Genomic DNA, 288,358 nt, shown 5'->3' with positions numbered 1-288,358 from the left:
TCCTAAATGTTCCCAGTGAATTAGAGTATTTAAGTATTAAAGCCTGGCACCTCCTTCCGAAAGCCTGGGAAGCTTCTGCCCGGCTTAGGGATGGAGGCACAGTGCTCATACACAGGATAGCGGAACATCATGTGGTCACACACATGACATCACACATCACACACACACACAGTTGCCCTTGCAGGCTGACGCCTCTGGCTCTAACTATTCCCCTACAAAAAAATTCACCGCACACCACTGATCTGCATACTTCAACCACCAAGTGGATACTTTCTACCTAACATTCTTCCTGGTGCCAAAACTTCATTATGGCTGCCATTTATCCATGAAAGATCTTGATGTACAGACATTCCCATAAATATTCATAAATAACAGCAGAATCCTGTGCATGATTGCTTAAATGTAAGTTCTCCTGTGTTCAGTGGGCCTTACTCCTGGTAAGTATGCCAAGAGTGAAACCTAAGTAATGCCAGAGACCGTGCTGAGGAGGGCTGCACTGAGGAGGAATGATGGGAGCCTCCCCCTCCTCCTGCTCCTGATCAGGATCCTGAATCTTCCCAGGAGCAGTGGGACCGTATAGATTTGGAACAGTGGTTTGCAGAGGGACATAGTTCAGAAGGCAGAAGTTGGGAAGTACTGGGTGGTGAACAGCTAGAAGAACTGGGAGAGAGAGTTGACAGACTCACTGTTACTGGAAAGTGTCTATCTGCTCAGCCCAAGGAGAACAAATAAGGTGGAGCACAGAAAGCACACTGGTCGCGAGATTAGGTTGCAAGACGTGGGTGACTAGAGGGGAAGTGGGTGGAACCTTCATTAATTGGGAGCACCTTCATTCCCAGGAATGGATTCTTTGTTCTCTCGCTGTGATCATTAAAATCTCTAACTGGTAAGAGACTCCTTTCGCTTTGTTCTGCTTATCTAATGCCAAAGGGAGGGGGGAGGAAGCCGAGTCCCCGAAGCTTGACAAGTAACCTTGTTCATTGACAACTCTCAAATTCTCAAATTTAGCCAAATTAGAAAGTGTGCATTGTTGGAGATACCATATGCAATTTTCTTTCAGAGGCTGGAAGGCGAAAATTTGGAGGTTGCCTGTAGTGAAAAAGGGAACTGGGGGGGACATTTGACGGGAGTCAAACTGAAAAGTACATTTCATGGTGCATGGTACACTCTCATAATTTAAGTGAACAACAACAGGGTCAGATTCTTCCACCTGCCTCTCAAAAATCTGTAGGATTAGATACAATTCCCATACGTTATTGGTTCCCAGCTTAAAACTATAGGTGCTGAGACAAAAACAATACATGAAGATCATAGTGTACTATTAATTTTATTGTGAATATGTAGTATGATTTCCAGTTTACGTTTTGTTTCAGCTGCTGTACTATATATGTCCTTGTTTGTTTTTATATTTTATTTTTAAAAATTGCAAAAAAATTCAGTGAAGCAGGGAAAAATTCTTAAGTTCTCCTTCAGGCTTCTACTGCTGAGACTTTCTAATTCCTCTAATTTTGGGCCAGTCTTACACTTACTGAAATTCTTAAATTATCCACAACGTCTCTGTGCGCTTATTATATCCTCATAGAAACACTAGTGGGAAATTTCATAACCAATAACCTCTGCCAAAAATTCCATATGATCCTGCAACACAGCCAAATAGGAATAGCATCTGCACTATTTCTTGGGCCAAAGGGAATCGAGACTTTTTGAAAAGTTGAACACGCATCAAGAACAGTAAAACAGAGTGCATATCAATCCATCTGCCAGCAAAGAAAGGTGTTTTGGATACAAGCTTATTTAAAATAGCAATATTCACAAGCAACTCCAGGGTGGCATAAATTATTATTAGAAATATAGAACTAGGTAACCAGGATCTAATGAGAGGGGAGGAAACTGAAGGACAAGGGCCAAAAAATAAAGAAAGGAGAGGAAGATTGCGGTAGATGTCTGGGGGGAAACAAACTACAAGCTTGGGTAGTGCTTAGGCAAACTATAGCTTAGCTCTGGGTAGTGCAGAGGCAGCAGAACTGGGGGAAGAGTAAGGTGGTTGTGATCTTACCTCCAGAAACCCCCACATTTGTTCATTCATGCCATGTCACGGTTTGGTTTAGTGTTGTGGGCTACATCCATACCATATATTTAAAGCACTATAATACCACTTTCGTAGTCATGGCTTCCCCCAAAGAATCCTGGGAGCTCTGGTTTGCTAAGGGCACTGAGAGTGGTTAGAAGGCCCTTATCCCCACCCAGAGCCATGGTTCTCTCAGTGGTTTAGTAAGCAGCCCCTCTGCCCAGTAAACTTTGGGAATTATAGCTCTGTGAGGGGAATAGGAATCCTCTAACAATTCTCAGCCTGTTGTCTTTGTCCATGGAGTCTTCTTGGCAGGGATACTGGAGTGGCTTGCCGGTTCCTGCTTCAGGTGGATCACAATTAGTCAAAACTCTCCGCTATGACCTGTCCATCTTGAGTGGCCCTGCATGGCATAGCTCATAGCTTCTCTGAGTTATCTTTCTTGAGTTCCATGATCACTGCAGATGGAGACAGAAGTCATGAAATTTAAAGATGCCTGCTTCTTGGGAGAAAAGCAATGACAAACCTAGACTGCATCTTTAAAAGCAAAGACATCACCTTGCCGACAAAGGTCCGTATAGTTAAAGCTAAGGTTTTCCCAGTAGTGATGTATGGAAGTGAGAGCTGGACCATAAAGAAGGCTGATTGCTGAAGAATTGATGCTTTTGAATTATGGTGCTGGAGGAGACTCTTGAGAGTCCCATGGACTGCAAGAAGATCAAACCTATCCATTCTGAAGGAAATCAGCCCTGAGTGCTCATTGGAGGGACAGATCCTGAAGCTGAGGCTCCAATACTTTGGCCACCTCATGAGAAGAGAAGACTCCCTGGAAAAGACCCTGATGTTGGGAAAGATTGAGGGCACAAGGAGAAGGGGACGACAGAGGACGAGATGGTTGAACAGCGTTCTCGAAGCTACTAACATGAGTTTGACCAAACTGCAGGAGGCAGTGGAAGACAGGAGTGCCTGGCGTGCTCTGGTCCATGGGGTCACGAAGAGTCAGACATGACTAAATGACTAAACAACAACAATTCTCAGCACCCTTAACAGACTACAATTCCCAGGATTCTTTGAGGAGAGCCATGACTGTGTTAAAGTGGTATCATAGTGATTTCGGTGCATGTGGGGAAGGAGCCATAGTGGAAGGAGCCAAAGACATATGTCCTATTTTTGTTGACCTGGAGGACAAAAAATTCTACATTGTTGCCCTTGTATATACTGCCATAGACAGCTAGTCAAGGACATTCAGCTTGAGCAGGCCTGGTTTTTATGTATTTTATTTCACCTTTACAAAAATAACATTATGTCAACAACACACAGGGACTGTGGCGCAGTATTAATGGAACATTTTGCATTCCAAATGAAAATGTTCCTTACATTAAATGTGTAATTTGAGCACCAAACAATGTGACACTCAACATTTTCCACAAACTGTTTTTCAGCTTCAAAGGCAAACATTTACAACAAAAAAATGATCATGTTTAATCTGCAAAATAAATACATTTGATTTTAATTGCTTGGATAATGACCGAGCGAGTACATCAGGCTCATCTCGCTCCTAGAGATAATAATGAAAGGCAAAGAGGCCCAAACAATATCCCAAGAATAGGCCAAGAGAGAGTGCCTCTGAAGATGGCTCCGGTAATGAAAGTCATTCTTTTGCAAATGACTCTCCTTCTGAAGACCGGCCTGAAGATGGTGAAAACAGAATGATGCCTGTGGAAATGGAATTAATCAATATGAAGATGAAGAACAGCAGTCTATCACTGAAGAGCTGTTTGATAATAATGAAACTGAGCAAACAGCCGGTGCTACAGAAACAAATGAAAGCGGATAAAATGTCAATGATAATAATGATTCCAGGATATATATAGATATATGTTTTCACAAGAGATAGAGAAGGAAAGGAGGAGCATAGCCGAAAATGACTTTTAATCAGAAGGATAGCTGTTGCACACCACCCGAATCTCTGAGCGGTGTGAGATTCCTGGAGTTCCAGGCACTTAAGCAGGGTTTGGGTTTCCTTTAGAAATGAGGAATAGCAGAGACTCCGGTGTCGTTATGATATATGGTTTATTTGCACATATATACAACTTGAGCCTACAATGGAGGGGTTCACACCAAAAGGGTCTTGTTTCTTCCATAGCCGCAGCCTTGGATTCAAACAGAGATGGAACGTTGCTCTGACTCTCTCCAGCTGGCTGATTTACCTCTAGGTCACATCACTGCAACTCAACTCTAGCTTTTCCTTCTAACTGCGGGTGGAGTTGCGGGAAGGGCCCACCAATTTGCCATGCACACAGTGCTCCTTTCCTTTGTTCTCTTCGTGTTCCATCACTCAGGTGATCACCTCATCAGGAAGCTAGTCTGGTTTATATGTTAATACTTGCTCCATCCAGGGTCTTTGACTACTTCCCCAAATTCACATATATTCAGAAGACAAAGCCTGTGTGTGAATTTGTTTTATGTGCAGAGATCAGCACATAGTGATCAACACATAATCTTTGCAGAAGGCTCTCTTCCTCTGGCATGAGTATCACGATGACCAATAGTTTGTTATCTGCTGCAGCTTTCTTCTGCATTCACAGCCATTGTAGCATACCACTTGTTATCAGAGCCGCCTTTCCCATAGGGCTTAGTGGTGTGTCGCGCCAGGGCACCGGCCTCTCAGGGGCGCCCCAGCAAGTGAAGGAGCTGCTCGGTTTTGCCGGCGGCCTCCCCTTTCCGTGCACGCCTGCCAGCTCCGCCCTGCCAATCAATCATAAGGCTGTGCCGCTTCCCTCCCAAGCCTTCTCAGGAGGATAGTGATCACTGCAGAGGCTTAGGATGGAAGCTGTGCCCCCCCCCCCATGGCTGGCAGGGTGCAGCTACGGCCACCCCAACACTAGCTGTGGTAATTTGGGGGCGCTGGGCAGCACTGCATCTGCTAAAGATGGCCCTGCTTGTTATCTTCTACCTGTTCTGCCATTGAGGACTTATTGGATCATTCTTTGTCTAGCTGCTTCCCCTTGTCCTCACCGCCTTGGGTGACCCTACTGAGAGACTCTTGACGGCTTCGCATGCAAGGATCATAGGAACGTGGAAGCCTACTCAGCACAACAAGGTGATGATCCAGCAAGTGAGGTTGCGATTGAGACGCAAAGGAGAAAATGGACTTTTTATCCGAAGGGTAGCCATATTACTTTGTTGTAGCGAAAACAATAGCTCTATGGTCTTTAGTAAAACATGAATAAAGTATCGCTTCCGGGGTGGAATAGAAATTGGGAACTTAAAGGGTACATAATTATAACTTGTTTTGTTTTTGTCTTTTTTTTGTTTGCATGAGAGTTGGAGAATTCGTGGAAGGGAATTCCGGTCGACCTTAGGGAAATGTTTTAAGAATAAGTATTGATATTGATATATAAGTTTGGATGAGAGTTAAGATTGGATAAAGTAAAAGTGGTTTTTAAAATAAACTAAATTACCTAAGGGACGCAGGTGGCGCTGTGGGTTAAAGCCTCAGCGCCTAGGACTTGCCGATCGAAAGGTCGGCGGTTCGAATCCCTGCGGCGGGATGCGCTCCCGCTGCTCGGTCCCAGCGCCTGCCAACCTAGCAGGCTCGAAAGCACCTCCGGGTGCAAGTAGATAAATAGGGACCGCTTACCAGCGGGAAGGTAAACGGCGTTTCCGTGTGCGGCTCTGGCTCGCCAGAGCAGCGATGTCACGCTGGCCACGTGACCCGGAAGTGTCTCCGGACAGCGCTGGCCCCTGGCCTCTTGAGTGAGATGGGCGCACAACCCCAGAGTCTGTCAAGACTGGCCCGTATGGGCAGGGGTACCTTTACCTTTACCTTTAAATTACCTAAATGAGAAGATTAAGCAAAAATGAACTGAGGAAATGGATGAAAGAGAGAACGTAAAATAATAACATATTAAAATAAATTATTAAGTTAAAAAAATAAGGTGTAAGGACTTGCTGAAATAAAAATTTGAACTTGAATACAGAAATGGGAGGTGTGAGGAGGTCAAGAAAATAAGTAAAGGGAAATTGACTATGTAAAGGATTCAATTTGTTTTTCTTTTTTCTTTTTTAATGATTGTATTTTTCTTTTTTTTCTGTATTTTTCTGTATTTTTATTTTTCTTTTCTTGTTTTTTGTGTCGTATTATGTATTTTTCCTTTTTTTCTGTAATTTTGAAAAGTTTGAATAACTATTATTTAAAAAATAATAATAATAAAGTATAGCTTCCGTGTCTAGAGTTCACAATAGCTGGAGATGCATGAAACTGTCCAGTAAATCATGAGGTGCATGGATAGAATTGGGGGCAGAGCTCCCATCTCCTGGGAAGCCACAAAGATTGAGGCCCCCTCTACACTGAACTTCAGGCCACTTTAAACAGCTGCGGCTTCTGTAAAAGAATCCTAAGACTTGTAGTTTTTTAAGGGTGCTGAGTTGGTAAAGGTAAAGGTAAAGGTACCCCTGCCCATACGGGCCAGTCTTGACAGAATCTGGGGTTGTGCGCTCATCTCACTTAAGAGACCAGGGGCCAGCGCTGTCTGGAGACACTTCCGGGTCACGTGGCCAGCGTGACATCGCTGCTCTGGCGAGCCAGAGCCGCACACGGAAACACCGTTTACCTTCCTGCTGGTAAGCGGTCCCTATTTATCTACTTGCACCCGGAGGTGCTTTCGAACTGCTAGGTTGGCAGGCGCTGGGACCGAGCAGCGGGAGCGCACCCCGCCGCAGGGATTTGAACCACCGACCTTTCGATCGGCAAGTCCTAGGCGCTGAGGCTTTAACCCACAGCGCCACCTGTGTCCCTGATGAGTTGGTAGGACATCTCTATCCCTCTGCCAGAGGGAAGAGGACTTGACTGTCCCCCCCCCCTGAAATTTGTAGCTCTTTGAAATAAATAGATGTCTCCTAACCACCTTAGTACCCTTCACAAACTACAGTTCCCAGGATTCTCTGGGGGAAGAAGTGATCATTTAAATTAGTGTGATACAGCTTTAACTGTGTAGAGCAGTTGGAGCCTGAGGAAAATGCAGCCCAGTGGGGCACATGCTGGTGATGAGTGGAGCCAGAAGCAAAAGTGGACAGAACAACAAATGTCATCTTTTACCTTTGTGCATCAGGCACACATCTAAGCAAGCAAAGAGGCAGAGTTCAAGGATACACCCAAGACAGGCAAAAACATCTGAGGCACAAAAAGCTACTCTGGAGTATGCTAAAGTCTGTGTTTTGTTTATTTGTTAAAAAGGTAAAAGGTAAAGGTACCCCTGCCCGTACGGGCCAGTCTTGACAGACTCTGGGGTTGTGCGCCCATCTCACTTAAGAGGCCAGGGGCCAGCGCTGTCCGGAGACACTTCCGGGTCACGTGGCCAGCGTGACATCGCTGCTCTGGCCAGAGCCAGAGCCAGAGCCGCACACGGAAACGCCGTTTACCTTCCCGCTGGTAAGCGGTCCCTATTTATCTACTTGCACCCAGGGGTGCTTTCGAACTGCTAGGTTGGCAGGCGCTGGGACCGAGCAGCGGGAGCGCACCCCGCCGCAGGGATTCGAACCGCCGACCTTTCGATGAGGCTTTAACCCACAGCGCCACCTGCGTTACTTTAGTGCAAATGTATAAACACCTATTCAGAATTATTGGGGGCAGCCAAATGCAAAAGATCTACCTTCGCATCTACCTACGCTAAGCACTGGTTTTGTACGAGGCGAAAAAGATGGTGCTGGAATCAAAACTACTCTCGTGTTTGAGGCAGAAACTTTGCGACGGCATCTACTACAATCATGAATCAAGGGAATGCAGAAATGGAAAGGGGTTTTTTTGGGTTTTTTTGTTCGTTTCCTTATGCCATGTACAAGTAAAACCAAAAGCATTAAAGCTTCTCTCTGCTCTTTTGAAGCACTAAAATGCCTCTAGGTCTTTGCATTAGGAAACACAACATCCTTACAAGGATCAGAAGGCAAGATCCCACGGGGAAAGCGGATACCTCGTAATGCAGTAGCACTTGCCTTTTGAACAAGTTTACTATAAAAACACATAGGACAAAAAGATCATTTTACATCTCTTAGAAGAAGGGCAAAGTCAAAAACAGAGGATTGGTGTTTTATCTGAAAATGGTTCATAATTGTTGCCTGGCCCTCCCTCCGCACAAAAGCAACTTACCAAGGCAGTGTGCCTCACCTTTCAAAGACAGCCCAACCAGCGCTGTTTATAGATCAGAAACATCAATTTCACTACCTGGGAGTAGGGGGAGGGGGCAAGACACTAAATGCATCCTCCAACATCCCCACTCAAATAGAGAAATTTCCAGGATATATATGTGCCACTAAAGGCACAAACAGAACCCTCTTGGACATATTGTTCCCTATCCTATCAGAGGTATGTGAATGTGTTGGCTAGAAGAATTTGTTTGAGGTGTTTAAACTGTTCCCCCATTAGCAGAAGAGTGAAATGGAATTCTTCTGCTATTAGCTAAGCATCTTGAAGAAATGCTCCCAAATATTATCCATGGCAAGATTTATGAAGTATTGTTATATATTTGGGTGGGACCACACTAAACTCTGGAAATTAATACACGGTAGGGTTTTGATTATTTGGGAGTAGTGAAAGCAGGGTCGGATTTTGGTTTGATGAGGCCCTAAGCTACTGAAGGTAATGGGGCCCTTTATGTGTCCAGCAGTCCTTTGTCAACAACAAATTGTCACCGTTTTTTGTGTTGAATATATGCTATATGGTAATTTATGGACCTCATAGGTATCTCCCCTTCATAGATCACTGCCTTGTTGTGACGAAGGGGCTTGAATAACTCGAAGAAGCGATGAGCTATGCCGTGCAGGGCCACCCAAGACGGACAGGTGATAGCCGAGAGTTTAGACTAAATTTGATCCACCTGGAGAAGGAACTGGCAATCCACTCCAGTATTTTGCCAAGAAAACTCCATGGACATAAAAAAGGAGAAACTTTGAGAAGAAAGTGCGAGTTTCCAAGGCATGCTCTGGTTCATGGGTCATGGAGAGTCGAACACGACTAAGATGACTAAACAAAAATAGGTATCTAAAGACATTTGCACATAACAAAATATGTATTTTATCAAAGTAATTGTTGAAATGAAATACAATTAAGAAGAAGTATATTAAAAGTGAAATGCAATTAAGAATTGGGGGCCCTAAGCTATAGCTTGTTTAGCTTATACGTAAATCTGGCACTGAGTGAAAGGAAGATTGGAGGCCAGTGGGAAAATACAGGCTAAGCTTCCTTTCCAAGTCAGGACCCTCACCTGGGATAGAGGTGTTAACATGACAACAGGTGTTGATTGCTCATCTAAAAGGAATCCTTGGGCCTGAGCAGACAGAGGTTGCCACGGTGATGGGTGTGTGTGTGAAGTGACAAGAAAAGAGTGTCTTTAGCAAGGTGTGCTGGGAAGGAGGAGGAGGAGAACAAAAATGCAGACTCCATCTTTGGCAGGCTGGCTGAAGGCTAACTGGGAGAGATGCCTTGGACTCCAGGTGATCCAGTGACCTGCAGCCACTGCTCGTTGGAGGCCAGATCTGCCTCCTCCTATTCAGCCCCACTTGCTATTGTGCACAGGCGCAACAGAACTCCAGTGGTTGAGCCAGAGCATCACCAGTGTCAAGATGCCTGTGCTGTGCTGGGGCGAGTTATGGGGAGAGGGGGCAGGATAACTGCTCTCCACAAAGTCTCCAGGCTGCTGCACAGCTGTGAAGCACAAAGCCACTTCCGACATCAGGAGGAGGTGTTGTTGCGGGCTTTACGCCCCCAACATGAGCGTGGGGGCTGGCTTCCAGCCCCTGCGCGATCAGGGGAATCCTCGGGCTACGTCATCTCCAGGGCCAGCCAATTGGCAGTCTCGGGGTGTGTGTGTGGCTTGCCTCATTTAAGACGATCGCGGCCCCTGGATCTCCCTCTTTGACTGGCACATTGGTAGGGGTATTGCTATTTAGATGTGTTGGGGGGGAGCACCATCACCTCCCCAAAATATTGAAGGGTAGTCCGTTAAAGGATTCCGGGGGGCGTGACCTCATCTGAAGCCTATGGAGGCCAGGGCCTAAAGCGCGCCCCGAGTGGTGACCCCGGGGAATTACCTAGTTGATGTGCATCAGCAGGGCTCCCCCTGCTGGTGTTAACCCTTCCTGGTCTTCAAGCAAACAGGCTGAAGCCGGATAGTCGGATAGGACCAATGCCAAAGCCAATACCGCTCTTACCTGTAACCAATTATGTTGTGGCCAATTTTAGCCCATAAACCTTAATCAATGGTGTCATGTGTCTTTATTTCTACTGGGGGAGGCGGGAAGTCGCCACGCAAAGTCTCCTCCATCTCCTCTGCCTTTTTGCTTAAAGTGAGACTTCCTTCTGCTTCAGGCAGGGTGTGTGGATGGATCGCAAGTGAGGAGCAGGGGAACCACTGGGGAAAAGACTCGTTTCCCTCCAGGGAGTCTTACACCATTGCCAAAGCCTCTCATTCAGTTGACATTAAGATGGCAGGCGACTTTTCTGGTTTTCCAGTTACTAGTTTTGTTGCTTCTGGGAGGAGAGGAGGGAAAGAAAGAGGCAGGGAAAGGATCTTCTCTTTGCCCAGAACTAGGTTGCCCTCTCTTCCCCATAAGCAGCGAGTTCTCCGGGGTGGGGTTAGAGGGATAGAAAAGCAGTCAAAATAATATCAGTGAGGGCAGCAATTTTAGATACCAAGGAAGGGATCAATCATTTTGCAAAGTTCATGACATGACGGGGGGGGGCGGAAACCAGGAGGGGGGAGGGAGCAGGGAAAAGGTTATTTCCCTGGGAGTTGAAAGTGCGAACTTTGAAAAATGCTTTGAAACAGGCACATTTGAAACTGTGCGACATAAAAAAAATAAGTTGCAAACTAATTAAATGCTCTCAGCCTTCTTTGGACTACAACTTCCACCAGCATAACTAGAGCACCGATTTGGTTGGTTCTGAAAGCAGTTTCATAATTTGGAAGCTGTTTATTTTATAATCTTTGGAATATCATTTTTGCAACCTAACACTATTTTTGTGGCATGCTTGTTGTATTCTTAATTTTTAAAAAAATAAAAAATAGAGGCATCAAGTTGACATTGTCCTTCTGTCAAAGTTAGCAGGGAATTTAATGAAGTGCTGTGTGAACTTCCCTATTAAGTTGTGCCATGCTTTGAAACATCCCAGCTGCCTCTGATGTAATCCTGAATGGACTTCAAGTAGAAATAATAGACTCTTTGATGCTGCAACAGGTGCACTAGTGGACAATTAAAATGTTCCTTTCATAAAACCCTTCCATGTATGTGATGAAAGAAGTCAACTTTGTGCAATTTGACTTCTCAAGCCATTTGCTACTATGTACAGAAGTGGTTCTTATTTTGTTTATTGACGCATGGCAACCCCACCCACTTCAAGGTTGCTGTCCATGGAAGAATGGAGGCCATGCATCCAGCAAAATGAAAGATTTTGCTTCCATTTCAACTGTGCCCTCAATTAAAATGCTTCCATTTCTCCATAGAAATGAAAGGCAGTTGTTCAGCCATATGTGCCGGTACAGGGATGCCTCACAGACTGAGGACAAATGAGGGTCAGACTGTCCATTGAGTTTATTGGATAAATGTATCCAATTGGTGGGATATAAATGTAATAAACCAATAAAGTAAGCTGTGGTATAAATGAGTACTGATTGAATTTATATACCACCTTTCAACACAAGATCTCAGGCTGGTTCACAGAGTAGAGATCAATGCTGTTAAGGATGGTCTGATTCTTGGGTCCACTTTCTTGGTCACACAAGTGTAGTTGAATCCAATGCTTTCTGAATTACTTTTTTAAATTTTATTTTGCATTTTTGCATTTTACAATGTTTTGACAATAGAAATTAAGTGTAAACAAAGCCCACCTACATTTTCTGCAACTCCCCGCCCCCCGCGGTTCCTTATTTTATATCTTATTCTTACTGCATAACCAATTCAAACCTATTTACAAGTTTATCCTTTATATTACCTTTAAGTTCTATTTCTTACTGCTCATGTTTATGTCAATCCTGCTAACGTTTTTAATTGTTTACATTATGTTTTCATATATTCAACTAATTTTCCCCATTCTGTTAAAAGAAGTCTCTATCTTGATCTCTTATTGTGCTGGTAAGTTTCGCCATTTCTACGTATACCATCAACTTTAGTTGCCACTTGTCTTTTGTTGTAACTGCTTCTTCTTTCCATCTTTGGGCGTATATCATTTGGGCAGCGCCAATGCTGAGTGGATTACATTTGCATACCTGTTAGGGTTACCATCCTAATTTCACATACTATATAGTGGGATTTCCACTTAGACATGCATTTTGCTATTTTAAGCAAAACATGAAGTCAAGCCACCATCAAGTCACAATCAAAATAAAAGTATCCTTGCACCCACCATCTTCAAAAGGTGTTGCTGTTTTCAGCTTCCTTTTAAATTTGTTTACTTCTCATTCTTCATGTACATTATATGCCACACACAGTGAAAAAATAATTCTGTAAAATCACACACGTTTGTCAACAAATGATATAAGAGTGGTCTTCATGAACAGGGAAGATGAAATGTTGAAGACATTTCAAGCAACGTCCTTGCCAAAAGAGTTGCACCAAAAAGTGGGTGGCCATTTCCAGCACCAAAGAGGTCCATCATCCCATTCTGACAGGTCACACAACTTACATGTTACATATGCTGAGAATTTGAGATCCAGTTGGTAGCTTGCACTTACTATTACTATCTTGTTAGCAAAGGTTGGCTAGCAAGGGGAAAAAACTCATTTGGATTTTAGTCTTAGATTACATTATTTACAATTATCACAACTATCAGTGAATATTGTTAAAATAAGCATGTTTAAGTTGTTTGAAGTTTTTCACAGAACAGAAAAGCGGAGTCCAGGCATTGGAGTGTATGGCTTGTTTTGTAACGTTGGGCTTAGGCCAAAAAATTAATTCCATGTAAATGTAACAGGAAAAAAATGCTGCCTTTGCTTTTTGCTATGATAAGACCTTTATTAAACTGTAGTACAGTTTTTAATTTTTAAAAAAAATAATCATGCAATTAGGTTTGGTCCAATACATTTTGTTATCTGAGATGAAAGAAAAGATGGTACCATTCTGATGACAAGATATGCCATCGGGATTTAGATAGCAACATTATATTCTTAAATGAATACTACATGATTTAGAAAGGGGGGAAACTGCAAACAAGGGGGGGGGAGAAATTGCTATATTAAGGAAACTTTCTTTTCTTTTTGTGGGTTGGGTCAGAGATGCCTAAGTTAGTGTGGATTATTCTGAAATCTCAACTCCATTATATAATTGCTGGCTAAGTAACATTTGGTTAATGTGGTGTAATTTCTTGTCAGAGCAATATGCTGTAGCACTCCAGCGACACCAATAATGTACAGAAACATCAGCCTTCCTTAAGTACATGTTGCTTTGCTCCATAAATACCAGGACACATGCAATAGAGTCACATCTGCCTACACGCCCAGTATTATGCTAATGCAACATTCAGTATACCGTGCGCATTAAGCAATTATTTGCTGGATGGGAGCATTAGGAAACCATAATTATTCTAGTCTACTACCCATATTATTTGTACATGCCATGGGAAAGATCCAGGAAAAGTTAGGGCTGAATAAATCCTATTGAAATAGTTATTAAGAGCTTTATTCCATCATCTTCAACAGGCACCCAAGGTATAATTCCCTAAATGCATGCATAAGAGGCTGCCTCCCAAGTAATCCCATTGTACTCTTCTGGATTCTGCACTGAGATCCATAGCCTTCATCTGCCCTGGCTGCAACAAAACGTGTCCCTCCTGCATTGGTGTCTACCAGTGCCGAATTTATGTATAAGCTAAACAAGCTATAGCTTAGGGCTCCACTCTCGGGGCGGGCAAAAAAATTAAAGGGGAAAAAACCCTGGGTGTACATTTCCAAAATATAAGATAAAAAACAAATAGAATAAAACCTACATACAGCATCAGTGCTTTGTGTTGTGTAGGCTCCTATGATGTAAGTAATGGCCCCTGCCTGCTTGCCTTTTTCCTTAAAATATCACTGGTTTGCTCATTTCTATATATAGAGTGGGACGCGGGTGGCGCTGTGGTCTAAACCACAGAACCTAGGGCTTGCCGCTCAGAAGATCGGTGGTTCGAATCCCCACAGCGGGGTGAGCTCCCATTGTTCGGCCCAACCTCCTGCCAACCTAGCAGTTAGAAAGCACGCCAAAAAGTTCAAGTAGATAGATAGGTACCACTCTGGCAGGAAGGTAAACAGCATTTCTGTGTGCTGCTCTGGTTTCGCCAGAAGTGGTTTAGTCATGCTGGACACATGACCCAGAAAAACTGTCTGCGGACAAACATTGGCTCCATCAGCCAGTAAAGTGAGATGAGCTCCGCAACCCCAGAGTCGTCTGCGACTGGACTTAGCTGTCAGGGGTCCTTTACCTTTACCTTTTATATATAAGGTAAAGGTAAAGGTACCCCTGCCCGTACGGGCCAGTCTTGACAGACTCTGGGGTTGTGCGCCCATCTCACTCAAGAGGCCGGGGGCCAGCGCTGTCCGGAGACACTTCCGGGTCACGTGGCCAGCGTGACATTGCTGCTCTGGCGAGCCAGAGCCGCACACGGAAACGCCGTTTACCTTCCCGCTGGTAAGCGGTCCCTATTTATCTACTTGCACCCGGGGGTGCTTTCGAACTGCTAGGTTGGCAGGCGCTGGGACCGAGCAGCGGGAGCGCACCCCGCCGCGGGGATTCGAACCGCCGACCTTTCAATCCGCAAGCCCTAGGCGCTGAGGCTTTTACCCACAGCGCCACCCGCGTCCCTACCTTTTATATATAGGGTCCCATAAATTACCATATAGCATAAACTCAACTCAAAAAACAGCGACAATTTGTTGCTGACAAAGGACAGCTAGACATATAAAGGGCCCCATTACCTTCAGTAGCTATGGGCCTCATCAAACCGAAATCCGGCCCTGGTCTCTACAGTCATGCCAGGCGCTGTAACTCTCCAACGGTTTGCCTTTACCCTCTAGGGTGTACTCTTCTATTGTCTCTCTCTCAAGACAAATGCATGCCAATGAGGATGTATGCCACTCCTCCCTTATGAAGCCCTTACTCCTCACGGTGGGGAGGTGAACTCAGAGTAAGCACACTTTTGACCCTCCCATTGATAATCTGTTCAGTGAAGGTGGCAGTGGCTCTATAGGACTTGCGAGTCTGTGGACTGGGACAATGAACTACCATGTTGTTATCCATTTTAACACCTAACATCCTCCCAAAATAGGATCTCTTATTCTTACCTAGGGCAACAAAACATGGAATTTCATCCAAGGCTGTTTTTAGTTTGTTTATGGCGTGAGTGGATAGTTTTTCAAATGCAAAAGGCTCTCTCCCTTTCTCAAAAGCACTCATTAAAGCAACCTTTTATCCTTCATGAAAATAATAATCCTTCATTGTGTTTCGGAATCCATATGATTTGGGTAAATATGGAACACAGATAAAAACTCACCTTGTAACTCAGACTAGATACAAGTTTAACTAGGAAGAGGCTAGCTTCTTTCCGTAATTATCTCTTCAAATGGAATATATGCTGTCAGGTTCTGAATGCACATGTTTAAAGGAGAAAAGGAATAAACAGGATCAAAGAACATCCAAGAATTAAGAGCACGCCATTTTAATCTTTGAAAATTGCACTACATATCAAAGGCAAAACACATTATAATGAATAATACAGGAGTTTGATATGTAAAGTTTGAACACCATCTAGAGGGTCTGGATGACATCATTAAAAATGTTTGGTAAAGTCTTAAAATCCAGGCTTGGGTTGTTTTACGTTAAACTGTAACACGCTTAGGGGCCACCTAGACACTAGGACCCCATTTCAGCTAGTAGTTGGTTCTAAGTCCCACTGCATCTGATGAAACAAGCCAGGCCTATGACTAACCCAGACCCCACCACTTACAGTGGGGTTTGGTCACAGCAATCAACCATAGCTGAAGTAGTGCCTTGATTTTTGTAGTGGCGAGTGTGAAAAAATGCCTGGCTGCTTACACTGAAGAGAATTGATCTATTGGTGCCTGAAAAGTAGAATATGGTAACATGGACTAAGATTAGTGCTCCGTTTTAGTGCTCCAGACCTGTTGGCTCCATTGTATGTGTAACAAACAACAACAAAAATACCCTGTACCTTGATACTGATTCGTAGTACTCTAGGGATCAAATCTGGCTATGGGTGGGCGAATGTGGCAATTTTGGTTTCTCTCACTTGCCCATTTTTCCAATCTTAAATTTAGTTCCTCACATTTCCACATCAGTTTGTGAATATTTTTTTAAGTACTCATGAAAATTCGTCAGCATCTTAGTGTGAAATTCTCCTAATATATACATATTAGCAGTGCTTTTTTTCTGAGGGGACGCAGGTGTACACATACCCCGTCTGGGAAGGGCGGGATATAAATAAAATTTATTATTATTATTATTTTTATTATTATTATTAAACATTTTGTGAATCTAAGTGTGGCCTTATTGAGGGGCAATATTTCAATACGAGTAGGAAAATGAGAGTACCCCTAAATATAAAGCACTGCATATTGGTATGCAATTTTTCTAAGATACACATTTCCCCCCCAAAGCGATGTCCCCTAAAAAATGCATTTGATGTACATTTGACTCCAGTGTGTGCATTTTTGGACATGTTGCTTCACTGCATCGCAAAGTGCAAATTGCAAAGAACAGCTATGCTTTGGTTCATACATTGTTCTGGAATGTGCAAATTTGCTTAGGTTCACCTTTAAATGAGAAGTGAATCGTATTTGTCGTCCTGTCCCCCCCCCCCCCCCCCGTCCCAGAACTTGGCTTGTGATTTCTAAGTACCTAAAGAAGAGTCTGGAAGCTATGTTCAGAAACCGTGTGAAAAATATCTACCCTGTGAGGGAATGTGGGACTTGGAGAATGCCTGGTAATCTGTACCACGCCAGGTGAGAGATGGAGATGTGATTGAGAGAGGAGAGCCAGGGGAAAGAGCTCAGAAAGAAGGGTGTCACAAGTGAGAGGTGCAGCCATCACCCAACACATTCATTGTGATGAGCTTCTGCAGAATGTCCTTTGCGAATAGTGACCTGCCTCCCATTTTGTATATTGCCATTTTATTTCTGTGTTAGGCATTATCCTCTGTCCTGCTTCATTTTAAGGCATTAAATTTGGTTAGCTTATTTGTATTGATTTATAGAATGTATGGATTTATTTTCTGCATCTACGGACCTCCTGATTATTTTTAGTTGTTCATGATAGGTTTTTTGAAGTGCGATCTTTATAGTTGCCCGTTTGATATGTTATGAGCCACTTTGGGCATATTCTTGAGGAAAAGAGGCATACAAATAAGCAGGCGGCTACAGGCTATTCACAGGAGGAGCAGGTTTTATACATATTCAGTGGAATTGCAAAGATATAAGAAGATATTGGCAGGAAATGGTTTATAGTAGGAGTCAGCAAACTTTTTCAGCAAGGGGCTGGTCTACTGTCCCTCAGACCTTGTGGGGGGGCCAGTCTATATTTTTTTTGGTGGGGGAATGAACAAATTCCTATGCCCCACAAATAACCCAGAGATGCATTTTAAATAAAAGGACACATTCTACTCATGTAAAAACATGCTGATTCCTGGACTGTACGCAGGGCGGGATCCAGCCCCCGGGCCTTAGTTTGCCTACCCATGGTTTAGAGTGTCGAATGAATAATCGGTTGTGAAATTCCAATTAGCAATCAAGTAATTCTGTTGAGGTATCTGAAATCCAATGCTACAAATAAGCAAAGAGTACATGTTGGAAATGTATTAATTGCAGCTATATCATTACAGCCTTCTCCAAAGAAACTAGAAATAGATGCTAGCAAATTTACACTAATGAATGAAGTTCCTTATTTTAGACATATATGGGAGAGCAGAAAACATTTTCAATTTGTCTTACACTGGGGGGGGGGGGGGAGTCAAGCTTCTTTTATATTTTAAAACAGAATCAAGCCATACAAAAAAGTGTCCTGGCACTTTTTATTAGTTTTGTAGTGGTGAAATATGTGGTGACATTCCTATGGCTCTGCGTTTTATACATTGTCCAACAAGTGTATGTGGGGTTATGGTGTTCATAATGTGCTGTTCATAGGAATTAATTTAGAAACAAAATATGGCTATTGGTGCATATATATTTTTTATCTGGCAGAGATTTAGGAAGCTGTCTTCTAGCAAGCCAGACTACCCGCCCATCCAGTTCAGCATTGTCTACACACTGACTGGGTGCAACTCTCCAGGGTTTCAGTCTGGAGTCTTTTTCCCAGGCCTTGCTGGAGCCACTGGGAACCGAATTTGCAACTATTTGTATGCAATGCATGTACTCTGTTAACTGAGTTACAGCCCTTCCCTGTCCAGACTTTTCCTGGGAAAGTTGATGGCAACCGTTTGTCAGTTCTTCATAACGAAAGGACTTACTTGGTACCAGTTTAGGCTTGGAGCCGAAACCAGAATGTTTTGAAAAATTGAATTCTGTTTCTGCTATGTTTTTTCCAGGGGGCAGGGCGTGGGGGGGGGGGGAATGCATGTTGTGTGTGCATAGAACAAAAAAAAAAAATCCACTTCGAACACTCTGTCAGAGAAAAGCTGCCATTTTAAATCTAAGCAAACAGCAGGTCACCTGCTGAGTCTGTTGCTAGTCTAAAGTTTTCTGTCATTTAAAAGCCACCTTCTGACTCTGAACATGAAATCGGCAGCTTACTCAGTGAATCACAAACCTCCTTCAAGCTTTTAAATCCATCAGTCAAGCTTAGAAGGCAGTGATTTGGAGAGTCTTAGCTCGGAGACTTGAAGCATCACTGCACAAGAGAAATAAACACAGACAATTGTGTACAGGGCTCTGGAGTTTTGAGGGACTTTCCCACTGCCCATTTAGCAACCACGTAGAGAATTTTCTCAATCGGCAATCATATAAATATAAGAATATCCACCGTGGTGGTTTTTCTTCGCTTCCTCGCTGCTGCTCTTCCCATTACCTCAGTGGAGATTAAGTTGGGACTGAACCCAGAGCCAGGTGGGCAAAAACAGGCAGCTTTTAGTAGTAGTTGTTGCTGCTGCTACCTTCCACCACCAGTCAAGGGTAAGACTAAGCAAGTGGCAGCCATTTTAAATGTTTAGTTCAGGCCCACATAGCTTTAGGCAATGTCATTTCAGCACCAGCTGAAGTAACTTTTAGCTCAGCCCTGCCATTCCTGTCTCATATTTTGCTCGACCTGTCCTTTGTGCCTGACCAAAGGTGACTACACTACATTAGGCTCATGCACCATCCCGCACTGCACACAGAACTTTGAATATCATCCAGGAATGACATGTGACGACTACACAGGTAGACTTTTTCAAGTGTCACGGTCTCTCCCATTGCACTTTGTGAAGCTTCAACAGAGATTTCATGAGGTATAATTCATGTATTGCCGTGCACATTGTAACTTAAGACATTAAAGCCAATCCACTGGGAAACCTCTATGAAATCAATCAAAGTTGATAGACCTCTTCAATGGCTTCATTTTCAGGTGGACTCATACTAGAGAACGTCCTGTGGGCAACCATCCCCTTTCCTGCTGCCAATCCCATCATACAATTTATGGAAGAATGTTGTAATGATGAGCTGGTTCTGTGGATCAGGTCCAAGCCCTGAATCATACAAAACCAGCTATTTATTGGTTTCTGGCTTCTTGGTAATGTACCACCACCAAATCCATAATGTGTGGTGACAATCTGAGTCCTTCACAGATAGCATCACCAGTAACAAATATCACTATGCACATCATGGAGCTGAAATGGGGAAGTTACAAGGCTTCCAGGTACTGTTTCCAGTGGACTCAATGTGTGGCAAGTTAACGCATGCTCCTGGTCTGAGGGACTGCGGTCTAAAAGGCCACAGTGTGGTTAGAGTGTTGGAATAAGACTAGGGAGACTTGGGTTCAAATAGCCATAAAGTTCACTGGGTGCCCTTGGGCCAGTCACCCATCTCTTTGTTTGACTCACCTCATAGGTTTGTTGGGCAGATAAAATTGGCAGAGAGGATGATCAAGTTCATCAAGGGTGGGGAAGCAGTCCGTGGGCGGGTGGGGCCTCTGAGCCTCCCCACCCAGACTTGCGCAGCGGCAAAAAGGAACAGAGAAAGAGAGAATAAATGCAAGCCACACATTTGCACATTATGCCTAAGCCAAACTTTGGCTTAGTGTATTGTGTGAACCAGGTACTGGTACTGAAGCTTTTCATTCATAGTATATATATTTTTTCTAAGAGTTCACACTAAACCAAATTCAAGAACTAAGCTAAATTAACTTGAACATCACAGGAAACAGCATTTCAATAGAAACACAGATCAGGTAATAAATAGCTCTCTTTGATCATTGTTTTTTCCTAAAAAAACAACAACTTCCCAACCATATTTTGATTAGTTCTATTTAATATTTAACATCTGGCGAGTCACTTGGAAAGGCATATTGCTGGAAAAATAAATGTGTGCTGACTAAATACATTTATAATGCTACAAAGCTGACATGTAATTGATTTTAGTTTCCATAAAAGGATTATGTTAACTTTCCTTAATCCATATATTAGTGTTTTGTGAAGTCCAGTGCATTCGCAACAGGGAGGCTGTGTTTTATTTCTGATCAAAATGTAAAAATTATAAGATTATCATTTAGACTAAGCACCAATTACGGAGGGAAAGAGGAGGGGTGACTCCAGCTGAAAAATAAGAACTAGATGGGAAATCCTTAAATAGCACCAGGCTGTATAATTCAGCAAAGGGTCATCGGATCTATCTATTTTTATACTGGAACGATATAAAGATATGAAGCTGAGCACATTTTATTTTGTTTTAATTTTTGTACCACCTACACTGAAGGATCTGTGCTAAACTAGATAATACACACCCTGCATTTAATATTGTTAAAATGGCCCTTTTAAAAACCAAAAAAAAAACTGCTTCTGGAGAAATAATCAGAGAACTAGGGGGATAATACTTCGCCCTTCCCCTGACCCCCATTTTGCAGCTCCAAGTTACCCAATGGCTTCCCCCCTCTGGAGTTCCACATGCATGTTGAATACTCCATTGGGTTGTAGGTCAGGCTTGGGAACAGTTTATTTTCCCTCTTACTCTGTGCTTTTTTTTCTAGGAAAAAATGTGCCGGTACTCATACCAGCTGTAGGGCCCTGATCCAAATTCATGCCACCACGCAGTTATATACTGTCTAATAACGGCAGTAACATTCTTTTGTTGTTGTTTTAGTTGTTTAGTCGTGTCCGACTCTCCATGACCCCATGGATCAGAGCATGCCAGGCACTCCTGTCTTCCACTGCCTCCTGCAGTTTGGTCAAACTCATGCTGGTAGCTTCGAGAACACTATCCAACCATCTCGTCCTCTGTCGTCCCCTTCTCCTTCATCTTTCCCAACATCAGGGTCTTTTCCAGGGAGTCTTCTCTTCTCATGAGGTGGCCAAAGTATTGGAGCCTCAGCTTCAGGATCTGTCCCTCCAATGAGCACTCAGGGTTGATTTCCTTCAGAATGATAGGTTTGATCTTCTTGCAGTCCATGGGACTCTCAAGAGTCTCCTCCAGCACCAGAATTCAAAAGCATCCATTCTTCGGCGATCAGCCTTCTTTATGGTCCAGCTCTCACGTCCATACATCACTGCAGTAACATTCTTATTACATGACAAATAGGATCCAGTTTTCATTCCCACCAGAACACAAATTCTAGCAAAATATGTAGGTACTCCTGGTGAATAATCCATACATGGCCTGGAACACTGGTAGTTGGGCATGACTTAAAAGGCACCCCAAACAGAAGCAACATTACAGGCTGAGAAAAACCCAGGGTTAATAAACTGAAGATGTTTTTAATGGGATGAGGTTTCCACCGAGTACAGTGGTACCTCGGGTTAAGAACTTAATTCATTCTGGAGGTCCGTTCTTAACCTGAAACTGTTTTTAACCTGAAGCACCACTTTAGCTAATGGGGCCTCCTGCTGCCACTGCGCCGCGAGAGCACGATTTCTGTTCTCATCCTGAAGTAAAGTTCTTAACCTGAGGTACTATTTCTGGGTTAGTGGAGTCTGTAACCTGAAGCGTCTGTAACCTGAGGTACCACTGCAGTTGGAAAAATTGACCCTGAAATGATAGCAAAGCCTCATGTGGAAGATTACATCTTAAGTGAGTGGTCAGTTAAATGCCTGCAGAGGTAAAAAGGACAGAAAGCATATTTTGTATGCTAATATAAACCTATTTACTGGAGAAAGTGACAAAAGCATCAATCATATCAGAAGAGGCTATTAAGGATTGTTAACTCCCCTTCAGATGAGCAATGATTTCTGTTGGGATGTAAATAAATATTCATGATAGGGACCAGTGACAGAAAATTTCGCCCAAGTTACACAACAGTAAGCTTTCTTGACCAAATCACAATTAATGTTTTTTTAAAAAAGCAAATGCACATCCATGGAAGTCTAGAAATTGTGTCTATTTCTGCTAGGAAGGGCAGCAAGAGGTGTGTTGCACATTGCCCAATATCAATAATAATTAAAAATGTAAATGTGCAATATGCCAGTCACACTTTTCAACCATCCACTCATACAGGACTTTCTCCTGTAAGGACAAATATTTTGTAGCAGTCAGCAAAGTATTTCTAAATGTCCATAAGAAGCGATCGCCAGAATATTCAACCTGTATTTATTCTTAACCGCTGAAAAGTCATTTTGGAAAGTAAGTGATACATAAATTAATTTCTCATTTATTAATAGGTTTATTTCTTATATGACAACCCAAACTTGGCAGGATTGCTGGGCATTGCAACTCAGATGACAAAATAAATATATAACAAGTTAATCCCTGTTAAAGATTTCTTCCCAGGCATTATATTTACACCTTGATAGCCGCTGTTTAGAACAGAGAAAAAGTGGGCTGGTGCTTGAACCTTTCCTTGCCCTTTTCATTCTCAATTTCAGCTCAGGTTCATGGCTAAACATTGTGAAAGGAGATTTAGATCCAACCTCTTTTGTTTAGAGAAATACATGCAATTCTTCTCACAGCTCATACAATTTTCAGTTCTTTATGGGCAGGCTTGCAGTGGTTATTGAAATCAGGAAGGAAACAACCAAAGAAGAAAGAATTGTTTTACATGAATCACGTTTGTTGTTTTAATGTTTTTCCCCGAGCAGGCTTTCATGTTACTACAGATATAAACAGCATGGCAGTTTCATACTGTATTCCAGTTTGTGAAAACATGCACATTTACCATTTCAGTTTTCGTTACATTACTGAAACAGGGGCTTGGTGCACATGCTTTTCTAAAGAAATCAGAATCAAAGCATGCTTATAATCGGTGTGATCCGACCAAAGCAAACTTGTTCCAGCCCAAGTTAACCTCATTGATTTCAATGAGAAAGTGAAGCATGTAAGAACTAAGAATAGGTTGGAGTTTCCACAGAGAATTATAGAATTTGCCACATACATGCTACAGGCACCTGGAGGCTTTTCATCACATGAAGCCTCATTCCCTGCCTACTGTGTTTACTCAGTTTACACTGTCTGCCTAACTACATGTTGTGGAGGACATATGGCTGCTAATAACATGTTTCTCTATACCCAGCTACACGTACACCATTTCCCCACACCCTAATGTTTCATAAAAAGAAATGGATGCTGTGATAACATCATATTCGGTATCTACCCAGTCCTCTCCTCCTTGTTGGCTACTTGCAGGGGCTGAATAAGCTGAATACAAGGGCCCATGTGGGTTTCGTTTACTGAGATGTTACTGAAGGTCATTGCTCCCCCGTAATATATAGTGCCCCCCATAATATATAGTGAGGTCCTGACTTCATGCCTCTGGAAATGTAATGTAGATAATGCACAACTGACCACTCAGGTATCAAGAAATAGCGTCATTTGATACACAAACATAAAAGGGAGGAAAGCTCTTGCATGTTAAGGAAATAGCAGCCCCGTAAACAATGTTCAGTTTCAGCAGATGACTGTGAAATGGTGAGAAAATCTGATTAGGACAATCCATCCTGTTCTCCACGTAATACTGACATGGAGATTAGTTTGAATCAACATCTGGAATACACTATTCTTCATGGTGTGTGGAGTCATTGCTGCAAACAGGAGCAGATTCAATGAGGCACACACACCTTTGGAATCAAATGCTGAAAAGGACATCCTTTTGTTGTCCCTCACAATGATTATTTTTTTAAAAAATTCATTTTTTTCACACTGAGAAAACTTCTCCAGGAATGGTGGGGTGGAGAGGGCTTTGTGATTGGCACAGAGGTCAGCCAATACCACATAGAAACTTCAGTAATTAAGCAGTATAGAAATACCTCAAATAAAATAAAGATAAAGGTGCTGAGTGCAGGTCTCTTAGCTGCAAACCAGTAGAACAATTTCCCTCTAATTGGGGGAAAATCTACATCCCCGCCCCCAACATGGCAAAGATGCATTTGCAGCAAGCACGCTCCTAAAATTACATACTTGTGTATGCACTCTTAACCTCTGACGTTTGCATCCAATGCGGATACCTAATATTCAAAACGGATCTGCTAATTCAAAAATCTGCTAATTTGATAGCATCTTCCTGAATAATCAATGCAGGTACATATCATATCACAATGCCAGTGTTACGTTACCCACTTGTATGAACTTCCTTTGTTTCTTTCCCTAAACCCCTTCCAGTCCTTACAAGCAACTCATCCTACTACGTTTTATAAAACAAGATGGGATAATCCAGAAGGAATATTTGGGATGTGACCAAATGTTGTTTTGTGGAGGCGTTGGACTGGGCATCTAATTGCACATCTAATTACAGTACAGTACTTAAAGGTGCCACAGAACTGCTTACTGAATGTCCTATGGTCTATTCCAGTTGGAACAATAGGTCTAAAAATCTGTTTCTGCCAGTTACGTTCCCAAAACCTGTCATTTCTACCACAGTGAATATTCAATAAGCACCAAAGAGCAATATTTGCATAGATTAACATCGCAGATTCTTGCTTTTACAAATCCCACTATTGTTGCAAAATTAGTTCTCATTTCACATTTAATTGGCTGCCTGATATTCAGAAACTTACACTGTAGGAGCAGTTTTGCATATATCATATCTCTGTCATTCTACTGAAATGCTCATGATCAGAGAATTCTGGCATTGCAGGACACACAGCTTATTCCCTAACATGCCTACCAAAGGCAACAGAAATAAACAAAGGGCAATGTCTAGCATCCTGCCCCTTAGGATGAAAGATGTCCCATAGAAACAAGTCATGGGATTTTCTTCCCATAAGGCTAGGTTGCAATCCTGCCTGATGACATTCCGTTGCCTTAGTGAGGCTTCACAAAAATGCCAACTTCTTAGGCCATGTTAATTTGGGGGATCAGGTTTAGGGTAGCAGTGCCAGGTTTAGGGTGGTGCAGGGGGTTCCCCCACACTGGACTCCGAACTGAAGGGTCACAAAGTTGAGAAGATCCATAACTGAGAATATCCATTTCGGGGCACCAAATTTTGGCCTCGCTCAGGGTGCCATATTACCAAAGACTACCAAAGGCCACCCCTGAGCATGGGGAGAAGAATTCACACCAATGAATTCCTGAATAAACACAAGTACTTTGCACTGCACGATAAATTGTGCATAAATTGTTCCATGCAGCAAGGGAGAGGACTATACACAAGTCATAAGGGATGTCAGGCAATTCAGTCAAAGGGGCCTTGCTTCAAACCAATCAGGGTAGCTGGGACACAATTATAATTATTATGTACCTTCTGTGATGGAGGTTTAGAGTGGCAGCCCCACAGAGCAGGGCCTTTTCAGCGGCGCCACCATAATTATGAAACTTCTTCCTGATAGAGGTTCAGATCCCTTCCTTTCCATTTGCAAGAACGCTACACAAACTTTGTTTTGTTTCCTTTAAGCTTTTTATTCAGCCAAGCTGAAATGAATCAGTTTTGCTGTGGTCCATCAGCCCAAGTGACTGGGTTTGGATGGTTCTGCATTTCAAACTTTTCTTCTTGCTTTCTTGAATGCTGCCCTGTGTAAGTGCTTCAGGGCCACACAAGGCAGCTTGCAGTGAAGGAAGACAACAAGTGCTTTGTATATCCCTCTGCCAGGTGCTTCTCTTGTCTTCAGGCATCAGAATCATGGGATGTGTCATACAATCACAACGCCCTGTATCGGAAGCCAAGCATACATGGCAGCTTGGAGCTGCTTTCACTTTGGTACGTCACAAATTTTGCAGGGTTCTGCATTATAAGGGTTGTTGCCACCATGTCACTAGGGGAAAACAGGAGACAGAAATGCAAGGCAACTGCTCTCCCATTTTCATGTGCATCAATTAACTACCATAAATTATCTGCTGCGGGAGAAGAGACAGGATCTCAAATGCACCCGCAGTTGCTGTAGCTATTAGAAAGTATAAACCAAGTAGTGATAAACAGTGACTATTTGTTGCTTAGATATATTTTGTAATACAGCTGGAGGGGCAGCAATGGAAGATGGATCATTTTTAATCTCAGTGCTTTGGCTACTGCCAAGACCAGATACAGCATCATATTGCAATAATTCAAAGGCCTCTCTATTAGTTTCTCTCTGCTCTCAAAAGTAAATGAAGCTGTTACAACAGGACAACATTAGAAGTGTTCTCTAATTGTCCTCCAGGCTGAGACCTAAACATATTTCACAAAAGAACAGAAAATGAGCTGGTTTTTTTCACTTAACAACATTAGTCTCTCCCCCTTTTTTCCCCTTTCTTAATCTATTACTTCTCTGTGCAACTACTGCTATTCCCCACCCCCAACCTCCACCACTAGTGGTAAATAAACGGCTGTGTTCATTTCCACTTTGAAAAGTACAAAGAGCTATTAACCATCGCAGCTAATGGGCCTTCCACACTCAGAGGCAGTGTGTCTCCCAACACCAGCTGTTGGGAGAAGCAACTTGGGATGGTTGTCACCCTCACATCTGTTATGTACTGAAGTTCTCACCCTGGGCCAGCAGGGGGATACTGTAGATAGTTGTGCAAATGAAGGATCGACAGTGACGTTCAGTGATTGGATGGATACTGTAGATAGTTATGCAAATGAAGGATCAAAAGTGGCGTTCAGTGATTGGATAGTTTTAGAAAGTTGCTACAGTAACGTTGTACTGGAGCTCTATATAAGCAGGCTGACTGAGCCCTTCAGTTCAGTTCTGTTCTGGCCTTTTAATAAAGAAGAGCTATTTGAAGAATCGCTGTGTCGTCTGATATGTTCACCCACAACTTAACAACATCTTGCTTGTGTGTCACTCCAACATTTTCTGTCTTCTCTTGCAAGAGCGCTTGAGCCAATGGACAGCAGAGTTTAAAGGCTGCGCAACAAAGGAACCCAATGCAACTGTTTTCTCTCACAGAAACGTGCTCCTTGTTGTGCAATCTCTTGTGCAACAATCTTTGGTAATGTACTCGTGTTTCCCCTCAAGTGTAACAACTTTCCACCAGTGCAACCAGTGTACAAATTAGTGGTATATTAGATACATCCTAGAAGGCTGCTGAGATGATCCTGAATGCAATCCTGCAAGGGTCCCCTTTCATTATTTTTAAAACATTAAGGAACTTAGGGTTCAGCTATAACCGATGGTCAGTGGCAAATGCAGGTAAGGGGGGTTGTATTTGGGCCTCAGTATGAAGGAAGGGGTTTTAATCTGCACACCCACACACAGACCAACACCTTATATCATTTTCCCATTTGAAATGCCCTCCCCAGGCTGCTGTTTGCCACACAAAAATAAAAATGAAGTCCCTCCTGAGTGAGGGGCTCCTGGATTTCTCGCAAAATAAACATTTTTTGCATGCAATTTCCCCATATGTAATGGATTTTGTAAACGATGTATGTCTTCTTATGCAAAGTCTTTCCCCAATATTTTTTATGCAAACGTCTTTCCCCCTAATATAATGTTTAATTTTTGTGCACATTACTTGCTTGAAGAACTGCAAAATTCAGGGAGGTGTGAATTTTGAAGGAGAGAGGCACTTCGATTCACATATTGTTTCAGGAAGTGCAAATTATGCGGATCTGCATTAACCTGGAAACTGAACCAAATTTCTCCCCCGTTGCAGATATCTATGTACTGTGATATCTATGTACTTTGATCACACAGTGGGAAATAAAAGAATCCAATAAACGAACACTACTGGGAGCAAAACATAGCCACCCTTGCCCAGAGGAGGCTGCCTGATACAGGCAGGGCAGAATTAGCTGCCACCAGCAGATATTGTCTGTTCTACCTCTGCATGAGTCACTGCTCTGGATTCGCTTCCTTCCAAACAGGAGGCACACCCAAATTGGTGCCTCATGCTACACACATGGGCCCTGGGCTACCTTGAGATCAGGACCAAGATGTGAGGTTGGCATTACATGCTGCCAACCCCGGAGCCCCCTAAACCCCACTCCTCCTCCTTGATAGCTCAGCATGGTGCTGGTAACATCGAGGTTGCAGGTTCAATCCCCATATGGGACAGTTGCGTATTCCTGCATTGTGGGGGGTTGCACTAGATGATCCTCAGGGTCCCTTCCAACACTACAATTCTATGATTCCTTGCTGCTGCTGACTTTTCACCTGCCTTCCCCAAGCGCCTGAGCAGTAATAAGAGCAAGGAGAACAAGCACTCCCCACCATTTATTTTTCTCTTTCTTTCTGGGCTGGGAGCAGGACTGGACCTAGAGAAGGAGGACAGGCAAGTGGGCAGCAGTAACAGCAGTGAGGGGCTGGTGGACCAGGTCAGGGAACAGAGGCCGCTGGGGGCACCTTACCCAACATCCCCCAAAACCAGAAATACTGGAGCAGGTAATTCTTGCTCTTTCGGATTCTAAAAGCAAACCCTTTAATTTATTTGAGTCTATGCTCCCAGTTAGGGACACGGGTGGCGCTGTGGTCTAAACCACAGAGCCTAGGGCTTGCTGATCAGAAGGTTGGCGGTTCGAATCCCCGCGATGGGGTGAGCTCCCCTGGCTCAGTCCCTGCTCCTGCCTACCTAGCAGTTCAAAAGCACGCCAAAGTAGATAAATAGGTACCGCTCCGGCTGGAAGGTAAATGGCGCTTCCATGCGCTGGTCTGGTTCGCCAGAAGTGGCTTAGTCATGCTGGCCACATGACCCGGAAACTGTACGCCGGCTCCCTCAGCCAATAAAGCAAGATGAGCACCACAACCCCAGAGTCGGCCACGACTGGACCTAAGGGTCAGGGGTCCCTTTACCTTTACCTTTATGCTCCCAGTTAGGGACAGCGGGTGGCACTGTGGTCTAAACCACAGAGCCTAAGTTGCTGATCAGAAGGTCGGCGGTTCGAATCCCCACGACGGGGTGAGCTCCTGTTGCTCGGTCCCTGCTCCTGCCCACCTAGCAGTTCAAAAGCATGTCACAGTGCAAGTAGATAAATAGGTACCACTCTGACAGGAAGGTAAATGGCATTTCCGTGCACTGCTCTGGTTTGCCAGAAGTGGCTTAGAGTGAGATGAGCACGCAACCACAGAGTCATCCGCGACTGGACCTAATGGTCAGGGGTCCCTTTACCTTTACCTATGCTCCCAGTTAAAGAAATGCAAAGGGACCTGCATCCAGCCAAAGTTTGGGAAACACTCCTTTAGGGATTAGTACTCATTTAAGAACTCGGGGGAAGAGGAGTCCCATTTGCATCTACAATTTTCAAAGTCATTTGCTCTTTGAAAGCGTTAAGCAGCTGAATCAGCAGGGAGGAGAACACCTTTCCGAGGGAACAATACGGGGAAGGAGGGAGCGGCAAATCATTAAGTGTGTTAAGTGAAACAATGCTGCGTGTCCCCATCTCTCTGTTGTTTGGCCTCCTGTCCGCCTTGCAAATCTCTCCCTGTAGTTCTTATCTTTGACCTTGAGAGGGCTGGAGCTTCGTTGGCACATCCTCTGAGATCAGAGATGACCTTCAGCTGATATCGCCGGGCCCTGACCTGCCTCGGCGCGATCCGCTCACGTCGGGTACGTATGCTGAGCAGAGCTGGTGTGCGAGAGAGCTGCAGGGGTAAGTGAATTATTTGCAAAAATTTGAGTTGACACCTTTTATCAAATGTGGAAAGATGAAGACAAAACAGCTGCTATTGCTGTCGTAAGCAATCTGCTGGTGATTGAATAAAAGTGTCAAGAAAATGGCTGCTTGATAGCCTTTTGTTCTCTCTCATCCAGCTTGATGTTAGTTTGAGCTGTCAGTTAGAAATCACGGCAGTGTGATTTATCAATACGCTGAAATGACCTTCTGTGTCAGCTCGCAATAGAGCATGGAGAGAGCGCCCTCTAGTGAAGTCATGCCACACTTCCACAAACAAACTCACAGCCTGATGCACTCTGCCCCGGCTCCTGTTTTAAAAATGTCCTCATGACTAGCGGCTCTTTTCTTCCTGTCTGTCCTCCTTCCTCCAAGAAGCTCAAGGCGGAATGCATGGGATCCTCACTCTAACACTACATGCCTGTATTTTATCCACACATCAGCATAAAGAGAAAGATTAAGTAGCTGAGTATATCTGATGGAGCTTTTTTCATAGGGTGTCTAGGTGGAGAAGGGGACAGGATCCTGCACCATTAATAGGTGAATAGAAAAGGAACACTTGGCAGCTATAGCTTGCATGATAAGCGACACCTGCCAAAATGCCTTCTTCTGCATTAACTGTTAAAGGTGCAGAATCCCTTCTCCTTTTGCTTCTGTCTGCCCTGTTTTTCTCTATTGCGGCGAAAACTGGGTGGGAAAGGAGCTTGCAAGGGAAAAGCGGAGGACATGGGAGCAATTTAGCACCCCTCTGCCCATCACCTATCTGCTCCAAATCACATCCCTCCTACCTAAGCTTTGCAGCTGTTTGGCAGAAATTCAGGTCCCTGGGAAAAGTGCCAGCCCAGCTTCAGAGATTGCAATTGGCGCAAGATTGTCTGGTGAGCGTCAGGCCGAGCGAGAATTTGACGCAAGAACAAACTGAGCGACCACTGAGTGGATTTCCTTCCAACCCTTCATCTGCAAAGGTGGGACACCTTTTGTGAAAGACAGAGAAAGTTGTGAGCTGCAAGCTTTTTATTAAGCTCTAGTACAAGGGGTGCGAGATGAGCCTTCGAGGGTGGCAGGGCAGAGCCTTTGCAAAGCCTGAGTGGTGGCCCCCCAGCTAATGGCAGGTCAGTTTAGAGAACCTGATGCCACACACAGGATGTTTGTATCCGTATTTTGAGTCAGGCCATCAAAGCACTGAACACAAAATGACAATGAAATATCAAAAACGCAAAACACTACAGCCTCCTCCAGCTTACCTGTTCATTGAGCATTCATTATGATTTGCTTACATGGAGGTTAGATTATATCCAGTCTTTATTGAGCATTTTTTCTGATGGGAATGTTCTATGACAATGGGCATTAATCCTGATTTGCCTGCAGGGCGTTAATGCATCTTCCCGTGAGTCATTGTTCACCTCACATTTTACAGTGCATTTCATGGTCACTTTGCCAACCACAGAATCTGATTCTTTTTCAAAATGGATTTGCTACTTTAGGGTGTTTGAGTCCATTTTAATTGCTCAAACCAAAAGTTCTGACATGTGCTTTAACCCTTACCAGAAAATAGTCACAGTCTGGAGATATTTAAATTTAAAAAGATTAAAGCAGCACCTGCCCAAATAGTAAGACAATATTGCCAATCACAGGGTGACAGCCAATGTTAGTCATTCTCAGAGTACTCATTGAAACCATTGTACATTCTATTATGCTCCTTTCACATTAATGGTGTGACACAGCCATATGGAGAGGGAAGGCACAATTCTTGTGAACATACATTTTAAAAACAATTTTTAAAAACAATTTTTATTTTGCACCAAAGCACTCTCACAAATTAAAGTGCTTTTGGATGATTACTCCCAAAACATAAAGAAAAAAGGTTGGAAATGTTGCAAACAGTTATAGGACAAATTTGAATCTCAGAAATTGGGTTAGTTGCTGGCTGAAATTGTGCAGGCACCCCCCGTTCTCCCTTTGAAAATATGAAATTTGCAATAATATTTGTTTAAACTGTACTAAAGTATACATTTAAATACTTATGTACATACAGGCTTTTGAATGTATTTTCTCTTTAAAAAAACATTTCCTAACGCCGTCTATCTCAAAATAGGCACTTCTAAACATGGCTTTTCTTAATGCATGTTGACAAAACGCATGTCTTTTTGGCTAAGACCTGCGCTGCAACATTTGGAGAAGAGAAAAATCCAATGAATAAATAAGTTCCAATCTTCACATTAGTCTGGGAGGTGCAGAGCAGGTCATTTGTATCAGAATTCACAAAGATCAGATTTCTTGAGCCTATATAAACGGTCATATTTTATTTCACCAGGAGTGTATTGTTTTGCAAAGTCTGGTTTTAGATAATGCTCTGTGCACTAGCCCACATTTTCTCCTGCATTGGTTTATCACATTAAATAAGCAAAACCGCATGAAGTATGTGAGTCTCAAGATAGCCATAACTAACTTAAGTCCCATTGTTTTCAAGAGGGTCTACTCGAAGCCATGAATTGGTCTGCATCTCACCCAATGGATGCAGTTCCAAGTCTGGATCCAGCTCAGCATAGGAAGAATTGTATGTGTATTTAGAGCATGTGCTCCTATCATAGTTTATAACAATAGGGACTCAGTGTATGAGCTGGCCAGAAATATAGATCCTTTTGGGGAATAATTTTATGGGGGCTATACATGGAGGGGGGATAGCTGTGATTCTCCACCACCCCACTCCACCCTGCAAACTCCAAATTCAAATGATATCCCTGTGCTACATTTAGAGTCTTTTATTTTCCCTTCCGCAGGACTAACAGATCGTGGTGGAAAAATTCATGGTAGATAATCGTTCTCTGCATCTTGTAAACTGTGAAGCTGAGGCTGAGAGGGAGTAGCTTGCCTGAAATTGCCTCTTCTTGAGTAGCAGAAAAGGTGAAATTTGAACGCATAGCTTCCTGGCTCGCAGCTCTCATTCTTAGCCGTTCAACAATAATTGTTATTATTTTGTAGAGACTGTGTTACATCCAGCAATAAAATCCAGGGCTTTGTTTACATTTCTGTCATTTCAATTGGTCTTAAAGCTATATATTAGACTAGTGAACTTTAATGGGGTCGTCTATGCTTGAAAACCAAACCTAAGACCAACTAATCATTTTGAAGTACTCGTCATGGTTATTATGGAAGAGAGCAGAGTCCTGCTTCTCCACACCCCTCGAGATCTTATCCTACAAAGGTCACTAGATAGTTTCACCAAGAATTTTCTAACTTCCTTGAGTAAATGGCATCCCACGCTCTCATTTCCCTCAGATATTAAAAGGATTTAATTAAAGGCATTTACAGTCCACTCCTATGCATGTCTACTCAGAAGTAAGTCCCACTGAAGTCAGTCCCAGGTGAGCAGGTAGAAGACCGCAAGCTAAAAAAAATAAATTTAACTTGATACTCCAGTAAGTACTTCTTAGTAGTTTAAATGGGGAGATGGATTTAAGCTCAGTGTTCAAGGTTGCAATTTCCCCAAACTTATAGGATTGGATTTGTCACTGAAATCAGTGGGACTTAAAATGCTTTACTTTGATTGGATCAAGCCCTAATCAAATTAAATGAAATTATCCAGTGTCAGCACATAAATGATAAAACTTCTGCAGGCTGCAAACCTGAACCATCCTGCATCAGCAGTGAGGCAAAAGTCAACAAGAGACCGAGTGGGTTTTTTAAAACTATGGTGCAATCTCATTAGGATTCTTTCTCCATCACTAGGACTAGGATAAAAGGGACCCGAACCTCCAAGTGTCCCTATTTTCCAGGGATGTCTCTGATTTAGAGAAGCTGTCCCAGTTTCTGTTTTGATCCCAAAATGTCCTGCTTTTCCTTAGGATGGTCCTATTTTCCTTGGAGAAATGTTGGAGGGTATCGACCCCCGAGCCACCTGAAGGCAATCCTGTACAGTATAGGGAAGGTTTTTTTTTAAAAAAAAAAAGTTTAATGTTTTATTATGTTTTTATATGTGTTGGAAGCTGCCCAGAGTGGCTGGGGCAACCCAGTAAGATGTGTGGGGTATAAACAGTAAAATTATCATTATGGGATGGGAAGTCCCTGTTTTCATCAGAGAAATGTTGGAGGATATGAGGACTGCTTCTGGTATAGAACGTGAGTGTTCCACTCACTCTGCTTTCCAGCTGCATTCCTGACTGAGCTGGCAGAGGTGGTCTCTGGCGTAGTTTGATTGAGCCAGAGCAATACTTTTGGGTATTTTCAACATTCTTCAATGGGGAACTGCCCCTGAAATGGTCCCATCATGGGTCAATGCCAAGTGGGCAACCCCTGCAGAGACCAACAAGGCCTCACCTGACCCTCATAGGATCTGAGATTACTGGGGAAGATGCTGTTTCAGGTAGTTGGGTCTCAAGCCATCTAGGGCTTTACAATGGTACTTCTGGTTAAGTACTTAATTCATTCTGGAGGTCCATTCTTAACCTGAAACTGTTCTTAACCTGAAGCACCACTTTAGCTAATGGGGCCTCCTGCTGCCACTGCACTGCCGGAGCATGATTTCTGTTCTCATTCTGAAGCAAAGTTCTTAACCTGAGGTACTATTTCTAGGTTAGTGGAGTCTGTAACCTGAAGCGTATGTAACCTGAGGTACCACTGTATATGCTAGTACTGTCATACCTTGTGTTGCTTTCTGCTCTTGTTACAGACTTTCAGCTTACAAATGAGGCAGACCCAGAACAGTTTACTTCTGGGTTCGCCACCCGCGCATGCACAGAAGCGATCTGCGCGCTTCGCGCATGCACAAAAATGCTCAATCGTGCTGCACACATGCGCAGAAGAGGCGCTCCAATTGCAGACTTTTTGGGGTTCGAATGGCACCCTGAAATGGACTAAGTCTGCAACCAGAGGTGCCACTGTACTAACAGTACCTTCACCTGGGCCCAGTATTGCAATGCTTTCAGGACTGGTGACACAATTAAAAACATGTAAAGGATTTGTATGCTTCTTTTCAGAACAAAAGGTCTCCCAAAAGTGGCTTACAAAATCACTGTGACCAAACATTTAAAAATAAAACCAGTAGCATAAAAAGAACATCGTCAACCAGTACCTAATCCAGACCAACAACTGAGGCTGAACAGTTAAATCAGCATGACAGCTTCAAACAAAAGGTGGTAACAGTTTCAAACAACAACCAGAACTGGACACCCTGTTTGAGGTGTGGTCTGACCAAGGCAGAATAGAGTGTGACTATTACTTCCCTTGATCGGGAGGCTAGAGTTCTGCTGATGCAGCCTGGAATAGCATTAGCTTTTTTTGCTGCTGCATCACACTGGTGTCTCATGTTAAGTTTGTGGTCTCCCTTTTGAAATTTAATTTGTTAGTTTGATCCCAGTTCTCCAATCTGTTAAGGTCACAAGGTATGGCATGGGGGGCTGCAGAAGGAACAAGGGGGTCAACAAAAACTGGGCTGCACAAGCGGAAGCTCTTTTCTACTAAGGCAAAAGCGACTGTTGGAAACGTCCTATGTACCAACTTGTAGCATTTCTAATTAATGCTATGCAAGAAAGAGGGAAATTGCTTGAATCTCATTTGACGTTTCCTTCCTTGCCTGCTTCTTATTTTCCAGGATATTTCTGAAGAAAGGGAAGCAAACTTTATTCCTTAGAGTAATGATTTCAAGAGGTTACAGGCTTTCTCTCCCCTCCCACCTTCCCGGCAGCCTAGTATTTCATGCAGTTTCCCATTCTTCATTTGCAGGGCTACTTTTTCTGCCTTAAATCTCATGTACATCTGCGCTACAATTTCTTCATAAAAGGTCCGCGAGGCCGTTGAATAATATGTAAATTTTATGTTGTAATGAATTGGGTCCTAAGATCTTTAAAGGTCAGACACCTGATATAATACATCATGTTCTTTAATATCAAACTACAAAATAACTGTAATAAATTTTGCGGCTGCCGCCACCACACATCCTCACACGCTGTTACCCACAAGGAAGCACCAGAGGGAATATCTCATTTGTCAAAACATGCAGGGGAAACTGGCATGTGTACAAGAAACTTTGAAAGTGTGGCGAAGGTTAAGGCAGGCTCCGTTAACGTATAATGGCTGTGAATAATCTGCAAATAATATGGGGTTAGCCTTCAAGAGATGCATGGTGCTGAGGTGGAGCCAAGCTACTCATCAAAAGCTACAGGGCTCCAACTTTGCAAGTAGCAAACTTAACGTTGTTATTTACATGAGGCAGAGACAAAGGGGAGGAAGAGTCCAAGGTAGGAAAGTAAGCAGCGGCTGTTTATGCACCAAACACTTAAAGCACATTTCCCCCTTCCCCAAGAATCATGGGAACTGTAGTGTACCCTCATGGGGCTACGATTCCCAGCACTCTTGACAGTTCCCAGAATTCTTTGGGGAAGTTATGGGCTTTAAATGTGTGCGGTGCGCACAACCAGAATCTGAGAGAGAAGTTTGAGGCAGCAGACCTGGAGAGGATTTTTATATGCTTTATTGGTTTTTAAAACTGTGTAACATAAGGAATCAACAGAAAAGAAAAACAAAAAGAAAAGTAAACAAACATTTATTCCATAGTTGGTGCTTGTTGTATGTAACAATTTGTAGTTGGGTTCAACATGTCCTCCGGTCCCCGTCCCCCCATTGTGATTCCCAGATTGCATTCTTTATCTGCACACTGAACTTTGTCTTCTCTAGGTTGTTTCAATTACATTCATTTTATAATATTCTCCTATTACACACAGAAAGTCAATCCAGACCTGCCAACGAATTTATATTTTTGCAAAGGTTCTTTTAAATAAACTCTGTATACATCCCGCTCTCTATTGAATTTTCCGTCAGTAACATCTCGGAATCTTGCTGATAATCTAGCTAGTTCTGCATATTCTCGCAATTTGTTTTGCCAGTTTAATTTGGATGGGATAGCTTCTCCTTTCCAACCCTTTGCAATTAAAATTCTGGCTGCGACTGTAGCATACATGAAAATTCTCCCAAATTTCTTTGAGATTTCATTACTCATTATTCCTAGCAGGAAGGCTTTGAGCTTCTTGGGGGAAAGAGCATTTAAACATTTTTTAAAGTTCGTTACAGATCATCTCCCAAAATTCTCTGATCGTTTTACAGTTCCACCACATGTGGATCAATGTGCCTTCTGCCTCCCTGCATTTCCAACAGGTGTTTGGCCTAGATCTGAACATTTTGACCAGTTTGACAGGTGTTAAATACCACCTGGAAAGGAATGGGAGAGAACAATGGCTGCCGGAAAGGCAATTGGTTGCTGAGAGAAGGCGGTGTTTGACCTCCACCGTTGGAGACGCTATGCCTCAGAAATGTCACTTGCTTAGAGATGATGAGAAGATGGCTGTTGCATTCAGGCCCTGCTTGTGAGCTTAGCATAGGCCACTGTGAGAAAAAGACGTTAGACTAGTTGGGCCATTGGTCTTCTCTAGCAGAACTCTTCCTAGGTTCTTAAGGGGTGAGGCCATCCCTCCTCTTCCTTCTCCACATTAGGAGGCAGCAGCAGTGGAAACACGTGGTTTCTGGGAGGATGGTTGTCCTGATGCAGGTTACCCCTGTACTGAGGTGGCTATCCGTTCAGCAGCACAGTGGTGGCAACAGAACTCCTCACCTCCGCTGCTGTCTTCCAAGGTGGCAAAGTAGGAATGGGATGGGCCCACCTCCTCTATTGCCACACCTTGGTAGCCACCAGGCTTATCCAGCAGAGCTCCTCACAGACCAAGACTAGTAAGCAGAGGATTCAGTCCTGTGTGGTGCTGATTCAGGAGGCCGGAAGAAGGATAAGCTTGGTGGGGAGAAGGAAAGGTCAGCTAGAAAAGGCACTCCAACTTCTCCAGTGAAGATGCAGCCACCCAGTAGGACTCTTCTTTCATTGTGTCACCTTCCTGCCCTATCTTTCCTGGCTGACGCACCACCCCATGCGGGTCCTGGATCTTTCTGGGCTGTCCAACCCATAGTGATCCAGGTCTGTCTCACCCCGACTCAACCGATGCCCGTTTGGATCCCTCCAGATAGGCCTGATTTGGCTCAGAACTTAGCTGAAAATATATACATACCCTCTGTACCTTTATTTATCTATTTAGTACATCAACTACAAAGTCTTCTCCGCTCACGGATCGAGTACTTTTAAAATACATTAAGACTTCCAGAGTGACACCAAAGGATCAGTGAATGTCACCCCTACATTAAGATGTGGGTGTCTGAGGGTGTGTGCGTGTTGCAATAATTATTCACTCTCTCTATATATTATTTTTACAGCAAAGGAAATGATGCTGTACATGCAGGAGATTAAAGAACAAAGAAAAGAATAAATTATGTATGCAAAAGAAATTCAGACATAACCCAGATACAGGCCATTAAAAGAACTCAGCTTTGAGAGCCTCTCGTAAGTGTTTGTATTTGTATTGTTATAAAGCAGTGGCTTTCAAACTTTTCAGTTTCAAGGGAAGCTAGTTTCCACATCAATGTCTCTGCCGAGAAACCCCTTAAAAGTTGTCATGGAACCTATAGTGTCGCAAAGGATTCTGGGACATGTTCAAGGTGCACACTCAGTTTATTCAGACGCTAGCCAGGCCTGTTGGCCTTCCTGCATGCACACATGAACTAAGAGTGAAACATAAAACTAGGCAATTAATTAATATCCCCTCCCCAACACCATGTCAAAGCTGATTGTAGATGAAGCTGGTTGAATTATTCAGCATCTTGAGGTAAAAAATCTCACTGCCTCAACAATAAAAAATACAGTGATAATAAATGAGGAATGTGTTGCCCTGCCAGGGCACCCCAAATCAGCTGCCTGATAGGACCAGGTCTGCTGAAAATGCCTTGAAGGTGTCCGTTGTGATTTCACATTGCAAGTTGGCAGCCTCGTGTACAACGCATAACAGGGATCTAAATGGAATGTAACCAGAGAAAGGATAACTTAAGGCAGGCATAGCCAATGTGGTGCTCTACAGATTTTTTTGGGACCCTAACCCAACCTCCTAGCAGCCCCAGCTGGCATGGTCAAAGAGGTGGATGATTGGAATTAGACTCCAACGACATCTGGGGGCGCCATGTTGGCTAGACTGCTGACGCCATGGTCTTTGATGGCCACACAGCACAAAAGTGTGACAAAATGTAGCCACTGATGTGCTCTGCCATTTGAAATATGGTGACTAAAGACATTGATGACGGCTGCCATAGCTGTGGAAGAAAGCTTCCAGATTTAGCTGTGAAGTTAGGGTAGGGTTTGACAGAAATATTCTAATATCCATTATTAGAGGGAGCCATCTGTGGGTAGCAAGAGTTCACTGGATAAGTCACCAGGCTGGAGGTAGACACTGGAAACAATAATGGGATGCAAATGGTGAAGGTCAGGAGTTGGAACAGATGGACCGTAAACAAGAACAAACCTCACTTAATGGGAATGACTGTTCAAATGCGCTCTTTTTACCACTGTAGAAAATCTCTATAGGGCAAATGCTTTCACTCCTACGTTGTTCCAACGTGGAGCACATATACTCCTAAAATATATTTTTTTCAGCATTTAGAATTAATTTCAGTTATACGTTTATCAGTTCCTTGTTATGGTCCAGAACTTGTATTAAATTCTGTGATCCATAAAACTTTTTTTTTTTCCATTTTGAATGACACATAGTTTAGTTTTTCATTTAGAGGCTATTAAAGTGTTCACAAAAGTTATGTTGGGGTGGGGAGGGGAGAAATGATTGAAAGCGCTAAAACACTGTACAGAATATAAAATCCTTTCATGGGCTTTTTATGACACATGAAACACAAGTCTTAAAGGTTTAATGTTACTGACTTTTACACAGGGCTTTTTAATTCTTGATTCCAGTTATGGTTCTGCAAATGAACTGTGACATTAAAAAAGAACCAGGCTGGAACTGCCAGCTCCGTTTCTTGATGGGCCTGAACTAGTTATAAAGGATTCACACAACCTGTCCCTGCTTGTCCACCTACAAGCAGCACCAAAGCTTTGGCCTCTGCTCATTCAGTCAAGCTGAGAGGAATCATTCATTATCTCATCATGGCTGCTGCCAGCATACATGCCAAGCAGCTTCATTGAATGCAGTCCAAAGGCTGCAAGTGTGTAGCTTTCCATGTAGTTCAGAATCAAAACATCCATGTTCCTTGTAACTCTAGTATTGTTGATGAACAAAGGATGGACTCTTTCATCCTGTGCGACAGAGGGAGAAGGGGGTTGGATTAGATGATCCTCAAGCTGCCTTCCAACTTTATGATTCCATTATCTCTCATACGGAACTAGTGTAGCCTCTTCACTCCCACCAAGTACCAATAATGCTGGTGTTGTTGTTGGTGTTGACCTTTAAAGCCCTAAAAGGCCTCGGCCCAGTATACCTGAAGGAGCGTCTCCACCCCCATCGTTCTGCCCGGACGCTGAGGTCCAGCGCGGAGGGCCTTCTGGTGGTTCCCTCCCTGCGAGAGGCATAGCTACAGGGAACCAGGCAGAGGGCCTTCTCGGTAGTGGCGCCTGCCCTGTGGAACGCCCTCCCATCAGATGTCAAAGCGATAAACAATTACCTGACATTCAGAAGACATCTTTTTTTTTAAATGATATTTATTAAAGTTTAACAATAAAAACATACACAAACAAAAAACAAAAAGAAACAAGTATAATTTCCATCCTTATTTTCTTGAACCTAATTTCCCCGACCTCCTCACACCTCCCCCTTCTGTATTCCAATTTCATTATCTAATCAGCAAATCCATTCCCTTACTTCCCATATTTTTTAATAATTTTATTCTTTTTCCATAATCAACACCCCTGAAAACCACATAGTTTTTAAACCCATGTCAATTCTAACCTTCATTAATTTTATAATGTTTATTAAGATAGTCTTTAAATTTCTTCCACATTCAGAAGACATCTTAAGGCAGCCCTGTTCAGGGAAGTTTTTAATGTATGACATATTAGTGTATTTTTGGTCTTTGTGGAAGCCGCCCAGAGTGACTGGGGAAACCCAGCCGGATGGGCGGGGTACAAATAATAAATTATTATTATTATTATTATTACTATTATTATTATTATTATTATTAATAATAGAAACATCTACATCAGGATCTGCTGCCCCTGTGGATCCTGCCACCTGAGGCGGTCATTTCACCTTGCCTCATGGGTAGACTAGCCCTGGCTGTTCAACTTCCTTCAACCCCAGTCACCATGGCCAAGGTTCAGGGGTGATGGGAGTTGTAGTCAGGGGTTACATATCCAGAGGAGCAGGCTTTAATGGGACAGAAGAGAGTCTCCATTTACAGGAGGTGGACTTGTCAGGAGACAGAGCTCATTGTGACAACAGGACACTGAGCGCATCAGATGCGCCCAGGCTGGGGGATGGAGGCTGTTACACCAGGCCTCTCTCTGCACCCAGCTCTGCTTACAATGTTAATAAGGATGCAATTATAGGAAGAAGCCACATTTAGGGAGGAATGTATTCTTCATGACTTTGAAACGTTGGTTCTTCTTCAACCATATTGCCTTGAAGCATTCCTATCAGCCTTTCCATATTTCACTACACTGCCCTGATATCCAATACGTTCAAGGGCAGCAGTAGAGGAATGCTTCAAATGAATAAAAATAATTTAGTAGAATGAAAGCTCTAGGGGAAGGGACTGATGCCATTTAGAGAAACTGCTGTAAGCCTCTCTGAGAGAGATATATCGAAGAAGAAGAAGAAGAAGAAGAAGAAGAAGAAGAAGAAGAAGAAGAAGAAGAAGAAGAAGCAACACATTCCCAACACTTTAATTGCAATTCTCTTCCCCCTCCCCTCACCCCAACTTCCACACATGTTTCCATTGCAATGGAGACTGCAATGGAGACTGTGGAATGAGGCTACATGAGTTTCATGAAGACAGTGAAGATATTGTTTTTCAGGGTTCAGTAGCATAAATAACTGCTTGCTTGAGTGGTCTGCTTGTTGGAGCAGTGAAGTCTCAGAGGAGATGCTCGCAGAAGGTTGTAATGTCTACTGACCAGTTTGACTGATTTCAATGGCAAATCTAGACACGCTGTCCCTTTAAAGCACATTCAAAGCACATTCTTCCCTCAAAGAATTTTGGGCACTGTAGTCCCCCCTTCACAGAATTAGAATTCCCAGCAACACTTAACAAATCACAGTGCCCAAAATTCTCTGAGGGGAGAAATGTCCTTCAAATGGGCTTTAGATGTACATAGCCTTAAGTACACGCTTAACACTTTCATGTTAGAGTGAGTGGGCCATAAAAGTAGTCAGTGTTGGTGGACTCTACCCATTGACAAGGAATGGGGAAACTCTGGCTCTCCAGATGTTGAGCTGCGACTCCCATCACTCTATGAACTGCTCTGAGATCTTATGATCTAATAAATTATTATTATTATTATTATTAAAAGGGACGCAGGTGGCACTGTGGGTTAAAGCCTCAGCGCCTAGGGCTTGCCGATCGAAAGGTTGGCGGTTCGAATCCCTGCGGCGGGGTGCGCTCCCGCTGCTCGGTCCCAGCGCCTGCCAACCTAGCAGTTCGAAAGCACCTCCGGGTGCAAGTAGATAAATAGGGACCGCTTACCAGCGGGAAGGTAAACGGCGTTTCCGTGTGCGGCTCTGGCTCGCCAGAGCAGCGATGTCACGCTGGCCACGTGACCCGGAAGTGTCTCCGGACAGCGCTGGCCCCTGGCCTCTTAAGTGAGATGGGCGCACAACCCCAGAGTCTGTCACGACTGGCCTTCGGGCAGGGGTACCTTTACCTTTTACCTTTATTATTATTATTATTATTATTATTATTATTATTATTATTAACAATTCCTGACCACTGGCCATGTTGGCTGGGGCTGATGGGAGTTGGATTCCAACATATGGAAAACTGCATATTCTCCATCACTAACCCAAACTCAACCACCACCACCTCTGGGTCCCCAGATACTTTTCAGTGGCAGGTGCTAGTGCTGTTTTTAATTGGGAACCAAGCCCAGTGCCCATGCACGGTGGCCACCTGCCACCATGATATGATCTATGGGCCAGGGCGTTGTGTTTTTGATAGCTTGTCCATTGCTGAAGTATGCCTGGAGGCCCATCTGGAGTGCAAAGGAAGGACTGGTGCTGTCACTACAGACAAAGTGTTGACAGTGGCAAAGGACTCTGCAACTGGGACTCTTTCCAGGGGAAGTCTGCAGCAGCTGCAAAGGTATATATATTAAAAAACCAAAGTCATTTTTCCTACCTGCATAACAGTGATGGTTTTTCTCTAGTTCATAGTTCACAAATCCTTGATCACAAAGTTCCCTCCAATACTTTTGGCTTTCCTCATATTTATGAAGAGACGTTATGTAGAAACCACGGCCCTTTTGTATTCCTGCCTTTCCTTACTTTTATGTCACACTGAAAATCCGCTAACTCAGATTAGCAGATGTTCAGTATTGCACCTGCTAACGTGACAATGATGATAACTGGATTTGTATTTATTTATTTTTTGAGTCTGAAAGAGCTTGACCCATATTATATCTCCTAGACGGATCTGAAAGATGCTCATCTTCGCATCACCACAGAGAGAACACAAAGAAAGAAGGTCCCTGGTAGAGAACTGTTGTGGGAAGGGATTGGGAAGAAAATTGATTTAAAGCTGAATCTATCAATTTTGCACTTTACAAAGCAGCCATCCTTTGACATCCTTCGGGACGAGGGTGGCGCGGGACGCGGGTGGCGCTGTGGGTAAAACCTCAGTGCCTAGGACTTGCTGATCGTAAGGTCGGCGGTTCGAATCCCCGCGGCGGGGTGAGCTCCCATCTTTCAGTCCCAGCTCCTGCCCACCTAGCAGTTTGAAAGCACACCTAAGTGCAAGTAGATAAATAGGGACCGCTTTAAAAGCGGGAAGGTAAACGGCGTTTCCGTGTGCGGCGCTGGCGCTGGCTCACCAGATGCAGCTTCGTCACACTGGCCATGTGACCCGGAAGTGTCTTTGGACAGCGCTGGCTCCCGGCCTCTTGAGCGAGATGAGCGCACAACCCTAGAGTCGGTCACGACTGGCCTTCGGGCAGGGGTACCTTTACCTTTACCTTTACATCCTTCAACATTCACACCTTTATAATATTTGCCATGTAGCTCTACAAATAAAGAATGTTTACAAAAATGCATATATTGGGGAAAGTATGCATAACATTGAGAATAACACACAAAAATGCACAATACAAGGAGAACTTCTTGCAGAAATGTGTACATTGGTCAAAACTGCATACCAAAATGTGTTTATTAGGAGAAGGTCATGCTCATTGAGGGATTTTCATGAGGATTTTGTAAAATAATATTCATAAATTGTTCCAGAAATGTGGAGAACCAGATTTAAGATTGGAAAAGTCGAAAGAACCAAAATTGACTGATCCTTCCATCCCTAGTTGTGGCTAAGTGCATGAACTAAGTGCTTGAATTTTGGGAGAAAAGGGAGGGAAGTCTTATGCAGTCTACAAACCTAATTCATCAAACATCTCAACTTAAGCCACCTTCTACATATAGTAGCCATTGGGACCGGTGTGTTTTTTTTTCCTGGGGGTACTCAAGGGCACCTTTTTTTCTAGAAGAAAAGCACTGGATGAGGCCATCCAAAAAGGTAGCTCGGGTTGGACCACTTCTACCTTCCTCTTCCCCATAATTCAGGCACTGCTTGTCAACAGTGGCATGAAGTCACCAGCTGTATCAATAGGAGAACTGAGATGGGAGAGCAAGCAGAAGGAGAAAGTCAGTAACAGAGAGAAGAGACAGTTTGAGGGAACACGCCCTCAACCAAGAGGTGACACAGCCCCGGGGAATAAGGAGTTAGAGCAAGAGGAGAGCAGGGCAGGAGAAAGCATGTTTATTTTTGTAGAAATAAAAGAAGTCAGATTTACATCCTGATACTGAATGCATGACTACTGAGAGGAAGTGCATGGATGAGGAGTAGGAATATAGGGCAAAATCCCACTTCCTCCTTCGTTATCCTTTGAACATGTAAGATTTACATTGTAAGGGTCATCATATTGTTACCGGTCACCCCAATCCCTGCCAAACTGTGCATCGGATTCCAGGAGTTTTGCCCTCACCCAGGGTCTCTGCTTCTTTGAAGGATTGAAGATGGGAGGGAGGCTGCCATAACTTTAAGAAATATGGTTTGGATGGAGGGAGTCCAGATCTTACAGCATCGTCCTCTCAAAAGGGGCTTCTTCCCCACAGTGGTGCAGCACTGGGTCTAAGGCATCTCTCCCAGACTACCTTCAGCCAGCCTGCCCAAGATGGATCTCTCTCTTTGTTCTTCCCCTTTTTCTTCCCAGCACACCTTGCCGTAGACACTCTTGTCTTGTCACCTCTCTCACACACACCCTATCACCTTGGCAACCTCTACCTGCCCAAACCCAAGATTCCTCTTAGATGGGCCCTCAACACCTTTTGTCATGGTAGCACCTCTATCCCAGGTGAGGCCTTGGCTTGGAAAAGAAGTTCAACTGGCCTGCAATCATCCCTTCAATACTCCAACTAATCAAAACCCTACCATTTATTAATTTCTTGGGGTTTTTTTTTTGGGGGGGGTCTCCTCCCCAAACTTATAACAATATGAACACCCTCAATAGTGAGAGGATAAAACACAAAGTATAACACACCAAGGGCAATAATGGCTGTATCATGTAACCTTCGGCTCTAAGCAGGGGGGAAATAATAACCTTTCTCCCACCTAAATTTTTAAGTTATCTCCCCCCTAGTTTCTCTTCTGCGCCTGAGTGATATGTAGAACAAGTGATGTTATGATATATGGAAGGGGCTGATTGAAGAGAGAATCTTGCACTGCCATTAAACTTGCAGAATCGAACCGAGGTATTGCCAGGGACCCTATATTTAATTTTAGTGCCTTGACAAACGACCCTAATGGTCTAATGGCTGGATGCTGCTATTGCTAATGCTGTTCAAATATCTTGGCTTCAAAGTGTATCAATGACTCCTCTTAAGTATCCACTAAAGCCATAAGGTTTCAGATTACAGCCTTTAAACTCAACGGTGATCTCTAATGGGAAAGGATGGTTAAAGCAAGCAAGTGAAGTCAGCAGAAATGGCACAGACCCTGCTACGTTCTCATTGTAAAAGGGTGAGTAAATAAATTAAATTTAGTCCATAAATAACACACCTGGGATGGTAAGCAACAATGCAAATAACAATCCATTTTTTTGTAATTAAATCTAAGCTAAGCCATAATTTGGCTACACTGAGAATTAAAAGAGGGGGAAAAACCCACATAAATACGGCCATGGGATTTGTATAGAAAATTGCCTCATAGCATTTTTGCAAAAATGAATGCATAACCAATATTGATCTTGATTTGTGCATGTTAAACTGTGGCTCCTTGGGTAAAAATATTCTCAAAGAAGTCAATAATAGGTTGTAATGCCATATGACACTAATGAAATAACACAAATGAAAATTCATTTTGTTTACTTGTCTGCTTCTTAAAAGATTGATACACGTTGTTTGTAAAAAATGGAAAAAGCCAACACAAAAACACACACAGACAACCCCTATCCCCCAAACTCGCCAGAACACTGTGCATACAAGGCATATTTGTAAAAGAATTCTGATTGATTTTAAAGTCACTTTAAAAATAATTGATTGCTGGAATTCTTTTCCCAAAATGCACTTCTCTAGTCAGTTGATAATTGCTGTGAATCTCAGGAAAGGAATGATACTTGATGTTTACACAGCTAGTCCTAGATCGACAAACATACAAAGCATTCTTGTAAAACCTCTACAGCCAAAGATTGCCTCAATGTACTTTTCATTGCCATGGACTCAACATTGCATAAAATCTGTTTCCCCGCAATAAATCGATACCTAGCCCATGAATCCTGGCCTTTGGAAATGTGTGTCAAGCATTCACTGCCTTCACAAAACCCAACATTGCTTGCAATGGATTTTTTCTCCACCCTAATGCCCTGGGGGTTACAAGAAACAATAGTGCCAGAAGGGCTCAGAAGATGGAAGGAAGCCAAACATTCATTTCCTGACCTCTATGACATGTTTCCCTTGGGAATAGCTCTCCAAAAAAGAGCAGGATATTAGGGCTTTGCATTTAGACTCTACCCCTTGATTTCCTAAAGTGGGAATGGTCAGCTAGGCAGATTATACACACTTACGAGTAGGCTCCATTTGGTTTATCATTCAGAAGAGATGATACACAGAGCGATTCTGAAAGAAACATTCGTAAGCAATGGGTTTTGTTGTAATGCAGTCCTTTTTGAGCTTTCTACCTCTATTAAACCATTTTCCCATTTGACTTCTCCACCGAGGGAATATCCAGACGTCCTTTGCAGAACCAGGGCACATGGCGGAGGATTGGAAGGCATGTTCACACAGTTCATGCAGGTCTCTGGGGAAAATGGTGTATCAAAGACAAATGTAGAATTGTGTGAAGCACATGCAAATGGACATGTGCAAGGATTGATATTCCCAACACATTTTGATATCTTCATCAATGGAAAATATCCATATGACTCTTCAAGAAGACTGCGACATGAGGCCGCATTCAGCAGTAATCTCAGAGGGAGATTTTGAGATTTCAAAGTAATCTCAAAACACAATGAGAACACCAGCTGTTGTAGCTGGCTTGGTTGTGTATGGGGTTCTCAGACACTCTAACCTGGGGCAGCAAATGTATGGCCCTTCCCATTAGCAAGGATGGACAATAGCAAGGAGCTGTCAAAATGTACACTGGAGGATGATGTAGAGGTATTTAAATCTGGCACAGCTTTCAAAATCTGATCACCTGAATTAAAATTTTACCTGATGGGATTCTTTGTATTTCGCCTTTGCCTTAACATCTCTGTTTGTCTCAGGATTCTGCAAATTCCACTCTGGATCAGTCATGTTCATTAAACTCCCCCCACAGTCTGTTTCATTATTTGGGCTTCTGACATTTTCCCCTTGAAACAAAGGGACAGATTGTCTGCTGCATGGGACACCTGCAGGAAGGTGCAGAGCTTACAAAGACTAGGATTGAAGAGAGTCTCCGGTGTAGGCAACAAGCAATTACTTTTGCTTGCGATAGCCGACTGTCAGATTTAAGCCTGAGACATTCCTCAGGAAGATTAGTCCAAATTATATTTTATTGCAGTGGCCTGCTCTGCTGGCCTAAACTTCATCTAGTTCTTAGTCTAATGGAATTCAATCAAGGGTATTAATACATTGTTTATGACATGTCTGGAGCGCTTGCACTATGGGGCGGATTCATGAGAGGGGCTTCAAACGGTATCAGATAACAGGGAGTTGCATACTGGATGTTGTACAGCGAAGAGGATTTTATCATCTTGTTGAACCAGTGGCAGGGCTTAAATTAAACTGTCTGAACAAAGCTTTTGCATGTCAGCCTGTTGAATGGCGAAATGAAAGAGGGACACACTTCAAAAATCAGAGAGGGGGAGAGCAAGAGAGCGCCCCAGGGCTTTGTAACTTCTCCACTGACTACAGACCACTGAAGTAAGCACACACTTGGTTTCAGATGATCACATTGTGTGGCAGGGCAGGTTTAATGCACCAACTTCTGCTTCCAGCTGTAGCTTTTCGAAAGAGGCAGTGCCCATTTTCCTAACTGGGCATGCAGGTTGCTTGATTTGCACTGAATTTGTACCAATGCTGGACTTAAAAATCTGTCAGATGTAAACAACAACAAAACAAAAACAAGAACAACTTATATTCCACACATCTGACTGGGTTGTGCCAGCCACTCTGGATGGCTTCCAACATAATAAAAGCATAGCAAAACGTCAGGTATTAAAAACTTCCCAATACAGGGCTGCCATCAGATGTCTTTGGAAAGTTGTGTGGTTGTTTATCTGTCTGACACTTGATGAGAGGGTGTTCCACAGGGTGGGCACCATTACCGAGAAGGCCCTCTGTCTGGTTTCCTGTAACCTTACTTCTCGCAATTTGGGAACCGCCAAAAGGCCATTGGAGCTGGACCTCAGTGTCCAGGCTGAACGATTGGGGTGGAGACACTCCTTCAGGTATACAGGGCTGAGGTTGTTGAGGACTTTAAAGGTCAGCACCAACACTATGAATTGTGCTTGGAAAGGTACTGAGAGCCCATGTAGCTTTTAGGATCGGTGTTATATGGTCCCAGCAGCTGCTCCCAGTCACCAGTCTAGCTGCCTCAGTCTGGGTTAGTTGTAGTTTCTGAGTCACTTTCAAAGGTAGCCGACATAGAGCACACTGCAGTAGTCCAAGCGGGAGATAACCAGAGTATGTTCCACGCTGGCAAGACAGGGTACAGGTAGGGCCTCAGCCAGCGTACCTGATGGAGCTGGTAGATAACTGCCCTGGACACAGAACTTACCTGCACCGCCATAGACAGCTGTAATTCCAGAATGACCCCAAGGCTGCACACCTGGTCCTTTAGGTTGTACTACTGGAGTGCTCCCCTCTGTTCAGAAGCAGGAAGTACTGGAAAGCTGTAATATTTGTTTGTAAAAGTAAAGGTAAAGGGACCCCTGGCCATTAGGTCCAGTCGTGACCGACTCTGGGGTTGCGGCGCGCATCTCGCTTTATTGGCCAAGGGAGCCGGCGTACAGCTTCCGGGTCATGTGGCCAGCATGACTAAGCCACTTCTGGCGAACCAGAGCAGCGCACGGAATCGCCGTTTACCTTGCCGCTGGAGTGGCACCTATTTATCTACTTGCACTTTGACGTGCTTTCAAACTGCTAGGTTGGCAGGAGCAGGGACAAAGCAACAGGTGCTCATCCTGTCGCGGGGATTTGAACCGCCAACCTTCTGATCAGCAAGTCCTAGACTCTGTGGTTTAACCCACAGCGCCACCCACGTCCCTAATATTTGTTTGTAGTATCTGTTTATTTGCAAATACAAACATTGGATAGGAGGATCCTGGGAAAGACATGGACAGTGCTGGTCTGAAAGCAACATCAGTTCTCCAAAAGCAACTGAATGGCCTTGCAGCTACTGAAAGACTATAGGGTGGGTAACGCAGAAGATCCCAGATTCAATCCCTGGCATGTCCAGCTAGGGATGAACCAAACCTCTGGAGAGCCACATGGGCAGCTTCCTATGTTCTTAAGGCCACTTCTTGCTACCCACTGCCAGCATCTGTAGACCAGGCATAGGCAAACTTGGCCCTCCAGATGTTTTGGGACTACAGCTCCCATTATCCCTAGCTAACAGGACCAGTGGTCAGGGATGATGGGAATTGTAGTCCCAAAACATCTGGAGGGCCGGGTTTACCTATGTCTGCTGTAGACTGTTTTTCTCTCTGCTTTTGCAAGATTCAAACTGTCCCGTCAAATCCCCTCCCAGTAAGAACACAGGTCTCAGCCTTCGCCGCTTCCACCAGCAGGAAGAGAAGGCTGCATTCTAGTTCTAGAAACATCAACCAGTCATCTTTGGGTAGAAAAGTAGTAGAGGTGGTGCCAGAAAATTTGGTATTGGGCGCACAAAGGGGACAAAGGATATTTCGAGGTGGGCAAATTGTGTGCCACATGTTAAGATCTCTGGGAGACCCCACAATATTTGTTAATGATAGGAGTCCAGGGGGGGCAGGGGGGCAAGTGGAGGGGGCTGAGTTCCTTGTTTAGGGGGAGACCTTGCTCCTTCTTCTCCTCTGGCATCATCCATGAAAAAGAGGGTGTTCTTCCCTTTGTATGACAGAATAAAAAGTCCCGTAACAGCAACTCTTTTGTTCAGTGCATATCTTACTTAGGAACAAGATAGCACCATTTTCCTAATGTGTGCGCTCTGGCTTGGTCTTGAAATTCCGAACCAGAAACACTTCAGATATGTGGTAATTAAAATGTATAAATGTATCGCATCTAAACGAGACAATGGGTGCATTTGGACAATTGTATCTCAGCTTAATAAGACGAACGAGCCTTTTGCCCATGCACACAGTCCCTTTGTTCCTCCCTTTGCAGCCGGCCTTTAAAAGTCAGGAAGTCTCTATCTGTAGTTCTCTGTTCTGTCCGAACCAGGAGCCTATGATTATCAACTTCAGAACAAACCAGAATCATAAAGCAACTACAAGTTGTGGTTTAAGATCCTGGCCTCCTCCAAAGCTGATAACCACAGTTTCTCAGGTTGGACAGAAACTATGGTTAATCTGATACTTTCTGGTTTACTGAGGAGGTGCCATCATAGGACGTGGGACGCAGGTGGCGCTGTGGGTTAAAGCCTCAGCGCCTAGGGCTTGCCGATCGAAAGGTCGGCGGTTCGAATCCCTGCGGCGGGGTGCGCTCCCGCTGCTCGGTCCCAGCGCCTGCCAACCTAGCAGTTCGAAAGCACCTCCGGGTGCAAGTAGATAAATAGGGACCGCTTACCAGCGGGAAGGTAAACGGCGTTTCCGTGTGCGGCTCTGGCTCGCCAGAGCAGCGATGTCACGCTGGCCACGTGACCCGGAAGTGTCTCCGGACAGCGCTGGCCCCTGGCCTCTTAAGTGAGATGGGCGCACAACCCCAGAGTCTGTCAAGACTGGCCCGTATGGGCAGGGGTACCTTTACCTTTACCTTTTTACCATCATAGGGCTGCATGTGCCAGCACATATTGGTTTACTAAGGTGAGATATGATCATCCAGACTAGGATATTGACTTAGATACCTAAGTTTTTAGAGGGTTGGACTTGGGGAAGGAACCCTTCTGTTGGGGGAAAAGCTCATAGGATCTATGTCAGCTCTTGTAAAATTAAATTTGCCGCAGACTTTTAGTGATGCTGCCTATGTTATACTGTTCAATATTATTTATATGCCACTTTTATCAAAACTGCTTACAAGAACAGCAAATAAACCAATATCTAGGCACAACAAAATCATCATAAAAATGAGGTTTTATTACAATGAAGTGGTATATAAATCTTGTGAAATAAATAAAATATCAAACGCCATTTCATAAATATAGTACTGGAAGTCCACATTAGCAAGCTTAACAAAAAAAACATTCATATTAACATTACCCTAAAGATATGAAATGCATTCTACTTTCTTCATATGCCTTCCTTGCAGCTGCTGAAATTTTAAAGTTGCTTTTTTATTGTTTTATTGATTGTAATTGTATTTTAATGTTTTATTGTGGTAAGCCACCCAGAGAATACCTTTACCGAATAGCATACAAATAATGTCAGTAAGTAAATGAATAAAAATAAAAATAAAATGTAGAGGATAGTAGAAAATATATTTTCTGGAGATCATATGGATAGAGTTTGCTCATTTTGCTTGCTTATTGACATATCATCCATTCCTGGTTCACTTAACAGAAAACAAATGCAACTTCTTTCCCATTAAATGCTGGACAATATGCCTCCATGAATCACACTTACCTGTGCCCTCAAAATTTGCATTCTCGTCTGCTCAATTTAACAGTCAGGATTTGTGGGAGATTAGCAGCCAAACCTAACAAGTGCATATTCATGCTAGTTAGCATGAGAAGAGGTTAAGTCCACAGAGCTGTTATGCTGATAGGCAGATACTCAGACCATAGAATGACAATTGGTAGAGAGGGCTCTGTGTGATGTCATTTCCTCCGCCTCACCTGGAGAGGATGGAGCACATAGTACTTCCTGTTCCCCTCTCTATCTTCCTTTGGCCCGTGATCCCGTGATGGATGCAGACATAGCTCCACTGGCTCCAGCTTTAAGCATGCCCCTGAAACTGGTTATATTGTAAATATAAGTATTCCGCCTGCATAGTTTTTACTGCTGATATTGTTGTGAACCAGTGCATGATTATAAAGTAAGTGCATCTTATTTTTGAACTTACTTCTTAGATTGTTGCCTGATTTTTTTGTTAAGTGGGATGAGTGGGGGGAAGCTAGTCAATTTCATAGCTGGACTTGCTCAAACCAAGGTTTTACAGCCTAATTCCAATGCTTTTAATTTTGCTGCCAAGCATGGGATTTTAAAACTCTGTTTAACCCACACACATGGGGGCCTGGAGGAATAAATTGCAATTACAATATATCCTCTCCTGCCCATAAAAACCCATCCCAGCTGTAGAAGATTTTCCAATGAAACCTGCTCCTCAGAGGTTGCTGAAGATTTCTTCCTATGGGGGCATAGCAACCAGACAAAACACATAAGTAGTTTCCCCCACAGCTGGCAAAATTCTGCAACAGCTTGTTGCTGCAGTGCTGGTTGGCACAAAACATGAGCCAGAGACTGGCTAGAACAAGAGAAATCCTAGGGCAAACTTTGCTTGCCAATCCCCACATGCATTTGCAAACAAACAGGTACCTTCCCTACAATATTTTTGCCTCATGTGCAATAAAGCAGCTTGGAGGTTTTTAAAAGACTAAATCCTGATATGGGAGGCCTCTTTGTTTCAAATGAACGTACAGTGGTACCTCGGGTTACAGACGCTTCAGGTTACATACGCTTCAGGTTACAGACTCCGCCAACCCAGAAATAGTGCTTCAGGTTAAGAACTTTGCTTCAGGATGAGAACAGAAATCGTGCTCCAGCAGCACGGCGGCAGCAGGAGGCCCCATTAGCTAAAGTGGTGCTTCAGGTTAAGAACAGTGTCAGGTTAAGAATGGACCTCCAGAATGAATTAAGTTCTTAACCCGAGGTACCACTGTAATGTGAATTGTACTGATTATACCTTCAATGCCACCATTCAGTGTGTTTTGAAATGCTGGCTAGTAGGAGGTTTGAACCTCTGCTGTTGAAAGGATTACATAATATCTGCTAGTAGCCAATGATGACTTACATGATGCTGAACATGTTGTCTATAGATAACTACAAGGAGGATCTGAACATGTCAATGTAGAAAGGAAGCATGATTCAGAGCAATTCCATGGAGATAAAACTTTGGTATAGACTGATCTAGGAACAAATATACATTTTACTAATCTTTCCTTTACTTGCATTCTTAAAAGATGCATACAGAAGTTCCTGGAAACAACAGAAGATGCACAAAGAAATAGTATTTTGACAGAGGAGGGCCGTGCTACAAAAAAGAAGAAACAATTTGGTGTCTAGGACTGCTGAACAGCCAATAATGATTCCAATTTCCTTAAGATTTTGTGCTTCGAAAGTACCGGTAGCCACACGGGGGGAACCCACCTCATGTGGGTAATATGTGCCAACAGCATCACATATTCTCCAACAAGTCTGATTAATGGTATTATGAACATATGCTAGTCACACCAGTGTACAGTGGTACCTCGGGTTACAGACGCTTCAGGTTACAGACTGCGCTAACCTGGAGGTAGTACCTCGGGTTAAAAACTTTGCTTCAGGATGAGAACAGAAATCGTGCGGCGGCAGCAGGAGGCCCCATTAGCTAAAGTGGTACCTCAGGTTAAGAACAGTTTCATGTTAAGAACGACCTTCGGAACGAATTAAGTTCTTAACCTGAGGTACCACTGTATTTCCAAGTAATATCACAGTGTGGGGTCTTAATACAGATTATGGAAGGCTGTTCCTACATTTTACCACTTCAGACTACAAATGGGAGGATTGATTGGTTGAGTGATTCTCCATATTAAAAACAATACAACAAAACTCTCCACACCTGGAAAGCTAAGATGTCAGAGATAAGAGTTCTAGCTCACGCCCTGATATGCTAGCTTTATGCAGGAAGGGATATTTTCCATAAGAAACATTCAACCATGTGTTACTCTATATGCAATACATTGAAACAGGGTTACTCCCTCATCTGCTGTTTAGATGAAGACTGCCCAGTTCTCTCACATGACAGACCTCCAAAAATGTCCATATTGCTAAATTCTTCCAGCTGCAAAATTGTAGCCAAGAATGACTGGCTACTTGCAAGACACTTCAGGTCAGTACAAATTCCTGTTTCTACTACTCCGCAACAGACAGATTAAAAACAAAACAAAAACCCTTCACAAATTAATTAAAAGATGAATGTAATAAAAATGGGGTGGGGAGGAGAAAAAATGAGCTGATGTCTCCATTCTCCAAAAATTTTTTAGTGGAGAAGCATTAATTGCAGCTTTGGGCAAATTCTTCTTAAATACCTAAGAGCTTTCAGCGTATTATAAAGCACGCATCATACTTTAATGCAAACATCTTTCTAATTGCTTTGGTAGAAATCCAGGGGTTATTTTCCTTCCAAGTCTTATAGAAACAAATATTGCTTCCATTTCATTTGTTACATAACCCAGTCTTAATAAACATGTTTTTCATCTTCAGTTTGAAATAAGACATGAGAGATTTGAGCTAAAACTTAAATTGACTGTAATCTGTAAGCCTGTAATGGACCTGAAGTACTGGCCAGACCAGAGTTAGCCAACTTGGTGTTGTCCAGATACACATCTCCCATCAATCCTCGCCAGAAAATTTCAGAGCCTTTGTTGTAATAGGTTATAGAGATTATTATTAGTGTCTCTTCAATGGACATGACTGCCCATCAGTAACAGGCTTTGTAAAAGCAGTGGCAGAGACATCACCTTGCCAACAAAGGTCCGTACAGTGAAAGCTCTGATTTCCCCAGTAGTGATTTATGGAAGTGAGAGCTGGACCATAAAGAAGGCTGATCGCTGAAGAATTGATGCTTTTGAATTCTGGTGCTGGAGGAGATTCTTGAGAGTCCCATGGACTGCAAGAAGATCAAACCTATCCATTCTGAAGGAAATCAGCCCTGAGTGCTCACTGGAAGGACAGATCCTGAAGCTGAGGCTCCAATACTTTGGCCACCTCATGAGAAGAGAAGAGTCCCTGGAAAAGACCCTGATGTTGGGAAAGATGGAGGGCACAAGGAGAAGGGGATGACAGAGGACGAGATGGTTGGACAGTGTTCTCGAAGCTACCAGCATGAGTTTGACCAAACTGCGGGAGGCAGTGGAAGACAGGAGTGCATGGTGTGCTCTGGTCCAGGGGGTCACGAAGAGTCGGATACGACTAAACGACTAAACAACAGCAACAACCAAAGCAGTGGCAGGCTGTGTGGTGAGGCAGAGCCGCCCTCTAGACACCAGCTTATCTGAATGGAACTGGGCCAGGGTGGTGGTGAAAAGATGGAGCTATGTACTTGTGTTGTCAGGAGCGCCACCAGCCAATCCATTGCTCCCAGAGGTGCGATAGTGCAGCCTTGTCTTTCCAACCAGCTCACCTGCCCCACCACAAGTGCCACTACCATAGCAATGGGTATGTCAGTCCCAGTTCTCAGGTCAACCTCTGCCCAAGAGTATTTCCGAGAGAAAAAGGTTGAGCAAACCATATCAATGATCCAACCACGTGAATTACAAATGCTTGTTTGTGGTTGCAGCAGCTAGTCTAGGGCAGGCTTCCTCAACCTCGGCCCTCCAGATGTTTTTGGCCTACAACTCCCATGATCCCTAGCTAGCAGTGGTCAGGGATGATGGGAATTGTAGTCTCCAAACATCTGGGGGGTCCTGTTTGAAGAAGCCTGGTCTAGGGGGGTGGCTGATCTCGTTTATTTCCTTCCTTTCTTTGGTATAACTCTGCCTTAGCAGCCAAAAGATGCTGAATCAGAATCAGAAGAGTCTTTACAGCGGTACCTCGGGTTACAGATGCTTCAGGTTACAGACTCCACTAATGCAGAAATAGTACCTCAGGTTAAGAACTTTGTTTCTGGATGAGAACAGAAATTGTGCAGCAGCGGTGTGGCGGCAGCGGGAGGCCCCATTAGCTAAAGTGGTACCTCAGGTTAAGAAGTTTCAGGTTAAGAATGGACCTCCAGAACGAATTAAGTTCTTAACCTGAGGTACCACTGTATTTGCATCAGTCACTAGCCATAGCAATAAAATAAATTAAAATAAAATAAAAAATATACTGAAGATAGAGGTAAAAACTTAATTATACAAAATACATTTTGGAGGTTTACATCAATAATCAAATAATAGATCTTATTCTAATTGCCCCTCTTTTTTTTTTTGCAGTTTTTGCTGTCACCTGATCATCTTGATCTGCTAAATGAAAGGACACAGTAGGCTGAGCAACCCGGCATGAGGGTAATAACCTCACTCGGGACGCAGGTGGCGCTGTGGGTTGGCGGTTCGAATCCCCGCGACGAGGTGAGCTCCCCTGGCTCGGTCCCTGCTCCTGCCAACCTAGCAGTTCGAAAGCACATCAAAGGGCAAGTAGGTAAATAGGTACCGCTCCGGCGGGAAGGTAAACGGCATTTCCGTGCACTGCTCTGGTTCGCCAGAAGCGGCTTAGTCATGCTGGCCACATGACCTGGAAGCTGTACGCTGGCTCTCTCGGCCAGTAAAGCAAGATGAGCGCCGCAACTCCAAAGTTGGCCACAACTGGACCTAATGGTCAGGGGTCCCCTTACCTTTACCTAATAACCTCACTCCTCAAATCTTTATAAAATAGAGTGCAAGCCAGAAGCACATGAGCCACTGACTCAACACTGCCATCTTCACATGGACGTAACTGTTTTTCCAGTGGGATTTTTTGAAATTGACCCTCAAGTACAGCCAAAGGCAGCATATTCAATCTTGTGAAAGTAAAAGTGCATCTGTATTTTGGAACTGTTAAATTTTGCAAATAGGGTGCCAAAGTGTCAAAATGAACAGGTGGAAAGTAATCAGGCTATGGACAGAATTTCCTTATTGTGGACAATTATTCTGTCGCTTGATATCATATAGGTGCCATCTAATTAAATTATTTGCTTTACTGAAGCCTAGTGTTAATAACTATAGTGGTGATAAACCAGAAAAGTAAAGATTTTGGTCAACAATTTTAGTCCAAGTGCTCTCATGGCAATCTTGCGATACTAAGGGTAGTAGACCGGTGAGGTTTAAATTTAGGCAAAGCCAATAATTTTATCTGGCCGTTCTAATGCAAGGTTTTTCAGCACAAAGACATTGAACATCATATATGTTCAGAACTGGAAGCATTGTCTTTGGATGTGGGAAATGGCTTTCCTTCTAGGTGTCGTAACAGCTGGCTTAAAGATGTTTCTGAAATGATCATTAATTGTCTTGATGGCTGGTGAGTGCCAGTTGCTGGACACACGTTCACCTCCTTGGGAGGAGGCTGGAAGAAAGAGGTTGGCAGCTGGAATGCAGCCAGGGAAGATGGATAGCTGGGTTTTGCCACTGGCTGGAAAGAAGAGAGAACAGTGAATGCATGCTGTTGCTTTTAGGGGAACAGATGCCGCTTTAAAGACTAGCACTGCCTGCGTGCTTGCTCAGGTGCTTCTGTAACAGAAGCACCAGAAGAAGTCTGACTGACCGAACCCAAAGGGTGCTCATCAATGGTTCCTCTTCATCCTGGAGAAGAGTGACTAGTGGGGTGCCACAGGGTTCTGTCTTGGGCCCGGTCTTATTCAACATCTTTATCAACGACTTGGATGATGGACTCAAGGGCATCCTGATCAAATTTGCAGACGACACCAAACTGGGAGGGGTGGCTAACACCCCAGAGGACAGGATCACACTTCAAAACGACCTTGACAGATTAGAGAACTGGGCCAAAACAAACAAGATGAATTTTAACAGGGAGAAATGTAAAGTATTGCACTTGGGCAAAAAAAATGAGAGGCACAAATACAAGATGGGTGACACCTGGCTTGAGAGCAGTACATGTGAAAAGGATCTAGGAGTCTTGGTTGACCACAAACTTGACATGAGCCAACAGTGTGACGCGGCAGCTAAAAAAGCCAATGCAATTCTGGGTTGCATCAATAGGAGTATAGCATCTAGATCAAGGGAAGTAATGGTGCCACTGTATTCTGCTCTGGTCAGACCTCACATGGAGTACTGTGTCCAGTTCTGGGCACCACAGTTCAAGAAGGACACTGACAAATTGGAACGTGTCCAGAGGAGGGCAACCAAAATGGTCAAAGGCCTGGAAACGATGCCTTATGAGGAACAGCTAAGGGAGCTGGGCATGTTTAGCCTGGAGAAGAGGAGGTTAAGGGGTGATATGATAGCCATGTTCAAATATATAAAAGGATGTCACATAGAGGAGGGAGAAAGGTTGTTTTCTGCTGCTCCAGAGAAGCGGACACAGAGCAATGGTTCCAAACTACAAGAAGATTCCACCTAAACATTAGGAAGAACTTCCTGGCAGTAAGAGCTGTTTGACAGTGGAATTTGCTGCCAAGGAGTGTGGTGGAGTCTCCTTCTTTGGAGGTCTTTAAGCAGAGGCTTGACAACCATATGTCAGGAGTGCTCTGATGGTGTTTCCTGCTTGGCAGGAGGTTGGACTCGATGGCCCTTGTGGTCTCTTCCAACTCTATGATTCTAAGTCCAGTGCTCTTCCCTCGCAAGGGAACAAACCATGGAAAAGGGTGGCATTTGCAGTTTCCTGTTGCTCAGGAACATGAGGACAAAACATGTAGGATTGTGCTCTAATGTTGATATTTTAGTTGTTTCTGGTTTGTATAGGTAAGGGTAAAGATACCCCTGACCATTAGGTCCAGTCGTGACCGACTCTGGGGTTGTGCACTCATCTCACTCTATAGGCCGAGGGAGCTGGCGTTTGTCCGCAGACAGCTTCCGGGTCATGTGGCCAGCATGACAAAGCCACTTCTGGCAAACCAGAGCAGCACACGGAAACGCCGTTTACCAGAGCAGTACCTATTTATCTACTTGCACTTTGTGCTTTTGAACTGCTAGGTTGGCAGGAGCAGGGACCGAGCAACGGGAGCTCACCCCGTCACGGGGATTCGAACTGCCAACCTTCTGATCGGCAAGTCCTAGGCTCTGTGGTTTAACCCACAGACATCCTTTAGCTTTCGCAACACAACAAACCTGAAGTTTGAAGATGTGCTGCAAAGGTGATGCTATAGACATGCGCAGAGGCTCACCTGCAAAAGGGGAGGAGGAGGCAGGATGAGCCTGTAAGCGCTCAGTCTTGAGGCATCTGAACATTTGTGCATTTGTTACAGGAAGAAAGCATCGTTGTGAAAGACGGCCACTGCTCAGATCAAAAGACCAGTGCCACATGCTAATTTGCTTTCAAATGTTATAAGCTCATCTACGGCAGCTTTTTATGTAAACCAGAGTCGGCAAAGACACCCGAAAAGGAGCTATCGTAATCCACCTGGGAGATGACAGAAGCATTACACGGATTAGCATTTTGGCTGTGGCTTGAGGAAACCTTATCCTCAGCCCATCCGTTTCTCATGAAAGACTAAACGCAGCAGTTGCGAGAATGGCAAGCAAATTGTGATTGACCAAGAATAACGAACGCAAAAGGCTATGGCAGTGATTCCCAGACTGTATGCCCAAGCCCATTACTATGCTATTAAGGGACTGAAGTGTGCCTTGGAGAATTGAGACACCGTGGTGGAGGTATCCATAACTGCGTGCATTGGAAGAGGGGTGCAACAACGATCCCCCCCTCCCGTTCCATCTGTCAATATATGGCCAATTCATGGAGGAAGGATGCACTAGGAATCCCTGGTGGTGGTGTGCATTCATTTTTAATATGCACGGAAAAGGAAATGAATGAACCCCATTTGTTTCATTTGCTCTGGCTATGAATATGGGACTGCAAATGAATGAGTCCTGGGGGTGATGGTCGTTCATTATTATTTTTTAAAATTTAAATACAAAGTCCTGTGTTTATTTATTTATTTTTTAAATAATTTTTATTAACTGGCCAATCACATCAAATTAAATCACATCATATAAATTCCGAATTACAAAGCCAAATTTTTAAATTTTGTTGGGGGAACCCATACTTCAAGATCCAAAGGGGAATTCAGATCATCTTCTTATTACTGTGTTAATGTCCAAATCAGTCCCAATCAGTCCAAACAAAGTTCATAATTCTATCCAGTCTTATCTTGGTGTTGCCACATCATATCTTGTTCGTATAATTTCTCTTTTTCCTTTACGATCTCTTCTGTTAGTCTCCTTAAGCCGATAGCAAGTGTAATAATCCTGTGTTGATTTCCCGTTCCTCCACTAAGTCCAGATGGTTTCCATATATCTCCTTCGTAGATAACATCACTTTATCCATCGTAAATTTTGGCATTTGTCGCTCTTAAGTCCCACCGAGGAGTTGATTCACGATATGTAAACAACTCTATTTCTCTCTTTCTCCTCCCAGACCCAAGAGCTCCCACAATGCCTCACAAAATGGCGAACAGCATTTTTTCCTGACTGCGTCACTCCAAAACTCTTAGCTTTCCAGCTTCATCTTGAAACATTGCTTTGGATCGAAAGTTTATCTCCACACAGCCTTAAATCCACAGCTTAAGTCCTTAATTTCTGACTCATTAGGGGAGGGGGATTCTTGTTAAATCACATATACTAAAATTGGAACGATACAGAGAAGATTAGCATGGCCCCTGCACAAAGTCCTGTGTTTAGTCCAGCATTCTGTTTTCAGTGGCCAGCATTCTGTTTTCAGTGGCCAAGAAGCACCTGATGACATCATTTCTCTCCCCTACCTGTGATTCTCAGCAGAATCATTGTCACTGACAGTGAAAGTGGAACAGCTTATCCTCCACGGAAGCCAGATCCTCTCTGAAAGCCATTCAAGTTGGTGGCCCTCAGTGCTTGCTTTTCACGCTCTTGAATTCTCCGGCATTCGTGTGGGAGAGGGGAGAAAAACTGTCCACTTTCTTCATGTCCTGCGTAATTTTAGAAATGTCTATCATGTCCCTTCATACTCACCTTTTCTCTAAATTAAAAGGCCTCATATGCTGCAAGCTTTCCCCACAGGGGAATGTTCCAACCCCTGTATATTTTGGTTGTCTGTTTCTGAATCTTTTTAAGTCTACAATATCATTCTTTGAGGGGAGATGACCAGAGCTGAACATGGTATTCCAAGTGCGGTCACATCAAATATTTCTACGATGGCATTATGAAAGTGGCAGTTTTATTTTCTGTCCCGTTCCTAAGGTTCCCAAGCATGGAATTGCTGTTTCACAGGTGCCACACACTGGGTTGACATCTTCATCAAGTTATTCACCAAAGTCTCATTTCTGTTCAGTCACTGATAGTTCAGTCCATATAAATGCACGCACACACACAAACTCAGCATAAATGTGCAATTAAGATTTTTTGCCCCAGTGTGCATCGCTTTACATTTGCATTGAATTACATTTGCCCATTCTGTTTGGAGAGATTTTTCTGGAGCCTTTCACAATCCCTTTCTCTTTTAATTTTACCCTAAGCAATTTGGAATCATCAGCAAACTTGCCAGCCTCGTAGCTCACCTCTAACTCTAGATCATTTATGGACAAATTATAAATCAGTTTGGTGGTCTCCTACATTCCCCCTTCACATGGTAAGCCATTGCAGACTTTTCTTTAATCCACTGAAAAGAAAAATAAATATTAAGTACAACAAATAAAACCATGCAGCGTTCTTCATACACTTGCAGAGGATTGCATTAGCGCAGCCCCCCCGCCCCCAGCCTGGATCTCAATGTTTGGCTGCCATCTAGTGGAATAGAACAGTCAACTCTTTCTGCTTGCCTATCCTTTTTAAAAAAGAAAACATTTACCGAACATAGTATTAACCTTTTCTCCTCAGGTGCCTCTGTTAAATTGGGGAAGAATTAGGCAATTAATTGCTAAAGTGTTTTATTTTTAAAATATACTAATCCTTTTGAAGTGCTGTAGATGGGAATATGGGGATTTGAATCTCTCTCTCTCACACACACAGCTCCTAGGCCTTGAAATTGAATTGGATGCTCAGAATGTATAAAGACCATTCTTTGTATAATTTATCATTTATTTTGGACGTTCCCATTTTAACAAAACAAGTAATACTGCATGACCGCAATACCAAGAGACAGGAAGCTCCAGATTTTGGGGTGGGATGGGGTGTAGAGCTCCTTCCAGACAATTAGCTCATTCTGCGCCACATGTTCCTCCCTGTGATAACTTCAAGGCAAGGCCAGCCACTCACATTTATTTGTTACCAACCACTGGTCATCAGAAAAAATGTAAAGAAGTACATTTTAGCATGGGCTGCCCACAACACACAGCTGCTAAGAATATAGTGTATTTATCCCCAGAAATGAGCGACTGATTTTCTCCCTTATTACCAAACTTAAAACCATGGAGAGACCTGGTCTGAACAAAGACATTGGATTCTTATCTCATTATACATGACAAAGCCATTTTTCACCTTCTCACCCCTTGCTTTTTCCTGTAAGACCTATTGCAGTCGTTAAGAGTCGTCAACAGGCTCATCACAGCTATCTGCCAATCACCCAATCCCACCACCCTTCTGAGTAATACCCCTCCCCACCTTCTCACTATATAGAAGGGTCTGGTGACTTCTGTTTCAGTGTATCTGAAGAAGTGTGCATGCACACGAAAGCTCATACCAAGAACTAACTTAGTTGGTCTTTAAGGTGCTACTGGAAGGATTTTTTTTGATTTTTTTTTTGACTATGGCAGACCAACACGGCTACCTATCTGTAACTGATTTTCTCCCTATTATTCAAAAAGAAAATTCTCTGGAAATTTTGCAAGAAATGCACATTTCACATGCAAATTATAATGTATCAGAAACTGGAAGTTGAAATAGGGGTTCAACCCTAAGCATGCTTAAAAATAACTATAAATCAATCACCTGCAAAATTCTAAGTGTTATACACAAGCACCTGCCACAGGCTCACAGTCCAAAGGAATGGAGAGGAAAAGGAAGTTATTTGAAAGTTAGTGGCATCTAACACAGTAGGACTTTATTTCAGAGAAAAATTTGATTTTTTTATTTATTACATTTATATATCACGTTTTTCTCCAACGAACTCAGGGTGGTGCAGTTATTTGTGGTTGTTATTGTGAAAAATACCCATTTCTCTAAAAATCTAACAAACTTGCTTCCCCATAAATTGTCTTTGCCTCTTCTGAGTTTTATCTAGTGGTGTCACTATTTAAGGCTCTTCATAAGCAGCATTTAAGGATGTGTGTGTCAAATTTCACCTGTTCTACTCTTGGGGTGGGTTGTAGATCACACCAGCAGGTCTTGACACTTTGGGTATAATGGCATCTCTCGCTCTCTTTCTCAAATCATTTCCAGCCCTTCTGGTAGCAGGGTAAGGTGAAAATGGGATGCCAGTGTAGTTAATAATTCAGACTTTATTGTAAATAGAATTTCAAACTTTCTGAGTTTTCAGACTCAGATTTTGATGATGAACCATTTATTGATATTAAGGGATAAAGTTGTGATTTTGAAGAAGTGGATTAGCCACACCAAAAACTCTGTTCTATTGAAGATAACTGCCAGATTCAGCGAGAGAAAGGGGATTTGTTACACTTTACAGCCAGCAAGGACTTGTTCGATGGCAATTAAATACCACACAAAGATGCCATTTGCAAGGGGAAATAGCAGGCAAAGGAGTTTTTAGCAGACAGCACAAACAACTAGACATGTTAATCTGAAAGTGTAGAGCCACAGGGAACAACACACAAGACATGCCTGAACAAGCATTTTCACTGCAGAATTATGAACTAAGGGTGTTTTTGTACTAGTGGGAGTGGTACAGGGTGGAGCACCCATTTTCACCAACCCTCTTCCTATCTTATATTCCATATTGACCTCTATTATAGACCTCCATGATATATTCCAATTGTTCCCGAGGGTCCCCAACCCTTGGGAGGGACACAGGATACTGCACTAGGTAGGGAGTGCTCACCAAAAATCAGATGCCCGTTCTTGCACAAGCAACAGCACTTTCATTAGGGCAAAGCAGCCACTGGAGTGGCTGGGGAAACCCAGCCAGATGGGCGGGGTATAAATAATAAAATTATTATTTATTGTTGTGAATGATGATCTTCAAACTACCCAAAAATTGTAGTTTAGAAAATCTTAGCCAGGAGTTTGCACAACTCCCACCAAAGTGTGATAGGTCTAAGCATCATGGTCTGGATTCACCATATCCTGGCACCTACGAACACTTGGAAATTTTTATTTTTTATGAATTATTGTATAAACTGACCTCTGAATGGTTACAGGCTAGCCACACCAAAGTGTGACTTAATCCCTGGTTCTTCCTTTCTTCAACTCCATGTCTCCACCACCCATTTTCTTTAGATTAATTTCTTCTTGCCACTGCCTACTTTCCAAGCACTCTTTTGACTAATCTGCAAGCAAATGTCACGGTTGGCAAAGAATGGTTTTATTTCTTATAAAGCAACAGAAAGTTCATGAAGCTTTAACAATAAAGTAAATCATGTTACTAATATAAATTCAAAGAACTGGTCTGTGAAACATCTCTTCTCGCTAAATAAAAGTTATTTTCCTATAGCCATTTCACAACTTAAAATATCCTCCTTCATGATAGTATAAAACCCAATTACTCTATTTTAGACATCAGCATTGACTATTTCCTTGATAGTCCTTTAAATATCCAGAATACAAGCAGAATACTTAGAAAACAGAATTTGTAAAATGAACAGAGAAAAACAATGTGTAGGTAATCCTTAAGGCAAACATCTTTTATCACTAAACACATAAAACTGTTCTTGTGATGACCAAGACCGCTGGAGTTCACACATTTTCCACCTCTGATTTATGTTCAATCTTCCCATGGTCATTAAATGAACATTCCACTGTGAAACTGAAGGATCAACCTGTCCCCATAAATAAAAATGTAATTTGATATTCCCCAACTAAGTTTGATAACCTTTCCAAGGGACTTTATATAATAATATTCTATTATTGTTTGTATAGTATGTAATAACAAATAAGAAAGATGGCATAATAGTAATGCATAATCCAGTCGGTCAACATTAAGCACTTTTAAAGGTAAAGGTAAAGGTACCCCTGCCCGTACGGGCCAGTCTTGACAGACTCTGGGGTTGTGCGCCCATCTCACTTAAGAGGCCAGGGGCCAGCGCTGTCCGGAGACACTTCCGGGTCACGTGGCCAGCGTGACATCGCTGCTCTGGCCAGAGCCAGAGCCAGAGCCGCACACAGAAACGCCGTTTACCTTCCCGCTGGTAAGCGGTCCCTATTTATCTACTTGCACCCGGAGGTGCTTTCGAACTGCTAGGTTGGCAGGCGCTGGGACCGAGCAGCGGGAGCGCACCCCGCCGCAGGGATTCGAACCGCCGACCTTTCGATCGGCAAGCCCTAGGCGCTGAGGCTTTAACCCACAGCGCCACCTGCGTGCACTTTTAGTTACTATTAATTTCAATGGATCGTGGTTGAGCATGTGCATACCTCTTCCGCTGAAATCAAGCAGTGTTTAATTTTAACCATATTGCACCACACTGCCCCAGTAAAAAGCTCCATTATATACATGAAATATATTGTTTAAATATGCATATATTTAAACAAAGCAAAGGTGCCCAATGGCAACTTTCTTCACAGGATGGCAAGTGGCTTTTAATTTAGTGAAGTAATCTGAATGGAAAATATTATTTAAACTTATGCAAAGTTTTGTGTACCTTTAAAAAAGAAAGTCAATCATACCCCACATCCAATAGTGTTTTGCAACATGAAGGTAGTATATCATATGATTATTTTTAGTACAGTTTCACTATTTCAGAGATGAGAAATATTTGAAAGACTGCCAAAAAAAAGTACATCTATTTGCTGAATACATATTTACAATATTTTCAAAGCATCATGTGCAATAAAGATACATCATTGGTTAATAAGCATATTTAGCATTTTTATACACCTTTACATTATATTTCTTCCTCAGTGAAGACTTCAGAAACCAACACAACCAATAATGTCTGCAGTCCTAAACAGCACACGACCTCGAAATCATCTGTTAGCCTCCCACATCAAGCTTTGCCTCAGTCCAAAGATGCTGTCCCAGAGACTCAGCTTGGCATGTTTTCAGCTGCCTAGAAAAAGTAACTTGATTTTAGCAAATTTGTGAAAAACAAAAATGAAGATTACCAACATTATGGACCTGTATCATGGCAGCTTGTAGCTGCATAAAATGTGTTGCTTTTTATTTTTCACCCGATGCTGAAAGGATGTTGATGGAATCGCTGTCCTGGAGCCACTGCAACTGAGCTGCCTTAAGCAGCTGGTTGTGTGTTTGCCAGGGTAGGTACCCTGGACTAAATCCATGAACAACTCACTACCTCTCAGATGAACCAACGGTAACTGAAAGACTGCTCTTGCAGCCTGGACACAAAGCCACCTGTGCTGAAATGACAGAAACAACAGCACTTCTTCCTAACCGATCAACCTTTTGTGATCACTGCTATAGCAGCTCTGTTTAGGAGGAGTATTACCGGTGTGTCAATCTTCTGGGGGGTGGAAGAGAAATTCAAGGGGAGTCTGAACCAAGTCTTGGCACTCTTCCCTATCTACCACAGATGACAGGGTTTAGCAGGTACATTCATCGCCAGTTTACAGGTGCTTTGTCTGCAAGTGCTTGCTTCTGTTCACAAAAGCCAGGGCAAAACCTTTCTTGCTTAAAGGCTGATTATTATTTCTTTGTACACGTGTGTGGAAGGTGATTAAGTTCAGAGGTTAACTAGTTTTAAATCAATTGCTTTGTTAAACTATATCAGCAATTCTGAAAACTATCTTGAACTGTTTGTGGGCAGGCAGAATAAGGAACAAGTGCATCCATTCAAGGGTGAGATGCAGCAAGGATTTATGTTGGTTGGTAGATGTTATCAACAATACTCTTAAGGGTAATAACTGTTTTCAGTGTTTCTGAACCCTATTCTTCCTTTCTTTCCTTCCTAAACAACATTTTACTGTACAGTGTGTTCAACAATCCCAATCTTGCTCTTCCTGACAAGTCTGTATCTGGTGACTGAAGCTATCCAGTAACTCCAGCTTTGCTGTGATCAAAACTAAGGTATCAAATTGTCTATCCACAAATGCCACAGCAAAATGTGCATAAGTGTATGGCATGCACAAATCTAATTGATTTGCAAGTAGACACATGTATTATGGAGTCTGTATTAAGGCAAAGCTATAAACTCAAAACTGCCAACTTCTAAACAAAAGAATGTCAACTGTCACAATTTTTTATTCTTCTATTTACAAATTTCTTTTGAACCTGGAACACAGGATATGCATAAATTACAGCAGCATATAGACAATTCAATCAAAATGTCAAATAAGGTATTAACATTTATTCCAGTGCTGCTTTTTTTAATATTCTGTTCGTTAAACTTCTGATGGGTAGTACTTCTTCCAAGAGACTTATGTTCTGAGGCACAACAGAACCTAACTTTATAAGACTTAGGCTGCTATCCAAACATGGGGCAAGTCCACCACTATATCCCTGCTGCATGCGGCAACCATTTTGCGTGATGGTGCCGTAAGTTCAAAACAAATCTGATAATCAAATAGCTTCCCTGGCCTTAAGGTCAGTTGTCTTCCAGAACTAAAAACATATTATAAAAATGCAACTTTACACGTTTGGATGTACACTCCACTAAAATGTTGTACCTGCTTCTGAGGAAGTATGCAGATCAGGCTACTTAAAAGGAAATTATTTTTAATTGAACAGTACTGTAATATCTTCTCCAATTATTAAGGCCCTAATAATATATTTTTATTTATTGAATTTATATCCCACCTTTCCTCCTCCTACAGGAGCCTATGAATTACATTCATGCTATCTGTGCGTACCTATAGAAAAAGTGAGAGAAAAAGCCTGTTCTCGCATGAATGATAGCAGAAAACTACAAACTGTTTTATTTTTAAGAAGACATCATTTGATGAAGTCTCAAAGGTTAAGAAAGTTGTGGTTTTGGAAAGGAAGATAAGTATGTGCAGTGTTGAAAAGTAAAGCAGATTTCTGCAGATTTAGTGCATGGGTGTTTTTGAGCTTATGTTGTAACATTCTGAGAGCTCTGAACAGATCATTTTGGTTTTCCAAAAACTAATCATACCTTTAGGGCTTCCGTGGCTTTGCGCAGTTCCTTGATGACAGCAGACAGTGCCTCTGGATTTATCCCTTGTTCACAAAGTCGCACACAAATAGAGAGGGTTTCCATATCTAAACCAGTGTTTAGAATTCTAGATATCTCCAGCAGGACTGAAAAAATATTTTCAAATTAACATTGTATGGCTGTACTGGGCTAGCAATTTCTTGTACACATAAAAATATGCTGTTTTCAATGCATGTTCATAAAGTGAGGAGCGTGATTTCACTGCCACCAGTAAAATACCAAATATAAGAGCTATTTTTTCCTTAGTAATTTGAATTAAATTGAAATTTAATTTTAATGGAATATTTTGCTGGGTTCAAGCCCCATGGTGGGCGAAAGATTTGTGCATGGCAGGGGGTTTAGACTAAGATGACCCTCGCGGTCCCTTCCAACTTCTATGATTAGCCTAGTTAAGGGGGGAGGACTTAAGATTCAATCCTCTGCAGAGGTTGTGGTGGAAACCCCTACGGTTAGCTTTCGTTCCTGGATGAGTGTTGGGACAAGTCTGGCTTTCTGTATGATTTGTTTCCAGCGTTCTTTCTAACCGAATACGCCCTGACTCCGAGTTGGAGCCAGGGCCGGCCCTCCCACCAGGCGGAGTGAGGCAGCTGCCTCGGGCGGCAAATTCTGGTGTGTGCGTATGTAAAGCGGCTAGAAGCATGGGGCATGGGGCCTGCCCTGCAGCAACATCCCCCTCCAATCTAGCTTGTCTGGCCTATTATGGGGTGCCATGGAAGTGCCAAAAGAAGATTCACCCCACCAGCGTGGTCAGACTGTTGGGCCAAGTGGTCATTTTGCCTCAGGCAGCAAAATGGCTTGGGCTGCCCCTGGTTGGAGCACTCTCTTTTTCTCCTCAGCCTAGTTTTGTAGTATTATTTATTATTATTATTATTATTAATAATAATAATAATAATAATAATAATAATAATAATAATAATACCCCACCTATCTGGCTGGGTTAATAATAATAATAATAGTAACCAGAGCCGGATTTCGGTTTGACAAGGCCCTAAGCTACTGAAGGCAATGGGGCCCTATACATGTCCAGCTGTCCTTTGTCAACAACAAATTGTCGTTGTTTTTTGTGTTGAATATATGCTATATGGTAATTTATGGACCTAATGGGTATCTAAAGCCATTTGCACATAACAAAATATGTATTTTGTCAAAGTAATTGTTGAACTGAAATACAATTAAGAAGTATATTAATAGTGAAATAATTATTAAGCTCTAAGCTCTAATTTTATTCTATTTGTTTTTTATCTTATATTTTGGCAATGGACATCCGGGTTTTTTTGTTCTTTAAACATTTTGGGGGGCCCCAAGAGAGTTGGGCCCTAAGTTTCTGCTTGTTTAGCTTATACGTAAATCCGGCACTGATAATAGTCGTAGCAGTAATAATAATAATAATAATAATAATAATAATAGGGAGCGAGCAGGGGCGTGTAGGGAGGGATAAACGGTCAGCATTAATAATAAATAATAATTAATAATAATAGGGAGCGAGCAGGGGCGTGTGAGGGGAGGGATAAACAGTCAGCGTTAATAATAAATAACAATAATAATAATAATAGGGAGCGAGCGGGGGCGTGCGAGGGGAGGGATAAATGGTCAGCGTTAATAATAAATAACAATAATAATAATAATAATAATAGGGAGCGAGCAGGGGTGTGTGAGGGAGGGGTAAACGGTCAGCGTTAATAATAAATAACAATAATAATAACAATAATAATAGGGAGCGAGCAGGGGCGTGTGAGGGGAGGGATAAACGGTCAGCGTTAATAATAAATAACAATAACAACAATAATAATAATAGGGAGCGAGCAGGGGCGTTGGAGGGGAGGGATAAATGGTCAGCGTTAATAATAAATAACAATAACAATAATAATAATAATAGGGAGCGAGCGGGGGCGTGCGAGGGGAGGGATAAACAGTCAGCGTTAATAATAAATAACAATAACAATAATAATAATAATAGGGAGCGAGCGGGGGCGTGTGAGGGGAGGGATAAACGGTCAGCGTTAATAAATAATAATAATAATAATAATAATAGGGAGCGAGCAGGGGCGTGCGAGGGGAGGGATAAACGGTCAGCGTTAATAAATAATAATAATAATAATAGGGAGCGAGCGGGGGCGTGTGAGGGGAGGGATAAACGGTCAGCGTTAATAATAAATAACAATAACAATAATAATAGGGAGCGAGCGGGGGCGTGTGAGGGGAGGGATAAACGGTCAGCGTTAATAAATAATAATAATAATAATAATAATAGGGAGCGAGCAGGGGCGTGCGAGGGGAGGGATAAACGGTCAGCGTTAATAAATAATAATAATAATAATAGGGAGCGAGCGGGGGCGTGTGAGGGGAGGGATAAACGGTCAGCGTTAATAAATAATAATAATAACAATAATAATAATAATAGGGAGCGAGCGGGGGCGTGCGAGGGGAGGGATAAACGGTCAGCGTTAATAATAAATAACAATAATAATAATAATAGGGAGCGAGCAGGGGCGTGTGAGGGGAGGGATAAACGGTCAGCGTTAATAATAAATAACAATAACAATAATAATAATAATAGGGAGCGAGCGGGGGCGTGCGAGGGGAGGGATAAACGGTCAGCGTTAATAATAAATAACAATAACAATAATAATAATAATAGGGAGCGAGCAGGGGCGTGCGAGGGGAGGGATAAACGGTCAGCGTTAATAATAAATAACAATAATAATAATAATAATAGGGAGCGAGCAGGGGCGTGCGAGGGGAGGGATAAACTGTCAGCGTTAATAATAAATAACAATAATAATAATAATAATAGGGAGCGAGCAGGGGCGTGCGAGGGGAGGGATAAACTGTCAGCGTTAATAATAAATAACAATAATAATAATAATAATAGGGAGCGAGCAGGGGCGTGCGAGGGGAGGGATAAACGGTCAGCGTTAATAATAAATAACAATAATAATAATAATAGGGAGCGAGCAGGGGCGTGCGAGGGGAGGGATAAACGGTCAGCGTTAATAAATAATAACAATAACAATAATAATAATAATAGGGAGCGAGCAGGGGCGTGTGAGGGGAGGGATAAACGGTCAGCGTTAATAAATAATAATAATAATAATAATAATAGGGAGCGAGCAGGGGCGTGTGAGGGGAGGGATAAACGGTCAGCGTTAATAAATAATAATAATAATAATAATAATAATAGGGAGCGAGCAGGGGCGTGTGAGGGGAGGGATAAACGGTCAGCGTTGATAATAAATAACAATAACAATAATAATAATAATAGGGAGCGAGCGGGGGCGTGCGAGGGGAGGGATAAACGGTCAGCGTTGATAATAAATAACAATAACAATAATAATAATAATAGGGAGCGAGCGGGGGCGTGCGAGGGGAGGGATAAACGGTCAGCGTTGATAATAAATAACAATAACAATAATAATAATAATAGGGAGCGAGCGGGGGCGTGCGAGGGGAGGGATAAACGGTCAGCGTTAATAATAAATAACAATAACAATAATAATAATAATAATAATAGGGAGCGAGCAGGGGTGTGTGAGGGGAGGGATAAACGGTCAGCGCAGTGCGCGCGCCCCTCCCGCGAGACCCTCACCTTCCATGGTCTCCCTCACGGCGCTCAAGTTGGCGGCGGCGGGATTCGCCATGATGGAGAAGGGCAAAAGCCAAACAAAAGAGCCCTCACCCCGACGCAGACGTAGGTTCCAGGCGGAGGAGTTGGTGTGCGCGTGCGCGTGCGCGAACCGAAGAGACAACGGCCGTCACCCCCCACTTCAGGTGTTCATCCCCCACGTCCGGGTATTGCGCCGAAGCCCAGCTTGCTCGCCCAAGGCGCTCCTCTCATTCATTCATAGCCTAGCACAGCAGATATATACGGCATATAAAAAAACCCCTATATATATTAAACATATCTATATATAACCACACGCGCGAACATAACACACCTATATCTATACACCATATCTATATGAAACACAGATCTATAACATATATAACGGATCTAACTATATAAAACGTATAAAGTATATAAATGTATAGATATACCTCCGTTTATAATATGTATGCAGATATGCTGTGTGTGTATTATTGTGCATATTATATATACAGTATATATAAAAAATTATATATACTGTATTATAGATATCTATATATAACCACACGCACACCCTTAACACACACACACACATCATATATATGGATGTGTTAAGCGTGTGCGTGTGGTTATATCTATATGATATCTATATAGACCATATTTATCTATATAAAACACAGATATATAACGGATCTATCTATATAAAACATGTATAATATATATGTGTCTGCTTGTGTATATCACATATATAATACATATAGAAATATAGATATCTATTATGTGTTTTTCTATACAGATATGCTGTATATATGTGTGTGTGTTATAGATATATAATGCTCAATATATTACGAGTGTGTATAAAAGACGAGAAAGAAATGTTTCAATGGTTCAGAGAGGACCGTTTTCAATTCAGTACCGGAAGTTTTGCTCTCTGCTACGTTCCCTTACCTCTATGGCTTTCCCGCTGCTAGTGCGAACGAGGCCCCGCCTCGCGCGGCCTGACGGAGGGCGCCTGCGTGAGCTTGGGTCTCCGCTGCTCCATTGGTCCGCTCCCTCGCTCGCGGCCCCGCCTCCTCCTTCCCCTCCCCGCCAATGGGAGCGTCCGTCCGTTTTGAATTGAAGCCCCCCCCCCGCGTCGCTCTGCGTTCCTTTCGCCCACGCGAGCCGGTTAAACCAGGGAAGCGATTCAAATATATATAGAGAGAGAGAGAGCGAGAGATGCTGGCGGGGGGCGGAGCTCCCGCTCTGAGCTGTGATTGGCTGCGCCCGCCGAGGTCTCTCGCGCTGATTGGCCGGCAGGGAAAGAGAAGTTAAAGACCTTGAGCAACTTTGTAAGAGTCGGAAGGAGGGCGAATCCGAATTAGCGGCAGGTAAGATGCTCCTCCTGGGGCTTCGGAAAGGGTTGCATCTACCTGGAAGGGCTTTGCCCGCCTGGTGCCAATATGCGCCATTTATATAGAGGTTTGGTTTTAATTAATTAATATATTGATTGATTGATTAATTAATTAATTAATCAATCATGCTTCAATATATCCTTTTTTGCAGAGCTGCGATCAAGGAGCTGCTCCTGCAAAAGTAGGAGGGGGAATCTTATCCGCAGCCAGAGATCCGCGTTGGTTTCCCCAGCCTTTGTGCCTGCAGCTATTTGCTTCCCAGCTAATAATAATAATAATAATAATAATTTATTATTTATGCCCCGCCCATCTGGCTGAGTTTCCCCAGCCACTCTGGGCGGCTTCCAAGTCGAGTGTTAAAAACAATACGGCATTAAATACAGCTTGCCACATCTATATTGTTGCCTTCATTACAGTGGTACCTCGGGTTACATACGCTTCAGGTTACATACACTTCAGGTTACAGACTCCGCTAACCCAGAAATAGTGCTTCAGGTTAAGAATTTTGCTTCAGGATAAGAACAGAAATCATGCTCCGGCGGCGCAGCAGCAGCAGGAGGCCCCATTAGCTAAAGTCATGCTTCAGGTTAAGAACAGTTTCAGATTAAGAACGGACCTCCAGAATGATTTAAGTACTTAACCCGAGGTACCACTGTATTCTGCTATATATGTTTGTGGGGTTTTGTTTTGTTTTTAATGAAAAAACTGAATAGAAAAAGGGCAGTACAGGAATTGGATCAATCAATAAATTAAATTTAACTGCTTGAGCGCACATCTCTTGGGAGTTGTTCACATTTCAGCTGTTGAGAACTGAAGTGTTGGGATTCTTTCCTGGGGAGAGAAACAAGGAACTAGCTGCTACCCAAGGCCAAGGGACAAAGCCCGTTGGCGCATTGTAAAAATTCTTTCACGTTTGCCACGTTGTTGTTTTTATTTACTTATTATTTGATGTGTTCATATCCCACCTTTTTCTCCATGGAGCTCAAGGTGCCTTATGTGGTTCTTCTCACGCTCCTCATTGCTGCTAAACCACCTGAATTACATCTAGCTTATCTACTCCAGGACATTAATTCTTATAGAACATTACAGGTTGCTAGATTCCTGATTTCAGTTCTTTCATATAAAAGACTTCATGGAATGCTGCATGACTATTAAAAATCCAGTAAACTCTATGCACCATCTTGATCTTCAAGGCCATAACACGGTACATCTAGAGATTGTAAATAATGTGAAAGAGATTATGCGTTGAAATATTTTAGTTGATATTTTAGATTGTAAAATGCTATTTTATCTATTGATTTGTTTTACCTTGTGGGCTTATAGCCGAATAAAGTATTATCTGTCTATCTCACGCTCCTCATTTAAATCCCCCTCAGCAACCCTGAGAGGTAGGTTAGGCTGAGAGACTTTGACTGGCTCCTCAACGTCACCAAGTGAGCTTCGTAGGGAATCAAACCGTGGCCTCCAAGGGTTCACCATACTAACCATTGCACCACCACTGGCAGAAACATCACTGCCCAGCCATGCTAGAATGGGACAGACACCTAGCATTATGTACTTTGTGGTTTTATATTCTGATTTTATCCTGTAAACCGCCCTGAGACCTATAGGTATAGGTATATAAATTCTAATAATCATAATCATAATAGCAGTCTTCCACTGCAAGCTCTGCATATTTGGGCAAGGTGTTTCATACAAAGGGCCAAGGCAGTTGTGAGCTGTGGCAGCCATCCTAGCTTTTGTGGCAATGGAAATTTGAAACAGGATGCCCCGCCAGCCTCTGCCTTGTATTTCTGGGGCATCTTTGCAACGAGGGTAATAATAATAACAATTTATTATTTATACCCCGCCCACCTGGCTGGGTTACCCCAGCCACTCTGGGCGGCTTCCGACAAAATATTAAAATACAATAGTCTGTTAAACATTAAAAGCTTCCCTAAACAGGGCTGCCTTCAGATGTCTTCTGAAAGTCTGGTAGTCATTTTTCTCTTTGACATCTGGTGGGAGGGCGTTCCACAGGGCGGGTGCCACTGCTGAGGAGGCCCTGTGCCTGGTTCCCTGTAACTTGGCTTCTCGCAGCGAGGGAACCGCCAGAAGGCCCTTGGCACTGGATCTCAGTGTCTGTGTTGGCTCTTTAATGTGATTTTCCTGGAACTGATGGGCATTGGAGGACCAACAGATGCCCATCCCTGCCGTAAAGCACACTTTTAATCTGTATGGTGCTGATATGTCTAATGCAAGTACTTTCTTTGTCTGTTTCTTAGGTTCAGCTGACAGTTATGGGTGATGCAAAAGAAGTCAAGATGCAGATTACACCAGAGTCACCTGGGCAGCTCGCAGTCCAGAACCCCTTTGAAAGCCCAAGTGATTATAGCCACCTGCAGGAGCAGATTGTGTCAAGCCCAACAGTATTTAAATCCACAATATCCTCTGTGGTAAGACTTGTGATTTGCCACATGTTGTCGTGTGTATTCTGTTTATTTTCATGCATTTGTATGTCCAAGGTCGTACAAATTAGATCTCTGATGCACACCTGAACAGTTTGCTCTTTCCCTTCAAGGTCTTGGAGGAGAGATGTTTGGGAGAAATAGACCTTGTATCTTCTGAGCTGGAATGGGGGCTGAACTGATGTCTTAACATCTAGGATTAATATTGCAGAGCTGGGTGTCATGGAACCTTGCTCACTGTTACTGATCTTTTTGTATGGGACTCTCCATTCGGCTTCAGGGGAATCTGAGGGTTCCTCGGAATACCACTTGAAAACTACTCTAAGGGAAACTTTTGTCCAACTAGATCAGTGGTTCTCAACCTGTGGGTCCCCAGGTGTTGTTGGACTGTTGGGTCACCAGATGTTGGGTTGAAATAAACGACAGACAAGTGGTGGGTGTCATATGGGAGGCATCTTTCGAGCATGTCTCGGGGAGTCCCTTTTATTGAATATTACAGCATTGCCGCATATGTGCTTGTTGCTGATTGGTTAACACAAGTACAAAGCAAAGGATTACAGCATTGCCACATATGTGCTTGTTGCTGATTGGTTAACACAAGTACAAAGCAAAGGTTACATATAGACATTAATCATCAATAGATTAAAGGGTGGGAAAGGGAACACAGAATTGGACAGGCGTGAAAGCCTCCTTATTAAATTATAACTAGTGATTAATATAGCAAGACTTAAACAATTACTAATGATTAATATATAGCATTCATCCGTAGATGTGGTCAACCAAGCACTAAGAACAGGTCAGAATGCAATGTTTTCATGAACTCATGGTGAACTGAACATTCTAGGGTGATGTGCAGAAGCAAAACTTTCCTTCATCGGACTACAACTCCCATCACCCCTGAGCTCTGGCCTTGCTAGCTAGGGGTGATGGGAGTTGTAGTCCAACATCTGGGGACCCCCAGGTTGAGAAAGGCTGAACTAGATGTTCCTGGGGATGTATGATTGCTTCTTTATCTTGAAACAAGGAAGTTGATTGTGGCATATGTTATTGTAGTGTTTTTTTCCTTCTTTTAGACGCCTGCAAAATTTCGATGGTCTATAGATGAACTAGCTTTAATAAACCCTGTGGAAATAGACTCAGAAGACATACGACGTCAAGCATTGTATCTAAGCCAAGCCAGGTCAGTTTTCTTCTACTGCATTCAGCCAGCAGAACTGATTCTCAAGTTTAATAAATGAGAGTCTTTTTCCTTTGACCTGTTGAAAAGTTGCAACCACCTACCTGGCTTGCTACCCTGATTATTCTGTGTCTTAGAGTTGGTTTATTTTTCTGCAGTAAACTAACAGTACTGTTTTCCTTTTCCTTTTTTAAAAATTCACTTTGTAGAATAGATAAAGAGATGGAAGAAAAAAGACAAAAAGCCATTGAAGAGGTAACCATCAGTACTATCATTTCTTGAGTTAGACATCTTAACGATACATGGAATATAATTTAACCTGTATGTGTAGGTATTTGGTGCCTGAATCCTAGTCTCTGCAGATAGTTCATCACACAGTGAAGCTGTCCCAGGAGTGTATCAGTTCTTTCTGCTGGGGTGTGCATGTGGAAAAGGTAGAACAATCATGTGGGACGTAGAGTTGGTTGAGATCACTCTTTAGCCTTTTAACCTGGAAAGCGTTTTTCCTGGTCTTCGTTATTCAATACAGTGGTGCCTCGCAAGACGGAAAACCCGCTAGACGAAAGGCTTTTCCGTTTTGGAGGCGCTTCGCAAAACGAATTTCCCTATGGGCTTGCTTCGCAAGACGAAAATGTCTTGTGAGTTCCTGCGGGTTTTTTTTCCTCCCCCCCCCTTTTCTAAACCGCTAAGCCGCTTATCAGCTGATCCGCTAAGCCGCTAATAGCGCTAATCCGCTAAGCCGTCAATGGGCTTGCTTCGCAAGACGAAAAAACCGCTAGACGAAGAGAATCGCGGAACGGATTCTTTTCGTCTTGCAAGGCACCACTGTAATCAATTCATTAGTCAATTGCCACATAAGGATTCTCCAGGCAAATTACAAACTTTTAAGGGCATTACATAAAATCAGAAAAAGAACAGTGCATTACAATAAAAGCCAAAGCAGTCAGAGGAGGGGCTCAGGTGAAGACTGAAAATGTGGTTTTGCTATCCTATATTATTTGTTTGTTTTTATGGCATTTTATTGTACTTGAGAGTATGTTTTGTTGTAATATATTGCTGGCTGCTTTGGATAAATATTAATACAGTGGTACCTCGGGTTACAGACGCTTCAGGTTACAGACTCCGCTAACCCAGAAATAGTACCTCAGGTTAAGAACTTTGCTTCAGGATGAGAACAGAAATCGTGTGGCGGCAGCAGGAGTCCCCATTAGCTAAAGTGGTGCTTCAGGTTAAGAACAGTTTCAGGTTAAGAACAGACCTCTGGAACGAATTAAGTACTTAACCCGAGGTACCACTGTAATTATTAGTAGCACTACAATATTCCTCCATAGTTAAAACAAAGGCATCTTGCAATTAGAATGCACTTTTGGTTCTATGAACTGCCCTGAGACCTCCAGGTATAGGGCAGTATATAAATTCAATTAATAATAATAATAATAATAATAATAATTAATAAATAGAAAAGGGCTCTATCAGAGGAAAGGGCTCTAGGCTACTCTTCCTCCTGACACAATTAAGTTTGTAAAAACAAAACACAATTATCTCATTTAGTTTGACATGTTCTTCCTGTTGTCTAGGAACTTTGCAGCACACAGTCCACCAAATAGTTTGATGTGGAAGCATCCAGGAAGAACTCTGTCACAGAATTGTAGTTGAAGGGACTCGGGGTCATTTAGTCCAGCCCCCTGCAATGTGGGAGTTATGTGATGAGTTGTTTTGATTCAGTAGTGTTTGGAGTGGGGTACATTGAACCTGTGCTAAGGTAGCTGTGCATGCATTCACAATAAACGGGGAGGTTGTGTTAAATGTTTTTTGGTACGCAGATGGTGGCAACACTCAAACTTTAGTCTAACGTGAATAAGCAGGAATTGGCCTCAGTGAGCCTTCGGCTCCTGCAATCCTCTCTCGCACGTCACAACTGGGGGTGCCGGGGAGCGGAGGAGTCTGGAAGGTTTTGCTTCTGCTGAACTGCAGCTTACGTTACCTAGATCAAGAAACTGTGGTTAGCATGAAGTGTGACTTGTTTCAAACAAGCCATCTTTGAGCAATAGCTACCAAAGTTGGCTTTATTAGCTAACCGTAGTTAAGATGAATCACATCATCAGATCTAACAAACAAACAAAATTCTTTCCAGTAGCACCTTAGAGAGCGACTAAGTTTGTTATTGAGCTTTCGTGTGCAGGCACACTTCTTCAGATATCTGAAGAATCTTCTGGTATCTGAAGAAGTGTGCATGCACATGAAACCTCATACCAATAACAAACTTAGTTGGTCTCTAAGGTGCTACTGGAAGGAATTTTTTGGTTTGTTTGTTCTGACTACGGCAGACCAATATGGCTACCTACTTGTAACTAGAACTATCATCAGATCTAGACAACGTGGCAAGCTGCACTCAAGTCACACCCACACCATAGATGGCTTCCCCCAAAGAATCATGGGAATTGTAGTTCCTAGGAATTATAGCATGGTGGGGAGTAAACTACTCCTTTGTGCTCTAAATTGACTGTTGCCCACAATGTCATGGTAAACACATAACAACATTTTCCTTTTTTTAGTTCTTCACCAAAAGCATCATTGTTCCATCTCCTTGGACTGATCACAGTGAGAAACAGGTTTCTCAGTTTAACTCCACTCGGTGTAAGTATTGTCTCTTGTATCAAAGTGGGAAATGTTCACATGCAAACCGCTTAGATAAGGGATGGGAACCCTCCGTGGGTCACATTGGGCATGGTTTTGTGTGGCCTGCAATATGAGATTCTAATAAAACAAGTGAATTGCACAACACTGAACCATGTCCTGCCAGGTGACATTTGGCTGGAGGAGAGACATGGAACATGACTTCTTCCTCTGATTGAAGCTGTCAGGGAGGGACTGTGGGACCAAGGATTCTTTAACTCCACCTGTGTACTAAGCCCTCTTACTGAGAGTGCCCAAAGTCCTTGGGAACTGATGCCTATTATACAATTTCCCTCCTGCTGGAAAAGTCTAAATGTACCAAGCTGAGCAGCTTTTTGGAACTGCCACATTGACTGATTTGAACTGCAGCCAAATGTAAACGTGGCAGGCCACTTTCAATGTACAGCGGTACCTCAGGTTGCGAACAGGATCCGTTCCGGAGCTCCGTTCGCAACCTGAATGGAACGCAACCCGCATCTGCGCGTCTGTGCACGCGCACACCGCGATTCGCCGCTTCTGCGCATGCGTGTGGTATCATTTTGCACATCTGCGCATGTGCAAGCGGCGAAACCCGGAAGTAACCCTTTCCGGTATTTCTGGGTCGCCGTGGGACACAACCTGAAAGCGCGCAACCTGAAGCGGATGTAACAAGAGATATGACTGTATTGGAAATATTGTCCCATTAGCACACGCATATTGGGACTTCCTTTCCTTGTGCTCTCCTAAGCCCCCCCCCACCACCACCACCACCATGGATGAACCTGTGGAACAGATTTGCTGGCAGGAGTTGTGCAAGGAGAGAGGAGAAGTCCTGTTGTGCTGAGTGGAAGTCTGCACCAGCAGAACCTTGGGGTGGTGCTGGATATGTTAAATGATTCTTCTATTGTTTCTGCGTTAATGTTACACCAGCTTTTAACTGGGAACTTGATATCTTGCAGGTATCGATCTAAGTAACGCTTCGCCAGTTAGCAGAGAAATCACTGTGCAACCTGGGAGAAACAATGGTTTGTATGAAACGAGATGAGGAAGGGGAAACTTGCTCAGTGCAATGTGTTGTCTATTGTGCCTCAATCTAACTGCATGCAGAGCACAGCTTCTCATTCCATCCAAACCTGAGAACCTGTGATTAATATTAAACTGGCCCGTTTGGAAAAAGACAACTTCAAACCGTAGAGTTTAAAACTGGTGTGTTCCAACTACTCGTATCCAAAGTTTAGGGTTCAGACGACTTGCCAAATGGCAGTCAATAGAAAAGGAGATGAAGACTTTCAATTTCCTTGTGGTTGTGCAGGAGGTGGGGGGTGCTGTGCATTGCTTGGCTTGCTATCATTGGGACACATTGTAGTTTGTTGTGATGTCCAAATGCAGTTATTCTTAACAAATCATGATCATGATGTTTTGGGTGGTTTCTTTTTTCAAGCTTTGACCCTGATGACTTTGCCCTAAACATTCTGTTTGTTCTCTGCAGCTGCTTGCCAGACAGTATTATCTCTGCCTGTTGATTTTGACATAGAAAAAATACTAGGTATGTAATGTGGGGAGAACTGCTCATCTAGATCCAGTCTCTGTAGAAATGGGCGCGATGGGAGTTTTTGTGAGGTGATGGTGGCAATGGTAATGCCATCGTTCCCTCTGTTCCTGCTGTCTAGTCTTGGGCGCCATTGCTTATGAGAAAGGTACTGGCACACTCAGGGGAAGCCCCAAGTTTTGAGGAACTACAAAACATCTTAAGGAAGTAAGAAGGGGACGCAAAACTCAGTGAGCTCTGAGTGTAATTCATGGCCATGAAGTGCTGAGTGGTTTTGGGGAAGGGGAGACAGAAACCAGGTGAGAGGGAGAAATGAATGAAATATGGTAGAAACTATGAGCCAGAGCTCTCCATGCTGCAACACCTTTTTCATTGGTTCTAGTTGTTTATATATAGGTTGCGTCCAGTGCTTGTTCTGCTTAGAGTAAAGCCACTGAAATTAATAAGTGTGTTCTATTAAATTCAGTGGGTCTGATTAGCACTTGGTTAGATGCAAACCATAATTTTGAACCTTCCTTGAACACTTCATATTTCCGATCTCCATGAAATCACCACAACTGTGTAAGGAAAGTTTGGCGTTCTTCCTTTCCCCCCATAGCACAGAGTTCTGAGGCTGTGAGTTTATCTGGTGCCACACAGCCAGCTCGCGACTGAAGGAATAGTTCAGCTAGACTTGTGGCAATGCCTGCTCTGCCCTATGCAGATCATCAACTGTCTCTGTGGCGATGCTGCAGCACATTGTGGGTGGGAGATTCGACTGCAATCCTGTGTGTGTACTCATACCCCATGGGTTTTAAGTAGCCCTAAATGCACTCCTAAGGGCTTCAAAGGGCTGTGCTAAGCCAGCTACTGGATTTTGTAATAGCTTTTCCTTCGTGCTTTATTAGATTCACAGTGGTATATGGGGTTAAGAACTTAATTTGTTCTGGAGGTCTGTTCTTAACCTGAAACCGTTCTTAATCTGATACCACTTTAGCTAATGGGGCCTCCCGCCGCATGATTTCTGTTCTCATCCTGAGGTAAAGTTCTTAACCTGAGGTACTATTTCTGGGTTAGCAGCGTCTGTAACCCGAGGTACCACTGTACTTATTTAATGCTAGCTATGTAAGGAATAACAACTTGACTTGCAGCATCTGTGTGGAAATGGTTTCCTTGACAGCTGTGATTCTTGCGTTCCTCAGGTGAATATTTTAAACCCGATGAATTGGCCGACCAGTCTCAGGAAAGCTTGAGCACTTCCTCGTTGAGGAGAAAGCTTTTTTTAGACGAGAACGGAAGCCTCTCGTCGGAGAGCTTCTCCCCTTCTCCTCAGAGTCCACACAATGTCCCAGCCTCTCTTGGAGTACTGTGTTCAATTGACATCTCTCCAGTCCGCTGTAGAAGCCCTCTAAATACATCCAGCTCGGTAAGGAGTTTGCGCTTGGCATCTTGCTCCTACAAGCCAGACGCTTTCAGTATGGTAGCATGCCTATGAAACAAGCATCTTGGTGGGCTGGTGCCCTTTAGATGTTGCAGAGGACAGCTCCTGGCCAGTGCTGCTGATCCAGGTACACAGGTGTTTGCTGGTGGTGGTCTTCAGCTGAGCTGTATTTAGTGTCATTGGCTGGTTGAATGCCGAGAAATGGTGGGAGGAAGTAGCTGGAGAACCGCCAAGGGAAGAAGGCTCAGAGCCTGGGAAATGGTGGTCAGAAGGAGCAGACTGGGACTATACAGTGGTGCCCCGCAAGACGAATGCCTCACAAGACGAAAAACTCGCTAGACGAAAGGGTTTTCCGTTTTTCGAGGTGCTTCGCAAGACGAATTTCCCTATGGGCTTGCTTCGCAAAACGAAAACGTCTTGCGGGTTTGCTTCCTTTTTCTTAAAGCCGTTAATACCCGGGGAATCCGCGCTCCGCAAGACGAAAAAATCGCAAGACGAAGCAACTCGCGGAACGAATTAATTTCGTCTTGCGAGGCACCACTGTATGGAACTTGCCGAACTGACCGGGAGACTCCAAGACCAGAGAAGAGACGGTGGAAGAAGATTGGAAGAAGTTTAAGGAATATTTGAAGGGGAAAAAAAATGTTAATATTTAAATCTTAGAATAGCTTTGGAAGTGGATATAGGCGGTAGGATTAGAAGTAGAAGGTAATGTATTTTATAAGTGATAAAATGTGAAGTTTTTTATGGTTAAAGTAAGTGTGGGGAAGGAAATATGGTTAGAACTTATGATATATGTAAACTGCTAAAGATGAAGTAAAATGAAAATCAGATAGGTGGGACTTGGGGAAGCCCACTTAACAATGTTTAGAGAAATAAGGATATGACAATAATTTGTTTGTATTGTGTGTTTTTTCCTGTCTGTGTTTTTTATTTGTGTTATAAAATGAATGAAAATTGTTTGAAAAACAAAACAAGGAGCAGACTGGGAGGAGGTGGTGTCAGAAGCAGAAGAGGTAACAGGACTTAGTGAGCTGGGAGAGTCTGTGACAGAGAAAGTTCAGAATTAGAGGCAGAATCTTAAAACAGGAGAGGAGGAAGGCAAAGTGGCAGAGATGCATCAGGCTGGTGAAAAGGCATGAATATTTCTCCTCCTGCTACAAGCTTCCCCCGCCTCGGTCTCCCAGAACCAGGAGAGGCGTAAAAAGGACGGAGGAGAGATTAGTGACATACAGGCGCAGTCTCAGATTGCTTTGGGGAAACCCTGGTGAAGAGGGGAGTTAGGTAGCTGTGGGGTGGCAGGGACCTTCAGTCCCGGCAGCTGCTTCGTGGGGCAAGACCTGTTGGAGATGTGTTGCCGCGCTCATTACCCCGATGCTCCTTTATTTTTGCTAATAAAGAGCTAGCTTCACTTCCTTTGTGTGGTGTACTGCTAGCTTGCAGTGCTTACCGTTCCTATTTGTAGGAAGGAAAAAACCAATCACTGTGGTTCATTAGGAATCCCAACAGCTTTTCCTATCCTTGCTTTGACTCCTTTCAGCTCCAGCCAGTGGTCAGGCATGGTTGGCGCTGGAGACCAGGAATATCCAGAGGGCCACAAGTTCCCTAGCCTTGCATTAGAGGATTTAGTTTCTACCTTGCTGAACCAACATCACGTGGCTGTTGTATCCCTCTGGAAAACTTGTGCATCAAACTGCTTTTTGGTACACATTGTTTGGTCACACCATAGGAGAAGTCGACTTTCAGAAATTCAGGCACCAGCCATGAGTTTGGAATGTGCATAGACACACTGAGGAATTCAGTTCAGAGTGGCTACAAATATTCTGTCAGAGCAAGCAATTCTGCCCCCGCCACATGCTGCTCTGGGGGTTATCTTACCCTCATCCCGAGACATTTTGGGCAGGGGTGTGGTGCTGCACTAGTCAAGGGTCCTTGCATGGGCTTCCACTAGCAGGATCAGTTTGCTGAATCGGGTCCAGTGTGTGAACCCTTGGAATCCAAATAGAATGTTGAGCAGGGATTCTCACAGCTAGGAAGAGGTCTTCTGTGTCTGCCTTGTATTCTGATGAACTGTGGTTCTTGCCATATTTCTGACCCACTGCTGAGTTGGAGGCCCTATTTGAATCAAGCCAGCGTGCTTAATTTTGAGCTCAAGACTTTGAAAAGAAGGGTGGTGGCCTCATTTGGTGGCAGTAATTGAAAGAGCTGGGCTGTGGTAGGCTAGGAATGTTTCAGAATTCACTGGCGTTTAGGCCCTTCTCTGTGTGCCTCCTCCATGAGAGATCTGGAGGGCAGACAAAATGAGAACGGGCCTTTTCTGCAGTGGCTCCATGCTTGTGGAATACTCTCCCTAAAGAGACTCTCCAGGCACCTTCATTACATATCTTTAGGTGCCAGGCAGAAACATTTGCCTTCTCCCAGGCCTTTGGCTAATGAGCCAGTCTTTGCCCTTTTAAACTGGGGGGGGGGGGGTATTCCTTTTACCATGTGGTGCATTTTTGTGTTTTTATATTGTAAACAACCCTCTGCTCCTTGGATGAAGGGCAGTATAGAAATAGAAGAGAGCGAGCCATTCTAGGTGTGCAACTGTTGTTTAACCTTCTTTGGAACTTTTCTTACATGTTGAAAGGGCCAGTTTTCCTCCAGCCCAATTCAGGGAGGCTCCAGGACCTGCAGTTTGGGAAGCATGCCGAGTCCTTCGTTTCCAGAGAGGAGTCCTGCAAATATTCCTTCTCCAGCTTTTTCCCCGATTGGCATTCAGATAAGAAAGACACCACTGTCAGGTATTTTTGCAATTTTGCTTAAGTGGTTGATCAGACTGATTTGCTGTTGCATGCTTTTAACCACTTGGGGCTGGGGGCGCTTTGGGACAAAAGAAATGGTGTAGAAATAAACCCTAATAATACAGTACATATGCATTTGATTGGCCCATTTCATCTTTGAACTGGAACCGAGCCAAGAAAACCTCCCTAATACAGTCCTGAGCGTCCGAAAGCTTTCCCGTTTTCCTATGATTTTTCTGTCCTAACAAGCCTGAAATCTACAATAAGGTGGTTGCTGTTTTGTCTTGCATTTTGCATCCCAGAATATTTGTAACCCTTTTTCCCCCCGGTCTCCTTTAGGAATTTACTGTTTTGAAGCGGTTTCACTTATTATCTGTTCATGTTTCTACCCCCACCTCCTTTCCCCAAATGCAGATCAAAGACAATTCACTTTTCGCTCCCCGGACATTCCTTCTGTTTCTAACTCCTGCCGACTAACTCCTGCTGCGATCAGGAATTCCTACACAGAATGCTCTCCATTAAAAAGTTGTTCCCCCATGAGACTTGTGGCTCGCAGAGGAACGACATTTTATCAGAGCTCCCTTGTTTGTCTGCCTTTGGCACCTGAAAGTTTGAGCGAAGGGCAGGAGGAGGGAGCCAAGGCTTTGCCTGCAGAAACGTCCTTGCCAGCAGAATCGAAGGTCAACCTGCACCCGTTGAACGGGGATGCGTTTGCGCATAGCACCCATTTGGTGGTTGCCCGGGTGTCGATCTCACCAGACGTGCCTGAAGCCCGCAAGGAAGGGCTGACATTTCTCCACGACCCGGGTAGTTTCAAGGAAAACTATACGGTGGATATGGTTGATCCGGAGATGTTGGACGAGAACTTGGTAAAGGGATTGGCGGAGAATAGTGGCGCGCCAATGGCTGGCTTCAGTATTGAAAGTTCTTGCATGTGCATGTCGCCTCTAGCTGAAAGCAGCGCCAGTCCCTGCGAGAGCAGTAGCATGCAGGTAAGGCTACTGCCTTGATTTTTTAGGCATTCTGGGCCCTGCACACTTGGAACTGTATCTTCATACCTTGGGTCCATTGTGGTCTCAAATTTAGTGAAGGTGCCATCTTGGATACCGTATTTTTTGCTCTATAAGACACACTTTTCCCCCTCCAAAAATTAAGGGGAAATGTGGGTGCATCTTACGGAGCAAATGCAGGCTCCTTGGCTTCAGTGAAAGTAACGCGAAGCTGCCTGAAGCCTTCGGAGTGCAGCGGGAACTCCTGCTGCGCTCCTTGGCTTCAGGGATAGCCGCCTGAAGCCAGGAGAGTCTTGCTCTCCTGGCTTCAGCGAAAGGAACCTGAATCCTCCGGAGAGCAAGACTCTCCTGCCTTCAGCAGAGAGGGAGAGCTGCGCAGCGCTCCTTCAGCGAAGCGGGAGGAGAAATGGAAGGGGCTCCGTTTCTCCTGCCGCTTCGCTGAAGGGGCACTGAGCAGAGAGGGGAAGATTTTTTTCTTCTTCTCCCCCTCTAAAACAAGGTGCGTCCTATGTTCGGCGTCCTATACAGCGAAAAATATGGTATATGCTGGAAACCCTGTCTGTACGGCTAGGGGATGGGAACCCCTAGAAGGACACTGACAAACTGGAACGTGTCCAGAGGAGGGCAACCAAAATGGTCAAAGGCCTGGAAACGATGCCTTATGAGGAACGGCTAAGGGAGCTGGGCATGTTTAGCCTGGAGAAGAGGAGGTTAAGGGGTGATATGATAGCCATGTTCAAATATATAAAAGGATGTCACATAGAGGAGGGAGAAAGGTTGTTTTCTGCTGCTCCAGAGAAGCGGACACGGAGCAATGGATCCAAACTACAAGAAAGAAGATTCCACCTAAACATTAGGAAGAACTTCCTGACAGTAAGAGCTGTTTGACAGTGGAATTTGCTGCCAAGGAGTGTGGTGGAGTCTCCTTCTTTGGAGGTCTTTAAGCAGAGGCTTGACAACCATATGTCAGGAGTGCTCTGATGGTGTTTCCTGCTTGGCAGGGGGTTGGACTCAATGGCCCTTGTGGTCTCTTCCAACTCTATGATTCTAACCTGTGGCCCTCCAAATGTTGCTGGACTCTCAACTCCCATCAATCCCCAGCAACTTCTTGAGTGCCACAGGTTCCCCATGTCCAGCCTTCCAGCAGCTGCTATTCATGCTACATCTAAATGGAAACTCCCATGTTCAGCACCAGTATACCTTTAGCCAAAGGGGGGGAAGTCATTGTTTTTCATGCTCTGCTTGCGATGCTTGGAGGTGGCTGGCTGACTGCTGAAAACAGTGCTGTTGTTACTCAGCAGAGTTATTATTTTCAGTCATATTTTCCCTTGGAGACATGCTGGGATCCATGTATTTTTCTAGATGTGTTGAAAGAGGTGTGTATGTACGCATAGGAAAAGACACATATTCCCTGTAGGAAACTAGCAGCCTTGTACCGGGCGTTGCTCAGGAATCCAGTCAGCCATCTTGATTCAAAATGGAGTCCTGTTGTATCCACCCATAAACAGAATCGTGTTCCTTGATCTCAGGAACCCCTCTACGCAAAAGATATGAATGAGGTGGAGAGTGTTGGTGTGTTTGTGAGGACACGAAGAAATGGGAGAGGGCATAGAGGTGGAAAACAAGCAAACTTAGGACACCAGTTCTAAAAGTTAAATTATTCTTGTAACACCCAGTTCAAGGGAGGGAGGAAGACAAAATCTGAACTGCTGGAGAACACTGCATTCTTATACCTGAAGTAGTTGTAAGGTTGTGTTAAAAATACAAGCAAAATGTCTCCTTAGCTATGGCTGTATCCATAGTTTCTTGGGTGACCCTTTTCAGTGGTAATCTTGTGGCTGTGCTGTGCTTAGGCAGAGACACTGGAGGAAATCCTTTAGCCAAGAATATTTCCCCTAGGGACGCTTCCATGCACACTAAGCCCACAATGTTTGCACATTTAACTTGTGCACATTCAGGTTTATGTGTGTGGCTAAAAATAAAAGTGGAATTGAAAGGATGGAAGGTTCTGGGGGAAATGACTTTGGCAATCCCACCCACCGTCAAACCCAATGTGTTTTGGCTATAAGCAGTTTTGGCTTTAGGTGCAATCCCCGGAACGTAACCCCCACATACCATATTTTTCGCTCCATAGGACGCACTTTCCCCCCTCCAAAAATGAAGGGGAAATGTGTGTGCGTCCTATGGAGCGAATGCAGGCTTTCGCTGAAGCCTGGAGAGTGAGAGGGGTCGGTGCGCACCTCTCGCTCTCCAGGCTTCAGGCAGCGATCTGCAAGCCTTCTGAGCGCAGCGGGAGTTCCCGCCGGGCTCCGAAGGCTTGCGGATAGCAGCCTGTTCTGGGGGCTGGGGTTGGGGGAAGCTCGGACTTCCCCCGTCCCCAGCCCCGCAAGCTCAGCGCGCAACCTCGCCACCGCTCCTGGACCTGTTCTGGGGGCTGGGGTCGGCAGAAGCTCGGGCTTCCCCAGCCCCACGCCTGAGGGGGGGAATAATTTTTTTCCCTTTATTTCCCCACCCCTAAAAACTAGGTGCACCCTATGGTCCGGTGCGCCCTATGGAGCAAAAAATACAGTAAGTTGTGGGCTTCCAGTACATCAATGGACAATTTGTTGTGGCTTGTTCTGTGTGAAATGGAAGAAAGCAAGCTTTCCTGTTTTTGAGCTTCCCATTTGTGGCTTGGTTTGGACCGGCGAAGGCGATGGACTTCTGTTCTGCCAAGCCATCTTGTCTTATCAGGGTGATGGCAATGCTAGGTTTTTGTCTTTTGGTATGCTGCAATTTCTCCATCTTCTCACTGCTTTTTAAAAACTGATGAATATCACTTCTCTTCTCTCATTTCTTTGTGCCAGGCGGACAGTGGTTACAGCACTCAGACTTGTACTAGCAGTCTGATGGACACAGCTGCATCGGAGACGAGTTGCCGAGACAATGACACTCATGTTTGTGAGACTCGGAAGAAATTTAATGTTTACAAAACAAAGGTAGGAGTGGTATTAGCTAAAGCATCTGGTTTCGAATGTGTTTTTTGTGTAGGTTTCTAGCCCTTACGCTTGCAGAGACACGACTGCAAGTGTGTGAGAGGGGCCTCTTGAAGTCTCTGAAGCCAGACCGATGGCAAAGAAATTCTGTGCATGTCTATTTGGCAGTCCTCGAAAAGTATATGAGAATTTAACTCCCTGTGGAGTATAAGATTTTTCAGCCTGAGACATCTAGTGGATTTAAAAAACTGTAAAAATAATAATACTGCCCACCTGTGTTAGTAACATTCTTAACAGTTCTGAATTATTTTTGTTCCTCCCAGTTTTATCCTTGCAGTTAGTGTAGCTGCACTCTGCCCCAGCACCTTCACATTCATTTTAATCAAATATATTATTATTATTATTAATAATAATAATAATAATAATAATACCCCATAATACCCTGCCCATCTGGCTGGGTTTCCTTAGCCACTCTGGGCAGCTTCCAACGCAAAATATTAAAATACAGTGGTCTATTAAACATTAAAAGCTTCCCTAAACAGGGCTGCCTTCAGGTGTCTTCTGAAAGTCTGGTACAGTGGTACCCGGGTTAAGAACTTAATTCGTTCTGGAGATCTGTTCTTAACCTGAAACTGTTCTTAACCCGATGTACTATTTCTGGGTTAGCGCAGTCTGTAACCTGAAGCGTATGTAACCCGAGGTACCACAGTAGTTGTTTATGTCTCTGACATCTGGTGGGAGGCGTTCCACAGGGCGGGTGCCACTACCGAGAAGGCCCTCTGCTGGTTTCCTGTAACTTTGCTTCTCGCAGTGAGGGAACCGCCAGAAGGCCCTCGGCGTTGGATCTCAGTGTCCGGGCAGAATGATGGGGTGGAGACGCTCCTTCAGGTATACTGGAGCTGCTTCACGTGATGTGACTCTGAAGCAGCACTGAAGTTCTCCCATACTTTCCACCTTGATAAACTTCACAGGGAAGCAAAGGTCTATTGGCTTGGTCCTTAGTTAGCTGCTGCGTTCTTCCCTGATTAAACGGGTTGAAAGGGAGTGGTCAGGACAGCTGCTGCTTTAAATGTTGCAGAGAGCCAATTCCTTTTGGCTTCCTGGAATACCGTATTTTTCGCTCTATAACACGCACCAGACCATAACACGCACATAGTTTTTAGAGGAGGAAAACAAGAAAAAAAATATTCTAAATGAAACAGTGGATGTATGATTTTTGTGGTTCATGCTGTGGCCACAGACAGGTGATCTGACAGTGAGTTTGGAGTAGCCCAATGCAAAAATCCTGAGGATCCATGTGGATCCATGCTTTGTAACCACGTTTTTGTACCACTGTGACCCTAGGCAACAGTGGGTGCGTGATTTTTTTGGTGCAAGATGTAGCCATGAACATGCTATGTGATCTGATGGTGAATTTGGGGTGACCCAATGCAAAAATCCTGAGGATCCATGTGGATCCGTGCTTTGTAACCACGTTTTTGCACCACTGTGACCCTAGGCAACAGTGGGTGCATGATTTTTTTGGTGCAGGATGTAGCCATGAACATGTTATGTGATCTGATGGTGAATTTGGGGTGACCCAATGCAAAAATCCTGAGGATCCATGTGGATCCATGCTTTGTAACCACGTTTTTGCACCACTGTGACCCTAGGCCACAGTGGGTGCATGATTTTTTTGGTGCAGGCTGTAGCCATGGACATGCTATGTTATCTGATGGTGAATTTGGGGTGACCCAGTGCAAAGATCCTGTGGATCCATGCTTTGTAACCACGTTTTTGCACCATTGCAGCCCCAGGCAACAGTGGGTGCGTGATTTTTTTGGTACAGACTGTAGCCATGGACATGTAATGTGATCTGATGGTGAATTTGGGGTGACCCAATGCAAAAATCCTGAGGATCCATGTGGATCCGTGCTTTGTCACCACGTTTTAAATGGGGAGGGAAGGAAAAACACAGAAGGGACAAGAAGCACAAGAGGGGTGTGCGGAGAAGCAGCTGGCTAAGAATGCAGGGGAGGAGTTTAACGGGGTGGGGGGGAGGAAAGGAAGGCAAAAGTCCCCCCCCCAAGCCAGCCCTCTCTCTCTCTCTCCCACCTGCATGTTTTTCGGCTGCCTGCGAGTCCCTAGAGCACGGAGAGGAGGAGGTGGTGGGCTGGAGCCTGCACGCAGTGTGACTAGGAAAGAATTAGAAGGAAGGACTCGATCCTTTCCTTAACCCTCTGCTTGCCAGGAGGGCAGGGGATTCCCTGCTCTTTGTTGAGTTTGAGCAAACACAACAACAGAAGCGGGTGGGCAGTAAGACCCTGAGGCAGAATGCAGGAAAGCAGCAGCTTCTGCCTTCCCTCCGCCCCACCGCCCGATCTTATTTTTGCCTGATTTTTGCCTATTTTTGCCCCTGCGCTCCGGCGAGTCAGCTCCAGGGACCACACATTCGCTCAATAACACGCACAGACATTTCCCCTTACTTTTTAGGAGAAAAAATCTGCGTGTTATAGAGCGAAATTTACGGTAAATCTAATTGTGTGCCCTTGTATTTTCTCTCTCCTTCTCAAGCAAGGAAAAGCCACTCCTAACTTTTGGACTGAAAATGAGCCTGTTACTCAATCCAGAAACCATCTTGTAGAAATGCCGCGGTCAAAGTGATTTGCACATCTGCTTATATGCTTTCTGCGGAGCAACTGTTCACCGTGATGCTTAAGTGGGGTTTTTGAGATGCATGGGAGGAAGACTTGACTGGCACAACTGCTTTCCACTATCAGAAGGATTGTTGAGCAGAGAGCATGTGAAAATGACTCCTGATAACCCTAAGGTCTGATCATACAGGCCCCTGGTAGCTGGGGTGTCGGCAGGACTAAATTGAGATGCTGCTTTGTGGTGGCTGTTCATGGTTGCCACAAGAAAAGGTTTACCACACCAGAGACATGCGCACATCCTCCATGTGGAGATTCAGTTCTTGCAAAAGGCACTTCAGGGGAAAAAACATACAGAATCGTGCAATGAAAAATTATAAGCACCAACAGTAGAAATTTCCCCGCGTTGTTTGCTTGCTATGAAAATGAGTTGTAGTTGTAGATAATGATTGCATTTTTACTTTTAAAATCTCGTCAGAAGTGTATCATATCCACTATAATACAGTGCATTGTTTCCTAATGGTCATTGGGTGTTGGTTTTTTTACATATTAGTGAACACCAATTGCGTATTTTATTCCCTCCCTGCCCCCTCCAATTTTGGAATGAATTGTTAATCAAATGTAATAAAGTCTTCACACCCAGGTTGAAAGTTGTATCTGCAATTTCTGGTGCTCAGTACTGGTGCACCTGGGATAACAATCTGTTTCATAAGTTGGATCTTTAATACCTTCAAAGTACCTGAGCACTGGATTTTTTGTCACCTTTGCATGCATTCCCCTCCTCTAACTTCCTTTTAGCTGTTAAGGGAAACTCGGCATGGGAAGAAAAACAAGAATGGTCAACTACTTTGGCAGTGTAAGCTCTGCACCCCTCTGATAATGTGTCAGTAGGGTTTAGCAAGAATTCACAATTTTAGTACAGCTCAAAACTAGGAGCCTGCGAATGTCAGTGTCAGGGAAATTCCCTTCTGCGTGGAAGGATCATGGGATTAGATGTCGTCCGGCCCTCCACAAGGTCTGAGGGACAGTTTGCTGACCCCTGGCGTAAGTGTACTATAAAAACCAAACCAATAAAGTTCCCTGTGGAGGTGCATCTCAACGTGATTAATGGGCTCGGGCACTCCCATCGTGCTAACTAGCCTCTTGGAGTGGAGCAGGGAGGAGAGGGCAACCTCTAACTTAAATGTATTCCTGAGCAGCTTTGGCAACAATAGCTTATTCAAATGTGTCAGAATTCACAGAAGGAATTTTTGAGATAAACGCAAGGCAAGAGCCACCTGTGGCCTCCATTTATTTTTTTCAATTTTGCAGAGACACAAGATGGAGATAGGGACAAACATTTAACTGAACCTAGTGCAGAACTCTGAATGTAGACAACAAATTTTGCTTTTAAAAGAACTTTACCAGCTCATGGCCCTGTTGTCTGATAAAGATGTACAGTGGTACCTCAGGTTAAGTACTTAATTCGTTCCAGAGGTCCGTACTTAACCTGAAACTGTTCTTAACCTGAAGCACCACTTTAGCTAATGGGGCCTCCAGCTGCTGCCATGCTGCCGGAGCATGATTTCTGTTCTCATCCTGAAGCAAAGTTCTTAACCTGAAGCACTATTTCTGGATTAGCGGAGTCTGTAACCTGATGCGTATGTAACCCGAGGTACCACTGTACACTCGAATGGATTAGAATCTCAGCAGTACGTGCTCTACTGACATCCAACATTAAATTCTCCTATTCAGTATATTTTTATTTCTATTCCTTCTCAGACTAATGCCCCAATTTTACACATTCTTTTTAAATCGTTCTCTAACATGCTTGATCTAAGGTTCCATTTCCTAGTTCGAAATTAGGTTCCTTCCATTTACTGTTTGTCTTCTGCAACCACACTTTAAACACTTTTAGCAGAATTCGGTAAGTATCTGTCACTGGCAAATGCCTTCCAGTTTTTTTCTCTTGTGGCACAGCCTTCTCCATAACACACTCGCTTCTATGTGCAGGAAATTTCTGTTTGACTGCTACATTTATGAAGGGAGCCACCTAGCTATAGGCTATGCAAGCCAGATACAAGTTTTACCATCTCCAGTCCTCTTTATGAGTTCTGCCTTAGCAAATGGAAGCAATATGCACTGCTTCCTGAACCAGCCCTCTGTGATAATAGGGCAGCTCCCCTAATCACTGCTAGAAGCTTAAATCAATTCTGAAGAGACCTCTACATTTTCCCAACTTACAGGAAATACCAAGGTATGTAATTCAGAGGCAGTATTTAAAATGTGGACAAGTGATGTACATTCCTCCAGCAGCATATCCCTCAGCAAATGTTTTTTCCAAAATAAATACTATATGCACTTGAGGTTCAAAAGATGGTTCATTACTTCCTCTTTTAATTATTATTTTTTTGTACATGAACAGTTTTAGCAAATGTTATTTAGAAAAGTCTGAAACACCACAGCACATATAGACAATTCTAAATCAGGAACTTGTAAAGATATTCTTTACTTTGCTGCTTCTGTAGAATCACCTAAATATGTCCAAAAGCTTAGCTTCGTTTTTTAAGTGGTGCTTTTAAATACAATACAGGAACAGGAACATATAAAAATAAAAGTTTAAACGACACAAAGTTATTTAAAAGTGGCTTGTAAATGTATATAAAATATTTGTCTGAAACATCCAATACGATGTAAAATTAACTATTTCTTTTTGGCTAAATGAAGCTATTTTCCCAATTTTGTCTTCTTTTTCTCTGGTTCATTCTTGCCGCTCAGTGGCTTGGCCTGGCTTGGAATACTAATGCCTTGTACCTGACAGAAAAGGAAAAGGTTAACAATGTTTACTGCTTGTGAAAAGCACTAGCCATTAGCCATTCCCTGCTAGTGTAGGAATTTTAGCTGTGCAATGGAACAACTTTGTCCTGCACACCTGCAAAATATGTTCTGGGGTTTCCCCAAGCCTCCAGAGCAGATTTAGGGGGCATCAAAGTGGAGAGGTTACATGGCACAGTGAAAAGTAGTCGTGTTTGCAGACCTGTTTAGCTGAATGCCAGCCTAATGCTATCAGTTTTTAAAATAAAATAGTCTTGTCACTCAGCTTCACAACATGTATATTCTAAAATCCTAAACAGAGATGTTCTTTGGAGAAGCCCCCTGCCCTCCCTGGGGGGGAGTTGCTGTAGGATAATTCACAATTCAGTATAGAAAAATTGGACAACAGTTCTCCCACTCCTCCCCAACAAAGTCACACTCGAGAAAAGAGGGGTCCAGTATGTGGCCCTCAAGGGCTTTTTTGTAAGCCCTTGCCTTCCCAAAGCTGGGGGAGACACTGGGCTTTGGGAAGGAGTCATGAGGGCTCCGTCAGGATCTTAGAGTCCTCCGTCCTCCTTCCCAAAGCCTGCCCCCCCTCCCTGCCCGACAAGGCAGTGTGCATCCCACGGGTTCAATGTCAAAGTACTCTTGCAGCCCCTTGGTATGAAAAGTTGGACCGCCTTGTTCTAGTGACCAACAAACAGAACCCACGATACAGATAGGAACCGGTTTGATTCTTAATGGGAGTCACAAGAGACTGGCAGTAAGTTTTCACCCCCCAGTACACCTTTTTCCTATGGGGAAAAAGTAATGAACACCACTATATCCACTTAACTGCCAGGGGTCCTTTACTTATTTTACCTATTTCCACTTATACTAGAGAAAGCAAAGTGCTGTTGCACAGAGATAAAATTGTGTGACCTCATCTGACCCTTATCAACAGGTCTTTTTATATAGTCCAATGCGGGTTTTTTCTATGCAGATACATCCTATACCTTCAAGCGGCCATTTGAATATACAAATCCTTGCTACTTATGTATGAGCCAGCACTTTGCTGGTGAGTGAAGCTGCAGCAGCTGGATTTAAATCACACTGAACCACCACCTCTTGTTTTTCCTAAGCCCCCTTTTAATTCCAGTGGGAACTTAGTTCCTTCCCACCAGGTCAAGATAATAAAAGGCAGCTTGTGCCATACTTCCTTCCATGCCAACCCATTTAAGAAAAGTAATAGATAACGTATTCCTAGGTCTTTTCATCCAAGAAGGAACCTCCAAATCTGTCTCAAAGTTTGCTTTCAGATCGACTTCAAACCAATATGCAATGCTTTGACTTCTCCGTGTCACCACACTGTTTTCAGCTACTATGCCAGTAACCTACCTTGGGCTCCACCAGGGCCATACGGATTTTCTGGTGCTGAATATTGGAAGCATCTAACATGATGTTCACTATAACCTTGTCAAACGTATAGAAAGGCGTGCCTTCCACAGTAAGAGAGGGAATCTAAGAAAAGAACATATTTTTTCCCCTAGTTCAATACAGAATTGACACACTGAAGGATAATAAATAGTAATAACATTTAAAGTATTTAAAGCGTAACATTTTGAAGTATTTAAAGCTTTGGCTTTCAGGAAATATGCAAACTATACCAAGCCCCTAAGGAAAGCAACAGCTGCATATAAGTAATTTGCACTTTTAACAGAGTAATATACCTACATTCCTTCAATCAGCTTAACAAAGCATGCATAAAACGAAACACACACAAATAGCATGCACACAGCCCTGAAACCAGTTTCCCTTGTAACATATCTAATGCTAAACTTACAAAAACACACATTAAACTTAGTAAGTTTGAAATGCTTCTTAGTGGTTGGGAGTTGCATAAGTGGCAGCTGGGCTTTGTGTGATGTCCCAACTAAAAAGATCCCATACAAAAACTAAGACGCCTTACCTCCTCGTTGTACAGAAGGGCTGGTTTTGGCTTGTCTTTTTCTTCAAAGAAGACGGTGCCTTCTAAGCCATATTTGGGAATCAGAACAACAATTGCGTTTTTCCGTACAAACAGGATATACGCCTCTTCATTCACCACGCCTTTGTTTTTGAAAAACAACTATGGTAGGGAGAAATGGAAACCATTTTTGATGTTTAACTATAATAAATATAATAATGCATTTTAGGTGCCAAGCAAAATATTTACATTTGTTTACTTAATTTGTATAAATATAATAAATAAATGATACTTAATAATAATGATAATAAATGGTTATCTTCACTGAAACCCTAGAAGAAAAGAAGCAAGTACATGTTTCCTCTACAGTTAAAGGCAACACCCAGATGAATTAATTAACTAATCCCACTCCCTTCCAAAGTGCTTAAACAAATACTTTGAATTTTATATTGAATAGATGAACCAGTGGCGTTTTTCTTCCCGGCATTGAATATGCTGAGATGTGCGGGGGGGGGGGATATGGATGCAAATGTATGCACTTCCTAGCAGCTCTTCTTTCTCTAGCAAATGACTGACCACACTGTCCTTCCACTCACTTCTGAAACAACCAACACAACTGCAGAGTCCTACACAGAAAAGTGGGGACTCTGGGCAGTTTTAGCAGACATTTGAATATGTATACGAAATAGAAATGAACCATCTTTTTACACAACACTTAAGTTTTCAAGGGGGGGGGGACAGATAGAATATTGCAGGCACTATGGAAAATATAATCTATTCAAATTTAAGAACATTTCAGTTCCACAGATATCTATGGCAGTTAAATACATGCTTAATTCTCTCCTCTGCCAAAATTAAGAGGACAAATGCTCTTGACTTGGGCTGGATCATTCTTTAAAAGCATGCTTCTCCAAAGTTCTAGAGATTCATGATGTAAATACAGTGGTACCTTGGGTTACATACGCTTCAGGTTACATACGCTTCAGGTTACAGACTCCGCTAACCCAGAAATAGTGCTTCAGGTTAAGAACTTTGCTTCTGGATGAGAACAGAAATCGTGCTCTGGTGGCGCAGTGGCAGCAGGAGGCCCCATTAGCTAAAGTGGTGCTTCAGGTTAAGAACAGTTTCAGGTTAAGTATGGATTTCCGGAACGAATTAAGTACTTAACCCGAGGTACCACTGTATAGCTATCAGACCAACAGCAGCTTCAAATTCCCAAGTTTGCTGTTCATTCACAACACAATATTATCCATTATGATGCACTGCCTAAACTGTTGCAATGAGAGAGCTTCCAAACGACCCAGCCCCCAATTGCTGGCACTTTGCTGAAACTAAGCAGGTATGATCAAGGGGAAGAAGAGGATATAGTTCTTTGGGGGGTGGAGTTCATTTTGCCTCATCTTTTGACTCAAGAATCCCCCAAAACTGCAAATAATATAAAGCCATTTAAAAATCACAACCTCAAGGTGAAGCAGCCATTGTTCCAGCACTCCTTTGTTCCCAAATGCTTTGTGGAAGAAAAAGACAAACATTCACCTGAGTGTGGAAGGCAACCGAAGCTCTCTGGGCATACTGAGCCATTTTATGCCTGTAATTTAGATTCTTGCACAAATCTGCCAATTTATGTTTATCCGTGAGGTCAGGATAAGTGCTGTCTGCCCCTATGGCCACAGCCAGCAGCCGATGTACTATAATATCAGCATACCTGCAATGAAAGAAGAAAACATTAGTCACTGACAAGTGAGAGCCAACCACAGTTTGTTTCAGGTGCACAGAAACCCTTGTTAAACATTCAGGTTTTGCAGCTCGCATCTTCTGCAGCAGTTCACTTGTAAACTATAAGCAATGAAGGAAGAGCAAAGGTGTGCAAATAAAAACCTTGCAGAGTGTCAGTTGCTCCTCACAGGAGTGTCTCTCCAGGGCTTCAGTTTGCCTGGAAAATAAACCCTGTAATTCTGTTAAGGGCTCATGGTAGGGCTGGTGGAGAGGACTTTTTCCTTTCTCGCTATCCTGAAATCTTCCTCTATTATGCAATATGCTCAGGTTTGGAGCCAGCTGCCAATCCCAAACCTGAGTACTTTTGTTGTTGTTTAGTCGTGTCCGACTCTTCGTGATCCCCTGGACCAAAGCACACCAGCCACTCCTGTCTTCCACTGTCTCCCGCAGTTTGGTCAAACTCATGCTGGTAGCTTCGAGAACACTGTCCAACCATCTCGTCCTCTGTTGTCCCCTTCTCCTTGTGCCCTCCATCTTTCCCAACATCAGGGTCTTTTCCAGGGAGTCTTCCCTTCTCATGAGGTGGCCAAAGTATTGGAGCCTCAGCTTCTCGATCGGTCCTTCCAGTGAGCACTCAGGACTCATTTCCTTCAGAATGGATAGGTTGGATCTTCTTGCAGTCCACGGGACTCTCAAGAGTCTCCTCCAGCACCAGAATTCAAAAGCATCAATTCTTCAGCAATCAGCCTTCTTTATGGTCCAGCTCTCACTTCCATACATCACTACTGGGAAAACCATGGCTTTTACTATATGGACCTTTGTTGGCAAGGTGATGTCTCTGCTTTTTAAGTTGCTGTCTAGGTTTGTCATTGCTTTTCTCCCAAGAAGCAGTCGTCTTTATTTGAGGTGTGGGGAGAGATACTGAAGTGTGAAAAGAGGAGGGCGTATTTTCCCTTTTCCTATTCATGATTTTCCCCTGGAAATAGCTCGTGAAATATGTCCACTCAACTCAAATCTTACTTCCAGATTCATTTCTCCCAAAAAACTCTCCATTTAGTGCAAGGAGGAGCATTTTCTTAACCTCATGGCAAAAATCTGATAGTGCACATTTAAAGTACCTGGAAGATTTGATTTGTATTTTGTGAAGGGTAAAAATACCAAAGCAGTTTCAAATTCAAAGAACTTGCTTACATCTATTTCTCCGATAAAACATGCCATGTCGTTTCAGTATATGAAACAGGACTTCAAAGGTTTCTGGCCTGTTCTCCTAAAAGACTGTTGCGGAAAGTCTAGCCTTTTTATAAACTACATTCTGTGGCTGTCCTTTGTGTGTTACACAGGTCCCCCTTGAAAGCAGTTACAGCTATGGGATGGGGCTATTTCTGCATGATCCAGTCCTACGTGGCTGGAGGTTGAATGTGAATTAGATAGTCACATGTGTCTTTTCCTGAAGTCTGATAGGGTAAGTGTTTGTGTGTGTGTATAAATGACACGGGCAGTACGGAACCAATGAAGCTCTTTTCATCCTAATACATCTTGTCATATTTCTGCTTGTATTGCAGATGCTTCATGCAACAGTCGTCCAGACATTTGGACGGCGTTTCCCTATGCTTTCATCCTACTGCTATCAGTATTGTAGAAATGTGTGCTCAATATAAATTTAAAGGGTATGGGAATTGAGTAGGACAACCCCCTCTCTTTCCTCTCTATTCTTCCTTCCTTCTGCTCCTCCTCAGCTGATATACTCAGCATTCAATAAGCCCTGGAGGCTCAAAGGCTCTTAAGGACTTTGCATCAATCAAGATTCCTTCGCCAAGATTTATTCTATGCTTTATCAACTAGTTCCTACACAAAATCAGAAAGCGTAAACAGTTCAAAATTCTGCAAGACAGTCCCAAAGTACGCATAGAAAGCAAGAAGACAGTAGGCAAGTTTGCCATATTTGCACGATTTGTAATAAAACTTTAGTATTTGAAATAACAAAAGCAACATTGAAAGTAATTTATCCTAGGGTGATTTGGTAGAATGCAGCAATTGTCAAACTATATTTTTAACAGGCTGCAACACACACATTTTTTCCCTTTCAAAATTTCATGGAGAGTACCTTCTGATGGGTGAAGTAAAATGTGTATAAATAGGAGAGGCTAAGCCATAGTGACGAAAATCGGTGTCCATTCCAGAGCAAAAGTAAACTGCTTGCATCATGCAGCGAGTAGCCAAGATACGTAACAGAGTGTTCAGGTAAGGAAAAGAAGGTGATTCCGCACTGTCAAGAGAATCAGCCAGGGCTTTTGCTGAGTCAGTTTTGATGTCCAAACCCTATAGAAAAAGGAAGAGGGGGGAGTCGCTTTCAATATTTCCCAACACTTTGCTATGGTTTAAATATGCATTATTGAACACATTTGCTGATGCAGGCCAAGGAACTGACATATGACACCCTGAGCTCCTCAGGGAAAGGACTACATGCAAGATGAAAAATAAACCGCAATAGCATCTGTTCAACTCACAAACTTAAGAATCAATATGGCTGCCCTCAACAGGGGTTCAAAGCCAAGGGAAATAACAGATGGCCAAGCTATATCCTTTTGTTGTACACAAATCAAGTGCTCATGAACTTAATTTAGATGTCAAAAGGACAAGGACTCTGAGGCCTGCACACAGGGAGCAAACTCCTTTTACTACCTCCAAATTCTAGAACAGGCAGGGAATGGTTTTCCACCCTGTGGGCTAATCTTTATCAGGATCTGTCTCCCAAGCCAAATTCGACAGGTGGGCGGGGCTGCCCATCTATCAATCACCTGATGTCACAAATGACGCCAGAAGATTTGCTGCCAATGTGGAGAGGGGGCGGAAATCCTTCTTACTAGTTTTGCACATTACTTCAAAGGTTCCAGACAATTTATTGAGTGCTTTGGAAGTTGTTCAAGTGGGCTTTGGTGAAGCCCCACCCTTTTGGCCAAGCCCTGCCCTTTATCTGAATGACTTCAGGTGTACAGTGGGTTAGCCTGGCTTGCCCCCAAATTTGGTCTAACGGGCCAAATGGGTAACTCTGGTGGGTCAAGACTGAACTGACCCATGGGCTGGATATTTAGGAGTGGCCCTGGGATTGAAGTGCACAAACACTTTCTGGTTTCAGTTACAGATAGGTAGCCGTGTTGGTCTGCCATAGTCAAAACAAAAAAAATTCCTTCCAGTAGCACCTTAAAGACCAACTAAGTTAGTTCTTGGTATGAGCTTTCGTGTGCATGCACACGAAATGCATGAAGAAGTGTGCATGCACACGAAAGCTCATACCAAGAACTAACTTAGTTGGTCTTTAAGGTGCTACTGGAAGGAATTTTTTTTGTTTTGACTTTCTGGTTTGAAAAGCCAGAATACAATGATCTTCAGTAAGAGGGTCAGAACCCCTTACAGGGTTGCAAGACAGCAGCACAACCATGCAGTGAAACAATTAAGTGGGTTCCCAAATGCATGTGAGGTGGGTCTTGGGTCTGCAAAGTTGCCCTAGTACATGTGTGAATCAGCATGGGCCACCTTTAAATAAACTCATTTAAATATTTCAAAAAGTGAAAATCCAAACACAAAAGTTGTTGTTTTTTGCAAAGTCTCACAAAAAAAAAAGCCCGGATGTATGGTGAAACCTCCCCTCTCTCCATGACCTCCTCAGATCTGCTCTGAAGGAGCAGAAGAATCCCAAGAACAGTTTGTGGGGAAGGGAAGGGAAAATAGAAATGTGTGTGCCAATGGAACAATTTCCTTAGCACTACGCTGAATACAACTCCACGTGCGGTATTCTGATCCCAGCTAGGAACTTGATCCTTTATCCACTTCAATTCCAAGCATTGATAACTTGCCTTAAACTTTGCAGCCTTCACAAGGATGTCATAATTTGATGGAGGCGGAGCAGGATGCTTTCTTAGCAAGGCATGCTCTGAGAATTCATCGTAGATCTTTTGTGCCACAGAGATGTTAGCAAGCAACATGAACTCTTCAACCATGGAGTTCGTTTCTCTATCAACAGGAAATGTTACACTTATAAGAAGAGATGCCGTCATGGAAAGCGATAGCTAAAATTTGATATGTTTGTTCTGGAGAAGCACAAAGAATTCACTCTTGCATATTTTATACATGATACACAAATGCCCTTTAGACACTGTTTCCAGTCCCTGTGACCTAATGTTAGTTCTGATGCACTCTGGAGTGTGTCTGTTCTAGTGGACAGGCTCAGCTACCAGCTCTGTTCAGCACATTGCTTGTGTAGCCAAAATTACATGTGCACAGTTACAAGTTGCAGACTATAGCTTATAAAATTTAGATTTATTGCTTGGTTATATTGCAAAGTGCCACACACACTAATGGTTCTCTGTAAGTAAACAAAAATAATAACATTATCATTAAGTCCATGTTCACAATTTTCCAACCGTCCCGACTTTTCCACAGAACAACCTTTTTTCTGAATGTTCTAAACAGAAGTGTACATAATATATTCATAAGCAGTCCATATTCTGTTATTTATCTTGATAGTATGCAACATATACTGTCGACTGCTTTGATATTTTGAAGTGGCCTCTGGTGCGGAGAGCTGCACTGTGCACATCATACTTCCATTATGGCGCACTTGTGAACAAATAATTGGACTGCAGTGAAAACAGGAGATAAAACATACTTGAGCTCCTTTGTCTGTAAATCAATAGGATCGTGGGTTTCACTATCCATGTGGAAACGAACTTCAGGTGAAGAGAGAGTTAAAGCCCTAGAAAGTAATAGATGTGAGAATAGTAAAATATTTTACAGAGCCTATACATCATACAAACAAGTATCTGAAGGTACCGGTAGAAAATGATGGCAATAATTACAATTTTCTACTGATATTTTATCCATCTTTGGAAATTGCTATATTCGTTGCAACATTCTCCTTGTGGCAAGGAGTTCCAGAGCTCACTTTTCTTCATGCTAAATTCAGCCATTTGTTCTGGATGTTTTGTGTCTCAGCATCTCTGTATTAGTCAGTGGGATGTCCCCTTCCTCTCCTCTCCTTGCACTCCTCAAAAATATTATCCAGAGGGTCCTCCAACCGTCTGCAGATTTTGAAGGTGTGTAGGGGCCAGCTGGCAAGTGGAATGACAGCACTGGATACCACACAGAATTGTTGTTGTGGTGGTTGTTGTTGTAGTTGCTGTTGTTGTTATCATTAATCTTTCACTTCACTTTCTAATTTCCTTCAACACCTTCTCCGTCCCTTTCCCCTCAGAGAAGGGAGGCATTCTTTCCCACCTCCGCTCACGCCAAACTTCTTTTGTTTCTTGGTCATCTTTATTCAGCATGCAAAGAGTTCCTGGCACTGGGATGGGTCCAACAAGCAGGCTATGACACAGCTCAGGGGTGTAGGAGATGGGAACCCTGAGGCAACATCTGAAATTGGCTTTATAAATGCACCAAACACCCACATTTGGGACTGCTGCAAGTTGCAGGGTGCAGTGGTGGTCATGGTTAACCAGTCTTTCAAATAAACTTGATCTTGTTATTAAGAAACACATGTTTCTGTGGAATTTCAGAACAGTATGAAAACTATGAAAACTACTGTGCTATCTTATCTGCTACTGTTTTCTTTAGGGCAGACAACTGGAAGATCCACTCTAACAAATGCTAAGTGGCTGTATTGGGTCATAGTGACTCCACATGAATGAAAAGCTGTGCAGAAGAAGACGCACAGTAAGAACTACTTACCCGTTATCTATCCGACGCTTCTTAAGAATTTTGGCTAGTTTATTTAGTCCGCGCAGACTAGAAGTAATGTCATCATTCAGGCTGGAAGAATCTATTTTCATCTGTGCCTCAGCATATGTAAGGGAAGCCTTTGGACAGAAATATATAATAAAAGAGACGCAATCAATATAAGGGCAGCAGTTATAATTCTTAAGAGAACCCCATCTCAATGTGACAGAATTCAAAAATCAATTTCTGATGAAAGTTTGAACTGGGCAACCTTCAGTGGTTTTACAGCACTAACTCTAAATGCATAGACAACAGGCTTTGCTGTTGATTTTGATCCATCTTGTCTGCTACTCTTGTCTTTTTGTGGCATGTATCAAGCTCATTTATATTTCCTTTACTGAATCGTAATTGTATTTTCACTGCTTTTTCGTTCACCACCTCTGGATGTAAAAGTAACATACACATTTCAATATACAAATAAGTAAATAAAGAATATTTTTCAGGGCGCCAAACATAGCAAAATGTAGTTTAGATTGTAAGTAACATCCAATGTTAAGTCACACTCAAGTAGACCCACTGAAATCAGTCAACTTAAATCCATTTAAGTCTACTCTAAGTATGATTTAACTTTGTCCAGATCTATTGCTGAAGAAACAACCAATGTGATTTCAGCCACTCACCTTATCTGGACTGGACAGTATATATATCAGGTAAATAAACTTGGGACTCACCCATTTTTAGTGTCCTATGTGTAAACATATTCAATGCCCCAATATAAAGCAGGAGTTCAAAATGGCACAAATCAGCATGTGTTGTTAAATATTCCAAATAAATGTGAACCTTACCTTGGAATTAATTACACTTTTTGTAAATCTGGTTTTCAAGATTTCAGCATTGTGATTCATTTCCCATATACAGGAAAATGCAAGCCTAGGAAAGAAGTAAGAAGTTGCTGATGAAACAGGAAAATTTACTTGCAGCTGTCCTTGATCCTAGGGTGGTCTTGCCTGAGAAGACGACACTTCTGCTCAGGGAAGCCTGCTCCCTCCTCTGCAGTTTCCATGAAACACTCCTCCCCACCCCCCCACTTCTTGCTGCAGCCCCCCAACCCTGGCACCCCATGCCATCCAGTTTAGGAGGATCCCACAACCCTCGTGAAATGGATCCTTGGAGAGTGGTAGGACATCACAATGAGAACAGAGACGTGGGAAAACCCGTTCTGCAAACAGAATTGTTTTCTGTTTACAGAAGAGAAGTTATTCTTAAATATCTAAAAACTGTATCCACACAATTACCTGTCAACATTGGATCTCAACGAACACAAGTTTGAACTGAGCAGCTCTGGAACCATATCAATCCTCTGCAAAAACACACAAAATGATGACTATGGTTATTTATGACCAATATATATATATATATTGACATAGTGTACATCTATAGAACTGTACTCATGTTGTTAATTTGATCAAGGATATGTTGATAATCAAACGCTACCTTTCTCACATTACAGTTCCTATTTTTCAACCAAGCCCTGGGTATGGTGCCTTCAAAGTCCCTTTCAAAGTGCAGGGCAAGAGAGAACGAGAGGAGGTTATGAAGAAGCCATTGGAAGCTCCTCTCAAAAAAGCCCTCTCTTGCCCTGTGCTCTGAATGGCGCTTCTGAATGACATCAAAGCCTGAAAAAATAGACTTTGAAATGAGCTTCTGTAGGCAAAAAGGATCACCCAAGGTCAGGTTAAAATCCAGTCAAAAGGAAAGTCTTATCGTGATGAAAGTACAATAGACAATGCTTTTAACACAATTTCGACTCAACCAAGGTTGTGTTTTGGTCAGTTCTCTACCCTTGGGATCCCAGCAACTGTTGATTTTTGGTTAATTCCTTTACTGGGAAACTGTTATTCAATAGTATGATTGGTTAGCTTCAGAAATATAATGCCTTTCATGTCTGGAAGAAACCAATATAGGGAATTAAAATGCCACCCGAAGGTAAATAAATACAAACAGGAAAATATACCTTTTCACACAGATACACAGTTGTGCCCCTTTTTGCAGATTCCTGGTCCAGGGCATTTCCCGGACGAATAAAATGGCTGACATCTGCTATGTGTACACCAACCTAGTAAATAAACAGGTTATTCAGAATTTTCAAAAGTAGGTATTTTATGAAACTTCTCACTACCTCAAGCCATCAATCAGAAACGTAAATAGCTCTGCTGCATATAACCCTTTACTTCTAACTTTCCATGTTTCTTGAAGTCATTAGAGAGATGTTTTGTTGCTAAACTTGTCAGTAACAGTGCAGCGGCACATACTTCAGATGAAAACATACAGTAAAAAAGGTAAAGGTAAAGGACCCCTGGATGGTTAAGTCCAGTCGAAGGCGACTATGGGGTGTGGCATTCATCTCGCTTCAGGCCGAGGGAGCCGGCGTTTGTTCACGGACAGCTTTCCGGGTCATGTGGCCAGCATGACTAAACCACTTTGGCACAATGGAACACCATGATGGAAGCCAGAGTGCATGGAAACACCGTTTACCTTCCTGCCACAGCGGTACCTATTTATCTACTTGCACTGCTGTGCTTTCAAACTGCTAATTTGGCAGGAGCTGGGACAGAGCAACGGGAGCTCACCCTATTGCGGTGATTCGAACAGCCGACCTTCCGATCGGCAAGCCCAAGAGGCTCAGTGGTTTAGACCACAGCGCCACCCGTGCCCTTATAAATCAAACAGTATAAGCCTATGCATTATCTACTCGGAAGTAAATATACTTTAATTGTGCATAGAACAATTTAAGTGTGGAACTAGAAAACCAGGAACTGAAACACACTGGGCACAAGCATAGTGAATATATATTAAGCCACAGCAGCATCCCTACATGTATTCACACAAGCCTGCCTTCAAATACACTATGTGTGTAACTGGCTGTAGTACAGTGGTGCCTCGCAAGACCACTGACGGCTTAGCGGATTAGCGCTATTAGCGGTTTAGCGGTTTCTAGCGGCTTAGCGGCTTAGAAAAAGGGGGGGAAAGGGGGAAAAACCCGCAGGAACTCGCAAGACATTTTCATCTTGCGAAGCAAGCCCATAGGAAATTCGTTTTGTGAAGCACCTCCAAAACGGAAAACTCTTTCGTCTAGCGAGTTTTCCGTCTTGCGAGGCATTCGTCTTGCGGGGCACCACTGTACTGCAGTGCTCATAGTTCATAGAACAGAATGAAAGCATACCTGAATGCAATCCACAAACCTGAGCATAATAAATAGATTTATAATGGAAAAAACTGTTTGTGTAACTGCTTCTTATAGAGCAATAAGCCTTTTCCTCTTGCTTTGGGTTCTTTTATTCTCCCACCCTCACATGCAGAAAACAATATGTTCAAGACCTAAAGGATGACTTAGATATACAGGCGAAAATGATGTCAGCCTTCACCCAACATTTGACTTACCTCAAGATTTCCATTTTCCAGCTTTCTACAGTGCAATGCATCGTCAATATCAGTACAGCCAGGGGGATCCACGCTGCATACACACAAATGCCTCAAGTCCTCTCTCAACTTCATATCCTGAAATTTTGTTTTCCAACAAACATTTTATAACTACTGCAGACTGTTATAATAATTATGGAAAAAAAGTTCACCATACTGAAGAAACTGCTTAATTATAAAACTTGGTAATTAAGATGAGTAACCTTGGAATGAACCCTTTTGCGATGCAGCAAAAACAGCATGGAAACTTGCAGCACAAAAGACCATGAACTTATTTTGGCATACATAAGCCACATTCAGTTTTTCAGAAGCAAAAACTTAAGCAAGCAGGTATACAGGATGTGACTAGAAAGAGCATACTTAAAAAAAAAACACCTGAAGATGAAAGGCCAATCAATGCAAGAGAGAGTAGGAAATATGCCATCTTACTATGAAGAGTACAAATAAATACAATTTCTAATAAAAATGATGCAAAATTGAATCAGAAAGGTGCAATGCAATCCAGTGCTACTTGGAAGATTAACAGTTTAAAGAAACTGTTTTAAAAGGGAGAATTGCCTCCTGAAATGACAACTGCTTTGCAATAAATTTGTGGGAAAGCTGTGGACAATTGATATCCATAGTTAAGGATACTCTGCACATACAGTTCATTTTAATTTCATAAAAGAAACAGTCTGAAATTGACTTTGATGAGGTTTCAATCACCTTGGAGAAACTTAGCGGCTAATTTCTGTCAGCTTGAGACAATTAAAGTGAAATGAGTAAAATCAATGTTTGCAGGGAGGCAGAGGTTTTTAAAAAAACCCAAGAGTTTAAAATCCCTCATTATTATGGAAGTGAATCTGAATAATCATTTTTCTATTTCCATTATTAATCATTGTTCCCGCTGCAGCACAAACTGCATTGCAAACCTATGGTGATGTTAACCAATTAGTACCTCTGAACGTTATCAGTGCTTACTGTACCTGGTCAGTAATGCTCCAGGGCATCTTGGGCAAGAAGCTAAGAACCGCTTGGGAGAAAGCTTGGTGGGGAACATCATGTTCAAGCAACAGGACTTCAGTCTCAGTCTCTTTATCTCCAGCTGTTCCTAAATTCTTTACAAAATGACCCTAAACCAATACACGTCTTCATTAATATTATGAAACAATGCCGTTTTGAAAAAAAATATTAATATTAAAGACAATTAAAAATAAATATTATTGTAGGTAGCAATCCTATGTGGAACTTACTTGGGATGTGAAATTCTCACTACATTCAGTAAGAATTATTCCCAAGTAGGCATACATCGGATCAAACAATTATTTAAGTATATCAGCTTCTGTGTTTCTGAATCAGGATATGAGCAAAAACAGGTTCCATCACAGACTTGGTGACCACAGTCACAAGGCTTAAATAATTTTGTAAACAGGATGATAGGTAAAGGGTTGTAAAGGTAAAGGGACCCCTGACCATTAGGTCCAGTCGTGGCCAACTCTGGGGTTGCAGCGTTCATCTCGCTTTATTGGCCGAGGGAGCCGGCGTACAGCATGACTAAGCTGCTTCTGGTGAACCAGAGCAGCACACAGAAATGCCGTTTACCTTCCTGCCAGAGCGGTACCTATTTATCTACTTGCACTTTGACGTGCTTTCAAACTGCTAGGTTGGCAAGAGCAGGGACCGAGCAACGGGAGCTCACCCCGTCGAGGGGATTCGAACCGCCGACCTTCTGATCGGCAAGTCCTAGGCTCTGTGGTTTAACCCACAGCACCACCCGTGTCCCGTAACAGGATGATAAGTTATGATAAATGCCTTTCAGGCCACACTTTGCCTACCAGTATATACAACAAAAGTAGTTCAAGTTAACCTCTTGTGTCTTCCTTTGTAACAGTTTGATTATCAGGTTGATTGGTTAAATCTTCAGAGGCAGTTAGTTTCCTTTCAGACTTACATTAGGATATCTCGAAGTCCTAGGCCAGCCATCAATAGCAACGATAATTCTTTGCCCTTCAAGTGTTGAAGCCTGTCTTGTTTCTATTCGGATTCGAGGGATTCTGCGATCAGCTGGTGTAAATAAATGTCGCCTTGCCTGTTAGGAAGCAGGGGGAATGGCTTTTATTGAAATTAGGGAATTCAGGTAGTGAAGAAAGCATTCTGCAACCGTTGCTCTTACCTCTTTTATTTGGGACTTAGAAAGCATGCCACAAAAAGGCCTCCAGTTTCTTTTTATGATGCCCACAACTCTGCCGGTAGGGCGCAGCATACTCTTGTTCCCAGAGGTCTTCAGCTAGGTTTAAAAACATATATAATAAATATAAACTGCAATTATATAAACAACCAGGTTCCCCAACCTGCCATACTTTAGTGGTAAGAATGTTCCAGGTCACACTCCATATTATGACATCATTTGAACTACTCTTTGACATAAACTTCCCTTAAAGCATTCCGAATAGAATACTGTAACGATTCATTTACAAGCCAGGCTGGCTTGTGTAATTCTGTACAAGCGCAGGATTTGGTTTTGTTCACTTAAGTATTCTGATAACTTGCATTTCAATCAGGAAAACAAATTACAATAAAATAAAAGGCAAGTTTCTAGCATTTATAGCCACAGAGATCCCTTGAAAGTGTGTGGATGGAAATTTAAGACGTCAAAAGAAGTTTAATATTTCCCATGAACTTTTGCAGCTCATGGAGCTCCTTCTGCCTTTCCAAGACTAGCAGAAGAAGAATAAAATAACATTCTGCACTAATCTAGACCAAAATCTATACCATGAAAATCTGTATTCTGCAACTAAAAAACTATGGAAATAAATAAAATATCCAAAAGTACTCTCATTTTTTTCTCATTAACTCAGCACCTACCAGTCCTAGGGAGTTCTATGAATTATACTGTGGGGAAGGGAAGAGGAAACTCAGAGAAGGGGAACTCTTAAGACTTTTTTTTCTGAGCAGGGGCATTCTCCCATTCAATCTGTACGCTCAGTTTCCAGACATGTTCTTGTATGCATCACTTTTATTTCTTGCTCTGAGTTTGAATTAAGGAAGGAAATAGCTTCTGGTCAAGGAATAGGGAGTTGTATGCTTGTGTGTGTGTGTGTGTGCACATACACCTTCTTTTGTTTTTGTATGTTGGCTTGTCATTTTTGGACACTCCATGGAGATGTGGCTATGGGGGGGCACCATGAAGGGGGGCACTTCAAAAGTTAGACCACTGTCTATGCAAAGGCCCCACCCCTTGGCCTCAGAAAAATCTTCTGAAACGCCAGCTAAATTTGAATATTTCATCAAGCACTGCCCAGGTTTTCAAGACCATTCTTCTAGGGTTGCCATATTCCCAAAAGTGTGGGGCGGGGGGAAGGTCAACAACTTTGGCTGATTTTCACTTTTGGGAATATCGCAACCCTACATTTGCCAATTCGGAGAAAATCCGCCTGGACGACATTTTGACAGTTTGATTCCCAGACATATGGCAGCCCTAATTTTTCTAGCTAGAATGCTGCTTTTGAAAATTCAAGATGGAATTCTGAGAATGGTAACTTTTGCACCTTTTCCCCCAATGCATGCATGGAGTCACAGGACACATGCATCCAAATAACTGACTGCCAAATCAATTAAGATGTACACACTGATGAAAACAGTCAGACTTCATTGCAATAATAAGAAGAGCCAAGTGCGGAAGAATAGAGAAACCTGGCATGTTCATGTCATACACTGTTTTCCTTCTGTTCTTCTTTTTCCACATCATCCTCTTCATCCTGACCCTCCTCATCAAGCAAGACCACAGAGGATGGTGCAACCCAAGCATCTTTTGATAACAGCTCCACAGCTACGATGTCTTCATGCACTGCACGATTTAAATTTCTAAGCCCTTGTATTAATACCTGTAAGCATCAAGCAAACATTCAGTTTCAATTATAATAGTCGCCTTATGAAATCACGTATTATCCCATAAAATAGTAGAGGGATTCCCAGCTGTAAACTTGGTTATCCATGTGCCTTGGGAGTATTGCCTCCCAAGAGAGGGACTGGATGAGTTCCAGAAAAGGCCTGAAGTGAGAGGGCTAATGTCTGCTAATTGCTCCTGGCCACTACAGTCAAGAGTTACATCTCCTAGCTTTCTTCAGTGGCTCAGTGCAAATTTAACAATTAACCAGAATTAAGTGAACAAAGCTCATTTAGGATTAAGATCCCAAATGTACAGTGAAGCCATGGTTGAGCTTCAATAGAAAAATGTCGGTACGACCCGCTGATTGCCTTGCAAACCAGAAGTGGGAAATCTGTTTTTACAACAATCTTCTCTATGCAGATGCAACACTTAACTATAAAACTTAAACAGTTTTGATGTAGCATTTCAGCATGAGCCTGAATGAGCTTATTCTGAAGCCCCACTGATTTTAGTGTGAATCAGTGTCTAGTAGACAGTTCTCGAATTGCAGCTGACAGGTAAATTCACAAGAGTTTAAAAATGATCCCTTACCTCACCCTATCAACCCACCTTCATTTAAATTATGCAAAAAATCAAAAGAGTATTCATGTATAAAACAATTGCACCTTTTCCCAATAAAGGATTTCACAGGCAATATGCATCAAACAAACCTCTCTCTCATCCCCATCACCGTGAACCCAAACTGTAGCTTCAAGGTAATTATCTCTGTTAGCTCTGAAGGTTCCTTGAAGGTAAAGGCCAGACTTGATACCCTGCTGCAGTTTGCTGAGTGGAAGATGCTCAGAGAAAATGATCCTTCCATTTTCTATTTCATTCTGTAAGAGCCAGATGCAGATACAAGAAACAGTTAAGAGTCAGTAGGCTGCTTTGGACATAATCTAAACCATGGTTTAGTGTTACTCCATGCACCAAGAGTAGGTTACAAGAAGCATCTTCTTCAATTTTTTAAACCACTGAACTTCTCCATAAAGCAATAATAAAAAATGATTTGATTTTACAGAGCTAAACATGCAGAGTTCCCTGATGTTAGGCATAAAGGAGAATTTGGGTTACAGTCATACCTAAATTGCGCTCTGCGCATGCGCAGAAGCGCCGAATTGCAACCCGCACATGCGCAGACGCGGGTTGTGAACGCTGCGGGTTGCGAATGTGCATACTGCATTTTAAAACTGAAAGTGGAAGTTTTCAATCTCTTCCTCTTACATGTGAAAGGACAGGAGAGTACGTGAGCCAAAGGCTTGTCACAACTCGTGCACCTAACACTACATCTGAACCAGCTGGATGTTTCCCCAGATCCCTGACCCTCAACTTGTTTCCATAGAATGAAGCTGCCCTTCTCAGCCCCCTCAAATATCAAATATGAGCGATTCGCCTAAGCTGATGATTTTAGGGCTGGATCTTCATGGGCAAGCCTGGTGGTGATATTTATGGTGCAACTATAGTTTTGTTGTTGCCATGAGTTTGGAAGTGCTTCTTTGCCAATCTATCCTTAGTTTGCAATCTTTCCAATCCTCTCTTCTGCTTCTTGCCACATCACAGGAACACCAAACAAAAATGGAGACCACTGCTGAACAGCGCAAAGAATGATGGAATCCCACATTCTATTCAGCATTTCTCGAATAAACTTGAGAAGAAAACATTTCCACAAGACTCAATGATATATTTTCTACAATACTAAAGTTATACTAGAAATCTTTCTTGTTCCAGAGACATCTACTCAGAAGAGTGAAACATACCGCTTCATCATTTATGCAAGCAAGTCGATCCACAAGTTCAGGATTGGCTATCAAGCTCTTTATGTACTCTTCACCTACCAATAAAATAGAAATACATTTATGCAACAATAATCATAAAACAAGCAATACTAATTTACAAAACTATTAAATATTAAACTGGTGCATAATATTGTTTTCTACAGCAGCAAATCTTCAGTTTGGATGGTGAGATTGACATGTGGGCTCCACAAATTACGTCTAGGCTTGATAGCAAGAATTATTTCTACTAACAGAACGGAATATGGTATAAATGCTCCTAAGCATGCAAATAATCTTTCCACTAAATACAATCTGTTCTGCCCCAACCACAACTGTTTTACCAAAAATCCTGCACATTCCTTCTTTTTGGAAATTAGTTACAGTGGTGCCCTGCAAGACGAATGCCTCGCAAGACGAAAAACCCGCTAGATGAAAGGGTTTTCCGTTTTTCGAGGCGCTTCGCAAGACGAATTTCTCTATGGGCTTGCTTCACAAGACGATTTCGTCTTGCGAGTCTTGCAATTTTTTTCGCTTTCCCCCCCCTTTTTTCTAAGTCACTAAGCCGCTAATAGCCGCTTAGCCGCTAACAGCGCTAATCCGCTAATAGGGTTGCTTCGCAAGACAAAAAAACCGCAAGACGAAGAGACTCGCGGAACGGATTCTTTTCGTCTTGCGAGGCACCACTGTACTGCCCCACTACTGTATCAAACATTCCATTGATAACAAGGAATACTTTCCCCCATAATTTTTATCCAGCAACAACTCCACCGGGTCTCCCCAGCTCCTTTTAACCAGTGTTGGGAGGACACACTGAGCAAGGTGGTTGCAAAAGTCTCCTCCTGCCTTTCTGAGATGAGAAGTGCAGATGACAGGGCAAGCTAGGAGTGGATTTTGCCGAGGAAATCACTTGCTGAGAAACTCACAGAAGCAGAACTACCAGTGGGCAGGCTGAAAAAAAATCTGCCAGGCTAAGAGTAATGAAGTATTCCCAAGCCCACTGATCTCATGTGCTGGAGCACAGTCCAGGAGAAATCTGTTTTCTGACATCTTTCCCCCAGAATAAGTCCATTCTAGGTTTTCAACCAGCACATTTTAACACAAGGCTCCTTTTCTTATGGCAGAACTGTATGGCTTTTCATCAATGCCTGGACTTACATGTATAAGCAGTAATTCCCTCTTCCACAGCTTTCTCTTTATTTTTTCTGTCATTGGTGAGCAAGATAACTCTTATCCTATCTTCGTCCTGCAATCCCTTCAGATGCTCATTATACCATTTCACTGCTATTCTGATGGCTCTGTCATTACGGTCATTAGCATTTTCTCCTTGTTCTTGTTCTATGTATGTTTCTCTGTAGACCAAAAAGCAAACCAACAAGCCAGTTATTCATTTAAAAATTATCCATTTACAGTATAAACCACACAAAATCCTCTGGCGCCTACAGGCCCTCAGTGTATTGTAGGGCTAACTATATATCTGAGCCTGCAATATGTATGAAGCCTTTGTACAAGAGGCACATATATATGTATATATACATATATACATATCTAACAAAAATTCCAGTTGAAATGGAATCTGTAAAACAGTCCTCCAAACAAGGTGGTATGCAGATATACTAATTATTATTACTATTAATTAAATTTATATATACAGTTAGGGGTGAGGTGGCTTAATAACGCAAAGACAGAGCACACACAATCCCATCATGCACTGTGCTGTTTTCAGCAACTTCATCTAAATTTAAGCTATTTATTTTAAAGCATTTCTATACTATTTAGGGAACAATCTTATACACATTAAGCTAGCATAAAGCAAGCAAGCATCCAGTCACACCAGGTCCAAACTCTATTTAGGAGCAGGGCTACTGCTGGCTCAGCCACCTTAACACTGGCGGAAGGAAAACAAACCTTTAAAATAGGGTTGCAGTTACAGCACCCTTTTTGCCAGCTTAACTAACAATGTGGCTGATCCACTCTCTGGTCCCACTCCCATTGCACCCTTTTTCAGGGCTTATGTCATTTTAACAGCCGCCAAGCTTGGCTCAGCCAAGATGAGGGAGATACTTCAGCATTTCTCCAGCTGAGCCAAGGATGAGAGAGTTAAGTCAGCATAGCCCAGCAGTGCCAGCTGCCTCCCAGTTCTGCTGGAAATCCTCTGGATCCTAAGAGTACTCATCTTGATAGAGCTTGCTATGAGAGTTATCCCTCAATATTTTTAAAAATTCCAAGTACAAAAACAATCAATATCATAAAAAATACAACCTGAAACTAAACAGCACCTAACAGACTATTTGTATATATTGAATGTATCTGTTAGGTAAAGGTAAAGGTAAAGGTACCCCTGCCCGTACGGGCCAGTCTTGACAGACTCTGGGGTTGTGCGCCCATCTCACTTAAGAGGCCAGGGGCCAGCGCTGTCCGGAGACACTTCCGGGTCACGTGGCCAGCGTGACATCGCTGCTCTGGCCAGAGCCAGAGCCAGAGCCAGAGCCGCACACGGAAACGCCGTTTACCTTCCCGCTGGTAAGCGGTCCCTATTTATCTACTTGCACCCGGAGGTGCTTTCGAACTGCTAGGTTGGCAGGCGCTGGGACCGAGCAGCGGGAGCACACCCCGCCGCAGGGATTCGAACCGCCGACCCTTCGATCGGCAAGCCCTAGGCGCTGAGGCTTTAACCCACAGCGCCACCTGCGTCCCTATATATTGAATGTATCTGTTAGTAATGAATAAAGCAGTGAAGAATGGCGTAGCTTACTACTTCTCGTGCTTACTTATGATGCTCATTAGTGAAAGAATAGAAATGTTTTTCAGAATTTGCTAACACATCTCTTATTCGTTTGTATACTGGAGCGCTCCGCCTTCTTACTTCCTGCAAGACCGTCTGAGGAATGATCACATTTCTAATAACAGGATCTTCTAGTATATCAATCTGGAAAGAAAACATACCAATGTGAGTAAATTGCCATAATATTTAGCAACAACCAACAGATATTTCATGATTGCAGCCACTTGGAAGAAGAACTTCTTTAAAACCCAAAGGACACAACTGTAAACTCAAGGCACACTAATGGGCCACTCAGCCCAGGTCTTGCCCTTGCCCTTTTGTATCAAGAGGCAAGAATGCGGTTGCATCCAAATAACTTCTGCTCAAGAGCAGACCTGTTGAAATCATCCAGGGCAGCCTGTACCGTTTCACTGGCTAAAGTGAACTGGGAAGCCGCTGCCCACCCTCCTTTACCTGGGCTGCATGGCAGAACCCACGGAAGGATGGTTGGCCCGGCCAAGATCTTGCCAGAAGCAGTGTTAGAAACTTAGGTATATAAGCTAGGAGCCAAATGGCTCCTTAAACCAAGATTACAAAACAGAACGCGTAGTTGCCATTTTTTGGCTCGAAAGTCCTTTTTTTCCGATATGACTTTACGGTACCTGAAATTTGTTCCGATCATGCAGATAAAAGATGACAGCTAGAATTCTCTGGGATGCATTGCTAGTGTGTGGAAACAGTCCAGATCCGAGGATCCCCAGGGAGGCATGTACCTCCACATGGTGGAGCCATCCTGGCACCTTCACTCAGTCGCAAGGGGGCTGAGAGTCGGGATGCAGAATGAGGCTGGTGATTTTTGAATGCTGACCAGGAGCCACACCACTTTCCCGTGGGGTGAGGCTGAGTACGGTGCTCACAATGTCCCCTCCCCTTAAGCTACCACCACCCGAGGCAGCTGCTTCATCCCGCCTCACGTTTGGCCAGCTCTGCCAAGGCAGCACATCCCACCCTTGATGAGATCCCCCCCCCAGCTGTTGGTGTACTACAATTCCCATCACCCGACCCCAGCCAGCAAGGGACGATGGTGTGGCAGTGGCAGAAGGGCCACAATAAATGTGATAATGTGTACCCCTATAAATCCTTGAGTGGGCTTCTAATAGAGAAGTTATGGTAGCCTGTTACTTTATGAAACTGATGATTTTGAAAGTTGCCTCCCCGCCATTGGGGATGAAATACAGCTAATATGTTAATCACAAAGATACAGCTCAAAGCTAGAACATAAGCTGCTACATGGTGCAAATGGCTACACCATTTTGTTAATTTAATTGTACACAGGTTGTAAAGGTAAAGGGGCCCCTGACCATTAGGTCCAGTCGTGGCCGACTCTGGGGTTGCGGTGCTCATCTCACTTTAATGGCCGAGGGAGCCGGTGTACAGCTTCCGGGTCATGTGGCCAGCAGGACTAAGCCACTTCTGGCGAACCAGAGCAGCGCACAGAAATGCCGTTTACCTTCCCGCTGGAGCGGTACCTATTTATCTACTTGCACTTTGACGTGCTTTCGAACTGCTAGGTGGGCAGGAGCAGGGACCGAGCAACGGGAGCTCACCCCATCGTGGGGATTTGAACCGCCAACCTTCTGAATGGCAAGCCCTAGGCTCTGTGGTTTAACCCACAACGCCACCTGCGTCCCTCACAGCTTGTACAGCGACAATAAAGGTAGTAGTAGTAGTAGTAACACAGGTTCCCAACATGCATACTAAAACAATGTAACAGAACACGGCGGGAATCAGAACTTAATCAGCAGAAATTGCCAGTGCTTATTACGCATGTATATTAAACATGAAATAAGGTAATGATGCATGGGGACTCGGGTGGCGCTGCGGGTAAAAGCCTCAGCGCCTAGGGCTTGCCGATCGAAAGGTCGGCGGTTCGAATCCCTGCGGCGGGGTGCGCTCCCGCTGCTCGGTCCCAGCGCCTGCCAACCTAGCAGTTCGGGTGCAAGTAGATAAATAGGGACCGCTTACCAGCGGGAAGGTAAACGGCGTTTCCGTGTGCGGCTCTGGCTCGCCAGAGCAGCGATGTCACGCTGGCCACGTGACCCGGAAGTGTCTCTGGACAGCGCTGGCCCTTGGCCTCTTAAGTGAGATGGGCGCACAACCCCAGAGTCTGTCAAGACTGGCCCCTACGGGCAGGGGTACCTTTACCTTTACTGATGCTTATGGTTGGTGAAAATTGAATTTTTACCAATACCACTGTGCCACCGGATCCGACTGTAATCGATTTCTTCGCACCCGTAACGCCTCATGTTTCGAGTTTTATTGGCTGAACTCAGGAGACAAGCTATTTTTCTGGGTGTCGTAGTCCGGCCACAGCCGGGGACCCGCGCCTGAGAAGCCCATTACCTGGTGCAGCAGCACGTTGGTGTCGAGGAGCAGGTAGTGGGGCTCCGGGCAGAGGCTGCTGGCGGCCCCGCACGGCTGAGCTTCCAGGGGCCGCTGGTCGCCGCCGCCGCCGCCGGCCTCCTCCGCTCCTCCTCCTCCTCCTCCGCAGAGCGCGCAGGCGGCCGCCCCGCACGAGATGTCGTCGCGCAGGTAGTGCTCGCGCACCACCTTCAGGACGGCGCCGGCCCGCGTGCGCTTGAGGAACGTGCGCGAGGTCAGCATCTCGTCCCGCCGAGGGAACCGTGAGGGAACCGCCGGCCTCGCGGCGCTGCTCCCACAATGCACCGCGCAGCCCTCGCATCCGGCGACGCGCCAGTACGCTTCCGCCCAGCAGCGGCCGCCGTCGGCCACCGTAGCGAGCGAGGGAGCGAGCCGCTCTAGGCAAATCCTCTCTCTATGTCGCCGCCGCTCTTACGGGCCTAGTGTTTCTTTTTTTTTCCGGGGGTGCGGGGTTAGAATTGCTGCGGGAAGGAGCGACGCTGCGCTTACCCCAATCCGGTTTTAAAAAATAAAATAATACAAAATTTGAACGGGTTGGTTCTGTGACGTCAGGCGCATAGCGTGAAAATATAAGCGACGCCCCTTCTAGGGCGGCTTTAAGCTCCGGCCACACGGTCCCTTCTCTTCACTTTCCTATCTCTACGTTACAAACCGCCACTCCCGTCATGCCGCGCGAAACGGCGGGAGAAAGGAGCGTCTGGGGCCGAGGAGCGTCGCTCCCGTTACCATGGCAGCAGGGCGGCCTCCCTCGGCGGCGCGAGGGCCCCGCCAGAGGAGCGCATGCGCGGTCCGTCGGCTGAGGGGGCGGGGGTGTTGTGGAGGAAGTTCTCCCCCGGCGCCCCCTTCTCTTTCTCCTTAGGGCGGTGTGTCTGTTTGTTGCGCAGCTGAGTCAAGGGCACGTGGAGGCTGTCTGGCTGTTGCCAGAGCTCTTCGGGGACCCACAACCCTGCAAGGTAGGCCAGGACCGTCAGGAGTATTTCCTAGTTTCTTGGGAGGGGGGGAGGGGGGCATAGGGCCTTGAAACCAGCCACTTGCCAAAACCCCTCTGACAGAAAGAGAAGGCGGCTAGGAATGTGCTCCTTTCTCAAGCTGTGGGCCCCCAGGTGTTGTTGGACTACAACTCCCATCATCCCTAGCTAGCCAGGCCAGAGTTCAGGGATGATGGGAGTTGTAGTCCAACAACAACAATGGGACGCGGGTGGTGGCGCTTTGGGTTAAATCACAGAGCCTAGGGGACGCAGGTGGCGCTGTGGGTTAAAGCCTCAGCGCCTAGGGCTTGCCGATCGAAAGGTCGGCGGTTCGAATCCCTGCGGCGGGGTGCGCTCCCGCTGCTCGGTCCCAGCGCCTGCCAACCTAGCAGTTCGAAAGCACCTCCGGGTGCAAGTAGATAAATAGGGACCGCTTACCAGCGGGAAGGTAAACGGCGTTTCCGTGTGCGGCTCTGGCTCGCCAGAGCAGCGATGTCACGCTGGCCACGTGACCCGGAAGTGTCTTCGGACAGCGCTGGCCCCCGGCCTCTTGAGTGAGATGGGCGCACAACCCCAGAGTCTGTCAAGACTGGCCCGTACGGGCAGGGGTACCTTTACCTTTACCTAGGACTTGCCGATCAGAAGGTCGGCGGTTCGAATCCCCGCGACAGGATGAGCTCCCGTTGCTCGATCCCCGCTCCTGCCAACCTAGCAGTTCGAAAGCACGCCAGTGCAAGTAGATAAATAGGTACCGACCAGGGAAAAGAGTCGGCGGAAGAGGATTGGAAGAAATTTAAAGATTATTTGCAGAAATATTGTAAAATTAATGAATGTTAGAATGATGTTGGACAGAAATTAAGGGGTTACTAGCTGTAATGCAAAGGTTGAGCAATAAGTTAAAATAAGTTATAATAAGTTACAATAAGGATTTGTTGAGTTAAGAATTGGAATTGGAATACAAAAGGGGGAGGTGAGAGGAGGTCTGGGAAATAAGGTAATGGAAATAAGTAATGGAAATTATATTTGGTTTGTTTTTTAATTGTGTGTTTTTGCATTTTTGTTATTTTTTGTGTATTTTTGTTTTTTTTTTTTTTTGGTTTTTTGTATTAAATTGGAAATTCTAATAAATATCTTTTTTAAAAAAAAAAAAGATAAATAGGTACCGCTCCGGCGGGAAGGTAAACGGCATTTCCATGCACTCCTCTGGTTTCACCAGAAGTGGCTTAGTCATGCTGGCCACATGACCCGGAAACTGTACGCCGACTCCCTCAGCCAATAAAGCGAGATGAGCACCGCAACCCCAGAGTCGGTCACGACTGGACCTAATGGTCAGGGGTCACTTTACCTTTACCTTTAGTCCAACAACATCTAGGGACCCACAGGTTGAGAACCGCTGCAAGCAGCTGCTTACTAAGACAACTGCTGAGGAACGTGGGTAAAAATAAAAATGAGAGAAGAACCTGCATTTATTTTATTCATTTAATTAATTTGTATATCTCCCTTCAACTGAAGATGTCAGGGCGGTTCAGGATCAGAGCACCTGTCTGTTAACCAGACGGTTGGTGGTTTGAGCTGTGGGCTAGATGACCTTGGTGGAATCCCTTCCAACTTTATGATCCTGTTATTACTGGGTGTTCTGAATGTGTCAACTTCTTTTGAATGCCCTGGCCTGTTTTACATTGTGTATCCGCAACGCTGTTCATAGGGTCTTTCGATTGTTGTTGGCAAACCGGTGAATATTTGAGTTGGGCATCGTGGATAGCTGAATGGCAGTGCATCATGCAACATACTGGTGCTGTTAAAAACATGAGAACTGTTGGCTTAATGTTTTATTTCTGACGAGATAGGTTTATGAATAATAGCTGATATGTGCCAGCATGGGGTTCTTGGTCTTGTATTGAATTTATGCACTTGATATGTTTCAGATGTAGTACAGGATAGGATGAATTCTTCTGTAAAAATCTTTCCACTTACCACCATTCGCTTCTTCTTCTTTTTTCTTCCCCAAGTTACTTGAACTGCAAGTAGAAAGTCTTCGGGCACTGTCGGGAGAATGTCACGGAAAAGCTCCAGAGAATCCAAAAAAGTTAATGTTTCCAGCTCCTTGGAATTGGAAGATATAAGCTTGGAGACTACAGTACCCACTGATGACATTTCTTCCTCAGAAGATCGGGAAGGTCCCGTCAAAATTACTAGACAGCTGATTGAGAGGAAGGAGCTTCTTCATAATGTACAGTTGCTGAAAATAGAACTTTCCCAGAAGAACTTGATGTTAGACAACTTGAAGGTGGAATACCTGACTAAAGTATGATCTAATTCTTACATGTTTTAGGGTTGCAAATTATTGGGAGATATAATAATATGTTCTTGGTTTAAATAGGCTGAGTTTTGGGACATACTGTACTAAAAAACTGAGGGTGGGGTTTTTTTTGGGGGGGAAAGGTGGGTTAGATAAATACTCTTCATAATATGTATTATTGGAAAGATACTACCCTCATTTTTATATAATTCTGGGCCTCAATTAAATTCTCGTTTCTTTTCTGCTGCCTGATTATCTGTTTTAGATTGAAGAACTGGAAGAAAAACTTAATGATGCTCTCCATGAGAAACAGCTGCTATCTTTACGACTAGATAACCAGTTGGCGTTACAGCAAGAAGATGCTCGGTATGAGAAGGAAGAATTCGGAATCAGTGTATTCTAAATACAGAAGTCATAATTGACTGTTAAATATTTTTGCAAATTACGCTATGCATTTGTGGCGCTGTGGGTTAAAGCCTCAGCGCCTAGGGCTTGCCGATCGAAAGGCCGGCGGTTCGAATCCCTGCGGCGGGGTGCGCTCCCGCTGCTCGGTCCCAGCGCCTGCCAACCTAGCAGTTCGAAAGCACCTCCGGGTGCAAGTAGATAAATAGGGACCGCTTACCAGCGGGAAGGTAAACGGCGTTTCCGTGTGCGGCTCTGGCTCGCCAGAGCAGCGATGTCACGCTGGCCACGTGACCCGGAAGTGTCTCCGGACAGCGCTGGCCCCTGGCCTCTTGAGTGAGATGGGCGCACAACCCCAGAGTCTGTCAAGACTGGCCCGTACAGGCAGGGGTACCTTTACCTTTATGCATTTGTGTTTCAGATCTTTGAGCACAAACATACAGTAATGCCAAACCATGGTTGATTTTTGTAAATAAATGGCTAGTTCTTCAGGTCTGTGTGCTCCCACCTTCTCCTCCTGCATGCAGAGATTTTCTCCGCCACATTCCTCAGTTTGAAGAAGATCAGAATTTTGTTCAACTGAAAATGAGGCTTGGAAGCAATGGTGAAACTCTTAATTTCCAATCTTAGTTTGCAGAGTGAACACAATCCACAGTTTACTGGTTTGAACAAACTATGGTTTGCTTTAAACCTGGAAAAGATGGGGGAAATTGCTGTCTGGAGACAAGGCAGCTTCTGAGTCAGTTTTCATGCATGTAGCCCTAAACTCTAGTTTGGCATTTCTGAACTACCCGTTTATTTAACATTTGAAAATTCTTACATAGATTCACTGTACAGTCTCTGAAACGCTGAATTCAAAGGAACTGAAACATCGTGTTTCTAGGATAAATTTATTTGGGTAAATCACAAATAATTTATTGATGTGTTTTCTTAGAAAACATCAAGAACTAATGAAACAGGAAATGGAAACCATCTTGCTGCGCCAGAAGCAGCTAGAAAAGAATAACCATCAGTTGAGAGAGCGGTCCGGAGATATTCGCCGCAGCTTGCGTGACCTTGAATTGACTGATGAGTGCTACACCAAACTCAAATCTCTTCCAGAAGATGAACTTTCAATTCCTGAATATGTATCTGTAAGTACTTGTGCCCCATCAGAAGTATAAATCTATCACTGCTAGAGATAATGGAGATGGAGATAACTGTTAGGACAAGAAAATGAATAAATGATGCAAACTCCTATGTATGTTGTGGGTGGAAGGAATGAATTTCAAGGATCACTGTATAAATGTCAGCAGGTTCTGGAAATATGTGATGATGGATGGAATGTGAAGTTGAATGTTTCCATTTAAAAAAAAACACCTAGGGCAGAATCCGGTGTTGTGCAAATGCACTTCTGTTCCTGCAAAACAACTTCACTTTCCTCTTGTCCTCTTACACGCCGCCCCCCCCCCCCCCGGAACCCTCCCAAGAGGAAGGTGAAGTCCTCTTGGCGTGAGTGAAAGTTCATGAGCAGCATTGGATACAACCTGTAATTTCTTAGCATCTGCTCTTCTAGCATTGACATGGTTTTCACTACTTAATAATGGTTTTCACTGGTATTCATAATATGGCAGTCTACAGCCTTTTTCAGCTTGAGGGCAGCCTTCCAGAAGAGACTTGTTTGTGGTGGGCAGTGCCAGAGGCAAAAGTATGGTAGGCTAGCTTTACACACACACACACACACACACACACACACACTCTATTTAGGCATCAAGAGCCATTTTCAGGGTTCAGAGATGCTCTCAGCCAGGAAAAAAACATTTGGGGGGTGATTTGGGGCCACTGAAAGGTGTGATCTGCGGAGAGGGAGTGTAATTTACGGTTTCAAGAGCCAGACAGCGAGGACTGGAAGGCCACATTTGACCCCTTGACCTAATCTCTTGTCCAAATAAAACATTCTGTGTTTTTGCTTAATTTACAAGGTAGCATCCAATCTGCATTGTTGATCTTTTGTCCCTTCTTTTCAGTAAACACAGCAGTAAATAGACACAGCGTATAATATATTTTCACACCCAAGATCTCATGATGAAACATGGGAGCTGGAGACTTCCGGGTTAGCGCGATCTGGTTAATGGCGGATTCCCTCCGAGCTCCGGAGGGAATCGGCTCCGCTGGAGAAGGGTTCTACTGCGACGGCGACGTGGGGACCCTCAGAAACCGCAGGCGCTGAAGCCTGCGGACTTGGTGACTCGGCGGGCACCTAAAGCGCCCCCCCGACCCATGAAGAGCCTTTTTAAAGGCTGCGGAGAGGGTACGGGGAGCGGCGTGGTGCTGTGAGTGGACCGCTACTGCAGTGGAGCGAAGCCGCGAGCCATGGCCGGAGACCGCTGACTTTCTTCCCTGAAATTCGGACTTTAATTAATCCGTGAGTAGAATGGAATTTGGACTTTAAAATTTCTACCCTTGAATTCGGTACGATCAGGGGATGTGCTAAAGGGAAGTCCGCACCCCCCTGCTTACAGAAGATTTAAAGCAAGGATCGGAGAACTAAGGTGGAGAGTTTTTTCTTTTTGGTGTTTTTTAAAAGATAATATTTTCATGAATTTGACAGAAGAAGATTTGTGCTGGAGAGTAAGAGTGGAATTTTAGAAGCTCTTGTTTAAACCCCCCCAGACCCGGGAGTGTCCTGTATGTGAGCTGGAGAAAAAGGAACAAGGAGTTTGACAGCTGTCAAAGGAGCTGTCAAACGGGCAGTGAAAGTTAAAAATCTTATTATTTAACACCTTTCTGGACTAAATTTGTTATATTTAAATTAAAGTGGTTGGGAACAAAGTAGTGAAATAATAAAGTAACGGACTGTTGGGAAAAGACTATTAAGTAACCAGAATCCCCCTAGGGGAAACATTGAAACACTACAATGGCTGCAGATGGAAAATTACAGGCAGAGATAGAAAGAATGTTTTTTCTCGTGGGAAAGTTGCAGGAGCAGACTACGGCTATGAGTAAACAATTTATAACCTTGAACTCTAAAATAAGTGACTCTGCTGAATGCACAATGGACTTGACCAGGAAAAAATCTGCAGCTGAATTAGAAGAGACAACTTCGGAACAGGAGGAGAGGGAACAAGGGCCAGTACAGATGGAGAGTACCAACCAGAAGCCTACATTGTCAGAACATAAAGAAGAAGACCTTTGGATTACAAATCTGCGAGAGATGCGAAAGAGGAGGGAGGAAGCCCCTGGAACACTTGGAATATTTGAATTTAAAAGAAGCAAGAAATATGATTGGGGCTTCCTCTTTGAGTATGGATTAGCTGACCTTTCGCAGCAGCTGGTACCAAGTACTTTGGATGGAAGAAAATCTGATGAGACTGAGCTAGAACTCCTTCGAGACCCGATGACCAACAAAGAGGGCTACCAACAAAATCAGCAGAGAGAGACTGACAGAGATTTAAAGGCCTCAGATGTGAGGAATCCAGGCTAAAAACTGTTTTTGTGGACATGGGGACATTGGGAAGGGACAGAAACTGGGGCGGGGGGGGGGAAGAATTTTTTAAAAAATGTTTATGACCTTTGTGTTTGATTATTATGACCTATTTTTAAGATAAAAGGGAAATTCGTGGAAGGAATTTGAGTCGACCTTAGAAAAGGATTTAATATTTATAAGAAAACTGGATAAGTAAAATTTGGCCAAGTAATAAGAATTAAGTATTTCTTTAAAAATATATATATATATTAATAATATGTAAAGGATGAGAGATATGAACTTGCTGAGCTAATTTAATTGAATTAGGATGTATGAAGGGGGGGTGGGGGGAGGTCAAGAACTGGGGTTAGGAAAGTAAGGATATGAAACTTTATATGTGTTGTCTTGGTCTGTGTGTGTGTGTCTGTGTTTATAAAATGTGAAAACTCAATAAAAATTTTATAAAAAAAAAAATGAAACATGGGAGCTGAAATATTGCCTCTGAACTTTGGGCCACCTAATTAATTATCGCCTCATGATAGACACCTATTATCAGTAGGTAGATGTAAGAAGCGCCTGAAATTCATTCTAACTTTTGTCATTTTGTCTCTAGATAGTCCTGTAGATTTTTGATAAAATATCGTATGGAATTCTAAGGGTATATGTTTTAAGTTAATCTAGGAGTCCCTGGTTTAAGAAAATGTTTTTAGGATCTCAATTCTGAGGCCTTGATAAGAATAGAATAGAAATGCTTTATTGTGCATTTTTATACTTAATAAAAGCATTTAGAAGTTTGAAGGTGAATTTACCAGCATTAATTGTGTGGTTGTATAGTGCTTAGTGTATTTTAAATGTGTACTTTATTTTATTCATGCAGATTAAAAAAATGGTTTGCCAAAAAGCTCACAATTGAAATGAAGTCAAGGTGAAGAAGGAAGTGGGTATAAAATATTCTTTTACACTGTAGAGTAATAATTATGTTTATGCTTCATGCATTTCAGATTATATTTTACGAAGCAGTACATCCTTTAAAAAAGGAGCTAAATGAACTACAGGTAAAGAAGGATGTAGCATCTGAAGAACTGAATGATTACAAATCTCAGTTGAAACACTTGATGGAGGTTTGTATGCCATTTGTTTAAAAAAACAAACCTATTTTGTTCTGAAGCAGAAATAGCAACCTGTTCAGTGGGATTTACTGCCAGCTAAGACTGCAGTCTTAACCCTGCTTACCTGGGAGTTAGCCCCATTGAATTCAGTAGGATTTACTTGTGAGTGAACGTGGCTAGGATTGTACTTTTTGTGTGCATAAGACTGGAGGTTTAATCTCCTGGGCTTGTCTTGCAGTATAAACCTGGCTCTGTTGGTCTGTTTTTCCCAGTGGGTGTTACAGGTTTAAAATGTCTGATGCAGCTCTTTTCAGGGAGAGTTTCTCAGGTACTAGAGCAAAGGTGAGTGTTTAGTAGAATGGCTGCTCTCTCTTTTATGAATCTAATAATATCTTTATAATGCAGTAAGGTATCTTCCTGGAAAACATTTAGTAAAAAAGAAATATTGACCAAGCAATAAGATTCCATTTGGGCCAGTTGTTCAAAATGCAGGATGTGAACTTGAAAGTTATACAGAATTCTTCTTCAAGTTAGATGCTCATGGAAAATTAAAAATAGATATTTCTTTACCAGTACATGGTAGTATGCTGTGTTTAGTTTCAAGATGGAGAAAATGAGTTGTTTGTTAAAGCAAGCTCAACGGTCAAGTTTCAGGTCACACAAAGCCCTTTTGCACTAAGATGGGATCAGAAATGGTTTCATGAGGATTACAACAGGCTGAAACTCCCTAGATTTCAACATTGTCTCAACAACTGTTTCTCAGTGTTGGGTGACAATGGCTGTACTTTATTCTACTTAAAGTTTAATAAGCACTTTCGTGAGCCAATGAATACATTATACAAACACACACAATGACAAATGACAACATGAAATTCCAAAGCAACTCATAACTTGCTGCAGACTTCTGATCTATGTCTAAGATGAATCTTCAATAAATAAAATGTCTTGAGAGACAGATGCAGAAATTATTAAATGTGGACATTTCCTATTTCTTACCACTTGGTGTCAGTATCAACTCAGCAGTAAACAATCCCTGGAGATAAAAGAAATTGATACCTGAGAATGCTAATCAGAGAAAGTAGAGGGTAGTGAGCATTTGAGTGTTTGGGTTTCTCTGGCAAGAGAATACAAATGAAATCAATCAGCTTTCACAGTGATGAGAATTAGGACCAATTCCCAAAGTATTCTTTGCTCTAGCCAAGCACGCCCTCCTAAAATATATTTTCTTAGATTATGTATCTGTTAAAAGAATGTACTAAACCAGGTTGATCTCCTCAATGTTTTTTCTTCTTTGGGGCTCATCCATAACCTGAAAGAAAAAACCTGAATATTGAAAATAAGACAGTTTTAAGTCTGGCTCTCTGGTAACTAGAAAAAAAGGATTCTATAAGTATTTGAGGAGAAAGTTTATTTTATCCTGTATTTTAATAGGAAGATAGGTATAGCTGATCCCCAGAAGAAAAGTGATACCCAAAACACATTGGGGCTATTATGCTTCATTCTTTATTTTCTTGGGGTTATTAAACCTCTAAGCAAGGCCTTAGAGCATCTTCTTATGAAGAAAGGCTGAGTTGGGAACACAGTAGGTTTGTAAAAGTGTAAATGGCTCAAGAGAAGAGGGGGGATTTCTCTCTCTAATTCTCATCTAAGTTGAATTGCAGGGGGTTCAGTTCCGATAAATGTATTACTGGTACATACAGATACACACGTAGCACTACTTCAGAATAGACTCTCTTGTCTATTATCTCATTATCCTTAAAGGAACTCCTGTGAAACTATCAGAAAAACTGTAAGGGTCTTTCAAGTATTGCAAGCCTGTCACATTTGTTCAAACTTGTTGTGACTAGCCAGTTTTGCAGCACTTAGACTTGGAGAACCTTGCCTTATAAGGAAAATGAAAAAGAAGTATAAAACAACTAGTTTTTCAGGGCTTAATAAATCCACCTGCTTTAGTAGTGATTCATCTACCTCGACAGGTGGAAAATTGTATACTTAGCTATAAGCGTAAATAGCGTGTTGTGACACCAGTGGATTTTTTAAAAAATGCTGGTTGCAGACTTTTTAAGTTCAATACTGTCACACGCACTTGCCCCAAATCACTAAAGTTTAGTCCTCTGCATTTGGCCTGTGAGACCATTTCAACCAAGCCACACCCACCTGCCCTACAGCTGACATCGTATATGACGTCAGATGCAGGGCTCGTAAAGTCTTGTCTCAGGTAAAAGAGGTGTGTGCCTGAAAAATGCTCCACAAGGGACTCTGAAAGACTGGCGGTCAACCAATAGTTGGTCTTGTAGAATGCTCTGAAAGGCGCTTTTGAGACTGTGCTCTACATGGTTGGATTTCAAACTGCCTCACGGGGAGTGGGAAGAGATAAAAGATTTAGCTATTAGCTACTAGTGGTCCAATTCAATTCCCCATCACTACCCAGAACAAGGTAAAAGAATGCATAGAATAGCTGAACTGATGGTGATGATGGGGTGCAAGGAAAACAATACATTGAAATCTGGAGCACCCAGTGGATTTATGCTATGTACAGAGCCAACTTTTTGATATAGTTGGAGAAATTACTTTAAACCACCTTGCTGGTAGCATGGGGAGTTGTTGACATTGTGAAGATGATAGAGATATGTCTCTAAAAATTCAAGAAAAAGCACAATAATTTAAACAACTTTAGACGTTGCTAAACCATATTCATAAGATCCGATTAATTTAAAAATGGCAAGGATGATACAAAGATAACATAAAGAAATTGATGGGAGCTCGTTTTACAAACTCCTGTAGCAAGTGTACAGGATCACTGTACATCCTTCCAAAGAAAGTGTTTATTGTGCAGTGAAAAACTCGAGTGGTAATGTTTAGCAGAAATAACATACAACTGGATTTAGTGAAAGAATGGGAAACTCAGATTGATCTCTATAATGGAATGTGCCAGGCAAAAACTTACCATTTTACTGAGGCATTTGGCCTTTAGGTTGAAATATTTTAAAGTATTTGTGGTCTCTTTTGGTAAGCCAGGATCTGCTAGACCTGTCTTTTAATGGTATAGCTATTTTTTAAGGTATGTGTTGATTGTGTTCATGGTAATGTGCTTTAGCATTTCCACTTGCCTCATTTAGGATAGTAATAGATTTGTCTGCATTGGTAGATGGGCGGGGTATAAATAATAAAATATTATTATTATTTATTATTATTGGTATGAACTCTCTGCGTGCCTGTCGTAGCTATAAAGATCTAGAAACTATGTTAGCAGTAATGCTAATGGAGGTATTTTTATGGATGTTATATCTGATGCAAACTTGGTGTGGCTAGTTGTCTCCTTATTTAGACTTTCAGAAAGGACTTCTGTCTTAGTGAGAAGGTATTAGATACAGAGAAACACTGGCAGAAGGGTGTTGGTAAAAGGTGATTTCCTGCCTCCTCCCAAGGCCACGAGAACCAATAGATTGGGGCGGCTGTAGCATAGATGGCTGAGGAAGAAAGGAAATAAAAGGGGCAACCACAGAAGGAGCCTCCATCCGATTCTCCCCATCCTGCTCAGCCCCCTGTGCCACAACATATCACATTCAGCAGGTTTGGGGGCCAAGGGAGGAAAGCAGGAAAGTCACTTTCCACTTGCTTTTCTGCTGCCTTATCTCAAGATGGAATCCAATGTAATACACTCCTGTCTTTGTAATTAACAAAATGGTCTTTCTAACCTATTGTCTGAAGAACCAGGACTTTTTTGCAGTCCAGAGTTCCAGCACATCTTTTGTGTGTTTCTGCAAAGCTCAACAACTTTGGTTCCGGCATCTCTTTTTGTAGAAAAAAAAGCCCTGCGAAAAACCATGTATCAACTTCTGGAACCATGCCCTATGGCAACCCCCTTTTTAAACTGACAGAGTTTGTAAGACAATTGATCAAAGGGGGAATTAAAAATGCCAAGGGCTGTGGCCGAACACTTTTGTGTGTGTGGTATATTTCTCTGAATCCCAGCCTCTATTTTCACATTAAATAGTGGTGTGGTGTTTATTTTGCAGAACTATGAAGCAGAGCGAAGAAATCGGTCAGAACTAGAAGTCAGGTGTCAGCGTTTAACACTTGAACTAGCTGATACAAAGCAAATGATTCATCAAGGAGATTATAGACAAGAGAATTACGATAAAGTAAAAGCGTAAGTGTGTCTTTAGTAAAGAAAATTATAGAAGGAGCTCTCATATTGCCTTGGATCAAAGGTAATGGGTTATATCCAATGTTGCCTGTGAATAAGGAGAATGTTCCAATAAGTATCTTGTCTTGTACTGGGGCTACTTCGAACATGTTTGGAACTATAAAACATGAGAATGAGTGTATCAACCAGGGAGCTTTGCAAGGCTTTTGCAGATTGTTGCTGCGTTACACAAGCATGGGAAAGTGATGACACTGCATTTTGCAATGTGAAACGATATGAAAGCGCAGGGAAAACGAGATTCTTGGACTCAGCAGGGTCCAAATTAATGTACACAAGACTTACTGTAACTTAATTTGGGCTCCTGATGAAAGAATATCTGAAGGACTGTTGATGTTAGATTTGCACAGGAAGCATAGATTACAAAAGCAGTCAAGGGTTTGAGGGGGACATTATTTTACAGTACTCTCATTTTTCCCCCCAACAGTGAGCGTGATGCATTTGAACATGATTTTTCAGAGCTTCGAAGAAAATACGAAATATTAGAAGTATCACACAAAGCACTAACCAAAGAAAGAAATGATTTATCAAAAGAGGTGAGATCTTCATATCTAATTTGACCTTTATCCGAAATATTTATTCAAAATGTACTAAGGCCCAAATTAGAATTTTCTCCCCCCCCCTTTTTTTACACTTATATTTGATATATACCTGGAGTAGTTTACTGCAGGCACCCCCAAACTCGACCCTTCAGATTTTTGGGACTACAACTCCCATCATCCCTCACTAACAGGACCAGTGGTCTGAGATGATGGGAATTGTAGTCCCAAAACATCTGGAGGGCCGAGTTTGGGGGTGCCTGGTCTACGGAGTTTGGATCTTTATGGTACAACAAACTGCTTGTCAATCCAGTTCATGAGCTAGGCATCCCTTCTTTGCCAATCTCTTTACAAATACTAACTGCCTGAAACTCCACCAGCCATCCTTTGGCACGTAGCTTTCTTTGATTCTGCCTTTTAGGAGTACCATCTGTATTTTAACAGTGTTATCATTGTTCATGATTTAGATACCTCCTTCTTTTGTCACCTCTTTGCAGTCACACTTAATAGGTTCTGTGCCTACCCAGAACCACATTTGGGAAACTCGGAGAGTGGAAAGATGTGTTTCCTTCTTTGGTATTTCTTGAATATCTGAGATTCACCAAATAGTGCTGTTTCTATAGAATGGATAAGGGAGATGCAAAGGAATCTATTTGAATTCCATCATTTCACTGCTGAAATCTATATATCAAGGGGGGGAAGCATGTGGGCGAGGGGAAGAACAAAGAGACACTCAACTGCAAAACATAATAAAATGTATACATTTTGATTATAATTTGTGTATAGGCAAATTATTTGTATATAATTTTGTGTATAAATGATACTTTTTAAGACTTGGAATGGGTCATACAGTGGTACCTTGGTTTAAGAACAGCTTAGTTTATGAACAACTTGGATTAAGAACGCTGCAAACCCGGAAGTAGGTGTTTTGGTTTGTCAATTTTGCCTTGGAAGCAGAACATGTTCCGCTTCCTGTTGAGTGTGTTCCATTTGTAAACTGAGTCCCCCGCTTCTATGGGAAAGCACATCTTGGTTTAAGAACGCTTTGGTTTAAGAATGGACTTCCAGAATGGATTAAGTTCGTAAACCAAGGTACCACTGTATGTATAAATTACATTGTACTGCATGCAGGGATAAACAGTGTGCTGCCACAGCAATATATATACCTAAAGAGCAAGGAATGAGTACAAATGCAAATCTAGGTTGTTCAGTTAAGAGAAGTGTGTCATCCGTTGCAATGAGGAGATTCAGAATTGCATCTTGTTTTCTTAAACCACCCTGGAAGCTCTGTTAAATATAAATATTCACAGTGGTGCTCAGCTAAGTCATACAGAGTTGAGCAATTGAAATCAGGGGGTGGTAGTCAACTAAGTTTTACTCAGAATAGACCCGTTAAATTTAATGGAATAATTTAGTTGTGCTCATTTATTTCAGAGAGTCGACTCTGAGTAACCCTTTGTTGAATACTACTCAGTGACCTTGCATCCAACAGTTTCAGTGGATCCACCCTGAGTGTGACTAACATCTATAAATCTTTTAAATAAAATAAGAAAAAACTCTAACCTGGGAGGTGGGGGTTGTACTGCAGACTGCCTGATTTTATCATAGCTATTTTGTATATAAAGGTTGCAGCTCTACAGCAGTCTGTTACCTTACTGCAAAAAGATAAGGATTACCTCAACCGTCAAAACATGGAGCTTAATGTTCGCTGTGCTCATGAAGAAGATCGCCTTGAAAGGCTTCAGGTTCAGCTAGAAGATGCTAAGAAGGCCAGAGAAGAAATTTATGAGAAATATGTCACATCCAGGTACACAGTTCTGTTAATTCATTCAACAAATGATTCATGGCAGTAGACTATAGTTGGGTTGGACAAAATTATTTACAGTAAACATAATGTTTTTGGTCAGTTGATCAGATTTCCCCAGAAACAATCAGTTGAAATCAAATTATGTTGTAGTGTTCTCAGGTTTTAGTTTCTACATACAGAAAAATCTTAAAGCAGCTGTGAGACCTTTATAAAACTTAAAACAATAATTTTACATTATCACTAGAGGATTTACAGTCAGAAATTAAGCCTGTTAATATTTTCCTCAGGTTGCACTATATTACTAAAACTAAGACTACAGTGGTACCTCTGGATGTGAACGGGATCTGTTCCGGAGCCCCGTTCACATCCTGAAGCAAACGCAAACCGCGTCCACGCGTGTGCAGGTCGTGATTCACCACTTCCACACATGCGCATGACGTCATTTTGAGCGTCTGTGCATGCGCGAGCGGTGAAACCTGGAAGTAACGCACTCAATTACTTCCGTGTCATTGCGGAGTGCAACCCGAAAATGCTCAACCGAAATCTACTTCAACCCAAGATATGACTATATTATGATGCCTTTAATATTTGATTAAACAATCCAGTCTAGTTTAAAAAATCTCCAAGTAGCTTAAGATCAGTGATACTATAATGTTTTATTTTGCATCGTTAGTAGTAAAGCTCCTGTGGACTTATTTGCAGTTCTATAGCATGTCACCAACATCAATACAAAATAACTTACATATGAAAGGGAATATTTGTGAATTCTGAACGAGTATAGGTTCAGTTGGTAACAACATACAGTGGTGCCTCGCAAGACGAAAATAATCCGTTCCGTGAGTCTCTTCGTCTAGCGGTTTTTTCGTCTTGCGAAGCATCCCTATTAGTGGATTAGCGCTATTAGCGGCTTAGCGGCTATTAGCGGCTTAGCGGCTTAGAAAAAGGGGGGGGAAGGAAAAAAACTTGCAAGACTCGCAAGACGAAAACGTCTTGCGAAGCAAGCCCATAGGGAAATTCGTCTTGTGAAGCGCCTTGAAAAACGGAAAACCCTTTCGTCTAGCGGGTTTTTCGTCTTGCGAGGCATTCGTCTTGCGGGGCACCACTGTATATGCAGGAATCTGCTACTGCTTAAGGGATGGCAACTCTTCTTATCATTTTAGCTAGTAGCTGAGCTCAGGCTCAGGTTGGCAATAGGCCAAAAGGAAGACGTATATAACAGAGCAGCTCTTTTTATCTAGGAGTAAAAAAGCAATGATTCTTCTCAGTCGGTGAGATCCAACATCACATTTTCTTCAGAGGGTGCCCCCCCAGCCCAACCTTGGAAGCAGAATGGGAAGTCCTGGTTGCACAAGCAGAAGGCCACTGTTTGATAAATCTTACTGGGTGATAAGCAACTCAAAAGGGATAATACAAAGAAAGCTGCAGAATTTTTTTTAACTTGCTTTTTTTTTTTTTTTAATAAAGAGACCATTACAAAACAGAATATGAAAACAAACTGCATAATGAATTGGAACAAATAAGGCAGAAGACATCTCAAGAAATACAACAGCTTCGAACAGCTACAAAGGAAATGTATGAACGTGAAAACAGGTGGGTAACTACTTTTAGAAATAATGGAACATAAAAACAAATAAGGAAGGAAAATACCTTGCATTTGGTTCCTGATAATTCTGAAACACATTTTCGATCCTCATTTTTACTCATTACTATGGCTTCTCGAAGCTACCAACATGAGCTTGACCAAACTGCGGGAGGCAGTGGAAGACAGGAGTGCCTGGCGTGCTCTGGTCCATGGATCACGAAGAGTCGGACACGACTAAACGACTAAACAACAACAACATGGCTTCTCTCTGTGCCAGCATTGGTCTAGAATGCACCCAGAAGAGGCTATGTTGTGGATTTGTCTCCCGTGACCCTCATTTCTAATGAGGCACACTGCAACAGTTCTCACACCAAAATATTTTTAATTGGAATAGCAAAAGCAACCTTCTGTTTCATTCACATGTAAGACAGATCATGCTGTATCATTAATGAGCCACAATGAGCGTTCGGCTCATTTTTAGAAGTCTTACTTTCTGTCACTCCTTGTTACCTTCAAAATCCTTTTTCTAAAATCCCTCTTTTTGACAGTGGTGGCAGAGCTAATGGAAGTTTAGTTCAGAACACGATGCTGCCTCTGTGAGAGAATATGATCAAACTCTTCTATATAATAATCAGGTTCTTATGTGTGTGCATCGTTACTGAAATATGAACATACAAATTATGACAGGTAGTAATTCAAAGAGAATGCAACAGGTTTGTGCAATCAACTGCATTTGCATGGAAGAAAGTTTTAGGTTTTAAATAGCCTTATGTTGACTTGTGAAAGCTAAAGAACAGATGCGTAGTATTTAGTCCTCATTTCCCTTCTTCTTCTCTACCATCAGTCAGGTAAATTATACCAACTACTTATTGCATCAGTGGGGTTAACAGAAAGCTTTGCTTCCCATGTACAGACTTGTATTGTGTTACATAAAACAGCTTTAAGGTCTGTTTGTTTATGGAGGTTTGACAGATGTAAAAATGTTTGCATGCAAAATAGCTAAAAATATTGGTCTGGAACCAGTTGGCAGAAATTTTGTTCTTCATCTTGAAGTTATGGTTTCTTTACTGCCAATTCCTGAATGTCTTTATGATATAAAAGAACATTTGTGAATAAGAATCTTGAAAACAATGCTTTATTTTTATCCCTGTTGGGACAAAAAGGGTGTGGTAAGCCAGTGAATCATTATATTTCTGTTCTTAAACTCACACACGTTTTTTGTTGTTTAATGTAGCTATGTGCTTTGAAAATTTGTATCGTGTTATGAAACTCAAAGCAGGTTGTGCTTGTAGGCCTCTGAAGTGACTATCAAAGCTGCCACACTATAGTTGTTCAACTCTTACACACCATTCCTAAACCTGCTAACTGGAAAACAAATGTGATTGAAAACTGTGAGTTACATTTACATAGACGCATTCTAGATTGGGGTGTTAATCATTCTGTCTCTGCTTATTTCCAGCACTTCTCTACATAGTGCTTCTCTAGAAAAATACTCACTCTATTTTTCCACAACCCAACACAGTGGTGCCTCGCAAGATGAAATTAATCCGTTCCATGAGGCTCTTCCTATAGCGGTTTTTTCGTCTTGCAAAGCAAGCCCATTGACAGCTTAGCGGATTAGCGCTATTAGCAGTTTAGCGACTTTCAGCGATCAGCTGTTAAGCGGCTTATCAGCGGATCAGCTGATAAGCGGCTTAGCGGCTTAGGAAAAGGGGGGGAAGGGGGAAAAACCCGCAGGAACTCGCAAGACATTTTCGTCTTGCAAAGCAAGCCCATAGGGAAATTCGTTTTGCAAAGCGCCTCCAAAACGGAAAACCCTTTCGTCTAGCGGGTTTTCTGTCTTGCGAGGCGTTCATCTTGCGGGGCACCACTGTACACTGCTGCAACATGCAATCCTTAGGCCGCATAATTAAGTTCGGATGCTTGGCAAATGTCAACTTTTGCAGAGCTGGAACTTGCTTTTAACCCAACTTGCAACATTCTGTACTCTTCATCTACCACCACCACCCCATCTCAAAAAGAGCAACGGCAACAAATACAATGGCAATAAAATGGTGGAGGCTACATTAATGGGACCAGAAGGAAATAATGGCACATTGTTACAGGCTAGAGTTCTAGGGCTGCCTAGCCTACAGCTACTGGGTTCCCTCCACTTGGAAGGACAATCACACAAGCATACTGACAGAACTCTTGGTTGGGTTAACTTTGAACAAGGGCTATGGTTTTCCTTGTTGATGGCAGCAGGTTAAATTTAATTGAGAAGGAGTGGAGCATGATTCACACAAGGTACAGTGGAGATGTAACAGGGCCCTGAGGAGACAGGTGCTTCTGACACAAACAGAGGCAAGCAAAACTGAGGAGAAGAAAAGGCACTAAGACAACTGGGGAGGGAGAAACCACAGGAACTCTCTTCTCCCTGACTAAGGCACATGAAGACACAATGACACAATGCACAGACAAAAGAACAGGATATGGTGTTTGAAAGATCTGCTTCAAGCAGGAAACTGACTCCAGAGGAGGGAGACAGAACAACTCCTTTGGAGTGACAATGCTTCCCGCTTTTGAATGCTAGGGGGGACACAATCCCACTTGTAGGCATCTTAGCGCCCAGTCAGAAACACCTTTCAGGTAAGACTAGCAGTCCCATTTCCAGCACCAGTTTTGAAGTAATGAGGTGACTTTCATACAAACAGACTTTCAAATTACATACATGAGCTTGCAGGTTGATTGCAAGTCAATCAACTCAAGGAACAACAGTTTTCTGCATTGAAAACAACAGATCTAGTGACATAAGCTGAGGTGCACTTTAGCCCCCCCAAAAAGAACATGCTCTTGAGAAAGTAGCTGCTATGGATCAATATCTTTACATAGCAGTTCAAGGATGTAGCAGAAGAGTCTTCAACTCCTTTAGAAGCTGCACGAATCATTTTATCAGTACATGATCTTTAAAGAAAAGTGTTTGGTTCTTTGCAACTATAGCTTTTGCAAGAATAGCTAGAATAAATCCCTTGCAAACAGTATTCCCAGCTAAAGTAATATTTCACTTTGTATCATTTTGTAAGCCTTTTCTGACAGGCCTGTGTTACCTTTTCAGCCAGTCTCAGGACAGTCAGCATCTAATACAATATGAATAGATAGAAAAATCCTTATTTACACTCAACCCATCATACTGTCGCCAGTTAAAGTAGACTTGACTGGGCAAGATTACCTAATGATGTAACTCAGTATCAGGCAGCTTCATATGTTCATAAAACATATGCAAAACACTCAACATCATGCTGCTGCAGAAAAATGGGCAAAATGATTAAAGGAAGGCAAGAGAAAAAGCTCACTGCTTTTTGAGGAAAGAAGGAGGAACCCAGAAAGTTTGTCTCCTTAGCATCTTAGCATTACATATATTTGTGTAAGATACAGAGTGTTTTGCTGACATAAAACCATATGTGTTAGATCCTTTTCCAAGGATAATATAAGATCCCTTTTTCTGGTTTGAGGCAAAGCAAATTTCTCTCAAGGGATAGTTGTAACATCCCATGCAGTGTTCTTGAAGATGCCTCTGGGCTTATAAATGTTGCATTGATAAATGTTGCATTGAGCCATTTTACGCATTACAAAACAGCAAACCTAGAATTGACACTGAGTGCAAAGGCATTATTGGCACCCTACTGAGTGTTACATGTTTGCAAATAACTGTTTGTTGCATTCAATGTTCCTTACTTTGCATTTAAAATACTTTAAAGTGTACACTTAGAAAATGTGATGTGTGAATCAGTCCTAATAAGATTAAGAATCAGAGTAGGGTGTACACCTAAAAATTTACACAAATGCACCTGAAGTGACTTGGAGGATACATATTTGATTGTTTATTTACTGAATGCTCTGCTGTTCTATTTATTTATTTATTTGTTGCTGGAAATATACGAATCAGCCTTGTCACAGTGGAAAGTGTTCCTCAGTTGCATCTCACTTGATATTTTTGAATCCCTTTGTGTTTTGTTTTTAGTTTCCCTGTTTCTTGTTGCTGTTGTTCACTGGCTTAGTTGTAGTTTTCCCATTATTATTATTATTTGGCAGATGAGCACACACCATTATTCAAAGAAAGTAAAAACAGACCTAACCATCTATAACTTTTGACCATAAAATGTTTTCCTCTGAGAATTCATTTTATTTTTTAGATACAGACCATTTTAAAATGGCAAATGGTTAGGAAAATTCCCCTCATGAAATGGCATTTGAAGGCCTGTACAACATTTGTACATAAGGCAACAGAGTCTGACTTTTTCATCTTGTAGTAGTTTCATAAATCTGCACCACTTTAAATTTTCTGTTTTAAAGTAAGGGATGTTAATAGTGAAAATCAGTGAGGCGGTGTTTGGGATGAGGGTGAACACCCCCCCAATCATGGCCAGTGGTCAGGGATGATGCAATAAAACATCTGGGGGGGGGTGCCAGAATGGAGAAGGTGGATCTATTTTATTTATTTATTTATATATATATATATATATATATATATATATATATATATATATATATATATTAAAATTTTTAAACATAAATGCAGAAATAAAAAACAATGAAACATATATCATAACATATTTTCTTAGCTTCATTGGACTCCCTCACGTCTCCCGCTCCCACTTGCATCATTGTCAATTCTTACCCGCAATTTATCATCTTGTTTACATTCTTGTATCCCATTCATTTAAAATATAATCTAATATTTCTCCCAAAGGTTTATGTTTTTTCCTCAATCTCACTTGTCATCCTAATTCCATCTAGTTTAGTGGTGCTCATTTATTTATGATCTAGCATCTTTCTTAACATTCAACCAAATTACAATGCTTTTTTAAATAAATCTTAAATTTCTTCCAGTCTTCTTCAACTTTCTCTTCTCCCAGGTCTCGGATTCTGCCGGTCATCTCGGCTAGTTCCATATAGTCTATCAGCTGCATCTGCCACTCTTCCAGTGTGGGTAGATCTTGGGTTTTCCAGTGCTTAGCGATAAGTATCCTTGCTGCTGTTGTTGCATACATAAAAAATGTTTGGTCCTTCCTTAACACCTTCTGGCCGATAATACCCAAAAGGAAGGCCTCTGGTTTCTTAGTGAAGGTATACTTAAATACCTTTTTCAGCTCATTATATATCATTTCCTAGAAAGCCTTCACTCTAGGGCAAGTCCACCAGAGGTGAAAGAATGTTCCTTCATTTTCTTTACATTTCCAACATTTATTATCAGACAAATGGTATATTTTGGCAAGTTTAACTGGGGTCATGTACCATCTATATATCATTTTCATTACATTTTCCTTCAAAGCATTACATGCAGTGAAGTTCAACCCAATGGTCCACAACCTTTCCCAGTCCTCAAACATAATGTTGTGCCCAATGTCCTGTGTCCACTTTATCATAGCCGATTTAACCATTTCATCTTGTGTATTCCATTTTAACAGCAAGTTATACATTCTTGAGAGTACCTTAGTCTTAGGCTCTAACAGTTCTGTTTCCAACTTCGATTTCTCCACCTGGAACCCTAACTTTTTGTCATTTTTAAAAACTTCTTTAATCTGAGCGTAGTGTAACCAGTCTCGCACTTTATCCTTCATTTTCTCCAAACTCTGCAATTTCCAATTGTCTCCATCTTTTTCTAGTATTTCCCAATATTTTGGCCATTTGGCCTCCATATTGGGTCTTTTTCGGGCCTTAGCTTCCAGCGGTGAAAGCCACCTTGGAGTTTTATTTTCCAATAAGTCTTTATATTTTGTCCAGACATTAAACACTGCTTTTCTGACAATATGATTCTTAAAGGCCTTATTGATCTTAACCTTGTCATACCATAAGTATGCATGCCAACCAAAAGCATTGTTAAAACCTTCCAGATCCAGAACGTCAGTGTCCTCGAGAAGTAGCCAATCTTTTAGCCAGCAGAAAGCTGCGGCCTCATAGTACAACTTTAGGTCTGGCAGCGCAAAGCCCCCTCTTTCTTTCGCATCAGTTAATATCTTAAACTTAATTCTGGGCTTTTTGCCCTGCCAGACAAACTTAGGGATGTCTCTCTGCCACTTCCGGAAGCACTCCATCTTGTCCACAATCTGTAGTGTTTGAAACAAAAACAACATTTTTGGCAATACATTCATCTTAATAGCAGCAATTCGGCCTAACAAAGAAAGTTTCAATTTTGTCCAACTGTCTAAGTCTCTTTTAATTTCAGACCAACATTTTTCATAGTTATCCTTAAAATGACTCAGATTTTTTGCTGTTATGTTTACCCCTAGGTACTTTACTTTTTTAACCACAGTTAGTTCTGTCTCTCTCTCTGAAACCGTTCTGACTCTGTATCTGTCAAATTTTTTCCCAGCACCTTAGTTTTCTGTTTGTTTAATTTAAATCCCGCCACCCGACCAAAGTCTTGAATCAATTGTAACACTCTTTTCGTACTAGATTCTGGCTCCTGCAGGGTCAAGACTAGGTCATCTGCAAAAGCTTTAAGTTTGTATTGTTTCGCTCCGACCTGGATTCCTTCCACCAACCGGTCCCCTCTGATCATATTCAAGAGCACCTCCAGAACCGAAATAAATAGCAGAGGGGAAATGGGGCAGCCTTGTCGTGTTCCTTTTTCAATTTTAAACTCTTCTGTAACCACATTGTTAACTATCAATTTAGCTTTTTGTTCTGAATATATTGCATCAATCCCATTCTCAAAACCCCGTCCCACTCCCATTTCTTTTAAATTTCCCTTCATAAATTTCCAAGAGATATTGTCAAAGGCCTTCTCCGCACCTATAAAAATTAACACTGCTTTTGTATTTATGTCTGTTTGCAAAAGTTCCAAAATGTCAATGATATTCCTTGTGTTAGCAAACAGGTGTCTACCTGGGAGAAAGCCTGCCTGGTCTTTATGAATTACTTCATTTAATACTTTTTTGAGTCTACTTGCCAAAACGTCTGCATATATTTTGTAATCCACATTTAAAAGGGAGATGGGACAATAGTTCTTAAGTTGTGTCTTTTCAGCTTCCGATTTTGGTATCAATGTGATAAAAGCTTCTTTCCACGATTCCGGCGCCTTCTTCCCCTCCATAATTTCATTGCTGACCTCCATCAGTGGTTGTATCAGATAGTCTTTTAATGTCTTGTAGTACTTGGAGGTCAGCCCATCTGGCCCTGGGGATTTGCCCAATTGCATGTTCTGAATGGCTTGTTCAATCTCTTGTCGTGTTATTTTGCAATTCAGGATTGATCTATTTTCTTGTGACAATTTTGTTAGTCCATTTTTTTCCAAAAATTGTTTAATCTCAACCTCATCTTGCGGCCCTTGAGTATATAATCTTTTGAAATATCTCTGGAAGCACTTTCTGATCTCCACAGGGTTCTGAATATTTCTTCCTTCAATTTCTAAATTTGTGACTGTATTTAGTTTTTGTCTCCTCTTCAACTGCCAAGCTAGCAGTTTCCCACATTTATTTGCCGATTCAAAAGTTTTTTGTTTCATTAATTTAATCTTCCACTCTATTTCCTGGTTTATCAATTTAGAGTATTGTGCTTGATGAAGTTTGATTTCTCTCAGGGTCGGCTGTGACTTTGGATTTGATCTTAACTTCTTCTCCAGTTCTTTGATTTTCTCCAATATCTTGTCTTTCCTCTCATTTTGTATCCTTTTCTTTACAGCATTCTGTTGTATCAAGAACCCCCTCATTACACCCTTAGTTGCGTCCCAGATAGTTCTTTTTTCCACCGTAGTGTTCATGTTTATCTCAAAATAGTCCTTCAAGGCTTTTTGGGCCTTCTCAACAATCTCCTGATCTCTAAACAAATTGTCATTCATCTTCCATCTAAAGGAGCCGGTTGGTAGTAGTGTCATGTCCATCTTCGTTGCATTATGGTCGGAGCAGGTCTTTGGGCAGATTTCCACCTTTCTGACCTTGGGTGCCAGACCTCTAGTTATCCATATTTGGTCGATTCTTGTCCAAGTCAGCTGGGCTTCAGAGAAAAATGTTCCCTCTCTTCCCAAGGGGTTCTTCGTTCTCCAAATGTCAATTAAGTCCATATTGTCTGTCATTTCAAAAAAAGTCTTTGGTAGTCTGCCGTCCTTTGTAACATTTTGGCTTTGTGACTTATCCATGTTAGTTGATACGACCCCGTTCATATCTCCCATCATAATGATGTTGTCATAGTCCAGATAATCCAGCATTGTCTCATGCAACTTCTTGTAAAATTCCGATTTCCCTTCATTTGGTGCATAGATTCCTAATAACAAAATCTTCTCTCCTTGATGTTGTATCTCAATTGCTAAAATTCTTCCATGTTCATCTTTAAATAAGAATTTGGGTGACAGGCTCTCTTTTGCATATATCACCACGCCTCTCTTCTTTACTCTGTCCGAAGATATAAATTCCTGGCCAAGTCTTTTGTTTATTAACACTTTTCTGTGGAGCCTAGTCACATGTGTTTCTTGTAGGCAAATGATATCCAATTGTTCCTTTTTTAATATGTGAAAAATTTTCCTCCTTTTTTCCGGGATGTTACAGCCATTTATATTCCAACTCAAGAGTTGCAGAGACATCCTGAATTAGTCTGATTATTTTCCTGGGGGTGGTGTCTTGTTCACTAGATCTTCAGGTTCCGAGGGTGCAGGTACCGCTGGTGCTCCAGGCCCAGAGGGTAATTCAATTCCCTTTTGAAGGTCCTCTCCGTATGCGGTCAAAAATTTATCTCTGTCTTCCAATGTTCTGATTTTAACCTTCTTCCCTCTAAAAGTGAAAGATACTCCTTGGGGAAATTCCCACCTGAAGATAATTGAGTTGCTCCTCAACAATTTGACCAGTTCAAGATAGTCAGATCTAAGATCCAACAGTTGTTTAGGGATGTCCTTGTAAATTTCAATTCTTCTATCCGAAATGTCCAGTGACTTTCCGTAGTGTAGGCCCAAAATCTTATCCCTTTCCTCCTTTGATCTCAATGTTATCAAACAGTCTCTGGGCTTCTCTTTCTTTACAAGTCTTCCAAGCCTGAAGGCTGATATGATTTTAAAGTCCTTTTCCTCTAAATTCCAAAACTTGGAGAACTCTTTAGTCAGGAACTCAGCTAAGTTGCCTTCTTCCGCTTCTGGTATCGACCTTATCCTAAGGTTACTCTCCCGGTTCCGCAGTTCTGTCATGGAAAGGTAGGTCTGGTGTTCACCTACTTGTTTGCTGAGTGGTCTTACCTCTTGTTCCAAATTTCCCAGTCTTTGGCTAGTATCCTCAGCCAATTTCCGATTTTCTGCCGTGGCCTCCGTCAGTTCTCCAATTGCTTGTACGTTCTGTGATACTTGTCCAGTTAATCTATTTAAACATTCTGTGTTTTGATCAATTTTAGCTGTTTGCTCATTAGCTTTCTTATCCAGAGATTCTACTCTCTTGTCCAAAGATTCCAGTTTTTCGTAGATTTTCTCTAAAATAGAAGCAGTTGCTCCTGAGGCCATATCTTCCAGTTGTAATTGCTCAGTTTCTCCCTCCCCTGCTTGTGGCCGAGAAGCAGCTTCTTCTTCTGAAGGCAGAGTAGGTACAGATGATCTGAGAGGCTGCGGTTAAAGTTGTTAAAGTTGTTTGTCTAGTTTTTGGTCCCTTTTTTCTTGCGCCACTCATTCCAGAGTTATCTAAAAGTCAAGGTCAAGCTGAGTTGTTCCCATGAGAAAACAACAGCCCAGATGGTAACAGTCAAACAGGAGGCCGGGAAAGGAAAGTAAAATAATGTCACTGCTGTAAATCCCGAATCCTCTAGGGGGAGCATAAAATGTCTTTAGGGAAGAGATCAATTCTGGTAAAATTGCTAAAATCAAGTTTAAAGTCCCGGAACCTTCAATAGCAGGTTTTAAGCAGAGTTAGTATTAACAGCCACATTGTTTCAAATAGTGCAAACTGGTATTTCAAATGATGCTTCAAAGTAGCAAGTCCAAACTCCCTCAGATTGTTGCAATTTTTAATTCAAAGTAACCAAATCTCTAGACTGACAGCTCAGTTACTCAGGCAGCTCCAGAACCTGGGTTTCTTACTCAAATTATATTTCCGATAGAAGAAAGGTATCACGATGCAAGTAAAGAACATAAAATCAAGTGCTTAAAGTCCTTATTTTGCTTACAAAAAAGTTCAGCGGTTGCTCAGATCGATTAAGTTAAAAATTCTTTCTTTGCCTCCACTCCTTCAGCTCTTTGCTTTGAAGTTCAGTGACAGCGGAAGACGGACTTCCTGTTTTACGTCGCTCCACTTTCAGCCAAATTCAATAATTTTTAGTCTCAAATTTTGTAAAGTCCTCTTTACTCACGGATTGTTGCTTTTCCAAATCAGAAGTTTCAGGAAAAGAGGTCAGCGCTCACCAGCAGCAGCAGCGCGGCTTCACTCCGTAGCTTGCGAAACGACCCACAGCGCCGCTACCCCCCTCCCCGCTCCGGAGCCCCTTACGGGGTTCCTTCAACGTTTCAGGGGTTGCTTCTGGCGCCCGCCGGGTCCCGAGACCACAGGCTTTTGCTGCCTGTGGGTTTCCGACGTGGGTCGCCGCTTCGCCGTAGCGGACGACCCGTTTCCCATGGAGCTTCCTCTTCACAGAAGGAAGAGGACCGCCATTGCTGTTCGCGCCGCCTCCGGAAGGTGGATCTAAAACATAATTGTCATGAAATGTTTCATTTGATTATTATTTTACACGATGACATCTACATACCACATCAGAATAAACAGCATTCGCATGAAATATTTACCACATGACAATGATATGGTAAAGTCACTTTGTGAAGCAGCACCCACATCAAAAAGTAATGTGAGAATTGAGCCTAGTGTTTCAAGCTTAAAAGCCTTATAGCTAAATGAGAGCTGCTTTTTGATCTAAAAATAGCAATTGTTAATGCAGCATTTCTCCTCCTCAAAAGAAACAATGAAACTTCAAAGGTGAAATCTCTGTACAACTGCCACGTTAAAACACATATTCATAAAATAGGTGAATATTTGATATTATGAGCATAAATTTAATATAGGAGCTAGGCCTTAACAAAGTTTGGGTCTCAAATTAGGAAGAACTAAAAATAGTAGGGCTGTGATACAAATATTTTAGCATGAAAGGGGTTTTTCAGTAGCTTTGATAAGCTTTACCATTTCATTCTGGGAACAGTATGTTCTTCAATCAGCCAATCAAATTTGGCAGTGTGATGGCATCACGGAAAACAAGTGAAGTTTATTCTGATTGAGGGTAATTCATTCTGAATTGCATTGCCCTCACTCTGAATTAGGTCTAGTAGCCACTTTCAACCAATCAGCACTATAGTCTCAGAATATGAGTCTAGCTGGCACCCGAGTGAGTAAGGGGATTGCAATTGTATTATTATTACCTAGTCTTGAGGGGGGGTATTTAGTTATCAGGCAAGGGTACAAGCCATCAAACACCAAAATGGTACCACAGTGGTATACATTAAAATAAGTACCACAATCCTAAACAAAGCAAAAACGCCTAATTGTTTATACCGTCTAGAAAAATTGTTTATATTTTATTAGATCCTTGACAACCTATGTTGGTTGCCAATTTGACCTCAGTGGTGAGTGTGCTCCACAGGGCAGGGGTCACTGTACAGTGGTGCCCCGCAAGACGAACGCCTCGCAAGACGGAAAACCCGCTAGACGAAAGGGTTTTCCGTTTTGGAGCCGCTTCGCAAAATGAATTTCCCTATGGGCTTGCTTTGCAAGACGAAAATGTCTTGCGAGTTCCTGCGGGTTTTTTTCCCTTTTTCCCCCTTTTCCTAAGCCCTAAGCCGCTTATCAGCTGATCCGCTAAAAGCCGCTAAACCGCTAATAGCGCTAATCCGCTAAGCTGTCAATGGGCTTGCTTTGCAAGACGAAAAAACCGCTATACGAAGAGCCTCACGGAACGGATTAATTTCGTCTTGCGAGGCACCACTGTACTGAAATATGCAATCCAGAATACCATACAATGAACCTCAGGTCCATGTGACGCTACAGAGTTATAAAAAATGTCTAAAATTCACACACACACACACACACACACACACACCCCAATTCCAAGTCAGCCCTAGTAAATACAGAGTATATAAAAGGAAGTATCTGTTATATGTGGATTCATTTAAAGGAAAAAAACATTGTCTACCTGTACAAGGATTTCTATATCATAGGTCATATGCCATATTTTGTACAGTACAGTGGTACCTCGGGTTACATATGCTTCAGGTTACAGACTCCGCTAACCCAGAAATAGTGCTTCAGGTTCAGAACTTTGCTTCAGGATGAGAACAGAAATCGTGCTCCGGCGGCGCGGCAGCAACAGGAGGCCCCATTAGCTAAAGTGGTGCTTCAGGTTAAGAACAGTTTCAGGTTAAGTACGGACCTCCGGAACGAATTAAGTACTTAACCTGAGGTACCACTGTATAGATTGAAGTTGTCTACCGTATCTGCCTGTCTGGTTAGAGTTGTTCCAGCAAGGACTTGAGGAAAATGTGGTGATGGCCCCTGCCTTGGGTGGTTTTAAAAATATATTGGATATGTTCGCACATGATATCAGTGTATTATCAGTTGATGCTAATTATGTTAGGTAAATGGAACCTTCATATATATATTACACACAAACACACACATTTGACTCCAGAAAACAGGTTTCTTTCATACCTTAGCAAGAAAATGCTAGCCTAGTTGGACAAGGATGTGATCTGCACAGCAATTCCACATCTTTGGCCTCCTTTGCCCACTTGTGGCTTCACAGTACACTTGCTAGCCCCTGTTTGTGGTTTCTCTCCACCCTTCTTGCCCACAGTTTCCAACTATTTTACCATTTCCCTTTTTCATATAGCCTTCCTCCAGGTACTTCCTATCTATCCCCTATCCTTTATTGCTATAGTTCCCTGATGTTAACTTGTCTTATCTTGAAGACCTTACCATTCTGCTTCTCAGCTTTTAGATGCTAGGTCTTTCCAGTTACTACTACCAAAATCTCATTGCTTCCCTGTCCCTGAGCTCCTTGTGAGTTTCCTTTCCTACACCCCTGCAAAGTTCTGCTCTCTGACAGATCTGTTGCAATTGCACCTACCCTTTCAACAAGCCTTCTAAGTGGAGATCTTTAATCCCAGTTTGTATCTGCATTAGATTGGAATTGGTTTTTATATAAGTAATGAAGTTGTATGATTTTTATTGTTGATGGTGTTGTTAATCTTTTTGAGATATTTCATAGGAAGTGATTCATAAATGGAATTAATAAGCTAGTACAGTGGTACCTCGGGTTAAGTACTTAATTCGTTCCGGAGGTCCGTACTTAATCTGAAACTGTTCTTAACCTGAAGCACCACTTTAGCTAATAGGGCCTCGTGCTGCCGCCACGCGATTTCTGTTCTCATCCTGAAGCAAAGTTCTTAACCTGAGGTACTATTTCTGTGTTAGCGGAGTCTGTAACCTGAAGTGTATGTATCCTGAAGCGTATGTAACCCGAGGCACCACTGTATTCTATCTAAATACATACACAAGTTTCTATGAAATTTTGAGGGAATTGGTGGATGAAGAATGGAAAGAAAAATGTATGCACATAACCAGATTTTCCCCTGTTGGAGCTCAGTTACAGAAAAACTAGATCAGTACCATAACTTGTGAAAATATACTAGAGAATAAAAGGAACATTTACTCTGAAACACTTTTGAATTTCAGAAATTTAAGAGAAGCCAGAGATAATGCTGTGACTGAGAGAGAAAGAGCTATTGCAGCTGAAAAAGATGCTTTAGGAAAACATGAGCAGCTTTTAGAACAGTAAGTACGTTCACCTTTCGTTTTCCTTTCACATTTATTTAAAAAGAGACTTAAAACATTTGTACAAATAAAGTTGAGGTTTCTGGTTTCAAACTACTTGTTCAGAGGTGTCACTGTGCTTGACAGCTTGAGCTTTTCCTTTCACCCTGTCCAGGCTGTCATATTTAAATCTCTGACAAGCTAACTAGTGTAAATTGTTATTGGGAGCGAAGAATTGGAAAAGCCAAGTTTCTAGTAAACCATTTGAAAATTTAGCAGAAAAAAGTAAACTTCCCAACGAATGTATATTTGCCTGAACTGTAGTTTGGTAGTTGTTGTCTTTATTGGCATCTTGAATCCATTAGCAAAGATTAGAGATTTCCTTTGGCTCTCCGTGCTAAGCTGTGGAACATTCTGTTTATTGGCAATATGGACATTCTGTTAATTTGTCTGCATAACAACCTTTTTTAGGTAGTTAACTGCTGTCTCTGTCCCACTCTTTTAGTCATTCAACCTCATGGCTCCTTGTTCTTAGCTCCTTCAACCTTAGAGCCCCGTTTCTCACTCAGCTTGCCAGCTGGAAACTCTTACCAGATAGGAAGTCAGAAGTCACTTATTGCTTCATTCATAAGGCTGTTATATCAGTGTTACGATAAAATATGTGCTACAGCTTTTGACACAGCAGTCATGCTATTGAACACTTCTCTTCTCTTGAGAAAGAACTTGGCAGACAGTCTTGGTTTATTGTCGGTCATTTTCATATTTGTCATGAGATTTTCATAAGACTGCAAGTGTAGCATCTTTTATTACTAACATCACTTGGCTTTTGATGTGAAAGTAAATCCATTTTGAAATTTTATGACAGATGTTAATGACAGTTTTGTGCTTATGTGAAAGCTTTTTATATCAGTAAGCTTCTTTTTTTAAAGAATATATACTATGTTTTTGGTCTCTGGTCTCTTTCTAAAGTGTGACATGTCTTATTTGATTTTCTTGCATATAAAGCAGTAAAGAGTATAAATTAATGATTAGGATGTCTCAACTAAATTAGGTCAAAATAAAATTATGATATATAAGGTTGTTACTATATTATTAAACTTGAAATCAGCATTTCTGGGAAAGATGCTTATACGTACTTTGGTTTTTAGCAAATTGTCCATTAAAAAAAATATCTGTAGTCATTTTATCATTAAACAAAGCACTTCTGGATTAACCTTGTATTTTTGCTGACTTTTATCAAACATGTCCCACTCCTGCATGATCATGGGTCTTTGGGATACCTATGCTCTAAATTATTTTAAGATATGAATGTATGGGGAAAATGAAACAAGTTAGCAAACAATGGCTGACATCAATGACCACACAGTTGCACAATAGAAATCCCCTGGCGCATCACGACTTCCACTTTCTCCTTTCCTTCTTCCAGCACCCTTCCCCTGTGGCGCGAGCACACACACACACAAACAAACAAATCTGACCGGTGAGCTGGCTGCAGGGGAGCGAAGAAGAAGGAGAAGCCACATTGCATGAGCAAATACCACTTTGGAAACATTTTAAGCATGTGGTGCCTTCAAAATTACAGTGGGTGATATCAAAATCATACTCTTGAGTAGGCCTATTGAAATGGGTAAATTCTGAGAATGTCTAATGTTAAAGTAACCACCCGGTATTAGTGAAACAAATATTTTTTTTAAAAAAGCAAACTTTGCTCTGGTTCCTGCTTCTGCCACCTGCTGCTTACAAGGGAGTATATACCATTAAATTTTCTTCAGAGTGGATCATGCTTATTAATTTCAATGGGCCTAAAGGTAAAGGGACCCCTGACCATTAGGTCCAGTCGTGACCGACTCTGGGGTTGCGGCGCTCATCTCGCTTTACTGGCCAAGGGAGCCGGCGTACAGCTTCCGGGTCATGTGGCCAGCATTACTAAGCTGCTTCTGGCAAACCAGAGCAGCGCACGGAAACACCGTTATACCTTCCCGCCAGAGCGGTACCTATTTATCTACTTGCACTTTTGACATGCTTTCGAACTGCTAAGTTGACAGGAGCTGGGACCAAGGAATGGGAGCTCACCCCGTCGCGGGGATTCGAACCGCCAACCTTCTGATCGGCAAGTCCTAGGCTCTGTGGTTTAACCCACAGTGCCACCCACGTCCCTTTCAATGGGCCTACTCTGAGTGAAATCACCACCTGTCAGTCATCATAATGTCAGGTGGCATTATGCACAGCGCTTTCCAAATGTCGAACAATGCGCTGGTTGCTGGGCACTCGGGAGGCGCAGTGGAAGGAGGTTTTCAAGCCCTGTGCTTGGTGATTGGGAAGTGCTGAGCATAAAAGCCCTTTGCACAGCAAGTCCCAAACACTCAGTAGCTCCTTGAGTGTTTTGCATTTGCAAAGCACTGCTCAGTCAAAGTGCTGTCAGGTGTTTGGGAAATGCAGTTCAAAGTGCTTTGCAAGCCCTGCACTTCACGTTCACAAAGCCCTTGGGGAGCAGCGTGCAAGAGGCTTTTCAGGCACTATCGATTAATAGTGCCTGTGGTGCACCTTTTAGCCAACCTGCTCCCATGTAGAATGTCCGATATAGGAGGGGTGGATGTGACTAGGCTGAAACAGTCTCACGGGCTGTTGGTTCCCCATCCCCGATTTAAAAGAATGAAGCGGGAGGCATGAAATATTGTTGCAAGTTTGCTTCATTGATGAAGATAATTGATCTGTGGAAGATATGGAGGGGAGAGGGCAGAACCACAGGGAAAGGAAGTCTTAATTATTTTAAGCCATCCTGATTCAACGGGATTGGATGTAACATGCAGCCAAATCAATAAATAACATTTCTTTGTATGAGCACGTACTTGGGATGTTCAGGACTGATCAAAAAGACAAAAGTGTATTGTTGCTAACCAAGCCCTAGTTACCAATGTTGGTATAATCTGAAACTTCCAAACATATTTGTTTATACAAAGTATATGGAATGTTGCCTAGCCTGACTGGCAGTTAAGAAATGCCTCTGGCAAACCGTGTGATGAAGAGTGTAACTAACACCTAATTTTCTAGTCAGTGCAATTATTATAACTTAATTCTGGTGACTAATAAATCAGTTTCTTAGTCCAATACCTGTTTATAAAACAGAAACAAAATTAGCACCATAATTAAACAGTAAGTCTCCATATTTTAAAACTCAAACATAGATTTTAAAATCTGCTCTTTTTAGTTATAGAATCTTGTCTTTTTCTGAAGCAATTGATCGCTTACATCAGCCTGAAAAGCTGTGTTCTCTGTGCTTATGCAATTGCAAATACTATTGCTTAATGTGAATCACAAGTTCCAGAAAAGGAAAATATCTGTTGATGTAAGGTGTAAGGCAATGTAAGGCAAACACTAATTAGGAAAAATAAATTCTTAGCCAGCAAATCATTAATAGGAAACATACTACCCCAGAACCACCCCAAAAAGGCAATCCTAGGGTTGGGAGACTCTTGAGCAAGGTATGACACAGAGGGCTGCAGATGGGTGGGAGATCTGGTGTAAATCATGGGACCCCTTCCTCCTTTGTGCAACTGGAAGTGCTGTCCTGCATGCGCTAAACATGCTTCAATCCAAGCTGTTGACCACTTCATGAATTATCAAGCTCCATAATGTGTGTTCAGCTGTAGCTGTGCATTTAAACATGTATACTTTATAGGTTACAAATGTGTCACAGACCCCATCAAAAAGATGTAGCATTGTCATATGGAATATCTTCTTAGAACTTCAAAATACAGTGGACCCTCCGGATACGAACTTAATTTGTTCTGGGGGTCCTTACGTACCGCGAAAAGTCCACAACATGAGGCGCCGCTTCTGTGCACGGCACAATAGAGCACTTCTGCGCATTCGTGTGCGGCGAAACCCGGAAGTATACACTTTCAGGTTTGCCACGTTCGCAACCCAAAGGTAACGTAACCTGACAGTCCACTATACTTGTAAAACTATGTTTGAAACTGTGGGCAGACTTTTAAGCATGATGTTTATTTTTTATCTTTATTTATTTCATAAAATTTATACACCACTTGATTGGGGGGAAAAAACCCTTCAAAAATAAAAGAAGAAAATCAAGAAAAATTTACAACAGTACCTTAAAACAGGCAAAAGTTAACATGCTCAAAGAGATTAAAACTACCTCAACTTCCTAAGCATGTATAATTGTTATAATGCTGTTTGGATAGTATGCCTTATGGACTATCACTGGACTAGTTAACATTTATTTATTTCTTTAAAATACCAGTATACCACAATTCCATTTAAATTATCAGAGCTGTTTACAACAATTTTATATATATATACACACACACACACACACACACACACAATTAAAACCACATACAAATTTAAATAAGAGATTAATAATAATAATAATAATAATAATAATAATAATAGTATATTTATAACCCGCCCATCTGGCTGGGTTTCCCCAGCCACTCTGGGGAACCACAGCTTCCAACAAAATATTAAAAATACAATAAAACATCAGACATTAAAAACTTTGCCAAACAAGGCTGCCTTCATATGTCTTCTAAAAGTCAGATAGTTGTTTATTTCCTTGCCATCTGATGGGAGGGCGTTCCACAGGAAGGGCTTTCCACAGGGCGGGTGCCACTACTGAGAAGGCTCTCTGTCTGGTTCCCTGTAACTCCACTTCTCACAGTGAGGGAACCGCCAGAATGCCCTCAGCGCTGGACCTCAGTGTCCAAGCAGAACGATGGGGATGGAGACACTCCTTCAGGTATACTGGGCCGAGGCCATTTAGGGCTTTAAAGGTCAGCACCAACACTTTGAATTGTGCTCAGAAACGTACTGGGAGCCAATGTACCAAGACTGGTGTTAGGTGTTCTTGGTAGCCACACCCAGTCACCAGTCTAGCTGCCACATTCTGGATTAGTTGTAGTTTCTGGGTCACCTTCAAAGGTAGCCCCACATAGAGCACATTTGCAGTAGTCCAAGCGGGAGATAACCAGAGCATGCACCACTCTAGCGAGACAGTCCGCAGGCAGCCTGTGTACTAACTATTGCAGGAGATGTACTCTTTAACTGTCTCCATAAGCCTCCATTTATTTGTGAAACAGTCTGATCCTGAATCTAAAAGTTAAAGAAAAATCCATGCAGTCTGAAAATAGTGATACCTGCCGGCTATCCTACCTTCATTCTACAATAAAGTGGCATTTGACTTTTTGACAAAAAGAGACCCTTTTGACTATTATTAATGGGACATGAATGCATTGATCTAGCAACATAGAAATTTTCAGCAATAGTGCTGAAGGAGCATCAACCTCTGACCTTCCTTCGCCTCAATGTTCCATAATGTTTAGTGTCTGTAGCTGGAACCTGTTGCTTTGCTTTGCTTTGGTTTTGCTTTAACAATTTCTTTGGGCAACATTTATCTCCACAAATAAAGCTGTCCCGGCCTCCTTTTGTGGGGTTTTTTGCCCTTGACAGTAAGGAAAACTGTCTTGAGAAAATATCTTATAGTACTGTGTCTATAAGCGTGTATCTTGGGAGGCTTGGAAGTCACACTGTCACAAATTCAAGAATGTGTATTCTGCAGTCGGAACTCCCTAGCACTGCTGTGGTTTTGGGGTTTTTTATTGCTTAAGAGGTATAAGATGACTTGCTTTCACATTGACTTATGACTCAGAGTAGCTACCACTTTGGCAACACATTTGCATACAGATGGACAAAGAACCCAAAATGCAACAGTACCAGGATTTGGCATAAAGCCTTTGCATCTCTCTTCTTTAAAAGAGTGGTGTTTAACGCTTCCTCTCTAAAGACTGAGCTTAGAATCCAGAGGGTTGAGCTTTTGGCCTTGGCTTTAATCCAAGGCAAGCTTCACCAACTGCTATTTTAAAAAGGAAAACAAAGGCTTATTAAAAAGCAGTGGGGCAAAAACTTGACCTGCAAAAAACAAAAGGAAGCATTTATTTATTATGTTTATTTAACTCACCCCCTCCCCTCCTGTAATTTCAAATCAGTTTTCAAAGTGGCGTAGAGAAAAAGATAATAAAACAATGAAGGGAACAGCATCAACATGGCATCAAATGGCGAAAATCAACTAAATGTGTGTGCAAATGGCTGACACTTAAAACTTTTCATTCTATTTTTTTTAAATAATATTTATTAAAAATTTTCCAGAATAAAAACGAAAGATAGCAAGAAAGAAAGAAAAAACAAATATGATTTACACTTGGTTTCAGTGGCATCTTTCCCGGACTTCCCCCCCCTCCCCCTCTTGTATTCCATTTCCCTTAAATTGATTCCACAGATTCTTACCCCAAATTTTAAAACCTTATTTGTAATTTTAAATAACCCATTTATTCCAAATTAATTTATCTTATTTATCTTAATGAACCATTTCTCCTTATATTTTATATAATTCCCTAAGATCGACCCCATTTCCCTTCCACGAATTCCCCTATTTTCAAACAACAAACATGAAAAAAGAAAAGAAAGAAATAATATATAATTTTACAGCCTTTGGATTCCAAATCCCCCCCCCCCCCATTCCCCGGTTCCAATCCCCAAAGTTCATCCATTGTCTACTGCCAGCCTGGTGTATCCACGTCTATATCTCAACTCCACTTTGCCGTCTTTTGATAGCTTTTAATTTCAGAAAGTCCAATCTCGAAAAAACTCTCAGAAAAAGTCATTGTTCTTCCATCCAGACCTCTATGTTTAAGAGTCTAACTTAAATTCTATTTCTTGGTCCTTTTAAAGTCTGGATGTTCCAAATACTCCGGCTTCAAATTTGGTCCAGCTCTTATTCCTCAGGTTGCTTTTTCCTGTTCTGCTGCAGAAACCTTCTAATTCAGAAACTTCTTGTTCTCCACAGAGGCTTTTGTTATTCAGGAACATAACTTGCGTCAAGTCCCTTCCTTTCTTCAATAGATAAATCCATTGTCTCCTTTAGTATAGAAACCTCTGTAGACAAAATAATGCTTCGTTTTTGCAGCTTTCCCAAGAGATAACAGATCCTGCTCAAATTCATAGTATTTTTCCACTTGCTGCTACTGTTGCAATGTCCCAGCCTCCCTCTAGAGGGAATATGGTAACTTAATTTCTTTCAAAATCAGACCCAAAAGTCAAATAACTTGTTGCCTTTAGTTCCAATAATTTATGTCCAAATTGTAACAAATCTAACCAGCAAAGCCATCGTAACAAAGTTCTCTTTTATTTTCCTGCTTTGACAGCTACTTTGACAGCTGTCAAAGTTTCTGTGTCTCTTCACCAGTCTCTCATAGCGGATCGTTCCCGGTTCCCGGGGGGGGGTGCATTTTAGTTCCCACAAATCAGTCTTCTCCTCCAGCACAATTATTGTAATTTCCCTTCGTGAAGTTAAAAATTTTCTAGGCACCAGATAAGCAGCTCTAGAGAGAGAGTTCCGTGATTGGGGTGTCTGTATTGAGAGGGCTCTCTCCTGGTGATAACTGATTGCTATGGCACCTGCAGAATAGTCTCCTTTGCAGAATGTTTTACACAGGAAAGATGCCCCTCATATATGTATATTAACTTAGAAGTTGGAGACTCGCCAATATTATCTTTGGTGGCTAATCAGTTGGGCACCAACACCAAACACATTGTTAAAACCAGTACAGTGGCACCTTGGGTTACATACGCTTCAGGTTACATACACTTCAGGTTACAGACTCCACTAACCCAGAAATAGTGCTTCAGGTTAAGAACTTTGCTTCAGGATGAGAACAGAAATCGTGCTCCGGCGGCGCGGCAGCAACAGGAGGCCCCATTAGCTAAAGTGGTGCTTCAGGTTAAGAACAGTTTCAGGTTAAGTACGGACCTCCAGAACGAATTAAGTACTTAACCCGAGGTACCACTGTACCTTCTAAATCTGAGGCATGCTTCTGCATAGGCAGGCTCAGCAATCTTGAAACAGATTAGCCATTTTAACAGAGGTGCAAAAAGGGAGGGCAGAGTTATTTGGCTGTATCCGGCTAAGTCCTACTCGAGAGTAGAGCAATTGAAATTAAATGAACCTAAGTCAGCCATGTCATTAACTTCAGTGGGTCTACTCCTGAATAGTACTAGCATTGCATACTACATACAGACAGATTCTTAATTAGTGAGCTTTTTGTTTTTATGTTTTAAGGAAAAATGTGTTCTGATCTAGGATAAACTGTGATGGATTGTTCTTCTAATGGCAAAAGACACAGTTGGACTTGAAGTGTTTTATCTTCATTTTAAAATACATATTTTGACGTGGACAGATGGACATTTCAAAACTTAACAATTTACGACTTCAGAAAAAGTTAGGATGGCTCCCTGCTTAACCAGAGTGGAAACAAGACGATTTCAGTAGATACCAGGTTGTACGTCTTGTGATGTTGCAGGACCTGTGAGTATCCCATGATTTTAAAATGGCTAAATTAGAAGGCAGTTATAGTGTTTAAAACAGCATCAAGCTATGTTTCTAGCTAATGTGCCTGTTTCTTCAACTTTTGCCAAATAATAATAATAATATGTTTGAAGATAAGACTGTTGAAGCTCAGTTTACTTCTGAGCCTAAGGAGACATAGATGTGTGTGACCTGCTGGTTAAAAACAGTTAGTCTTGGTGATTTCTTTATTTTATTTTTGATTGATTCAGATAATAAATCAGTAAAAGACACAGGACAGTTATATACTACCCTCATGGTAAAACTAACTGGAGCACTTGAAATTTTAAAAGTTAACCTCAAGTTGTGAGCATATATATTTTTGAACATAGGGCGGTATACAGCTAAACAGTTCTGCTAGCACGAGGACTTTTAGCTACACAATGGAATGTCCCCGTGTACCCTCTAAATCTGCTATGGGGGTTTTCTAGCCTTCTGGAGTAGATTTATGGGGTGCACATGAGAAGAAGACAAGGTAGAGAAATTCCATTATACAACTAAAAGTCCTTGTGCTAGTGGAACCATTTAGCTGGATACCACTCAATTTCTATATATTCTTATGTAGTATTCCCTATTACCGTATTTTTCGCCCTATAGGACGCACTTTTTCCCCTCCAAAAATGAAGGGGAAATGTGTGTACGTCCTATGGGGCGAATGCAGGCTTTCGCTGAAGCCTGGAGAGCTAGAGGGGTCGGTGCGCACCGACACCTCTTGCTCTCCAGGCTTCAGGAAGCTCTCCGCAAGCCTTGGGAGCCCGCGGGAGTTCCTGCTGGGCTCCCACGGCTTGCGGAGAGCTGCCTGCACCCCGAAGCCCGGGCGCGCTGAGCAGTCGCGCCCGGGCTTTGGGTAGCTCTGCGCAAGCCGCGGGAGCCCTCCCGCGGGGGAAGCTCTAGCTAGGTGGGGAATAATTTTTTTTCTTTATTTCCCCCCAAAAAAACTAGGTGCACCCTATGGGCCAGTGCGCCCTATGGGGCGAAAAATACAGTATATACAATGCATCCTAGTGGTGATTTAAGTTACTTTTCATAGCCCTTGAAATGCTATTTAAAACAAATTGCGGCTTGAAACTTCTGATGGTATATAATAGCAGCATGATTAACTCTTGTCTATTCTCATAACTATGTTTATGTTACTCTTTTAGCTGTGTGTTTATATTACCCTAGTAACATGTCCATCATTATGATACGTGGAACAGACAAAGGGTCAGAGTGAATTCCTGTATATTGCAGGGACATGGGTTTTTTTATGAATAGAGTTGGCTGTTCCACCCTCCTGGTATCAAGAACATAGAGGCATCTCCAATAACAGCACTGTGTGTGTGTGTGTGTGTGTGTGTGTGTGTGTGTGTGTTTTAAACTACATTTTAATCTTGATTTTCCTTCAAGGAATTTAGGATGGCACACATTATTTCTCTGTTTTCTTTCCTCTCCCCTCCCTGCCCTTTTTTGCCACCACACACCGCACTGGCTTTTTGTGTGACAGTGAGTGGCAGCAATGCACCTATAACAAACCAAGTAAAGATGTGTACTCAAGTTGGGGGACAACATTGGAATTAGGGTTAAATCTGTGCTTGCTGAAGTGGGTTATTGTCTCTCCTCCAGAGCATTCCCAGTTGCAGCCCATTTATTTTGTCCTGTAGAGCTAAATGGGAGCCCCGGAAGTGAATTGTAGAGCCTACAAAGAATTAAAAGCTGGAATTCTATTTGGAAAAAACAAACTCTGGGCCAATTAACTGAAGTAATGGTGCATGTGTTTGTATAACCTGTTCAGTTTAGTCTTCCTTGGGAAAATTTGCTCCCCTCTTTACTCTCATCTTAAGCAAAGCCATGGCAGTTCATAAAAGCTGGATGATAATTTTAAAAACAATTTAAAGAAACGCTACAACCATAAGGACTGTTCTGTAATGTCATCCTAGATCTGTGAATAAAAACAGCAGTGAAAACAGACACATTTTCCAGAATTTTAAATATTATGTTTACTGGAGCGGAAGTTCCATAAATTACTGCCAATGAAGTGTGAGTATGTTTCTCCCACTTGTAAATGAGCTTTTATTTCCTACAGTACATATTCTGCTGCCACAATGACTCATCTTATACATGTTTTAGTTTAACTCCAAAAACGTTTTAAATATTGGCAGTGGTACTGGGATGTTGCACCCTGCTGTAGAAACTTAAAAATTTATGGTCAGTTGCAGCAATAACCAATGTTTGCTGGTGTTGATGTCTCCAGGTTATATAGAGTGATTATGAGAATGTTTAAAAGAATTGTGCATTTGTTGTTTTCTGAACAAGACTTGACGTGGTGGTGATTCTGTTCTCTGATCTGTCACAACTGGGCACTTGTTGACTCGCAGAAAAAAATGAAACAGTATTATTGGTTGCCCTCCCTCATTTATGCTAGCTAACTCCTTGTGCATGCTTACAGATAATTGGTAAATGGAATGAAAAAAGGAATCCTGTATGAGAAAATGTTTAGAAAAGTTGCTACTATGGGACTGACATAGTTGTGAGACACTTTACAAGTTTTAATATCTCCATGGTGGTCTGTAATGCTGGTGATATCTTTGTTTATGTGTCTACATTCAATTGTTTTTACCGCTAGCACCTTGATTCTACGCACATTTACTTCCCATGGATTAGAGCTGTTATAAGCATCTCAGGGTGCTTAGAATTGGAGCTCATAGAAATATCTGCTTGTGTAAGCATATTAATCAATATAGGGCATTTTCTTTCAAGTGAAGTTTTTGTTGTTGTTGTTCAACAGGTTTTTCCATTGGGAACGTTGCTAAGTTGTACTTTTTTATTATTTAACCCAGGACTTACAACGTAGTGGAGCTCAACTTTCTGTCATGGCGTTATTTTCTTTCAAATGTTCCTAAGCCTGATGGCATCCCCTGTGTTCATAATCCTTTTGGTAATTTATCTTCTCTGGATATGCTTTCCCTGAGCTGATAAATGACAACTGCTTTGTGCCATTTTAACTACTATCCTTCCAAACCTTCACTGGTGACACATGAAAGCTCATCTTACTCATCATGGCTTTCGGACATGCACAATGTTGTAATTTGTATATAAACACATGTGAATTCATCTCTATACTAGATGACTTCTACCCAGATTAATTTTGACAGTTTTGCAGTCTTTAAGCTTACAAATGCCCCAAGTTTACTGCAACAGAATAGTGCAGGTTTCAGGACCAATACAAACCTTCATTCTGAGACTGCACAGATTTCATCAGAAGGCAAAGGAGGCTTCTAGATCCTGTCCATTAGAATCTGGTGAAAATACTAAACAGTTTTGGGATGCAAAATTGAGAGGTTGGGGAAGCGTTGAACTTCTGTTTAGAACATGCGATGTATTGAATGAAAGCCAGTAAACTGAAGCTCAGTACAGATTATTTATTTATTTCATGTATAAGGTGATAGTTGTGTTGGTAAGTGGTACATTTGACCAGGAAGGTAGGCTTCTACCTGTTCAGGTACATAACCAGCCTGAGGTTCTGTTGAATCAAGTATTGCCGCTGGCCTATAAAGCAGGTTCTTTCACTGAGCTGCAGTCCTTCCTATGTTGAATGCACCTCACTTCTCTTCTCCAGCGGTGGTAATAGACAAAAATAAAAGGGAACCTGTAGTGAGGGACAGTAAAGATTGTATTGGCTTTAAAAAATAATAATTCTCTCCCTTCCCCACTGCCTGGTCTGCCTTTTTATATGATGGTTCTTTGAAGGGACACGGGAGATGGCTTAATTTTGGCTCCCTTGTGCCGCAACACACACCCTGTATTTGTTACAGTCATCTCTTGGAAGTTAATGTCAGATCTCTATATACTTTATTTTTGTATCTGTTCCTGTAGGGATGTGTGCCGTTTTAATGGTGAAGCCAATCATAAAGTTGCAGTCCTTAACTATAAAATCAGACTAGCTCTATTGTGCTTTGCAATATGTAGTTAAGATACAAGCTTTAGAGGAAATGGAAGAAGATGCAGAGAGGTTGTTGTTCCAAAGAAAGAACTGGAAATAATCTTGACCGACAGAGAAGGAAGAGAGAGAACTTGCCCAAATGTATTTTTTGCGCTGGCTTTTTGAAGCAATGCAGAACCTCCTTTGGAAATTAGGTTTTATCCTTTCGATCCGCACCCAGTTTAAAAGGATGCTGTTAGATATAAAAATCTGGATGAGGATTAAACAGAACTGATTTTATAACATAAATGTGCCTAGGTCTCACTGGATTTAACTACAACTTTGCACTTATTAAACTAAAATGTACTATGTGTTCTGTGCAGGATTTGAGCGTTCTGCATTGCTTAATTGATCATTGCCGATTCAATGATGGCCCAGATGTTGTGATTTTTATCGGCAATTTGTTCTAGCATCTGGATGTCATCAGTATTTTTGAGCACCTATTAGTTTTTATTTCAGAATTGCCAATGAATGTTGGTTTTGTATACTAATAACTCAATTCAATGAGTTTAACAGGCTTCTAACTAGACAGAGTCAATTTATTTATATACCACATATTCCCAGAAATTCATCTTTGCGCAAATCACTTCACATAGAAAACAGTATCACTACTGTAGTACAATAACAGTACATAATGCCCTTAGTACAACATTAACACACACAAATCAACAGAGATAAAAATTTAAGGGAGTATGAAGCCCACCAATGGGTCAAATAAAATAACTTCCTCTTCAAAAACGGCCCTATACCTGATGACATTAGTGTCTGACAAGCATCCTCCGCTCCTGTCATTTATGCCTGAAAAGGTTAGAAAGTCTACACAGAGTTCTTCCGCAAGCGGCTCCCTTATGGAGGCTCTCAAGGCTAAGCAGGTGGAAACAGCCATCCTCTCCAATGGCAAATACAGTGCATGTGTCTCTGAATTATCTAGCTTGAATCTAGTCTCATCATGCTCATGATCCCATAATCAGTCAAAAATTAAAGAGCCATCTGATAAGCAATGGCTGGATCTTTGCATAGAAATGATAATAATTTTGGCCCAGTATATATAGTTAATGGGTGATGTTGGTCCTTATATGGAGAAGCAGTCAGTGTTCACCCAGCCAGCACACACCTAAAGTAACACTTTGTGTGGATATCTGTATGTGTGGATATCTACACGTATGTATACAAAAGAGCCTGATTTGCGTACTGTGTCCCATTTTTGAGTAGGAAGAACCATCCAAACCCAACAACCGTTTGTGGGCCTCCCTGTGAAGTGACTCTGACTCTCAGTACTTTAGTGTTCATAGGGAAAGAGGGATGCACCAAGTAAAAGATGAGCGCTTTCCAGTGTCTGAGCTCGTTCAAAGAAATAGCCAGATCTTGGTTAAACCCCCCTGCATTAAGGCCAGGAGAACAAACAAGTATGAGTAATAAAGTAATAGGATGGGAACACGCTCAACAGAAAAAGATTGCAGTAAAGTGCCAGTTTGGTGCATGAAGCAACTGAGACCTGGGATCACATAGCAGGTTCATTGAAGGTCAGGTTTGGTAGGGCAGGTGTTAAGCATGTATCAGATACCAACATCGTACGGTGGTGGTGTCAGAGAGTGTAGGCAGCAATTGAATTGGATGCCATCAGGTAGCAACTAGGAAAGAGTGATTTGATGTCTGTTGGTGACAAGTTTTCATGGGGTTTTTTCTTTAGTTTTGATGATCTTGGAGGCCCATGGGATTTGAGAGAGAGAGTGTGAAAGAGAGAGTGTATGTGTTTTCAGTATGCTGTTTGTGAGTGGTGCTTTGACAAAAGACTTTTAAAATCATCTCAATAATACCCTGCATTCATTGCACGTTATCCTTATTTTTCTTCAAAATTTTGCATATACTTTGAATTAAGATTTTGTATTTCACTTTCCCCAGCAAAAGAAAAAGAAACAGTTCCGCACAATAGTAGGTTTTACTTGCTGCAAAAGCTGATTCAAGCAACCCCTTCCTTCCTTCCTTCCTTCCTTCCTTCCTTTCTTTCTTTCTTTCTTTCTTTCTTTCTTTCTTTCTTTCACATCTTTTCCTGAATTACAAATGCTCCATTTCCTAGCTTCTGGCTACCTTGAAACACAGATTCCCCCCCACACACACACACACACAATGCATCCATCCCCTCTTGTGGGTTCTCTGAATTTCATGTCGGTCATATAATGTGGGAGTTGAAGGAAAGAAGCTGGAGGAAAACAAATACAACGGCCTCTTGGTTGGAAGAATCCAGGATAGTACACACAGTCCAGGGATTCCTTACCCAGCCATCAGGGAAGGGGGGGTAGGAATGACAGAAATGTATCACCACAATAACAGATTGTGTGGCGGAAAGGAAAGGTCACAGTGTGTCTAACTAGGAACTGAAATCTCTAATTTAATCTTTCTAGGTTTATCTTTCAAGAGCGCATTCAGCCAAAAATATGCAGTGGAGATCTGCTTATTCTTTTTGGAGCACTAGACTTCAATTCTTTGGCAAGCTGAACGTCTGAGGCATCAGGGAATGAACGGGAGAATATTTCGTACAGAGGCTCTTGGTTGACTTAAATATAGAAAAAACAAATGACACTAGAATAGTTAGCATGCAGAAATGTTTTTTTAAAAAAATAAATCTGAAATTTAAAGCTTTAGATAAGACCACAAGCCTGGCAAATAGAGATGCCCACACTAAAAATTAGAGATTAAAAATACCTAAAATCTCACAATAAAGAGGAAGCAATTTTCAAACAAAGTTGGACAAAGTGTCAGGAACAGCCTCGCCCTGTAAGTTAATTGACCTTGTATCTACAGTGGTACCTCAGGTTACATACGCTTCAGGTTACATACACTTCAGGTTACAGACTCCGCTAACCCAGAAATAGTGAAAACAAAAAATTTTTTTCCTTCCAGTAGCACCTTAAAGACCAACTAAGTTAGTTCTTGGTATGAGCTTTCGTGTGCATGCACACTTCTAATAGTGCTTCAGGTTAAGAACTTTGTTTCAGGATGAGAACAGAAATAGTGCTCCGGCGGTGTCGTGGCAGCAGGGGGCCCCATTAGCTAAAGTGGTGCTTCAGGTTAAGAACAGTTTCATGTTAAGAACGGACCTCTGGAACGAATTAAGTACTTAACCTGAGGTACCATTGTACATGGAGACCTGAAAGGCATTGCTCTGTTTAGAATTCTGCCCCTCCCCACCCCCGGTAAGCTGCTTGCATGTATAGCATTTTAATTTTAACATGACGTGTTAGTTTTGAAATTTATTTATCCATGGCTTCTAGCCCTTTTATTGGAAACAATAGGGGAAAATGTGGCTTTGCTAAAATTAGTAGGATTGTTTTATGTGTAGCTTAATACATAGTTAAAAGGGACTCGGGTGGCGCTGTGGTCTAAACCACAGAGCCTTGGGCTTGCCGATTGGAAGGTCGGCAGTTTGAATCCCCACGAGAGGGTGAGCTCCCGTTGTTTGGTCCCAGCTCCTGCCCACCTAACAGTTCAAAAGCATGTCAAGTGCAAGTAGATAAATAGGTACCACTCTGGCGGGAAGGTAAACAGCATTTCCGTGCGCTGCTCTGTTTTCGCCAGAAGTGGCTTAGTCATCCTGGCCACATGACCCAGAAAAACTGTCTGCGGACAAACATTGGCTCCTTCGGCCAGTAAAGCGAGATGAGCGTCGCAACCCCAGAGTCGTCTGCGACTGGACCTAACGGTCAGGGGTACCTTTACCTTTACCTAATACATAGTTAGAGTAGTTACATAATCTATGATCAAACTATATTGGTCCATAACAAAAAATACTTTTGTAACATGAGTATTTGGTGGTGGTTGTTTTCATTTATTGATATTTCACTTATGTCCTTCCCTACAAATAGACCTGTTGTAGTATATATACTGTGTGGCAGTAATGGGGAATCTTTTTAAGGTTCACATTTGCATTGGAGTAATCGGTTGGGAGCTTATTCACAACAGCAGATATTGAAATTTGTTGGGTGTTAGAACAGTAAATGTGTTTAAAGAAGCAATATTTGGTGCAGCTTAAATCACATCGCATTCCTTTTTTAAAAATCATGAGAGAGTTGAATTGGATTTCTTTAAATGCATGCTTGGGATTCCTATCAACCCAGTTGTTGGGCATACTCAGCACCTTCAGCTTAGGCAAAAAAATAAAAATACTGCATTCATTCAGTGGTTCATTTTGCAGCCAACGACCACAGATGATATTACAGCCGAGATGTTTTATGACGGACATAGCCACATTGTGGTACTTAATTTTGGCAAAAGAAGACTTCTTACCAATTCTAGAGGTAAAAGGAAACATAAAGGGCTTCATGAGGAATATTAACTTGCCAAGAGTAGTATTTCCAGCTCATTTAATTGTTGGAAAAAGTGGCATTGCTTATAATTTCTATTCACTCACAAGTTCACTTTAGATTAATCTTGTTAGGGTTTTGGTTGTTGTTGTTATGAGATGACAGTGGAAGAAAAGAGGTCTTCCATCCTGATCAAAAGACTGGCATCTGATTTATTTATTTTAAACCCCCCCCCCCCCAGCAAAGGAACCCACGTGGGTGCCTCTCTCAACATGTAGGTCCAAGGAAAGACTGATCTCATTACTAACTTGCTGTAAACTATCTATGCGTGCTGCGGAATACTTTGGAAATGTACAGTTGTGCCCCGCAAGACGGAAAACCCACTAGACGAAAGGGTTTTCCGTTTTGGAGGCACTTCGCAAAACGAATTTCCCTATGGGCCTGCTTCGCAAGACGAAAATGTCTTGCGAGTTCCTGCAGGGTTTTTTCCCTCCCCCCCCCTTTTCCTAAGCCCTAAGCCGCTTATCAGCTGATCCGCTAAAAGCCGCTAAACCGCTAATAGCGCTAATCCGCTAAACTGTCAATGGGCTTGCTTCGCAAGACAAAAAAACCGCTATACGAAGAGCCTCACGGAACGGATTAATTTCGTCTTGCGAGGCACCACTGTATGTAGCCTGTGTCGTCTTATACTCGGCAGACTGTATCTGCCACAACCTCTCCCGCTTTCCCCAGCTTCATTACACTGCAACATCATTCCGTTCTGCAAAGCAAGCAGGTGCTTGTTGAACATGGATGGAGCTGTGCTGGAAGAATGTTGATGGACACTCAGATTTCCAGCCACGCAGGGAGGTGTACATAAAATGGCCAGTTTCCAAGAAGTCTCATACCTCTGTTGTAATCCAAACTTCTCTGGCAGCGATGGTCATGGTGAAGTGTCAAAACAACATATTTCTGTTTTATTTTCATTGCGACACGAACACCTGAAGCCTTCAAACATGTGACTTAAGTCATGTAAATGTGGATGAACCAGTCTTTTTAGCCAATGTGAAGGGCGATCTCTTGGTAGAAACACCTTTAATAAAAAGAAAAGACATTCATGAAATAGTTTTAAGTACTCAACATTTTTACTTCAACGTATTTAGATCTGTGATATATAATAATATAGAAATACTTAGATATATATGCTGTATGTAGTATTTAGTATTTGCCATGTGTAAATTCATAAATTGTATACTGGAGAGACACTTCATCGATTTGATATTTGATCATATCTGGCTAATAAGAGCATTAACTCCCATGTTCTTTAATAATAATATAATTATAATAATATTTATACCCTGGCCCATCAGTGTACGGTGATGCACTATACACAGTAGAGGAAGGATCATAGAAGACCACTTACTATTAAAAGCAAATGCTATTTAGCATATTAGTTATTGTTTATTTTATCACCAGTTCCTTCAGAAACAGATTTAGGTTTGTGGATTTTCTTTGTGCATGAGACTTACACAGTCTTTCTTCAATTCTGTGTATTTATCCCATGCCAAAATAAACTGCAGATGTTTATTGCCATGTTGGGAGAGTGGCAATGACGTAGGTTACTATTTAGCTACTAGCGGAGCTGCTCAGCATTCAAAAAGTTTAAGAGGCAGTCATTAGAATGTGACTGCTGTTTTGATGGATCTTCTGACTGTTGTCACGTTGAAAGGATTTATCCCAAATGTAGATAATGAAGTATTTCTTTGTGCTTGCGGTGACAGACTAATGCTCCTCCGCCTTATAAGCTATTGGTGAGCTTGCTTCAAAACCTTTTGCCATAGCAAATGTTTGCACAAAGTTGAAAATATTACCACAGTGACAAAACAGCCTGAACACTGGACATATCAAGCTCAGGTTAAGAAAATAAATCCCAGCTATTTCACTTGAAGAGCAAAGTCTCCATTGTAATCAGCAAAGCTTAATAGTGTTCTCTGTTACAACATGGTAAGAGAGGACAAAAAATGTTTGAGGTAAATTAGATCATAGTTCAGTCTTTGAGGTAACAGCAGCTCTGTAGAAGTTACTATTATCACCAAACCCCGATTGTTTGGCTTCTAGTCAGTCATGTTTTCTGTCCTTGGTCAAAGTTACCAATGAATGGGAATAAATAATTTCATTTTTTCTTTAATTTACTCATTGTTATGTATTTTATTTTATTTTATTTCACTTTACTTTATTTTAATTTAATTTACTTCATGATTTTAGATCTGTACGCATTTAGTTTAATTTCCATTACGTACAGTGCGACTTTCATGCACATTTCTCTGCAGGCTAAGAGCCCTTGCCTAGTAATGGTATTCTAAAATTGCATTCCTCTTCTGCATAATGATACTATGTTGGTGGTGATAAATGGATTTCTAATTTTGATTCCTTTTGTATTCTGCATGTTGTTTTGCTGCATTTCTATGTTTCTGGCCCAGTAGCTCCTGGTAGTGGTCGGGCAGAGGGCATTAAAGCAGTGATTATGGTACAGCATTTACAGCAAGAGGCTTTAACAGAGCCGTAAGCTTCTCCTCAGTCTGTCGAAAAGAGAGATTTTATTAAACCAAAATGCAAAACGTTATGTATGTTTAATTACTAGATGGGAAGCAAATGCAACATCTGGCAAGAACTTCAGTTTAAATCACTTTTACTGTTTTGGACAACAGAAATAGTACTTAAAAGAAGATAACATGCACTAAGGGTTTGTCATCTACTGGGAATTGTAGCTGCAGTTGCCAAAAAAAATAGTAGTATAAATCTTCCTCTTATTTCTGTATTCACTTACATGGAATATTGCTACAGGAGCCATAATACAAACTCCATTTACACCGAGAAACAATTCTTATGCTAAATGAGATTGTATGGCCAAGCAAATGGCTTATTTGGACAATAGAAGCTGATATCTAAGAGCAGGTTACTGGGTTAAAGTTCATTGCAGGATTTGTGGGCAGGGGGATCAACTTTAGGTTACCTAATGCCCTTGCCAACATCACCTTGCCAACAAAGGTCCGTATAGTTAAAGCTATGGTTTTCCCAGTAGTGATGTATGAAAGTGAGAGCTGGACCATCAAGAAGGCTGATCGCCGAAGAATTGATGCTTTTGAATTATGGTGCTGGAGGAGACTCTTGAGAGTCCCATGGACTGCAAGAAGATCAAACCTATCCATTCTTAAGGAAATCAGCCCTGAGTGCTCACTGGAAGGACAGATCGTGAAGCTGAGGCTCCAAGACTTTGGCCACCTCATGAGAAGAGAAGACTCCCTGGAAAAGACCCTGATGTTGAGAAAGATGAAGGAGAAGGGGACGACAGAGGACGAGATGGTTGGACAGTGTTCTCGAAGCTACCAGCATGAGTTTGATCAAACTGCGTGAGGCAGTAGAAGACAGGAGTGCCTGGCGTGCTCTGGTCCATGGGGTCACGAAGAGTCGGACATGACTAAACGACTAAACAACAACAACAATGCCCTTGAGATGGACTTCTATGGATATTCCATTAGTTGGTTGATTCAGCATTTCTCAAACTAGATTAAAGTTGTACATTCTCCTGCAAGAGATTCCCAGTCTTCTGTTTTATTTATTTAGAGCATTTGTACTCCACTGTCCAGGGACACGGGTGGCGCTGTGGGTTAAACCACAGAGCCTAGGACTTGCCGATCAGAAGGTCAGCGGTTTGAATCCCTGCGACGGGGTGAGCTCCCATTGCTTGGTCCCTGCTCCTGCCAACCTAGCAGTTCAAAAGCACGTTAAAGTGCAAGTAGATAAATAGGTACGGCTCCAGCGGGAAGGTAAACAGCATTTCCGTGCGCTGCTCTGGTTCGCCAGAAGCAGCTTAGTCATGCTGGCCACATGACCCAGAAGCTGTACGCCAGCTCCCTCGGCCAATAAAGCGAGATGAGCGCCGCAACCCCAGAGTCGTTCACAACTGGACCTAATGGTCAGGGGCCCCTTTACCTTTACCTTTACTCTGCTCTCCAGCCAAAAAAGGCCCCCATTGCAGATGAAATCAAAACAAGACACTCCCTATGCTCAAGCTTACATTCAAACAAACAAGCATTATTTATATCCCACCCATCTGGCTGGGTTTCCCCAGCCACTCTGAGCGGCTTACAGCATATATAAAACATAGTAAAACATCAAACATTGAAAACCTCCTGATACAGGATGTCTTCTAAAAGTTATGTAGTTCCTTATCTCCTTGTCATCTGAAGGGAAGGCGTTCCACAAAAGGGAAAAGGGACAATGAGAGGAGACGAAAATAAAACTCAAAACTCAGACACCAATTTCTAGACAGTTGTTCCCATATTGACTTGCCGGCATAGTTCAGAGGCAGGAGGTTCCTGATAGAGCTGGCCTATCACAGCCGAGCCAATGGAGTGAGCTCTCAATTCAAAATTGATTATTTCTTCATTTTGTTATTTGTCTAGAAAATGTTTTCCAATTAGCCTTAACTCTCCAGAGTATTTTCATCAGCACAGATGACTAAAGCATGTTTTAAATATATCTATTGTATATCCGACTTTGAGGTTATCATTTCTGAATGAAGCCCATTTAGCAAGGACGTGCTATTGATTGATATATAACTGAGAAGCTATGAAAGGCTGTGGCTTTCCCAGTAAGTGTATTCTACATGCACAAATTCTGGACTGCAAGTATGTGTAATGGATACATGTGAATCTATGCACATTAATTTCATACAGTTTTCTTCCACCCAGTAAAAATTGTGAAAGTGATGTTTTGCACAGTACTTGATAGCACCTCTTTTGAAGCACCAAAAGCCCTTTTTATTTCGATGGCAATCTTTGCCTGGGGTTTTAAACTGTAGAAAGGTGGAGTTCTTTATCTCTTAATCTGGTTTTACATTGGATTATGGGGGTGTGAGAGAAAGATTAGAAAGATGGTTCCTGTTTCTAAATGTAATTAATTTTATTGCATTTAAACAATCCAGTCATGAAATGCTAGAAAATATTTAATTAAGAATTGGCAGTTCTAGCAGAACTTTTGCAGTTTCCAGAGAACACAAAGAGGGGAGACAAAAAGCCTAAATTTTTCTTGGAGTGAGAACCCCAAGTTTAGGAAAATCAAGTATTTTAAACTGTGTTAGCTGTACCTATGGCAACCTTCTAATAGATGTCTCACTCAGCAGATCTCAAAGTGGATGGTACCTCACCCCAGGGGGCAGTGGGATTACCATGGGGGCACTAAGAGGCAGGGGCAGGGCTTAGCAACCTTTTTCAGCTGTGGGCGAGTCCACTGTCCCTCAGACCATGTGGTGGGCTGGACTGTATTTTGAAAAAATATATAAATGAATTCCTATGTCCCACAAATAACCCAGAGATGCATTTTAAATAAAATGACACATTCTACTCTCGTAAAAATACACTGATTCCCAGACCGTCCGTGGGCCGAATTGAGAAGGCAATTGGGCCAGATCCGGCCTTAGGTTGCCTACCCCTGGGCAAGGGAGTAGCAGGGGTCTCTTAAGGTGAGCACCTCTGAGCATGTTCTTGCTTATTTACAATCAACCAGGCTAGAGTCTGTCTGAGCCAGAAGAGAAAGATGGGATACAGTATGACGATCTGTAAGTTTTTTGTGACAGTTTGGATATGCTACATAAAGATATGGCTGAGCAATTAGAGGTTTTTTTTATGGTAATTCCAGATTGGGTGACAAATCTATTTTCAGATGCCGAGGAAATTGAGGTAGGGGAGGAAGAACTAACTGAGCTACAAAAAGACAATGATCTGAAGTCAAAGTTTATGAAATCGTACCAGGAGTTTTGGTTACAGGAGGGATTTCTTCTCTCTATCCTGCACTATGGAAAGTGATTAAGAAGCTCCTTATTGCATTCCCAATATCGTATTTGGTGGAATGTGCTTTTAGTGTGGTCATCCAACTTTTCTCCAAGCAAAGAAATTGACTACAAGGTGGCTAAACATTGTGATTTAAAACTCCTGCTTAAGTGACTTTAAACCAGACATTGGGAAACTCGTATCATTTCATCAAGCCCATCCATAGCTTTCAGAAGTTACTGAAAAGTGAAGTAGTTACTAAATGCTGAAGTAGTATCTAAGATGCTTGCCAAATGACTATCAGACTTTGAGAAGCTGGTATCACTGGATCGTGTTAATCCATTTTGTTGAATTAATTAAGCTAAATGGTTTTAATTGGATTTTGAATTAATGTGAAATTAATTGTGTTAATATTGTCTTTAGTGGTTCATGCAAACTGCTATTCTAAATAATGCTTTTTACAGGGCAGGGTAGAGGTTACTACCCTGTGCCTAGAGACAAGACAGTCAAGCCATGTATACACAGCAATGGCCAGAGGAGGAATGACCACTGGGAGGAGCGCAGAGAGAAGAAACGCCATGGTGCATCTGCACCAGTCAAACTGGATGCCATCATCTGCCCCAGCTGCAGTAAAACATGTCTCTCCCATTTTGTTCTCTGCAGCCACAGCAGGTGCTGTGACTCTCCAACAGTTTGACTTTACCCCCCAGTGGTGCACTTTCCCATTGTCTCTTTGCGGCAAAACCATAGCATCGTAATATTAAGGATATAAATTGTTTGCTGTCTAATTGACTTTGCTGAGCTTCTTGACTGTTTTGCATTTTATTCCCTTGGGTGTTTTCAGGTACAGACAACTGCAGATCAGCACAGAAAGCAAAGTAGCCGAACTTTTCCATCAGAATAAACTGAAGTTGTTTGAAAGCGAACGTCTACAGCTGATGCAAGAAGAAACCTCCAAGAACCTTTCACAGTGTCAGCTGGAATGTGAAAAATATCAGCGAAAACTAGAGGTACGTAAGAAAACCTTCCGTAAGCTGTTTCAGTGTGGGCAGGTCCCATGGTGTAACTCCTCATCGCCGTTGCCCTGGGATAGGTATAAAAACCTATTAGAACCAAGAGTCCCACACTGGTTGTCCCCATTAGAGGTTATGAGTGTAAAGAAAATCAATATGAGAGGGAGTTGGATTACATATGGAGAACTGATAATAAAAGAAGGAGGAAAATGGAAAATGAAACCATATGAACAAGTAAAAGAATATGTGTTTGATTGGTTGCATTACTTTCAAGTGAATGAAATGTTTAAAAAGGATTTTAAAGATAGTGGGTATGCAGAAAAAGAATCGAAATTTCAAACAGAAATAATAAACAATGATTATAAGATATTGTCAAAATGTATAAAATGTTGTTGGAATGGCATACGATTGATGAGGAAGTTAAGTCGGTGATGATACACTGGGCCAGGGATTTTGGATATATGTAATATACAATTGGAGGATTGGGAAAAGATATGGAAGGAAAATATAAAATTTACAGCATGTACTGCGTTAAAAGAAAATGTTATGAAAATGATATATAGATGGTATATTACACCAGTCAAACTAGCGAAAATGTATAAAACATGTAATAAGTGTTGGAAATGTAAAGAAAAAGAAGGGACATTTTACCATATGTGGTGGGAATGTAAGAAAGTGAAGAGTTTCTGGGAAATGATATATAATGAGCTGAAGAAGATGTTGAAATATACATTTGTAAAGAAACCAGAAGCCTTTCTTTTAGGAATAACAGGAACTGAGATAAACAGAAGAGACTGTAAACTTTTCCAATATGCTGTAACAGCGGCAAGAATATTAATGGCCCAAAAATGGAAGCAGGAGGATCTACCAACTCTGGAAGAATGGAGAATGAAACTTATGGACTATGCAGAACTGGACAACTTAACTGGGAAGATCAGATATCAACAAGATCACAAGTTCACTGAGGACTGGGGAAAATTTATAGAATATCTGGAAAGTATATGTGATGAACAAACAACGCTAGTGGGATTTAAAGAAGCTTTGTGAAAGTTAGAGGAGTATTGTAAAAAAGGAAAACAGGATAGGAAGGGTATATTAAAAGGCAATATTAAATTTAGGGATTGCATAACAAAAATTAGAATATGGATGATTGACAGAGAAGCTGATGGAAGTCAAAAAGTTGAAATCTGTGAAAAGGATTTGTTATGGTAAATTTGTATAACGAAAAATTGAATAAAAATTATTTTAAAAAAAGAAGAAGAAAGAAAACCTTCCGTAAGCTGTTTCAGTGTGGGCAGGTCCCATGGTGTGACTCCTCATCGCCGTTGCCCTCCTTCCATCAGAGTGGTGATTGGCTGGTAAGGAACTGCATCATTGCAATTGGGGGCTAAAGAGCAACTGCTTGTAGCACATGAAACAATTGAAAGAGGAACAATAGGACTGCATTTGCTTAAGGCGAGTATTGATCATAATTGTGCCGCACTGTTGTTGAAACCATTCTAAGCAAATGAAAACTAATTATTTTGTCAGTAGACATTAAAAGGTCATTTTGGAGAAGAGGGCAGCTGTGTTCTGTTGACTTTACAGGTGGCAATACTTAGAACATCTGTTTTTCCCAGCATAGTATATTGGCAGAAAGGAGACAAGTAGGACCTGCAAACAAGATTTTCCTGTTCAGTGTTCTAGCCAATTAGCCATCATTCTCCTAACAGTTATAAAAATAAATTATTATCACATATTTCTAATGTCCCATCGAGAGTCCCAAAGCTACCAGCAGGAGTTTGACCAAACTGCGGGAGGCAGTGGAAGACAGGAGTGCCTGGCATTCTCTGGTCCATGGGGTCACGAAGAGTCGGACACCACTAAACGACTAAACAACAACAACATTTCTAATGTCTAATAGTACATTTTAGATGGTTAATAATTTTAATATTTTTGCCTTCATTTGCATATCTAAGCCTATATGCTAGGGGTCACTAACATTTCTGGGCCAGTGGGCACATTTAGAATTTTAAGGAAGGGCCTTTGGTGCCAATCACAGAATAGCTGTTATGGTGGCATGTTATATCACAAATTGGAAGTGTGGGGGCACAGCATAACTTGAAATGGTTGCTGTGGGGGCATGGTAAAAACACAAAATGGATATTTACTGAGACCTGTTGTGGGCACCCAAGGAAGTTCATAGTTGGTTACCCCTGATATATGTCTTCTGGAAGCATTGTACAGTGGTACCTCGAGTTAAGTACTTAATTCATTCCGGAGGTCTGTACTTAACCTGAAACTGTTCTTAACCTGAAGCACCACTTTATCTAATGAGGCCTCTTGCTACCGCCGCACCACCAGAGCACAATTTCTGTTCTCATTCTGAAGCAAAGTTCTTAACCTGAAGCACTATTTCTGGGTTAGCGGAGTCTGTAACCTGAAGCATATGTAACCTGAAGCGTATGTAACCCGAGGTACCACTGTAAGGCTTTCTTGTTTGGACTGAACTTTCTTGTTTAGGACCTAAGGTTAAGCATGTATGGATAATTTTTTATTTTTATGTTTTTTATTTACGTACATTTAATTGGGTTTTACCTTTTGGTATTACTAATTTGTTAAATGGTTAATCACACAGGACCTTTAAAGAGCTGTCATAGACATGGCAATAAACTTTTTGTTTAATAATGTATGCTGTTTTCACACTTGCATGCATTTTCACACTTGCTGCGTTTTAAGTTCTTAGGGCTGGGTTAAGTCTCCCCCCCCCCCCCCCCATTTTAAAATAAGTTTTTCTCTCCAAATAAAACTATATCTTTTCTTCTATGACACTTGTTTCTTTCAGTGTAATTCAGTGTAATCCAATCTACGGCACTTGTTTCTTTCAGTGTAATCCAGTGTAATCAGATTTTTGCACAAACAGGAGACAAGATTCAAACGAGGTCCCCTCTCCCCCCCGCCAAAAAAAAATAATTCTATTATTTCCACCCACCTGGTACCTCAAGCTACCTTTCTCTGACTTTCAGTAGCAGCTTCTTGGAGGACTGCAGTAGGAAGCAGGAGATGGTCACCTGAAAAGGGAGGTTGTTAGGAGACCCCTGCAATTCCCAGAATTCTTTAAGAAGAGTTGATTTTTAAACCACAGGGGTGGGCAAAGGGCTTCTCTAACATTTCTCAGCACTCTTAACAAACTACAGCTCCCGGGGGTCTTTGGGGGGAATCCATTACTGTTTAAAGTGATACAATACTACTTTAAATTTGTACAGATGGGAGCCTTGCTTTTTGGCATGTCTTGCTATATACCTGTTTCCATGTGGCATAGAATCTGAAGTTTGTACCCCAAAGCAAAGATAGCCAACTATTTATTTCTGACACACTAGAGTACCAACAACACTAGATGTTAATTTAGGGATTCAGCAAAGACTACCAAACCATGGACTAAGGTTGGATTCATTTTGTAACTGAAACATGTTTAACGATTTGGGATTTGAGAATCGCAATAATAATCTGTACGTAGTACTGCTTTTAATAGAGCATATTGGATTCTTATCTTAATTATAAGTTAAATAGCAATTGAACTGTGTGCAACTCATTATTTTAACTGTTTGGGCTTTTGTCTCCACCATAAATAATTTATAGCCTTCTGTTAATTAACTTTCATTTTAATTTTCATATAGGTTTTAACCAAAGAATTTTATAATCTTCAAGCACTGAGCGAGAAACGGATTTCAGAACTTCAGGCACAAAACTCGGAGTACCAGGCAAGGCTTGACACGTATGAAAAGCTAGAAAAAGAACTTGATGAGATAATCATGCAAAGTGCAGAACGTAAGTTCTTTTAATTTACCCTGTTTTTCCTGTAGTGCACTGTGTTGGAATATTTTTATAATCTGATCACTGTTAATGAGATCTGGAAAATTTTAAATCCCAGGAATTTTTAGTAGATATTGAACATGCAGCAGTGTAATATTTAACATCAAATACATATTTTATTGTGCTTTAATTGGCAGTGAGAATATTTATTTCATTTTGATTATCTCCTTAAATTACTTTATAGTAAATACTTTTTACTGGCTCAGATTCCCCCGGGGCCTAGGATCCAGACCAAGGAAATAAATGGTTTATTAGTTATGTATTGTATTGTAGCAGCTCTGGTCCAAAGATGATTTTGACTTTGCATTATCAAGTAGAGAACTTTAGATAGAACTCTTTAACATAATGTAAATGTGAATTATCCACTTTCGTGTTAATAAGTTTAAAATGCAAAGATAATTCATTTATTTTTTAACAGTCATAACAATAAATCAATCAGACATTGAACACATAGATCATCCAGTTAGTAACAAAACGCTTAGACTTTCTGGAATCTCTTTCCAGTTTCCATTCTCTGATATTCATACTAGCGTATACCCATCTTTCATTCTTGTCCAGAGCTATTTCAAGTTACAATTTGAAATATTATAAGAAAAACTTCAGGTATGAGAGGCTAATTTTTGTGTGTAAGAAAATACTTTAAGAAGAAATTTACTGAGGGAATATATAACATCATATGGCCCATTCAGTGGCCTTTTGACAAGAGAAAAAAATAGAATAAGCAGCATATATCACAAGTTGAAGTTTTTGCAAGATGGACTATCTACTCTTTCTTATCGTCATTATTAATAACACTAAAACATACACTTTGCATGATGACTGTACAATAGTTGTCTTGTGGTTTTAAAGCATACCAATTTAATCCAGAGAAATATGCAGCAACAGCAATGTGTGCAGCCTAATTTTTCTCTCTCCTTACAATCTTCTATTTATTGTCTATACTTGGCAAGATCAGACTCTGCCAAGCAAGCTTGGCATTTGTTTTGATAATATAATAGCTCACATTTCAGTAGTATGTGTGTGAACAAGTCTTACTATAATGCTAATGTATATGTACTATTTTGATTGAAAATACTCAGAAATATCACTTTGGTCTGTTTAAGATCCACGTTGCTATATTTTCTGTTGTCAAAAGGCCTATTGATGGAAACTGCATGTATGTTTTTATAGTGTTCGCTAGAGCTTGCAGAGAATATATATATATATATATATATATGCATTCAGATTTGAGAGACTGTTGCCAAAAATATTTTGTCCTGTACATTTTGTGCTCGTAATTATTCCCCTTACCATGTATAATTATGCTGTTGCATATGCTGCCAGGAAAAAGAACACTCACTCCCAGAGCTGAAGAGTGCTTGTTTTCTCCTTTATATCTTAGAACAGGGCGGGAGATATTATTAATGTATTTCACGAATGAATGGCTCTTTAAAGGGAACCAACACTAACAGTCTTCAGAAATGACACATTGATATTGCTGTGAGACGTAAACATTCAGCGTGCTGTCTTTATCATTTGCCCACTATTGCAAAGGGCATGATCCTACTCACCTCTTTTGGGAAGCCAGGGTGTAGAAGTTGTGTCCATGAAATAAAGCTGGCCTGGCCTATTCCATGTCTCCCTTACCAACTGAGCTTGGCTTTGAGGACAATGCACACATCTTTTTCAGTACATGTGCCAAACAACCTCCCCACATCCATCCAGTGCTTTACCAACTGCACTGGCTCCCGGTAGAGTACAGGGTCAGGTTTAAGGTGCTGGTTTTGATCTTTAAAGCCCTATGCAGCCTAGGACCCACGTACCTACGGGACCGCCTCTCCTTGTATGCCACGCGGAGGACCTTAAGGTCCACAAATGACAACACTTTGGAAGTCTCAATGAGGTTAGATTGGTCTCAACTAGGGCCAGGGCCTTTTCAGTACTGGCCCCGACCTGGTGGAATGCTCTGTCACAAGAGACTAAGGCCCTGCAGGACTTGACATCTTTCCACAGGGCCTTAGTCTCAGTCTGACCCTTATGTTTCCCTCCCCTTATGGTTTTGATCTATGGGCTACTATTAAAATGAGGCTGCATTTTAAATTGTATTTCAACCTGCATTTTAAATTGGTTCCCGCCCCCCATTAAGTTTTTATTGTAATTTTACTGGTGTTAACCACCCTGAGCCCAGCTTTGGCCAGGGAGGGTGGGGTATAAATAAAAATATTTTTTATTATTATTATTTCCCAACTTCCTTTTGTACCCAAAGCCTGGTATATTGCTGCAAGCATGGCTTGTCTATCCCACTCTGTCCTCCATGTTTTTGGTGTAATTCTTGAGGTTCTTTTGATTCACAACATCTGTGAAATTTCAGTATTTACCAAACAGTACCAATTGGATAAGGGACGCTGGTGGCGCTGCGGTCTAAGCCACAGAGCCTAGGGCTTGCCAATCAGAAGGTGCAGCGGTTCAAATCCCCGCAACGGGGTGAACTCCCATTGCTCGATCCCAGCTCCTGTCAACCTAGCAGTTCAAAAGCACATCAAAGTGCAAGTAGATAAATAGGTACCGCTCCGGCGGGAAGGTAAATGGCATTTCTGTGTGCTGCATTGGTTCGCCAGAAGAGGCTTAGTCATGCTGGCCACGTGACCTGGAAGCTGTCTGTGGACAAACGCTGGCTCCCTCGGCCAGTAAAGCGAGATGAGCGCCGCAACCCCAGAGTCGTCCACGACTGGACCTAATGGTCAGGGGTACCTTTACCTTTACCAATTGGATAATTGGCTTTTTGTTTAATTTAAAGCATTTTGAATCCACTCCTTAGCAAAAAAGGCTCTTAGAGTGGCTTATGAAAATCCAAGGTAAGACGATCCCTGCTTCCTATTTTTTAAAAATATAACACAAGGGAAAAGGGATGGGGGGGAAAAGGCAAAAAGCAAGCTCAGGCACCAGACATTTAAAGTTAACCAACCAACTGGAACGGAGAAAGTTCAGGAAGACATTTTGAACAGCTGCCATCAGGTGACAGTTGAAGGAGAGGCCAAGACCATAAATAATCATGAAGAAAAATAAGTTACCGTATATTACTATATTTGTAAAATAATAATTATATAGTACAGTATTACTGTATAATTAGTATTAGCATATTAGAATAGAGATTGTTGGGGCGCAATAAAACCAGCAAGGCCAAAGTTCAAATCCTATGAAGCCATGAAGTACACTGGGCAACAAATCTCTCATTTCTGTCAGCTGTACAATAGCTTCCTACGTACTATTTTAAGTTAATTGACTGAATATATACTGAGTCCTGGATTCGTCATCTTATTTATTTCCATTTGTTATTTACCCTAATCCTTGTTAGTTAAAAATCAGCTAGCTGGGCCCCTTGTCTATCTTCAACCTTCATTTCTGTGTACTGTTTATTTTAAAATATTTGAAAAAAAGGAGTATTCTTATGGAGAAACTAAAATGAACAATTCCATTAGCATAACCTGAAGCCCCCTGATCTTTCTTACACCACATGTGTACATATAATTTATAGAGCTGTTCAAAGGTATGACTTGTTCTCTATTTCCTAGATGTTCTACTGAAGATTATTTTGTATTTTTATAGTTGAAAGTGAAGAAGAGGCAGAAAGAGTTCTGTTCTCTTATGGATATGGTGCAAATGTTCCCACAACAGCCAAAAGGCGGTTGAAGCAGAGGTAAGGACAATACGAACTTGCAGATGTGTTAACTCCACTTCCTTTCCTTTCTCTTTTCCTCTTAAGAAAGGAAAAGTGTCTCCATTCTGCAGACAATTGCTAATTGTGTCTTTTCCTCTGGTGAGTGGATGGCGTTACTGACTAACCATCTTTTCGGTCTTTGTCTGCATTGCTTGTTGCACTCTGTGATACAGGACATGTGGAAGGGGGGTATTGATGTGTAGAGAAGGGTGTTGTCATGGAGAGATAAATGTGACTTGATAAGCTTGTCACCTTTCCCAAGCTCATAATTTTGTGCAGCTAAGCAGTTGTAAATGGCCCTTTCATAATCGTCATAATCAACTTGCTGCCTTTCTAGCATGCTTCCTGCCTTTAAAAACATTAAAGTATTTAAAATATCTTTTGTTAGTGCATTAATTCTTACTAAAGCTAAAACTCTATGGTAATTGGCTCTGTGTGTGTGTGTGTGTGTGTGTGTGAGAGAGAGAGAGAGAAAGATTCAGTTTTTAAATGTGTAGTTTTTAAATATATATATAAGTAGACAACAGTTTTAGGTCAGCACATGCACATTAACATCTAAAATGGACACAATTTTTTAAAAAATGTATAAGAAATTTCTTATATATAACCTATTACTTCATAGTTGATGCATACTGCCTAATGTTATATGTTATAGTTCTGCATTGCAACATACAAAAATAAAATTACCGTATTTTTCGCCCCATAGGGCACACCGGCCCATAGGACGCACCTAGTTTTTTTGGGGGGGAAATAAAGAAAAAAAAATATTTTCCCCCCAAGACGCGGGGCTGGGGTGGGGGAAGCCCGAGCCTCCCCCGACCCCAGCCCCCAGAACAGGCAGCTGTCCGCAAGCCTTGGGAGACCGGCGCGACTTCCCGCCGGGCTCCCACGGCTTGCGGTTATCTGCCTGAAGCCCAAACCAGGTCGGGGAACAGCGGGATGGTGGCGCTCCGCCTCCCTGCTGTCCCCCGAGCTTGTGCGGCTGGCGCAAGGGATAAGCGCGCTTCTCCCCCCCGCCAGCCTCCAAACCAGGTCGGGGGACAGCAGGATGGCGCGCTGTGCCTCCCCGCTGTACCCCGAGCTTGTGGGGCTGGTGGCAGGGATAAGCGCGCTTCTCCCCGCCGCAAGCCTTCAAACCAGGTCGGGGAACCAAAGCCCGGGGTGCGCTGTGCAGCACGCCCCAGGCTTCGGGGTGCAGGCTGCTATCCGCAAGCCTAGGGAGCCTGACAGGAACTCCCGCAGGCTCCCAAGGCTTGTGGAGAGCTTCCTGAAGCCTGGAGAGGAAGAGGGGTCGGTGCGCACCGATGCCTCTCGCTCTCCAGGCTTCAGCGAAAGCCTGCATTCACCCCATAGGACGCACACACATTTCCCCTTCATTTTTGGAGGGGGAAAAGTGCGTCCTATAGGGCGAAAAATACGGTAGTTTTATCAACCATTAAAAAATTGAAAATATAATGCTGTATGTCAGGTTATAATGTGAATCCCAGTGAACGAAACAGTTCACATAAAATCAAGAATTCCTGCATGAGTCAGAAAATAAAATTTGGCTTGAGTGCCATGCATCACATGTACTTCCCACCCCCCCTCTTAATGGAGCCAGAGCACCGAGGAACAAATTCTAGGAGTAAAGAGGGTTTGTTTGTTATCCATTCTGGCTTCAATCCTATTTCAGTGTAGGAGAAAAATCACAACCTGTATTAGTACCACAATAATGGGTTCTTCTATCCTATGTGGGGATGCTAAACATTTTAAGGATCTAACTAAACTGCAGAGCACATAGACCCAGTACAGATGTAAGTAATGTTCCCTGACCACCTAAGGTGGTGTATGAATTTTATGAAATAAATAAATAGATGAAATAATCATCGTTAAGAGATCATGAGTTTCCACTGGGCTTGCACAGTCCTCCCCCCTCGCATGTGAATTATCCCCTTTTTCTGGTGAGTTGATCATGGTTGGCAATATATGTGCACCTTTACCAGTCCAAATGCTAACCGTGACAAACTGCAAACCAGAGTTTGAATCATGGTTATGGTAATCACTGTATTTTACACCTGCGTGCTTAGAAGCGTGCCCAGTGCTCTTAGCAAATAAATCAACAAACAAACAGAATATAGGCGTGTGATTACAGTGCAAAAGAAATAGGGAATTTGCAGGTGGAAAGAAGGAGAGGAAAGGCGCCCCAAGGCCACGGGGCATTCCTGATCAACTTTTGCACTTCCCGAACCACACCCCCCCCATGTAAAACAAAACCAAATGTGTCACCAGGGCTGTATCTCTCTTTGCACTGCAAGTTTGAGGTCTTCCTTGCATGGCAGGGTTTTTCTGTTTCATTAACCAAAAACCGCACCAGGGTGGCCAACAGCAATTGCTTTCCCCCGCCCCACACCCCATGTTGCAGCAAGCCTATTCCTCTTCTACATTTCATGACGGTATCATTCCGCTGAAATGACTTAGCGCTAGGGGAGTGGTGGGACTGTTTTTAAGGTCCTAGCCGGGCTCAGTGTGGGGGAAACTAACATGTCTGACATCCCAGTAGCACCTTAGAGACCAACTAAGTTTGTTCTTCGTATGAGCTTTCGTGTGCATGCACACTTCTTCAGATGCACACATGCACACGAAAGCTCATACCAGTAACAAACTTGGTTGGTCTCTAAGGTGCTACTGGAAGGAATTTTTTCATTTTGTTTCTACTACGGCAGAACAACACGGCTACCTACCTAAGTCTGGCATTGTAGTCAATTCCACTTGAAGGAAAGCATATCTGACATAAGGTAAACTGATAGATTTGGCTGGAGTTCCCGCATTATTCATCTATACAAATCAATGCTGAAAAGCAAAACCATATCTGTTCTGCTGTAGTAAGTCAGCATTTCTCAAGCTGTTGAAAGCTCTGCTTGTTTAGAAAATTAAACCAAGAGCAAATTTCACCACACGTCTGTCTATGGCTAGTTGTCTGTTTTCCCCCTTAACGTCTCACACAGCACATTTCAACTTCAGCTCATGCTGCAATAAATGCACGTTACTTACATACACTGTTCTTTATTGCACTAAGTACAAGTAAACATTTCCCAAAGAGGTAATGACTGTTATAAACTCTCTCTTCCTGGGCACACTGAAGTATTGTGCACATTCCAAGAGGCCTGCTTGTTTGAAACAGAAAACCATTTACCTATGCTTGACTGAACTTGAGCATATAAAGTGTTCATTTCAGTCAAATTTGGTTTGAAAACAGCAGAGAAGACTTCCTGGCTATGCATTTTTGATGTTTCGTATATAAACTCCAGCTGAAAAAGCAAAACACAAAATGTTTATTTTTATCCATTAAAAATTAGCTTTAAACATCTGAATCAGCATGAGAGAAGTTTTGAAAACATAATTGTTTTCTGCATGGTATGTATATTGCTTGCATAATTCTTGGTCACATTGCTGATTCACGTTATACACAACAGGCACATTTATTTTATACAGTGGTACCTTGGAAGTCAAACGGAATCTGTTCCGGAAGTCCGTTTGACTTCTAAAACATTTGGAAACCAAGGCACCGCCTCTGATTGACTGCAGGAAACTCCTGCAGCCAATCGGAAGCCCCATCAGATGTTTGGGTTCCAAAGAACATTCACAAACTGGAGCACTCACTTCCAGGTTTGTAGCGTTCAGGAGCCAAAACGGTTGAGACTCAAGGCATTTGGGATCCAAGGTACAACTGGAGAGAGAGAGAGAGAGAGAGAGAGAGAGAGAGAGAGAGAGAGAGAGCTTCTTGTGACATCTGGGTCTTCAAGCTGGCTACTAAAGGCGTGGACACTCTACCGCTACACTCTACCGCTTCTTTCAAGCTGGCACACACTACCCCATCTCACATTTACCACACCCCGTACCCAACCAGTCAGCACTGCTGGCTGTCTTTCCATCAGCCATGATGGACAGAGGTCCAGAGCAGCGGCGTAGCGTGGGTTGTCAGCACCCGGGGCAAGGCAAGTAATTTGCGCCCCTAACCTCTAACCTGCCGCCGCTGCCAGCTTCTTCTTGCTGCTGCCTGGGCTGGGGTATTTACGGTAAGGTAGCCATGGCGGCGGCGGAGGGTCCGTGTCAGGTGATCTGAGGCGAGTTGCCGCTGCTGCCCAAATGACGCCGCTTGCCCGGAGGAGGAGGAGGGCAGAGAGGCGAGGAAAATGCAACATGGCCCAGGAGCAGCGGGGGTGGGGGCGGGGCTGTGAGGAGGGGCTGCCTGGCACGCCCTCCGCGGCCCTGACGCGCGGGGACCGCGGCGAGCGCTGAGAGCCGCTGCCTGCCAGACGCCTTCAGCCCGGACGCGCACACAGTTCGTCGGTTCCGCGAGACATGGGGCTCTGGTACAGCCTGCGCCTGAGGCTCTTCGGCGACTCCGGAGGCGGCGAGCGCGCCCCCCCCCCCGATGTTGCGCCCGGTGCGGCCGGCCCCCCCTGCACCCCCCACGCTACGCCACTGGTCCAGAGGATGTATTAGATGCAAAGCAACAAGTTTCTTGTCCATATCATCTGGCCACATGAATTGAAAATTATCTTACAAGACAGAGGAGTTGAGCAACCTCATGACCACACAACAGAGCCTTAGCCTGGGAAATGCATGTTCTCCCGTGCATTATCAAAGTTCCCATGTCTACATTAAACCATATATCATCAAAGCTTGCTTCACATTAAATGGCGGATTTGGAAACTGAATAAGAGCATCTAGTACCTCATTCAGGCATATACTCAGTTTTCTTTAGAACCCAATTTTAATTATTTGTTTGAAGCACTTAGCCAAAAGGTTCCCACAGTAGCTTGCAAAAATGAATCACGAGACATTTATTGCAGCAACAAATGTATATGTCAGGTAGAAAGTGCCAGCTGCAGTGCCAGTTTACTGTTGCAAAATATTTTTCTTCATTAAGGGGACATGTTAGGAAATCCGGAGGATCTGAAGCCTCCCTGTTGAACACCCCATTTTTCAGTTGCCAACAGCATAGTGGCAAGTTTCAGTGCTTGTAACACAGAGGATTGGATAGACAGCTCTCCCTTTCCATAAACTGAGAGGGAGATCCACTTTATTCTGAAGGCTGTGAGATGCCCTCCCAGTGACGCAGGATTCCACTTTGATTATCCTCAATTTGATGAAAATGATTTACAGGTGGTACATGACCCCAGTCAAGCTTGTGAAGATTTATCATCTGCCCAATAATAAATGTTGGAAATGTAATGAGACTGAAGGCACCTTCTTTCACCTTTGGTGGACCTGCCCAAAGATCAAAGCCTTTTGGGAAATGATTTATAATGAAATTAAGAAGGTACTTAAATGTACTTTCCATAAGAAACCAGAGGCATTTCTCTTGGGCATGGTCGGCCAATTGGTGTCAAGGAAGGACAAGACTTTTTTTATGTACGCCACTACAGCAGCAAGGATTCTTCTAGCAAAGTATTGGAAGACACAAGAACTCCCCACACTGGAAGAATGGCAGACGAAAGTGATCGACTTTATGGGACTGGCAGAAATGACTGGCAGAATCCGTGACCAAGAGAAGGAGACGGTGGAGGAAGACTGGAAGAAGTATAAAGTATATCTTAAGGACTGTTACAAAATTGAGGAGTGCTAAAATGTCAAGGGGAAGGAAGACGCAGAATTACAGCTGAAATTGTTTGATGACTTAAGGTGAAATTGAGAAAGATAATAAGTTTAAATTTAATTGGCAAAAAGGGTTGCTGAAAAACTGTAAAATAAGGATGCAAAAAGGGTGAGGTATGGGGAAGTCCGAGAAAGGAGGTTTATGAAAATGAGGTTAAGAAACTACATTTGTATGTTTGCATGTTGTTGATGTTTGCATGTTGTTGTTGACTTGTTTTAAAATTGGAAAACTAATAAAAATTAAAAAAAAAGAAAAAAGATTATCCTCAATTTGAGACAGTGGTGTTTAATATATCATTATGTTAAATATATACTCAATGAGGAAGAGGTAAAGACTTCCCTAGGTATGGAAAACGTACTCAAACATCAACATTTTACATAGTACAGTAAAAAGTTTAAAACTGGCAAATTTTCATGGAGTAATTGTGGAATCATCTTGAAATTCATTTCAGGAATGTATAGATTTTGTACAGATCATTCCATTTTGCTGCACATGCACATTCACTAAACAGGTAGCTGGAGGGGAAGGTCTGGATTATGCCCTGCTACTGCACCCAAATAGGTTATGGGTGCTCAGCGCATGATCTCAAACAACAGGAATGCCCACACAGCCCCAGTTCTGCCCATAAAATAGTACTGAAGCCATTGCATTCCTGCCAAAGTAAATTAAGCATGTTTGAAGTTACATTGAAATTTAATGGGACTTTATATCTGTCCAAAGGGTAGTTTTGTTTCACTTCAAAACAACAAACCTAAAAATGATAAAGTTACACCCCAAGAAAGAGATTTGTAGAGATTTCTTATTGTGCAGCTTAAGTGTCTAGACTACTGGTGCTTCAACAAGAATATAGCTATTTGCCTTTTTTTCTGAATATAGAAAATACTATCAATTTTTTCATTTATTTGCTAATAGTTCACTCACAGGACACCATATCAACTACATAAAATAAGCAAACTTTGCATTGCTCAATATTTTGTTTCATGTTTTTCTTAACTTTTTTTAAAAAATACATTACTTCATGTGTTTACTTCATTGGTTTTATAATTTACTATGACTTAGATAAGTGCAAGCTGGAGAGATGTTTTTCTGTAATTACTGCCTAAAGGTAATTTTGTGGTCCATAGATGCTTTCTGATAATTATCTAAAACGCAACAGATAAAGGCAGTTGCTGTTGTAAGCAAAGTAATATGATTATGCTATGGGAAAGAAGGGGAAATATTGAATATTATTGTTCTAACCCAGTTAAAGCTGCATGTGTGGCCTATGGGCTTCGAACAGTAGAGATGGGAAAGAATCCAGTTCAGCCCCCAAACTAAAGCAGGTTCTTCCACACCCAAACATTTCTAATATGTTTTAAAGCAGTCTTGAAAATAAGCCCACCAAAATACTTTACTAACCTGGCTTCTCACATACAGCCCACAAAGGGAAGAGGCAGCACGTTTTCAGAAGTTTCTTTGCCTTTTTGTATGGAGGCTTTTTACCTTTTACAGGTGGGTTGACTTAGGCCCCAAATATCTGAAAGCCCACCTCCTTCCCTACAGACTTTTCAGGTCTTACGACCATCCTCATAATTTGATAATTGGGGAGGGCCTTCTCTGTGGTAGCTCCTCCGCTGCGGAATCCCCTCCCCACAAGGAGGCAACTTCATAATGTCGTTCACACCATATCCTGAAGATGCACCTCATTATCCTGACCTTTCATACCTGGGATGGATGGATGGATAGATAGATAGATAGATAGATAGATAGATAGATAGATACATACATACATACATACATACATACATACATACATACATAGGGATGCAGGTGGTGCTGTGGTCTAAACCACTGAGCCTAGGGCTTGCTGATCAAAAGGTTGGCAGTTCGAATCCCCGCAACAGGGTGAGCTCCCATTGCTCAGTCCCAGCTGCTGCAAACCTAGCAGTTCGAAAGCATGCCAAAAAGTGCAAGAAGATTAATAGGTACCGCTCCGGTGGGAAGGTAAACAGTGTTTCCGTGCGCTGCTCTGGTGTCGCTGTTCCGTTGTGCCAGAAGCGGCTTAGTCATGCTGGCCACATGACCCAAAAAAACTATCTGTGAAGTGGACACACGCCGGCTCCCTCGCCTGTAAAGTGAGATGAGCGCCGCAACCCCAGAGTCATTCACGACTGGACTTAACTGTCAGGGATCCCTTTACCTAGATAGATAGATATCCTATTCTATTCTAATAGTTTATTTAACAAAAATTGTGTACCACTTAATTGTAAAAATAGCCTCTAAGCAGATGATTTGCAGCCTCTCTTTACTGTTTTTAATACTGGTTTGTTAAAATTGTTGTAACCTGTCCTGGAACTTCATGGTGAAGGATGGGTAAGAAATCTAATTCATGATTATCATAATCAGGTGACTGACCATTGTTTTGTTCCGTTGTGGCACAAATGGAGAGCTGACATGTTGTTCCAGAAACGTCTCTATAGCAGAATTAACAAAACATCTTTGCAACTCATATTTTATTGTCTTGTTTTGCATGTTAAAGTATTAGTGGAAAGTGTGGATAAAAGTAGGTGGCTTCATTTGTCATATTTGGAAGACAGATCTGAAATGTACTTTCCCTCCGTTTTGGCGCAGTGTTCATTTGGCAAGAAGATTGCTGCAGCTAGAAAAGCAAAACACGTTGCTTGTAAAAGATTTGGAGCATCAGAAGGAACAAGTTGCCCAAATTTCAGAAGAGGTACACAACTCTCAACAATATCTATACGTGTGTGTGTGTGTGTGCGTGTGTGTGTGTGTGTTCCATACATCTTGAATTGGCATTTTTAAGCAACATTTTTACTGCATTTGTTATGATTAGCCAACTGAAGAAAGCATGCACACTAACCCTTTTCAGAGCAATTTATGTTGTATTAAAGCAGAGATCAAAATACAGATTAGTGTGCAGACTAAACAAAAATGCAGACTAGACAGATAAGTCTCTGTTTTCTGAGCTGGGGAAGAACTAGCAAAACTGGTTCAATGTTCTGGAGGTTTCCCTCCCCCCACATGTAATATTGCTGTTTTTATATAGTTTCTTTTAGATTCCTTATCCACTAAAACATACATATCTGAGAAGTCACTAGCTTTCCCAGATTTCTCTGGCTCTTGAGATTTTTAGCATACAATGTTCGTTAACTTCTGATGCAACTGGTGAAATAGCAAAATTCTTTCTGAACTTACCAGTCTTTAAAAATCTGCTTTTAACCGAAATTTATGGAGTGTTCTTTTACTGATACTCTGGTTGTTGCACCTAAAGCAAAAATCATAGAATTGTAGCATTGGAAGGGACCCTGAGGATCATCTAGTCCAACCCCCTGCGATGCAGGAATCCTGCCCACAGCTGGCCCTGGATGGACTTGAACCACCAACCATCTGAGTAACAGCCACACACACTAACCCATTGTGCCATGGGGGTGGGGAGCAAATTGCCTATAGCCAAAACACACTGGGTTCCATAGTGGGTCATAGAATCATAGAGTTGGAAGAGACCACAAGGGCCATCGAGTCTTGCCAAAGTCATTTTTCATGACAAAGTCATTTTTCAAGACCATCAGGTGGTCTTGCCAAAGTCATTTTTCATGGAACCCCACAACCTCTTTCTATTTTATTTTAATTTTTTACCTTGCACATAAAGCTAAATGTGTGCAAGTTAAATGTGCATATGTTGCAGGCTTGCTGCATAAAGAAGGTGCCTTATACCAAGTTATACTCCCCCATCCCTGCTGAACCAGGACCCAGCCAACTGAGCCAAGCCTGGTGGATTGTATGCCCTGAGAAAGGGGCGTCCAGGGGTGTGGCCAGAGAGTGGGGGCTTAGACTGGTCAGCTCTGTCACATGACCTGGCAGCCCGGCATAAATTAAGCTAGCCAAAAGGGTGGTGTAACTCAGATACTATTTTAGAGGCTTGTTTTCCCTCTGTAAGACTGAGATCTGGGATCTGACACACCCATTTAATTTACACCAGCTTGCTTTACGCCAGCTTCTTGTGCATAGGATTGCTCCCTAAAGGCTTTTTACAGTGTTAGCAAGCTGTATGGGAGCTAAATACTCTAAAAAATGAAACTTTAAAAATTCCAAGGTTAGCATCCATTTTACTGATCTCTCTAGATTTGCCTTAGGAAGTGTTTGCTATATTATATAAGTGTTTGCTATATATATGTTATACATTTGAAATGATTGCCAGATTCTTGATGTGGTATGTTCTAAGGCAAGGCTGACAAGGAAACAAAGAAGTCTTTAAATGCACATCTTGGCTGTATGTCTGAGATTGTGTGACAGTTGTGGCTCACTCTCAGCCAGTTACAACTGAAATTTAAGCTCGATGGGGTTTAAACTGTTGTCCAGCAACTTTTGCAGTTTTGTTCATGTGTAGTTTACAAGATGATGTTATTAAGAGAGTATAGGGACGTGAGTGGCGCTGTGGTCTAAACCTCTGAGCCTCTTGGGCTTGCCGATCGGAAGTTTGGCAATTCGAATCCCCGCGATGGGGTGAGCTCCCTTTGCTCAGTCCCTGCTCCTGCCAACCTAGCAGTTCGAAAGCATGTAGATAAATAGGTACTGCTGCCACGGGAAGGTAAATGGTGTTTCCATGCACTCTGGCACTCATCACGCTCCTCTGTGTGCCAGTAGCAGTTTAGTCAAGCTGGCCACATGACCCAGAAAACTGTCTGTGGACAAATGCCGGCTCCCTCAGCCTGAAAGGGAGATGAGCGCCGCAACCCCTTGCCTTTGACTAGACTTAGCCATCCAGGGGTCCTTTACCTTTTTTATTAGGAGAGTACAGTTCTCATTCCTGAAATTGAAAGAATGATACTTTTTGCACCCCACAGCGGGACAGAGGTAATTCGTTGCTGAACCAAGTACAACAGCCTTACAGGTATCTCATTGAGTCTATACAACAGAGAGATTCTCAGATACTTTTACAGAAAGAACAGATTGCACAGCTTGAGAAGGATATTAGGTAAGTATTCAGAATTTACTGTATTATTTTAGTTGGATTCTGGATTCTTTTACTTCATTTTAAGATCAGTTTGACGGCAGGACAGATTAAACAACATTGCCAAATGATGACGGTTTAGTTGAAAGTTTTTATCTGGCTGCCAGTTTTTTAAAAAAATCTACTGCATTATTTGTTTGTGCTTTGGTATGTTTTATTGGTTGGTTGCACGTCATTAACTATTTTACTTGAACCTTTGAGGAAGCCATTTTTGCAACACTGCTGCTCTTTATTAAATACCTATTTCAAAGTGGCAATCAGCACAGACATTGAGAAGATGTACTGTAATCTTAGTCACACATATGACTTCCTTGCCTCCTTGAAAGTCAAGGGGCATGAATTACTCATGCTACCTTCCTGCAAGGCCAGCAGCCTGCATGAAGATTCAATCTCACCGGTCAGTTGTGCATTGTCTCTGAATGATGGGCTCAATTTCTTAGTTCTTAATACCACACCCTCCTCCCCATGAAGTATCATTGACTTAGGAAGCAAAGTATGCTGAGGTTAGTCCTTCTGCAACATTTTATTCCCTTTTCTCCAAGGGCAACGGTTAAATTCTCAGTGTAAGAAATGATTTCTCAAACGTTATAAAGCTTATTATTATTTGTACAGCCAGACATGTATGCTTAAAACAATGCCTGTGGCTTCTTATTTGTAGGGAATTATGGTGTAGAGTGCTACCTGTGTACCTCCTTTGCTCTTTAGGTCAGTTATAGGCAGCAAATATGTATTTCTTCATTATAAGGCCGAAGAGTGAACTGTCCCAGAATCTTACGTTTCACAGGTCATGCATTCCAAAGCAGTATTTCCCAGGTTTCTATCTGAGGAACTTTTTCTGTAGTAAAATTGTAGGCACACTTCTTTTTTAACATGTGCATAAGCATGAGAATTACTTGCCCACAGGGGAGCCTGTGCCCTGTGGATATGTGCCTCCTAATTGGAAGTAGCTGAGTCTACAACTTGTATAGGGAGATGGCAGGCAGCCCCATCTATTTTTTGCTCTATAAGACTCACTTTTTCCCTCCTAAAAAGTAAGGGGAAATGTGTGTGCGTCTTATGGAGAGAATGCAGGCTGCGCAGCTATCCCAGAAGCCAGAACAGCAAGAGGGATTGCTGCTTTCACTGCGCAGCGATCCCTCTTGCTGTTCTGGCTTCTGAGATTCAGAATATTTTTTTTCTTGTTTTCCTCCTCCAAAAACTAGGTGCATCTTGTGGTCTGGTGCGTCTTATAGAGCAAAAAATACAGTAATTCTGTTCTGTGTCTCAAAAGCAATTGGTGGATGCAGACTCACAGCAGGGTTACTTTACCCTGGGCGAGAGGTAGGGAGGACAGGGAACTGATTGGAAAAAGGGAAAGCCAGAGCATAGAATCGTGGAGAAATGCAACAGGCCCCCTCCTTTGCCAGTAGAGACTTTGTGCTAATTGCAGCTTTTAATTAGTTTCTCCCTCATGGCACCTTTGTATACCCCAGGACAAATTTTGAGAACTGCTAATGTCATCTTTGCCCTCAGATAACACGTCATGTTCCGCTAATTACAGTCTTTTCGTATTGGATTATAATAGCAGTCATTATAGGATGTGTGTGCTCCTTATGGATCAGTTATTATATATGTCTTGAGTGCCACAAGGAAGGCTGGTTTTGATGTCAGGCCAGTCAGACTGTCCCCTCTCGCCCTGCCCAGGGCCAGCAGCACTGTGAGAAGGATGGGAGCAAGGAAGGCATGCAGACACCATTAGGGCCTGTGGCGGTCAAGTCTGCCCCCTCTCCACCCCACAGGGCCAACAGACATCATTGCCCTGTGAGAAGGAGGAAGAGGAGGGTTTTGGGGAGGGTGTTGTTTGCATTATTGTAAAATAGTAGAAATGTTTTTTTTTAATGATTTTTATTGAAATTTACAATCACCAACCAACCCCCACCACCCACCACCAAAAAAATAGTAGAAATATTAGATTGTAAACCACCTTGAACGCCTTGGCAAAAAAAGAAGTATACAAATCCAATAAACAAAACAAATTCAGAATTTCCAAACAGTGTATATAAAACATTTTTAAAGAAAAACATACAATAATTACAGTTCAGCACAGTAACATAAAGTTTTAACTTCCCAGGATTAGTGTTCTTGGGACTTAAAAGTTTCCGTCTTGTCACGCGACCTCATTTCTTAATTTGTCTCACCTTAATTCAAAACCAGCAAGGGTAATGCTGCTCCATCCTTTTATTTTTGTTGATTGTTTTTTTAATCTCAGTTACATCTAGGTGATTTAAGCAGAAAAGCATGGAGAAGCTCATTGTGACACACTTCATCTCTTTATTTAAAGCAGGGGTAGGCAACCTAAGGTCCGTGGGCCGGATCTGGCCCAATCACCTTCTCAATCCGGCCCGCGGATGGTTTGGGAATCAGCGTGTTTTTACATGAATAGAATGTGTCCTTTTATTTAAAACACATCTCTTGGTTATTTTGGGGCCCTGCCTGGTATTTTTACATGAGTAGAATGTGTGCTTTTGTTTAAAATGCATCTCTAGGTTATTTGTGGGGCATAGGAATTCGTTCATTTTTTCCTCCCAAATATAGTCCGGCCCATCACATGGTCTGGTGGATGGTGGACCGGCCCACGGCTGAAAAAGGTTGCTGACCCCTGATTTAAAGTACCCCCAAACGATGCATCTCCACCGTTTTCTCATAAACCTGAACAAAGACATAGAGTTGTTCCAGCGTTTTCCTCATATGTCTTCTACAGCATTTTTATCAACCTCGTTTTGTTTTGTTTTTTAATCTGAATCCCATCCAATTTTTCAACAGCCTCCTTGAACTTTGATGGCTTGTGCTATGCTTGAACAATGCTAATAAATCAAACCAGAATTTAATTTATTGTGCTTTTCGGTATAGAGCAATATTAAAGAAAATTAGCTCAGCTGACTAAGCTCTCTCATTTGATTAATAGTACAAAGCCTGAACTACTTAAACTAGTATATTTAATGTTTACAGTGGTTTGTCCCATTGAAATCAGTGGTACGTGGGGTGGTTTGAATACTGGTTAAAATGGTCTATAGCTCACAGCCTAAAGATAGCATTCATGTTTTCCTTTTGAAAATGAATGTAAACATACAGGTTTTAACGAGGACAAAGTTTTTCTGTGTGCTGTTGCTTCAGCATATGCTCATGGTTGCCAAGAATTGCTTTACAAATTCATGTTGTAACCAGAATAAAAGATTAGAAAAGATCATCCCTTGCTATTACTGTGTTTCCTAATACTATCGCTTTTTCTACCAGTCTTTTAAATAAAGAAAAGGCGGCTTTGCTGCGTGTCAAGAATCAAATGGCAGCAGATTTAGAAAGACTTCTAAATCACCGTGAGGTAATCTTCTTGTTTTAGCATCGCTATTACCATATATTGGGTTTTCCCCAACATGTTAGTCATGGGGCTGTTTTGTTTTTCTCTCCGCTCATGTTATTAAATATACTGGAAGCAAATGCCCATCCAGGCATCTCCCTCACCACTTTTCCCAGGCTGTTTCCCTTTATCCTCTGCCACTCCAGTTGCCTCATAAGGTTGGCTGTTGAAGGTTGCTCTCGCTGCTGAAATTTAACTTGGGTGATGGTAGCTTTTCGATGGATAAATTAACTCATGCCAGCCACAGAATGTACTGCCACATCTCAGTGTGACTTGCTTTGTTCAGCAAACTGCACCTTCCCAAGCCCAGCATGGTGACCTAGGCCAGTGTTTCCCAACCTTGGGCCTCCAGCTGTTTTTGGACTACAACTCCCATCAACCTTAGCTAGCAAGACCAGTGGTCAGGGATGATGGGAATTGTAGTCCGAAAACAGCTGGAGGCCCAAGGTTGGGAAACACTGACCTAGGCCATGCCACGTTACTTCTTTGCTTGGCATTTACCGTATTTTTCCGTCTATAAGATGCCCCCATGTATAAGACATTTTGGGAGTCTCAGATTTAAGAAAATGTACCCTCAGCACTATCCGTGTATAAGACGCCCCCTAATTTTGGACATTATTTTTTAGGAAAAAAACCTGGTCTTATACACGGAAAAATATGGAATTTGTTTTTTATTTGGAAAGTATATATTCACACTTCTAATCACAGGGCCACTGGGAATACAGTGGTGCCTCGCAAGACGAAATTAATCTGTTCCGTGAGGCTCTTCGTATAGCGGTTTTTTCGTCTTGCGAAGCAAGCCCATTGACAGCTTAGCGGATTAGCGCTATTAGCGGTTTAGCGGCTTTTAGCGGATCAGCTGATAAGCGGCTTATCAACGGATCAGCTGATAAGCGGCTTAGGGCTTAGGAAAGGGGGGGGGAACCCCGCAGGAACTCGCAAGACATTTTCTTCTTGCGAAGCAAGCCCATAGGGAAATTCGTTTTGCGAAGCGCCTCCAAAACGGAAAACCCTTTCGCCTAGCGGGTTTTCTGTCTTGCGAGGCGTTCGTCTTGCGGGGCACCACTGTACACTGTTTGTTCTCAGCATAACTTGCAATGGAGGGCAGCTGTCACTGAAACCATGGTTTAGCATTACACAAGCAGGCCAAAGTGAGCCTGAGTCTTGTGTCATCCTCCATCTCCCCCCACCTCCTCTATTGCAACCACAAGAGAAGTAATTGAAGTTTTTCATTTCCGGATACAGGCATTTTCAATGTTATGTCTGAATCTGGACAAACTGTGTTTAGTTTTTGTTTGTTTCTGTGAAATGTAGCTAATGTCAATTTGTGGTTTATGCCTCCAGCTTCTTTATTAGCTGAGGTTAATAGAGAATTGGAGCAAAACCTTGTCCAATCTTCTTGTGGACAAGGGTGGGGCGGTGGGGGAGTGCATGAGCCCAAGCCTTCCCAGGTTTTGTTCACTTCAGTTTAGTGTTGCATCAAAACAAGGCTGTTCTCTCTCCCCCCATCACCACCACTGGAAATGTCCTTAGATTACCAAGGTAGAAAACGGAAAAGCAAATGGAACCACTTGGTTCTCTGCAAGAAAGCTTGAAATACCTATCTTTGATTGGAAGTAGTTGGGAAAAGAGGCTGTGTATCTCTTGATGCATTGCATTCCTTGCTAGAATACTTTAAAAAATTGTACTCAACTGTGAACACAGAGATATGCTTTTCGTATATATGTTTAAACTCTCTGTTGGTGCCACTCTAGGTATTACTTCACTTGAGCAATTAAGTTAATATCTGTGCGCTTAATTTCTTCCTCTTTTAAATCATTATATCACCCCTTATTCTGCTTTACAAATGTGTTCTAGGTTTAACCGTTGGCAAAGTACTTTCAGATGATAAAATGAAAAGTTCTATTAAATTACAAAGAGCTTTAGTTTGTGTTAAGAACTCTTTGTACATTAATTTCCATAAATGCCACCAGCTGTTTTCTTTATACATTTATTGGCTACCATTGTCTTGCATGTGTAATGAATGGTTAAGTTGTGATACACATGCTTTTAAAAATATTTTAGTACTTACACTAGGTGTATTATAGCTTTTTATTATGTCCTTGACACATGGTGTCATGCAGTATTAACAGAGGACTCATTCATTTTACCCTCTGTGAAAAAGGATGTTTCTCAAGAAGAGACTTTAAATACATGCAAAGACAAAAGTTACCAGCTTTATATAAACTGTTGAAGACTTTGTACATTCTCCCACAACAAGATGTTAACTATTCTAAATGTGCTTCTTTTATCTGGCGGCATTTCATGAAACTTGATTAACAAAATCCATCTTAGCAACTATTCTTATGTGCCTTATACTAGAAGAAGGAACATGACTCCCATGTTAGGCTGCATGGGGCCCTGGGTGCCTGAGCACCCACAAAATTCCCCATGAAGGTGCTGGGCACCCACAAATTTCGGTGCCAGGGCCATGCAATCTGCATGGCACCCATGGTTGCGGGGCGAAGTTGGCACTACAGTACAAGTCTTTACGGATATGAAAGTAACTTAGGTTGCCATCCACTGAACACAGTCGGGCCTACTTTTGAGTGGACATATATAGGATTGCACTGTTAATGAAGCAGTAAGATTTTGTATCTTCTTGGTCCCATTGTGTTTATGCTGTGATGTACCATCTTGGCCGTCTCTTAGTGCAGACCCAGGTCATCAGGCTTGAGCTTCTACAGCCGCCGCCTGCCATGAACCACCATGGCAGGATTGGCAGCCAGAGCAGCAGATACGTTCTATGTTATTGATAATAGATTATCCTCTTGTTAATTGTGCTGTTTTAAATGTGCATTTTATATTTTACTTCCTTTAGTAAAGTTTTCATTTGAAATGCTTAAGATAATATTTTAGTTTCCCGTTACAGTGGTACCTCAGATTAAGTACTTAATTCGTTCCGGAGGTCCGTACTTAACCTGAAACTGTTCTTAACCTGAAGCACCACTTTAGCTAATGGGGCCTCCTGCTGCTGCTGCACCGCTGGAGCACAATTTCTGTTCTCAACCTGAAGCAAAGTTCTTAACCTGAAGCACTATTTCTGGGTTAGTGGAGTATGCAACCTGAAGCGTATGTAACCTGAAGCATATGTAACCTGAGGTACCAGTGTAATTATGTTGCTTTGAATGTATACTTTATATTTGACTTTCTTCAGTAATGTTTTACTCTGGATTTTTTTATTTGATGTTTTAATGTTGTTGTAAACTGCTTTGAGATTTTTTCCTTTAAAATATGAAGTGGTATAGAAATGAAATTAATAACAACAACAACAACAACAACACCGCAGGGAACCGTTGTATCACCAGTGCTTTTAAAAATCCCTCCACTGTGTTAGAGTCACATGGCAGCAATGAATTACAACTGAATTAAGTTGCTGAATTACAACTCATTACCAAACTTAAAACCATGGAGAGACCTGGTCTGAATAGAGACATTGGATTCTTATCTCATTTTACATGATAAAGCTATTTTTGGCCATCTCATCCCTTGCTTTTTCCTGTAAGACCAATTGCAGTCATTAACAGTCGTCAACGACAACATCTTAAAAAGCAGAGACATCACCTTGCCAACAAGAGCTGTATAGTTAAATCTATGGTTTTCCCAGTAGTGATGTGTGGAAGTGAGAGCTGGACCATAAAGAAGGCTGATCGCCGAAGAATGGATGCTTTTGAATTATGGTGCTGGAGGAGACTCTTGAGAGTCCCATGGACTGCAAGAAGATCAAACCTATCCATTCTGAAGGAAATCAGCCCTGAGTGCTCACTAGAAGGACAGATTGTGAAGCTGAGGCTCCAATATTTTGGCCACCTCATGAGAAGAGAAGACTCCCTGGAAAAGACCCTGATGTTGGGAAAGATAGAGGGCACAAGGAGAAGGGGACAACAGAGGACAAGATGGTTGGACAGTGTTCTTGAAACTACCAGCATAAGTTTGACCAAACTGCGGGAAGCAGTGGAAGACAGGAGTACCTGGCGTGCTCTGGTCCATGGAGTCACGAAGAGTCGGACACGACTAAATGACTAAACAACAACAGTCGTCAACAGGTCTACCACACCTATCAGCCAATTACCCATTCCCACCACCCTTTTGAGTAATACCCCTCCCTACTCTCTCACTATACATAAATGTCTAGTGACTTCTGTTTCAGTGTATCTGAAGAAGTGTGCATGCACACGAAAGCTCATACCAAGAACAAACTTAGTTGGTCTCTAAGGTGCTACTGCACAATTTTTTTTCTATGGCAGCAATGAGCTCTTGTGAGAATTCCAGCAAGATCTTCCCAGAAGCCTCCACTGTGCGACCCCAGTAAGCGAGGCTTCCGCAGGGGGGGACAGGCACCCCTGGGCAGTGGGGTAGCTGCTGCTGTTGCTCTGCCTAAGAATGGCCTGGCTGAGCAAGTTGCACTGGTGTGTCTTTGACTTAATGCCAGCTGAGACAGGAATCATCCAGCTAAGCCATCATAAGCTGTTCATCCCAGCAGATCTTGCCATAGGATTGCCCCCTAAGAGTCTTGAGAAAGATGCAAGAAGCAGGCAGGTAGTTTTAAGGGGCAGATAAGCAGAAGCAAGTTCAGAAGTGCTTTGGGTAAACTGTCAAGAAAGGCTGCCAGCGGCCTTTTCTTGCCTTATCAGAGCTCGGCACAACTGGGGTGGTTTATGTTTCCTGGAGGAAACCCTGGAGTGAAGCAGAGCAGAGTTGGGGAGAGAATAATAGCTCATTCTGTCCCAGATGCTCTGTGCAGATAACAGTATTTATTACATAAAATACATGCCAAAAGGCAAAAGGTCTCAGTCTGAAAAAGCTTACCTTCCACGGCACTCAGCAAACCTCTTGCCTCTTGACTTTTTCCTTTTCTATACTAGAGTCACAGCTACACTTTTTTTTGAACCGTTGTCTGGCTACACAGTGGATAATACACTTGCTTGAATACACTTGACAGATTACATATGTTTTTATATTGTTCTACATGGGCAATTTAGGGCCAGATTCAGATTGAATTAAAATAAACCTTTGTGTGAGATCCAAGAATGTTTCACAGGCCTTGAAAAGTGTTTCTTTCTTTCTCCGAGGCTTGTGTGGTCTGATAAGTTTCCAGTCACACATTTCCTTTTTATTGAACTCCTGAAAGACTACTCTGCATTTCACAAAAGACACAGGGAATGTGAGATAATGCATTTTATTAGGCCGACTCACATTCAGAATGTAGGATATGGGCTTCCAGGTGTTTCTCAGGTTGTATATTCAAGGAAAGTGGAGTGGGCAGCCTGCTGTTTCTGTGATCCTTATTTTGACGATTCTAAAAAGCATTCTACCTCACCCCCCAGATATGCTATGTTCTAAGACTCATGATCGTTCCATTATGAGGAACGGCTAAGGGAGCTGCGCATGTTTAGCCTGGAGAAGAGGAGGTTAAGGGGTGATATGATAGCCATGTTCAAATATATAAAAGGATGTCACATAGAGGAGGGAGAAAGGTTGTTTTCTGCTGCTCCAGAGAAGCGGACACGGAGCAATGGTTCCAAACTACAAGAAAGAAGATTCCACCTAAACATTAGGAAGAACTTCCTGACAGTAAGAGCTGTTGGACAGTGGAATTTGCTGCCAAGGAGTGTGGTGGAGTCTCCTTCTTTGGAGGTCTTTAAGCAGAGGCTTGACAACCATATGTCAGGAGTGCTCTGATGGTGTTTCCTGCTTGGCAGGGGGTTGGACTCGATGGCCCTTGTGGTCTCTTCCAACTCTAGGATTCTATGATCCTTGCACTTCATCCTTCCCCTCTTTCTCTTCCTGCTGCAATTGCTGCTCTCATTTGGAGGGTCCCCCCTTTGTACTGTGTACAACAGTTTTTGGATGCTTCTGGTGTTTCTGCTAATTTTCTCATTCTCTGGAGGCCACTGGGTGGGGGGACTTCTTGTCATCGCCCTTGCTCACACCATTAAATACTTCCTGAGAAGAATGAGAATGGGCAGCAGCAGCACAAGAAGTTTCCAGGACTGGTGTGCTTCCTTGCTTTATTTGCTTATTTGTTTAAAGCATTTATACCCAACCCTTCAGCCAAAAAGCTTCACAGAGTGGCTTGCAAAATTCAGTAGTCAGACCTACTTACAATCTTAAAGACATAAAGACATTCCCAAGGAAAGGAATAGAAAAGCCACTTCTCAGAGCACCTGATGGCAACAAGGACATCCCAGCTCCTTGCCCACAGGAGACATGTCCTTTAGAGGGCTCCCTCAGCAGCAAAGGGGCTGTGGCTATTTTTCATCAACATTTGTTTTTCTCTCTTTAGCCACCAAGCCAATACAACCGGTTCCAGTGATACCAAAGAGGAAAGTGGGGCAGCATTTGTCCCCTGCGCCCTCTACAAAGGAGCTCTCACTCGAAAACATCCCCCATAATAAGCCCTATAGAAATAGCTGGATAATATCTGAATCAGGAGAGGCCGTCCAATACTGGTGCCTGGATTCAGTGGTGTTATGGATAATGCAAAATAAGCTGAGCCTGAATATTGGGCAGATAGAAGCTCACTGTGGGTGAATGTCTGAAAAAGTGGCCGGTTGCCAGTCCTGGAAAGCCTTATAACTGGAAGAACTTGGCAATCATTTTTTAATGATTTCTGTGCAGTTGTGCATGCATTTTACTTACCAAACAAAACTAAATTATATTGAATATCTTTTGAATTTCCAAGTAATGTTACAACTTTTTAACAACACTTATTTCTGGAATTTGAAAGTTGAAAAATTCAGCACACCCTACTTAGAGGTAGCACCTAATATTGATTCCGCACATGTAAGAAATCAGTCTTTCAATGTGACAGCACCAAAAGTTTGGAACTCCTTGCCTATTGACATAAGACAGGCATCTTCACTGTACCTTTCCTCCTGGATAGTTAAGGCTTCTCAAAGGCATGCTGGCCATGTGACCCAGAAAGCTGTCTATGGATAAACCTTTTCCATTACCTGCTTAAAACATATACAGTAGACTCTCCAGATACGAATTAAATTCGTTCCAGGGATCCGTCCGCAACCCGAAAAGTCCGTAGGCAGAGGCTCCGCTTCTGCACATGTGCAGAGCGTTCGGTGAAACTCAGAATTATGCACTTCCGGGTTTGCGGCGTTCGTAACCAAAAAGTTACATATACAGAGTGGTACATAACTAGAGGGTCCACTGTAGGTCCAGACATGTAGATGCAGAGGTGTTTAATCTTGTTACTTTTAATTATCTTTTAAATGTATTTGCTACTTATTCAGCTTTTATAAGAAATATTAAACAATGATCAGTAAAGGTCACTTGAGGTTTTATTACAGCCAAGCGGTATGTAAATTTGGGAGTTTTAAAAAAGGAATAGGAAAATGGAGACTAGAATGAACAGGACTAAATATTGCCAATACTCAAAATACCTACTTCATCTCTGAAATATTTTCCTTTTTTGTCATGAATATCCAGCCCATTGGGGGTGGGGGAGATGGGTCAGTTGAGGGATTTCCTTTTTATTCTGTATCCATTTTGTGTTTTGTATTAACTGGAAAAGAAAAATAGTTTTAAAAAATGAATATCCAGTCTCGTCATGAGTTCTGTGAAATTCTAAAGCTGTCAAACTGCATTGTGTTTAATCTAATCAACTGTGCACCTCCCTAAAAAAGGCTTATCTGTTCTGATACTGAAATCCCATGGCATGTGAAGGTGTTTGTCAGCTTTTCTATAGCTGCGTCTCCTTTTACTAGAGTTGTTTTCGACCACGATTAAACTACTGAACCTTTCTAAAGGTTATTTACCTGAGTTAGTCAGTAGACTGAAGGCATTCTTGAAAAGGCTTCTGGCTCTCCTACAACACTGAGGTTATTAACATTGGTTTTCTGTTTTGTCAGGGAACAGCAAACATATTTCTAGTTGAAAAGTTGAAAGCAGGCTTTTTGGTTAAACTGCCTTTAGCCAAGTTCCTTCCTTGTTTTGCTTTTTTATAAAAGGCAATTTCAGAATTATGTTTCTAGGGAGAATTTATTCTTCCTTTTTGCATATGTGCTACAACCTTCTAAATAAAAATTTGCTCTTGAACAATGCTCAGTTCCTTCAAACATTCAGCCACAAGGTAATTATCATTTTTCTTCCACTAAGTTACTGTTCTGAGATCCTTGCTTCTATTAATGTCCTGTTTGTGTATGCACACACATACACAGAGAGACAAGAGATTACAGGGAAATTTCTGTATCCCAAGTTAGCCCTGGAGCTATTCTCAACTACAGTTTAGAGAAGCAAGCAACAATTACACTGCTAAGTGATTGTCAAGACAGTTCTGGTTCCTATTGTGCTGTTATCAGCACTTCTCATTTTTATTTTATGTTATCTATTGAGTTATTGTGTTATTTAAACATGAATACAAAAAGGCTACTGAATTTAGAACACCTGGAAGCTTTTTAGCAAACAAAGCCCATTCATGCACACAATTTTGGGTGAGAAGGGGCAGCTTTGAGTAACTTGCTTCTTCTTCTTAGACGCCCCCCCCCACACACACACACCTGAGAATTGTATTTTCACTTATTGTGTCCTTTGTGCTGAATAAAATCTGGCTTTCAGGAAACAAAGTTTCCATGTGCTACAAAAATAAGCAAGGCTTATTGTAATGTAAATTGATAGGAACGCAATGTAAGCGCCTCGGATTTTGATTTAGAGGGGAAATGTTCCACGAAATATAGGCAAAATTCATTGTGTTTGTTTAGATTGCAAGATCAAACTGGCAAGCACGTTATACAAAACGTACTTTGGAGAGAGCCAAGTTTTATTATTATTATTATTATTATTATTAAGGATAGGGGTTTTAACAAGAAACAGTTGCCAGTAAGATCATCCAAATATTTAAAAAGTCCTTAATTCATTTTCCCAGGTGACTATGAATCTTTCAATCATGTTGCAGTAGCTGTCCAGCTGTGTAAACCCTTCTAGTTTTCTATTCAAATGAACAGAAACATACTTATGAATCACCAAAGCAGCAAGAGATAGCTCTGGAGCAGAAACACCTACAGATATTCTGTACATTTGTTTTGTTTTTTAAGGAATGGGTTGTTTTCCTCAGAGTAGACCCATTGAGATCTCATAAGTAATTTGGGATGCATTCAGTGCTTGGGATCCCAAGAACTACTATATCCAAGCTCTATTACACTTTATGTCATTGAGCAGGGGTCAACAACCTAAGGCCCATGGGCCACAAGCGTCCCACGGGGGTCGTTTAACCGGCCCATGAGTCACTTCCGAACTGAGTCGCCCGCTCATCGAGTCTCCGCACACTGCGCTAAATCAGCACTGCACGGGGACTCGCTTCCGTGACACCATAAATCGTGTCTACGCATGTGCAGACGCCGGAAATCGTGTCTGTGCAGATGCCGGAAATTGCGTCTGTGCAGACGCTGGAAATGGTGGCATTTTACATTTTAAATTTCACCTTTGTGTACTTTGCCTGAAAGTTCTGTTCATTGTGTCAACCAAACTATACAATACATTCAGAGTTTACCCAAAAAAATCCCTTGCTCCAGCAGACGGAACAAAGTTCTTTGTTTTGTTTTGTTAGGGTGGTGATCTCCTTCCACAAAGCATTGTCGTGATACATGTGCCAGAGTGTTGTCAAACTCTGCTTCTCTTAAAGGGATCAAAGGCAGCACACAACTGTCATGACAGGGGCACTATAACATCCCCTCCCCCCCAAAAAACCTGCTAAATTGTTTTCAAAGCTATTGTCAAGGGCTCTGTGGTTTGAACCAGCTCATAGACTGATGCTGGAATAAGGCTGAAAAGCTCTCTGGGAATGGATGCACTCAGACTGCTTCCAGTTTTCAACCCAATTCAGAGTGTCATTTAAGAAAGTTGCAAATAGTTTGGGGACCAGGATACATCACGGACTGCCTTGTCTGATTTCCCTTCTTATTTGGGAAGACTGGCACTAGAGAGCTATAACAGACTGAGCAGTATTCAGTTACATACTGCGCTAGCGCAAGGATTAGAACTGGTGCAAGAGGATTTCACTTCCCTCCATGTGTGCTCAGTGCCATCTCCAAATCTGTTCTGGAAGGTTTTTTTTGGGGGGGGGGACCGAAGCAGATTTAAGGGGAATGCAGGGGGGAGAGGGAGAGTTACGGACCGCCGAAACCCGGAAGTACCATAGAATCATAGAATCATAGAGTTGGAAGAGACCACAAGGGCCATCGAGTCCAACCCCCTACCAAGAATGGGTTACTTCTGGGATTTGGCGGTTGCGTATGCGCAGAAGCACCAAATTACAACCCACGCATGCGCAGATGCGCCGCTGTGGGTTGTGAACACTCTGAGTTGTGAATGTGCATCCCACACGGATCAGGTTCGCAACCCAAGCGTCCACTGTATGTTGTGCTTGTATTGTTCCTTTGCTCAGTTTATATCGTGTTCCATGAAGCTCTGGCTGGGTAGCAATTTGCTAATCTTCAAAGCCCCCACTTAAAATGATTACATTTAAATAAAAGGTTCTCGCATCACTTCTGGAAGACACCTAGATATTGGCTAGAAGAGGTTTTCATAAAAATTTTTTTTTTTTAAAGTGCATGGAAGGCTTTCCTGCTTTCTCAAATGTGATTTACTCATGTTCTGTGATGGAAATTAAGACCATGACTTACCTCATGCAAGGCTGTGCTGGTTTACAAGGAGTTGGGAAGATTTTTGGAGAGGGCATGTTTTCTCTCCCCCCCCCCCCCCCCCCGCTCGCCTGAGAGTTGGCCTCTCTCCAGGAGATATGATGGCCAAATAAATACTAAAAGATTGCTTTGTGTTCTCTGAAATGTAAACTCTCTATCAGCCTGAGAATTGCCTACCACTGTCATGTTTTGGAGTACAATTTCAACATCTCCTCAATCAGAATATGGTGCAGCAAAGTAGTACTCATTCACAGTGGTTGCTAAAATGAAAACATGATTTGTATCCCAATCCTAAACCTGCCTGAATACTTATTTCCTTAGCTTCCCAGTGGATATGCTTAGGATTGCAGCCTCAGTACTGTAAAGATGAAGCATGTGCTTGTAATATAATTGTCCAAGTTATTTTCATCGAGAAATTTTGTCTATGCATTGCTTTGGCAACATCTTTGCAGAGTTTACAACTTTCAGCAACATGTTGGTATCAGTTATGCAGCCCTTTGAAACAGCTGCTCTGCAGTTGAGCTGTTTTGACATGCCACTGCACATGGCTGAATTATGCAAATACTTGCAATATTAAATGACTGAGCAATAAGAAGAATGCACCCAGTGGATAAAGTGGTTTGGTGTGCTTTAAGGGTTTGCGGTAGTGTTATGAGAAGCCCATAACTGGAATATTGGGCATTTATTAAGTAGATGTAACAGTCAGTACAACAAAGTGTGCCTATTTTTACCTTTTGAGCAGAAGAATTTACATCCTATGGTATTATAGAGCTGCTTATAAGTAATTGTGTCTGAGGAATGGCATGCTTTCATCCTCCAAGGCTCATTTTCATAATTGTAACCAAAACTGTGAATCAATGTGAATTAAGAAATCTATTGTTAACTTACAGTCTACTGCTACTTGCTTGTTGTTGTCTGACATTAAACTGCAAGCATTCATTTTTTACACCATTGTTGCATGAGTTTATCCAGGCCTCCTTACATTTCCCTGAAGCGCAAATCATTGTGAAATAGATAAATGTTATCTGTCAAGATGAAAAGTGACAAACGGAACCCCAAACTAGAATTTACATGCCAGGATGGTTCTGTTAATTTACTGTTTTCCAGCTTCTGATAATGAAGAAGACTTATTTTCAGAACTGAAACTGGATGCTTGTTTCATTCTTGTGTTTAAGTGTTTGCTTTGGTTGGTTGAAGTATGAAGTATGAAAGAGGTAGAATAATCCACCCTCAACAAAGCTCTGTGGTTGTATTCAAACATAACATTTAACCATGGTTTAGCACTACGTTTACTACATCCTCTCTCCTCCCATGCAACGGGGAAGAGAGCTTCAGTAGAGTTTAGTTTCACTACTTGAAAATCCTGGGTGGCGCTGTGGGTTAAACCGCAGAGCCTAGGACTTGCCAATCAAAAGGTCGGCGGTTCGAATCCCCGCAACGGAGTGAGCTCTCATTGTTCGGTCCCAGCTCCCTCCCACCTAGCAGTTTGAAAGCACGTCAAAGTGCAAGTAGATAAATAGATACCGCTCCGGCGGGAAGGTAAAACAGCGTTTCCGTGCGCTGCTCTGGTTCGCCAGAAGCGGCTTAGTCATACTGGCCACATGACCCGGAAGCTGTATGCCGGCTCCCTCGGCCAATAAAGCGAGATGAGCGCAACCCCAGAGTCGGTCACGACTGGACCTAATGGTCAGGGGTCCCTTTACCTTTTTTAAAACAGACTTTGGTTTGTTTAGCAAACCAGCTTCATAACCTTTGGTTTGACATTGACTTGTTGCATAATTTAACATAATTCTCTTAAACCGATATAACTACTTCAAACATAGCACTAAGTTGAAATGTTTTAACTGCCAAGCAAAACACTGCCTTGGCAGAAGCCATGGGGAAGGGAGAGGTGCACACCGATGGGGCGCATTCATGCTCAACCATGTAGTGTGCAAACATGGCCTATGTCTCTCTCTTCATTACTTTGGTGAGCATCTCTCCTGATTGGGAGCCAAGTCCAGAGCATTGACTTGTTGAGAGAGGCAAAAAATGGCTTTTCTGTTTCAGAGAGGGAAGCTTGTCTCTTTACAACATTTTTTCCTATATTTACTGTGATCTTTGTAGTGTGCATGTCTTCTCCTGGTTGTTCCCACTCCTCTCGCTTTACTGGGAGTAATAAGTGTTTTTTATATCTGCCTTTGTAAGACATGCTCTCTTATCCCAGCCATCTGCCTCCTATTTGTAAGCATGCAGATTGGATTAAGCCAGTGCTCTGCCTTTTCAAAACAAACCTTTAAAAAGAATCGTTTTAAAATAAATGGCAGTTTAAGTGAAAAAGAGCCAGTGGGATGCTTAACTGTGCTCTGTAAATCTTTTTCTGTCACAGCATTTCACAAATGATGAGCTCCTATTTATATAAATCTTGTGCCTTTTTTATTTTATTACTTCCTTTATGAAGTGGTTTCAAATAAGTAATCAGACCAGAAAGGGAGATAACCATCCTTATTGTACTGTAATGATTCCATTTCCATGCTTTGGTGAATAGAAAATGGGTGTTCTATAACTAGTAATGGAGGCTTATAGTTTGACTTCTTTTTTGTTAAGGAACTGGCTGTGATGAAACAGATGTTGATTCGTCTTCATGGTAAACCCCAAGGAGATAGTTTGCCCCAGAAACAGAGTCAAAATCTGCATGCAAAAGCCGTAACAAGTCCAGCAGTCAGTTTGCCTTTTGAACACGAGGGAGGAAATGTCTTTGCACCCAAACCAACATTATTTGTAAGTACAGCAACAGTTTTTATTTATTTTCATGGTACAGCAACTTTTATGCTTTTTATTAGATCTTGGTAGATCAGTGTGGTAGATACAATGTTGGAACTATGAGCTCTCAAATAAAAATATGTGTATTTTATTTTCATTAATTAAATCTTTAGTCCACCCTTCCACCAAAGTGTTCAAGGCAGCATACATGGTCTTCTTACCCATTTTATCCTCACAACAAATTACCGCATTTTTCGCTCTATAGGACGCACCGGGCCATAGGACGCACCTGACCATAGGAGGGGGAGAACAGGGGAAAAAACAGAAAAGCAGCTTTGGGCTGCTGCCTGCTATCCGCAAGCCTTCTGAGCCCAGTGGGAACTCCCGCCAGGATCCGAAGGCTTGCGGATATCTGCCCAAAGCCCAGGGTGCGCAGTGCTGCGCTCCCCGGGCTTCGGGCTGCAGGCTGTTATCCGCCAGCCTTGGGAGCCCAGTGGGCACTCCTGCCATGCTCTGAAGGCTTGCAGATAGCTTCCTGAAACCTGGAGAGCAAGAGGGGTTGGTGTGCACTGACCCCTCTCGCTCTCCAGACTTCAGCGAAAGCCTGCATTCGCTCCATAGGACGCACACACATTTCCCCTTCATTTTTGGAGCGGGAAAAGTGCGTCCTATAGAGCGAAAAATACGGTAAATGTTTAGTCCACCCTTCCACCTAAGTGTTCAAGGCAGCATACATGGTCTTCTTACCATTTTATCCTCACAACAACCCTGTGAGGTGGTGACTCAGGATCACCTAGTGACCTTCATGGCTCTGTCAGGATCTGAACCAGGATCCAATACTCTAACCACCATACCAGAATGCTCCTAATAAAGAGAGAAGTGAATACAGTGGAACCTCTGGATGCAAACGGGATCCGTTACAGAGCCCCCTTTGCATCCTGACGTGAACGCAACCCGCATCTACGCAGGTCGTGATTCGCCACTTCCGCGTATGCACGTGGCGTCATTTTGAGCATCTGCGCGAGCGGCGAAACCCGGAAGTAACGCGTTCTGTTACTTCCGGGTCGCCGCGGAGCACAACCCAAAAACGCTCAACCTGAAGCTACTTCATCCCAAGGGATGACTGTAGTTCCTAAGCGGCAGAGCAATCCAAGCTATCGGACGTCAGCATATGTTACACCAGGGTAAATTATCCTGGGGAAATTTATTCCTGTTCCAAATTCAGGAGCAAGGATACTGCCAACTGAGCTGGTCTGAGTCTCGCAGAGGGAAAACAAGGACCACCGCTTTCCGTTTAAACCTACCCAGACCCTGATATTATCTTCTGAGGTCCTTTTTCATGTGCCTCCTCCACGACAGGTCCAGAGGGTGGCAACACGGGAACGGGCCTTTACTGCATTGGCTCCCCGTCTGTGGAATGCTCTCCGCAGGGAGGTTCAGCTGGCCCCAGGCAAAAACATTCCTCTTTAACCAGGCCTTTGGCTGATTGAGGGTTGCCTTTATTTTTGTTTTATGTATTTTCTGTTTTTTATATGCGATTTTCTGTTACAAACCACACTCAGATCTATGGGTATAGGGCAGTATACAAATATACCGTAATTAAGAAATTAAGAAAATAATAAGCAAACCTTTAAGATAGAATTAGACTTACACCACCCTATTTGCCAGTGTCACTTCCACTGTGTTGCTAGGTCACATGACTGAACTAAACAGAGATTGGAAGAGGGAAATGTCTCCCCCTGCCATGTTCCTGGAATGTCCCTTTTTCGAGACTTATGCCAGCTGAGCCAGGATGGAGGACTTAGGCAGTGCATCTGTGGCTGAGCCAGAATGGGGGACTCCAGCCAGTGTCGCCACAGCTGAGCCCAGGCTCAGCCAGAGCCCCACCTGTACCCAATTCCACTTACCCTCACAGATCTTGGATTTGGAATGCTCCCATAGCTGCTCAAGACACATATTTAAGTGTCACCATGAATCACACATTTCCTCTAAGTGGCGATTTGGCCCCTCCAGTCTTAAGTCCAACACTAACTTAAAAACTACACAAGCTCTCAATAAGCAGACGCCCACAGAACTTTATGGAAATCCTGGGAAATGGCTTTGCAACAAATGCAAATAGGAGAAAATTACCTCCCAGGTTTGACAGTAAAGGTGATTGAATTAAATATGCTCAATGGAACAGTGTCTTGGATAAAGAAAAGGTATTCCAAATAATAAACTTCATTATGCTTCTTTGAGGCATACATCCATTTCAGCAATGACTAATCTAAATGGATGCCATGTCACACCACCCTATGTCTTTGTTCCGTGGTTATTCCAAAGATTTGACTGCAGAACCTTGTACTGTTGTTGTTGTTGTTTGAGAGGAGGGTGCAGGGAGGTCAGGAGAAATTGTATCTGCTAATCACAATCTGAACACAAGATTTCTGTTTGAATTTGGTGCAGCTCTCTTTTGTGTATCTTCTGCCAAAGAAGATACGGTCAGTGGGCCTTAAAGACAGAATGCAAGTGAGATGGTGTTAACCTTATGTAATTGACACCACTACTTTCAAGTATTATTTTCCAAACATCTCTAATACTAAATTAATTGTCCTTAGTATATCTCCGTATTTTAGCACAGCTGCTGTTTCCCCTAGCTCTTCTTTAGCATCTTCATGAGTTGAAAGTTTTTTTTTAACACCTTAATATATAGTATGCCATTATTTTTCACTGAAGAGAGCTATATTTATTCCAGTCCCATTGCATACACAAAGTATGGGGCTGGATTAAACTAACTCATTCCACTAGCAGAAGGACTCCCACTAGCACAGTGGGGCTTCCTCCCCATGCATGCCCCCTGCACCTTCTGCAAGTCTACTTTGGAGGGTTGGGAGAACCCCCAGAGCAGTGGGGTCTGGGGGAGATCTTTTTGTTGCGCAAGCAGAAATGCTTGCACTGACAGAACAATCAAATTGTCCAGGCAACAGATCATAGAATCAGAGTTAGAAGGGACCTTGAGGATCATCTAGTCCAAGCCCCTGCAATGCGGGAATGTGCAGCTGCCCCTTATGGGGATCAAACCTGCAACCTTGGCATTATCAGCACCATGCTCTAACCAACTGTTGAAATTAGCATCTTGATCAGGGGTCAGCAACCTAGGGCCCATGGATCAGAAGCGGCCTGCAGAGGTTGTTAGACTGGCCCCCGAACCGCCCCCGAACTGAGCTGCCCACTCGCACATTGCGCTAAACCGGCACGGCACAGTGTGGGGACTTGCTTCCGTGGCCCCGAAAATCACATCTGCACAGATGCCAAAAATCATGGGCGGGTGGGCGATCAGGCCCACTGAGGGATCTCTGCGGGACCGATCTGCCCCAACAAGATAAACCTTGCTGACCCCTGATCTTGATAATGAGGGTACCTCTAGACCTGATTAGAGCAGAAAGACAGCTTCTGAAACTGCTTCTGTTGTTATGGAGGTTTTGACCCATCAGGTTTTTTTATAATATTGGTAACATTCCCAACTGCTGAGTATGTTCATTGATGTGGACTTAACAGTGGTTGGAACACAGATTGCCGCTCCCTGCCCCAATTGAATATTTGGCTTTTAGGTGGACAGCACCTTGATTGATGGTGCCAACCACCTGTAAAATGAGAGTGCAGAAGCACCCTAAAACTGTAAAGGTAGGTTTGAAAATGTAGTGGCAGGCCTTACATAAGGTCTTAAAGGTGAGGCTGAACACAGAGAACAAGTGTTCATTGATTTGCATAGTTCTTTGGGTCTTTCAGTGCCCAGCACAAACAGACTAGGTTATACAACATGAGCAAATGTATGCAAATGTGTTTCATTTTCATAATGTTCAGAGATTACAGAATTCTGGTTTTCTGGAGGTAGATCTTGAATTGCATACTTGTTTGTTTTGGTGGTTGTGTTTTGTTTGCTTGCCTGATTCATGTTAAATGTGCAGCTCTAATGAAATTATAACAGTAGGACTGAAACTTGCCAAAATGGTTGCAGGTTAAGTGTTAGGCGAGTGCTGCACCACTGCTGCTTTATTAGTGCTTCCTTCAGCTACACAAATGTGTTTATTTTATTTCACAGACAAACGAAGCTCCACTACAATACTTGAAGAAGGTAAAGCAGAAAAAAGCATCTTAGGTTATTATTTCAAGAAATAAATGTTGATAATTATAATCGTGTTCTAAAAACTTCTTAATTACACACCTCTATTTTCATTCCCTTTATTTCAAATTGAAAGAGAACTTTCTGAATCGCTTTTGTGAATTTCAAAATTCATATACCAGCCCTTGTGCTGAAAGGTTGACTATTAAAGGCATTTGAATTTGTTAATCTGTAACTGGTGTTTCTTTAAGAATTCATATTTGAAAATAATTTTAAGTACTAAGCCATTTTTGTGTTCCTCTGACTTCTAGGAACATGAGAATACCCTTGTAGAAGATCATTTTTAAGCATCCGTCTGTTGGGAAGCAATTATGTTCAGCTGCAAGGAAAGCATTTTCTGTTACTCAGATTTGGATATGTCTGGGATGGCACATGTTTCCAGACAGGCTTTGTGCCTTTGATCACACTGTGGAAAGTAGAAATTCAATCAGTACAGTTTCCCATGGTTTACTTGAGACATAACCTCAACTTGGTGGCCAGGAGGAAATTACAAGTAATTCGTGGAATCATGTGCTTCCTCTCATGTTCTCCAATTCATTTATATCCTGGTTTGCTGTTGCCTTCCAACCCAGGATTGGAAACTATGGTTTGAACCAATGTTGGTAGATGAAACGAAGTGTACACAGGGAGAAGGCGGAATGGGCTCGTGTAACCCATAAACCATGGCTTTGCATTCATGTGAGCAAAGCACATGAATCTCTGTGAATGTGGAGATGAACATTATATGTTGTCAGGGAACTGACATCGGAGTGAGAGGTGGAGGCAAGGCTCTCGAGCGATGCAGGAGAGGGGCCCAGCAGAGGGGAAGGAAATCAGCGCAACACCAGTAGAGAAGGGAGGGAGATGGAGGATCCGGAGAGGGGTCTCCAAGACTCTTCGCCCGAAACTAGTGGGGAGAGCACGGGCACACCTCTGCCCACTCCTTCCCTGCGCAGAAGATTTCCGCGCAGGGAGAGTAGGAGGAGACTTGGCGTCAAAGAGCTTCTTTGCTGGAAGAGGCTCAAGAAACGCCCACTGACGGATTCTGCGAGCGACTGAACGGCCACGGAGTGAAGGGCTGTCAGCTGAGACAAGGTTAACCAGGCAACCTAGCCAGCAGGGACGGTAACTTACGCACAAGCAACCCCTTATAGCCATTACACATGGGTATATTCTGGTCTATGTTGAGCTACTGACACTCATGGGGCAGTTCCATTTAGTTGCCTTGGAAGCCATGAAACCCTGAGCTGCCTCTGAGGAGTCCTTGGATATTGAAGGTCCTCCAAGAGCACACCAGAAACTACATCAGCCAGCTTGGTCAGAGAGGTTTGGGGGCAGCAGGGTGGGCAGTACAGCCACACCGGACACAGGTCCTCTACTCCAGCTGCTAAGAGGAGAGGCTTCTCAGTGAGGGAGAATGAACTATGAAATGCTTTCCCTACAAACCCTCTAGTCTGGATTAGTATTGGACACAGTACACAGCAAGGCAGAGATGCATCAGGTCCCCCATGCTAGGCTAGCCTGTTCAGTCACGGTGAGACCAGGGATCAAAATTATGAACCGAGCTGCTGTTCAATAACACCACTGCCAGAATGGTGAGCACAGTGGATGAACCTCTAGTGTAATCACGGGTGGGAAGGAGTTCAGAGCAAAATGCCAGCATCTGTAAACCACCCTCTGATTTGGGAAGTGTAGTTAATGCATCTGGAGTAGCAATGTTAAAATAGCAGCCGGAGCTCACAGACGCTTATCTCACAGTAAATGGGTTTGTCTTTAAGGCGCCATGTTACACACTCTTTTTTGCCTCCTACAGACCCTCCTTGCTATTCCCCTGAGATCAGATCAAAGTGCTGTTTTCAGTGAAAGGAATGATCAAATACACACTGAATGTCTCAGCTCTGTTAATCTGTCCATTTCTCTCTCATTGTTATTGATCATTTTGTTTGTCTGGCACACACTTCGTATCCCCCAGGTAATCTGATTAAGTCATTTAAAAGTCAACAATATGATTTACATTATAAGGCCATATGTTATTCAGATCTTCTCAAAGCAGTTGGAAGCATCAAAGTCAAATCTCAAAATGTATAGATAATGCATATGTACATCACAGGCTCTTAGCCTCTGTTCCCTGAGCCCCTTCTTTTGAAATCTAATTTGCAAGGTTTATCTTTAACTGGGAGTAAGGAACAACGTAATGACTCACCTGCAGGAAGCTCAGGAAACCTCTGCTGGAGACATCACACTTTAACTCTGCCCTTGATTATTTGGTTCATTACCTTATCCAACTCTACAGCATCCTTTTGATGGCGCCGCAACCAGAACTCATCACAGTATTCCAAATGCAGTCATACCATAGATTTGTATCATTTTAATTTGGAATGAAGCTGAAGACTGGAGTCAGGCTATGAATTCACACTGCAATTCGGGGCACTTCTTTTTAAACAAAGTTGGAGACTTTTAGTAGCTATAAACCTATTTTCACTCAAGGTTGGAAATCCTCTCACCCCCTTTCAGTTGTGCAGTAGACAGACAAGCAATAGGACAAGAGTGGCCGTAGCAGGAGAGAGGTGCTTTCTCCAAAAATATCCTCAAAGCCCAGAGACTAGAAGTTCCCTTGAGCTCCTCCAGCCCTAGTCAGTCAGTGTCAATGCACCCTGAGTTATTGCAATTTGAAGTGTGGTGTGTGCAGACCTGGACCCAAAGCTTCAAGGACTACCTCTCCCCACACGAACCAACCTAGACCTGGATTCATTTGAGGTTCTTCTCCATGTATGTACCATCTCTGAGGTAGATTCAGAGTGGCAATACAAGAACAGGGCCTTTTCAGTGGTGGCTCCCCAGTTATGGAATTCCCAGGGAAGCATGTCTGGCACCATAACCAGCCACCTTTCAGCACCAGGAAAACATTCATTTTCAGCCAGGCTTATGGCCTTTAACTTGGGAGAGATTTAGCCCTTTTCAGTGGGATATATCAATGTTTGTAGCTTTTGTTTTGTTTTAGTTTTATATTTGTTTTATTTTTTGTCTTCTGTTGTAAATTGCTTTGAGTTGGCTTTTTGTTTAAAAAAAGAAAAGAAAGAAAACCTGACTAATAAGTCAAATTCTTTTATTAAATGTGTATACTGCCCTTCATCCATAGATCTCAGGGCAGTTCACAACATAAAAATACAAGATAAAAACACAAAATACATAATAAAAACAAGAACAAAAAACCACAAACCAATAAGCTGCCCTCCCCCATCCCCTCCCACAAATACATTTAAAAGGGTATAGGATGTTAAAGTTAGTGTCTCCCATCTGAAAAAAAAAAGACCTAGTCAGGGGAAAAAACCACTCTGGAAGGAGCCCTAGAAACAGGAATAGTATAGAGACTGATCCAGATATTGCAGTTCACCTAGCCCTGTGACTTATGCCAGAACATGCCTGTGCCCTCTTCTATGAGACATCCCTTCAGGAATTTTTAAGAGTGTTCTCACAGAGGACTTTTTTCTTCAGGCTAAACCAATGCTTTTCTCTTCTTTGAACTGCACTACGTCACAAAGTACTTTTGAAACTGCTCCCACCACCCACTTTGAATAGTAATTTGTTATGTGATCTAGGCTGAGTGGGGGCAGAAGATAAATCAGGCTATCTACAGTAAATCAGCATGGGTTTCTGACTCTCAATTGTCTAAAGATGAGAAGATGACTTTTCCCACCCCAATTCGGCTGTTACTGAAAACATTTGATTCAGAATTTCTCCACTGGGCTCTTCCATTCTCATTCTGTGTCTTCTGCACCTGGCTCTGGTTGGTAGATCTTGGGATCTTAGTTAAAGGCGGAGAAACTAAGCAGATTCAGGAAGTCTGGAGTCTACTCACCCTTGATTATAAGGAGATGCTGTCTGAGGTTGCAAGGTTTTTAGCTGGGGCAATCAGAATAAGATCCACTATTTGACTATTGATTCAAAACCCTAAAATGTATTTTATATAATTGACTTTTTATTTCTATTCTTTGTATTGTTGTTTTATTGCTATGGCCGACGGCTGACGCAAATAAAGATTCCTTCATTCTCTAAGCTTGAACAAGTCTAAGGGCTCACAGTTGGCTTCACAAACTTAGCTCTCTGATCATGGCAAAATCTGCAACCCTTCAAAATGTGAGAAATGCTAAGAAGCGGCTACTTTTGCATACGCAATCCTGTACATTGTTCTGATTGTCACTGAAGGCTGGGATGTTTGCGGGGGGGGGGGGGCTTGGCCAAAACTCAATGAATTTAAAAACCATTTGCATTTTGTGTAAGGAAGTGAGCAGGGGACGAAACTTTGCTCCCATGTATATTCAAAGGGCTGAATGTTGACCATGTTGTTTAGAGTGTAGAAAGACGATCTTGCCAGAGACAGCAAGCATAGCTTGTGCGCATGAATCCCTGTGTGAAGACAACTCTAAAAGAACCACTGTGAAAGAATGCTTTGATTTCCAAGTAAAAGAATCAACTTTCTTTGACTGTGAATAATCAGAGCCTTTATATTAATGCTTCACTTAAAGGCATCTTGGATCAGCAAATGTAACTTAATTGCAGGAAAAGTCTTGGATGGAATCTGTGACCACATTTCACTGAAGATCATTTCATTTTTCCTTTCATTATACAATGCGGGATTCATTTAAAACGATCCAGCACACCAGCTAGAACTCATTTTCTGTCCTGCGTTCCATCAGCCGTTATTGATACACGTTCTTTCTGCACAACAGTTTGACAGTGTTCTGCTTCCTTATGGCAGCAATTCCCACACTGTGTGCCAGAGCGCATTGTATGCTGCTAGTGAACAACCAGCATGACAGGAAATGGAATTAAAGGAACCCAGGAGACCAAGTACCAACTAAGGAAGAGTTTGCCTGTTGTGCCTCTGCATGATTACACGTCCTTGTCTACTTTTACTCATCCATTGGAAGAAATAGGTAATTCTGCTAATCCAGCATGCACTCATAACAATCTCAGGGCCACTTCAAATGTTGAAGTGTGCTATGTTGTGCTGTGCTGTGCTGAAGTGAAAAAGGAGAGCAATTTGGGTGACTGGGAAAAAGAAAAGGGAGAAGGAAGGAGAAAGGAGGATGCCACAGGAGTAAGGATGGCGAAGGAGAGGGAGCAGGAGAGGGAACACAGAAAAATGCACAAACACAAATTGGGTCCAATAAAACAGATTCTCTGAAAAGGCATACGTTTGCCCCTTCCCCACAATCATCTCCCCTTAAACCCCCACCACCACCAAAAAAAAATCACTGATCACACCTTTGTCTGCTGACAATCACATCTAGTGCAAAAGCATGAATCAAAGGCACAGATTCTCATGGATCCTTAGAAATTTTACAAGGGATTGATTCCCCTCCAAACCATCATCAAACCATAGGTCACCTCTGTGCATGCAGATGTGTTGGGGGTAATTTTGTTGTCACAATATGTAAAAAAAATAATGAACATCCATGAGGGTCCACGCTGTGGATCTGTGCTTTTGTGACTTGCACTGGCACAGCCTACTATAGTAAGCTGTGATTTGACAGCTGTTTTGTGGGGGGCCATGTGTGAAACGCAAGTGGGTGCTTTTCATGATCCAGCTTTTGTCCACAGACCCTGTGGAAAAGTTAAGTGTTTTATGTCTGTGCCTGCCTGCCTGGAGACTCACTGGGAAGAGAGAAGCAAAGAGGAAGGGGGGGGCCACAACCCTCTCTTGCAATTCAAAATATGTCCATGGGCCCAAAAGTGTTGGTGACGCCTGCTTTGTGGTGCAAGAGTAAATTGTGTCTCTAGTTTTAGTTTACAAATGCATCGTACCTTGGCTAGCCAAAGTTCCAGGTCCTCGGTCCTTTGAATTTTTATTTAAACATCACTGTTCCCCTCCTGCCCTCTTCTGCAAAGGATCTGGGTTCTTAGGCACACACCTCTGCAAATGAAGGGCTAACTCCAGGATCTTAACCCAGACTCCATCCTCCTAGTCTCTAAAAGCCAGACTCCCCCAAACCTATGATTAGATCAGAGATGGGCCTTTAATGGCAATAAAGGGAAATGACAGGTGGCTGACACACTGTCTGAATGGACACATTCCTTGCAGGTTTGAAGAATTTCATTTATTATCCGAGTGCTTAGCATTCATTCCAGCCAACAGGGGTGAAGGAACAATGGCCATGTTTACCCACCGCAGGAGGGGGCTTACCTTCCTTTGTGTCTTCAAAATGCAGGGCAGGCCCCCACTCTCGCACAATGAGCACAGAATGAAACTCCCCTAAGGGCAACCTGATTAAGATCTCCTGTGGAAAATGCCCACCACATATGGACTTCTTGCCCTCATCTCATCTAATCTGTAAGGTCTTTTTTAAAGAACCTCAGGCAATTGGGACAATAATTTTAAAGCCACCTTCTGTTGCTTTAATTAAAGGCCTGTGAATGGGACCGAGTTACAGTAGTCATTCCTCTATAATTCACACAGTGCCAGGCCATAATACATGTGCCCCCAACATTTCACAGGAAAAAGGTGGGGATCATCTTGCATGCAGCTCAAAACACTGATCCTCCTAAATTGGAAGAAGCAAGATTTACCAACTATCGAAGAATGGCAGATGAAGATGATGGACTATATGGAACTTGCCGAACTGACCGGGAGACTCTGAGACCAGAGAGAAGAGACAGTGGAAGAAGACTGGAAGAAGTTTAAGGAATATCTGAGAAAAATATGTTAATATTTAAACCCTAGAATAGCTTTGGAAGTGGATATAGGCTGTAGGGTTAGAAGTAGAAGATAGGGTATTTTAAAATAGTATTATTTGTAAGTGATAAAATGTGAAGTTATTTTAAGTATGATAAAAAAAGATGGTTAGAAATTATGATATATGTAAACTGCTAAAGATGAAGTAAAATGGAAATCAGTTAGGTGGGACTTGGGGAAGCCAACTTAACAATGTTTAGAAAAATAAGGATAAGACAAGAATTTGTTCGTATTGTTTGTCTTTTCTGTCTGTGTTTTTTATTTGTGTTATAAAATGAATTTTAAATATTGGGGGGGGATCACTGATCCTCATTGATTTTCATGGTTTTCACACACTATGACAACTTCACCTTACACACTGGAGAACATTGTCTTTACACAATCATGGACAGTTATGCACATGCTGCAGAAGGCCTGTGACTGCTTTAATTAATGAAATAGTTTGTCCTGCAGTGGTTTCTGGGGTTAACAGCCCAGTGCCACACATCTCTGCTCAGAAACGAACTCCCCAGTGTTAATGGCCACTGAATAAGTGTAAGAACTGCTGCTAACATTGGCACAATCTTGGCACATCTGCTTAGAAGTTGGTTTCCCTATGTGTTCTGTGGGGCTTGCTCTCAGGTGAGTGAAAAGGACATGTGAAAAGGATCTAGGATCTAGGAGTCTTGGTTGACCACAAACTTGACATGAGCCAACAGTGTGACGCGGCAGCTAAAAAAGCCAATGCAATTCTGGGCTGCATCAATAGGAGTATAGCATCTAGATCAAGGGAAGTAATAGTGCCACTGTATTCTGCTCTGGTCAGACCTCACCTGCAGTACTGTGTCCAGTTCTGGGCACCACAGTTCAAGAAGGACACTGACAAACTGGAACGTGTCCAGAGGAGGGCAACCAAAATGGTCAAAGGCCTGGAAACGATGCCTTATGAGGAACGGCTAAGGGAGCTGGGCATGTTTAGCCTGGAGAAGAGGAGGTTAAGGGGTGATATGATAGCCATGTTCAAATATATAAAAGGATGTCACATAGAGGAGGGAGAAAGGTTGTTTTCTGCTGCTCCAGAGAAGCGGACACGGAGCAATGGTTCCAAACTACAAGAAAGAAGATTCCACCTAAGCATTAGGAAGAACTTCCTGACAGTAAGAGCTGTTTGACAGTGGAATTTGCTGCCAAGGAGTGTGGTGGAGTCTCCTTCTTTGGAGGTCTTTAAGCAGAGGCTTGACAACCATATGTCAGGAGTGCTCTGATGGTGTTTCCTGCTTGGCAGGGGGTTGGACTCGATGGCCCTTGTGGTCTCTTCCAACTCTATGATTCTATGATTCTATGAGTGAGTGAATGATTGCAGCCCAAGTCTGTTGGGAAACAAACTGCAGTCATAGAATCAGAATTGTAGAGGTGGGCAAGAGACCCTGAGGGTCATCTAGTCCACCCCCCTGCATTGCAAGATCCTCAACTAAATAATCCATGACAGACGACCATCCAACCTCTGCTTAAAAACCTCCAAGGAAGGAGAGTAGACCACCTTCCAAGGGAGTCAGTTCCATCTCATTTCATATAACCCGTGAGTAGGCAAACTAAGGCTTGGGGGCCAGATCCGGCCCAATTGCCTTCTAAATCTGGCCCACGAACGGTCCAGGAATCAGTGTGTTTTTACATGAGTAGAATGTGCCCTTTTATTTAAAATGTATCTCTGGGTTATTTGTGGAGCAGAGAAATTCGTTCATTCCCCCCCCCCCAAAAAAATATATATAGTCCGGCCCCCCACAAGGTCTGAGGGACAGTGGACCAGCCCCCTGCTGAAAAAGTTTGCTGACCCCTGCTGTAACCTGAATCTATTGTTTCAGGTCCTACCCTCGGAAGCAGGAGAAAACAAGCTTTCTCCATCTTCCATGTGACAGCCCTTGAGATATCTGAATCATATCTCCTCAGTCTCTTTTCCAGGCTAAACACACCCAACTCCCTCAAACGTTCCTCATAAGGCTTGGTTTCCAGACCCTTGATCAGCTCGGTTGCCTTCCTCTGCACACATTCATTTCCTCTTTTAAAGCTTAGAAAGGCTTCGTAGAACGTTACATCTCAAAATCCACCTGCGTGCACATCTTAAAGAACATCTCTATATGGATAGGCAGTTATATGGACTGGCGGACTAGAAGGAAGAACATTACATAAAACCTCCACGTTAAAAAGGCAGCCACAAAATACCTTCCCAAGATCAAGACAGCAAAATTACCTTTCCGAACAGGGATTGTTGGAGCACACCTTTCATGTTGACTCTAGGAAGCTGAGGAAATAAATATATTGATTTTTGTTTAATATTTTTTGTTTAATAATTTTTTTATTAAGAATTTTGTTAATACAATAAAGAAAAAAAGACAGAATAAACAAAAAACAAACAGAGAATAAAACAAACATAAAGTTATACATCTTGTAATAACCATCTTTTCTTCATTTTTTTCCTTTTGGACTTCCTCACGTCTCTCGCTCCTACTTTCCAAGTTAATACAACTTTAGCCAGCAACTTATCACCTTATTTTCTTTCTTATTGTACAGAATTCCAATATTTTATCCATATCTTTAAATATTTTTATCAAAATCCTTAATACCTAGTTTTAACATGATATTCATTCAAAATTTATCTTTCTCCTGAAATTCACTCATTCTCATAATCTTTTCAGCTAATTTTATGGTGCCCTGTTGTTTTCAAATCTCTCATCCTTCTTAACACTCATATAATTTACAGTGTTTTTGAAGATAGTCCTTAAATTTCTTCCAATCCTCCTCCACTGCTTCTTCTCCCAGGTCTCGGATTCTGCCGGTCATTTCTGCTAGCTCCATGTAGTCCATCAGTTGCATCTGCCATTCTTCCAGCGTGGGCAAATCTTGAGTTTTCCATTGTTTGGCGACAAGTATCCTTGCTGCTGTTGTTGCATACATAAATAATGTTTGGTCCTTCTTTAACACCCTCTGGCTTGATTTTTGTTTAATAGTATTGGCTAGGCTTGTCCACTGGCCAAGAAAAAGAAACTCAGGCCTAGTTTGCTTTAGTACCTTGAACAACAGCTTGATGAGCAAAAAGAATTCCTTTGAGTAGGCATTATCTAAAAAACCTTGTAGGTTTTTTTTGCCTGTCTGCTTGCCTGAGTATACTTCAGTAGTACATATTCTTGCTTAGTATTCTTATGTTGCATATTGTGTAGATGGGGGAACTGAGGCTGAGATAGAGTGGCTTGCCTAAGGCCCCCAAGTGAATTTGTGGCACAGAAAAGATTTGTTGTTGTTTCCCCCCAAAAAAAATTATAGCACAAATAAACAACACAAACAGAAAAACAAACAATACAAACAGATTCTTGTCTTATCCTTATTTTTTCTAAACATTGACAATGTTTAGAACATTGCATTTCTAAACATTGTTAGGTGGGCTTCCCCAAGTCCCCCCTATCTGATTTTCATTGTACCTCATCTTTAGCAGTTTAATAATTTCTAACCATTTTTTTATCACACTTTAACCATAAAAATCTTCACATTTTATCACTTACAAATAATACTATTTTAAAATACTCTATCTTCTACCTACCTCTAACCCTACAGCCTAAATCCACTTCCAAAGCTATTCTAAGATTTAAATATTAACATATTTTTCCAAATATTCCTTAAACTTCTTCCAATCTTCTTCCACCGTCTCTTCTCTCTGGTCTTGGAGTCTCCCGGTCAGTTCGGCAAGTTCCATATAGTCCGTCATCTTCATCTGCCATTCTTCGATAGTTGGTAAATCTTGTTTCTTCCAATTCTTCGCTAGCAATATTCTCGCAGCTGTTGTGGCATACAGAAAAAAAGTAACATCCTTTTTGGGGATTTCACCCCCCTCTATACCAAGTAAAAAGGCTTCTGGTTTTTTAATATATGTGTTTTTCAACACTTTTTTCAGTTCATTATAAATCCTTTCCCAGAAGTCTTTTACCTTGGGGCACATCCACCACATGTGGTAAAAGGTTCCTTCTTTTTCTTTACATTTCCAGCATTTATTATCGTGAGTATGATACATTTTTGCTAACTTCACGGGTGTTAAATACCATCTATACATCATTTTCATCAAATTTTCTCTTAATATGTACAGAATAGTTTTGAACGGGATAATTCCTGATCCGTCTCTGTGTTCATCAGCATATGAACTGATGAACAGAGCCAGTGTGGTGAAGTGGTTGAGAGCGGTAGTCTTGTAATCTGGGGAACCAGGTTCTCGTCTCCGCTCCTCCACATGCAGCTGCTGGGTGACCTTGGGCCAGTCACACTTCTTTGAAGTCCCTCAGCCCCTCTCACCTCACAGAGTGTTTGTTGTGGGGGAGGAAGGGAAAGGAGAATGTTAGCCGCTTTGAGACTCCTTAAAGGGAGTGAAAGGCGGGATATCAAATCCAAACTCTTCTTCTTCTTCTTCATATGGGCCAAACCACACTTCAGAATGTCTTTCTAGGGGTCCTCGCATGGTGACCAGGGAGTGACAGTGCTGCTGACCTTGCCCCCAAACTCACGTGGCTTCCTTGCTCTCCCCCCCTGCCAACATCAATGCTTTGAGCCTCTGCAGAGGAAAATCCGACCTTGCGAGCTGGAGTTGCGTTATAGCATTTATTATTTAATTTAGAATAAACAAAAGTCATTACAGTGGTGCCTCGCAAGACGAAATTAATCCGTTCCGCAATTCTCTTCGTCTAGCGGTTTCTTCGTCTTGCAAAGCAAGCCCATTCACTGCTTAGCGGCTTTTAGTGGCTTATCGGCTTAGTGGATAAGCAGATAAGCAGCTTAGCGGCTTAGAAAAAGGGGGGGAAGTCAGAAAAACTCGCAAGACATTTCGTCTTGCGAAGCAAGCCCATAGCGAAATTCGTTTTGCGAAGCGCCTCCAAAACGGAAAACCCTTTCGTCTAGCGGGTTTTTCGTCTTGCGAGGCATTCGTCTTGCGGGGCACCACTGTATTTAACTTTTTACATGCAACTCAAAGAGCAGAAAACCGTTCTTTTTCTTCAAACAAGCCTATAAAAGACATTCTGCTCCGCTTTCCACTTAACCATACAAAATAGTTGTATGTTACGTCCCTGCAGGGCCTTCTGGGAAACTGTGCCACCACCACTGCTGCCACCACAAATGTCAGCAAAAAAAAGCAAAGTACAATAGCTGACCACAGCGCAAATGTTAAGAACGAATATATTATTTCTATGAATAAATTGCAAAACGAATGGATTTCTTAAAATTTAATGAAATAAAGACCAAAATTGGGAGAGGGGCCATTCTTGCACGCTACTAGCACAGACTCCTCTGATTAAGGCCTGTTTCTAGCATTGGCACAATTAATTAAGACTGTATGCATTTGATTGCAGGCATATTCTTCTCCAAGCAAGGGCTTTGTTTTCCGTTTGCCTAGCTGGATCCTCAGCGTGATACCATTCTGTGTGGGAAAGAAGCTAATAAAAACAAGCCAACCAGCACGCCATTTGTTTTCTAGCAACTGTTGTAAATGCAGTTTTATTTGTACAGTAGAGGGACTAATACATCCAGTGTGCTATGTAATATCTAAACATGCACTCATCGTGGGACTTTATTTCCTGGAAGGCTTATATGACAACACACAGAGAAGATTAGAGGAGGTGGAACAGGAGCTGGGCGAGTTGCTGATCTGCAAATGCAAACCTGTGAATTGTTGCTGAAAGGTAAATGTAGGCAAGAAACCTGAATCGGTTTCATACCATGAGGCTACCGCTGTCCCCAAAGAATTCCAGGAATTGTGGCATCGTGAAGGGTCCTGGAAATTTCTCTGTGGGTTTGGTGAGAGCCTGTAATTTTGTCACAATTGAAGAGTGTAGGAAGTGCAATCTTCTAAGGATCTGTATGAGGACCAGTGTTTTCTAACTTGTTCATACATGATCAGGAGCGGGAAGGTGCCAAATTATTCACAGTCTTAAAAGCAAAAAAGGGATTGCGAGGCGCTCCGAAAGGGTTTCTTTTAACTAGAGGAGCAGGCACTAAAATGGCAAATGCAGTTATTCAGGTCCAAACTGGTAGTAACTGACCAAAAGAGAGCGATTTTAGGGTCCTGGTGGATAACTGGATGGAAATGTTGACCCAGTGAGCAGTAGCAGTGAAAAAGGCAAATTCCACGTTCAGAAAAATTAGAGGGGGGAATGAAAATAAAATTGCCAACATAGTACACGAACCTGTGGTGCCGCCACACTGGGACTACTGTGTATATTTCTTGTCACTGCAGCATTTAGTTCTACCAATCATGGCAGAACTGGCTGGTCACGAGGACTCCAGGCAGCTGGTAAAGTAAAGGTAAAGGGACCCCTGACCATTAGGTCCAGTCGTGGCCGACTCTGGGGTTGCGATGCTCATCTCGCTTTATTGGCCGAGGGAGCCGGTGTACAGCTTCCGGGTCATGTGGCCAGCATGACTAAGCCGCTTCTGGCGAACCAGAGCAGCACACGGAGACGCCGTTTACCTTCCCACCAGAGTGGTACCTATTTATCTACTTGCACTTTGATGTGCTTTAAAACTGCTAGATTGGCAGGAGCAGGTACCGAACAACGGGAACTCACCCCATCACTGGGATTTGAACCACTGACCTTTTGATCGACAAGCCCTATAATTTCCTTTCCACAGAGACAACCTATTGGCAGCTATGTGAACTGCAGCATGACAACATTTTTCCTTGCAAAGCTATTACTGTATAGAGAGAGAAAATGTGGAATTCTGAGTAGCATATGGAATCTGTACCGTCATACCTTGGTTGTCGAACGCCTTGGTACTCGTACGTTTCAGCTCCCGAATGATTGAAACCCAGAAGTAAGTTGTTATGTACTGAAGTTCTCACCCTGGGCCAGCAGGGAGATACTGTAGATAGTTTAGGTCCACATATGCAAATAAGGGATCGAAAGTGACGTTCAGTGATTGGATAGTTACAGAAAGTTGTTACAATTACGTTGTTATGGAGCTCTATATAAGCAGGCTGGCTGAACCGTTCAGTTCAGTTCTGTTCTGTTCTGGCCTTTGAATAAACCAGAGCTGTTTGAAGAATCGCTGTGTCGTCTCATATGTTCACCCACAACTTAACATGAGTGTTCCAGTTTTCGAACGTTTTCTTGGAAGCCTGCGCAATCGGAAGCCAATCGGAAGCTGTGCCTTGGTTTCCAAACGTTTCGAAAGTCAAACGGACTTCCGGATTGCATTCTGTTCGAAAACCAAGGTACGACTGTATTGTATTTCTTGTATTAATTCCTTTTTGTTAGGATGTGTAAACCACTTTGAGATTTCTGTTGAAAGGCAAAGTGGTATGTGCATTAATTAAATACATAATTATTTAATGATTGTACAAAATCCAGTGGTTCAATTACAGTCCGCCATTCAGCAGACCAACAGCCGGCTTCATAGTGCTTGTTTGTGGTCCCACTTCATTCTGAGGGAGGCAACATTAGTCTGCTCTTGAATTAAAGATGGATTTCTTTTTCCTGATCTTTTCCCTAGTATCTAATTTAAGTTTAACCACGTTTCCACTCAGCTGCTGCTTCATACTTTTGAAAAGCTTAATATCCACTTACCAGATTTTGGAAGAGAAAACTTAGCGGTTTCTGGCTAATTGCTTCCATACTGCTAAGCCAAGTACATTCCTACTGTTAACAGAATAAACTTTCATTTCTGCAGAGCAATGAGAGAGGCGGCCCTGTTATCAATACTATAGTACTATAGTACTATAGTACTAGTCCAGATCAAGTCAGGGGATGGAAGTGGAAAGGCTTGTTGCAAAAAATCAAAACACAAAACCCTTTTTAAGATTAATGCTAGTTACAGCCACTTTCCTTAGCTATTCCTTTGCTTAAGGGACAGCCCAATTGACTAGACTTCATCACAATGACTTCACTGTGGATGAAGGAAAGAAAAATTACTTTAAAGAAAGACAGGCTTTAGAAAATGAAATGGTGGGACATTATTTTGTGAGCATTGGAAGCCTGCCACTATTTCCTGCCCCACTTTTAAAGAGTAATATACATGATAGATAGTGGCAACATGCACAACCTTTGCTTAATAAGCCTTACTTTTTTGGTAAAGAAAATCTTTGCAAAACTGCTTCAAACATGGACTAACAGCAGAGTGCCATTTCCAAATGTACATTTCAACAATTCTGACTCTTTTTATTGTGCCAATAATGTAAAGGTGCAAAGACAAATCAATGAACAGCCCTGTCTTTTGCACGTTATTCCTAATAAAGTCACGCTATGTTAAATGCGGGGACGCAGGTGGCGCTGTGGGTTAAAGCCTCAGCGCCTAGGGCTTGCCGATCGAAAGGTCGGCGGTTCGAATCCCTGCGGCGGGGTGCGCTCCCGCTGCTCGGTCCCAGCGCCTGCCAACCTAGCAGTTCGAAAGCACCTCCGGGTGCAAGTAGATAAATAGGGACCGCTTACTGGCGGGAAGGTAAACGGCGTTTCCGTGTGCGACTCTGGCTCGCCAGAGCAGCGATGTCACGCTGGCCACGTGACCCGGAAGTGTCTCCGGACAGCGCTGGCCCCTGGCCTCTTAAGTGAGATGGGCGCACAACCCCAGAGTCTGGCAAGACTGGCCCGTATGGGCAGGGGTACCTTTACCTTTTACCTTTATGTTAAATGCACCTTACTGATAGTTAAGTGTGCATAGGTTTGTGACCTTGGCGGCCTGTATCTTAACTCACATTTTTTTATGTTTGGTGGGTTTGGGATGTTATAACAGGATATAAGGAAGAAAGCAGTCTCTAAGTTATGCTGAGCCTAAACTGATTTGCTGTAGAAACGTAAAGGGACCCCTGACCATTAGGTCCTGTCATGGCCGACTCTGGGGTTGCGGTGCTCATCTCGCTTTATTGGCCAAGGGAGCCGGCATACAGCTTCTGGGTCATGTGGCCAGCATGACTAAGCCGCTTCTGGTGAACCAGAGCAGCACACAGAAACGCCGTTTACCTTCCCGCCGGAGCGGTACCTATTTATCTCCTTGCACTTTGACATGCTTTTGAACTGCTAGGTTGGCAGGAGCACGGACCGAGCAATGGGAGCTCACTCCGTCATGGGGATTTGAACTGCCAACCTTCCAATCGGCAAGTCCTAGGCTCTGTGGTTTAATCCACAGCTCCACCTGTGTCTCTGATTTGCTGTAGTGTGCTTAAAAAACAACAACCGGCTGGAGGACTAAGGAGATCAAATACAATTATGATTATTAGTTGGTACAGATCAGTGAGAAAACACTTGCTCCCAAACACAGCTGGAGTGTATTTGTTGCTGCTGATTGTTCTTTAAAAGTCTGTGAAAGACTGAACGCACACTGCCCAAACTACTGTCTAACAAACAAACAGAAGGAAATATTTACAGATAAGAAAAACATTCGGTTTTTGCAAAGTAACCTTTTTCAAGCAGTGATGAAGCAAGCAAGGTGGGTACAAAGCAATAAGCAAAGCTTCCTTACGCAGTCCCATTGATGGTGGCACTCTCATCTTGGTGATCTACACATACTGTATGTGGGAAAGACAGAGTGTGACCCAAGCTTCTCTGGCTAGACTATCTGCACCGCAGATCTCCTTTGATGCCCAAGGATATATGCTGCTTGGACCACATCTGGGCCCTGAAGTCACTTTCTTCATCTCCCCTCCTTTTCTCTCTCTCTCTTGTTTACAACTCTCAGAGAAGGATATGAAGAAGAAGAAGAGTTTGGATTTGATATCCCGCTTTATCACTACCCGAAGGAGTCTCAAAGCGGCTAACATTCTCCTTTCCCTTCCTCCCCCACAACAAACACTCTGTGAGGTGAGTGGGGCTGAGAGACTTCAGAGAAGTGTGACTGGCCCAAGGTCACCCAGCAGCTGCATGTGGAGGAGCGGGGAATCGAACCTGGTTCACCAGATTATGAGTCCACCGCTCTTAACCACTACACCACACTGGCTCTTGTGCTGCAATGAGCCCTAGAAGCAGGGTTTGCATCATTGGCAAAAGAATACATTCATATCGAAATGATCGAAACTTCCTCAGATATGTAAAAAGAAAAAAAGGGGAGGGAGAGAAGGGGGGAAACCATTTGGTTCAGCTGCTTGTGTTCAAACTGGTTTGGCCTTCCAGAATCTGAATATGGGTAAGAGCTGAAATGTTACTTAATTGTCCCACTTACTGCCTTTGAGTCACAGAAAACTAGGAAGAATTATGTGGGGATGTGCTCGCGTACTCAGCTTGAATTTATGACACAAGAGAAAATGCATGCACAGACCTCTGCAAAGACATGTCTATGTGAATAATCTGTATTTGGGTCATGTACAGTGCAAGATGTACCTTCTGAATTTTTGGCTTGAGTCAGACAAATCTTTACCTGCTGCTGTAAAGGAATACTAAGAAGCTGTTTATGCATAAGAGCCTCATCCTGGGTGGGTTTGTTTGTTTTTGTTTTTGATTTTTGGTCTTTGTAATTGGCATCTGGCTTTTGTATACTACTTTATTAAAGGATATCCTATGCAAGGCAGAATGGATTGGGTAAGGTTGAAAATAAAACCACCGTATAAAAATCCATCCTAGGGCTCGGTCGCCCATTCCAGACACATCGTCTGAACTCTCATTGCAGGGCTGTAATGACTCTCTGCTGCATGGGGCGACTGTCCAATGGTGCAGTTAGATAATTTTACCCTCTGTACTTAGGAGTCTTAAGAGTCTGGGGGACTCTTTAGATGGCAATATGTATTACTTCGAATTGTGGTAAGCCAAACCTGCTGCATTCTGGAGGGGCCTCCTATTCAAGGCAGGGTGAATTGGCCACTTCTTTGGATTCCCAGGTAAGGGTGCTGGGGTAGGGCAATACAGCAACATGTCCCCGTGTTGCCTCAGGTGGCAAAACAGGACAGAATGCCTCTGCTACAACTCATTTTGCTGTGTGGAGCTGTGGACCTTAGTTTCAAAGTCCTACCCTGACAACACCACTGGAACTGTCCCCTTCGGAAAAATATGGTGCTTGACCTGATATGATCTGAACGTTTCGTCTGTGGTGGTTCATTCACACTTACACATCAGGGACGTGGGTGGCACTGTGATCTAAACCACAGAGCCTCTTGGGCTTGCCGATCAGAAGGTCAGTGGTTCGATTCCCTGTGATGGAGTGAGCTCCCGTTGCTCTGTCCCAGCTCCTGCCAACCTAGCAGTTCGAAAGCACACCAGTGCGAGTAGATAAATAGGTACCACTGTGGTGGGGAGGTAAATGGCGTCTCCATGTGCTCTGGTTTCCATCACGGTGTTCCATTGTGCCAGAAGCGGTTTAGCCATGCTAGCCACATGACCTAGAAAGCTGTCTGTGGACGATCACCAGTTCCCTTGGCCTGAAAGCGAGATGAGCGCCGCAACATATTCACCCAGTGCTTTTCAAGCTGCACTGGCTCCCAGTGGAGTACAGGGTCAGATTTAAGGTGCTGCTTTTGACCTTTAAAGCCCTTCACGGCCTAGGACCCTCATATCTACGGGACCGCCTCTCCCGGTATGCCCCACGGAGAGCCTCAAGGTCCATAAATAGCAACACCTTAGTGGTCCCAGGCCCTAAAGAAGTTAGATTGGCTTCAACCAGAGCCAGGGCCTTTTCAACTCTGGCTCCAGCCTGGTGGAACGCTCTGCCTCATGAGACCAGGGCCCTGCAGGATCTGATTTCTTTCCGCAGGGCCTGTAAGACAGAGTTGTTCCGCCTGGCCTTTGGCTTGGAGCCAATTTGATTCCCTCTCTCTCTCTCTCTCTTTTTCTTTCTTTTCCTTCTCCTCCTGCGATGAGGCTACATTTTAATATTTTAATGTTCCATTATTTTAATGTTGTATTTTATTTTTGTTTTTAAGTTGTAATCATTCTTCTTGTTTTTATTATTGTTTGTAAGCCGCTCTGAGCCTGGCCTTGGCTGGGGAGGGCGGGGTATAAATAAAAAATATTATTATTATTATTATTATTATTATTATTATTATTAACACCATAGTCGCCTTTGACTAGACTTAACCGTCCAGGGGTCCTTTACCTTTTGCCTTTACTTACATATCATCACCAATGAACATTTCTATTTGGGCTAGCCTTAAAAAATAAAGGGACAGGAGAACTGCAACAAAATGGGAACAGCCTGACATCTCATCATGTCCTTTTGTCTTCTGTGTCAACTGAGCAAGTTGGCCATCTCAGGTAAGAGATTTGGGATACTCTTACAGGGCAGGGAACTGTTAGTAACTGAGCTTGCTCTGTGTTTGCATTTGAGGGACAGAAAGAGAAGGGGGGGCTGTGTACAATTAAAGCACATGCAGGGATTCCACTGTTAGGAAATAGGTCTATGGATGCATCTCATGAAACATGTTTGTTATGTGGACGCATTTATTGGCACAAATGTTGGGATTCTGCTTCCCTTTCTCCGCTTCCTCCTCTTTGTTGTTGTTGTTCAGTCATTTAGTCGTGTCCGACTCTTTATGACCGCATGGACCAGAGCACGCCAGGCACTCCTGTCTTCCACTGCCTCCCGCAGTTTGGTCAAACTCATGCTGGTAGCTTCAAGAACACTGTCCAACCATCTTGTCTTCTTCTCCTTGCGTCCTCCATCTTTCCCAACATCAGGGTCTTTTCCAGGTAGTCTTCTCTTCTCATGAGGTGGCCAAAGTATTGGAGCCTCAGCTTCAGGATCTGTCCTTCCAGTGAGTACTCAGGGCTGATTTCCTTAAGAATGGATAGGTTTGATCTTCTTGCACTCCATGGGACTCTCAAGAGTCTCCTCCAGCACCATAATTCAAAAGCATCAATTCTTCGGCAATCAGCCTTCTTCATGGTCCAGCTCTCACTTCCATATATCACTACTGGGAAAACCATAGCTTTATCTATACAGACCTTTGTTGGCAAGGTGATGTCTCTGCTTTTTAGCTTCCTACTCTAGCCCACATAATAAATGCTACCGTCGAATCTGTTTGAATCACAATCCTCTACACAAGCAGTTCCATCGCGAGATTACACGTTGCATTGAAGGTTGCTTTGTTAACTTTTCCAAATCAACACTGCTGCAGGATCAGTAAATTGCGCAGTGAGATGCTTCGTAATCTATATTAAAGTTATCAACACTGCAGTCTATTATACATGTCTTCTTGGAAGTTCAATTCAGTGAGATTCGCTTCCAGATAAGTGTGTAAAGAACTGCAGCCAATGTAGACGTGGAGAATGTTCCCTGTACATGTGTGGGTTCTTTCAGACTTTGGGAAAATAGGAAGCAAACCAGACACGCTGGTCCAGGTAATTCGGTATTGTCTACGCAGATGGGCACCAACTCTTGTCTGAAACTCTGAAATCTTACCCAGCCAGCCTTACCTGAAGATGCCAGGGACTTAACTTGGGACCTTGGTGTGTGTAAAGCACTTACTCCAGCTTGTTCTTCCCTTCAATAAGATTTAGGTGTTCTGAGCTCCATTAGTTATTGCAAGCATGGATCTAGCCATGCTGTTGAGATTAGGAGTGGCCTCACAGATGTGGAAATGATGGAGCTGTTGCACCACAGAGCGTTTCAAGGTAAATTTTCTAGAAAAGAATGTTGTTTGGCTTGCTTGCATGAGCCATTGGGGAGGATGCTGAGATGCCTGGTTTATATGCTCTGACCCTCATCTAATTTTGATTTGATTCTATTTCCCCCCACAAGAGATCACCCCTTATCCTGAAATTAGCTGATGGTATTGGTATTTCTGTCTGTCCAAAGAAATGAGTACTGATACCATTCGCTCTTGACAAAATTGCTATTTTTATACCGGAAAGGGGTGTGTGTGTGTGTGTGTGTGGATAAGTTGGCATAGGGTGCAATATTCCACCCTTCATTTTATTTTATTTTACAATAATTTCAAGCTGCAATCCTAAACCCATTTTCCAGGGCACAAATTCAATTTAATAGAATTCCCCTTTGAGTAAACTTGTTATGAGCGTATTCTTAACCTCTCAGAAAGCCTCTACTCCCAGAGGGGAGGAGCTGTGATCGGGAGCCGTTCCCGCCTTGGCAGGGGGCGTTCCCGCCCCTGCATGCCGTCACTGCTGCCGCGCCGTGCTCCCGGGCAGCCAACCAATCGAGGGGAGGCTCAGGGGCGGGGTTTAACTGCTTAAATGCGGCCGCGGCAGCTCCTTCCCCTCATTGCGCTGCCGGGTTTCAATGGATCACCCAGCCACCCTTCCCTTTAATTCACTGCTTTGTGCTTGACCTTGCTATGGACCTTGGTTGCCCAAGGGACCTGGTAGGAATTTTTATCCAGCTGGCAAATTGGCACCAGCCACTTGGTTTTTCGCCTACCTCGTAGCAAATCGTCACAACTTTTAGGTATTGGCGGTTAGGCATTGGAATATGTTGTTGGTGTATGGGAGGGCAGGGTGTGGCCATCGCCTACTCCTCCACTTCATGGTTATTCCGTTAAAGGAATCCGGCGGTCGTGGATCCTGTCCAATGCCCTGCTGGTGGCTAGGGCCATGGCACGACCCCCGGTGACATCAGGGGGAGCTTACAGTTGAATTTGCATCAGCAGCCTCCTCCTACTGGTGGTTAACCCTTGTTAGACTCACCCCTTCCTGAGGGGATGGAGTCAAGCTCTGCTGTTTTATCCAATGCCTAAGCCAATACCTCTCACATGCTGTAATCAATAAAGTTGTGGCCTTTTTTAGCCCATTAACATAATATACTGCGTCCATGTGTCTTTCTTATCCTCAAGCAGGTGGCGGGTCCTCGAATCACATTCTTAACCTCTCAGAAACAGTTTTCAGCACAATCCAATGCATGTGTACTTTGACTGGATTTACCCGTCCAGGGGTCCTTTAACCCTTACCTCTTTTTTTTTTAACTTGGCTGTAAGTCCCATTGAGCTCAATGGATCTTACTCCCCTTGCAAGTGTGCTCAGAACTGCAGCCTTTCATTTTGTTTGTTTCTATTTTACAATTTAATAGCTCACCCCTAGACATGTTGCCTTTAATAGGAAATAATGTTACCACACACAATTTTATTGCACAGTTGAGGAAGGAAAATGTATTTTCATGAAAGCGTGGTCTTCCCCCTTTGGATCCCTTTCATAAGTGTGATTTGTAGATGCTTCTCCCAGTGGTACCATTTTTAAAAGGCAGTTCCAGATTGCACATCTGTGCTTTAGCAATTTTGCACTTCAGCTCCTTGAATCCATATTAGTGCCTTCCCTTCCACAGATGTACAGAACAAGTGGAGTCAAACGGGAGGCCAGAAGCCGGCCGACTACTGATACTACATAAGGGAGATATTCATTTTTCCATTTCTTTAGATCACAGAAGTGCTTGGCTCAGCAGGAATGAATAGTCCCAATACAGATCCATGAATAACAGCACAATCCTATACTTGTCTTCTCAGAAGTAAGTTCACTTAAGTTCAATAGGGCTTGCTCCCAGATAACTGGGTATATGCTTTCACCCTAAGAGTCATCTAAATGTTAAAGCATGGCCAATAAAAGGATTTTGAGCTGATTAACCACCAGTATTTTAACCAGCTCATCAATTCACTTTAAACAGACATATTTCATATTTCCTTTTTTCATTCCATATTAAAGTACAGTCCCACCAACAGGGCCTAAAGCTATAAGCGTCTACAATTAAGATTGACTTCCACTGATGAACCAACTAGCTTTTAATTAAATTGTTAAGATCAGTAGATTAACAAGCTACATCAATCAGACTTCAGTTAATCAGATCAATCAGTTTCCAACTGATGAATCAAGGTTCCATTGATCAATCTACCAATTTAATCAATTAAGGCCACAAGCCTTAAGGCAACTGAACTGAGCAGGACTTACTTTTGAGTAGACGTGTAAAAGGCTGCACTGCCAGGCTCCTGACCATTTCCTTGCCTCCATCATTTTTTTATGCTTTTCTAGAATGTCTCCCCTTCCATGACACAATAATAATTACTGGAATTTATAATGGAAATGAAAAGCACATAAAACACCTCCTGAATGCTATACAACCATAATACTCCTATTTTGCAGATGGGGAACTGAGGCCAAGAGATCCTAGACAGAACCTTTTGCTGAGTTGATAAACATACATACATCCATACATATAATATTTTTATTAAAGATTTCATAGTTTACAAAAATACGTGCATTGTCTTTTTTTTCAAGTTGCCAAGTTGCGCTGAAGTGATATTTGAAGTGGGGCCTGTACAGCTTACTCTCGGCTAGCATATCGCAAGACCTCTCACAACAAAATCTGAAAGGTAAATCATTTACAGACCGAGGGCCTTTCTTGAGAGCTCACCAGCATCGGAAGAGAGCTCTGTTGAGAGAGAACTGAGAACCTCAAGGCTAAACTTGGCCTTTTTTGTGACTCCCCCCCCCCTTACCTAATAGATCAGGAGTCTGTGGAATGCAATGACCAGAGATTTCCAAGTACGTAACTGTATGTATCCTGAAACATGTACCTATCTTCAAACATTTCCCCTCCTCCTGCAGATTCTCCTTCTCTCTCCTCCCCAATATTGGAGTGTCTTGTGTTTGGCCATCAGTGACTAAGCACCCAGCAGGCAGGCATCCTTCTCACAGTTTCAGATTGCAATGCTTCCCCTTAACTGGAGCAAACCCTTCTTTCCTCCTCTTGCTGCTGAGGCCAGGCTGAGCCTCAGTGAGGATTTGAACCCTCGCCTCCCAAATCCTAGTCCAACGCTCTCTTTTTTTCTAGTCTAGCTCTCCAATCACTATGCTATATACAGTGGTACCTCGGGTTAAGTACTTAATTCGTTCCGGACAGTGGCGTAGCGTGGGGGGTGCAGGGGGGGCCGGCCGCACCGGGCGCAACATCTGGGGGTTAGGGGGCACAAATCCATGGGTTAGGGGGCGCAAATCCACAGGTTAGGGGACGCAAATCCACAGGTTAGGGGGCACAAATTACTTGCCTTGCCCCGGGTGCTGACAACCCACTCTACGCCACTGGTTCCGGAGGTCTGTTCTTAACCTGAAACTGTTCTTAACCTGAAGCACTTTAGCTAATGGGGCCTCCTGCTGCTGCCGCACCGTCAGAGCACGATTTCTGTTCTCATCTTGAAGCAAAGTTCTTAACCTGAAGCACTATTTCTGGATTAGCGGAGTCTGTAACCTGAAGAGTATGTAACCCGAGGTACCACTGTACCAGCTCTCCAACATGTTGCAGATGCGGAAATTGTCACCCGACCCCCAGTCCACTTTGGTAATACTATTGCAGCTCCTAATATCAGAGGCTCATTCACCTGAGCCTCCCCCCCCCCCCGCTACAAAATGACTTCTTAGGCCATTGCCTGCCATAACAGTCTCCATGCAAAGGGATAAAGGGGCAGAAATTGGGACATCAGAAACTGGCTATTCTTCTTCTTCAACAAAGGGAGACTCCAGTTAAAACTGCTGGACTAGATTATCAACAGGTTTGACTGTGCTCATCTAGGGCTTAACTGGAACAAAGGCTTTTTGGCCCTGCTTGGGGTTTTTTTCTGTCCTTACAAGGCTTCTTTTTGTCCCATAGCAAAGGTGTTAAATTAGCATAACAAAAGATAAATTATCAGTTGCAAACTCTTTTGTGGGTTAAGCATCTGTAACTTGCATACATCTTAGCTTTAAGCAAAATTGTCTACTTCTTGCATTTCATAGATCCCATGTTTACAACACCCTCCCTCCTTTTCATTATATGCATATATATAGATGAAAGAATTAAGCCAGCCAGTTTTATGCTGCCGCAAGACTGAGTTTCTCTATTTCTTATAAAACTGCTTTTTCTTTTATTTCCCTTGTCTTTCTTTTGCAGATTAATCTTGAAGGTATCCTTAAGCAAGCCCTGTTGAAAATCTTGTCCTCCTCCCCCCTCAATTGTCTCCTTCTACTTTAATTGAATGGCGTCCCCTCAAGGAGTTCCATAAACCCAGCTCCTTTTATCTCTAACTAGACAGCACAGTGGGACAGGATTGTCAAGCCCTACGTATTCTGCACACTTCTTAAAAGAGTGATAACACATGTGAATCGCCTCAGATACTTGAGAGGTGCTCCCAAAGTATGAACTGCTGTATTACATTCATTGCACACTGTCATATTAGAGACCAACAATCTCAGCCTGGCCTACCTTCCAGGATTGTTTTGAATGTAAAACAGGGGGGGCTTCCCCGCACTTGGTTTTAATGTATCTATGTGTTGTTTGTTTGTAAGTTGTTTGGATTGCTTTCGGCAAGGTAAAGCAGCTAACAAGTTTATTTAAATAATAATAATACCTTGAACTCCTTGGAGGAAAAGTAGCATCCAAATGTATTATTAGAGGTAGTAGCAAGAAGTAGTGGTAACAATAATAATAATATGGTTTTTTATTACACTAATTTATTTTGCCCTGCTGTCATCTTTGATTAAATGGAATTGTCAATTTTCTGAAGTGCAGAACTCTCTAAAACCTGGACAGAGAGGCCATAAAGGTAAATGGTCCTCCGTGTGGCAGTAACGGCTTAGTCCTGCTGGCCACATGGCCCAGAAAGCTGTCTGTGGACAAACGCCTGCTCCCTCGGCCTGAAAGCGAGATGAGCGCCGCAACCCCAGAGCCGCCTTTGACTGGACTTAACTGTCCAGGGGTCCTTTACCTTTTAATACAGTGGTTTTCAAAAGGGCGTGGCATGCCACACGGGTGTGGCAGGAGAGGGTGGCAAGAGTGGTGGGCTGAAACAAGGACAATCAATGAAACATTTGAACACTTTAGTGTAGTGTGATTTTATTTTTTTAAAACTTGCAGAATATGGACAGACATCTTTTCAAAATGAAGCAAGAGCAGCAAGTGATACTGAGGACAATCCTAGTTGTATTTCTTATCAATATAATGTATTTCTTATTGATAAGACCATTCGGTGTGGTGCCAGCAAATTTTTATTCTGAAAGTGTGGCCAGGAGAAAAAAAGTCTGAGCACCACTGCTCTAATAGCATCTTTCCTTACTAATCCTATCCCAAGGCTGAATGTTCTGGTTAATGCACGAGGCTGCAGAAACAGGGGAAACACACAAAGTCACAATAGTGCTGCCCCACTGAGCCTCTACGCAAGCCGACACTTGGCCTTCCAGCAACCATTCAAAAATATGAGTTATTTCCCACTGAAAGCAAACATCTCACCATTTAACCCTAGTTTAGGAACTTTCCATTAAACGCATGTGATTTTTGCCCCATCGGGGTCGGGCTCCTGTTACAATACGGTTACATACGGTGGCGAGAGAGACCCGAGGGGCAACCCACTCCGGCTTAAGCCCTTTGTGGATCGCCACGGGCCGGCTCTCGTTCCATATCCGAGGGGGGCTTGCGTCGCCAAGAGCGCGCACTCCCCCCGTGGCGACGCTCCCTGCTTGTTTGCTGCCTGCGCTCAATTCCAGAATTTAGTGCTGCTATTTTCGAAAAAGAACAGCTCGGATTTGGCCTTTCATCGCCCCGGCCTCTTCAGGCCAGCTGTTCCCCTTTACGCGCAGGGGCCATTGCGCTCCGGAGTCTGGAAAGGGAATCGGTAGCAGTTAGCAGCAGCGCTTGGGGGAAACAGAGGCGGGGGGGGGGGAGAAAGCGGCTGGGGGGGGGAGAAAAGGGCTGGGGGGGGGGTAAGAAAGTGGGTGGGGTGCTTTGGGGCAGCGCCCCGGGAAACGCGCCCCGCGCTGGACGGCGGTTTCGCTCCCCTCCTGCCGTGCGCCCTGCAGGCCTGGCGAGCAGGGGCGGAGCGCGCTGCCCGGGCCCGTGGGCGTTCCCGCCCGGCAGAGCCGGCCCCTCGTCGGGGCGGAGGCGGTGAAATAGAGGCGGGAGGGCGGGCCCCGGGACGGGGCTGGCCCGGCGGCGCGACCTCAGCCAGGTAGAGCGAGCTTGGGAGCCTCATGCGCGCTGCTGTCGGGCGGGCGTGAGCGAGGCGAGGCTCCATTCCGTGCGTCCTGCCGCTTTCGCGCCGAGGCGCGCCTTCCGCATGGCTACGCGGGTGCTGAGCATGAGCGCCCGCCTGGGGCCCGAGGAGCCCGTCTTCGCGCAGCTCAAGCCCGTGCTGGGCGGCCGGGAAGCCGCGCTGTTCCCGGGGCAGGGTCCCGAGGAGATCAAGCAGCAGCAACCGGGCGCAGCAGCCAGGATCCCCAGCGAGGAGATGGCGCAGGTAAGCGCAGGGCGCGCCTCTCGCGCTCGGTTGTTAAGCAGGAGCAGAGCCTCGGGCATTAAAATATCGATCCTTTTGCCTCTGAACACGGGCAGGGGGCACCTCGTGGCGACGCCTTTCTCGGATCGTGGGCTGGGAGCGCGCTGGGTGCGCCTCGGCGCTGGCTCGCTTTGGGTGTGTTTGGGGCAGGGAGCCAACTCGGGCTCTCCGAGGTGCGGGTTGCCCCTCGCCTTTGCCCCGTCCTAGGTGGACACGGTTCCTTTTTATGGCTTTCTTAGGGGCTCTTTGCGTTTAAGGGCGAAACCTCGGGCAGCGCGGAGTTCCCCAGAACTCCGCTTGTTAACGACCCGCGATTATTGAACGCGGGTTTCCTCGGTGTGGACGGCGGGGCTTTTCACGCCGCTGCGCTCGAAGGCGCGGCGCAAGACGCGCATCTCTCTCTTACGTGCGCATAGGCGAGGAAGTTGCGAGGCTTGTTGCGAGGAGCCAGTTATTCCGGAGCCTTTTCTGCAGCGTCGGCGACGGGCCGCTGCTTCTCGGGGCGGTGCCGGGGAAAGTCAGGCGCAACTTCGCCAAGCCTAGACGGCGGCGGCGGCGGCGGCGGCGGCGGCTTTGGCAGTTCTTTAGGAACTCGCGGACTTCACAGTTTCCCCATGCCATTCCTCCCTGGAGCAGATGTGTTGACCCATGTCCACCAAACAGAGCCAGCTGCCCTTCGAGGAGGACGCCCCGTCCCTTTTCCAGGCCAGGGCACCCGCTTCCTTCCCCAGGCACCCTTGGGATCCGGGTTGCCGCCCCGCCTAGCGAGCCAGTTGGTGCCAGGCTCCACGTTTCGCCCTGAGAGTGAGTGGGAGTTACGCAGCACCCACCCCCCCACCCCCTGGCAGCAGAGAGCCCTGGGGCTGAGCCAGTGCCCAGACAGCAAGTGGGTGAAGGGGTGGGCGGAGGGGGGGGGAGAGAGAAACTGGCCCGGGCAGTTGTGTTGAAAGCTACAGCTGCCACCTTAGCGCACTTGCTCAGCAGCCGAATTAGAGTCGCTGCCTGTCCCTCTCGCCCACGCACGGTCATTTTAGATGGGGCGAGAGGGAGAAAGGGCAGCGGGGGCGGGGGGGGGGGGAGAAAAGAGAGAAGGAAGAGAGAAGTTCTGGGGCTTTTTCCTCGTCCCAGAAAACCGGCTGGAAACGGATCCACATGCAAACAGCTGGACGAGCTAAAACGGGAAAGCACAAACCGCTGGCATTTTTTTTTTTTTGTAGGAACGCAACCGGTTTTAATTTGCAACTATTTCTAGCCCTGGGTTGTTCTTATTTGAGCGTTTTCTCCTACGTTTTTATCCTTTTGCAAGCTTTCTTAAAAAAAAAAAAAAAAGCCCAAATGTCAGTGGATATAATGAGTGGAAAAAGCCTCAAGTGGGTCTAAACAAAGCAATGTTTCTTCTTTCTCTCTTTCCCTCCCCCCAATCTCCAGCCCAAGTGTGTGCTGGAATATTGGTTTTAATTGATTTGCACAAGGATCTTATTTATTAGAATGTCGCAATCCCCGAAAGGTGGGTGGGAGGAGCGATGGAGGAAAGTACCTCGCAATGAAGGCAGCCTGGTTTCAGCGATACTCCCTCTCCACCCCCCCCCCCCCCAGAATAGTGTTTCTGTCATCGAAGCAAGCTCGGTTGGGGTTGTAAACAAGAGCTGGAAAAAGTCGCCTGGCATGTCGGTGCAGATCTTGATGGCAGACAAGGGGGCTGCTGTTTCTCCTTTCTGGTGAGGGCTTTTTGGTGGTGACTGTGGCTTCAGAGAGGCTCTGAAAATAACCTTGTTTGCCCAATGTTCCTCTGGTCAGCAGACCCTCACTTTGGAGGTATGGAAGTGTTCTGGCATGAATGGACTCCTTACAGCGCAAGGGAGAATGCAGCATTTGCTCACTGGAGGGTACATGATAAATGTTTTACTGGTGACTCTGCTTGTAATGTATCGGGCTGCGTCCACCCACGGATCCCCTCACACCGCTAAACTAGGCAAAAGATTCCCTTTCTCTTTCCCTTGCAGGCTCCCTCCCTGCTGGTAATTAAAGATCTCCTCAAGGACAGGGATGTTTGCCGATGGATATGGTTTTATAGGCTGACTCAGGTTGGGAAACCTTTGCTCTCCAGTCAGGCTAGGGGGCAAATGCATATGCAGGAAGGGGGTCTGTAACAAATGTGCGTCTTTAGGGACGTGTAAATGGCATTCGTTTTGCATTTGAATCTTGAGATCAGGTAGCTAGCTCAGGTTTTAAGGTCCCTTCCCCTGTGTGTCCTGTTTTGAAGCCAGGCAGCGTTCATTGAAAAATAGGGACTTGGATTTAGGTTAAGTGCCTGCTTTTCACTGAGTTGGTATAACACAGTCCCTGGGCTGTAGTATTTCAGACTGCAGATGGGGGCTCATTTGCTCGAATAGCGCCACCCCCAATACAAACCCTTCCCTTGCACCTAGAAGCCTTGCAAACTGGAGAATTTGGGTGCCAGCAAATTGGGGGAAGTGTTCTGATCTTGTGAGCTGCGCCCCTGCAATATGAAGTGGTACAGCCACCCACCCACCCACCCACAATTTTCCTAGATTGTGGCTGTTACACGGAAATAGCTTTGTTCATTCTGGGATCAGATGCAAGTCTTTCTATTGGTTCTTCTGGGATTGGTTTTCCAAAGCATGAGGTTGGAGGCTCCTAATTAACTTGTTCCAGCGCATTTACACACACTGCTGTTCTCATCCTGCAGGTGTGGCAGGGAATCAAAATGGAAAGTGAAGCTGCTCCTAACCTCATAAGGGCCCAGGGAAAAAAGTTTTACATGGATGGAGTCAGGTCTATGTTTTTCACATCTGCTGCAGTCTCTTGATTCCCTCCATAAAATTTGCACCTTTGAATTTCTTCAAACTCTGAGTATCTTAAGAGGCTAATTTTTAATTAACCAAACTGAGTACAGGATTTGCGTGTAGGAAAGCACGTATTAAAACTGCACCACCCAACTTTTAATTGCAGTCCTGATAACAAGAGATAGTTGATAAAATCTAAACGCTTTTTAGTGGAATTGCCTTATTGTAGTCAAGAAGTCCTGAAGAGTGAGAACAGCATTTTATTAAATGCTGTAATTTGAACTTCTGGTGTCAAAGCTTTTACCTGTTTGCATTTTTTCCCCACCTAAAGGAACTCCCATATAAAATTCAAACTGCTATTTCTACTCTTCTTCTCTTTAAGTAGTTACTGTGAAAAATACAGCAGACATGATCCAGCCAAAGTTCCAATCCCCACTAATTTCAAAGAGAAAGAGTTAGGCTCATCCTTAAATTGTTTCTGTTTTTTTCAATAGGACATAAAACTTGATTTTGTCTGGATTGTGTGCCGGGATTCTGAATGGCAACATTTCACTTTTTAATGGATAAATGCTTTTGGTTTGTTTGTTTTGGGGAACGGCCCTGTTAGGTTTTCAGTACCAGGACTTGTACAGAATTGTAAAGTTGGAAGGCTCTGAAAATAAACTTGTTTGCCCAATGTTCCGACTGCCTCCAATGCAGGAATATGCAACTGTCCCATACGGGAATGAATCCTGCAACCTCGGCCTCGTCAGCACCGCGCTCTAACCAGCTGAGCTATCCAGACTTAAAACCTGTAATATTCGAAAGGAGAATAGATGAAAGTGCCACTGGTCCGGTTATCTCTTTTGAGGAGCATTCCCTTGTACAGTATAGTATAGCTAATTTTTTTATCTTCTTGTTGTTCTTCAGGCCCGATGTGAAATGGAGAAATATCTGACACCTCAGCTCCCTCCTGCCCCGGTTCTCCCTGAGCATAAAAAGTACCGCCGAGAGAGTGCCTCCGTGGTTGACCAGTTCTTCACCAACAGTGAAGGGGTGCCTTACAGCCTCAACATGAACATCTACCTTCCTGATATCACACAGCTGAGAACGGGCTTGTACAAATCGCAGAGGCCACCGGTCACCCACATCAAGACGGAGCCCGTGACAGCCTTCAGCCACCAGAGTGAAACTGTTGCTCCCGTCCCCAACCCCACCCAGGCGCTCCCCGAGTTCACAAGCATCTTCAGCCCCCACCAGACACCCGACGTGAACAACCTCTTCATCAAGCAGGAGCTTCCCACTCCAGATATCCACGTCTCTGTGCCCCAACAAGGTCAGCTGTATCAGCTCCTGAGCTCTCCCGATTTAGACATGCCCAACCCGACTACGCAAGCGGCGGTGATGGACTCCTTCAGTAATGTCTCCATGTCCTCTGCCATGGCGGGCCTTAACACCCTGTCCTCCGCTATGCCGCAGACGACCATGAAGCAGTTTCACGCGATGCCCCCTTGCACGTACACCATGCCAAACCAGTTTCTCCAGCAACAAGCCACTTATTTCCCGCCTTCGCCCCCAAGCTCGGAGCCTGGCAGCCCAGACCGGCAAGCGGAAATGCTGCAGAATTTGACCCCTCCTCCGTCTTACGCTGCTACGATTGCCTCCAAGATGGCAATCCACAATCCCAGTGTGCCTGCAAACATCCCCATGAATTCGCCAGCCATCCCAGCGCCCAGGTACAACAGGAGGAGTAACCCAGACTTGGAGAAGAGGCGTATTCATTACTGTGATTATCCTGGTAAGCTGGGAAGGGGTGGTGGTGGAAAAACCACAAGAAGGCTCTCCCTTGACTTCTTCACCATGAGTTAAATATGAACCATTGTCAGCATGGATCAGAGCAAAAATTAAAAATTTGAGCACCTTTCTAGAAACACTTGCCATTGTTCCTTTTGCCCTGTATGGAAACGACAGATGAACAAACATGGTAGACTACCCAAAAAAGACCAAACTTTTTACAAAAGAGTGGGCCATGGTGGGGAAATAGGTTTACTTGACTTGGACTTCACACAAGTGGGGAACTGCGTGTTTGCCGCCTTCCATGGTGGTGGGGAGGAGGGCAAGGTCTAGGCTAGAACTTATCCCTGACATTTTTTCTATATGAGGGAGTTATTAGATATGGGGGAGACATTCACCCCAACACCAGCACCTGAAGTGGTAACAACCCAGGAACAGTTCCGCCATGTTGGAAGTTCTACCAGCAACTGGGCCTTGGACGTAAACCTTGGGTCAGATTCTTGACTAATTTGAACTTGATACGGTGCAGTCTTAACCATGACTTCTCAAAAGTAAGTCCTATTCAGTAGGGCTTAACTTCCAAGTACGTGGGCTTAGAACTGCAGTTCTAGCGCTGATATGGTAGCCCTCTAGACGTTGTTGAACCAAAACTCCCACAATCCCTTATAATTTTGGCCAGGCTGCCTGGGGCTGATGGAGGCTGAAGTCAGGAGCAGCTGGGCATTCAGCTCACTGGTAGTTGGTGTCTGGTGCCACTCCTTCCTTTTGCTTTCAGCAGGAAGTCCTGTGCGTACACGCATGTCTCCTTAAGGAACGTTTTCATTGGGATCGTGTTCCGTTCCACTCCTAGTAACCGGCATGACATGCCGTGGTGTGGTGGCACATGAGATGTGGCACTTAACATTGGCTCTGTTTTCTTTACAATGTAGTGGTCTGAGGGAGAGCTAGGCTATACCTGAGACTAGGGCAGGCCCTTAAATTGCATTGGTTTTTCTCGCTTGCTGTAGAGAATCCACACACCTGCAGAATTGTCTTCTGACATGGTGACAACACTTGTGCTGAACTGGTGTGCAAAACACTATAGATCAGTGTCTCCCAAACTTGGGTCTCCAGCTTTTTTTTGGACTACAACTCCTATCATCCCTAGCTAGCAGGACCCAGTGGTCAGGGTTGATAGGAATTGTAGTCCAAAAACAGCTGGAAACACTGCTCTAGAGCTTGATGCTCTTGTACAGCCGGCCACGTAGCACACACTTGTGTAATTCCTTGCTAGTATAGTTCCTAATATAATAATACGCTATACGTTACTGCTAGGAGTCTTATTTACACATTGAAAGGTATAGTTTATCAACTCGCTGCATATAAGTGAAAGATAAGATGTTGAAAATGGCAGTGAGATTTTGGCAAAATAACAATGCTGTCTGATTAATGGATGTGTTTAGGAATATATAGATATTGGAGTTGACATTCTGGGTGTGTCTGATTGTGCTATTTGTGGGTTTACTGCTATAAACCAGCGTTGGGATCTGCCCTTTTGCTGTTAGCATATTCCACTAACAGCATATTTGCTCTGTGACATATGGCAGGTTTGAGTAACTTTCTTAATATATAGTTAGATCAGCATGTTGGTGATGGCGCTGAATGTTAAATGTTTCTAGATGAGCCTTACGTCTCTTCTGTTTTCTGTCTTAGGTTGCACTAAAGTCTATACGAAGTCTTCCCACTTAAAAGCGCACCTGCGAACTCATACTGGTATGTGTTTACTGTGTTTTAAATGTCCTCTAAATATAAATTGCCCTTCTTTCTTTCTCTGCTTTGCTGAAAGGTTTCATTTGGTTTGCTTCAAGCTGAGAGAGTTATAAATCAGCCAAACAGAGTAGTTAATAAAATGAAAACGGACACTTGTTGAACTTCTTAAAATAAGAGGTTTAATTTGGGCAGTGAATAAATACCCTCTTTGAAGCTCTATCATTCCATCCTGCCCCCCCCTCCAAACATTTTCCGACAGAATTATGATGCAATTTGGTTGGAGGGTTCTCCCCTACATTGTGTGTGCGTTTCAGTTTCGTGGACATAAAACGTTGTTTTTCGATCTCGGCGTAACTATATTAAGGCTGCAGACCTGTAACACTTACCTGGAATTAAAAACCAGATTGTGTTATAAAACACTGAAATCTTCGTACTATTTCATTCTGTAAAAACAAAACAAAAACCCAAACCACACAGTTGTTTTCTTCCAAGTGGTCCCCAAATGACTGTTGTAACCTACGTGAAAGTAATGGGACACTCATCCTATTAAGACAACTAGTTCTATTTAAATAAGAAGTGCTCTGTGTTTTTTGAAAAAGAGAGAATACATTGTGTGTTTAGTAAACTGAACAAGTTGGTTCTGATGTATATTATTCAAGGCACAGTTAGCTCACTTTTGTGCTTAGCACAGAAGCTTTCATCATGTTGCTTACTAGATTATTATTATTATTATTTTGCTATCTTGAGTTTTCGGAGTTCTTCCAAGCTGTAGAGTTTCTTGAGCAGATGACTGTTTAGCTTTCTTGGGTCCTGCTGGCTGAACTCATAACAATAACAAAATTCCTTATGCAAATATTTTTAAGTGGTGCATTTGGTGTAGCTTTGTAGCTGGGTTGGTTGTGGAGCCACAGGCCTTGGAATTCAAAAGGTAGCGGGTTCAACCCTAGAGAAGTCCTGGTGTAGGGCTAGGGGAAATTCCCATCTGAAACCCTGAGGAGCAGCTGTCAATCAGTGTAGACAGTAATGAAAGAGATGCACTAACAGTCTGGCATGATATAAAACAGTGTGAGAGTTCTGATGTTTTCCTGTGTAAAAGTAGACGCACAGCACTTAAAATGAAATGTTTTTTAAAGCAGCCTGAGTGTAGAATAAATGCTATAGTGTTTCCTGAGCATGCATTTGGAATATGCGGAGTAAACTAAAATTCTACATACAGATGCATCTAAGTACTTTGAGTTTTCAAAAGAACATTGCTGTTCGGGGTTTTTTTGTGTGTGGGGGGGGGGTAGCTAGCTCATGTGCATTGAGATTGTGGTTCAAATGGCCTCTTCATACTTCTAAAATTCAAAAGTATTTTTTTTAAAAAAAACCCTGAAGAGAGATCTGAGGCACATTTCGCCTGCAGAACAAGGGCATGGATTCAGTGTTTGCTCATTGTCAAAAGACTGAATTGCCTCCGGGCAAAAGTGTTACTATGGAAATGTGGTTTTGATAAACGAAGCTGTTATCTGTTAAAAGAACAGTTGAAAAACAAATCAAAAAATGGAAAAGCAATTGTAAGGCAAGAATTCCCAAGCTGCCGGAGAGTATACCCGCCCGAAGAGAGTGCCTGCTGTCTCTCAGAACCACCAACCTGTTATTGCCTCCTTGCAAGCCATCTTTTGCTTGGAGTGGTCCATTTCTGCTGCACGGAGTATCTCTGACTGACTCAGTCGCTCCCAATAGCAAGGCAGAACAGAATTGCCCTCCCGCAGGAGAAACACTCCTTCTATATCTCTGCATGAGTTTGGTTCCTTCCACTTGCAGGGCACACCCAAATGAGTGACTTCTGCAGAAATGGGGGAGCAGCTTCCTCTTGAGTAGGTACCTCCCGCCCTTGGAAGTTTCCTCTTCCTAATCCAGACCACCTTCTCCCAGTGAGGAGCAGCAGCTTCCAGGGTTTTCAGATGGGGGTCAGGGTGTGGGGGGAAATCCCTCACAGCTCCGCCAGGAGATTTCCAGGGACTGAACCGGGGACATTCACGTGCAAAGCATATGTTCTGCCACTGACCCTACAGACCTCCGCCGTAAAATGATGTTTGGGAGGTCCTGTTCTAAGGTTTGTACCCATTGGAGAAGATGATAAGTAGAGAGTTTACTTCTACAACAAAAACTAGAAACCCCGTCATTTGTGTTTCTCTGTTTAAACCAGTTGCACGTTGCGTATGCCACGAATTCATAAACTCTTAGGCAGAATAGCCACCAGGCCTTTGCTAATCCAAGATTTAGCATCAGTTCTCGAAGGCTAAATTTAGCAGCCAGTAGCTTTCAAGTTATTTTAGCTTGAAAATTGTGTAAGCCACCCTGAAACGTGTTGTTTGAAGGGCAGGATATAAATCTGTAAATAAATAAATGTGACATATGTCACTGCTGCAGCGGTATTTATGAAAATTAATTTATATCCCACTGTTCCTGCTGGAGGCAGTTGTGGAGCAGTGTGCATTAAAAGCAGCAAAACCTCCATGAACAACAATAACAGAACTCAAGCAGCCAAAATGTCTAGGATGGCTTTAACTGCTCTCCTAAAAAAAAAAAAAAAGACAGAATGACAGTAAAAGACTTAAAGCTACAAATGTTAAAATATGTTGCTGGTTTTTTAAGTCTCTATTTGTGCATTCAATAATGTAAAATATCCTGCTGCATAGATGGAAGGAGACTTGATATTTAAAGTGTTCTAAAGCTCACAACTACTTGGTAATTTAAAATCAGCACAGAAACAAGTGTGTTGTGCTCTAAAGATTAACACATTTATTATGGTTGGCATAAGTTTTTGTAAATTAGAGTCCTGTTCATCACAGGTCAATGACTCTAATAGAAAGAAGTCCACTCTGAATAAAATCTGGTCGTCTTAAGTACATTACATACTTATCCAAGTCAGTGTTGAACTTTGACATGGAGATAATATGTACTAACATTCTGGAGTTTTTATATATATATATATATATGGTGTGCTGTTCAATGATCTGCAACACCCCTTTCGTGGTAAGATAGACACACTCAACTTGAAATGTATTGTTTTTTGAAGGCTTTTAATGGAAGCATATCAAAGGTGACCGATCTATTTCCACAAGGCTGCCAATGTTTATGTCTGGTCGATGTAACGCGCTGAGTATTCTGAAAGGAGTTTCCCCAGAAGATTATGGGAGCCCTTTGACAAAAAAACAAAAACCCCAAAACAAAACCCATATTAAATTATGAAGCTTAATTTAGCTGTTTTCCTTAAATTCTTTCTACTCATTTGGCTTAGGAACACCCCTCCCCCCAAAAAAAGCTATTTATAAAAACACTGTAGCATGAAAGCTTTAATAAATGTAGGTCATGAAATGCATGTTATTAAAGTTTTGTGTGATACTCTTTCCAATCCCCTTAGGGGTTTAACAGACCTGTTTATCTGGCTGAACTTGTTCTGTAGTATCTATGGAGGACCACTGCTTGTTTTTTCTCTCTCTCTTCCTAACAATCCATTTTAAACTGACTCTCATCCACCCCTCTCTGTGATCTGTCACTTTAAAATACAAAAAGCCTGCAGCAGCAGCAGCAATCTTGCTTTTTTAGAAGTCAAAACAGAGCGTATGCTTTCTTCCTTTGTATTTGGAAACCCTGTGCCTTTTCATAGTATTTATTTAGCAACCTGTCTCCACCTGAACGGCTTTCAGGAGGTTTAATGGCATTCTTTTCAGAGCAAACTTAAAGGCAGCAGCGGTTGGTGAGAGAGAGGTGCTCAGCTCAGAGAGGAGCAAGCTTGTAGGATTTATAAACTGCAAGAAATAAAACAAATGGGCAAGGGACCAAAAAAATAAACAAATACACAGTTTATGTGGGAGTGGTAGGAACAGGCTCTGAGACGCAACTGTTTGGCAAATAAGGGTCTAGCGCTGCTAACCTTTCCATTTCTGTCGCCGTGCCTTTTAAACAGGCTTCATCTGCAGAGATTCACGGGTGGGTTTTATCACCATGCTCACACACACACAGGTGTTAAAGGCGCTAGAACAGGCCAGCCCTTTTATCCTGGTCAGTTGGTAACGCTCATAAAGATTTCAGCAGCGATGTGACTTAGCATCTTTTTTAAAAAAATGTTTTGCTGTAAAAAAAAATCTCAGTTCTGAAGTAGTTAACTTGTTCAAAGGTTTGTTGGAATCGACAGTTATGGAGAAGGTTTTAAAGTGAGGCAGGGTGCCTAGAGTGTTGGTTTTGAATCAGCGATACCTGGGTCCATGTCTCTTCTGAACGATGTCCTTCACTGGGCTACCTTGGCCCAGTACCATTTCTTGGGCTTAAGGTTGTTGCCCTGTGTATTCTGTTTCCCTCCCTCCCTCCCCATAAACACAACAGGACTTATTTCAAAGTAACTGAAAAGGGTAACTGCATGTGGGATGCCCTAAGGGGGCCTGGTGAAAGCAAGCCTTACTCTTCTTGTGCTGTAGAAATCTGGGGGTTTAAATCGCCAAAACTCAAAACCGCAACCTGCCTTGATGCCTGAAAGTGAGCGAGAGGCCAGAGGAATTTGGAGAACACAGTCGTACCTTGGAAGTCAAACGGAAGTCGACTTCCAAAATGTTCAGAAACCAAAGCACAGCTTCTGATTGGCTGCAGGAAGCTCCTGCAGCCAATCGGAAGCCGCAGAAGCCCCGTTGGGCATTCAGCTTCCAAAAATACTTCACAAACAGGAACAGTCACTTCTGGGCTTGCGGCGTTCAGGAACCAAAATGTTTGAGAACTAAGCTGTTCAAAAACCAAGGTACGACTGTATGGGATCCAGAGCCTCATTCAACCACTGGCTTGCTGGACACACCTGAGCCCGGTCTCTCTAATGCTAATGCCGAGATACTGCTGGTGATATCTAAATCTAAATCTGGTCCTCGCTTTCTAGAGCAGGAATGGGCAACTGTGGCCTTTTCCAATTGGAGTTGGAATAAAACGATCTTACGTGAGGCCATAGGTTCTCATCCCAGCTTCAGAGGGAAATTGGTGCTAAAGTACTTTCTCCAAAGCCACAGGACAAGGCTTTCTTACTCCATTGGCTGTGGGCAATAACTTTAGTTTCATAACTGACGTTATGCAACCCTCACGCTCGTGGACAGAAATCCTTATTATAGGCTGCTGTGCCGTAAACCCTCAACTGGTGCTATTGGCAGGGTGCATTTGTGCATGAGAGATTTCATACAAATGCAATTGCAGCTTTCTAAATAAGTCAAGGCGAACCCCCCCCCCCCAATAGCTCTCCAGTGTTTTTGCAAGCACTCTGGTTAATTTCTGTAAAGAAGGTGTATCGGTCAAGTTGCCTGGAGGTTTGTTTGTCTCTCTCTCCCTCTTGCTTGCTCTCCCAGGCCTGAACTTTGTCACCCACAAAGCTGAGCGGAGTCCCCCAACCACATATTGTGGCCTGCCACCAAATATCCCTTCCCTGTTCTTGGAGGTTCCAAATAGCCATAAAAAAGCAAGAAATTTAGCAAACCTCTCTAGCAAGGATGCAAGGCTTTTTCTTTTTTCTTTTGCTGGTGTAGCAGGAATCGTGCAGCCCTACGTCATCCTGCAACACCCCTGTCCTCCCCAACCTCCCCTACCTGAGGGTGAGCCGTAATGCACTCAGTGGGGCTTACTTCTGAGTAGACATGCATAGGATTGCACTGTGAACTCCTGCTTAACGGGGCGAGCAAGCTGCCATTTGCGTTCCTTAGCTCCCCTATCTGGTATGGAAGATGTTTTTGAGCAGCCTCTGGGTCTTTCTGTGTTGGGAGTTTCTGGGCAGACATGTTCGTTGATCACATGCTTGCCTTGCCATTAATAGTTCTGCACTTAATGCTAGAAACTATTTCATCTATCTATAGATATAGCTTGTATATGCTGCCGGGAAATGGAAGCCCCCTCAATGCTTCCAAGTGGCACTTCTGTAACAAGATGCGTACAATCCCGGTTACCAAAGTTTTTAAGGCTTGCCCATCTAAAACCTCTGCCTCTGTCCCAACTCTGGTTTTTGATTTCTCTAGCCAGGCACTCTTAAAAACCTTAAAAGGAAACTGTTGTCTGAGAACCGGTGTAGACGGGAGAGACTATTCAGACAGCCTCTAGAATCCAACCTGTTTTTTAAGTTTATTTTTATCACACCGTTCCTGAAACCGGCTCAAGGCAGAGGGCCTGCCTTTCCTCCATTTTATCCTCGTAGGTCACAGAGGTCTGTGTGTGTCGTGGAGGAAGGCTTTGAATTCAGATATGACGGGTGTCTAGCCTGCTGCCTATTGCCCTATTTTGTGGCCAGTCCCAACAGCCTCCTTCCTCCCGAGATTGTTTCTCTGTCCTATAGTTTTCCGCACTGCAAGAAATGAGGCAGTCGAATGGCACAGTCATGGCACCTGTTTCTCCCATTGCTGGCTATTTTAACTGTATTTTACGATTTTTAGTGGTGCTTGCGTGACACATCAGGGGAGGTTGTTGCCGATTCTGGGCTCTCTCCTTCAGAGGGATGGGATGCAAGGAAAATAAACAAATTCAAGATTCCTGCTGTTACCAGGAAGTAAGTTGAGAACAGGGGCAAAAGGTGTTGAATCTGTAATTCTTTTGTAAAAACATCTTTAGTGTGAATGTGCTGAAGAGCCTAATTTCATGAGCTGGGACAAGGAACCTTAAAACATAAGTATGAATTGCCTCTGGCTGTAGCCATGCTTTTCACTTGTTGGTAGAAATGCAATTTCTGTATAGGAGAGAGCCATGTCTTCATTTTAAGTAAGCAAAGGGACCCCTGACCATTAGGTCCAGTCGTGGCTGACTCTCGGGTTGTGGCGCTCATCCCGCTTTATTGGCCGAGGGAGCCAGTGTACAGCTTCCAGGTCATGTGGCCAGCATGACTAAGCCACTTCTGGCGAAACCAGAGCAGCACACGGAAACGCCGTTTACCTTCCCACCGGAGGGGTACCTATTTATCTACTTGCACTTTGACATGCTTTCGAACTGCTAGGTTGGCAGGAGCAGGGACCGAGCATCGGGAGCTCATCCCGTCGCGGGGATTCAAACCGCCAACCTTCTGATCAGCAAGTCCTAGGCTCTGTGGTTTAACCCACAGCACCACCCGCATCCCTTTGCCTTCATTTTAGGTCCTAGTAATAACATACATGTGGACTTCTTGATCGAACAGCTCCTTCCTTGAGGAACAAATAGGCATTCCTGAACGGAGTAAGGCTACCTCTGATAACTAATGAATAGTATGCAGTACTAACAGGTCGAACACAAGATGTATAATATGATGTTATATCCCTTCACTGCGGATAAGTGTTTGCAGTGCAGTCTTCCTGTTAAAGATCTCTGCTAACTCACTGGTTCTTACCTGGAAGCCGGACCCCTCCCATCTCAATTGGCAATTGGTTTGTGTACTTTGGGTACGGGTAAGGACTTCTCTAGCCTTCTGTCTGTTGCCTCATAAAAAAACAGGGTGAAAATGGAGTATAAGTTGAAATAACATCAGGGGAGCACAGGGAGCAACAAGCATGAACACAAAGTAATTGGGCAACAATGGCAAATGGTTTGGCATCTGTGTTTACGAGCTCTATAAACCCATTCCTTCCTTGGGAGAAAAATAGCAGAGCGCACATGAGATAGACAGCGTACTTTGGGTTTTTTTAAGTGTTTCCTGTGTGGTTGCAGGTTTTTGCTGTCCAAGATCAGGAACATCTGAGCCAAATTTGCCCTCCCCAAAACTTTTGTATGATTCCTAGTGGTTGATCGAATTTTTAATCAAAGCATGGTAAATAAAAAATCCCAGCTGCTGGTCTGGGTTGGTGCAGCAGAGGTCAGCCTCTGGACCCCTAGAAGATAAAGTGGCTCTCAAGAATTCAGATGCTGACGAACCCTATGTCTGCTTCAGCTCTTCATTTTATGTCCAGTTATTGCCTTAGAAACCAGTGTGATTTGGGGTTTGTGGAGGGGATAGGAGGCTTAGCGAACTGCTCATGTGTCTCATTTTTATTTGCCATCATGGATTTAACAGTGCCAGCACCAACGAGGCTTATTTTAGTTCTGACCACCAACAAAATTTTGTTTTTAATTAAATGCCGAATGTCTGCTGAAAGCATGTCACTTGTTCTCTCAGAGGGATTAAGCTTCAGTTCCAGGATATTTGATGCCTGATAAGGAAGGCTGTTGCTAGCTGTAAACACGGTTAATTCTGAAAGCGCCTCACGAAAACAAATGGGGACTGAGTCAGAGGAATCACCATTATTTGCTCAGACGCTCCTTAATTGCGACAAATTCTGAAGCTTTCGCTTGGGATCCTGTTGTTATCAGCTCTGCATTCTGAAGCAGATGTTGTGGGACTCCAACTTCTCCCAGCCCAGTGGTTGTGGATGATGGGAGTTGTAGTCCTATAACCTGTAAAGCCAAAGGCCCACCCAGCCTCCTCATTTGTTCTAAAGCAAATGTTGTAGGCTGCTTGCTTGCTGATGTGCATCTCCGAATGAGGAGAGATTTGAAATATTTAGGGCCATCAAATTATAAGTAGCAAAGAGCCTGAAATACTTTTATTAGGATCGGCCAAAATGTCAGCCGTTTGCAAGCTTCCAAGTTCTGCAGAATTCTTCATCAGGCTAGATTGCAAAGAAAATACACACAGGTCTCTTGTGAGAAAGCAGTCTTTTTATTAGTTGAAGTTGAAGGAATAGCATTATTTGGTAGGTGGCAGTTATCTAACGCCCTGCCCTAAAGTTAAGGCTCATCTACATATGATAGAAGATTCTTCCAGTTTTAAAAAGTACCCTGTCCTAGACGGCTAAATACATTTAACATGATCTCTGATTGAAAGCACGTCTTGTGATCAAACGGCTCTTGATTTGCCTAGATCGGAGGGGGATTTTTCGACTTAACTTTTTATTGCTTTGAACCGAGTGAGTGGTGGTCTCTGAATCTTAACTATATAAACACTGCCATTGAAAAGGGGATGGTGTTCAGCCTAAAAGTGCCATCTTTGAAGCGTGAAGTGTGAAAATGGCAGAGCACAGCTGAGCAGCTGTGGAACCCAAACCAAAGACGAGCAAACCTTCTCCCTGTATACAGAACATATAAATACACATGCCAGATGGTGTGGATTTATTACAGATCCTCTTTTTAAAATTTGACAAGTCTCTTTTGTGTGTTTGTATGCCTGGTGGAAAGAGACTTGCCTCTACTATACTGTTAGGCTGGGAAGAATTTCTGCCAGTTGAGATTCTCCAATAATCCCAGGCTTTCTCCAAGCAACTCTCGATACAACAGGGACTTCAGAGTGGGACAGGCTTCTCGTCGGCTGCTTAGGACAACATGCCTGCATGCGTTTTTGAGATAACAGAAATAACCTGTGGGTGGGAATAGGGAACTGGTAAAACATCTCACCCGCTTGGTCCTCATTCAGTTCCTCTTCTGTAAAATGGAGATAATAATCGACTCCAAAAGGATGGACATGCAAAACCCAAAGGGGTGGGGAGACTGATTTCAAATATCTGATCGAATGATGGAGAAGCAGGTATTTTATTCATGGGGATGGTTTGTCAAGCAGTTGTGCCAATGTTTGGGCTGGCCAATGCATTTCAACAGCAGTTTCATCTGCAGACGGTAACAGGGCATTGCGCTGCCTCCTGCTTTCTGCAAATTGAGCTGCTTTGAATGGCACAGGAGCAGGCCTTGCTGACATTTTCTGGTCATTTGGCCACTGTAGGACTGAGAATGAAAGAACGTCAGAGTTCCAGTTGTACTGGGCCCACCTGCACCATAAGACCAAAGTGTTGTTTGCTAAAAGGCCTAACTGGGTTCTGGATGCTCATATCATTGGATAGAGACAGTGTCGTTTAATTTAAGTGTTAAGGCATTATTTCTTTTCTGGGTGAAAATACTCTATGGTGTGCTCATTTTGAGACAGTTTAAATTTTGTCTGCCTGCTTATTGGGGCCTATAAAAACTAAGGGTCATCGTTGGTTAGAACAGATGGGGTTTTTTAGTTAAAAAAAAAAGCTTTGGTTGCTAAAGCTATACCTTTCTTTGGTTATATGGTGCAGCAACCTGGGATCACTCTGATGAAGATGACTTTGATACAATCCAAAATAATGTTCCCATGTGCACTACTTGTGAGTTCCACAATGTGTACCCAATGCATTTCTTAGAACCAAAATAGCTCCCCCTCTCAAAAACATGCGTTCATATTTTCATGCTTCTGTATGGGGGGGGGGGAACCTCCCAATATCGGAGCAACATTGAGGAAGACTCGTTCCCGGACAAGACCAGATTGAAGACAATGCCCTCTATATCCTGTTCGCACCTGGGGATTGGTTTTTCTATACATTTTCAGAGTTTTCTAGAAGGTGAGGTGCTCTGTGAACCGCCCTGACTCTCAAAAGTTGGTAGTTTCAAGCTTTATATGCACCAGTAGCAAGAAAGTTATGGCTTGTTTTTTGACCCAAAACAATGTTAAATGATTTGGGTTACTGTTTAGAATTTTAAAAGGTTTGTGTGTGTTGTGAGTGAACTGTAAATTGGGTGAAACGGGTGCTTCTGATCCCATTCAGGGCTAAGGTATTTCCCATAGGCTTCTGTTGTCTTAGTTGTCCAATAACTGCAGTAAATGTTTCTGTTTGCCTCTATGGGTGTGGACAACCTTGATAAGAAGTGTGTGCAAGACTCCTTTCCCTTGCCTTGTATGCATTGTACTGACAACCTAAGTGTTCGTCAGGTTACTGTAAAAGATTTATCACACTTGTCTCTTGACCTTCCTGTTAAGAATTCAGTTTGGCTTTTGTGGGGCTATCCCACTTTACAGTTGCAATAACCCTATGCAGCGGATTGTGCCAAGAGATAATGGCATGCCCAAGGCCACTTAGTGCATTCTGTGGCTGAGAGGGAATTTGAATGAACACTCTTCCCGCTATACCACACTGCCTTTCTATAAGTGGCAGATTTCCTTTTGTGACACATTTCGGTTTATGGCTTTCCATGGCTTCAGGAGTACACTTCAGCCAGGAGAAATTTCATTGGGAATGTCTTCCTCATGAGGATTACTACCGTAGCACAATAACAGGGTGAGTGAGATGGAAACAAGATCTGCAAACTCGTGAGAAGATGCGTCTTCCTGCATCCATTTTGTTACCTTAGAGCAGACACCCCCAAACTCAGCCCTCCTGATGTTTTGGGAATACACTTCCCATCATCCCTGACCACTGGACCCGTTAGCTAGGGATGATGGGAGTTGTAGCCCCAAAACATCTGGAGGGCCGAGTTTGGGGATTTAGATTAGCATCTTGTAGATAAACAGGAAGGCCTTTGCTACCTTTATGGTAATTCGGGGGTGGGATGGGGAACCCTGGCCCTCCAGATGTTATTGGACTCCAGATCCCATCAGCTGTGGCCAGCATAACATCTGGGGCAAGTTATAGGCCCCCCAATCCCTGCAGTAGTTGATAATACATTGCAGTTAAAACACACACAGACACAAGTAGGAGCCATAACAATTTTTTTTCAGTAAGACTTGGATCTTGACTTCTTCTTAGACATTTTCTAACATGGGTGGGGTGGACTTGTGGTCCTCTAGCTGTTGGGCGTGCTGGCTAGGACAGATGGCGCTTGTAGGTCAACATCTTCCGGAGGGCCACAGTTTCCCCATACATTTATGTAACTGGATGGTTCCCCCATCACTGGTCAGGGGCTCTTCTTTGTGAAAGGAGAAAGGATGTCTTCTTGACATCTCTCCCAGCTGAATTCTAGATGGAGGGAAGGAAAGAAGGGAGGGTTTCTGCTGTCCTGGGTCAGAGGCCTTTAAGCCAAGAGGCAATATGGAACCTGTAGCTTTCAAGAAGTTGGGAGACAACTTCTGCTGGTCACAGCCATCATGGTCAGTGGCTAGGGATGATGCAAGAACACCTAGCAGGCCAGTGGTTTTCCATCCTAGTATTCCTTAGAATACTCTGTGTGGTGGGGGCATTCTTTGGCACACGAGTTGGAAAATCCCTTAGAATAATCCCTATCATTCTCAAGCATGATTGGGGCTTTTCAGGCAATTTCTTCTCTTCCCTCCTGTTGGATATATGAATAGAGAATGCTATTTTGGATTAACCTCATTTCGTGCCCACACTCTGCGCCAGACACAATGAACGTTGGTTATTTCAGAAGTGCTTGGAAAAACTAGGCCACGTTCAATGGGCTCACGGTCTAGTTTAGAAGGAAAACGAAAAGCTAACAACTTGACTACGAGAAGGCAAAATAAGGGCAGGAGGTGGCTGAAACAAATGAGTCAGTGGTGTAGTCCTCTAAATGTCTGCTCAGATGTATCCCACACGCCCAGGTATGTGGGTACAGGACAGCATCTTTGTGGTATGCGTATGAAGACACAAAATAGAGGAATAGAGAGAGGTAGAACGAGTGACAGGCAGCTAGAAAAACACAGCAATGAAGGAAGAGAATAGAGAGAAGTCACGCAAGTGACTCAGTTATTCTAAGCCTCTTCCTCTCAGCAGAACACACACTATTCACAACTGCAGTGAGGTGTGTGTGGGGAGACAAGCTGGTCTTTATGAACAGAATAAACTTCCCTTTTTTATCTGTTGCCCATGCAACTTATTTTATTGGTCCTGTTTGTACAACTCTGCTTTGTGCGTGTGCGAGCGAAATGTTTTGTTTTAGGATTCTTGAATCTCCCTTTCTCAATCCGCTAGAAAACAAAACTCCACCCTGTGGAATCTATTTTAAAGCACGATCCTTTTTTTAAAATTTCAAAAGAAAACACTGTACTCGCCGTGCCCTAGGAATAAGAGCACTGAGTTGATTGGAGACTGAAGCAGAGTTGTTGCTCTTCTGTCCCACCCAAAATGAAAAATGCGAATCCAGTTCAGCAGAGGTAGACAGGCCATCGAGTGCCAACAGGTGTTTCGAAAGATTACGCTCCACAATCTACCTTGATATGTAACAGGTGTGGTGTAAAATAGAGCGAACAATGCTTAACATTCAAATAGTGCTTCTCTAAAGCACCTCACATGCATCTGTCACCCACACAAAGTCAGAACTATCCCTATGCTATAGAAGCTGAAAGGCGCAGAGGTTTGGTAAAGGCTAATCTATTCCCTCATGACAGAGATGAAATTGGAACTCGTAACTTTCTGGCAAGATTTGAACCCAGAACTTTTGGGCTTCCAGTTCAACCTGTCTCAAAGATTAGGTTGCCATGGGAGTTTCTAGTACTGCATTAAGATGGGACTTTAAATCTGGTCGACCTGTCTTAAAAACTTTTGAACAAGGTTATTCCCCCCCCCCTCTTTCCGTAGCAGTCTACAAGTTTTACAGCTGGATTTGCTTGGATTATTTCCCCGAGGGTGACCAGAAGAAAAAAGACAGGGAGGGCTCCTGTATCTTTAATTTATTGTATAAAATAGGGAACTTCAGAAGGTGTAAGCGGTACCCCCTGAAATTGCCTCTTCTATGCAACTATTAATAGTACAGGAGCCCTCTCCTGTCCCTCCTCCTATGTACAACATTACTTTGTGAATCCATTCCTGAAATTGCCAAAGCTTTATTCATCCATTCTTTAGCTTTTGGAATAACGGGGGTTTCCAGACACCTAGCTAGAACGATTTTAGATTAGAGTAAATAATTAAAGATCAGTAATCTAACTGAAAAGGGAAGGGGAAATTGTCAGCCCTACTTTTAAAAAGTTGATCTTGGGATCTGAAATAAGGAGACTTGACCAGACACTTCCCAAATGTGTTTTCTGTGCTCTTTAAGCTGGCACCTCAATCACCCCTCTTTTCTTTCCCAGAATTCTGCCTCTTCCGCCTGCTCCGCACAAAGCCACTCTCTAAATCTAGATTAGAAGCACACCTTATTTCAAAAGTCAGCCCTCATAGTTGGGAGAAGAGAAGCTGAGCTGGAACCTTTTCCTGGCCTCTGCATTCCTTTACCCCAGAAGTACCTGATATTTTCCCCACTTCCACTATCTGTGTTCCAATTTCCCATCTTTCGTTTGTGCCAAAAAAATGCAAAGACCAAAACCACACAACAGAAATTTCCTAGAAATACAATCTTGGGACCAGAAGAACGCAGAAACACCTGACATTTCACCCCAAAGCTGGAATTTCCCGTTGCAGAACTTGCTTCTCCTAATTTTGAATTCTAGCACCCATGACAACATCCATTGTTGATAAAACAACATCCTAGCAGAAATTGTGATATCATTTACAGGGCAAAAGCATGTAACGTATTTTTAGTCTATCTCAGCATGGTTCAGTAGCTGAAACTGAGCACGGGTAGTTCTATGGCACCAAGAAGATATTTTTGGTCTTTAGGGTTGGATACTACGTGGAAATGGAAGATCTGGATGTGGGACACTGTAGTCTTCAGCATTCATCTTCAGGGTACATCAAAAGAAAGATGTGTGTTATTTGTAGCACCAGTAGTCCCTCAATAAGGAGAATGTAGATGGTTATTATTTTTCTGAGTTTCCTTTTCTTATCTTGTACGGTGCGGTCTTGTTCTAAAGTGATTCCAAACCAAATGTTGGTGTTCAACCAACAGTTTAACATAAATGTATTCCACATGCTTTCCAAACTGTGTTTTTTGTATTCTTTAAAAAATAAAAAGCAAATAAATCTACTTGCACATGAGCAATTTCAAGGGCTTAAAATACACTGGGTGATCAACTCGCGCCTAACAAAATATTTGAAATCTGTGAGATGATGCAAAAATCCAATTAAAGTTATGAAGAGAGCAAGAGAGGGGAAAAAACCCTCCTGTTTGAAACGTAACTTAAAAGGAAAGCAGTTCTGTTTTCCCAGAAGTGATGTGTATAATATTTCTGGCTTGGGAAGAAAGGGCTGGAGTGTTGCTGCTTCGCCAGAACTTGGTACCAGTTTCCTCCATGCTGTTTTAGTTGAGCAGTGTTGACATTTTAACAAATTCTGTGGAAGCTGCTCTGAAGTGGAGGAGTTCTGCTGGTACTTTAGAGACTTTTTTCTTTCTTTTTTAATCCTTTTTACAGTGAAATAGCTGTTTTAATACAGAGACCATGTTCCAGCACAGTTGTATTTGATGACTGATGGCATTCTTGGGTTTCACAGCCTCTCCATGTTCATTCTAAATTTTCTGGAGAAGAATCAACTATTTTTCTGAAACTTTGCAGCTTCTGTATTTTGTGCAGTCATTAGGCTTGCATTACTGCGTAACCCATAAAAATAGTGAATAAAGGGTTCAGTGTCTCTTTGCTTTTTAAGCAAACAAATCTTGTTAACCTCGGATTCCTCTGCCCCTTATAGCTCAGCACAGCAAAGAAATGGAATAAGTTTTAAAATAACTTGAAGCAGTTTTTGTGTGTGGAACTTGGGTCAAATTTTTCTCTTGGCTAAATGGCCAAGAAGTATGTGCAGATATGTGAGTGATGTTCTTCTGCTCTTTTTCAAAAGTTCTTAGATGTTTCATTTCACCTACCTAAATAGTCACCTGGTCTTTCATAGTGTTTTCCATCCTCCTTTTAGGAAAATGCTGTTACTTACATGAGTCAAGTAATACATATTTTACCTGACTCTTATCTGGCAATATGTATTGAATACATAGCTTTAAACAGTATTACCATTTGTTTTATATGTATAGCAGGCTTGTATGTAGGTATTCACACACACACACACAAACAGTTGCTTTGAGTCATCACAATACCCTGGGATCTTGTTTCTGTGGTCACCATATAAGTGGGAATTCAGAAAAAACTAAGGCCTACCCTTCACTGAGCTGAAAAACCCATGTCTGGGCTAGGGTGCCCTAGGACAGAATGTCCACCCTCCCGACTCCTCCTAAAAATGGAAAAAGAATCCACTTAGATGACAAACCAGGTTTCCAGAAGGCTAAAACCCTTCTCCATAACATGTTGTTTCCTTGTATGAAGAAGCATTGAATTCTGCAAACCTGCCCCTTTTTCTAAAGTGGAGCAGCTCAGTGAGAACTAGCCCTGGCTAGTTAAAAACAATACTCAGAGGTCCACAGTCCTTTCAAAGGTCTAGAGTTTTGTAGTTCAGTGTTGTAGTCCCTCTTCTCCATCGCATGTTGGACGCCATTTTGCAGTTGACTCTGCTCACAAACATACTTTTGCTATTTTTCCCGCTTGGTGCAAAAGTAATTCTGCAATGGAGGTTTTAATTATTGGTACGGCATGCCAACATTAGCTGCCTTTATAATTTATGTGGCTTTAGTGCAGTAATCCCCAAATCATGTTCTTCTTTTCTAAGAATTAAAGCGCCCGTGATGTCCTATGGACAGTTCACTGCTCTGGTCTTGCTTGCTTTCAGCCTTTGTGTGGTTTTTTTTTGGGGGGTGGGGGTGGATTCTGGCCTGCATGTGAGTAGTAGTAGTAGTAGTAGTAGTAGTAATTTATTAATGTCACAATCAGATACAGAGGCTGGACCTTTCTGAAGAAAAGTCCTTCTTACCCACTCAAAATCAGAGGCAGACGTAACTCCCAAACCTGAGAAGGTTTGCTTTTAACAATTCAGAGTGTGTCTCCCTTACTGGCAGCTGGAGAAAATGCTGTTCTAGCACCGAAAATGCTGGAGGACACCTTGTCCAGAAGCAGCTGCATAATGCTGGTGGCTTCTCTGAGGTGTAACTTGCTTGCAGAATATTAATTGGCGATCTTGCTCAAGCCCTCAGATTTTTTGTGCCGCGTCATATAGAGAAATGCATTTCACATTGCAACATGTTGTCTTTGTGTGGAGGGTGCAAATGTTTGAACTCGATTCGGCTGCTTCTCTGGTGCTCCTACCGCAAGAATGAGAGAAACTCCTCTTGTGCCTCTGAATGGTGGGAGCAGTTTTTCCACAGGTGGGAACACCCACGAATCATTGAGTGTTTCAGAGTCCTAGGACACCAGTGTGAGCAGCCGCCATATTGAAGAACAATAATTTTAGTTGAGTCACCCAGGACAGAGAAAATCAGGGCGACAGCTTTTCTTTGTCCGACGCACGTCCTGCTGTTTCCTAACCCTAAAGAAATAAACTACCTTTTCTATAAGAATTGAGGTTTTTATCCTGTAGTTTTTCATCCCCAACCAAGACAGCAATCCTGAACACTGTTAGATGGAAATAAGTCCCACTGACCAAAGTTGGATTAACGTGTGTACATGTAACTGCATTTGTGCATATCCATTACCTCTTTCGCCACCTCCTTCCACCCTTGCCTCCCTCTGGCTCCTGTATCTGGTGTGAGGAACGCAGGGTATAGCCAGTGAGGGCAAAGAAAGGAGTCTACCCTGAAAAAGTAGGGAACTTGGGGGAATGTCCTTTCTGTGGCTACTTGCGGCTGAGTTCTCCCAAAACATTCCCCATACTTGGAAATCCACCCTCTCCGGTGTTAGCCTGGCCTCCTTCCTGTTGCCTTTGCATGCTCGTTTTCAGCGTGGAGGCAGTTATTTGGCTGGAGGAAAATGGCAGTCTTGTGATTCTCGCACTTTCACAGAGATTTATTGTTCCCTGTGCTGTTGTGAGAACCAGACCCGAGGGATCAGTCCTACACACAAGAAGCTGGCGTAAAGCGAGCGCTGATGTCTGAGCTGGCCCAAGCCTGGCAGAGAGGAAATGAACCTTGGAAATAATGTTGGAGTTACACCATCCTTTTTGCCAGCTTAACTTGCACCGGGTTACCAGGTCACGTATCCAAGACTTAGGATCCAGCCTATTCCTCTCCATTCCCAATCCCATCCATAAAACACCCCATTTTTCTGGCTTATGTTCACTTCAGACCCTCCCTGTTCAGCTCGGTCAGCTGGGTGCTCGCTGTGGCAGGATGGGTGGAATAAACTGGTATATCTCCCGCTGAGTTGAGGATGAGGGAGTTATGCCAGCATAGCCCACCTGTGTCAGGAACCTCCCGCACAGCCAGTGATCTGCTGGATCCTAACCCGCTCACCTTGGCAGATCTTGCTGTGTTTCTCAAACTTCGAGTCTCCAGCGGTGGTTGGACTACAACTCCCATCCCTGACCACTGGTCCTGCTAGCCTAGGGATGATGGGAATTGTAGTCCAACAGCAGCTGGAGACTCAGAGTTTGAGAAACACTGTAGACTGCTGTCAGATCACACCCCAAGATGATAATTGCATCGTAGAAAAAGCCTTTCACAATCTCTGTTCGCTTTTGTATAACGTACAACAGAAGCTATAGAAAGATCCTGATCTTCAAATGACTAAGGTTTAGCCACATAAATAAAACTTCCCTGGAACAGATTCCTTCATACTTAGGAGGAAAAATCTTTTTCCCTGGCCTAACTTTCTATGAATACTCTTCTCATAATTTCAACCAAAATAGTTACAAATTTTATAGGTGTGCTTAAAAATACCCCACTTAGGGTACTAAATTAAATGGCCATATATTTAGCTATCTGCGACAACATGTTCCAAAGGGACTGTGTAAAGCCGTGCAATTAAATCTATATTGGGCACTTACATAAATCTGTGGTCAAAATTTTGGAGGTGTTAAGTATCATACGTGCCAGTTGAAGTCACTGGGAATTGCAGGTACTTGTCACCTCAGAATAGCCGGCTACTTGCGTTGCTAACAGTAGGCCATCAATCAGAAACATTTTGGAGCGGATTCTTCCTGTTAAAAGTATACTTTGGCTGGATGAATCCCACTTTCTAATCTATTGCTGCAGGAAAAGTTTTGGGCGTCAAATCAGGCCCAGAACTGGTTTGCTTGAGAATCTGGCTTTTCACATACTGAGACAAGTCGCTAGATTGCAGGAGGGAAGAAAAAGCTTTGAAAAGTCCTACAGACAAAGGCCTTCCTTTGACTAATGAGTACATAGTTTTTGTGCCCTTTTCCTTGGTTCCTAGTTAAACAAATTCTGGTCTCCTTGTTCCACTTCATCGCATCCTTTCTTTCTACACAATACCAAGAGAGAAGGTACACCTGCCAGAAAAGTGGATGTAAACGCAAAGCACACAATTCAGCTGGAATTTGCTGTGACTGAACCGGTGGAACAAGTTTTTAAACGTTGCAGCTAACTTAACTCCCATTGCTTTCAATGGGGCTTATGAAACTAACTAGTTTCACTGGTTTCAATTGGATTTAGTCATAACATATTTTAGCTGGATTGTGGACCTTGTGTTTACGTCTACTTTTCTGGAAGGCGTACTTCTCTTTTGGTAACACTTGTCTTTTAATGTCTTTCGTTCTTTCTCTCCTCCCTCCGTCCTCCTCTTCTGTCTTCCTTGAAATGTTCAGTAAACAAACTTTCTTCTGGGTTGATGCCTGCAATTCTAGTGTACATTTTGGGCTAAACTGTATGATGGACATCTCTGGTGTCTGTATACATAACTGGAATAATGTACACCTGTCCCCTGATGTTGAGGTCGTAAGGCTGTCATCTAGATATTTCTAAGAAGTGTTTTAGCACATTTTTTTACAATCTTGCTTGCCTTTGAAGCAGCCCTGCGAAAGAGTTAGCTTCAAGGCGTCTGGACCCCAGGTTCTCAGGTGTCATGTTGCTTTCACAGAGTCCGTAGTGAAGATGAGATTTGAAGCCTGTTGTCACTCATGGCTCTCTCATTTACACAGGAGACAATGAAATGATTAAAAATTGGTGGCTGTAGAGGCATTCCATGTGTACATTTGTGTATGTCTTGATAGAGATGGTGAGAGCCAGTAAAGGAGGACTATTGCCATGATACCTTGCATTGCAGCCTCGTCGTAGGCATTTCATTGGCTGCTTGGCATAGACATAAACATCTGGAAAAACTTTCTTACAGTAAGAGCTGTTTGACAGTGGAACAGTCTGCCTCTGGAGGTTGTGGACTCTCCTTCTTTGATAGGTTTTTAAGCAGAAGTTTAATTATTATTATTATTAAGTAATTAGTTTTATTATTTATACCCCGCCCACCTGGCTGGGTTTCTCCAGCCACTCTGGGCGGCTTCCAACAGAATATTAAAATACAATAACCTCTTAAACATTAAAAGCTTCCCTAAACAGGGCTGCCTTCAGATGTCTTCTAAAAGTCTGGTAGTTGTTTTTCTCTTTGACATCTGATGGAAGGACGTTCCACAGGGCGGGCGCCACTATCGAGAAGGCCCTCTGCCTGGTTCCCTGTAACTTGGCTTCTCGCAGTGAGGGAACCACCAGAAGGCCCTCGGAGCTGGACCTCAGTGTCCGGGCAGAACAACGGGGGTGGAGACGCTCCTTCAGATATACTGGACTGAGGCCGTTTCCTACACAAGATGATCCTTGGGGTCTCTTTCAACTCTATGGTTCTATTATTCTATGACCTTTGGTTCTTGTGTTGCCCTCTGCCTGACTAAATGTACTCATAATTGCACAGGACTAGTTGTGAAAAGACACTTGAGGACTTCAAGAAATTTATGGGTGGGTTGGTAGTGTGGAAGCTGAGGCTTCCTTCCCGTGCTACTTGAAGAATGCCAGAAGTCCCTGAACATGGAGGAGGAGTCCTTTCTGCCTCTCTTTCTCACACTTTTGGGGTGTCCCAGTTTCAAGCTTGGAGGCTTCTGATATGACTCGAGCAATGTGAGAAGTGGGAGCACTGCAGCAGCTCCCATGCTGCAAAAGGAGCCTTGAGCATCAATCCACACATGGTGCAAAACAGAGTAGTGGACCGTCCCACGTTTCACCGCAAGTGGGAGTGCCAGATTATTGACTGCTCTGCCACGTAGATATATCCCAGCACCTGGAAACCTAACACATAAGGAAGCAGGTTGCCGTAGCTCTCTCACTGATGTGCTAGCTCGCTATATGCAGGGAGCATTTTATTACCTTGTCAGTTGGATTGGAATTTGGCTAGTGGTATTTGACTGAGTGGTGACTAATTTTTTGTGTGCTTTCCTTTTTCTTGTTTCCAGGAGAGAAGCCATACAAATGCACATGGGAAGGATGTGACTGGAGATTTGCGCGCTCCGACGAGTTGACTCGCCACTACAGAAAGCACACTGGGGCCAAACCTTTCCAGTGTGCCGTGTGCAGTCGCAGCTTTTCTCGGTCTGACCACTTGGCTCTGCACATGAAGAGACATCAGAACTAGGCTGGACTTTTCCATGAGGCTCTTGGTATCTATGCAACTTCCTAGTGACTCGGTTAAAGTATATATACACGTTCAGTTAGAATTAGCTTAAGTGTTTTGACTGCATATGAACTGCTCTCCATTTTTAAAAGAGGAAAAATTGTGAAAGAAACTGGAAGTGTATATTTTGTATATTTATGAGGAAACAGGGAAGACACTGTGTCACAATACTGATGGTTTCACCATGTTATGGCCACGTGACCTACTCTTCACGCATTTGACTTCAGCCCCTCACAGATGTCATCTCAGGGCTCCCTACCATGGTATATATTTTGCAGATAGGATTAATCGGTTTCATATATGCATAGGCAAAAACATTTTGCCAGAACAGGTTGTACAAGCGTGTGGTTTCTGTGCAGTCATGGGAGCCATTTCCCAGATTTTGGCTAAACACATGTGTCGGGAAGCCAGGGTTTTGCTGTTATCTGTTTTACCACATGGCGACTTATGTTCATACATCACAGTAAGCCGTGAGCAAGCAATGTGGCCATGTCTGCTTCCCAGCTACTGCTGCTTCACTACTCCGCTTGCGTGAGCAGAAGAAACAAACCACAAACCATGGCTTAGCGTGTTTTCCAAACCCAGAACCGTGGTTTGTTCCTGCAAACCATGGTCTCAGCTTCAGGTGGCACAGTAAGCACAAGGTTTGTGTTGTTCCCACATGCGCCAGTTGAGGAGTGGTCAACAAACACACACGACGACTCTGCTCATTCAGGATAAGCTGTGATTTATGGCTTACTGTGAAGTACAAATACAGCTAATGCAGTCTGGCAAGCTCTTCTTGTCTGTGGATGTAAACAAGTGTCTATGGATGTATCTGCACCACAGGTATTTAATGCCCATACCCTTTTTCCTGGGGACTCTTGGGTACTACTGGTAATTTGTGATGGGGAATCTGTGACAGATCAGACTATGCTCCCCAGGATTCCTTGGAGAAAAGCAATGACAGTTAATTGGTATGGAGCTGATTACAGTATGTTGCATAGCAATGCCCTAGCTGACATCTGCAAAATATAACATGACGAGGTGTCCCTAAATGTAAGTATTATGTCTCAAAAGCTCTGGAATCTATGTTTTTGGGGCCTTGACCAAGACACTCTTGCTCTGGTAAGCAGTGTTTAGGAAAACTAATTTAATTTACAGCTAAGTGAATCTAAGAGGACAAGCCACCATTTATTTTCTGTCAGAATTTTACTGGATGTTTTATTACTTGTTATATTTTATAAAAAAGTTTTTTTTCTGTGGAGATGAAATATATATATATATATACAAATTCATAAATAGCCATAGAACAAAATGTTCTGTAAGTTGCATGTTTGCTATGACAAAGATTTTGTAAATATGCAGATCAGCTTATAATGTTTTCTTACAAAAGGATTTTCTAGAAATCAGCTGGGAAAAGTAGCAACCATCTTACTTTGGACAGTTTTAATATGGCACATTTAAAAATTGAACCATCTTTTTAAAATACCTCTCAAAAAAAGTTAGCCGCCTTGGTTTCACATAATGAGCTAGCCATTCAATCGCTTTTGTTATTGTTCACACAGATGTGATGCACTGAGAATTCAAAACAGATCACGCTTCCTCCCCTAAAATGTTTTACAAGTACAAAATATTTGCAAAATATGAACTGTTAAGCAACTGCCAGGAGCTTAAATAACAAGGGTGGATCTGATACATAATGTTAAACCTCTTACTATAAGCTAAACTTAATATTGCTTTAAAAAGAAGGATTTAGAATGTGGGTTTAGAATATCAAAACACTAAGCTGGTTCAACACCAGTACAATCTAATTCTGTGTGGATTTTTTTTTGCCCCCGATTCAACTGTATTGAGTGTGCATGTAGCCCTTTCAAACAAGCTGCATTGATCAGCTGTCTGGAGAATGGAAAGGGGTCTGTGGGAATCTGATGTTGGTGTGGTTTGTAGCCTCCTTGATCTATATGTTCAGGCCCAGCTCAGGTTCTGGTATCAAATGCACACCACCTGTTTGTGTGTGGCATTTCCGGTGCAGCTAGTGATAATGTGTACTGAAATTTTCTGTGTATTTGTCTATGTAATATGGATCTGGGGGACGGCAGCGGCTGGGACACGACTTGTAGCTTTCGCAAAGGCAAAGGATACTGCAGTTTCTCCTCCCCCAAAGCTTGCTAGTTAAAATGTAAACGATGCTGTAATCCCCCCAAAAACAAGCACCCCTTTCTTATTAAAGCATAAACACGTTTTGTAAAATTGGAGTTCTAACATTGAGAGGGAATGTTCTCTGCTGCTGGAATCTAGCTCAATATACCATAGCTGAGGACAGGATGAGAGTGGAGCTGGCCGTGTTCCTGCTTGTACTCAAACCTCATCCCATTTTAAATTGAGGAGAAGGAACTATCAGTTGGAATGCTGTTGCCTAGAGCAAAAAATCCGTGTTGTGTGGCCCTTTGGGCGACGAGCCCCCACTGCTGAAATTCCCTTTTCTGCCTAGCATCTCGCCACACCAACTGCTCCACCATCTTATCTAGCTCAGAATGACAATGAAGGCAAGACAAGTTGAACCACAAAAGAGGGTGAATTTTGAATGTCGGAACCGAACAGGAAAAAGAAAGTCTGGTGTGTTAACTTTCAACAGTGTTCTGTCTTTAAGTGTAATGGTTCTGTCCATTCTCATGGGTTTCAGAAAATGATCTGTGACTAGTTCCACTTAAAAATTAATAATCAAGTGATGCCCTTTCAAACTTAATTTTAATTCAACTCAAAATTTCACAGGTGTATCTGTTTCAGAGGCAGTAATGGAAATAGTACTAGCAAGCAGCACAAGGCGGTTAGATACACAAGAGTAAACTGTGCACAAGCAGTTTGCCCATGGAACAATTCTGTGCATGTTGGCTTGCAAATAAGTCCCACTCTGTTTATTTACTTCTTACACCTTAGCTTTGAAGACTGCTGCCTCAGGCATTATAATGGGTTGAATCCTGACAAAAGCTGAGCACTTCCAGGTCTAATTGGCTTCAGTGGGACAAAGTAATGTGTGCTCTTAACAGTGTTTATGTATAGTTACTTGGAAGTAGGTTCTATTACATTCTGTGGGGCTTACTCCCAAGTGAATGTAGAGTTGCAACTGAGGTCTCTTCCTGGAATCTGAGACCTAAAATCTTTACTAGATTGTAGCTGAGATTGCTATTCAGGTCCTCGTTTATATAGACAAATCCTGCATGAATTCTTGCTGTGCCACCTCTTGCTCAGGAGAAAGGGCAGGATATAAACCAGGCATAGGCAAACTCAGCCCTCCAGATGTTTTGGGACTACAACTCCCACCATCCCTAGCTAACAGGACCCAGTGGTCAGGGATGATGGGAATGGTAGTCTCAAAACATCTGGAGGGCCGAGTTTGCCTATGCCTGATATAAACTGAGTAAATCATAATGCACACCAGAACTTACTGTTATTGGTATGGCCACTCTAGTCTCTTTAGGAAGGGCAAATCTCTCTCTCATGGGCTTTCCATCTTCCCTAACCCTACCTGTCAACAGGTTGGCCTAGTCAGTGCATAGTCCTGCTTGACCAATATATATTCCTGGTGGACATCTTAGGCAACACTTTTGAAAGAAGCAGTACTTGGAAGTGCTTTCTCAAAACAGGAGAATGTGTTAAATTATTTCCCTTGGAGACACGCCGTTGGAACATTTCTTTTTCTTGTTCAGTTCCATCAGTTCTCCACTTGACACCAGATTGAGGTTCACTGCTAAGTTGTGCAGATGTAGCACGGCCAGCTTGGGTGTTGGAGAGTATGCTTGGCAGAATCTGAGCCACTTGTGTTCTGGCAGGAACGTTGAAGACCTTCATGAAGGCTGGGTTAAAGTCTTTTAAGAGTAAAAATAAGTGTAAAAGAGGAGAGATGTGAACTTCAGCAATCAGGGAATCTTTGCCACATTGACTTCTCTGCTGAAGAAGCCCTGCTCTTCCATTGCAGAGCCTGGGGCATGGTTTAGGGATCATAGCCAATTTACATGGAGTGTTGTCCTGGCCTCTTGGTTGCTCAAGTGAATTCTGAATGCCCTGAAGCACAGCCAATACTCCTTGTGTTTCCCAAGGGAAAATTAGTAATGATCAGATGAGCTGCCTTCTAAGGAAGCTTGTTGACCACGACAGATCTCCACCCTGATTGAGCCCCTGATACACTTCCAGGTTTCACCAGAAAACCACAAATTATTCCGAGCCTTATCCTTCATTACTAACCAGGTCCTTAATGCTGGACTCCGAGCAACAGAGGAGGAGATTAAGTTGTAAGATACGGTCAGATTGCACGATAAGTAATTCAGTTACATGGGGAGGTGATTTGCGAGGCAAGCTTTCCTTTGCAGCAGAGTTCTGAGCCTTTCCCCCTTCCTAACAGCTAATTAACAAGCTGCTTTAGAAACTCCGGTTTGTTTTTAATAAGTTTTTAGCCTATTTCCTTGTTCTTTCCCATTGTGCATGTCTTGGAGCCTAAGATCTGAGGGTAGAGGGTTCTGAAGCTGTGCACAGTGCTGCCTTTGGCACGAGGTGAGACACCCCAGTGTGGGCTCAGAAGCCCTTGCATGGGGTTTTGGGGCTTCTCTGCATCACAGCCGCTGAGCTGCAATGTCATGCTGTCAACCAAAGGGTAGAAACTAAAGTTAACTAATCAACATGCCAAAAAGGGGGGGGGGGAAGGCCTCGAAGCAGAACTTTGTTCAGACTATTGTTTGCGTCTTTTATTTATTTTTGTGGTATATGGTAGAGATTTTTTTTTTTAGAAAATTTTCCACAAACTTGATAAATTAAAGTTGTTTATAGCTTTTTTCTAAAAAAAAAAAAGCATTGCTCTTAATTGTAAATAGATGATGGGAAAAGATGTACATATTTTTTTTGTAAGGCTTCAGATGTTTAATCCTGGAAAAGAAAAACACAAGCATATTGTTTTGCTGCTTTTCGCCTGCTACTCTGCCCCACTCCCTGTCCTTATTTTTGTATGGCGATATATCCTATGCAAATGATCAAGCAAACAGCTGTATCGTTACTGAAAGAGAATGAGATGCTTTATATATATATATATATATATGACCCCCCTTTTTTTGAAAATAAAAAGTGCCTAAAAGCATTTGTTTGTGTGTGTAACTGGGTTCAAGAACAGATCTCCTGATTTTTAAAAACCTGTCTTAATTTTAATTTTCAAATTGCTGGGGTACACATAAGAAATAATAGAAAATTATTGTGAGCCCACCTCTCTGCATGTTTTATTATTCCAGACTGGATTTTCTTTAGGCTTATAGCTCCATCAACCTCAGTAATGCAGACACCAGATATTGGGGACCTTTGGCTCTCCAATTGGCTGCTGAATTACAGTTCCATCAACTTCAGCAAACATGATCAATGGCCAGGGAAGATGGGAGTTAGAGTTTTGTGTTCTCAGAAAGATGGCTACTTCCTGCATCTCTCTCTCAGTTTCTGCTCTAGGCCCAGTCAAGAGCTATCTCTGAAATTAGCAGCTTCCGAACAGAGGGAGTTTAGCTTGGCTGGACTGCCCCTGAGGTAAGGTAAAGGTAAAGGGACCCCTGACCATTAGGTCCAGTCGTGGGCGACTCTGGGGTTGCGGCACTCATCTGGCTTTATTGGCTGAGGGAGCCGGCGTACAGCTTCCGGGGCATGTGGCCAGCATGACCGAGCAGCTTCTGGCGAACCAGAGCAGCACACGGAAACACAGTTTACCTTCCCGCCAGAGCGGTACCTATTTATCTACTTGCCCTTTAAGGTGCTTTCAAACTGCTAGGTTGGCAGGAGTAGGGACCGAGGAACGGGAGCTCACCCCATCATGGGGATTTGAACCGCCGACCTTCTTATTGGCAAGTCCTAGGCTCTGTGGTTTAACCCACAGCACCACCCATGTCCCCCGAGGTAGAGTTCCACAATTCTGTTAAAATACGTCCAGAATTACATTCCTATGGATTTAATATTTCAAGTAAATGGAACTTGACCAAGGACATCTCAACTTTAACCCAGGAATTTTCAGATCATGTGGGAGAAGGTATTTCCAGAAAGTATCCTGGCTGCATGTTTTATAGTGCTGCTAAGATATATGCCTGCTCAATTTGTTAATAATACTGGAGATTTTGGGTCTGGAGCACCACCTGCAGATTGGCAAGCTGCCTCGACGATAAGCAACAGGTGCAAGAGTGAGGGATGTTAACTGAATGCAGTTATCCCCCTGACGTCTTAAACTCCGCCTCTCCATTTGCTCACTTGACTCTCCAAGCATTTTGTTCCACAAACACATACAGTACAATGACTGTGGGTCAGTCTTCCATTCGTTCCATATAGGAATGCTGTGCTAAAGGTGGATCAAATCGTACATTTCAGGCATGGATTCCACACAGCTTGAGTTTTCCTCAACCCGCAGAGGGTACACCATATCCGGGGGAGTTCCCATACACCGAGGCAGCGTGGAGTCACGGGATTCCGGCTTTTTCATATTTAACAGGCCTTCCAACAGTTGTTTTAATGCGATCCTCAGAGAGATGAAGGATTTTTCCATTTTCAGGAATGCTGTAAAGGGCTCTGGCTTGTTTTTAATACATTCTCTTGGAAAGCTCTAGTGGGACATTTCCAGATAGGTTTTATCATCTAAAGAGCAGGCGGCTCCCAAATCTCGGCTGCTTTAACGCATCAGGAAAACAACCATCTGATTCTCCTAAATGTTAGTGGAAACGGAACAGTTATTAGAGCAACACAAACTTCATCTCTTGACCAGAGAGAGAGACTGGCCAAGATTCATACTTGATTTTTGGCTTTTCTCATGAATCCTGCACACATGGAAGCTATAACAGGCTGCCTTTGAATTCCCCAGCTTATGTTTCCAGCAGAAGGCATTGAGGGTCTGGAAACCAAGCCTTATGAGGAATGGTTGAGGGAGTTGGGTGTGTTCAGCCTGGAAAAGGAGACTGAGGAGATATGATTCAAATATCTAAAGGGCTGTCACATGGAAGATGGAGCAAGCTTGTTTTCTCCTGCTCCAGGGTGGCAAGACCCAAACCAGGAGTCGGCAAATTTTTTTAGCCGCGGGCCCATCCAGTGTCACTCAGAACTTGTGGCAGGCTGAGAAGTGGCACCGGGAGGGGGGCAGCTGGAAGACGAGGCGAGGGGGGGAAGTAGTGCTCCCCAGCCCCAGCTGCTATGCTTACCTTCCCTGGGGCTGCCACCACCACCACCGCCGCTGCTGCTGCTTGTGGGTAGGCAGAGTGAGCTCGTCCGCTCTCTGGCCCACAGGAGCACCAGGGCGGCAGAGGGAAGATGAGTGACACGAAAGGGCTGGCTCCAGAGAGGGGCTGCTCAAAATGGCGCTTGGCTCAGCCCAGCCTCCTTCCTCCTCTAGGCAGGGCGGGGAGAAGCCAGAAGGAGGGAGGAAGGAGGCACCGTGGCGGTGCGTGAGAGGGAGGGGGGATGGAATGGCGCAGGGGGGGAAACGGCGCAGTACGAACGAACAGAATCCCCACGCCGATTCACGGACAGTCCATGGGCCGGATCCTGAAGGCAATTGGGCCTCATCTGGCCCGCGGGCCTTAGTTTGCCGACCCCTGACCCAAACCAATGGGTTCAAGTTACAAGAAAGGAGATTCCAACTAATCAGGAAGAACTTTCTGACGGTAATAGTTGTTTGGCTGTGGAATGGGCTCCCTCAGAAGCTGGTGGACTCTTTCTTCCTTGGAGGTTTTTAAACAAGAGGTTGGGCGTATGTCATGGATGCTTTAGTCAAGATTTCTGCATTGCAGGGCATTGGAGTAGATGACCCTCAGGTCTGTGATTTTAGGTGTACACACACACAACATGGATGCAGGGGTGGAGTAATAAGTAACAATAATTTTATTATTTATATGCTGCCCACCTGACTGACTTGCCCCAAGTCACTGTGTGGCTCCGAACAGAATATTAAAAACGCAATAAAACATCAAACACGAAAAACTTCTCTATATATTCCTGTTACTGGAAACAAAGCAGGAATGGGCCATTTTCACCAGTTAGTGGGAAATGACAATATTTAGGTGAGGTGACGTGAAATAAAGTACTTCTTCACACAATGCATAGCCTACTAACTTACAGAATCAGCTGCTCTAGGATGTTGCAATGGCCACTGGCATTAAGCAACGCTTAGACTCTATATGTATAATTATATATATCAAATGCTACTAGCCATGGCTCAGAAGCAGCAAGGCTCCAGCGGCCAAGGGCCAAACAGCAGAGAAGGGTTGCTGCCTTGATATCTGCCTGTGGACTTTCCTGGTGGCAGCCTACTCACCACTTCTGGAAATGGCATATTAGGGTAGATAGACACTGGCCTTAAATTCCCAGTTATGCAGGAGTAAAGGTAAAGGGACCCCTGACCATTAGGTCCAGTCATGACCGACTCTGGGGTTGCGGCGCTCATCTCGCTTTATTGGCTGAGGGAGCCGGCGTACAGCTTCCGGGTCATGTGGCCAGCATGACTAAGCCGCTTCTGGCGAACCACAGCAGCGCACGGAAACGCCGTTTACCTTCCCGCCAGAGCAGTACCTATTTATCTACTTGCCCTTTGAGGTGCTTTCAAACTGCTAGGGTGGCAGGAGCAGGGACCAAGGAACGGGAGCTCACTCCGTTGTGGGGATTCGAACATCCGACCTTCTGATCGGCAAGTCCTAGGCTCTGTGGTTTAACCCACAGGAGTAGGGTGACCCAATAAGCAGTACAATGGCTGCATGAGGATTCTGCGGGCTCCAGGATAATTAGGGAAACTTGCAAGGAGAAGCACTATTGCGCCCCCCACCCCAGAAAGTAGGGTTTGAGTGAAAGGAGCAGGTGTGTCGTCCTGGATTTTTCCAGTTGCAGCTCTTTCCCCATGACCCACAAGAGTAAACAGAGTGAAAGTGTTCATTCACTTATAAAGAGCAGAGAAAAGGCAATAGGAAGTGTTGCTTCTGACCCCAGACCATGTTGGCCAAGGTTTTATGGGTGGGCTCAAATGTATTCTGTACCAGCAGGTTTCCCAGCTGCAGAGCCTGTTTGCATGAACCAGGGAAAGCAGAAACCACCACAATTGCTCCCACCTCACAGAAACAGCAAGCTGAGGGGTCTGCGGGGCTGGCAAAAAAATAAAAACAAATCCTCTAGGACTACAAGGTAATTCAAATCAGCTCTGCATGTATGTTTGAAGGATTCAGTGATAGTAAAAGTACGTGGGCTGCTGCTGTTTTTGTGGGTGGCCTTTGCTTTCTCCAACATTTGGTCAAAAGTTCTTACTCCTCACAGGGCAATCCTGAGCATTCTTTCCTTCCGTGCATAAAAGATTGTAGCTTAAGTGCGCCCAGAATAACAGATAAGGCAGCAAATCCTCTGCAGGATAAATAAATCCACTTCAGCCAAAGTTAAAACATGGGCATCCCATTGAATTCAGGAGATCAGGCATGGGGGATCTCCCAATCCCTCAGCCAAACTCACCTTCCCTGCACCCGATATCAAAGCCGTGGCTGCAAAGGAGCAAATAGGTGAACCAAACCTGTGCTTAGCTGTCTCCCCTTGAAGTCAATAGATTGTAAAAGTGCTTCCCTTTGGCTCTATTTTGCTGCAGGCGCTGAGACAAACTAGACATCATATGCATGTTTGCACTTAGGATGCATTTTTTAAAAATATGCAAATAGCAGCTTCTGGAGGGAGGGAGGGAGGGAGGGTTAATTATTGGGGATTGTAAAAGTCTGAGAGGAGAACTTTAGTCCTTTAATCCATCAAGGGAGAAGAAGGTTAAGCTCCTCCTACCCACCTGCTTCAACCCCTATAATTATCAACCCCCCCACCCTTGCATGCTATTTGCATTTTTAAAGAGTGTACATTACATGAAATGACACATTTAGTTCAGTCTCTTCAGAATATTAAATTGAACATAAGTAAAAGTCTTTCCCCATATGGTTATCATTTTCCACACTCTGGTGGGTATATCAATGCTTCGCCCCCCCCCAGCCTTTCTGTTATGAAGATGGAACTGAGATCCACTCGTCCTTGCAAAAAGTTCACACATGCTAAAATGGCCTGAGGGGGGGAGAAGATTTACTTCATCTTTGAAATATTAACAGCAGCAATCAAGTGAAATGTGAGCATTTTGAAGGATACATACCATGCCTCTGGACGTTTCAGCTAATTTCTGTGATATAAAAGGGCTTTTCAGTAACCTCAAAGAAGCAAATCCTCATAAAGACGAGAGAAACCTGATTATCAAATGGTGTCAGCTTGTACCATCTGTAAATACATTAGTCACAGTGATTCCAAATGTTATTTCGTTTAAGCTGAAAGGGGCTATGCACGCCCTTATGGTTTAAGGCAATGCCTGACAACTGTGTAGCCCCCGAACCTTTTCCATATATGCTTTGAAACTGGGCTTTAATGTCTTTTACACCAAGAGCTCTCATGAGTTCCCCTCGCTGTGGTGAGATTTTGTGAGCATGTTCAGTACCCTTAGAGCCACAATTCTCCAAATGTGTGCCACAATGAAGCACATAAACTGGGATTCATTTGTCGAAAATGTAGAAATGTCTGGAAGTATGGCAGTCCACGTTGGAAGTGTCGCTTTCCTGAAAAAATAGGAGATTTTTGGAGCTCGACAACTTTTGCGTTGGGATTTTCACTTTTTGAAATATGGCAACCTTACCGTAAGCCACTGAAGGATCCTGCAAGCCCAAAATATGCACCCTCAGAGAAAGCTGCCTGCCCCTCTGCATGATTCACTGTTCTGCCCTTGGGGGGCAGATAATTCTGTCACGTGTCTGTATCTCACCCTTGAAAGGAGGCCCCCTTTTGTGTCTTGGCGTGACTCACTCTTCCCATCTTGACTTGCACAGGAGAACAAGGGGCGAGCTCCGCCGAGTACAGATAATTCTCCACTCTTGCTCATTCTAAAGGTAAAACCCCCACTTTAATACAAAAATAAACAGTGTGTCAGCTAGCAGACATTTCGGAAGCACTGGCCTACCAGATATAAAAAGGCAAAGGACACAGTCCAGACCGAAGTGAGCTGTGATTAAATACAAACCAATTCACCATGGCATTTAAACTGACTTTTACTCAGAGAATTGTTGGCATCTGTCTGTCTCAAGAGACAATAAGGTGCACCTCCAGGCAGGGGAGGTGGGGGTCAAACAACCGGAGAATCACAGCACCTGCAGTGGCTGCAGAGACCGCTAATAGCAGGCATGGCCAAACTCGGCCCTCCCGATGTTTGGGGACTACAACTCCCATCATCCCTAGCTAACAGGACCAGTGGTCAGGGATGATGGGAACTGTAGTCCCAAAAAAATCTGGAGGGCCGAGTTTGGTCATGCCTAGCTAATAGTAGTAGTAATAATAACAACTCATAACTGCTGCCTCCTGCATTGTTTTTGCTGCGTTAGCGATACCGAAGTGACCTCTCTGGGGCACAAGCTTGGGCAGTGTGTAGAATCATAGAGTTGATCATGGAGAGGATCATCTAGTGCAACGCCCTGCAATACAAGAGTTTTTGCCCTACGTAGAACTCAAACACATGACCCTGAGATGAACAGTCTCATGCTCTACCGACTGAGCTATCCTGAGTTCTGTTAGACGTATTGAAATTTAATCGCCATGACTAGCTTAGGTCTGTTAATTTTGAGGGGTCTACTTACTCCGAGTAAAGGTTACTTGACGGCAACCAGTAAGAATTTAGTTAGTCCCATTCTGTTTCTTTCAGAGCCCTTTGGCCATGATTAACTCCGGCTTCATTGCAGCTGATTAGTTCTGTTTAGTACTGTCCTCCCTAAAGGCCTTTTAATCATGGCTGTCGGAGTGCACATTGCTCACAGGTCATATTCTGACACCGACGATGTGATGCTCAGCTATGGGTAAGGCTAACAAGGATAAGTAGGGAAGGTTTTGCACAGGAGACGAGAAAAGAGGCAGGGAGCACGCATTCCCAATCTCTTGCTTCCAATTTCTTAGCCATGATTAAGAGGTGAGATGTTTCACAAGCGCATTGGACACTGTGGGTAACAGAAAGTCTGGAATCATGACGTGGGTGTGTGTGTGCATTTCTCATGCACGTCTGCAGCCTTCCTTAGTTGCACTGCTTAGTTGTCAAACGTTTTGGCTCCCGAACACCACAAACCTGGAAGTGACTGTTCCGGTTTGCAAACTATTTTTGGAAGCCGAATGTCCGACGGGGCTTCCTTGGCTTCTGATTGGCTGCAAGAGCATCCTGCACCCGATTAAAAGCCGTGCTTTGCTTTCTGAACGTTTGGGAAGTTGACGGACTTCCGGAATAGATTCTGTTCAACTTCCAAGGTATGACTGTAATAATAATAATAATAATAATAATAATAATAATAATAATAATAATAATAATTTATTGTTTCTACCCCACCCATCTGGCTGGGCTTCCTCAGCCACTCTGGGTGGTTCCAAACAGAACATTAAAAACATGATGAAGCATCAAACATTAAAAACGTCCCTAAACAGGGCTGCCTTCAGGTGTCTTCTAAAAGTCATTATGGTGCTCAGTGAAAAACATAAACCAACACTTGGCAGATATAAACCTCTCTTTGCCTCTTTGAGTTAATTAACAATGTGGGTCAGTCAGGGCTCCACCTCAGAAGGTGAACACACTACCCAAGGAATGTGTAAGGAAGACAAGGTCTTGAACTGGTGGTACTTTATCCAGCCTGTGCGGGAACCTGGAGGGAGACTGCTCACATCAGACAAGGAAGCCACGGTGCACCTATAGGTCAGGTCAGCTGATAATCCTTGACCCCCACCTCATAATGACTTCCTCTTGGAGACTTCCTCCCTGGCCTGAGCAGCCAAAGGACATCACTGCCTCTGCCTTTCTTCTTGCCGCATCCTTAAATGCAGAGGAGCTCACCTAACAGAATGTCAACTTTGCTCGAAAGCAGTGCAACTTTGCTGTTTTTGCAAGCAACCCCCTGACTCTCTCGTTCTCTGACCTTGCTCCAGTTATGAATATGTTCAGAGCAGGGCAAGTAGGGATCCCATAAAGTAAATGGGTTGTAGATGACAGCCATAAAGAGTAGTGATTCCTAGAACAGATAGATCCCTGTCCAAGTTGCCATGGCACCCCTGAACTAATTAAAAAATAACTTGGTAAAAGGCAGATAATTCTACCCCAAGCATTTCAGAGGGGTGTTGAAGGTTGGATTCCTGCCAGGAAAAAGAAAGGAAGGCGAAAGCAACCCTTTTAACTGCCAGGACCGTGGCTGGCTGGGTAAGTAGATGCTGACACTTACGATGGTTCGAAGAGCAGGGCGAAATATGGGAGGCGTGTATTAAATTGTGTAGACTCCGTGTAGAACATAGAAGGAATTTCCTTTTTAAAAGGGGCAAGGAAAGGAGCAGCCTCTTTGAAGCCCAGCGTTTTATGAGATCTCCGTCCTTGGGAGCTGAACAGTAAAGATGACTCGCACCGCTTCGGGCTTTGCAAAATTACTACCAACGAAAAGGCTGAGTAGCTTTATCGAGATGCTGGAGTGGCCATTAAAACTTCAAAGGCAGTGTGTGACTTGAGCTTTACCTGTCACCGTGAAGGATATTTATTATAGGAATATTTGGGTCCTTAGAAAAAGTTAACAGGGCGATATTAATGTGAAGTCTTGGGTATTATGAGATGGCCTCCCATCCCCAGCCCAGCAGCGTTAGAGATCAGTTGTTTTCATTACTTATTGTCCTTGAAAAGCCGTCCGGAGGAAAGGCAGGTGACAGAGCAAAAAACAAAAAACACGAAAAAACCCCACCCTTGGAATGGACTAAGAGTGTTTTCTTCTGCAGCATATAATCAAATCCTTAGTTCCTTCTGCAACTGCCAGGATCCCACTTCTCTCGAAGGGACAAACACTGGTGTTTTCTCTGCTCCCTTTTAGTAAAATACTGTCACAGACCCTTCAAGTGCCCCTATTTTCCAGGGACCACCCTGGATTTACAGAAGCCATCCCAGTTTCTGATTTGATCCTGGAATGTCCCACTCTTCCTTAGGACACCCCTATTTTCATCGTAGACATGTTGGTGGGCATAGAGTTATGCGACCCCCTGGTCAAGGAGACAAGTAACCTGTATAGGGATGTGTGTTTTTTAAAGGATTAATGTTTTATTACATTTTTTTATGTTTTGGAAGTTATCCAGAGGGGCTGGGGCAACCCAGTCAGATGGGCAGGATATAAATAAAATTATTATTATTATTATTATTATTATTATTATTATTATTGAATAGGATGTCCCTATTTTCATCAGAAAAATGTTGGAGAGTTTGGTATCACACTGGGGCATTATGGGAAATTTAAATGGCGTCTGGTGGTGCCAGCGTCTCTACCTCCCCTGACAGGTAAGCCCACCAACTTAGGAGAGGTCCACTTTGCTGAGAGATTCCTCAGGCCTGAAATTATTCCTGCCTGGTTCTTATGTTCCAGTTCTCTAGGCCAAATTCCCCAAAGCTTCTGAGGCTTTCCCCTGGAATTATGGGACTGGTACCCCCTTTAGAGGACGCGGGTGGCGCTGTGGGTTAAACCACAGAGCCTAGGACTTGCCAATCAGAAGGTCGGCAAATCCCCACGACAGGGTGAGCTCCTGTTGCTCGGTCCCTGCTCCTGCCAACCTAGCAGTTCAAAAGCACATCAAAGTACAAGTAGATAAATAGGTACCGCTCCGGCGGGAAGGTCAACGGCGTTTCCGTGCGCTGCTCTGGTTCGCCAGAAGCGGCTCAGTCATGCTGGCCCCATGACCCGGAAGCTGTACGCCAGCTCCCTCGGCCAATAAAGCGAGATCAGCGCCGCAACCCCAGAGTCAGTCACAACTGGACCTAATGGTCAAGAGTCCCTTTACCTTTTTACCCCCTTTAGCAATGTGTAACAGCAAGAAGTACCTACCTGGACAGTAGCCCATCCTTATTGTGTCTGCATGAGTCACTGTTGTGGGTGTGGCTTCTGTCTGAGAGGCATGCCCACAGTGTAGACGCATGCAAAGTCTGTTCCTCCGAGGACAGGTAATGCTGTTATGTCTCTGCAAGGGAGTAATTACATGATTCCATCACACCTGCAGGAAAGGTACAGCAGAATTAGCTGCCCTCAGCGGAGGCTGACTGAGAGCAGGCAAGGCCAGAGCAATTAATCATGCAGAGATGCTGTGGGCACCTCCTCTATTAGGACTTGGGGCCCAGAGGAACCTTTAATCATATAATTTACTTCTTGCAGCATATTAGCAGACCGCACACAGCACACCGTTTGGAAATCCCTCCTCTAATCTGAGTGTAATGGCGGCTTCATTGGAAAGAAGATTAGGCAGTGCAAAGTTTTCTTTTGATGTATTCTTTGATATTTAGCCTAATTTGCACTAGAGGGGTTGCTGATTTGGGCTCTGTTTTATCTATGCTAAAGGAGAACACCTGAAAGGAACATTACTTTGGGCAATCTGCTGTCTGCCACCAACGAAATGCAAAGTGGGATTCAGATTACCATTTGCAACCACATAGAACAAATTAGTTTTTTTCTGGCCTGCGCCTGAACAGGAGGTTGCATGCCTCTCTGATGGAAGAAAAGCAGGGTGGAAATGTACTAAATAAAATGCATTTACTCTAATCCAACATTTGCAGCCCAATATTTACCTAATTTGTACCTGAGACTCCAAGACTTTGGCCACCTCATGAGAAAACTCCCTGGAAAAGACCTTGGTGTAGGGAAAGATGGAGGGCACAAGGAGAAGGGGACGACAGAGGATGAGATGGTTGGATAGTGTTCTTGAAGCTACCAGCATGAGTTTGACCAAACTGCGGGAGGCAGTGGAAGACAGAAGTGCCTGGCGTGCTCTGGTCCATGGGGTCACGAAGAGTCGGGCACGACTAAATGACTAAACAACAACAACATTTACCTAATTTGTACAACTTAATTCGTATAATTTTTTTAACATCTAATGTTAAATAAAAACAAGTAATATAAATTACAATGGCAGGAGGAAAAAAACAACTGTATAGGAATGTAAGAACTCAGAAACTTTCACCAACCTGGTATTTTCCAGATGTTGTGGTCCTCCACAACATCAGGTCCAGCCAGCATAGTCCCTGGTTGATGAGATTTGTTGTTGCAGAAGACTTCTAGTCTCCAACAGTGGCCTACCACGTACCGATGGGAAACCGACAAACTGACTTTGAGGGTTGGTTTTTGTTGTTGTCATTTTTGCAATCAAATGGTATAAATGATGATTATCCTCTCCTGGCAATGACAAACCTAGACAGCATCTTAAAAAGCAGAGACATCACCTTGCCAACAAAGGTCCGTATAGTTAAAGCTATGGTTTTCCTAGTAGTGATGTATGGAAGTGAGAGCTGGACCATAAAGAAGGCTGATTGCCAAAGAATTGATGCTTTCAAATTATGGTGCTGGAGGAGACTCTTGAGAGTCCCATGGATTGCAAGAAGATCAAACCTATCCATTCTTAAGGAAATCAGCCCTGAGTGCTCACTGGAAGGACAGATCCTGAAGCTGAGACTCCAATACTTTGGCCACCTCATGAGAAGAGAAGACTCCCTGGAAAAGACCATGATGTTGGAAAAGATGGAGGGCACAAGGAGAAGGGGACGACAGAGGACGAGATGGTTGGACAGTGTTCTCGAAGCTACCAGCATGAGTTTGACCAAACTGTGGGAGGCAGTGGAAGACAGGAGTGCCTGGTGTGCTCTGATCCATGGGGACACGACTAAACGACTAAACGACAACAACAACAACAACAACAACAACAACAATCCTCTCTTGTTTTCCCCTGTGCTGCAAAGCATACTGCTTCTGCGCACAGGCACTCCACTTAAGTGTTCAGTCCAACAGCTACCCACAAATGCACACCATGCATTTGCTTAATCCTAAAAATTTAGTGGCCATCAGTTATATGGACTGAGCGATTGCCTATTTTGAACCCACCACTAGTCAAGTTCATGGGATAATAACCCCAAGTTCTGCTTGACTGCAAGGTGACATTTGATTCCAACTAGAGTAAGGGATGTGGCTTAGTGGCAAATTATCTGCTTGTTTTCCAGCTTCGGGATCCATCATTTCCAGGTTGAACTGGAAGAGACCAGTGTCTGAAATCCTGGAAAGTCAGTAGAGAAACTACCAGTCAGTAGAGACACTATTCAGCTTCATGGACCAATGTTCTGACACAGTATAAGAGGACTTCCTATGTTCCTAATACTAAGGGTCATGATGGATTCTCTCCCTCCACCCCATATATATACTACTTGTTTTATGGGCTTTGAGTCAGGGTGTCATGATGTCTTGAAGGCAGAGCTCTATACTTCAATCCTATGCTTGTACTCTCATAATATGCTTGTACTCTCTTCAATACCATAACATTTCTGCAAGACTGGTGTAGCCTCATCTTTTTTTGATGACGGACTGTGCATCAGCTCACCCTTGGGGCAACAAGCTTAAGAACCTGAGCAGCTGACCTTACCTTTGGAGGCACTTTCAGGGTTGGCCATTATGCCAGTCATTGATAAGCATGTAGATAAATGCTTCTGATTTTGATTACTGAATTCAAGCTAGCTCTTCTATGGCTTGGGGCTGAGATCAGAGGAAGAATCTGGTCATACAGGCTTCTGAGTATTGGAGAGTCTCTCTCAGGAAGCAGCTACTGGAAAGCTCTTATGGAAAGCTCCATGCAGGATGAGGGAAAATACATGAAGAGCCTTCTGGATTCAGGCCAAAGGCTTATAAATCCACAGTGGCCAACCAGATGTGTTTGGGGTGCTCACAAACAGGACATGTTCCCAGTGGTAGGTATTCAGAGGCACGGCCCCTTTGATTCTGAAGGTAGTTACAGCCATAATAATAATAATAGTAATAGTAGTAATAATAATAATAATAATAATAATAATAATAATAATAATTTATTATTTGTACCCCGCCCATCTGGCTGGGTTTCCCCAGCCACTCTGGGCGGCTTCCAACAAGGATGAAAAATACACTAAAATGTCACATATTAAAAACTTCCCTGAACAGGGCTGCCTTCAGATGTCTTCTGAATGTCAGGTAGTTGTTTATCGCTTTGACATCTGATGGGAGGGTGTTCCACAGGGCGGGGGCCACTACCGAGAAGGCCCTCTGCCTGGTTCCCTGTAACTTGGCCTCTCGCAGTGAGGGAACCGCCAGAAGGCCCTTGGAGCTGGACCTCAGTGTCCGGGCAGAACGATGGGGGAGGAGACGCTCCTTCAGATATACTGGACCGAGGCCGTTTAGGGCTTTAAAGGTCAGCACCAACACTTTGAATTGTGCTCGGAAATGCACTGGGAGCCAATGTAGGTCTTTCAAGACTGGTGTTATATGGTCTCGGCGGCCGCTCCCAGTCACCAGTCTAGCTGCCGCGTTCTGGATTAGTTGTAGTTTCCGGGTCACCTTCAAAGGTAGCCCCACGTAGAGCGCATTGCAGTAGTCCAAGCGGGAGATAACCAGAGCATGCACCACTCTGGCGAGACAGTCCGCAGGCAGATAGGGTCTCAGCCTGCATACCAGGAGCTGATAAACAGCCGCCCTGGACACAGATTTGACCTGCGCCTCCATGGACAGCTGTGAGTCCAGAATGACTCCCAGGCTGCGCACCTGGTCCTTCAGGGGCACAGTTACCCCATTCAGGACCAGGGAATCCTCCACACCTGCCCGCCTCCTGTCCCCCAAAAACAGTACTTCTGTCTTGTCAGGATTCAACCTCAATCTGTTAGCCGCCATCCATCCTCATGTCCATGTCCATCCAGCCATCATGTCTCTCTGCTGACATCCTCAAATAATCATTCCTTCCCAGAAACCATTTCAGCTGCTGGTTTCATGCCTTCACTGTCAAACGAGATCCAGCTGTAGCAGCAGATATTGTGCCTTTGGGTTTTACATGGTGATCTGCCAGCATTTCTGGAGCGAACAGCTCAGAAACAGAGAAGTTCACCTGTAACTGGGAATCTGCATGGCGCACCCTCAAGAGTTCTGGAACAGCTAAGGTCAAATTGTGCCTTGTCTAACAAAAATGTGGCTAAAATGGCCTACTTAACAGAGGCTTCTGCAAAGGGAAAGCCTGACCCCCCCCTCAGCCTTTTATAAATCTTCCATAGTGTCCACAAACATCTAGATGAGGTGATATGGTGCCCAATTCTATACTTGGGATTGCCAACAAGGATTTGACAAATTCCATGGCTAAGCAGATCACTAACAAGTAAAAAATTGGAAGCAGAGGATCTGAATGGAAAGTTTTCACAATGGAGAGAAGCAAGTGACAGGGTCCCTTGGAGATCTGAAATGGGATCAGTGCTTCTGCAAAGGGAAAGCCTGACCCCCCCCTCAGCCTTTTATAAATCTTCCATAGTGTCCACAAACATCTAGATGAGGTGATATGGTGCCCAATTCTATACTTGGGATTGCCAACAAGGATTTGACAAATTCCATGGCTAAGCAGATCATAAAATCTACACATGCATTCAAGAACACTGATATCGTTACATTTGGAACATTGTGTTTCATTCCGATTGCCCAATCTTAAAAAAGAAAAAGTAAATAATCTCCAATCATCCTGAGGACATTGAGGTTTATCTCCAACACATTTGTTCAATACCAGTATAGGGTGAAGAAAAGGATGACAGTGGTGGTTATAATAATATACACATTTTCAGAATCTGCGCTTCCAAGGGTTAAGAACAGTACACAGAGGCTGGGAGTGAAAATTCAGGTTTCGTGTGCTAACCCAGCCGATGGCTCTCTGGCTGCAGTTTGAGTTCAGGTCCATGTGATTGCTGCAAGTTTCTCTCAAACACTTTGAATGTATTAACAAGATAACTTGACTTTCAAAGAATGGGCAAGGGTTTGCTAAATAAGATACACCGAAAAAAAGCAAAGCTGTTGAGCCACTTCTTAGCTATTACAGGAAAGAAAGCAGCGACGCGCTTGAAGTCAAAACTTAGTATTATGAGGGACCCCGTGCTTATCTCAGCCGGGTCTCAGCTCTTAGCAGATAAAGACTAACTAATCGTGATCAGAGCATTTCTGCCAGCCTAGCAACCCATTCAACAGCTTCTTATTATGCCTATAAATCACTAGACGATAAGGAGAGTTGCACTCATAAGGTCTGGCTGAAAAAGAATCAATAGACGTTACTATTATGAGCTCAATTTACAATGGAAATCAGTGAGGCCTATATGGAAATAAATCAAACAGTAAGCATGAATAGGCTGTAATTTTTCTGATTAACAAATGTTTTGCTTGTCATGAGGTCTTAAGAGCTGCTCTTAGCTTTTTAAAGGTCCAAAACAGGTTTCAGAAAAGTATATATTTACACTGGGGAGCTGAACACACATGCGCACACACCTACCGCTATTAGCATTCGAAGGCATACATGCACACAAAACGGGATATTGTCTTGAAATGCCTTTTGTGCGGGGCCATTTAGAGCAGGCATGCCCGCAAAATAGCCGGGGGGGGGGGGGAACAATCTGGAAGAAACCTCAAAAGGTTGCTATAGAAATGTATCCAAAACAACAAATTATACATCCCACTTCCCTGCTGAAATCGAAAATATAGAAGTAGCATTTTGCTGCTTGAAGCCAGTAAGATTCTACAAACAAACGCCATGGCTGCAGTCCAAAGCAAATTCAAATGGTGAGCTTTTCCTGGGCCGTACCACTTGGTGCTGTGGAAGGGGAATTGCATGTTTTAATGTTCTCCACGAAGAAGAAACCTTTCACATGGGAAACTAGCTTGTCAGGGAGAAGCAAGCTGCTTAGCCTCCTTCCTGATAATGCTTCTTGCCTACATGCAATGTTCTTCTTGGAGGAACTGTAACAACTCTGCAATCTCCTAGCTGCAGCCCAAGATGGAACAGTCCAATAAAATACAGTGGTACCTCGGGTTAAGTACTTAATTTGTTCTGGAGGTCTGTACAGTGGTGCCCCGCAAGACGAACGCCTCGCAAGACGGAAAACCCGCTAGACGAAAGGGTTTTCCGTTTTGGAGGCGCTTCGCAAAACGAATTTCCCTATGGGCTTGCTTTGCAAGACGAAATGTCTTGCAAGTTTTGCCGACTTTTTTCCCTCCCCCCCCCCTTTTTCTAAGCCACTAAGCCGCTTATCCACTTATCCACTAAGCTGATAAGCCGCTAAAAGCCGCTAAACCGCTAATAGCGCTAATCCGCTAAGCCGTCAATGGGCTTGCTTCGCAAGATGAAAAAACCGCTAGACGAAGAGAATCGCGGAACGGATTCTTTTCGTCTTGCGAGGCACCACTGTACTTAACCTGAAACTGTTCTTAACCTGAAGCACCACTTTAGCTAATGGGGCCTCCTGCTGCTGCCGTGCCGCTGGAGCACGATTTCTGTTCTCATCCTGAAGCAAAGTTCTTAACTTGAAGCACTATTTCTGTGTTAGTGGAGTCTGTAACCTGAAGCATATGTAACCTGAAGCGTATGTAACCCGAGGTACCACTGTATCTACCACTTGAGTCTACTGAGTGTGTAGATTGGCCCTTGCTTGGACGAACAGCCGTTGGAAATGTCTGCAAACTGATTCACCAGCAAGGAGAAAGGGGAGAGAAATGCAAATATTTGAAAATGAGCAAGGCTGCCTCTTTTATTCCTCAGAAATGCCATAACCCAGGATAGGTAACGCAGACAGACGCAAATCATTCTTTGCAGATAAAATGAATGACTAATTCACAAGTGTATGCTAAGAAGTGTGCTATATCCTGAAATGATACAATTGCTGTAGATTTACTGGCAAATGTCAACATGTTAGCACATAACTGTTTGCACAGTTGCACTATCAGTGAAGTGCTTCCTCTATGTTTGACCCTTAGAGAAGAATTGCGAAGCCTAGTGGATTTCCTGCAATTTGGATCCTTGCTTGCTTGCTCTCCCCCAATACAAGGTCGTCATCATGTCTAAAAGCAGACCAAAGCAGTACTGGTTAATTGTGCCATTTTCTTCCATTTCCAAATGGCTCTGCAAACTCTGCAAAAAGGAGAGCATATCCTTTATTACAGCAGTGATGTGTTCCGTAATAAAGTTCAAAATTGGTTGTTTGCTTTTATCTTGGTCATTAGAGAGCCAACGTTGACCTTCTGAAAACTGCGTGCTTTTTCCTTTCAAATATCATCCA

General features: G+C 43.0%; 5 protein-coding genes and 2 long non-coding RNA genes across 10 annotated transcripts; 3 read left to right on the top strand and 4 right to left on the bottom strand.

The window, feature by feature from the left end:
- Positions 1–39,951: 39,951 nt before the first annotated feature.
- Positions 39,952–41,395, bottom strand: LOC307214499. Its single transcript, XR_013838161.1, has 2 exons — positions 41,305–41,395; positions 39,952–40,355 (listed from the first exon to the last, which is right to left on the bottom strand). It is a non-coding gene; the product is annotated as an uncharacterized lncRNA (long non-coding RNA).
- Positions 41,396–65,179: 23,784 nt separating this feature from the next.
- On the bottom strand, positions 65,180–72,657 carry MZT1 (mitotic spindle organizing protein 1). Its single transcript, XM_079973141.1, has 3 exons — positions 72,551–72,657; positions 68,905–69,050; positions 65,180–66,882 (listed from the first exon to the last, which is right to left on the bottom strand). The coding sequence occupies exons 1-3, from the start codon at positions 72,600–72,602 to the stop codon at positions 66,859–66,861; spliced, it is 222 nt and encodes a 73-aa protein (XP_079829267.1). The 5' UTR covers positions 72,603–72,657; the 3' UTR covers positions 65,180–66,858.
- Positions 72,658–73,766: 1,109 nt separating this feature from the next.
- Positions 73,767–92,927, top strand: BORA (BORA aurora kinase A activator). 2 transcript variants are annotated; one of them, XM_079972773.1, is made up of 12 exons: positions 73,768–73,917; positions 76,206–76,376; positions 77,462–77,568; positions 77,775–77,820; positions 80,121–80,202; positions 81,180–81,245; positions 81,710–81,766; positions 82,951–83,174; positions 85,819–85,972; positions 86,387–86,964; positions 89,829–89,960; positions 92,511–92,927. In XM_079972773.1, the coding sequence occupies exons 2-12, from the start codon at positions 76,221–76,223 to the stop codon at positions 92,598–92,600; spliced, it is 1,692 nt and encodes a 563-aa protein (XP_079828899.1). In that variant the 5' UTR covers positions 73,768–73,917; positions 76,206–76,220; the 3' UTR covers positions 92,601–92,927. The 2 variants fall into 2 exon arrangements, with proteins under 2 accessions (XP_079828900.1, XP_079828899.1); XM_079972774.1 differs by lacking the exon at positions 81,710–81,766 and having other exon boundaries at positions 73,767–73,917.
- Positions 92,928–94,928: 2,001 nt separating this feature from the next.
- DIS3 (DIS3 homolog, exosome endoribonuclease and 3'-5' exoribonuclease) lies at positions 94,929–119,397 on the bottom strand. The gene is made up of 21 exons (XM_079973148.1): positions 119,083–119,397; positions 116,687–116,844; positions 115,074–115,267; positions 113,901–113,974; positions 112,815–112,979; positions 111,929–112,099; positions 110,389–110,502; positions 110,167–110,304; positions 109,202–109,348; positions 108,198–108,314; positions 106,771–106,872; positions 106,052–106,116; positions 105,602–105,686; positions 104,769–104,896; positions 103,708–103,794; positions 102,896–103,052; positions 101,146–101,360; positions 98,862–99,030; positions 97,329–97,487; positions 96,758–96,880; positions 94,929–95,380 (listed from the first exon to the last, which is right to left on the bottom strand). The coding sequence occupies exons 1-21, from the start codon at positions 119,341–119,343 to the stop codon at positions 95,294–95,296; spliced, it is 2,916 nt and encodes a 971-aa protein (XP_079829274.1). The 5' UTR covers positions 119,344–119,397; the 3' UTR covers positions 94,929–95,293.
- Positions 119,398–119,776: 379 nt separating this feature from the next.
- On the top strand, positions 119,777–212,077 carry PIBF1 (progesterone immunomodulatory binding factor 1). The gene is made up of 18 exons (XM_079972638.1): positions 119,777–120,074; positions 122,099–122,394; positions 122,654–122,754; positions 123,725–123,923; positions 127,237–127,356; positions 131,364–131,497; positions 131,979–132,087; positions 133,716–133,897; positions 135,362–135,487; positions 149,141–149,239; positions 172,551–172,716; positions 176,376–176,526; positions 180,157–180,247; positions 188,520–188,622; positions 190,754–190,884; positions 194,194–194,278; positions 207,592–207,765; positions 211,829–212,077. Exons 2-18 carry the CDS (start codon positions 122,143–122,145, stop codon positions 211,883–211,885), a joined length of 2,280 nt encoding a protein of 759 aa, XP_079828764.1. The 5' UTR covers positions 119,777–120,074; positions 122,099–122,142; the 3' UTR covers positions 211,886–212,077.
- Positions 212,078–238,502: 26,425 nt separating this feature from the next.
- KLF5 (KLF transcription factor 5) lies at positions 238,503–271,312 on the top strand. Of its 3 annotated transcripts, none has more exons than XM_079972882.1 (4): positions 238,503–238,755; positions 242,511–243,378; positions 245,067–245,126; positions 265,988–271,312. In XM_079972882.1, exons 1-4 carry the CDS (start codon positions 238,576–238,578, stop codon positions 266,164–266,166), a joined length of 1,287 nt encoding a protein of 428 aa, XP_079829008.1. In that variant the 5' UTR covers positions 238,503–238,575; the 3' UTR covers positions 266,167–271,312. The 3 variants fall into 3 exon arrangements, with proteins under 3 accessions (XP_079829008.1, XP_079829009.1, XP_079829010.1); XM_079972883.1 differs by lacking the exon at positions 238,503–238,755 and adding an exon at positions 240,389–240,512; XM_079972884.1 differs by lacking the exon at positions 238,503–238,755 and adding an exon at positions 240,491–240,609.
- Positions 271,313–272,112: 800 nt separating this feature from the next.
- LOC307214483 lies at positions 272,113–281,817 on the bottom strand. Its single transcript, XR_013838144.1, has 3 exons — positions 281,112–281,817; positions 276,347–276,468; positions 272,113–272,899 (listed from the first exon to the last, which is right to left on the bottom strand). It is a non-coding gene; the product is annotated as an uncharacterized lncRNA (long non-coding RNA).
- Between the last annotated feature and the right edge of the window lie 6,541 nt (positions 281,818–288,358).

The sequence above is a fragment of the Podarcis cretensis genome, assembly GCF_951804945.1.
Source record: "Podarcis cretensis genome assembly, chromosome: 4".
Taxonomy (NCBI): Eukaryota; Metazoa; Chordata; class Lepidosauria; order Squamata; family Lacertidae; genus Podarcis; species Podarcis cretensis.
The sequence above is the reverse complement of the archived record's forward strand: the minus strand, read 5'-3'. Positions and strand labels throughout refer to the sequence as shown.

Bases quoted from the DNA above. Each gene is read 5' to 3' on its own strand.
- MZT1 (XM_079973141.1), bottom strand. From the start codon at position 72,602: ATGGCGAATCCCGCCGCCGCCAACTTGAGCGCCGTGAGGGAGACCATG. The intron at 69,051-72,550 runs GTGAGGGTCTCG...ATATTTTTTCAG, and splicing joins CGTGAGGGAGACCATGGAAG to TCCTGCTGGAGATATCTAGA. The intron at 66,883-68,904 runs GTATGATTAGTT...TACTTTTTCTAG, and splicing joins AAGCCACGGAAGCCCTAAAG to GCAGCTGAAAACATGCCAAG.
- BORA (XM_079972773.1), top strand. From the start codon at position 76,221: ATGGGTGATGCAAAAGAAGTCAAGATGCAGATTACACCAGAGTCACCT. The intron at 80,203-81,179 runs GTAAGTATTGTC...GATATCTTGCAG, and splicing joins TCAGTTTAACTCCACTCGGT to GTATCGATCTAAGTAACGCT. The intron at 83,175-85,818 runs GTAAGGAGTTTG...ACATGTTGAAAG, and splicing joins CTCTAAATACATCCAGCTCG to GGCCAGTTTTCCTCCAGCCC.
- DIS3 (XM_079973148.1), bottom strand. From the start codon at position 119,343: ATGCTGACCTCGCGCACGTTCCTCAAGCGCACGCGGGCCGGCGCCGTC. The intron at 112,100-112,814 runs GTTTGTTTGATG...TGATGCTTACAG, and splicing joins GTGATGGGGATGAGAGAGAG to GTATTAATACAAGGGCTTAG. The intron at 95,381-96,757 runs GTAGGTTACTGG...CTTTTCTGTCAG, and splicing joins TGGCCCTGGTGGAGCCCAAG to GTACAAGGCATTAGTATTCC.
- PIBF1 (XM_079972638.1), top strand. From the start codon at position 122,143: ATGTCACGGAAAAGCTCCAGAGAATCCAAAAAAGTTAATGTTTCCAGC. The intron at 176,527-180,156 runs GTAAGTTCTTTT...GTATTTTTATAG, and splicing joins AATCATGCAAAGTGCAGAAC to TTGAAAGTGAAGAAGAGGCA. The intron at 188,623-190,753 runs GTACACAACTCT...TGCACCCCACAG, and splicing joins TTGCCCAAATTTCAGAAGAG to CGGGACAGAGGTAATTCGTT.
- KLF5 (XM_079972882.1), top strand. From the start codon at position 238,576: ATGGCTACGCGGGTGCTGAGCATGAGCGCCCGCCTGGGGCCCGAGGAG. The intron at 238,756-242,510 runs GTAAGCGCAGGG...GTTGTTCTTCAG, and splicing joins CCAGCGAGGAGATGGCGCAG to GCCCGATGTGAAATGGAGAA. The intron at 245,127-265,987 runs GTATGTGTTTAC...TCTTGTTTCCAG, and splicing joins GCACCTGCGAACTCATACTG to GAGAGAAGCCATACAAATGC.